Source organism: Cyprinus carpio, chromosome A8 (assembly GCF_018340385.1).
Source record: "Cyprinus carpio isolate SPL01 chromosome A8, ASM1834038v1, whole genome shotgun sequence".
Classification (NCBI taxonomy): domain Eukaryota; kingdom Metazoa; phylum Chordata; class Actinopteri; order Cypriniformes; family Cyprinidae; genus Cyprinus; species Cyprinus carpio.
Genome location: NC_056579.1, coordinates 8,374,404 through 8,643,611, shown reverse-complemented (window position 1 = coordinate 8,643,611; position 269,208 = coordinate 8,374,404). Strand labels below are relative to the sequence as shown.

At 36.5% G+C, this 269,208-nt stretch overlaps 13 protein-coding genes and 7 non-coding genes across 34 annotated transcripts in view; 14 read left to right on the top strand and 6 right to left on the bottom strand.

Annotated features, from left to right (window-relative positions):
* The window catches only part of LOC109080202 (mesoderm induction early response protein 3-like), a 25,647-nt gene extending 13,120 nt beyond the window's left edge, over positions 1–12,527 (bottom strand). The window contains exon 1 of the mRNA XM_042763017.1: positions 12,443–12,527. Within this exon, the coding sequence (XP_042618951.1) occupies positions 12,443–12,527 (85 nt within the window). The remainder of the gene's footprint in view (positions 1–12,442) is intronic.
* A 17,293-nt stretch (positions 12,528–29,820) lies between these two features.
* Positions 29,821–35,332, bottom strand: LOC109061199 (serine/threonine-protein kinase PLK2-like). The gene is made up of 14 exons (XM_019078323.2): positions 34,886–35,332; positions 34,512–34,619; positions 34,307–34,423; positions 34,068–34,197; positions 33,790–33,973; positions 32,895–33,093; positions 32,656–32,803; positions 32,485–32,579; positions 32,231–32,360; positions 32,046–32,126; positions 31,769–31,928; positions 31,206–31,335; positions 30,940–31,050; positions 29,821–30,440 (listed from the first exon to the last, which is right to left on the bottom strand). The coding sequence occupies exons 1-14, from the start codon at positions 35,075–35,077 to the stop codon at positions 30,249–30,251; spliced, it is 1,977 nt and encodes a 658-aa protein (XP_018933868.1). The 5' UTR covers positions 35,078–35,332; the 3' UTR covers positions 29,821–30,248.
* Positions 35,333–39,717: 4,385 nt separating this feature from the next.
* Positions 39,718–44,736, top strand: LOC109094712 (ras-related protein Rab-3C-like). The gene is made up of 5 exons (XM_019108433.2): positions 39,718–39,923; positions 41,091–41,312; positions 42,288–42,406; positions 43,427–43,551; positions 44,029–44,736. The coding sequence occupies exons 1-5, from the start codon at positions 39,906–39,908 to the stop codon at positions 44,217–44,219; spliced, it is 675 nt and encodes a 224-aa protein (XP_018963978.1). The 5' UTR covers positions 39,718–39,905; the 3' UTR covers positions 44,220–44,736.
* Positions 44,737–45,271: 535 nt separating this feature from the next.
* LOC109094532 (cAMP-specific 3',5'-cyclic phosphodiesterase 4D-like) lies at positions 45,272–161,470 on the bottom strand. Of its 10 annotated transcripts, none has more exons than XM_042761939.1 (18): positions 161,342–161,470; positions 160,892–160,971; positions 155,884–155,977; positions 150,678–150,901; positions 64,152–64,343; positions 63,898–63,934; positions 63,714–63,790; positions 63,525–63,574; positions 60,006–60,118; positions 54,832–54,925; positions 54,383–54,558; positions 53,659–53,757; positions 53,385–53,549; positions 53,173–53,272; positions 51,990–52,144; positions 51,664–51,786; positions 50,051–50,233; positions 45,272–48,288 (listed from the first exon to the last, which is right to left on the bottom strand). In XM_042761939.1, exons 1-18 carry the CDS (start codon positions 161,426–161,428, stop codon positions 47,803–47,805), a joined length of 2,535 nt encoding a protein of 844 aa, XP_042617873.1. In that variant the 5' UTR covers positions 161,429–161,470; the 3' UTR covers positions 45,272–47,802. The 10 variants fall into 10 exon arrangements, with proteins under 10 accessions (XP_042617873.1, XP_042617874.1, XP_042617875.1 ...); XM_042761940.1 differs by having other exon boundaries at positions 161,351–161,446; XM_042761941.1 differs by lacking the exons at positions 150,678–150,901; positions 155,884–155,977; positions 160,892–160,971; positions 161,342–161,470 and adding an exon at positions 146,311–147,034.
* A 3,366-nt stretch (positions 161,471–164,836) lies between these two features.
* On the bottom strand, positions 164,837–172,592 carry LOC109107243 (elongation of very long chain fatty acids protein 7-like). 2 transcript variants are annotated; one of them, XM_042761935.1, is made up of 8 exons: positions 171,990–172,592; positions 169,521–169,603; positions 169,057–169,247; positions 168,587–168,667; positions 168,269–168,325; positions 167,665–167,770; positions 166,275–166,411; positions 164,837–165,869 (listed from the first exon to the last, which is right to left on the bottom strand). In XM_042761935.1, the coding sequence occupies exons 2-8, from the start codon at positions 169,582–169,584 to the stop codon at positions 165,639–165,641; spliced, it is 867 nt and encodes a 288-aa protein (XP_042617869.1). In that variant the 5' UTR covers positions 169,585–169,603; positions 171,990–172,592; the 3' UTR covers positions 164,837–165,638. The 2 variants fall into 2 exon arrangements, with proteins under 2 accessions (XP_042617869.1, XP_042617868.1); XM_042761934.1 differs by having other exon boundaries at positions 164,838–165,869; positions 171,947–172,592.
* A 134-nt stretch (positions 172,593–172,726) lies between these two features.
* LOC109105190 (DNA excision repair protein ERCC-8-like) lies at positions 172,727–183,170 on the bottom strand. Its single transcript, XM_042761938.1, is given in 12 exon segments — positions 172,727–172,849; positions 173,859–173,954; positions 174,111–174,308; positions 174,654–174,778; positions 177,742–177,845; positions 178,484–178,550; positions 178,923–178,970; positions 180,022–180,103; positions 182,059–182,182; positions 182,309–182,410; positions 182,542–182,637; positions 182,847–183,170. Coding segments are annotated over 12 exon segments (1,182 nt in total). The 5' UTR covers positions 182,924–183,170; the 3' UTR covers positions 172,727–172,786.
* Positions 183,171–183,244: 74 nt separating this feature from the next.
* On the top strand, positions 183,245–184,681 carry LOC109105191 (NADH dehydrogenase [ubiquinone] 1 alpha subcomplex assembly factor 2-like). The gene is made up of 4 exons (XM_042761937.1): positions 183,245–183,457; positions 183,751–183,840; positions 184,124–184,164; positions 184,384–184,681. Exons 1-4 carry the CDS (start codon positions 183,343–183,345, stop codon positions 184,627–184,629), a joined length of 492 nt encoding a protein of 163 aa, XP_042617871.1. The 5' UTR covers positions 183,245–183,342; the 3' UTR covers positions 184,630–184,681.
* Positions 184,682–186,123: 1,442 nt separating this feature from the next.
* Positions 186,124–187,323, bottom strand: LOC109085394 (small integral membrane protein 15-like). Its single transcript, XM_019099949.2, has 2 exons — positions 187,169–187,323; positions 186,124–186,726 (listed from the first exon to the last, which is right to left on the bottom strand). Exons 1-2 carry the CDS (start codon positions 187,273–187,275, stop codon positions 186,471–186,473), a joined length of 363 nt encoding a protein of 120 aa, XP_018955494.2. The 5' UTR covers positions 187,276–187,323; the 3' UTR covers positions 186,124–186,470.
* An 896-nt stretch (positions 187,324–188,219) lies between these two features.
* Positions 188,220–203,636, top strand: LOC109085393 (DEP domain-containing protein 1A). Its single transcript, XM_042761933.1, is given in 25 exon segments — positions 188,220–188,463; positions 188,845–189,110; positions 189,205–189,337; positions 189,418–189,539; positions 189,951–190,081; positions 190,176–190,223; positions 190,370–190,507; positions 191,124–191,212; positions 191,214–192,006; positions 193,550–193,722; positions 193,802–193,975; positions 199,312–199,421; positions 199,731–199,813; positions 200,353–200,503; positions 200,730–200,837; positions 200,958–201,099; positions 201,586–201,733; positions 201,822–201,903; positions 201,985–202,117; positions 202,228–202,367; positions 202,501–202,630; positions 202,769–202,883; positions 203,057–203,151; positions 203,236–203,347; positions 203,432–203,636. Coding segments are annotated over 25 exon segments (3,813 nt in total). The 5' UTR covers positions 188,220–188,415; the 3' UTR covers positions 203,581–203,636.
* Positions 203,637–210,434: 6,798 nt separating this feature from the next.
* Positions 210,435–236,270, top strand: LOC109107480 (oxysterol-binding protein-related protein 9-like). Of its 4 annotated transcripts, XM_042761927.1 has the most exons (24): positions 210,437–210,604; positions 212,426–212,476; positions 213,815–213,893; positions 219,815–219,888; positions 223,671–223,766; positions 223,875–223,922; positions 224,165–224,194; positions 224,287–224,337; positions 224,866–224,904; positions 226,887–226,980; positions 227,165–227,269; positions 228,969–229,128; positions 229,460–229,566; positions 229,956–230,074; positions 230,161–230,246; positions 230,612–230,786; positions 230,910–230,994; positions 232,376–232,486; positions 232,573–232,636; positions 232,748–232,888; positions 233,101–233,179; positions 233,258–233,349; positions 234,224–234,359; positions 234,749–236,270. In XM_042761927.1, the coding sequence occupies exons 1-24, from the start codon at positions 210,440–210,442 to the stop codon at positions 234,821–234,823; spliced, it is 2,262 nt and encodes a 753-aa protein (XP_042617861.1). In that variant the 5' UTR covers positions 210,437–210,439; the 3' UTR covers positions 234,824–236,270. The 4 variants fall into 4 exon arrangements, with proteins under 4 accessions (XP_042617862.1, XP_042617861.1, XP_042617864.1 ...); XM_042761928.1 differs by lacking the exon at positions 224,866–224,904 and having other exon boundaries at positions 210,435–210,604; XM_042761930.1 differs by lacking the exons at positions 210,437–210,604; positions 212,426–212,476; positions 213,815–213,893 and adding an exon at positions 218,785–218,869.
* An 819-nt stretch (positions 236,271–237,089) lies between these two features.
* Positions 237,090–243,306, top strand: LOC109106905 (torsin-3A-like). Of its 2 annotated transcripts, none has more exons than XM_042761931.1 (16): positions 237,090–237,160; positions 237,648–237,686; positions 237,873–237,906; positions 238,243–238,276; positions 238,458–238,486; positions 238,678–238,727; positions 238,914–238,944; positions 239,127–239,205; positions 239,385–239,418; positions 239,619–239,678; positions 239,851–239,896; positions 240,093–241,250; positions 241,689–241,811; positions 241,987–242,252; positions 242,743–242,918; positions 243,102–243,306. In XM_042761931.1, exons 12-16 carry the CDS (start codon positions 241,067–241,069, stop codon positions 243,289–243,291), a joined length of 939 nt encoding a protein of 312 aa, XP_042617865.1. In that variant the 5' UTR covers positions 237,090–237,160; positions 237,648–237,686; positions 237,873–237,906; positions 238,243–238,276; positions 238,458–238,486; positions 238,678–238,727; positions 238,914–238,944; positions 239,127–239,205; positions 239,385–239,418; positions 239,619–239,678; positions 239,851–239,896; positions 240,093–241,066; the 3' UTR covers positions 243,292–243,306. The 2 variants fall into 2 exon arrangements, with proteins under 2 accessions (XP_042617865.1, XP_042617866.1); XM_042761932.1 differs by having other exon boundaries at positions 239,601–239,678.
* On the top strand, positions 237,490–237,570 carry LOC122146029. Its single transcript, XR_006160721.1, has one exon. It is a non-coding gene; the product is annotated as a small nucleolar RNA SNORD74 (small nucleolar RNA).
* On the top strand, positions 237,734–237,803 carry LOC122146033. Its single transcript, XR_006160725.1, has one exon. It is a non-coding gene; the product is annotated as a small nucleolar RNA SNORD75 (small nucleolar RNA).
* On the top strand, positions 238,536–238,616 carry LOC122146027. Its single transcript, XR_006160719.1, has one exon. It is a non-coding gene; the product is annotated as a small nucleolar RNA SNORD79 (small nucleolar RNA).
* LOC122146031 lies at positions 238,770–238,854 on the top strand. Its single transcript, XR_006160723.1, has one exon. It is a non-coding gene; the product is annotated as a small nucleolar RNA snR60/Z15/Z230/Z193/J17 (small nucleolar RNA).
* LOC122146030 lies at positions 238,982–239,066 on the top strand. The gene has a single exon (XR_006160722.1). It is a non-coding gene; the product is annotated as a small nucleolar RNA snR60/Z15/Z230/Z193/J17 (small nucleolar RNA).
* On the top strand, positions 239,727–239,785 carry LOC122146032. Its single transcript, XR_006160724.1, has one exon. It is a non-coding gene; the product is annotated as a small nucleolar RNA SNORD78 (small nucleolar RNA).
* Positions 239,953–240,025, top strand: LOC122146028. The gene has a single exon (XR_006160720.1). It is a non-coding gene; the product is annotated as a small nucleolar RNA SNORD47 (small nucleolar RNA).
* A 2,638-nt stretch (positions 243,307–245,944) lies between the features above and the next one.
* On the top strand, positions 245,945–251,025 carry LOC109091378 (calreticulin-like). Its single transcript, XM_042761925.1, has 9 exons — positions 245,945–246,212; positions 246,573–246,674; positions 247,593–247,796; positions 247,891–247,985; positions 248,077–248,286; positions 248,518–248,630; positions 249,117–249,261; positions 249,364–249,456; positions 249,557–251,025. Exons 1-9 carry the CDS (start codon positions 246,119–246,121, stop codon positions 249,761–249,763), a joined length of 1,263 nt encoding a protein of 420 aa, XP_042617859.1. The 5' UTR covers positions 245,945–246,118; the 3' UTR covers positions 249,764–251,025.
* A 1,240-nt stretch (positions 251,026–252,265) lies between these two features.
* Positions 252,266–269,208, top strand: part of LOC109091384 (epidermal growth factor receptor substrate 15-like) — a 23,618-nt gene continuing 6,675 nt past the window's right edge. The window contains 19 exon segments of the mRNA XM_042761926.1: positions 252,266–252,390; positions 254,924–254,965; positions 256,021–256,110; positions 256,347–256,394; positions 256,483–256,578; positions 256,748–256,810; positions 256,965–257,090; positions 257,393–257,452; positions 258,125–258,325; positions 258,474–258,619; positions 258,780–258,931; positions 259,697–259,784; positions 262,916–262,988; positions 266,984–267,145; positions 267,535–267,663; positions 267,665–267,733; positions 268,292–268,648; positions 268,755–268,841; positions 269,078–269,192. Of these exon segments, the coding sequence (XP_042617860.1) occupies positions 252,364–252,390; positions 254,924–254,965; positions 256,021–256,110; positions 256,347–256,394; positions 256,483–256,578; positions 256,748–256,810; positions 256,965–257,090; positions 257,393–257,452; positions 258,125–258,325; positions 258,474–258,619; positions 258,780–258,931; positions 259,697–259,784; positions 262,916–262,988; positions 266,984–267,145; positions 267,535–267,663; positions 267,665–267,733; positions 268,292–268,648; positions 268,755–268,841; positions 269,078–269,192 (2,131 nt within the window). The 5' untranslated portion in view covers positions 252,266–252,363.

The following is a 269,208-nucleotide window of genomic DNA, read 5'->3' as shown; positions in this document are numbered from 1 at the left end:
TAAAATAATTTTATTTCAGCTAATTGCCAAGGCCTCATGACCCCACATGGGATAAGCAGCTTGAAGAATGGATATATTTCTCATTTTCATTTAGTGATATACTAAAATAACTTAAACTAAAACTAAAATACAAAAAATCATAAAAACTATACATATTTAAAATAATAATAACAAAAACACCAAACAAAATTACTAATAAAATTAAACTAAATATATATGCATAAAAACTCTAGCTTCTATAATCTTTCTGTATTCTGTTTGTTTTATTTTTATTTTTTTATACAATTAACGAAAGCAAAAAAAAAGGCCTCTAAGCTTGCTCTATTCTTTTTCTATTCTATCTGTTTTCTTTTTATTTATTTTACAATTAAAAAAACCTTGCTATGGTTACTGTAAATACAGTGCCTTGCAAAAGTGTTCATACCCCTTCATTTTTTTCACCATTTTTTATGCCGCTGCCTTATGTTAAACTGCTTCAAATTACTTTTTTTCCACATCAGTCTATACCCCATACACCATAACGGTAAAGCAAAAAAATTATTTTTAACATCTTCGCAAATGTATTAAAAATAAAAAACTTAAATGATTCCATTGCGTACACACTTAAAAATAAAGGTGCTTCATGATGCCATAATAGAACCTTTTTGTCTAAATGGTTCCATAAAGACCCTTTAACATCTAAAGAACCTTTCTGTTTCACAAAATGTTCTTTGTGGTGAAAGAAGGTTCTTCCGAATTTAAAAAAAGCTAAGAAAGAGATGGTTCTTTAAAGAACCTTTGACTGAATGGTTCTTCTATTGCATTGCTTGAAGAGCCTTTTGAAGCACCTTTATTTTTAAGAGTGTAAGTATTCATACACTTATCTGGGACAGTTGAAATTTAGCTCAGGAGCATACAGTACATATTGCTTATAGATGTTACTACACTTCGAGTGAAATTAACCTGTGGCAAATTCAACTGAATGGGTATGATTTGGAAAGGCATCTTAATAAAAGGTCTAACAGCTGATAATGCACATCAGGGCAAAAACCAAGCCCTAATGTCAAAATAATTGCATGTAGAGCTCAGAAACAGGTTTGTGTCAAGCCACACATTAGTTCAGAAAAAATTCTGCTTCATTGAAGGTTCACAGAAGCATGTAGTCTCTGTTGCCTTTAATGGAAGATGTTTGAAACAACCAGGACTCTCCCTAGAGCTGGCCTCCTGGCCAAACTGAACAATTAATGGAGAAGGGCTTTGGTTAGTGTGACCAAGAACCATTGAATACTGTCGTATCTGTCGTAACTTGATATTGATATACTTATATTTAGTTAAAGGTATGAATACTTATGCAGTCTACTTATTTCAGTTTACTTTATTTGTAATTAATTTACAAAGTTGTGACAAATCTTTTTTTGCTTTGTCAATATAGTGTATAGAGTGTACATTGATGTGGTGAAAAAAAGTTATTTAAAGCAGCTAAACATAAGGCAATAACATAACAAAACATAAAAATAATGAAGGGGTATGAATCTTTATATATATATATATATAAGAATCACTCTCAATATCTAATTAACAAAAACTAGTAAATACTAAAACAATACTACTTTACAACAGTAGGCCTAATTCTGTAATTCATACAAGTCTCACAGTAGCATTATTCCACAGGGTGGCAGTAGTAGCCAACACTCTCAATATCTAGCACTAAGGCAGTTATTTCATGTTTTAATTTTATATTTGAAATGTTCTACCAGAAGAGAAGCATAATGCATTTATTTGTTTGACAGTTCGCACTTTTCCAGTTTCTTCAACCACCTAAACTGTGGCAAACTGTTGACAAGTAAAATATCTACAAACGTTTGTCATCTGTTTAAAAAGGCCACAAACTTCTGTTATTTATGCCATTGTTGTACCGGTTTAAAATCACTTGCTTTATAATTACTCTCTGCCAGGTTGTCTGTGATTTCTCTGACCTCAGATCACAGGAACTGACTTGATGTTATCCTGTTCTGCAATGACGTCAGTCCCAGACTGTAGCCCTATACAAGGTCGTGCATATTTAATACAGATTTACTGTTCGCTTGAGCTTGACATTTTGACTACTAAAATCACAATCCTATAAAAGTGTGAATGAAAGCATTATTACATGTAAAGTAGTTTAGACCTGTTCTTTAATGAAAAGATCCTGATAAATTTGTCCATCTTGACCAATTTTTATTTCAACCCAGTCAAGATTATACTAGTTTTTTGCTTTTATTATTTAATTATTCAATCTAATTGGAATGCAATAAGCTTTCAAATGTTTTAATTTCATTTTTTAATATACATTTCTGAATTTTATTTGAAACATTCACTGGAGCAATTTATATGTATAGATAAGTTATCCTTGGAACTTAAAATAACCAAATCATATGTAATCAAGGTTTATGCATGGCAAGTGTCCCATACATCTACATAAAACAACTGACAAGGACAGAAAAAAAAAATGATACTCAAACCCCTTGCAGGGTATCTGCATATCAGCTTGAAATATAACAATGCGATTTTGCTTCAGACATGCTAAATATAGACCATGCCCTCCCTTATCCATGAGAAACAGGAGGTCTTTATTTTAGCAACACGTTCCTCTCACCGGGTTTAGACACTAATTGCTAGTTTTCATGCACATTTCCTCTCTCAGTATTTGTTTATATTGAGCACTGACAGAAGAGCACCACTATAATTTGAAGTAGAAAATATAAAAGAACTTTACCCTGATGAAAAGACCAGAATCAATTAGGCTACTTTATGCGGGTTCGTGCTGTTTTGGTATTGGTCTAGCTGGTGGACCAACATGGCCAAGCTGTCTTCCTTTGGTCAACCAATTTGGTCAAACGTCTTTGACATTCTGCAGCCATTACTCCTGTCTTCAGCTTCACATGATCCTTCAGAAATCATTCTAATATGCTGATTTGCTGCTCTGGAAACATTTCTTATTTTTATCAATGTTAAAAACAGTTGTGCTGCTTAATATTTTTGTTGAAACCGTAAAACATTTTTCAGGATTCTTTGATGAACAGAAGAACAGCATTTATTTGAAATCTGATCTTTACACTTCAGTTTAATGTGCTTTAATGACTTAAAAATGTATAAGCATTCAAAACATGCTGAGCTTGGTGTTGGTTATGTTTCACACCATTGTGCTGGACTCTGTTCCTTGTGTAAGCTAGGAAGTCCTGCTGCAATCTATGACACTGACCTGAGCTTGGACCCCACCGTCTCAGGACACCTCGCCCTACTTCTGATGACACCTAAACCTAACCTCTTCCCCCGGAGCAGGGAAATGCAGAAAGACCCCCGCCTCACCTGAGGTTGTCATCACACATGTCAAAGTGTCACATCTGTTCTGTCCGGCTCTCTGGTAAGGCTACACCAGCCCCTTTATCTTTTAATGTTTTATAGAAAAAATATAGAGCAAATATATTTGCTACAAAAGTTTTATTATTTATATATATACTGATAAAAATACTATAATATTTATTGCTGCCCATGCTAATTCGGAATTTGAACAAACCTCTAAAATTAAACGTATGCCCCTAAAGGCCCATTCACACCCAAAAACCACAACTATATTAGCGTCCACACCAACAGATATATGTCATTATCATGACAGCTGTATGTGTTTCACTAAGGGCCTCGTTAAATTCATTCCTGTCAAAATTAAAATATGGTGCTATCTATAGATAGTCTATAGAATACGTTGGGCTCTTTTTTCTTTGCCCAGTGAGCATCTAGATCATCCAGAAATCATGGTGGCAATATAATCTAGTTCAATTTTAATCAAGTTTTCAGGCATGCATCCATTCTTGTGGTATAACATCAGCAGCAGATGGAAGGAAGTAAGGTTTCAATGGGACAATTTTACTGCACTTTCTAGTCACAATATGACACAATGATGATTTGTAGTCCTAACACTCAGCGGTCTGAGCTTAAAATAGGGTCTGCCTCACAGCAAGAAAACATCAACAGATTGTCACTTGGTTCCTGTTTGACAGTTTCCCATCCCTTATCTTCCCAAAGCTGTCTAATTTCATTGTGTTGATAAATGCGACTGTGGCCCAGATAGAGTTTTTCTGTGACCATTTTGCCCCTAGATAATGCATACAAACAACAGAAGTCTCATGCAATCTCAAAAATATCTCAATAAAAATACATTCCAGGTACACAAGAATATTAAATCACAGATTTTACTTTTGCTATTTTGCATTGACGTCCTCAGTTTGGACTCCTTTGGACTTGTCACATGGAGGAGCTTCCCCCAGGTTTCCGTTCCTCTGTTTCCCAGACCACTGAGGAAGGATGCCACACATATCCTCTGCAGATTCTTCCAGCTTCCTTTACTCCCTAAGCCCATCTGAGAGTTGCTGTGTGTGTGTGTGTCTCTCTCTGTGTGTGTGTGTGTGTGTGTGTGTGTGTGTGTGTGTGTGTGTGTGTGTGTGTGTGTGTGTGTGTGTGTGTGTGTGTGTGTGTGTGTGTGCGTGCGTGTGTGCGTGTGTGCGTGTGTGCGTGTGTGCGTGCGCTTTCGAGTGCAATTACAGAATAAAAGCAACACCCACTTCCTGTTATCAATGCATAAATAAGGCCTTCAACACAAAGGCAGCCTTGTGCATTTTCCAGAATCCAATTAGGCAAATGTAGTTATTCCAATGTAAAAGACTATTACCCCTTTTCCATTTGGCATTACCTACAGTAAGTGTTCTTTATAAAGGCATGTGGTAATTCATGCAATTCTGTGATGTAGAGCTATTCAGTCGTGTCATCAATTTGTAGCCCACCCAGAAGGATAATTCACCACGGCTTCCCCAGAATTGCTAATGGGTTTTTAGAATAGCACTTTTGGGTTTATTTATAAAATAAGGTGAGTGGTTAATTTAACATGATTCTCCAAGAAATTCTTTTTAAATGTTTTTGAATTATGTTCACCAAGGCTGCATTATATTTTATCAAGATACAGATAAATGGTGAAATATTATTATTTAAAAATAATAATTATTTTATAATATATTATTAAAATTTTACAATATTCAGTGCAACTATTATCTTTTTTAAGACCATAAATCTTTGACATTCAAAACTGCCCTTCCTTGTCGATCTAGTAATATCTTGGCCCAGGTGCGATGGATTCGTCATTTCTCTCCTACAGTCTGCGAGGACTGTACTGTTTATAATGCAGTTGACGAGTCTCAGCATTGATTCAGATTTCAGAAAACTCTGATGTAGACTAGTTTCTCAGTCATTTTAGTAATACCTGTTTGAACATTTTAAATGCCATTTGTCAACTGAAGGTCAAGCGTTCCATTCAAAAAATCTGCACCCTGGTTTAAAGATTCTATTCGTTCACTCAGACAAATATGCATAAGGGTGGAATGCAAATGGCATAAGGACAGGCTGTAGATGTCCTATGAACTTTTAAAGGACTCTTTGTCTGCTTTTCAGAAAGCTGTTATGTCTGCTAAATCCAAATTTCTTTCAGAAATTATTGCAAAAAAATATCATAGACATAGTTCTATTTTCAACTACTGTTTTAAATCCAGTCGGTAATGTCTTTCCTGATGCCTCTGAATCTTTTTGTGAAAATGTTCTCTTTCTTTAGATCAATTCAATGCATCCTTGCTGAATAAAAAAAATTACATCATCTTTAAAATTCACATTTATAGTATGACTGTGTAATTTATGTTAAAAATTATTTTAACAAGTTTAACTAATTATTAAGTTAGTTTATTATTAAGTTTTTAAAAAAAAATTATGTTAAAAAAAAAAAAACTTTTATTAGAAAACCAATGGCTTAAAACTGTTAACTGGGTGTAAGGACTATCGGGGTGAGCCTCCCATAAAAACTATGAATTTGTAACTTTGAATTTGTAATGAAGCAAAAGTAGCTGAGACTTCGTGAAGAAGTTAAGGAAGAGTGAAAGACATTTGAGGGTTACCGGGTTTCTCATCTGATTCACTGGAACATCAGAGAGAATGTAGGCTGGTGAATCTCCCTGTTGTATCCATAGAGATCAGGTCCCTGATAAAGCCCAAGTTTATAATGCTGGCCTGCAGTCTCGTGTGTCCACACTGCTTCTCAGAGTCAGGCCTTTATGAATCACACCACTGCAAGCTATAGCTGGGAGATTCAGATCTTGATGAACTGTGAGTAAATGTGCACTGCCACTGTAGGCGTAGGAATGCCTATTTGTACATGTTGTGCCAGTTTACATGAAAATAATCTTAATGCTGTGAGAATCAAAACTGTATCCCCAGATATCAAATTAGGCAAGTTTAATTCGATGTATGCCTGTTTAAAGAAACAGTTCCCTCCAAACTTTTGATAGTTTGAAGAATGTGTCACTGAACAAAATTAGGTAGCTACAGATAAACAGAACAATATAATGATAGAATGATGGATTGATGGACATAAATGGAATGGCAGACAGAACGATAGATAGATAGATAGACAGACAGACAGACAGACAGACAGACAGACAGACAGAAAGATAGATAGATAGATAGATAGATAGATAGATAGATAGATAGATAGATAGATAGATAGATAGATAGATAGATAGATAGATAGATAGATAGATAGATAGATAGATATTTTTGGAATAATTACCCCTTTTAATTTAGTTTGAGATAAATGCACTATAAGTTCAAAATAAAGATCAATGAACTTGCTGCTGAAGTTCAAAAACATTTCTAAAGATTAGCCATCTGTGTTGCTGGTGTGACCACACTTATGTGGGAATGTCCTGAGAAAGCACCATGCAGGAACATGTGACTGAAATGAAACTGTGCGCACACTAGTTAGTCATCATCACTTTCTGAGCGCAAATGGGGAAGCCGTTAATGCACTGATGTCATCTCTACATGCGAGCTTGTTGTCTTGCATATATTTACTGGCTTGTGTTGAAACGAGAAGAAAACGTGCCTAGCTGAGATGTTTATGATGTAAGTTTAATAACTGCAGAAGTTTTTCAATTAACTGACTGAAGATCACAGCAAAGAGCACAAAGTTTATCTTTGATCAGCAGTTCTGCAGTTAAACTGATGCCCAAAATGGGAAATGAAAAATGACTGTTACACTCATGCCACAGTCTATGGCATCACAGGTATGTTCTTCCAAGCACAACCATGAATTACAGTCACTCTCCTGACAAGCCAGTACATGGAATGTAACTTAGGGTTTTGGGTTAGTTCACCCAAAAATGAAAATTAGCCTGTGTTTTACTCACCCTCGCATCCTAGGTGTATGTGACTTTCTTCTTTCAGACAAATCCAATCAGAGTTATATAAAAAATTGTCCTGGCCCCTCCAAGCCTTTCAATGGGGGTAAGCGTGTGTTTTTTGTCAACAGTTCACAAGACGTGAAATAAAGTACACGCATCCGTAATAAAAACATCCCTCACATGGCTCCGGGACGTAAATGAAGGCCTCCTGTAGCTAATCCATGCATTTTTGTAAGACAAATATCCATATTTCAAATGTAATAAACACCTTTTTCTCACTTCTGCTGACTGTTGTACACAGAAGACGTTAAGTCGGATGACGTAGGACATATGTGTGCCTCTGAGAAGTGCAGGAGCAAAGGAAACAAAGTTTCCTTACTTTAGCAAAGGAAAACTCTTGGGTTATATGAAAATCCTCCAAAATTTTTCTTTACAAATCCTCATTTTGTGCTTCTAATTCATGAACAGCATTTTGTTTTGTCAAACTGGCATGAGTGTTTTTCATTCTTCAGATCATTGCGATTCCATTCATTTTCTATTTGACACTGGTATCCGGTAAACTCTTTCTGTTCTGTCTGCTTCTGTTTCAGCTGAAATACTGAAAATTTATGTTTGATGTATGTTCAGCAGGAATGCAGATCTTGTTAAATCGCATAAGTGTATTTTTTAATGCTATAAGTATGAGTATACTGAGTGCAGAACATTGTCTACATGAACATATTCATCTAGAATATGAAAGACATTATAAAGTATTTTGTAGACTTCTATATTTTTTGTAGACTTCTATATTTCTGTGCATGTCTGATTTTGTACATTAGTACATTAAAAACTAAATTCATGCAGCTTTTATTTGGCTGCTGTGCAAAGTAAGAAGTCAAACTAGGACGTCACCTTTGTCTCAAGCGTTCAATGCGTTTCAGTTTGAGGTCGAACAATAGGTGAGGTCACCCCTTGGAAGCAATGTTCTGAGTGTGCTGGGAAAAGAAGGGCAGGCCATGGTGAGACCTCCTGACCGTCCAGCATGACCGGCTGGTTCAGCAAACAATGATGTGAAATGGAAGAGGGGAAAACAGGATCCAGAGTTCAGGAACTCCCTTTGCCTGCAATTACAGCTCGGTTATCTCGGTTAGAAACCTTTGGTGGGAAAAAACAATGACACCAGATCACAGCAGGTCATAGTCAGTGCTTATCACAGGTTTATCATGGGTTTATCCCAGCACAATACACACATCTTTTAAATATTTAAAAATTATTTGTGTGTATATATATACACAGTTCTGCTCGTAAGTTTACATACCCCTAAGACAAGTCCACAAGACAACTTCATAACTGAATTTACAAAATTCAAACAGAAAAAGTGTACACTGAATCTTAATTCTGTGTGTTGTTGCCTGGATGATAAATGACTGTTTTTCTTGTCTCTCAAGTCTGTTGTTTGTTCTGATGCAGTCAAATTGCCACTGTTCTTCAGAAATATCCTCCAGGCCCTGCACATTCTTTGGTTTTCTAGCATTTTCTGCATATTTGTACCCTTTCTAACAATTCACAACTATTACAAAAGGTTAAAACGTTCACTGATGAAGGCAACACAGTGCATTAAGAGGCAGATGTGTAAACTTTAAACAGGATGATGGTGTGTAAATGTTTCTTATCTTTTCCATTTAGTACTGCCTTTCAAAAGCTACATAAGATATATACATGATTCCCAGAAAAGACAAAATAAGTCAAATTTACCCCAATCATCCACTTGAAGAGTTTACACCTTGCACTCCATAAAGAATATTAATAAAGAATCATTTCAGACTTATGGTCTGAGATACAAAGATTTGTATTGACAGATTTCTAGATGTGAAAACAATAACACTCTCGATAGTTTCCATTACACTAATCTTCAGTCTTCAAGTTGAGAGTGCTGAACGATGCATGATGATGTGTAGTTCACACGTCTTTCTCACTGGCACCTCCTTCTCACACAGGCGCTTCTCTCACACACACACAGATCTATGTGCAATTCAGCTCTGAGTCAGCGGCACTGAGCTAAACTTTTCTCCCTCTGTCTGTCTTGGCCTGTGCACTATGGTAAACACCAACCAAGCAAGTTTTTTTTTTTTTCTCCATTTCTGTCACCGATGGAGTTTTGGTTCCGTGCCACTGTCGCCTTTGGCTTGCTTAGTTGGGGATTCTTAATTTCTGGCAATATTGTTGACTTGATATTGCACAGATACTATTTGAACTGAACTGAGATGAACAATGACATCACTGACTTGATGAACTGAATTTAACTGAAAAATTGTGTGTTTATTATTGTCCTCTTGCATTATCGGCACACTGTTTTTCTCTTTAATACTGTAAAGCTGCTTTGACACAATCTTTATTGTATAAAGTGTTTTATATATATAAAGGTGATGACTTATACTTAAGGTTAATCTCACAAAAAAAGTATTTTTGTGGTGCTTTGGTACTTGGTGTCAAATAGTAATGCAACAGTACTTTTATATATACTATGATACCAAATGATTACCATATTCATATACCATGTTATGTACTTGCAGTACTCAAAAGTTAATTTAAAAAATACCATAGTATTGGTGCAATATACCATGGTGATACAAAATGCTGAAATGCTGAAAATGTAAAAAATTGTTTTTGTAATTCAGTTGTGAAATGCAAAAGTTGTGTAGAAATTAGATTGATGTTTAGAAGATGAGGAAGATTAGATATTTGCTTCTCTCCTATACTCAAATAAAAATTCATAGCTTTCACATGATGTCGCACCCTTCCAGTAACAGCCACCTTGAGTTTAAAACAAGGCTTTCCTCTGCTGCCCACTAGGTTTGTATTACTTACTAAACAAAACAGTATTCAGCTAATTGATTATGAATTACTAAATTATGAATTATGAATTGATTATGACAATTAGAATACAGGTAAGCAAATGTGTTTTTCTATTGAAAACAACCACAAAGAAAACACTTTGAGGCTTAATGCATTAGACAGTGATATTGAAGGAACACATTCAGTATATGCCTTATTAATATAACATATGTACAGGCAAGCATATAACCCCAGAATATGCGATGTATAAAATTTTAGTTAAGCATTTTTCCCATAGGCGGGAGATTTATATGAATTGCAAGTGCACAAAATTTGCAGTTTATTTTTTCTCTTTCCATTAGAGGTGATCTACATTTTCATGGCTTAAAACATATGGAAAATTGGCAAGCAGGTGACCTACAGTTCTATGAATGTTTTGCCCTCCAGCACTCCATGCCAGTCACATGACTGAAAAACATGAATGTGAACTTGAACCTAAAGCTGTTTAAATAACAGTAGGAAAAAACAGGAACCAGCTGTGGTAATGCATAAGGGAGGAAGACAATGTCATTGTTGAAAAAATCTGTCCGTCATCTGTCAACAAGACAAAAAGAAACACAAAACAGGCTCTTATGTAATATTTCAGCAAGGCTTTATATGTATAAAAGCTTGTATCTATGAAGCCAGTAATTATGAGCAAACTAGGAACAAATCAGCATCAGCTGATCATCATCAGTTGTCCTCAGACACTCTGAAAAATGCATGGCCAATTAAAAAACATAGTGTGCCAGCATGTCATATGAAGAAAATAATGTTAACTAGAAAGTAAAGCATCAAGCAATGCTGCTTTAACATCAATTAATAACCTCAGAATATACTGTTCCTTTTCCTTGTACCAGTACTTCAGTTCAGCTGATTGGTTCTGAGGAACATGAAGGATACAGATAGACTCTGTGTTGTATCTTTGGGTTCAGCTTTGCTTTTTTCTCCTTCTTGTGGAAAACAATAGCAATATTAGAAATAAAAGTGAGGTTGGTGTGGTATTGTCTCTGAAATGAAATTATATATCTGTGTTATGATAAACAAGATTAAATAAACAAGCTCCTCCCAACTATTAATTTAAATATTAAATTTAAAAAATACTAATTTTGAGAATGAGCATTAATAAATCAGAACGTAAGACACATATTTTGTGTGGTGTACTTCCTATGTTTTACAGCAGTCTTGTACCAAATAAACACTTCTTTAATCTCCACTTTCCTCACCTGGTCCTTGATATATAAATGTTTCCCAATAGCTTTACTGCTTATCTGCATAATGGATAACAAGTGAATTATTAAAGCCTAGAAATCTGTGCTGTTCTATACTTGGAGAAGTTGAAGAGCAGAAGCCCTAATGTCTTCTTCATCTCAAACTGACAGACACACAAACAAAGCTCTCCATATTTAACATGATTCTTCCTGTCTCTTATATAACAGATTGCAGCCAGGTTACAGACATTGTGTCCTTATGTAAGGGTGGAAGGAAGGGAGAGACGATTGGAAGGGACTGCAAGATCAGCCATGCACCCTTTCCTTTCAAGTTTGATTATTAATTTAATGAGGGCAAAGGCAAAGAAAAAGACAAAGAACATAATTGCTATGAGTGCAGGGAAAATGTGTAGTAGTTTTGTTTTTCATGAAAGAACATTTGTTTCTTATTTTGACCAAGAAAAATTTATATGAAACTAATTTGATATGTTACTAACGGTATGATGATAAAATTCACTCAAAAAAGGAAAGAAGGAAAAAAAAAGAAAGAAAAATCATTGACTTACTCTCATGTTGTTCCAAATCCGCTTGACTTTCTGTCTTTCCTGGAACCCAAAATAGATATTTTGAAAAACATCAAGTTTCTAGCTCCTTTCAATTCAAGAGTTTCAATTCAATTGCCTAAAATGTCTGGGTTTAGGCTTTGTTTCCCTATTGTTTTCATACTTGCTAAAAGTAATGACTGAAAAGCAGTTTGACCAATAGCACACAGGCATTGTACATAATTGACCAATCGTGATGTGCAAAATAGTAAAAAAATGCAAATATGCATACATATATGAGGAATGTAGAAAGCACGTTTATATGAAAACAAAGCCAAAACCTGGACATTTTAGGAAGTCCCAACCAAGACATAGAGGAAGTACAGTATGGTCAATGCATTGTTACTAATTGAATTTCAAAGCAAGAAATGCATTCTGGGAAGTGAAGTGGTCCACAAATGGTAATTTATGAATATATATATATATATATATATATATATATATATATATATATATATATATAAACTAAAATACAAATTCCTATGGGTAACATTTCAAACATTCCTTCACCCTCCCCCGTCTTTATCTTTTCACATTGTACTTTTGGCTCTGAACCTCATCATCATCACTAGTGGCAGCTGTTCATCGTTGTCTCTTGGTAGCATCTCAGCATGAGAAGATTCCATACTGTTTTATCTCTGTTTTTTGTCACTTTAGATTTACAAAGAAAACTTCACACAGAAGGGCACTTCCATTTTCTGCTAATGATGAACTGCAGAAATGTGCTACAGGGATAATGTATTACAAGTATATGGTGCTATGCATGGCACAATGCTATACATTTCATACCAACCATACATGAACTCTGAAGACAAATGGACTAGGCTCAGCGTCAAAGCATCATAATTTACATTAATTTGCATACCGAGCTGTGATTGGTCTCATCTTGCACAGTTCAACTATTTATAGCTGCCTTTACACTGCACAGTGATCATGTTTTGATTCGTGCGTGCAGTAGACAGCAAAGATGTGCGCTGAGTGTCATGACAACACTCTGATGCAAAATCATTTACGCAGAACCACAGCCTAAAACCTAAACTTCTATTATACTTTAATGCTATTCTGTTGCTGCCTTGAAGAAATGGTATTTCCTTTAGAAAATGCAAATGAAGACAATCCCCTACCCCCCTCTAAGTGTGAGTGTGGCAGACTAGCAAATGGAGAGGAGAGATTTCAGTAACAGTTACAGAATCAGACATCTAAGGAACAAACAGTCCAGTCCTCACTCTCTCTTACTTCATGTATGACAGTTTACTTGTTTAGAGTGAGAATACCAAGAGCATAATACCTGCAAGTGTTACATCAATACAACCTATTTTCTGACACTAGAGTAAGACAGAAGTGGCTGAAAATTTATTCTAATTATGTCTCTATGTTTCCTCTGTGAATTGCTGGTTGCCGTGGAGCCTGCCGTCATTGTGATGTGGTGGATGACTGCAGGAAGAGGACACCGAATTAGTATTAGCATGGATGACTAACCAAAAAATAACATCTGTGTAAAAAAATGCTCAGAGAGAGCTGGTCTCCTCACGCGATCGCATTAGTATTCTGCTCGATCACTCACCGTCTGATCCTCAGACCTCTACGTAAATCTCCTCTTCTCTCATTCCTCCTCCTCATCTCGCTTTTCTGCGTGGACCAGAGCTGTGCATCCGGTTTTATGGAGCTAGAAAAGTGAAAAATTGATTTTTAGAAATTAGAATGTGAAATCATCTTCAACGCTCGAAGCTGTAATTTTGTTATATTATAAAGCATCCAAATTCACAAAGTTAAAAAACATTTTGTTAAATGACAAATGTCTAAAATAAATATTAACAAAATTCCAGTCTCTTTGTCATATTCTAGCTCCATAAGGTTTGGGCCAGGTGGTTTTATTCATGTCTGAATAATTAACAGCCTCTTTGGGATTCTGAGTGAGACATGAATCAAGGAACAGGCTTCATTGTGATGAAAATGTTTCCCTGCTTTCGTCTGGCTGCTGGGCCAACAGCTCTACCTGAGACAGAGTCCAAACAATGCCAAGTCCAGTGGGAATGCTGGTTCTGACAACATACAGACACACAATGGCAGAGCAATAAACTGAACGTGTTTATTCTTGTTGAACCAGTATGCACAAAAACAATCTCCCTATGCTTTCCTTAGCATAGCACATAAAACATTTAGTTTTATTTTTAAAAACCCATGCACTCAAAGGGCTTGCATCATGTTGTGAACTTCAAAAGCAGCCAGACTTTGCATAATTCTTATACACACTATTCCACGTACTATGTTCTGGCATGAGGAGCCCTTTTTTTTGCTTATTTGTCTCATAAAAATGATTAGACAATGTGTATGTCTTTGTGAAAGAGACAGGGAGGGATAAAGGCCAGAGCGAGAGAAAAAGCGATAGAGAGAGTGATCGTGAGTCCTATTGTAGCCCAGGAAAGCAGAGCAGCACAATGTGCTTTTGAGTCAATGCGGGTTGCTCTGATGAGTCACAAGAAGAAAGAGAGAGAAAGCACCACCCCCAGTCGACTCTCTTCCTGTTAGACGCACAGAAGGAAAATATCCTGGCCAGCCCACACAAACAGGAAAATCGGAAGTGGACTGATAATGACAGCGTGAGTGGGGTAGCATATATACCTGAATCAACAGAAAATAACAAGAAGAGTCATTTTATCCACAAAATGCTGCTAGAACGATCTTGTGTGTTTAATTGGATTGTTTGCTACTGTGAATATCACATGTATTCAATAACACATGAACAACTGTAATATCCTCAATTAATAAAGCCCATGTAGGGACTGTGGATACCTGTTTCCACCTCAGAATAGCAAAGAAGAGAGAAAACAAAATAAAACAAAACAAAAAGTTTAAAAAAAAAATGAAATAAAGTGACATTGTGGGATATGAAGTTAAGAGACAATTACAAGACATGAGTCACAACCATAAGATATAAAGTCACTAAAAGTGACTTTAAAATCCATCCACACCAATGGATGATAACATTTTGTTATAAGCAGTTGCCTGGTAAAAAAAAAAAAAAAAAAAAAAAATATATATATATATATATATATATATATATATATATATATATATATATATATATATATATATATATATATATATAATGTATGTATTTAAAATACAGGACATTTATTTTATACTAAGTTTAGTTCAGATCTTATATAAAAATTATAATTAAACTTTATTTGGAGTACTACTTGTGCACAACACACATTTCTTAATATTAAGCCTAAAACATGCTTTAATGTCACTATTGATGAGGATTATATGATCTTTGAATAATATCAGCCTCTAAATGCAAGATTTTTAAAGTGTACCTAAAATATACTTGCAATAGTTCCACTTTAGCACAATCAAATATATGTCAGTATATCTTTAGTTGCACTTCACCAATGCTTATTAATGCACAATTAAAGTGCATTATGTACAAAATGTGTTTTTCCAATTTAGCATACTGTAAGTATTTAGTTTAACCTACTAAAGGTACATTTACAGGGTATTTTTTTATTAAGTACATAATTATGTAAATTAGTTTGTAGAATACTTAGCATGAAATAAATATATTTCAAATACATTTAAGTGTGTGTTTTTTCCACTAGGGTTATGTCATCTGTTGTATTGAATGACAAAGTCTGGTGGATGCTGAATGGCTGTCTGTCAGGACACATAACTCGAGATTCAATTGCAAGTGAATAATCCCTTTATTCAGGAAACGCTCTCAAAGCAATAGAACAACGACTGGTCAGGAAAGTCTAGGTGCAGCTGGTCCTTGGCAGCACAGGGACTACAATGGGCAGATCTTTGAACGCAATCCAACGAGGAACACTCTGATAGATAAACATCCACTCCGAACCGAGGCAGGAACTCCAGGACAAACTAAACCGCCACTCCGAACCGAGTGACTGGAACCCCAGGAGAAGAAAAGCAGAACTGCAAGGAACACAGCATAAGCAAACAGAACAATCCGACAACTGAACGAACAAACACAGAGACATAATATAGCAGTGCTGACGAGCCGCAGCTGCTCGTTAATCAGCGCTCATGAGTTGCCCAGCAACACACGTGACAGCAAGGACACACACACACAAAACAACAGAACAGAATCCAGAGACCTGCGAACCGTGACAGTACCCCTCCTCCTAGGAACGCCTCGTGGCGTTCCCGTGGGCCATTACCTATCGATTGAAATCATCGATAAGAGAGTTATCCAATATGTCTCTCGCAGGCACCCAACTTCTCTCCTCTGGACCGTAACCCTCCCAGTCCACCAAGTATTGAAATCCGCGTCCCCTCCACCTAGAGTCCAGAATATGTTTGACCGAATAGACAGGTTCCCCATCTACGAGATGCGATGGGGGGGGGGGGGTTAATGGGAGAACGAAAAACAGGCTTAATTTTGGATACATGAAGAACCGGATGAATACTCCTGTACACCAGAGGAAGTTTAAGGCGAACTGCCACTGGTCTAAGGATCTTAGTGATAGTAAACAGGCCAATGAATTTAGTAGCAAGCTTATTACAAATGGTGCGACTTCAGATTCCAAGCTCTGAAAAACAGGTGACTGGTATCCTAAACTACCTTTAAACGGGGTAAGGCCCATGGACAATACAGGTAACGAGTTATGTGCATACTCAACCCAAGAGAGCTGTTGGCTCCAGGAAGAAGGATTCTGAGAAACCAAACATCGCAACACTCGTTCCAAATCTTGGTTGGGGACAAATTGGGGACCCCTGTCAGAAACCACATCCTTCGGGAGGCCATGAATGCGAAAGACATGATCAATGACAGAAACCGCTGTCTCCCTGGCAGACGGTAATTTGGGCAGGGGAATAAAATGAGCCACCTTCGAGAACTGGTCCACCACGGTTAAAACCACCATGTTGCCCTGGGAGGGTGGGAGGGCAGTAACGAAATCTAGCGCAATATGGGACCAGGATCTCTAAGGGACTGACAGCAGGACTGCAGGAACCCCGCTGGGGGTCGATTGGAAGTCTTATCAACCGCACAAACCGCGCAGGCCGAAACAAAACCACGAATGTCTCGAGCCATAGAAGGCCACCAGAATCGTTGCTTAAACAAATAACCAGTACGATTGACCCCTGGATGACAAGCGATCCTGGAACAATGACCCCAACGGATGACATCAGACCGCAAGTTCTCAGGCATAAATAAACAGCTTGGTGGACAACCGGACGGAGGCGTTACCCCTTGCAAGGCACTACGGACCTTCGATTCGATCTCCCAGACGACGGCAGAGATGACCAGTCTCTCCGTTACGATGGAACCGGGAGAAAACGGATGCTCGGCACAATCAAAAATACGAGACAAAGCATCAGGCTTGGTGTCTTTGGAGCCTGGGCAGTACGAGATGGAAAAATCAAAACGGCCGAAAAAAGGGCTCACCGAGCCTGCCTAGAGTTCAAGTGTTTAGCGGATCTAATGTACTCTAGGTTCTTGTGATCAGTCCAGACGATAAAAGGGTACCCCTGACCCCTCTAACCATTGACGCCACTGTTCCAAGGCCAACTTAACTGCTAACAGTTCTCTTTTACCAATATCGTAGCTGCGTTTGGTGGGAGTCAAACAATGGGAAAAATAAGCTCAAGGGTGCACCTTACCATCTGTGGAAGAATGCTGGGAGAGAACCGCTTCAACCCCCTACCTCTGAAGCGTCAACCTCCACCACGAACTGACATGAGGAATCAGGGGTCACCAGAATGGGAGACGAAACAGAGCAGCTTTTTAGGTTGGAAAATGCAGCTTCGGCTGCACTAGACCACCTGAACATCACCCTGGTGGAGGTCAAGGCAGTCAGAGGAGCGGCCAGCTGGCTGTAATTGGGAATAAAACGGCAGTAAAAATTGGCAAAGCCCAGAAACCTTTGTAGGGCCTTACGGGAGTCTGGGGTTGGCCAATCCACCACAGCCTGAATCTTGTCGGGATCCATGCGCAATCCCTCGGACGACACGATGAACCCCAAGAACAGAACTGACTGTCCATGAAACACGCATTTCTCCGCCTTGACTTGACAGCACTGTTCCTGGAGAGACGGAGAAAAAAAATCAATGTGTCATCCAGGTAAACATATGAACTGATCAACCATGTCTCTCAGCATGTCATTGATGAGTGCTTGGAAGACCGCGGGAGCATTGGACAGCCCGAACGGCATGACCAAATATTCAAATATTCTGATACGAACAAAATGATAAGCATTGCGCAGGTCCAACTTTGTAAAAAAAAGAAGGAAGCTCCCTGCAACCACTCGAAAGCTGAAGATATCAGTGGCAAAGGATACGTATTCTTTGCCATGATGTTATTCAACCCCCGATAGTCAATGCAAGGTCGCAGGGAACCATCCTTCTTACCCACGAAGAAAAACCCTGCGCCCGCAGGAGATGAGGAAGGGCGGATGATCTTGGCTGCTAAAGAATCAGAAATATATTTCTCCATGGCCTCCCTTTCCGGAATGGAAAGCGAGTATAATCTGCCCTTAGGCGGAGACGTATCTGGCAATAAGTCTATGGCACAATCATAGGGACAATGTGGAGGAAGAGAGGCAGCTTGAGACTTACTGAACACTTCCTTCAGGTTCAGGCACTCCTTGGGCACGTTAGACAGGTCCATGGATTCCTCCTGAAACACAGAACACAACACGGAAGAACAGGCAGACACCAAACATGACAAAAACTGCCCCAAGCACAAATGGTGTTCTGTTGCCAGTCTATGTGGGGATTGTGAAGTGACAACCAGGGATGACCCAACACCACAGGAGCCAGAGGGGAATTGATCAACAGTAGTCTAATCTTCTCCGTATGGTTACCGGAGGTGATGAGTGGGCGCTCCGTTCATGTCCGCTCTTAAACGTTGGGGCTGGGCAGTAACCTCCGACACCTGTGCCACCAATGCTTGCACAGTATGACCCGTAGCCAATATCTGTTCATCCTGTTGATCCATACGAACATTGTTATTAGCAATGACGTTTTTCCACTCACCACTTGCTGAATCCATCCTTGGTCAGATTGTTATGTCAGGACAGATAACTCGAGATTCAATTGCAAGTGAATAATCCCTTTATTTATATGACTGGACAGGAAAGTTTAGGGGCAGCTGGTCCTTGGCAGCACAGGGACTACAATAAGCAGATCTCCGAACGCAATCCAACGAGGAACACTCTGATAGATAACCATCCACTCCGAACTGAGGCAGGAACTCCAGGACAAACTGAACTGCCACTCCGAACCGAGCGACTGGAACCACAGAAGAAGAAAAGCAGAACTGCAAGGAACACAGAGAAAGCAAACAGAACAATTCGACAACTGAACGAACAAACACAGAGACATAATATAGCGGTGCTGACGAGCCGCAGCTGCAGCTGATCGTTAATCAGCGCTCGTGAGTTGCCCAGCAACACACGTGACAGCAAGGACACACACACAAAACAACAGAACAGAATCCACAGACCTGCAAACAGTGACATTGTCAAAGTTTTTATGGTTTATCAGCTGGGGGAAAAAATCATTCTGAAAGTGATTACATTTATCTTTTACCTCTGTGCCATTACTGATATACAGTAGCTGTTGTGTGGACTTCCCTATTCTTATAGAATTAGAATTTAGAATAAAACATTATGCACACACAGTACCTAAAATATTTTCTTGTAAAATGTACTCCATAAGTTCCTTTAAAAATATCCTCTGGGTTTTTAAAATGGCGGTTGTTAGCAACTTTTTTTTTTCAAAAAATAAAAACAAGTCATTTTAAAATAGAAGTTTTAAAATTTGACTGCATGTTATTTTTGTTGTAGATTCAAGTAATGTTAAGCACAAGCTGTATTTTACTCATAAATTTCATATGAAATTCCTTAGGGGAAGGGGGCAGCTGTGGCCTAATGGTTAGAGATTTGGCCTTGTAACCAGAAGGTCGCAGGTTCGAGTCTCGGTGCTGGCAGGAGTTGTAGGTGGGAGGGAGTGAATGAACAGCGCTCTCTTCCACCCTCAATACCCATGGCTGAAGTGCCCTTGAGCAAGGCACTGAACCCCCAGTTGCTCCCCGGGCGCTGGATATATAGCTGACCACTGCTCCGGGTGTGTGTTCACGGTGTGTTCACTTCTCACTGCTGTGTGTATGCACTTGGATGGGGTTAAATGCAGAGCACCAATTTCGAGTATGGGTTACCATACTTGACAAATGTCACGACTTTCACTTTTTTTTTTTTTTAAGAAACCAGAAGTACCAAAAGACCAGGTTAGCCAACAAAATGGTGTCACAACTGAACAGATCTTATTACATTAACTAGATTTTTACAGTAACTAGATATGAGTGAAAATATGAGTGAATGCCCATACCAATCACAGCCAATGATATGTTGCTAATTGGTTGCTAAGTGTTCTTGGCTTTTTTAAGCCCATTTCTATAGTTGCTATAGGAATTCTGGATCATTGCTAAGGTTGGGATTGCTAAGGTTGCTATGTGGTTGCTTACCAATCTTCAAATCTATGATATTCTGTTATCTACACAAGAATCTTCTCCTTCAGTGTAAGGTTCTATTGCCCATTTTAACATCCAAAACTTGCAAATCTATTGGTTCAGAAAAGTAGTACGATTTGAAAGGCAATTCTTGTCCACAGTACAGGTATAGGACAAGTTTCTAATTTAAATACTTAGGGTTAGAGGTTTGTTCAAATATGTAACCTTACGTATGAGCAATAGTGATGCTTGCCTTGGCAATCAACACTACAGTACAAAGCAAGGAACATAGTATATAATCGGCGACCACACTTTGTAAATAAAAATGAAAAAAAAAAAAAAGTTTATGTGTGCATGTGGGGGAGGGGGATTGACTAATGTTAGTGTTTACCCTATTCGAAAATACTACACAGCTTGAAGACAAGAGCATTGATTGCTGTTTGTGTTTTTGAGGGAGCATGTGCTCGTCTGAAGTACTCTCACTCACTCTCTCTCTCTGCGTCATTTCTGACACCTGTTTCCTGCCCCTGCCACACTTCTGTATGACCCTTATCCACCCACTGCAAACCATAACAATCCCCGGCTCTCCTGCCGCCCTGCACTGCTGTGCTTCACACTGGGCCTCACTGACTCACAGTCTGCCGTGGGAGACACATGGACTTTCTGCTGCATACTGCACTTCTGAGCTCACGGAAATGAGGACAGAAACATGGAGTTTAGCAGAATGAAAATGAGGTGTGATTATGGAGAAATTTACATAGTCAATCAGGGCTTAATCACACATAAAAGGAAATGTCTTCCTGAGAGGATGATTGCTGGCAGCTACTCTTTTCACACATGACTGACACGTTGCTACACTGACATCAGTGTACTCATTTATTTGTTTATATATTTATTTTTGCTGTCATTTCATTAAAATCCTGTGCCCTTACAAAAAATACAACAGTTACTTTCTACTGTGAAACCATACTTAGATTTATTTTTTCACAATGCTATGGTGTTGCTATGTGATTTGCAAAGGTTTTCTAACTGCTTTTTAACATGTTTAAAGTGGTTTTTAGAACATTGCTATGTAGTTGTTATGGAGTTGTAAAGATTTTCTGAGTGTGTTTTTAACATTTCCCAATTCCCAGTTCTGGGGTGCATTTCCCAAAAGCATCGTTATCCAAATATGGTCACAAGTTTTGTCATTGCAAAGAGATTCAGTGTTTCCCAAACCATAGTTCAAATGAACATTCACAAACAGCATCGCAAACTTATATGGCAGGAACTACAGCTCTTGACCTGTGGTTAGAAGTATTGTTAGTCAGACGTGGACTTTAATAAATCATGCTCTTGGGCACAATAAGCAAGCTAACATGCAGTACAATATATATCTTAAAATCCATTTAAATACAGACCTTATGTAGCTTCACCCCTTTTCTGTCTTTTGTCTTCTGTTTGTATTTCCACAGCGTGAAGGTAAAGTTCCCAGTCTACTAACATTTATGACATCTGCTTAAAATATTACAATGCTAACTTTTGCTATCAATGCTAACTTTTGTTTCTCTGATGCATGAGGTCTATATATACATTTCAATCTATATGTTTTAGCGTGTCCTTAATAAATGTAATTTTTGAAAAGTGCACGTGCATAATTGCATAAGGAAACCCTGAAGTATGACGTATAGCGAACCAGTGATGAATCAAACTTCAAATAAATCAAAATGAGGAGGAACAAAATACAGTGAAGTATTCATCAGGTGCTGTGTTTGTTACAGCAACATCTTGGAGATCTTGAATCGATTAATTAGTAATTAAGTTATTACTCCACCAACATCGTGTGACATCAGTAACAACCATCTTATATTGTTGAACCAATGTGATTCAAGCCATAGAGATGTGACCATGTTGGGGAAACAGTCTTAACTAGCTAGTTAGTTTCTATAACAATGCATCATACTATGGTAGTTAAGGCCTGGGACACATTAGACGATTTTCAAATCTTAACCGATTTTAAAACCAAGGGAGACCACAGGCATGAAGACAGTTTCAACCAATTTTTAGCCTTACAATCCTCTGAATGCACAAATTAGATAATTCGACCAGACTGTGAACCTGTGACTGTGAATTTTTTATGGAGTTTGGGGGTGCATATCAGAAAAAATCAGCCTTAAAATCTTCAAAATCAGCCTTAAAATCTTCAAGTGTGTAGTCAGCCTATATGCATTGAGTTATGTTGTATGTTGTTGTGGTTTTAGAGCATTTCTATGTGGTTGCTAAGCTCCAGAAGTTTCCAGAGTTTTACAGAAATATCAGCAACAGTAACTTTTTTGGTGAAAACTGTGGTTGCAAAGGTAATGGCATTCTCATATACAAACACAATTGAAGGGTATGGTCGCTGTGAATGTCATTTTGTGAGAGGAACTGCTGCTCTTAACTGTAGCAAGTTAACATCCCTTGGCTTTCTGAACGAGATTCAGAATTTGCTTTGTTTAGTTTTGTTAGCCAAGCCAAACAAACCATGTATCCTAGCCACTGCTCCAAACACAGGGAAGATAAACGTTTCATGAATGTGCTTACACAAGTGTCTCACTATTTACATAAAGTTTATGAAGTATATACAGCTGCTGAACCCACTCCTGGTGCTGTAAGTTTTTTTTTTTTTTCATAGTCTCCAAGCACCATAGTGTACCTCATAAGCACGGCTGTTAGAACATGTGTTTATTGAAAGATAAAGCCTCTGGCCACAGTCTCTGAGCTCGCAAACCAGATGTGACACACTGACATAGCACAACGGCTCCCGGTGATTTTTCAGTTTTTCAGCTGCTGTTTGGGTTGTGTGTCATTTAAGGGGGGCCTCAATGTGTCTGTTCCTGACACATCCTTCTCAGGTCTTAATGAGGAAGATCCAGGATTCTGTCTGCCTCCGTTAAGGCTCAAGCAGACATGATCAATTTCTGCCCACAGTTAGAGCTCTGAATGAATCACACATGCACACACCCACCCCCTTGCGTCAAGGTAAAAGTGATGTGCTATAAGCAATGATGCATAATAAGCATTTCATTTTTCTAAGTACAGGTTTCTATTAATATTGGCCAGATTTTGGGTCATTCATGGGCAAAAAAAAGGTCACAGCTTCAAAAGCTTCACAAACCTGCCGGGAGCATCGAGTTGTCCACAAATCACTGAGTGGGCTGAGCATCATCTGTGCACTGTGTTCAATTACAGAGCATCAGCCCTGCAGATTGCCAGCAGGGGATCTTATCCTTCCACTTCTACTTGTAAACTTCGAGCTGTCAGTATGCCCTCAACTTACCTTTCAGTAATGAGAAACTTCGCCCTCAGGACCAAATGTGAAACCTAATGAGAAACAAAAGCAAAATGTCAGTAAAATTGGGAAATTTGAATAACATTTGCTTCATGCATGTTGATAACAAATGCATTCAAAAATAATATGAAACTAAATGTACTAACTAAAAGCAACTTCCTTGCCACACGCACACACCCACAGTATTGTCTTTTCATCTGATTGACAAACATGGGATATCGACTAGGATGCATGTCCAGGATTTCACAGAATAAATACACACCAGTTTTGTTAGTTCTGCCACTGTTGACAGAAGCTTTCCAACAAGCATGTTTGTCTTAGGTGTATCCAGAGCTAAGAAGAGAGCAGCTGCACACAGATTCTTCTCATAAGGAATGTTTTCCGGTATTTCAATGAGAATTTTATCTAAGCTGGCATGTGTCGTTGGGAATTTTTTTTATGTAAGCTAACACACAGTTATACGACAAGAGCAAATTTGTAGCTCAGAACTATGATCAGTCCTGTGTAACCATGCATACTCTTAGAACACCAACCCATTTCAGAATCAAAAACATTTTGAAAGTATTTCAGATGAAACTTAACATCATTGTACAAACAATTTTCAGCACACTGTTTAGTGCCAGTTCCACTAGCAAAAACAGACCACGTGTTTTCAGACATGGCACCATGGTAATACTGTGTTTTTTGTACATGTAGCATGGTACCATCATGGCATTCTGTAAAGTAGCTTGGTACTATATAATATGGTAATCACTTAGTGCCATGGTATGCATTAATGTGCCATGGTGTTACCATCATTCCCCCCACATGATACATTTGCAGTACCATATTCAGTTTGTACACTGCTGCTCAAATGTTTGAGGGATCAGTAAGTTTTTTTTTTTTTTTTTTTTGATAGAAATTAAGACTTTTACTCAGTAAGGATGCATTAAGATGTTCAAAATTTACATTACACATTTAGTTATAATGTTTCAGAGGTTTACATTTCAAATAAATGCTGTTCTTTTTAATTTTCTGTGAAAAACATTGATTAGTTTCCACAAAAAAAAGAAAACAACAACAAAAAAACAGCACAACTGTTTTCAACACTGATAATAAGAAGAAATGTTTATTGAACACCAAATCACCATATCAGAATAATTTCTGAAGGATTGTGTGACACTGAAGACTGGAGTAATGGCTGCTTAAAATTCAGCTTTGCCACCACAGGAATAAATAGCATTTTAAAATACATTAAAACTACAGTATTATCAAATAAATGTATTTTTCGAAAACATTTAAAAATATCTTACCGACTCCAAACTTGCTAATCAATCAGTAACATTAATGGACCATCACCATCTGATACCATTACTGTACCACAGAATGTTTTTTGCAAGTCTCAGCTCTGTTTTAACAATGAGATCTTATTCATCAGTTTATTAGGCTAAAGTGAGACGTGACATCATGTTTTACAATGTCAAAAACTGTTCAGACATGCCTTAGATTGAACATCTCTGACAATGTGTTAAACAGGAATGATACAAAAATGGTGCTCCAATTTATAAATAAGTTACTTTGCTCTGTTCAATATATGATTTCTGACATCAGCAACTAGATTGGGCTTTTAAGGCAAATGGGAAACCACTGTGTGTGCGTTTGTGGGAAGCTTTGGCATTTTCAGAAACAAGAAAGTTATTCATAGTAAGATAATGTTGCCACTTGGGTCGGTTCCACATGGAATGTGGAATGTGATTTTGGGCCCAAAGAAATTCTTCTCCCAAGACTGAAGGCAAGGAACCGATGTGAAACATCCCTTTCTGAGTTTCAAAGCACTGTTGGTACAAACCTCTTTTCCTAGTATCTGAGAGCATTTTCCTGAATGAGGAATGATTTGAGTTTGGGGATGCTCTTTCTCTATCTGGAGCAGTAAAATAATCATAATGACACCACACAATAGAGGATTTTTGGGGGGTTTGAGGGTGCAAATCAGGCTTAAAATCAGTTTAAAATATCAGCAACAGTAACTTTTTTGGTGAAAACTATGGTTGCAAAAGTAATGGCATTCTCGTACACAAACACAATTGAAGGGCACTTATATTCCTCAATGATCGATATGTCAAGTAGGCTGTGGATCTGATTACTCAAGTGATTGCATTGCCTTGTCTAAATTCAATTGAAAATGTTTCATCTTCCTATATCAGATCGCTCCTATGCACCCTCCATACACTGTTAACTCTTTTGTTAACTTCCAACCACATTGTATTTCTCCCTAAGCAAACTCACAGTGTGGTAGAGTGGGCTTATGAAAATAATTCTCTGCTGAAGTTCAAATGCCTGAACTTGTCTAATTATTGATTTATTTCCCTTTCTGCTTTCCTTTTAAGATGTATTCCACCCTTAAAGGGCCAAATGTGAAATCCAAGGGATGGATCAGTTTGGGAAATGATAGTGTGCTTGAACTAAACGTTTCATTAGATTCTCGTTTTTCAAGCCTGCTTGAAGCCCACACATCAGCGCAACATGTGCATACCCTTACCAAAAAGTAGTATACTTCAAGTTTATTTTATTAAGTATACTTAAGTAAAGTTCAAGTATATTTAGACTTTTTGTAAGTATAAGTCAAGTATACTTAAATGTCATTTTAAGTATATTTCTGAGGAGTACATAAAGCCCATTTCTGAGAAGTACATAAAAAGTAAACTAAAAGCATACTTTCCTATTTTTAGTTTAAAAGAAGTATACTAATAGCACACTTGAATAAACTTATTTTTCGTAAGGGTAACCAGCACAGCTTTGTGACATTACTTCAGAAGATGCGTCGTGCATGCACATACGCATAAATACACACCAGTACTAACACTGGAGCATGTATATATACACACATACACATCCATGGAGACATTTCCTTGGCTGCGGAGTTGACAGAGAATATTTAAAGAAGTATTTGAGTCATCCATGCTGAAGATTTGGGTTGTTAAAAGTCTGCCAGATTTATTTTTTGCAAAGATCAGGGATCACAGTCTAGTCCCTTAGATCGAGAAGAATGCATGGTGAAGAACCAAGTAATTAAAGGACTTTAAAGATTTAGAGAATGCTGATGATGTCAGAGTGCTAATATTGAGAAATGCAGTGAACAATAATTCCACTACTATTTAATTTTGTACAAACACCCACTGGGAGTATGGGAGTACAAAAACACTTACAAAGCCTTTTTTAAATAATTTATGTTTAGTTTAAAATGTTAAAATTTAGTGTTAATAGCTAATTCATTCTCTTTTAAGATAACCTGTCAAATGTTTTTTTTTAAATAAAATAAACACTGGCATCAAAACATAGTGAGCTTTTGGTTTGTCTTTCAGACCATTGCTTGATTGTGGGGTTTTTGATCCTGAGATAAATGTGGCTAAATATATTGCACTTACATAATTCAATGTGCCAGTGATATTCGTGATTCATATCCTTACGTGTCCTGGGAGTTTGCCTCAAAAGCTTCCTTTAATTGTAAGACGTAAGTAGTTTATTTGATATGTAATGCTATGTGTCATTCATTTGACTTGTTCCATCTGATGTCTATCTAGATTCTATAAAGTTGGCATCATAGTTGTTTATCATAAGCTTAAGTAACTTTGCATAGGCATTTTTGATGACGGGCCTTGCCCTCTTTGTCACTCTGTAAACTGTCTGTGTTAACAATCTAGGAGTATTTCTATTAGTGTTGTTAGTTAAATTTCACAGTGTTTAATATCAACTGCACTACCAAATAAATTACTATTGAACAAATACTTGTGCAAACTGATAATTACAAATATATAATTAATTAAAACAATGGCATGTAGTCTTCAAATAGCTACTTTGCAATTAGCTACATAAACATTCAGAAGACAAATAGCCAGTAATTAATTGAATTCACTCCATTTAAGTTAATATATCTTCACAGAGATGATTAAAGTTACTAAAGTTATTCAGACAAGAGCAATAAGTTATTGGCATTATCTCGTCAACATCTCTGCGTTATCTTGCAATGTAAATGCAGCGATGGTCAGCTGCATTTACACTATTATACCTGCAGAGATTTATTTTACATTTGATTTCTATGCTGTCTTTTTACATTCACTTCTAATATTTTGCTGTAAGCATTCTGAACAAAAATTGCATATAATACGCACGTAACAGCGAGACGCGTGCTATCAGAATGCAAGCGCACAAAACTGTAGTTATGCTCAAACGTGCCGTTTGTGTGTCAGTTAAACTGAATTCGGAATAGCATTCAGTTCTTACTATTTCTGCTTTTCTAGGTGCATCTCGTGTACTAAATTGAGTCGGTACTTGCTACTGAAGACAGACTGTTGTCGTCTCCACATTTCCATTTCAGTATCGACTTGTTAGCTAAATAAATTCCACAACATCCTGGTGTTGCTTTGTGCACCTTGACCCTGGGTGTATGTTGACATAGTTACTTATGAGTCATGAGTTCTTTTTCATTTTGCACTTGAAATGTCCAAGTGAAGCAAATGTGATGCAGATTCCAACACTTTTCACTGCAGTAGCGGTGTAGAGTGTATTTGTTCAAGGATTGGTGGCTTTCATCTGCTACTCAACTTGACCACACCCCCTTGAGTACCTACCCTCGTAAATCTAACATGATTACGTGTACATGTGCAATTTATACATATACCCGATTCCAAAAAAGTTGGGAGACTGTACAAATTGTGAATAAAAACAGAATGCAATGATGTGGAAGTTTCAAATTTCAATTTTTTATTCAGAATACAACATAGATGACATATCAAATGTTTAAACTGAGAAAATGTATCATTTTAAGGGAAAAATAAGTTGATTTTAAATTTCATGGCATCAACACATCTCAAAAAAGTTGGGACAAGGCCATGTTTACCACTGTGTGGCATCCCCTCTTCTTTTTATAACAGTCTGCAAACGTCTGGGGACTGAGGAGACAAGTTGCTCAAGTTTAGGAATGTTGTCCCATTCTTGTCTAATACAGGCTTCTAGTTGGTCAACTGTCTTAGGTCTTCTTTGTTGCATCTTCCTCTTTATGATGCGGCAAATGTTTTCTATGGGTGAAAGATCTGGACTGCAGGCTGGCCATTTCAATACCCGGATCCTCCTTCTACGCAGCCATGATGTTGTAATTGATGCAGTGTGTGGTCTGGCATTGTCATGTTGGAAAATGCAAGGTCTTCCCTGAAAGAGACGATGTCTGGATGGGAGCATATGTTGTTCTAGAATTTGGATATACCTTTCAGCATTGATGGTGCCTTTCCAGATGTGTAAGCTGTCCATGCCACACGCACTCATGCAACCCCATACCATCAGAGATGCAGGCTTCTGAACGGAGCGCTGATAACAACTTGGGTTGTCCTTGTCCTCTTTAGTCCGGCTTACACGGCATCCCAGTTTTCCAAAAAGAACTTCAAATTTTGATTCGTCTGACCACAGAACAGTTTTCCAATTTGCCACAGTCTATTTTAAATGAGCCTTGGCCCAGAGAAAATGCCTGCGCTTCTGGATCATGTTTAGATATGGCTCATTTTTTGACCTATAGAGTTTTAGGCGGCAAGGGCCGATGGCACGGTGGATTGTGTGATACAGTGCCGTCTAAGGGCCCGAAGATCACAGGCATCCAGTATGGTTTTCCGGCCTTGACCCTTACGCACAGAGATTGTTCCAGATTCTCTGAATCTTTGGATGATATTATGCACTGTAGATGATGATAACTTCAAACTCTTTGCAATTGGTGATCCTCTGCCCATCTTGACTTCTGAGAGACACTGCCACTCTGAGAGTCTCTTTTTATACCCAATAATGTTGGCAATTGACCAAATTAGTTGCAAATTGGTCCTCCAGCTGTTCGTTATGTACATTTAACTTTTCCGGCCTCTTATTACTACCTGTCCCAACTTTTTTGGAATGTGTAGCTCTCATGAAATCCAAAATGAGCCAATATTTGGCATGACATTTCAAAATGTCTCACTTTCAACATTTGATATGTTATCTATATTCTATTGTGAATAAAATATAAGTTTATAAGGTTTGTAAATTATTCCATTCCTTTTTTACTCACAATTTGTACAGTGTCCCAACTTTTTTGGAATCGGGTTTGTATAAAATAAATATTCATTGCAAATTGTTGTTTGAATTTTTGGGTTTTATTCATTAAATAAATAAGGAATTATGTACACAATAAATATTCAGTATGGACAGAAGGGGGAAAAAAAAACAAGAAATAATATTTTTTGCAGATTAGGACATGCATGTGTGATCCATCAACATTTTACCACACATACACACAAAACGTTTTTTTGTCAAGAGATGCCTGGTTCCAGCCCAGATTTTCTTTCCTCACTATAATGTCAATCACATCATTCCTTGTCACTCCATTCTCTGAATTTCAGCATTTGTACATCTACAGAGTCTGCCTCTGTTATAAACCTTTCCACAGGTCCATCCAGTTCACATCCAGTAGACATCCTTTTCAAAAAGCCCTCTTCTGTGCCCTTGCATTGAAAGAAATCATCAGATCTTGCTGAGTCAGTGGCCACCTGTTCTCCTCATCTGTCAGTCTCAGTTGCATCTTTGCAACAGCATGTTCAAGGCGTACTCCAGACGACTACGCAGGTCTGCAGTGCAGCCCGCACTGAGCAACATGCTCAGTTGGAAAGTGGTGGAGGTTCGCTCCTCATTGATGTACGTCAGCAGATATTCGTCTTGCTGTGTGCACAGGATGAGCTTGGTGTGGTCATGGTAGAAGTTCACCTGTTGGAAGATGAAGAAAAAGGTTTTGTTATTCTGGAACAGACGTGAAACACTCTCACGGGATGCAGGATGTTATTACAGCAGGGCTTGTGACCTTCTTCTTCCCACAGTGCTATAGTATACACAGCTTTTTATCTGAACAAAGACAGACCTGACTGATAACTACCCAGGGGTCAGATGGGCGTAGAGAGCACTAGACAGTAGCTTTTTCATGTGGAATAAAGTTCTACCAACTTAATTTGTTACCAACTGCTGCATTAAAGGAACAGCTCTCTCCAAATGAAAATTTTGTCATCATATATAATTTTTTACTTTCACAGACCACATAACAGAAAAAAGGCTAAAAGTTATGGTATTTGATGGTGCTTTTTTTCCCTTTTCACAAATCAGTTTTATTGTATGGAAAAGACCAACATAAACATTCTGCACAACATCTCTGAAGACATAGAGATGACAGAATGATTGGTGAACTATCAGTTTAAGAGTCACTTTGCTTTACCTGGAATGTGCCATCGTTGAAAAGCATCAATAAAGCTCTGTCTGATTTCAGCCACTGCAGAAGATATATTCTGGTCTTCTGGGTATCTGGTTCACTTATCATATCCCCTCCCTGCATGAAAAATAAGGATAAACAATATATATTAGCACAGCAGCTTCTTGTACAGACTGAAGTCTAGACCACAAAATCAAGTCTACGGCTTCTAGACCTGTAATAATTTTAAAGCTGAATACAAACATAAGTGTTAAAAATAAGAGCTTACTCACATCCATCAAATTCTCCTCCATGTAGTGGGCAAAGTACTTGAGGATGGTGACCTGGGCCACAGCATACTCAGGAGCCTCAATAACAGAAAAAACAGACCTCTGACCGAGGGCAGCATACTGATGAACAGTCCTAAAAAACAAAGATAACATTGAATTATCACAGTCAATGCAACACAATGCTCACTGTTTGTTTCTACAGCCATATGTATATGAGGTCTATGACTAATGCTTGCTCTTTTACAATATTTCATGTGTAATGCCATTTGTCATGCAACTGACATTTCTAGAATATTAGTGCAGTTTTTCTTTCCTTCAGAAGATCATCTAAAAACTATGCTAGAAAACTAGGGATGGGAATCATAAGGAATAATGTCAGGCATGCTGGGTATACACTACAGTTCAAAAGACGGTCAGATTTTTTTTATAGGCCAGCATTTGAATACAAGTGCTGATTTCATAATTAGCAACTGCTTAATCCAGAAAATAAATCAAACTGGCATTACATAAACATTTTTTAAATTGAGCGGAACTGAGCTGGCAAACAGTCAACTTGAAGCACCTACTTCTTGTCAGAGAGGAGGCTCATGTGTGTTCCGTTGTTGAAAAGGACGCCCACTGTGTTGTCAGACAACTGATAGCCAAAGCCATATTTGTTGGAGTAGTCAACCCACTTTGTCACCCACTTCAATATATTACAACCATTTCCTCTGGGAAGGCTGTCCGCTGTAGGAAAAAGGGTACTGTTTAATACAAAGATCTGACATTTTCTTTACTCTATAGAACGGAATCAGTACAGAAACCATGTAGTGCGAAGTGTAAAGCGTAATGGGTCTTATTCACCTTTAGGCATGTGTTCAAGACAGCCTCTCAGAACACTAATAACAGCCTCTGCCACAGTGCCAGTGGTGCTGTCTTCAAGACCTGCAGAGAGACAGCGGGATACATTGCATCAGCTTGTGAACTAATGAGGTGGAGTCAGACCGAACAGGTGAAACACACACACACACACACACACACAAACTTACATTCACTGCTGCTGCTGCAGCTGCCCAAGCTGCCTCTAACAATCAAGTGAATGGTATCTCTTGTCTGTGGCCTTCCAGCAGTTGCCTGGGTAACAGGCTTTCTTGTAGGTGCTGACGGATTTCCTCCTTCCTAAAGAGGAATAAAATCACAGCATATGTGTGTCTTGAATGACCTAACACTTAACCTTCATTAATATCGCAGAAGTGGTGATGAATTCCTTATTACAGTCTACTATAAACGGAACAATTCTCACCTCGGATGAGTGTGTAGTAATCTGATTACTGATGGCGGTTTTTCTGAAATCTTGACGGAGCTTGAATATGTCTTCCTCTTCTTTGGCTAAGCGATCTGTCGGAAGAAAACCAGTTATTCATGTGGTCATCTGAAATGAGTAATGCAATAATCAACTAAAGCAAGAACTTACTTATATTTTCATAGTACTTGGCTTTGTCCTTCTTGCCACCGAAGAGAGCAGCCGCTGCCTTTTTGAAGAAGCTCTTGGCTGGACTGGAAATATGGAAGTCTGGGGCAGAATGGCAGCAGCTGACAGGCAGAGTTTCTGGCATGAAGCCCTGCGGCAAAATCACGACAGAAACATTGAAGAAATGTCCAGCTGCTTGGCTGGATATACTGAATCTACTGTAGTGCAACAAATAAACTTACCTGGGTAAAAAATTCATGCCGAATGATGTCATCCAGGTGCGGGCGGTCCACAGGGTTCTGTGCGAGCATGCCGGAAATTAGCTGTTTGGCGGGGAGAGAGAGTGAGGCTGGGATAGTGTAATGGGCCTCTCGGATACAGCGGTATGTCTCCTTAAGGTTAGTGGTCTCAAATGGAGGTTTACCCAAGAGCATGGTGTACCTGAAGAGGAAAATGTGAAATGTGTCATTTATGACACATGACTGGCTCTCAAATGAATAGTTCAACCAAACCACACTCATGTTCTTTGTCCTGAACAAAAGGTTTTTCGGAATATTCTGGCTTTTCTTTTTAATATAATGAACATTAATGAGAACTGGTGTCTGCTGACTGCTTGACTGCTGTCAAATTTCAAAAAGAATCATCAAAGTTCACTATTTGCACTATATTTATTCACTATAAGCTCACTATTTAATAGTTCACAACTAAGTGAATAACAATATAGAACACAACTTGAAAAGTAGTGCAAGACCACTTTTATGGAGCTTTTTTAGAGCTTGACAGACAGCATTACATTCATTATTTTGACAAGAGCAGCCAGCACATTCAAAAACTAATTTTGTTTGTGTTCATTGGATGAAAGAAGGTAATTTAGGTTAGAAATGACATGAGGCTGAGTAAATAATCCCAGAATAGGTCATTACTGATGACAAACTGTACACTAGATGCTGCTATATCATTCAAGCATTAAAGCTAAAGCATGATCTCTGAATACAATGGCTCACAACAGGAATGAAATAGTAGAAATTCATTGATACAGAGTGAGTCTGAATAGGCAATCATTTGTCTCTTCATGCTGAGCAATTTCCAAATATAGCGTATATAGGAAACCCACAGATCTGAGGGTGACAAACTTACATGACGCAGCCCAAAGCCCACACATCAGACTCCCAGCCATGGCCCTGTTTGTTCAGCACTTCCGGGGACAGGTAGTTGGGTGTACCACAGATCGTTTTGCGTCTGTTGCTGACTGGCTCCAGTTTGGCAGCCAGCCCAAAATCTCCTACTTTCAGCTCCATTGAGTCATTCACAAACAAGTTGCCTTTGAATGATAAAACAGATGATTTTTAACTAGTTATAAACTGATGGAATGTTAATAAACATCATGCATGTACAGTGAGTATATGCATGCTTACCTAGTTTCAAGTCACGATGCAGGATCTCTAAATCGTGAAGGTATTTTAAAGCAGACACTGTCTGTTTCAAGTAATACCTCACTTCAGGTTCTGTTAGGACTTTACGTGCCTTCAATATATGGGCCAGTGACTAAAAAAAAAAAATTACTAGGAGTCAGTCAGGAGGACACAAAGTCATTTGCATTACATATTACTATACAATTTCTCACTTTAAAACACACTTAGACATTTAAACTTACTCTTCTACTGCAGTACTCCAACAGAATATAGATGTTGTCTTTATCTTCAAAGTGGTGGTAGAAATGCACTATGTGTTTGTGGCTGAGAGTTCTGTGGAGGTCAATCTCTCGGTTTATCTGGAACAATAAAATACAGAACACAAGTGAGAGGTCTTGATCAATCGTTTGTGCAATCTTATTTATATATGCCATGTGACTGTCCTACCTTCTCTCTCTGATGCGGTTTTGACACACGCGAATGGGGGATGATTTTGGCTGCATAGACTTTACTTGAAGACAGGTCGGTCATTTCATAGCACTTTGCAAAGCCTCCCTAGGGCAAAGAGAAAGAATAAGAGAAGTATGTTAACCAAGATAAAGAGATTTTCAAAACGCAATGTAATCATAACCAATGCATGCATAGATAGATAGATAGATAGATAGATAGATAGATAGATAGATAGATAGATAGATAGATTAGACAAAAGCAATGCAATCATGCACAAATACAATGAATAATAATAATATTTTTTCAAATAGAATAATAATGAATGAATAAAATATTGTAAATAATATGAGCATTAATATTAAGCTCATTACCTTTCCTAAAACTTTTCCCCGGCAGTAACATTTCCCAGTGTTGGGGTCTGTAATGATTCTGGAATACTCTGTGCCGGTCCGACTGTTATCCTCTGGCTTTTTCCATCCTTGCTCACTTATTTTATTGAGCTCACACATCTTGTCGTTGTGTGTCGTTATAGTTGGGTACGAGGTATTCATCAGTGTCTCCATGACTCTGTTACTGTGTGCGCTGTCACAGTGCTGCTGTACCGGCGTGTCTCCCCGCTTTTATACCGCAGCGCCCGCGCGCCTCTGCTCTACACGAACTGCGTCACGAGACGGGAAGACCCTATATGGCGTGAGATCTGGCGTATAGCTCTGTCATCCGTCAAATACCTCACTGTATCCATTTTTAAACATCTTAGACACTTCATAGACACCTAGGCAAAGATTATCGAAGAAAAAGCAGGTCGATCTGAGCAATGATTCACATATACATCCATATTGCAATCACTCGTTCAGTGGTCACATAGCAATCTCTCACATAGTGATGAATAAAAAAAAATAAAAATATACACATATGAAGAGTTTATTTGTTGTGTTTGTGTGTGTGTACACACACACACACACATACATATATATATATATATATATATATATATATATATATATATAATAGTTGATAAATAAGCGCTGGCGAGATATTACCAATTTATCATGGTTCAATAGATGAAACATCTTAAGGACATTTATACGTTTGAAACCGTGTTGATTCACAGAATAGTGTCGGAGCATCACCATGTGGCCAAAGTGACACACAACATCTGCCACGTTCCATTTTTAAAAGCATTATTATAAGCATTATTATATAAGCTTTATAAATAATTACTAGTCATGTTAGATGCACGATTATCTAAAATAAAATTAAAGTAGCATTAGCTTCTCGACTATGTAATAATTAAAATCATACAAGAATGTTGTAATTTTGATGTTTATTTGAATTAAGATTAAAATTTTAAGTATTATTTATTATCTCATTATAATTATCAAAATATATTTAGCTTAATATATTGTGCGCAAACCTTTTAGTTAAAAATGGTTTTTAAGGGGGCAGTCATGGCCTAATAGTTAGACAGTCAGACTTGTAACCCAAAGGTCACGTGTTCAAGTCTCGGTACCTGCAGGGATTGTAGGTGGGGGGAGTGAATAACCAGCACTCTCTTCCACCCTCAATATGACGATTGAGGTGAGACACCGAATAGGCACTGGTGACCGGTACCTTTCAGCCAGTGCTAAAACATGAAACAGAAAGCTTTTTGACAAGGGAAGATGCTTTTCCCCTCATCTCATGGTAGCTTGTGTTGAAAGCTTCCGTATAGCATCAATATCATATGCCCAAGACGCAGGCCTGTGTCCTTCCACATGTCTCACACAACATTTTGTTTTTAAATTACTTGAAACTCTACAGTGTAACCTAACCATATATATTCTTCATAGAATTCCCATGATCAGAGAAAATCACACCACAATTAAGAATAAATGTCTAGATGATGTAATTTGTTGCACTGATTTGTAAAGATACTATCTTAATACTCAGCTCAATATATGAAGAAAGGACATCTGTGCATACTTACCACTTCGGGTGCCAAGAAAACAGTCACATTGTTATATTTGGACAAATCAGTTTGTGAAAGGAAGTGATAAAACTGAATCATCAACATTTGGACATGTGAAATAAAATATGCATGTGGTATGTGTAATTTTTAAATAGATGGTTTTCCACACAGTTGTAGAACTAGTACAGGTAGGTTTGCTGAGGCCCTCTGACTGAGAACTAGTGACCTATAGAAATCTGTGTCTATAGATCACTGTTCATTGAATATTTGTGTGGAATCCCACTGGTGCTCGTGCACATAATGGCTTTAATGTTTAATGTTTGTTTTAGCATCCCTACACGGCAACATTTACTTAACCAATGGAATGAGTTGGGGGCGGAGCTATTTGTTTTACTGGCCAATGGAAGACAAAGTCTAGTGTGTAATTCCTGGTGGCACAGGAATTACACTCTTCACTTTAACACCTTTAGCTTACCTTCCAAAAGTCCTGGTTTATAAAACTTGCAGTACTGGATGTTATTCCCTTCCACTTTACCTTGACAGTGGTAGCAATTACCTACAAAACACATCAAGGCCAATCCTACACTTTGAGAACCAGCGTCTGTGATATTTATGTCATTTAAAACTGGACATGATGCAGACTACCTGTGGCTCATATTGTTTGCTTTCCATGTATAAAAGAAACCAAGAAGAATATTTTTAACGACAAGACCAATGATTCTTGCAATTATAGACGTAACAGGAGAATTTTTTTTTTTTTTTCCATTCAAATTTGAGAGTTAATGAGATCTATTTTTGAACACAAAAGAGGCAGCCCCAGGTAGGCTGCCCAGTGGCCATTATCTTAGTGAGAAATTACTGTATAAATAACCCACATATTAGTCATTTCTTTTTTGAAAGCCAAGCCCCAAGAGCTTAGAAATGAGCTACATCTAACAGAAAAGTCATGCAAAATTATAAATAGACTATCAAATGTGTTTTTTTTTACATTTGTAATATTTCCCATACATTCTCTCCCACCCAGCTGCTAAGCATCTCACCATGTATTGTCATGAGAATGTAGTCTTCTGCAGAAAGCCGTCAGAAGCATCTGAAACAGAAAGTGCTTAAAGCACAAAACTTCATCTGGAAATCTGGTATAGCACTTGGAGATATACATTATTAAAAATGTTAAATACTATATACATTACATTATTAGGATTTTTGTTAGAGGTCCATGTTATAGAAGACAAATATGTACATTGGTATTATGCAGAATGATTAGTAATAACCGCGATATTTGAAAACATGTCGTATATTCAGTTAATTATCATTTACTGTCAATGTTAAAGCCTCACCAGTCGCCCTTCACCAGATCCCAGATCTGCCAGACACCTTGCTCTCCCATGCAGGAGTTTCATTACATTCTGGGTCTGTGTTCTACTGGAGGGCAAATAAGGCATCTGGACAATATTAATTTCACTTACATCAGTGATTAATTGATTTCCATTTTCTCTCTGTAAGACTATAAATCTAAACAACCACTGTATCCAGGCACATGGTAAAATTCAGATTGTTGCCATCTAAAAGGATAACCAGGGTATTGAACGAATAGCTGAGCAAAGCTTTAAATATCTGCCAATATATTGTATATAACCTTCCAGTACCTTGCGCCATATGGGTACTTTCTGAAAACCAGGAAGTGCAAATAATAACCAGAGGCCATAAACTTCCACAAGCAAAGCGCCAGATGCCGCTGTGAAAACTGGCTTTTCCTGAGTATGATGGGAGGGCTTGCAACTTTTATGCTGAAGGATGACCTCCACTGAATCCTCCATGATGGAACACTAGAGGAAAAATGCAAACAAGTGTAATGTATATGACTCAATATTAAAAATAAATCTGATCAATGCTGACATGCACGTCATGAGTCACATTTTATATGACTTTTTCTCCCCTCCACATGCAAGCAGGTTCAAGAAATAGTCAAATGGACTACTTGGTGGAGTTCTTCTGCCACTAGAGAGCGCTACGAATCCAGTGTTTTTAACGGAAGCAACGTTTAAAACGTTTATTTACCAGAAGAGATTATTATATATCGCAGTCATGGAAAGAGTAAAATGTTTTACCACCTGAACACGTATGTCAGAGTTTTCTATTTACTTTAAAAGCTTGTCCAAAAAAAAGAGCGAATGCGTTTACTTCAAATTTAATGGACAAAACAATCAACCCCTGCACAATTTACCAACACCACATTTAACAACAACATATTAGACAATTCAAAATCGGTTTACCTTTTGCATGCCAATGTATATGCTGTGTGTTTTTGGTGGTCGCCGTAATTTTGCCAAGACATGTTCCTGGATCAACATTATTGTCCAAAAATATAGATTTAACCCAATCCCTACCCCTAAACCTAACACTACCCATAATTTAATCATAAAATCAGAGGGAAATGATAGCTGATTAACAAGGGTGTTGAAGCACCTAACCCTGATTGTAAGCCTAAAACAGATATTTCCTGAAAAGTTATATCTCAATTCTGATTGGTTGATTGGAATGTTGATACAGGAACATGTTGTACCTGGTGAAATCACGCTCACCTGTTTTTGGTACGGGAGATACGTGACATTCGTGTAAACAGCAGAGGTGCGTGCGAGAGTTAGATGGCCTAGCTCATTAATAAAAATTTATCCTACTAAATATTCTACGGCGAGGAATTTCCTTATGAATACTAATGAGGACTTTACTTCCTATAACTGCTTCTTTAGTAGCTATTAGCTCAGCTCATGAAAAAATCCGAAATCATGGAAATCCGAAATAAGAATATTATTACAATGAAACCTAATATTTTTTAATTTTCCAATATGTTCTTCAGAAGTTAACTGTCTTTAATGTTTTGTTTACCTTCCCCCTTTTTTTCAGTCGTTTTTGGTTATTCACATTTATTGTTTGAAATATGTATCGTATTATTTATTATATATTGTACTATTGTTTTAACATAATCTTTCTATTATATTATGAAATCCAAATATGTAGGATGTAATGAGTGTTTTGCTATATGACCAGGTCCACTTTTCTGTATGTTGTCTTTGATCTGTGTGTGTGTGTGTGTGTGTGTGTGTGTGTGTGTGTGTGTGTGTGTGTGTGTGTGTGAGAGAGAGAGAGAGAGAGAGAGAGAGAGAGAGAGAGAGAGAGAGAGAGAGAGAGAGAGAGAGAGAGAGCGCACTACCGTCGCCCCCTGCTGTCGGCAGACCGCACTCACACTCTGGGCGGATGTGGGATGAATGGGTGGAGAGTGCGAGTGTCTGCTGACGTCCATTGCGAGCATCACTGCATCCAACATTTATCCTAACAGCCGACTCCACCTCTCCACAACGAAAAAAAAAAAAACAATAATTTATTAGGACTAAACCAGAATCAAGCTCCGTTTATTGTATTGGTTTTATTTATTGTCTAAAACAATGGAGTTATACGGAAAGGTAAGTGAGAAACTGCGTTATATAGGCTATACTATGTTGTTTGGTCGTAATGGAGCCACGCAAAAAGAAAAATAAATGGCTAATTTAGTCATACTGTAAAAACATAAGTGTCGTTTAAAGAGATTTGTCATTTGACAGCGTGCATAATACTGACCGGTTATGAAAGGTTTATTAAATTTATGAAACGCAACATCAGTGACGACAAAAGCAGTAAAAGCTCATTTATTCATAGGATCTGCTAATTCAAACATTCTTGGTTATTTGAATGCAGAAATATTGTGCATATAAGCCTGTTGGTTATGCTCTCATTTACTGTTCAAATGTCCCTTCATATGGTCCACTTCAAATATAGTTTTTGTCTATTATAAGCATTAGGTGTCCGAATTTTAGCGTTTAATATTCAGGGCTTGACTGAAAAGAGACGGACCCCTGCTCAGTCTTGAGAGACACACAGGCTCAGTCTCAAAACCTACTGAGCTACCTACCTAGACCACATTTTTGGTGTATCATAAGCATCACGCGCCTGTTAAACATTTTAATCGCGATTTTCCCAGCACATAAAGTTTCTAAAACATGATGTTATGTTTTTTCCAGGTCACAGTTTTAACTACAAGCTCAAAAATTGTGTATTTGCTCTGCAAGACTCAGTAGAAAGTTGTAAACAATAAAGTAAAATAGAAAATGCTTGCATATTTATTCTGATTTATTCTTTTACATTCTTTACGTTGTTTTCATTAATATTATAATACGTTGAAATCAGTTTTGTTATTAAAAACAGACATCACATCTGTCTCTGTCTACACCAGCTATATGTATGGATGAAATCTAGACAATATATACACATTCATTTATAGTTCAGAACTTGTGCAAAATACATTAACATTCAAACTTCAAAAATGCTGTAGGACTCTCACTAGGCTTCAATAGAGTCATGGACAGCTCCTGGTGCTGACTTTCACAGAGACATACAAAGCCTACATATAAAACAGAGAGAACTGAGTCTTTAATGAAATCCAGAAGACCTCTCTCTCTCCCTGCCTATTTATAATATCATGTAACTATATATGACATCCTATAATTTTATTTCTACCATATTAAGAGTTTACACAATATTGTTAGGCTGTAAACCTTTGATCTGTTCATTACACTGTCTCTGTGTTCTCACAGATGGCTGCTACGCAAGACAACAAACAGAAGGAGAACTCTGATCAAAACTTTGATTACATGTTTAAGTTGTTGATCATTGGGAACAGCAGTGTTGGCAAAACATCTTTCCTTTTCCGCTATGCTGATGATACTTTCACATCTGCATTTGTCAGTACGGTGGGCATTGACTTTAAGGTCAAAACTGTCTATAAGAACGACAAAAGGATCAAGCTTCAGATCTGGGTAAATTCTCTCTCGTTCACAACGAAATGGGAATGACTGCAAAAACCACACAGACTTTAAATCTTCTTTAACCCAGCATCAATGTTTCATGGCTGGTAAAGCATTGAAGGGTTGGATAATCACATATGGGTGCAATGTAAACATCACATGGGCTGATGATTAACAGTGGCTTATGGAAAGAGAACATAAGCCATTGTCACCTTTATCAAGGCCTTTAAATCAGCATCAGCAAAACTGATCTGTTCATCAGATTGTGGCACGCTTTTCTATTTTAGTCTTTCAGTGAAAGCGCTGCTACTTTTAGAGGTGACAAACCACTGTCTCGATCAGTTCTCAGACTCAAGCACTCATTTATTTCACACATTTGTTGTATTGACTCTGTATGTCCCAGACTAAATTAAACTAATAGTTCATCATAAAATGAAAACAGGCTGAAAATGTACTCACCCTCAGGCCATCCAAGATATAAATGAGTTTATTTCTTCATCGGCACTGATTTGGAAAGATTTAACATTACATCACTTGCTCACCAATAGATCCTCTGCAGTGAATGGGTGCCGTCAGAATGAGAGTCCAAACAGCTGATAAAAACATTACAATAATCCACACGACTCCAGTCCATCAGTTAACCTTTTTTACAGGAAAAAAGCAGTATTATGAATGGAGGACTCATATTTTAGCTGGAAGCAATGATTTGAAGTTAAACACCTCTTAATGATGGATTTGTTTGTTACAAACATGCAGCTTGCAACTATTGTTGAGCAAGAGATGTAATGCTGAATTTCTCCAAATTTGTTCTGGTGAAGAAACAAACTCATCTACATCTTTGAGTAAATTTTCAGCCAATTTAAATTTTTTGGTGAAGTATTTCTTGAACTCAATCACCTCTTGTAAATCTGACTTCATAAAACATGTACTGTAGGTATGCACCTTTTTTAGACTACTTTACTACATGTAATAATGCCTGTTTATTAGGACACAGCCGGGCAGGAAAGGTACAGGACTATCACCACTGCCTACTACAGAGGGGCCATGGGCTTCATCCTAATGTATGACATTACTAACGAGGAGTCTTTTGCTGCTGTACAGGACTGGTAAGTGGATTTAAAGCTTACAATGTGCATTATGACAGCCAGAGCTTCTGCTTTCGACAGAAGTATTCATGAGCGTTCAGAATCGCCACCGTTTGGGTTTGCAGAGGTGATCCTGGGGCGAGACATTCATACCTGTCGATCCTAGAGTCAAAATCTATAAATGAAAGTTAGGAATCATATCAGAAATATTTAATAATGTAGAGCACATTGTAAAAATTAAATTGAAAGTACAGAAATATTATCTTAACCATTGGTTTGTGTTAAAACATTACTTGATTTTTAGTGTCTAAGCCACAACATGAGAATAAAACAGCATTTAAATCTAATTTTACTTAAGTTTTAATTGTAAAAATAATGTTACTTTTTTTTCTTAAACTACCAGATACAGACTTAAAGGGATATTTCATGCAAAAATGAAAATTATGTAATAATAAATTAAATTAAATGCAAATTCTGTCATCATTTATTCAATTTAATGTCGTTCCAGTGATTTTCCAGAGAGGAAATTGTGCACTGTAGTCTTCTGAAGTCATACAACAGCGCTGTGTGACAAACATTTTACTGTTCCTTTAAATTACACAGGCGCTTGATTTATCTTATTAGTTTAGTAAGTCATCTCTATTCGATTCTCTGTATGTATGTACTGTACATGTGGAAGAATTGACAATAAAGCAGACTTGACTTGACTTGACTTGACTTGATCAAGTCATGATGACATGCGAAATACAATACTATGTGTGTTTTTGAAGGAAATTGTATCACTTGAGTACAAATACCCCAAAATACACTGTACTGATAAAGTGCCATTACATCTCTGGATTAGAGAACACACAGTACATGCTGCTGTAGAGCTGAGAAACAGGAACATAGAAGAAGTGTGTTCGACATGACGTTCCCATTGATTCTGTGTGGCATGATGACATATTCATACATAAAACTGTCAAAGGTTTTGGTACTGTATGAGTCTGCCACATCTTGTGCTAGAGGATATCTGCTCACTTTTGTCTCGTCTTGTGTCAGGGCGACCCAGATTAAGACATACTCTTGGGACAATGCCCAGGTGATCCTCGCTGGAAACAAATGCGACATGGAGGAGGAGAGGATAGTGTCCGTGGAAAGCGGGAGACTGCTAGCAGAACAGCTGGGTGAGATATATATGTATATATATATATATATATATATATATATATATATATATATATATATATATATATATATATTGGTATATATATTGATATATACTGTATTAGGGATGCACAATATTGGATGTTTACCGATATATGATATGGCAATATTTTTCAACTCATGTATATATATATATATATATATATATATATATATATATATATATACGCTACTGTTTTCAATATCGATAATAATCAATTATGATGTCTCTTGAGCTTCAAATCAGCATATCAGAATGATTTCTGAAGGATCATGTGACACTGTATTTCAGAATTGAACTGTTTTACTGTAGTTTTGATCACATAATAGCAGCCTTGATGAGCATAAGAGGCTTAAAAACATTTAAAAAATCTTACCTACCCCAAACTTTTGAAAGCCAATTTCTTTTTCCTATATTTTATTTCTTTGCTTACCAAAAAATCTCTTTTTCCGAAAAGGATTTGAGTTTTTTGAGACAAGCGCAAAGGACAACATCAACATCAAGCAGACTTTTGAATGCTTGGTGGACATCATTTGCGACAAGATGTCAGACACTCTTGAGGCCGACTCTGCCGTTACCACGGGAACGCCCACTACCAGACTGATGGACAACCAGACGCCCCCTCAGCAGTCTGACTGTAGCTGCTAGTGTTCACCGTCCAGGCCATTCGCTGCTGTGGCTCGAGCGCTGTCGCCAAACTTCTGTATTCTGACACAGAATAAGTTACTGAACCTCAAATCTTTAGCCTGGCTTCAACTCCTAGTTTTTTTGGTGTTAATGACATAGTAAACTAGCAAGATTGTGCCAAACACAAGTGTCAAACCTTGTCCTTCCTTTATGCCTTTATACCCGAATACAGGTCTTTTTCAGGGGTTGTTAGTGTACCTGTATCCCCTATACCGCATTATCTCTCGTATTGTAGCAAAAGCAGAAACGAGTTGAACTTTAGATGCTCTGCAAACATTCCCATGGCTCTCAGGGGAATTAAAGACTTCTGCAAATTTATAAATTCTACATACTTGTCTAACTTATGCGTAATGTATTGAGAGGATGTTGAGCTCGCATTTTGCTGATGAGTTGGATCTGTTTGTGTGCGACCGTGTGTGTGGAAAATGATTGTGAAAGCTAAAAAGTATGAGACAAAATAAATATGGCCTTGAAATGGTTATCTTGTCTAGATCCAGTCTTTCACATGGTTCCGTACAGAATCTGTATCTTTGTTCTTTTATTAAAAAAAAAATACAAAAAAATACAAAAAATAAAACAAAAAGTCTGACCCAGGGTTATTATAGTAAATTAAAAACTAAAACCATAAAAAAGTTACTTGAAATAAACATTAACTGAAATAAATAAAATATAAAAAAAAACCAACTTAAACATTTTATTTCAGATAGCTGCCTAGTTTATCTTGTTGTACTAAAATAACTCAAATAAAAATGTATATATAAAATTAACTGATCAAAATGACAAAATCTTTTTTTTTTTAAATCAAAATGAAAATAGAATACAAAAACTATATACATCAAACACAAAATCAGATTAAGCCAAATATAACTTGAATAGACTTGAATAATCCATCTCCAAAAAATTACATTTAAGAATAAAATAAAGCTAAACTGATCATAGATTTGTTAATAGAGAGACTGCAGGCTATTTTCAGAGGAAACAAAAGACAACATCATAGTCAACCCATGCTTTTATTTTGGTGCATATAAAAAACATTTTTATTGGATTTTACCAGTTTTCATATGTAAATTTTTATTTCTACAGTTCTATCCAATAGACTGTGATAAACAAGGAGTCCAATAAACAACTACACGGTCTTGTGAAACCTCCAGACAACTTTTGCCATTCAAGTCACATAACAAAAAAATAGTTATCCCTAAATATCATTTGTCAAATTCTGTTTGTGTATTTCTCTCATGATTTAAAAAGAGACAAGAAGGACGCACTGATTTCATCCATTTAGGGTCAATCAGAATCTACAGTATATGTGTCAAAATGAGTCCCAAATTTAGTGTTTGGGCTTTTTTTGAAGGATGCGGTAACCCCTCTCTGGATCTGGAAATCAAAATGCCCTGTTATCCCCAAACAGAAATGTTTTCTCTCATATTGCATGAAACGCAAATGTCTTTGAATGTCTCAAATGAACACAGCATAGACGGAAATATGATGGAGGTTCTTACAGCTGGTTGCAAACCCATCACACTGGCCTGCTTTTACCCTGTCCAATGAGGTCTGACAACTTTTGTCTTTTATGCTGGGAGCACATAAACAGGAGGAACACGACTAACACATCTAGGTCAATTTCCAGCCAGTAGTTTCTTTAGTGCAGCAAGAGGATAAAATCTAAAGAGCTATCTATAAGGCACAACCCTCAGACCACGGAACCACTTTCTTTTAAAAAGAAATAATAAAAAAATAAACACAGTAATGACTATAATTTGGCTTTCCCTTTCTCTACGCAATCTCTCTAGAGACACATTTCAATGGGATCATTACATACTAATAATAACAAACATTCTCTCAGTAAGAGTTCCATAATACAACACCATCACCAAAAGGGATGATATAATCATTTACAACGACATGATAAGATCAACAATATGTACTATACAGCACAATAAATACATGTATGTAAACAGAGAGAAATGAGAAACAATGTAGACAATACAAAAACCTACTAATAAAAAAGCAAACTTGGCAACAGAATGAGTTTTAAATAGAATAAAGAAAGCAATGAAAAAGGGGTCTTTTCAAAAGGCTTCAATATTATTTATAATTTTGTACATTTGATTAAGTATATCTACTGCATATGTATAATTAAAATATATTAAGGAAAACTGACTCATAAGCCTGAATTGTTAATGCTACAAGTTGATTAAAACACTTTAATATGCTACAAGCACATCAAAGAGCATTAATAAATAATGCTAGCATGAACATAAAATGAAGAGGATGTTTGTACAGTAGGACGCTTGACAGAGATGAATAAAGCAGCAATTAAAATTATTGCGACTGGTAATGTTTGGCGAAAATGTCCAAAATAAATACAATTAACAAAAACAAAAATACAATAAAAAAAAAAACATGAAAAAAATGAATGAAATGAAAAAATACAGTGCAACTAGACTCACACTTGTGAACTGATCATGTGAAAACACAAACCGGTAAATTTAGCTTCTTCATTTATGTCAGTTGTTTTCAGGATTCATCATTAACATGATGATAAATAACATTATTATTAGTTAATTACAATAATAATTCATATAGTTATTTATGAAGTGATAACCAGGATTCATTTTACTCCATTGCTTGCATGTTTTTTTACATCATTAGTAGGCAACAAAACATTTAAGGCTTATTCAAGCTATTATCTTATAACAGAATTATGAGTTCTTGTTCTTGGGGGAATACAATTTTAAAACATTGAAATATGGCCATAATTAGGTATTATTAATAAGCTGAGGAACTTATTGTTTAAAAAAAATAATAATATTTTTAAAATGAACCATTTTCAGATCTGGATTGGATGCAACAAATAAGGGTAAAAAAAAAAAAAAAATTATAAAAAGATGTGCAAACTACCATATTTACCCCAAATATGGTAATTTAAATGATAATGTGTATTGTCTGTGAAAATGGTGTCTCATGAGTTCTTTTCACTTTGGTACCATGTCCATATGCTTCAAATAATGATACACAAACACAACAGAGAGCTAAATCCAGATTAATAACACATTCAAGGCATCAGGAAGACGTGAAGTTCAAAGCATGAAGTATTCACTTCTTGTGTTTGTCTGCAAAAATGCTTCGAATTGCCACTTTCCTTCAGATAAACAGGGAAAAATAGTGTCTCGGTGGTGAAAAAACAGCTGCTTTCTAAGTTCAGTGCTTCTGAAATACTGATTCAGTGAAAAAAAAATATTAATAAAAATAAAAGTACCTCACAATCAGGAATAAAAGTCAAGCTTTTTAACCTTTCATTTTGTTAAGTTTGTTTGTATGAATGACAGGTTTGAGTGGAAAAGATATTCCTGAGTGTAAAAGTGGTTGTAACTCAAAAAAAAGAGTGAGGAATGAAAAATAAAAACCGGTTAAAGGCGGACATTTAAAAAGCACTTCTGAACGACGTATGTAAAATAGACAATGAAAAAAACTAATATCTTAACCATAAATAAGTGTGTCTCATCTCTAATATAAAAAAGTTCAGGTGCTGTGTCATACTGTGTTATGTGTTGGCAGTGTCCTCTTCTTCCTCCTCCTCCTCCTCCTCTTCCTCTAAAACACAGGGTTCTGAAATTTCCCTTTCCTCCTCCTGTTTGTCCTCTTCCTCCTCGTCCTCCTGTGTGTCCCCCACCTGCTCGTCCAGGGGGATCTCTGTACATTCAGAGTCCTGCGTGCAAAGGGTTTTAGAGTCGCTGCAGCTGTTTTCCTCCTCTTCCTCCTCTTCTTCATCAGGAGGGCTGCCGCTGTCCTTCTCCGTGTCGGATTCTCCGTCCTCCTCCAGAGTCAGTTCAAACTGGAACTTCTCCTGGCCGGTGGTGCGTCGGCCCTCACTGTTGGTGTCCAGCGCTGGAGAGGGGCTCTGGGGGATGGTGCTCTGGTACCACTCCCGGTTGTCCTCCAGTGTGTCCAAGATGTCCTGTGCGTCTGGGTGCACCAAGTCTGCCCACGTCTCCCACAGAGGGTGAACAATGTAATCGATGAAGCCCACCTTTGAAAAAAAGAGAAAGAGAAAGAAATAATTTCAAATGTTTTTGAAAGAAGGTTTGTATAGAGTGGTGAACATAAATTTCCTGAAAATATTTAGCAGACTACAAAATATATTGAGTTCCACTGCCATATAAGCAGCAGAACTGTTATAAAAGAAAAAATATAATCTGTTTATTTTGAATTCTGTATATTATTATAAATCATTAATAATTAGTTGTTGTTTTTTCAACAATATATTTTATATAATAATAATATTGTGAGCCATGGGATTTATCCTGATGTAAATTATAATAAATAAAAGTAACAAGTACAAAGAGGACAGCCATGCAGAGTTATAGGTAAGGCTAAAAGATCATCACATGATACTTTGGATGTAACAGCACACCCTGAAATGTGTTAAAATAAAAATAAATAATGAGTTAAAAATAAATAAAAAATATATTAGATACATAATCAGTGTTGGGGTAGTTAAAAATGTAATTAGTTACTAGTTACTAGTTACTTCTGTAAATTGTAATGAGATTACTTTACTAGTTACTGCATTTGAAAAGTAACTTCACTACTTATTACTTTACTTTCCTTTTTTAGGGCCCTAGGAAATCCATTTTATTTTTTCCCAAATTACGTTTTATTTTTTTCGCAATTCTGTTTTTCCGTTTAAATTTTTCTGGATTCCTTTTTTTTCTGTTTTATTTTTTCTCAACTCCTTTTTAATGGTTCAATTTAATTGTATTGATCAAAAAGCATGTCTTATTAATTTAAATCATAACACATACATTTTCACAACAATTTATTAAAAGTTTAACAAAAATTACATGTTTAGGGCCCAATGAAATGTTTTATTTTTTCTTCACCATATGTTTTATTGTTACCAAATTCTGTGTTTTAGCATGTCTAATTATTTAAATGCATAAAAACAACTTAATTTATTCAATTTTTTCTTAAAATAGCCTTTTTTTTAATGCATGTAAATATGTCAATGATTTCCTGAAGTGCACGTAAACCAGCTATGTATGTATTAGACCCGGAAATAATTTCTCTCTCACTCTCTCTCTCTCTCTCACTCTACTCTCTCTCTCTCTACTGTATAAAAAGTACATTATATGTTATTATGTAAAGTATAATATTATACACTATAATATAATATAATATAATATAATATAATATATACACTATTTTTACTCTGTGATAAAAAAAAATATAAAAAAAAAAAATAAAAAATAAAAAAAAAACAATAATATCCAAGTTGTCTGTCTGGAACACAGCATTAGGTTAATGTCAATAAACTAACGTTTACTACAATTAAGAGCCATTCTTTAAGGTGATGTTTCAGCACTTGACAAACAGATAGCGACTCCTAAGTAGCACTTAAAGCGCAGCTACGTGCGATTGCTTTACGTGCACTGTTATGAAACGTACGTGAAACAATAACGAACGATCGTAAAATTACTCGTAGAAAACGTTCTTAAGCGCTAAGATCAATCGTTATTGGGAAACCCGGCCCAGAACTTTATACACATGCAAACATGGCTTGTGTAACGCAGGAAAGCGCGTTCCTATAGTCTAGTAAAGTAGTGTAGTTACCAATATTATTAGTGTAATGCGTTACTTTACTTCGTTACCCAAAAAAGTAATATAGTTACTGTAATCCGTTACTTTGTAACTCGTTACCCCCAACACTGTACATAATATAGGCCTGTATACGCTTGATTATTTTATGTTTCATTATTTCATTTATCTTTATCTACTCTGAGCTTGCTTACCTGGGACTTCTCGACTGATGCGTTGTGCTTGTCACACATGGGGCTGATCTCCATGCCACGCTCCCGCTCTCTGTCCCCCTGGCTGAAGAACTCCTCCATGATGCGGTCCGTCCACTGCCTGTACAACTGCAGTGGCTTGGTGGGGTTACTGAGGTCTGCACAGTGCACCATGTTCTGCAAGACCTGAGATACAACCAAATTCAGTCAGTTGTGCATTCACATTTATATTTACATTCATTTACATTAGGTTTGTGATGGTGAGGAAATTTTACCACCGGTTAATCCACGTGTAACAACATCGGTAATACCGGTATCACGGAGGTTGGACGTGATTAATGAAATCGGACTCCTGCTGCTGATCTGTGAAGCAACTGTCGTTCGGCACTCTGCATTGAACAGCCACGTTCAGTTTTTAACTGTGGTGTCTGTTCTCTAATGTCGCTTTTCCACTGCATGGTACAGCACGGTACGGTTCACTTTTTCCACTGGGTACAGTACCTGGTACCTGGTACTTTTTTTAGTACCACCTCATTTGAGGTTCCAAGTGAACCTTACCATTACCAAAATGTGACGTGTAAACTCCACTGATCACTGATTGGCTGGAGAGAATCATCACTACCTGCGTCACTGAACTTGTTACACAAACACAACAGAACCACTAGATTTAAATCAGCACAGCCAGCGAAGGATCAAACGCAACTGTTTTGAATGAGCGCCCCTTTTCTTAACAACCAAAAAGTTTAGTTGTCTGTTGCGGAAGTACAGACGTTCATCTCGTTGATAGCAGAGGAGCGGATCCAGCGAGAGCTTGATGGAGTGATGAATGAAAAAGATTTTTTAGGAGTCGTGGCAGTAGAGGTGGCGACTATAACGACATGTGAATAATCATGCCCACTTTAAAGCGATATTAAACTGCAGTGGAAATGCAAACCGTATTGTGCCGAGCAGAGCCGTGCCATACCATACCGAGCCGTGCCAAGTCATACCACGCAGAGGAAAAGCGCATAACTGAACTATGTATTTCTATTACTATAAAAATCAAAAAGACGGTGGAGGGCGGTGCCGTGGTGTGCAGTGATGTAACCGGTGTTAACTTAACAGCTTAACACCGGTAACACCGACTATCGCAGCAAGCCTAATTTACATAATGATAATTACATATATAATATCATATTTATCATATTCAAATTCTTCAGAGCAGAGGCTGTTAAACTTTTTTAGACCCAGGGACCCGCTATTCAGACTCCTTAACCATGGAGCTCAATAAAAAACCTGTAGCACTTTAAAATAAGTTTCACATTGTTTTCTGCAGATATTTATTAATATATTTTAAGTAAAATTAATTATATTAATTATTAATATGTAAATTAATAAATGTTTAAAAATTTAATAAAATTTATATGTAATGTGTAATTGCATATTTTTACTATATATATATATATATATATATATATATATATATATATATATATATAAAATAATTGTATGCATATTTTATAAATAAATAAAAATATTAATTATGGCAAATAACAAATTTCCTAAATTAATTTTCTAAGTTAATAATAAAATGACAATATCTAGAATGCAATGTGAGTATAAATATAAGGACCAACCTGTATCCTGTCAGAGTAGTTGTCTAGCAGTAATACCCCAGAACTGGTCACCTTTTTGGTCTCCACCATGGTTTTCAGATCTGCCAACAAATTCATGTGCTTAGACATGTCAGTGGCCAGAACCTGCAAAAAAAAAGATGGATGATCATCAGTTTTAGCTGGAGATAAATTTACTGGCCCTTTACATCTCTTTTCACATCTGTAAAATGAAAGTTTAGTTATAAAGTTTACATTAGCAAAAATCTGTGCAATTTAAATCAATTATCAAGTCCAGTATGATAATAGCTAACTTCGAGACCAATGATACATTTTACATTGTGACTCACAATGTCAATGACCATCTTGCGAAGTGACTGTCTCTGTTTCTTGGTCAGGTTCTGGAAGATGTCACAGTTCTCTTCCTGCAGCAGCTTAAAACCTACAGCCAGATGATGATTCTCCAACACAGACGAATCATTATACATGAGGGCCAGCTCAGAGTCTGAGATAGAAAAGAAAAAAGAGGAAGCACAATTAATTCTATACTGTACTAACTCGACAGCTCTTGTATTTGTAATTCTTGGTAGACTTTCAGTGAATAGCAACCTAAATCTATAATTTCAGTTTCACACAAAGCTACAGTTTTGCTTCAGAAGAGCACACTTTCATGATATTTTCATGGTGCTTTTTTGGAGCTTGACCTTTCAGAACTGTGTAAATATTCATCAAAATGTCTCGTTTAGAGTTCCGTGGCTAAAAACAGCAGCATACACGTATGGAACAACATGCATCCTCTTCTTGTGTTCAAGTTCCTGTTGAGCTTGTGACAAGCCCCACTGGTCCCTCCATTAGTCACTGAGGGGATTTTACCAGCTGTGTGGGTGGGACACGTGAGCTTTGTGATTCACCGACACATGTAGCCCACCAAGCACATGCATCCATAGCATGTGAAAATCGCCCGAATGACTGCTTGATGCACGTGATAACAGCTTAAACAAGTATTGATTCCTCTTTGTGCGGGTCTGCTACTTTGAACAACCGTGATTAAGCTAAAAGTGTTTCTGACAGCTGTGAAAAACATTGCACCCATGTTATTTGTAGGAAGCAACGTGATGTTCCTTTACGGATACAACAGGAACAAGGTTTTTTTTTTTTTTTTCATTGTAATTGTAATTGTAAAAACGTTATTGTCCCCCTTAGGGGCAATTTGATCTGCAGCATGATAGATTTCACCACATACAAGACAGACAAATGCACAACATTAATAGCACATTAAAAAATACTATAGTATGTAGCTTTTCCAAGTCCACCTGGACCTTGTATTGTATATTATAAATATAACAGAAGGAATAGGTCACCCAAAAAATCATCCAAGATGTGTAGTGAAAATCATTTTGGAAGGCCTGAGGGTGGGTAAATTTTCAGCAAGTTTCATTTTTGTGTGAACTATTCCTTTAATGCTACAGCAGCAAACGAAAGACAGTTTAATGGTTAAAATGTCATGTTCTTATGCTAGAGCTAGAGACTTACTAGTGTTAATGAGAAACTGGTTGGAGACGCCAGGATGGTCAACATCATGTATGGCACTGGCAAATATGACAGCGAGAATTTCAAGGTCTGTAAACACAGCCTGAAAGATACGGACACAGAAAGATTTTCTAAAATTTCACAACCTAATCCACTTTTTTAATACCCAACAATCAGAAGAAACAGCATTGCACACTGGGACAGCACTATCATACCTCAAGGGCAGGGGTTGATAAAAGGACGTGAGTGGACTGTGTGACATCAGCAGCGTGGATGTTGTTGTGATAGGCAACGTCAGCATGGTAATGGTCTTCTAAAGTCATCAGATAGGTGATAAACGTGTCGAGAGGAATTTTAAACGTCTTTAACAAGTCCCTCTCCTACAGCAGAAAAACAACCCACATGGTTTCTCCTTGTTAGCACGAGAAACTTATAAAGAGATTTTAAAGCAAATTTGAGCTTGAGGGAACAAATGCTTTAAAAATGTACCTGGAATATTGTGTACATCATAACCGTTAAAGGCCTGTTCCCAGAAAATTCTGACACTTTGAAGACATTAAGGCCCCATTTATTTACATCTTCGAGCTCCTGAAATGACACAAAAGTCAAACAGATATAGTTAAATTCCTATATTTAAGTTTTCTGTAAATCTCTCTGTATTTACAGTCATTTCATTTTATATACCAAGATTTTTTTAAGTCTCTTATGCTCATCAAGGCTACATTTATTATATCAAAAATACAGTAAAACAGTAATATTAAAACAATTTAAAATTACTTTTTTCTAATTTAATACTTTAAAACTGAATTTATTCTGTTGATGGCAAAGCTGTATTTTCAGCAGCCATTATGCCAGTCTTCAGTGCCACATGATAATTCAGAAATCATAATAATAAAACATTTTTAATATTATCAACAGTTGTGCAGCTTAATATTTTTGTACAAATAGTGAGACATTTTTTCAGGATTCTCTGATGAATAGAAAATTCAATAAAACAGCATTTATTTAAAATAGAAACATTATAAATGTTTTTACAGTCACTTTTTATCTATTTACCATCCTTGCTAAAAATCGTTAATACAAACCACAAAAATCGTATTAACACTGAACATTTGAACGGCATTGTATTTTTAAAAAAAAATATTTAAGGCTTTATTATTTTATAAAATGAATTATTCATTATTATTTTATTATATATATATATTAAGATTACCTTGGCCAGCTCATCTTCTGTTTCAGTTTTAACCCCAAACCGAGAGATGTTAGAGTTGGTAAGGCTGGAACTGTGCGTTAGCTTTTTTACACCACTAATCTGAGACATCGGCCTTTTCTTCTTCTCCTTGTCTTTCTGGGACTGGGGCGATGGCATTTCCACCTCGTGTTGCTTGTCTACAGAAACAGAAAATGCTTAGAGAAGGTTCGAGAAATCTGGCACTCATGGGTAAAATCATAATCAGCACTTCAGTTGTCCCTGTCCTCTGAGTTACCCCAAAAATTTCACATAGCTGCTCTCCTCCAGTCACAATGCTTTTCCTCTTGACTCCTTTTTTTTCTTTTAAAAATGCAACGCATGTTGCCACATAACATTATGGTGTTATTCTACACTGAATTTATGTAAACATCCATATTTAATTTTTATTATAGTTCTTGGGGGACACTCACCTAAGAATGTACTTGAGATGAACTCAGACACCTGGTTACCAGATCGGCTCATCTCTGAGAGGTGAGTTAATTCTCTGTTCAACATCCTCTTGAACTGTTGAGAGATAAACAATGAAAATGATTATTATTTTGGCATTTAGACCTGTTTTGTGTAGGGGGAAAATATGGCTTGTTTTTGAGTATCCACCATAAAGGAACATCTGTGTGGAAAAACTGGGGGGGGGGGGGGGGGGGTAAATAAATATAAACAAATAAAAATAAAAAAAATATCTTGTGTGGTGTTGTGTGATATGTTTGCGCTATTGTTCAAACACCCCCACTTTTATTCACTGCTGCAGATACCATTTTACCTTTTTTTTAATCATTTGATGGATTTTGCCTTGTCAGCTGAGTCGCTATCGGCAGATTCACCATGGTTTCAAGGCTGAGTCCTCCAAACAACCCAAAACATATGAATCCTCTCAGACTGTTAAGAATGTCAGGTCAAAATGACCTACTGGGTCACACCAGATAGACGCCACAACATAAAGTATCTTTTTCCCTATTTCTAACAAGATTTGCAGACACAAAATGGAGATGAAAACTGCTGCACGCTCCAAAATAAACTCACTAATGTGTGCAAACAAATAACTAAAACAGCCAAGTGACAGCACATGATGTGATGGTGCTTTATATAGTAGTTTGGGTTTAGACAGTGATAGATCCTAGACAAAAAGAAAAAAATGACTATAAAGGCATAGGTCTTTTATGTACTGTAATTATGTTGAAATATGCATTTTAAATATATATTATATAAAAATACAAAAATGTCATATCGGTCTTAAATATCTGTCGATTATCATGTTTTTATGCAACCTGTGTTCTTTGTGTAACCGCATGCTTAACACCAGTAATAAACAATAGCATCCCATCCAACCACATTCCAATATAAGAATACAATATTTCATCATTGATTAGCTTACCTTAATGTATCCCCAAGAAACTGACAGCAAATAATTTGCCTCAGGCATTTTGAATGAGTAAGTCCAGATAGCAGATGAGATTAGAAAACACTGGCTGATAGGGAAGACAAACACAAACTGCTCAGTGAGACGATCTCAAAGCTCCATTTATTTTATTTTTTTTGTCCACCCGTACTAACATTGTGATTTTATGCTAAACGCCATCTGAAAAGCCCAGAAATTCCAGGGCATTCCTTGCGATGGCTGACTCCATTGTTAAGAAACCTGGCAAGATTCCACCTAAGACAGAGGAGGGCACGAAGAAACCAATGCTTTGTCTAATAGCATCTATCCGTGAGCTGCGCACTCAAACCAAATGAAAAATGCCTGTGCCTTGGAAGGAAAATATGCCCAGTTAACAGCTTCCAAATAAGGCTGTTTTTCACCCAATCATTCAGGTGAGAGTCTCTGACTGCAGCTCTGCCAATCAGGTAGCTCCTCCAGATTAGAATGAGCTCATCGCTGCAGCTGATTGGCCGAGCTGAGCTCGCATGTAAATCTTCTGGGAGTGTATCCCTCCTCAGGACCCCTCCCACTTCACCCTCTGGATGTCTGCAGCTCAGATGGAGGATGTGTTTCTTTGTACGAGAGCTCTTTAAAACCACAGATAGCTCCCCAAAAGGGCACACAGTCATTATGTGTGGTTTGAAATCATGCGTGTTCACGTCATGTTTGACTATGCGCATGTGTGTGCGGACAGATGCGTGTGTATGTGTGGAGGGGTGAGGTAATCTTCATGACATGACGTGATGTTTGGAAGTGGACATTGTGTCAACCAGACTCATAAAATATTCAGTGAAGTTCATTCACATAAATCCACAGAGGGGAGTCAATGGAGAACATATGTCAGATGAACAAGAACAAAATAAACCGTTGACGCCGTGCTAGATTTGTCCTGGTAAATTGTTAATGAGCGCTTGAATAAAGTAAAACGTATGCTGGGAAAAAAGGCCGTAGGCCTTGTACATTTTTAGAAGAACGTCACTGAGGTATTGTACCAGAACCAGTGTCTTTACGCTGAACTGGTGGCAAAAGTACGTACTGCATGGCAGCAAATAAAGAGCTGAGGCAGTGGAGCTGACAGAACATGGTCAGGGATTATTTCACACTTCTGGTCCCTGTGTACCACTAGTGGGATGCCGAGTAATTTGCAGCTTTACTGGAGCAGATGAGCCGATGGTAATAGGCTGTTGCGGGTCTGTGCGGACAGAAGTGACTGTGTTTCTATTGTTGGAACATCTAGAGGGTGTTAAAACATGTCTTCCAGCAAAAAATGGAAAGATATCACACAATTTGTAGCTGTGATTCCTTGAAAATGTGTTTTCTGGGACAGTGGCCTAAATAATGATTTGTTCCTGAATCCATCCCTCTAATCTAATAATATGCCTTGTAGATCAAAAGCAACACTCAAAATAACAGTGTTGAGGTTAAAATAATTCTTATTCTAATATAAACTGCACATATTCTATTTCAGCAGACTAAACAACAACAACAAAGCCACTGAGCTGTCTTTGATGATTTACATTGATGCATCAAGTTGTTGACTTTTCAGATTTCTCCAATATCTGCAACATGCATACAGCTTTGAAAAAGTGCATTTCTCAGATGCAAATCAAATGAGCAAAAAAATCAACAATACAAAAATAAATATTACTAAAAGCAGATCAAATAGTATATTCTGTAAACTTTACCTTTTCCTAAAGTGACACTGGAAGAGAGCGCTGGTTATTCACTCCCCCCACTGACAATTCCTGCCGGACCTGAGACTTGAACCTGCAACCTTCAGGTTACAGGTCCGACTTTCTAATCATTAGGCCACAACTGCCCCAATATACTAAAGATTTATAAATTTACATTTACAATTATATAGGCACAATAATAACTATATATTAACAATTTACATTTATATATTCAAACTTTCAAACTATATTTTCGGATTTAATTCTATTTATTCAGACTTTTAACTATATATTCAGATTAATTTATAAAAATATATTCATGATTTGTTTTTGTATTTTCAGTTTTTTATCTGTATATTCAGACATATCTATATATTGTAACTTTCATGTATTCATTTGTGTGACCCTGGACCACAAAACCAGTCAAATAAGTTTCCATTGATGTACAGTATGGTTTGATAGGATAGGCCAATATTTGGTCGAGATACAACTATTTGAATATCTGGAATCTGAGGGTGCAAAAAAATATTAAGAAAATTGCCTTTAAAGTTGTCCAAATGAAGTCCTTAGCAATGCATATTACTAATCAAAAATTAAGTTTTGACGTTTACAGTAGGACATTTACAAAATATCTTCATGGAACATGATCTTTCCTTAATCTCCTAATGATTTTTGTCATAAAATAAAAATCTATAATTTTAACCCATACAATGTATTTTTGGATATTGCTACAAATATACCCCAGCAACTTAAGACACTAAGGTCCGAGGTCACATTTCAGAGTTATAAGTACATATTCACAATTTACATTTATATATTCGGACTTAAAACTATTTACTTCTATTAATGATTTACATTTTTATATTACAATTTGTATCTATATATTCAGACTTATAACTATATATTCAGATTTACATTTAGTCAGATTTATAAATATATATTCTGATTTAGTTCTATATATTCAGACTTATAACTATATATTCTGATTTACATTATTATATTCAGATTTACTTCTAAATATTCAAAATTTTCATTTATATATTCAGATTTTAAATAATTATTTCCTGTTTGGCGATTCACATATATACAGTATATATATATATATATATATATATATATATATATATATATATATATATATATATATATATAAACAATATATAAAAAATAAATATAAGTAATACTACTTATATATACTTATATACTTTATTATAAAATAATATTTTATTATAATTGTAATATAACTTTTTATTATTAATGTATGCAAAATATAATAAAAGTCATTATTGTTGAGAGTTCTGCTTGAAATTCTCTCTTACAGAGTAATCCATATAGCTAATAATTACATTTAGTTATAAACAGGTCTAAATTGAATTCTTATGGTGAAATAGATTTTATGTTTTTCTGTAATTGAAAAGGAAGATGTATTTACGTATTCACCCAGGCTAATATGAACACTGACTACTAATAAATCATAAAAACAAAGGCAGCTGGACATCTCTACACAACTAAAAAATGTTTTTCAGAAAAGATGAGCTATTTCTGTTCTGACAACACGAAAACAGTCATACTTATAACAGTTCAGTAGGATATAACACATGCGTGGCGACTGTGAGGCAGTTGTATATGGGATACGCCACTATTGCTATTGAGCTAAAGCAACAAAGCAAACTGACAGGCCTTGTGCGTTTCCATGGATACTGGGTATTGAGGAAGAAAAGGGGGGGCTGTGTTCTGTCCAGTGAGACGTATGAAAATGTGAGTATTTGACGCTTCTGTTACTTATGTCTGGTCACCTCTGTCAGACCTTTAGACTGGTTGTCTAAGAAATATTAGAAGCATCTCAAATCTTCGTTTATTAAGAGGTGTTTTGGCCAAGTGGACTAGACAGGATACACACTACAGGCTGATTAGCATGCTGTATGTGTACTAGGGCCTTGCTGGAAACTGTGAGCATGCTCAGTGCAGCCTGGATGATGATTCTGCTGCTGTTATTGCAAACAGTGCACTGCTTAAAAGACACCAAAGCATGACAACAGAGTGACACTCTGCTTATTTTTCAGAACAACTAAACATTTTAGTTGTTTACTATATGAGCTGACTGCCGTTTTATAAAGCTAATCATCTCATGCTTGTGTTGACCAGTAGACAAGGCTGCCAAGGCTACAGTCACAATATGATCAGGTCTACCAGAATTCAACAAACAACAAAAAACATTTGTGATAGCATAAATGTATTAAAATGGTAATTTGATCTTGAAGCACTATAACATATATTGTGCATACCTGCAAAATAACATAAAACAGTGTACAAATAAAATAAAATAAAATAAAAAAATAAAATAAACTCCACAATATGTGCCCTAATTGTGATTTTGAGTGGACATTGAAAACCTGAGATACAATAATTGCACTTCATCAACTTGTAGAACTGTCCCAGGGAATCCTAAACAACAACAAAAAAAAAAGACCATAAGACACCTAGATCTTCTTACCTTGTTGGATGCCATCTCGCTGACCGAATGTCTGGTTTGTAGGGTCTCAAGCTGGTCGAGGCACCAGTCCAGCTCCTCCAGGGTCTCTGTGGCCAGTTTCTGGTAGGCCTCCTCTGGAGGAAGAGAAGGAGGCAAGGAGTCAGATCTCAGATGCTTTAGGGGTCTAGCTGAGGATCCCAGCAGAGGGCCCAAACTGCTGTAGACCACCATGTTGGGATATCCCGACAGAACGCATGGGTGATTCTTCATGCTGTGCTGAAGCCCTCCACAGTGAATGATAGGGCCCCAAATTGGGCCACAAAACAAGGTTTCCAAAAACACCGTAATCCAAATCAGGTACTGTAACGACCAGGATCAGGAGTCAGATCTTGTGAGAAGAGGGGAACACTATATCCCTTAAGAAAACATACAAAGAGGGCACACAAACCAACACTCACACCGCTCACAAACAAAACGACAGTCAGTCGTACAACACTCGACTGAAGAATCTATAGTCCTACATGTCAAGGAGCCTGGAGTGAAACCTCTCATCTCGGGACAGGGAGAATGTCATTGCTGTGGGCAGGCCCATCACTGCACGACAGATGCCGGTCTACATCCAAGAAGCAGAGTAGCGTGCTGTGGCCCTTAGAAACATGCAATCCAACCCAAAACAAAGCATACAGGCATAGTGTCATAACAATAACACACAAATACTCGCTCATACACTCATACGAGCACAAACGCAAAGCATACGGAGGGCTGACACCAACAGATGAGTGTCTTGTCCCTGTTTCCAATCTAATCCTTAAGCTGAGCTGCCGCAAAAGAGAACAAAGGTGCTCGCATCTGCCTGCCCTCTGTTCTCAGAGCAGTGGATGCCCTGCATAAGCACGGGGCAGCCGTGGAGCGTCGCTAGCTGAACGTGAGCCGAGCTTCCTCTTGAAACAGAAGCCTAAAGCCTGCCAGTGCCGCTGCATGCAGGAGAGAGAGGACTTCAGCTAAAACCTGACATGAACTTTACAGGATTCAGAGACTGAGGCGGTCAGGTCCTTCACAGCTGACACTCTGAGAAAGGCTAGAGGTGTCCAGTGTGTTCTTGTTCTTGGAGAGGATGCTTTATGATTTCTGATTGCAAATAGTTTAATGCTGAAATTGTGGTCAGCATTTCAACTTTGCTGAGATGGGACCATTAATGATGTTCAAAATTTGATGATTTCATGGAAATTTGCAAATGTCTACTTCATGTGCATTTTCGAAAAGGTTAGGATGACCATATGAGGGCATAAAAATAAGCGAAATAAAAACACAAAAGACTTACAAAACACACGTCAGTGCAGCTATGCTAGACATGTTGCTTACTGGAAGCAACTATAAAAACAAAGTAAGACAGAATGCATGTGCCACATGTACACTCCTTTAACAAAGCACACATTATCTTATTCATCGCCTGTCTGTGTGTGTCTCTCTCTCTTTCTGCATGTGTGGTGAAGTGCACAGGGCTGGGGTGCCACTTTCTCTGAAAGAGGCTGCACTGACGTCAATGACATTCTTCTCGTGCTTAGCGCGACATCATACACCAGCCCATGAGAGGGCACTGGCTCCAAAGACAGGAGAGCTGTGGCGAAAAGCTGGACTGGATTCCTCCAATCTGGGTCACAGGCTCTTACTACCCTGTCAGCAAGGAAATCCTAATCAAAACATTTGAGGATTTGTTCAGATACACTAGAAACCACCAAAAAATACCTTAAAAAGGGACAGATAAAAGATAAAATTGTCTTTTCTAATCATGTTCAATCAGATCTTTATTCTCCAATTGTGAGCAGAATTTGTAGAAATTGTATAAAATGCAACTGTTTTTTTTTTTAGTGAACAGTGTTTATAGAGTTTTTTTTTAGCATGTCACTAAATTCTACAATGTTTGGAGTGTTTTTTTTAGTTCCAGGGTGTTTTTTTTTTATTTATTTTTTTATGTTCATATGCATTTTCTGCAGCAGGGGTTTTCAAACGGCCACAATAGGTCATCTGTAGAAAAATTCAAGGGAAAAAAAGTCCAAAAATAAAAAAAGACACTTGGACAAAAGGCGGTATATAAATACTTAAAAACATTTCCCTATGGTATTCTGGTCTGTAAATATGGCTCGGATCCCTGCTTTAATGCAAGTCTATTAATCAATTGTTTTATTGTCTGCACAAGTCTGATCCCACTTCTTAACAAGCTGCATGATTTTAGGAATCATGCCATAGCAATCCCCCACTAATTAGTCATTTAAGTGGCACTTTTATCCACAGCAACATCCAAAACATATATTAGAGAGATACCCTGAACAACATGAAGTGTCTTGCTAAATACCAGAATGGTGATAGTTTACAGATCACCCCTTTCAGGGATGTTATCCTTCTGGTGACCATGTCATACTGTATCTTTAGCCACAGGCGTTATCATTCTATTCTACATTGTGGTATATGGACATCCAGGCAATCTACACTCAACACCCATTAGGGTCTTATGACACTTTTAATGGTCACATGACATCTAAACTCAGCATGGGGAGTTAAATTGTATAATGTGTCCATCTGCTCACTGCCTCTAATACAAATCAATATTATAAATCTATAACACTGGTGCTTTTTATCTCTGCAGCTGAACATTCTGCTCATTCTAAACATCCAGCAAGCGCTCTGTGCTACAGTTCTAGGTCAAACACCTGCATCTCAAAACAAGCTTTTCTTTGCAAAACTTATTAATAGACCAGAAACAGAGGCTAATCCATGCAAGGAGCAGTGCCTCATGATTATGGCAAAGTGACTCTCACATTCCAGGATGCTCTATAAAGCATGAACAAATGATTTATTGTGTAAAAAGTATCTTTAAGGATTTAATTTGTGCATAGAGGTTATTACGATGTATTATTTAATTTTTCTTATCAGCTTTAGAGTACATGACATGCACACTGTGATATGCGAACTGAAGGTTGCCCTCATGCTGGTATAGACAAAACTGAAGGTGCCACACAAAGATAACATGATCCGTCATATCAGACAGTGCCTAACAGTTCTCCACAAATTAAAACAACCCTTATCCTAACACAATACAAACCGAAAAGCTCAGGAAAAATGCTCTTTACAGTATATCATATATCTGAAAAATCTGTTGCACAAAAAACAGTAAAATTTGCTTTTGATAATTGAAATAAAATGAAATAAAATATTACATGAAAAACTTAAACATGAAAAATTTGAATGAAAATAGAAGTGGTGCCTCGGCAACTAACTGTTTTATTTTAAGTATTAAATTACTAACACTAAAACTTGAATAAAAACGAATTAAAGCTATATAGAAATATATTTAAAAAGTAATTTAAAAACATAAAAAATTACAAAAGCATATATATGAAAAACGAAAACTGAAAATATAAAAAAATTAATTCAAAATGTTAACAAATACTGTATTAATATACAGTATAAATAATACTAAAATAACACTGATGTTAAATTGGCATGGCAATATTTAAAATATAGAAAGTAAAGATACGACACCTGTGTGGGAGGTCTTTGTGATGGGAGGTGGGTTACACATGGGGGATCTCCTGGTTGAAAAAAAGAAAAAAGAAACAAAGAATGCGTTAATGTGTATGATGAAAACAACAGTAACACAGATTCTCATACAAATTCAAGTGTCATGATAAAAATGTGTACATTTGAAAATTTTAAACTGAAAGCACTTACTTGTTATTGGGCCTTTCCTGTTGTACATTTGTTAAAGCAGCAAAATTATTGCGGACAGTCCTTAAACTCGCCAGAACCTGGGAAAAGACATCAAAAAATTGTTTTATAAAACGTGTTTTATATTTTTTTGTCATGTTGTCAAACCATCTGCTTTTAAACTTTTAGACATTTAATATTGCAATACCTGTGCAAAAGGGGTAACAATCATGTCATCACCATGTCTGCAAAAAAAGGACAAAATACTAAGTACAACCGCACAAACGTTCAAATCATTTTCACATATTATATACAATTTATAAAAATGTTTTGACAATTGCACTTTAATCTACTTGTAAGCTATGCCTTTGTCTCTCCCATTTATGAATAAAACATGCACATTAATAAAAAAATCTAAATGCCACTAAACCGGTTCTGCACTTAAAAGAGACATTTGCTCACATGTCACTGGCGATGGAGGAGTTTCTGGACATAGACTTTGGTGAGAGGTCATAGTCACTGTCAGAGCGGTACAGGAAGGACTCTCTCCTCTGGCTGTGCACAAAGTTGGCCTGGAGGATGAGCCCTGACCCCGGGCTGGCCATGGGATCCAGCGGACTACGTCCCGATGAGGTGCCATTGTCCACATCAAAGCTGGGGAGACAAAACAACGGGCCAGTTAGCGTTGATGTTAAATGAGAAAATTGGAGGAAGTAAAGTAGCATATTACTCAGGTTGACAGAGTTGACAATTTCCGATAATATGGGCATTTGTTGACCAATTTTACCTAAGCAACAGTTGCGATTTGCCATTTTTTCAGACAAAAATTTGCTATTTTCTTCTATGAGCATATAAAGGATATGTACATTAGGATACTTTTAAACAATTTTATGGAAATTATGAAATAAATCTCAAAAAACTGTCAATAAAACTGTCCGGACATAAAACAAAAAAGAAACAAAAAGAGAAACATAAAACAAAAACCAACAAACACAAAACAAAAAATCAACACACAAAAACAAAATAGCAAACATTTATCAAATAAACATAGAACAAAAAAATAAAAATAAAACAAACCAATAAAAACAAAGCAAAAAACAAATTTGCTCCAAGGTAATGTGACGTTTTATTTAAATACATATTGATTTAGGTTGTTGTAATATTGTAGTGCAACAACAGCAAAATAATAAAACAAAAATTAATACATTAAAAATTAACCACAACACATAAAATAATTCTTCCAGCAAATTCCCGATTTAGAGGGCTTCCCCAGCCCAGCGGGAGCGCTGTCCATAACCTCCATCTCCCTAGTCCTTAGATCCACCCAACTGTGCTTACAACATGCTGACCCATAATCTCCGGGGAGCATTAATATAATTGCTCTGCCCTGGGTATTTTCCTGACGTGAACGGTGACGTCTTATTCTCGCTTAGCCACCATCATCACCTCTATGTAGGCTCACATCTGAGATGAGTAACGTGGTGTGGATGGATAAATCCGTATTAGTGGGTCAGCCTGCACCTTGGTGACTTCAGCAGACTATACTGTCTCACACATACAGGGCCAATGATTCATGACCCACGTAAAACAGGGGATTGAGTTTTGTTTCGACTGAGAACAAATGTCAGCAACAACAAAACTCACGCATACGACCTTTCTATTGTCTGTGTTCAGTGCAATCAAAGCACTACAGAGTGAAGGGAAAACAAAATTTGGAGTTTGTGTCCTGTACTTTTTCAACCCAACACTTTATTTTTGTGTTTCACTGAGAACTGACTTATTCACAGTTAAAACTAGAGCTGGCGGTGAGTGGCCTGCTGAAATGCTGCCCTCATCTCTCTTGGGTCATATCACAGGAATGCACTGGCTCACCGTCTCACACTCGTAACTCTAGACATGCATTATGAATGAGATGGTTCTCCTTTTATTGTAACCCACACAAAAGCATTGATGCTTATGCTACAAAGAGAAATATGGGCTCCTATAATAACCATAAATATGTCAAAATGCCTTCATGATTCTAGAGAGATGGGACAAGACATGTCCAGTGATTTTTACAGAAACATTTTCACTTTTTGAAATTAATCACAAATCACTAGAACCTTTATAACATAAATTGAAATGTATATTTACATAATCTTTATTTTTTAAAATTGATATTATCACTCACTCGCCCTAAAACTCAGACCACAAAATATTTTACATATTAAAATATATAAAAAAACATAAAACCTACTATATTTAAAACAAAAATAATAATAAATAAATAATATTTATATTGTAATTCTTATATTTTTGCACCAAAAGATAAATCCATATATCTTAACATGTGAAAAAAATTCATCCAAAATAATTCCTTTTACATAAATTTTATTTAGTTTTGTAGTTTTAGTTTTATAATTTTGTCCCATGTCTCAAAACCTTTTTTGTTTTCGTGTATACTACAGGTTAAAAGTTTTTTTTAATTTTTGAAAATATTCTCTTACCCTCACCAAGGTTGTAAAAACAGTAATATTGTGAAATATACTAACATTTAAATTAAATGTTTTCCGTTTGAAAATATATTTTAAAATGTTATTTTCGTCTGCGGTGTCACACTTCAGAAATCATTCTAATGTGCTGATTTGCTGCTCAAGAAACATTTCTTATTATCAATATTGAAAACAGTTGTGCTGCTAAATATTTATTTGAAAATTATGTTATTTTTTGCTAGATTCTTTGATGAATAGAAAGTTCAAAAGAACAGTATTTATTTGAAATAGAAATCTTTTGTAATGTCTTTACTGTCACTTTTGATGACTTTAACAAAAAAATAAATCGACCACAAACTTTTGACAAGTGGTATATATTCAGTTATTATTCTTTTATATCTTTTAGTTATTTTTTTGAATATTGCTGTCTGATGGCAAAATCTGACATACAACATTTTTAAATCCTGATTCCTCACAATAAGACTCCTTCAGGATATGACCAGCCCATCAAAAAACAGCAGTGTTGTGAGCAGTTTGCTTTGTCTAGTGTTTCTTCAGTTACAGAAAGGAAAATACACCACTCCCATCCTCTCTCCTTCCTCCTCGTCTTCACTTTGCTAGTGCTCTAATTTCACTCCCCTGATTTTCCTCTATCAAATAAGCAGTATGTGAAGGTCTCCATCTGTTCCCTGTACAAAGATCACTGCCTGCTTAAACTACACACAAGTGCACACACACCAACACATCTTATACTGTAGGTCCAAAAACACAGCGCTGTTTGTACTTTTGAGTAATTACCTTGAAGTGTTTTTGTTCCTGATATACAAACACGTCATAATTACTTCACACATTACACAAACACAGAAAACCGTGGAACAATGAAAACCAAAGAAACTGTTTATATAAAGTAACACACAACACACTTCAAGCAGCTTTAAATCATTGTCAGATAAAATCTTCATCTACCTCATTAATCTTATGAGAAATATTTCTGTTGCACTCATAAATGAAAAAATGTTTCAAAAAACACCAAGTTGTAATGGTAACCACAGTTACCTGAGAGGTTTGTAGAAGTCTGAGTTTAATCACTAATTACCTTTTTGCTGGAATTGGACAGAAACTCTAAGCTCTTTGGATGTCAAACAGCGCTCTATGACGTAACACACATGATTCATTAAACAGTCATTTCTAGATAATCATAATCACTTCCAGTTATTTTAAAGCATAATGGAGTGGGCTGGGTGGAATCTCTCCGGACACCACAGATATTATCAAAGCACGTAAGTGGAAATTACTTCTAAACTTGTCTGAACTTCTAGAGTTCTTGCTGTACACCGTTTAACTTTTATCATAAAACATCTACAGAGGACCTAAAAAGTATTTGAATGGAGCATGTCCATAGTTCATGTGCTGAACTACATCTGTGGTTACACTTCTCTGCACATGTGGGAAGTGACTTCATATATCACCCAAAATTAGCCAAGTTTGTTAAAAATAAATAATAAAAATAGCACAGAAAAGTTAGAGGTTAAAGCTAATTCTGAGAAAATCTCTAACATAATTAGTTTGCATATTAGACTAGGTTTGACCTTTTGGGGTCACTGTATGTTTTATAGTTAAAGGGGTGTATGAATTTTGGTTCTTCGTGAGTTGCTAAAGTTCTCTCAGAGTTCACAGAGTTCTCAAAGGAACTTAAATTATACTTTGAGCACTAATAGTTATAAAAAAAGAAAAGAAAATGACAACAGAAACGACTTGCTCACGAATGTCTTGTGAAATGTAAACCAGATGCAAAACATTTCTGTAAAATGAAATAAAAAATAAACCTAACTGGGAAAAACAGAAACTAAACTTAAGTACATATTTGTGATTCCAAAACTAATAAATTATCCCTAATGGTAAAAGTTGATGGATAATGAACTGTTAAGTGACTGCCTGCCCACCCAAGCTACATTTAATAGCATGTGGTCCATTAGAGCATAAGAGAGGAACAAAAAAGTACAGGAAATATGTAGTCTGATCCTGAGATATTCGAAAAGTGAAACAGCAAAACTAAGCACACAGTGGTTAAAGGAGAAAAAGGTGAATATCCTTGCATAGCCTAGTCAGAGTCCAGGCTTAAACCCCATTGAAAATCTGTGGAATGATGTGAAGACTGCAGTCTACAAACGCTCACCATCAAATTTAACTGAACTTGAGCAGTTCTGCAAAGAAGAGTGGGTATATACTGCAAAGTCTAGATACAGAGACATATCCCAACAGACTAAAGGCTGTAATTTAAGTGAAAGGTAGTTCATCAAAATACTGACACAAGTGGGAGATACGTTTTCTGTAATTCAGTTTTTTTTTTCCTGACATGTTGGTGTTTTATCTTTCACTTGGATGTTATAAGTTGCACTGAGTTAATACAGCTGGATAAAACAATAACTGTGTCCGTCTTTTCAGCCTGCTAACCAACACAATGCAATTATTTTAAAGTGGGGTGATTCCTTTCTATACTCACTGTACAATGTCAAGTTTGATGGTGAGGGTCCAATACAATACTTGAATGCTTGCACAATAATAATTTGTATTTTTGGTGAAATCATGAATTTTGGTAACATGAATATGTGTTATTCAGAAATAATAGATGTCTATGTAATGTTTTTGATTATATTTTGTAGAGTATTTGATAATATTGGATAATAATGTCTCTGATGTTCTCAAGTCGTCTCTAGGGTGATTAGTGTTCCATTCGGTGAGTTTTTTTTCCTATTATAGCACATATAAAAACTTGCTTTGGTATATAGAAGTAACTCTTTATAGCCTTTTAAGTTTTCTCAACAAACCGACACAGTTTCAATTTAATTTAAACAAATTAAGAAAGTTCTACATCACTATTATATCAATACTCACATTAGTCTAAAATGCAAGTGGATTGAATGTGGATCTACAAGTAAAAACAGTTTTAATTTTGAGTTCTTTGAACATATGTTCGATGAAAGCACAGACCAACTTTAATTAAGCTGATACAATTTTCCCATAAGCAAACTCAAAAATCCTGAATCAGTTGCCTCAAGTTTGAAGTTCTCCCAATTTCTGATTTTTTTTTACAGTGTACCTCAATTATTTGAGCTAGTTTGCTTGTAAAAAGTAGTTGTCACCTCCATTAATAACCTAAATCTTTATGTACAGAATGAAATTAACAGAAAATGAGAGATATATACTGACTGCTGCTGACAACAGAAACACACATGCTATATTGCACTTTGCCATGTAAAAGCCTTTGTAATTGGAAGACTCTTGATGTGTTTGTCTAACAAAGTGCTATAATGTGGCAATGATGTCAAAGCTTGAATGACAGGAGAGAAAATGGGCCATCTATTCCAACAGATTAGGTGCCATACAAGACATAACAAATCCTCTCTTTTATACAGACACAAATATACACAGATTTAAACACACTCCATGAGCTGGAAGATGTAAGACCTCTCTTATATTCAACCACAAAATGGAAATTAGAAACGTCTATTGAGATCACTAATGATAAGCCAATTTCACTGGTTTGATTTGCATGTCTAATATAACCGCACAGTATTTTAATTCAAATGATGGTAATATTTTATTAGAGTAACCCAAATAACAATAGTATTAATGAAAGGATATGAGGTGGCAACTGTCACTTAATGACTGTTGTGTTATGACAATGCAGTGAGTCACTGTCATGCAGTGCAATGAAGCAAAACAAACAGGAACCGCAGACAATGGGGTCAATATATGAGGTGAAGGAAACACATACTGACACACACATCGTCCTAATGACATCAATAAGATGTCAGTGAGATTTCCTCCATCCTGACTTCTTAATCTTTTTCACACACACACACACACACACACACACACACACACACACACACACAGATGAAGGGCATGAAGTGACACTGGAGTCAAACACGTTTGTTTTGTGAAAAGTGGGGACATCCCATAGGCGTAATGGTTTTTATACTGTACAAACTGTATATTCAATCACCCTACACCAACCCTAAACCTTACAGGAAACTTTGTGCATTTTTACTTTCTCAAAAAAACTCATTCTGTATGGTTTATAAGCGTTTTGAAAAATGGGGACATGGGTTATGTCCTCATAAGTCACCCTCTCCATGTAATACCTGTGTCATACCCATGTCATTATACAAAGTTGTGTCCTGATATGTCACAAAAACACGCACACACATACACACACAGGCACACACACATACACTTAAACATTCTTAAAGCAAGGCTGTGTTTGCTTAGCTGAGAGCCATTATTCATGGAAACGAAATGGAGCATTCCATGATGGGGGGTGAAATCTGTGAATCATCAATATGCAATATCTCAGAGTTCGCAGTGACAGATGACTGCTCACATTATACATCATGCATTTATACAGACTCAAAAATGTTGTACCAAAATCAGTTCTCCAAAAACAATCATCACTTGCTTCTAAAATAAGCAAATACAAAAGGAGAACAAGATGGGACAAGAGAAACAAGGGTGAGGTATCTGCCCTCTGGCACTGCTAGCAAATATGCTGCAATCCAGCAGCAGCCTTTTCGTGTGGAAATATCAGTCCACCTCTTTGCCTTTTTACTATTTTTTAAGGTGACTGCACAAACATTTTGGATATAGTATTGGTCGACATACTATTATTTTCAGTTCAATTATAAAGATTAAAATGAGCAAATTTCACAATCATGTTCATTATACAGAATGCATGTTTTTCATCTTTAATAAACTTATTTGCATCTACAATAGGTGGTAACTGCAACAATTAGATTTTAATTTATTTACAGCTCTTACGATTAAAATCAATAAATAAAAAAAAATCTTATTTATATACTTATATTTAATATAATTTAATTATAATATGTAATATAATTATGATATTTCATTAGAATAATCAGGTGAAAAGTGTAAAAAGTTATTCTTATATTTTTATATGTATAAAAACAATACAAATTATTTCATTAAAATGTAAAACATCTTAAAGCAATCAACAAATTAAAATTTGATTACATAAAACTACCCTTATTTGACAAGCAGGCAATATAACGCATCAAAGAATGTTTAAATCTATCCCATAGTTACACTTTAACAAGTCAGTGAGAGACAGAGATTAAATGAAAAGCCCAGGGGAAGAATACTAGTGGAAGAGAATGTAAATAAAAGAAATTCTTTAGGCAGAGTGAAACTCAATTTGTGGTAGGTAAGTGGAAAAACAAAAGGGGTTTAAAATTAAGAGGAAGCAGATAGTTGCACAAGATGTTAAAAAGAGTTATGGAAAGCCAAACAACTGATGTATGAGGGAGAAGGAAACGGCAAGCATGGGGTAATGGGTTAAGGGAGGCAGAAGGAGCTAGTCAAAAGTTCTCCTTTACCCGTCTGTGTTCTTTAGTGAACTGGTGGAACGAGACCGGGGCTTCATGATAATGCTCATTCTGGACGTGGATTTCGTGGCTAGCGGCTACAGCAAATCCCAGCAGTGTGTGTTTGTTTTCAGTCCTCACGTGTGTCTCCAAGCATGAACATAACTCGGTCGAGATGGCCCTGCCTCTGTTTGTTCGACTGACAGAAGCCCCTCTTGTCCCGGGACTCTCAAACTGACCGGACAGGCGTTACAGTGTTTCTGACACTCAGCAACCGACTGCTATAATGCAAGACAATCTGCCTCTCCCCCACTCGCTATCTGTCCTGAAACTCCCACCCTGTGTACTTTCCTCCCTCCCTTCCTGGCTGGCTGCAGGGCTCACTGCTTGGACTTGTGTAGTCATGACGTAGTCGGGGGTAGGGCGATCCTCATGTTGGATATGACTGAATGGAGGAGGCAACTTAACACCTCAACTCGTGAGGTTTCAGATAACAGGGAAAAATGAAAGGTAAGTGATCCCAACGGATGTTTATACTCCCTAAAAGTGGTGGGAATGAGTTGTCCAGTAGTATGAATTCACGCAGAGTTAAAAGTTTGGTGTGAAATTGCATAACCTGTGTAGCCTGGAAATTCAAAACCGCTTCATCCACACGAGTCATTCACAATGGACTTATTTAAAGCACTTTCACATACTGTGCAATGACCAGCATGTAATATAAGAGTCATTTAATGCCCAAAACAGACAATGAGGGCTCGTCAAACATCACTGAAAAGTAAAAAAATATATAAAAAAAGACTAGTACTCAATGTCATGTATTACTTTTCAATTAGAAAACTCTTCAACAAAGAAAACTGAACACATGTGGCTGTGCTTGTGTAGTTTTGGCAGCTAGTCTCCCCATGCGACTAACGGTTCACACATTAACCCATGAGCCCTAAGAGCAGAGGCATAAATTTCGTCTAACAATTGGTGGGGACAATAAACAAAATTTCTCAAGAGTGATATTCGAAGGGGACACAAATAGTACTGCTCAAATTGTACTTGTAAGGATATGTAAACACAGAGGAAAGCCTTACTACTATTATTGCAGCAGGGAGACTGTGCCAAATTAGACAACTTCATGCTGTTGTGGTCGTGCTGTGATAGCGCTCATGTCTGTTGTAGACATTATCCGTCACAGTGTTGCCAAGTCTGAGGTTTCCTGTGGATTTGGGCTACTTTATCACTGTTGCTGCGGGTTGTTTTTATGTCCACGGGTTGAAGCAACCCCCATAACGTGATATTTAGCCCCTGGAATGTGAATTTCAGCAGGGGAACCCCTCAAAACAAAGTTAGTTTGGGCTAGTTTTGAGTAGCAAAAATCTGTATTAAAGAGAAAATATATCACTTCATCCGATGTTCAATTGAATAAATTAGCCTTGACAGCCTTACTTACTGGAGTTCCACAACTATTGACTTTGTTCTCTATCATCGGACTTGTGTGTGTGTGTAGTGATGTAAAAGAGGAAAGCAGGTATTTGGAGTCGGACCAAAGCACTGTGAGGCAAAGAAGGGGGAGATTCAAAATGTTTTTTATTTGCTTACACAATTATTTAAATTATAAATCATTGTTATTTACAATACACAGCATATTTTTAATCATATTTTTAGGGGGGGCAACCCTCACATAGGAGGGGTCCTGTACCCCCCACCCCTGAGATTTCCGCCTATGCCTAAGAGGTGCAGTGATGCATGATATGTGTCAACCAATGACAGCGAAGCAGGGAGTATCACTTGCAGCTCAGCTCACTGGATGGTTTCAATAAACATTTAGACAACAAGCTTGATTATATCTTCAGTGAAAGTTTACATATGTCTGATGATGAAGTCATTGGTTTGGGAGAAATTAGTCAATTCTAAATGACAACAAACTGAAAAAGAGACTTTCATGGTGACTGTGTGTTTGTCTCACTATGTATAGAAACAGCAAAGTAAATATCACAAGCTATCAACAGCTGATCTAAGTTTGCCCCATCATTGCCCCCATGTTCATAAGAAATTAAAGCAGATTACTAGATAAAACCAAGAACATCTCTGAACAAAGTCAATTACAGGGAATAAAAACAGAATGTAAACACAATTAAGTGGTAATTTCAAGTGCTGTGGAATTAACCAAGCTGCCACACTTTTTACTCTGGTGAATATTGCTAAGGCTTGGGTTTCTATATAAACACATACTATGAATTACTCTAAACTACAAAAAGCTGATGAACATTTCCACTATTATTGACCAGGAAAAATGATCAAGTTTATTTAACATGCTAAACTAATGTAGGGGCATGTTGTCACACTGTATCGAGTAAATGCATTTTTTGAAATGGGAATAAACGACATATTCCAAATTTAAAATGTATTAAAAACTTTTCTGCAACTTTTAAACAATATTCTTTTTATTGCCAAATCAACAACCATTACTATTTTCATGGCAAGATATAAATATATAAATTTGCAATCTATATATAAATTAAAATATATAAATGAAAAATATCCCAATAACCAATTCATTGTAAATACAAATTGGCAATATAAAAGAGTAAGGTAATTTAAAAATAATTTTTAATTGCCATATCAGCAACAAAGAATATTTTCATAGAGAGATGAAAAATTGAAATTGAAAAAAGGTAACATACAAAAATAGCATGCTACTATTTATTTATTTATTTTTTTTTTTTTTATTATTTATTTGCTTCAGCCAGCTGAAATTTTAATAAACAGTTTTACAAACATATAAAACATGTGACAACTAAACCCGATGATCAACATGACCCATTTGTCATTTATGCAACTTAAGCCAAAGTTCAATTATATAATGTATCCCAGTGCGGTTTTATCATGTTTACTTGTTTACCCAAGAGAAATTACAATAATATAGACTAGAAATTTAGCTTGAAGAATCCTTAAGATCAGATGACCACTGGAAAAAAAATAAAAATAAATAAATAAATAAATAAATAAATAATAATAATAATAATAAATAAAATAAAATTGTAAATTTCAAAATTGGGGGTGCTCTGATTGATCGGTTACTGATCACTATTGGTTTATATTTGTTTATATAAGTCCGATCTCATAAACCGATCTCAATCTCTGTCCGGCTTGGGTAAAATAATTATAATAAGGTGAGGTACAATTAATATTTCTTTATTAAATAACTTTCAAAGTAATTTGAAAACTTTCTGTGAGATGTAATTTCACAAACAGCGTGAGTAAATCACTGCGCGCTCTCTCTCTTTACTTCTCAAAATGTACAAACTGCTTCAAATCACCACATTGCGTCTGCACTATAAACAAGCTTCAAGCTGCACAGTTGACACAGGAATTGTCACTTGCACAATCGAGGCACTGTCGCATTGTCACTAAAGTTTATAATTTGAATTTCTTTTTAAGTCTGGCCAGTGTTTAAACTATTCAGCACTCACACACTCTCCTAGAGACGGTGCACTCATGCACACTCAAAGCATAAGGCCGCCTCACATACAGCTCATTAAATCAGGCTTGTGCTTTGTGTAAGCTATTTTGCAACAATTGCCCCATTGTAAAAACAAGAATGCACTGCATGATCAAACATCTAGGTGACATAATTATATATTTTTGAAAATTTGTCAAAAAATTCGGCTCCAAAAATCCTGATCGGAGCACTCTTACTCAAAAATTTATGCAATAAAACACTTACACAGTTACTAATACAGCCTGTAACTTGTGCGTACTGTTAACCGATTAAAAAGGCACACTGCAAACCATATATATGTCTAATGTGCAAGTTTTTATGTACCTGCGTGACTTGAACCAGCGTTTCCTTTTCTTGCATTTCAGTGAGTTTATATCAAGCTGGCGGCCGTTCCAAGTGAAAGTGCTAAGAAAGAGAGAAAGAGGAGAACCACCAGGAGATTCACTAGCCATGGTGTCCTGAGGAAACTGACAGCTTGACTGACCCCAACTAAGAGAGCTTTGTGTGAGGAAAATCTCCACGTCACTACTCTGACCTCATGCCATAATCCAATAACACCTGTCTGGCCTTCTCGCATTCAACTGCCATGTCGGTAACACAAGCTTCTGTGCTGGTAAACTGCACATGAAACTATGTCACTAGACAGTAATCATAGTAATCAGCTTAAAAAAATAAAACAATTCTATGTGAAAAGCCAAAATCAGGAGCTTTATCCTCCAAGCATGCAATAATTGTTCAAAAAAGTGTTTCTCGACACAATAAAAACCTATAATATCAAAATAGATACAATAAAATGCTTGTTTCACATGTCACAACTTTTCATATATGTTCAAACCAAGCATCTAAAAATTTAACAAAATTGATTTCAAAACATATTTGAATACTCACTGATATTTCAAGTTAAAGTTTTTACTTGCACTCAAAAGTATTCAAATGTGACAGAGCTAATGTCTAAAATGTTTAATTATTCAAATTCAATTAAATTAATCATTTAAATTAAAATGCTGTTATGAAATTCACCAAAGTACTTTGCTACAGTGCCATAAACACCATAAATATTTAATAATCAATATTTAAATACATATATAAAAAAGTGTTTCTGATACAGGTTTTTTAATGATTTAGTCAAAAGGCCCTAGGGATGATATGGAGGCAATTGTGATTATCAGCAAAAATTCATATCTTCCTTTTTTTTCAGCCGATTTGCGAAATATGGCATGTATCTCCTTATTTTCATCTTTTTATTTGGATAAAAAAATATATGTATTTAAAATGTATTAGAGCTGCTTAAACTAATATGCGAAACGAAACTATAAACTATGTCTTACCAGTTTTTAAAGGCCTTAATATGAAGCTTGTCACATGTTTAGAACAAATTGGATTATGCACTTTCTCTGCAGCAGCTCAATCCGTGTCCCCCGCTATATTTTCAGATGCGCTCGTACCAAACTACTGTATATTGATATAAATGGTATTGCCTTATATCGAATCGCTTATAAAGAAAATATCGATATATCGTACAAACTCGATATACCGCAATTGTGATATGGCAAAATATGTCATTTTCAAGTAACAATCAAGTACAAACTTATTCAAACTACTTGAGGAAATTACAAATTTCCAAATTACAAAATACTTAGAAATGTTAGATTAAATGCTATATTAAATGTGACATTTATGCACAAATATAAATGATAAACAGCTGTTTTGGAAAGTTCTGTGGTGGCATTTCTTTCCATTTAGTGCTTTAAAAGAAAAGAAAAACTCAAGAACCCTATTGCCTGGTCTTAAAGCCTTGATAAAGTTTTGACCCATACGTTAGAGTGTCATCAGTAAGGTCATCTATGGTGTTCAACTGAGGTAAGCTGAGAAGAAAATTTTAAATGTTTATACGTGTGGCCACCAGCTGCTTTGAGTATTATAGAGCATCTCATCCTCATTCACCAGATTTGCGAGTTCTTGCTGTGAGGTGTTAATGTGTTACTCAACTCTTTCATTAAGGCGCTTACAAGTTCTCAAACACTTCTGGGGGGACACTTGGTTACATGTGGTTTGCCATTACAAGGACGATCAGCTGTCCCTCCTGCTGCACTTTTTTAGGCACCTTACATTATGGACATTGCAGTTTATTGCTCTGGCCACATCTGCAGTCCTCATGCCTCCCTGCAGATCTGCAAAGCTTATTTTAATTTTACAAAATGATCTTTAAAATACAGTATCCTGAATAGGGGACTTTTTTTGCTGAATTTATATACAGACACAAACATACACATTTATTAGCTATATTTTATAATATTTAGCATTACAGCATTTAATTAACTTTTTTCCAATCCAAAATGCATCCATGCAGTCTGCATGCATCCATCCAAGTGCTGCACTGATACCAGATGGCAAGTGACTGGAAATGTACTGCTTCATCTCCACGTGCATTCATCTCCATATCACACTCCCACTCACCTACAACCAATTATTAGTAAAAAATAAATCATCAGGAGCTGATCTGAACAATCTATGCGCTATTTTAAAAGTGTTGAATATGTTCTAAATCTGATAAATGTGCTAAACCTCCTACTCATAATTACTTGGATGAAATAAACCCATACAGAGACAGACTCAACATTAGTGGCTGATGCCATCTGAATGAAGAACAGATTGCAGAACACAGTATGACTTGAATGGGTCTGTGCTACTATACTGGAAAAATAAATCCAGTTATATAAAATCACCTTGATTTTTTTTCTACATACATTTATACTTTGCATGTTATGTGACATGTCCTTTACCTGTTCATTCTAAGTCTGTGTTTCAATGGTAGTGTGTGTGTGTGTGTGTGTGTGTGTGTGTGTGTGTGTGTGTGTGTGTGTGTGTGTGTGTGTGCGCTTTATTGGCTTTAGCATAAGGAACATATCTGATAGCGATTCTCTGTTGCTGAGCATTTGTCTTTGGCCCAATACACACTGATTTACTCTCTCTGATTTGCAAACACACACATTCAAATTTTTCTCAATGTGTACTGTAGTTATTGACACACACCTGCTCCTTGCTGGACTGCGCAAATGTCAAAACAATGACATATATTACAGTTGTTAGTAGTAATGCTACTAATATGAACCTTTTTGGAATTAACACACATTTCTTATGTAAGTTTCCACAATATCTGACATTTGCACAGCACAGGTCACGAGTCCCACTCAATTCAACCTATTTATTGCCATTTATCTAACCGAGCTGTAGATAAAACAGGTTTATCGGTGGCGAGAAGCATTAAAGGATCTTTAAGGAAATCAATGGCTCATTACCAGTTGTTATCCCATCCTATTATTAACCACAGGCTTAAATAAAATCATACATGTTTTCATGCATTTTCTTTTAAATGCAACATCAGAAGAATAAAAACTAATAATAAGCTTAAGTATAACCAATGACCTTCTGCATTCACATAATATGTAATCCAACTGTCACAACAACATGTATTCAGTCATTAAATAGCCTACGTTAAAAGAAAATACACTATGAAATACAAAGCATCCAGAATTCTTTCCACACTATATCCCAAGGAAACATTTAACGAGGACAACAAATCAAATCTCACATGCTAATGTCCCTGAATTATAATCCAATCTTAAATCGAATTATAAATGTAGCAGCAGACTATTCTGACACATATAAAGCATTACCATTTTCTCCGGGGTTTGATGTCAATAGGTTTGTTGATGGCATACGGCGAGCCATTGATGCAAGCGCTACGGTAACGGGCGATCTTTTCTAGAGAACAAAGTTCTGAGTTTGCTGGCAAACTCATCGTAGAGTTCTAATCAAAGCTGGACAGGACCAACTACAGCTGAGCAGTTGAGAGTGAGAGTGAAGGGGTTGAGTGAGGACTGGAGGATGAGCAGAAAGGTAGAGGAGGGAGAAAGAGAGAGAGAGAGAGCAGGAGGTGGGTGAACAAGAAGCAGGTATAGGTGCTGAAATCATTGGCGAGATCAGTAAACTCAATCATCTATTAATGAAGACCATCCAGAGTCAATGTGTGAGTGTCTAAGCGTGCAAAATCCTGCACGCATGTTTCGTAGAATTCGCCTGATCTGCTTCAATCATACTTATATTAACTCAGTGCTATTTCTAAAAAGCTTTTATGTCCCGACTCTCTGCTCTTAATCAGACAGACGGGGCTGACGCACATCAAGAACATAGTCTCACAAATGACAAGATGCCACAGACATTATTTTTCTACTTTCAGCCAATTTAACACAGTGCAACAGCTTTAGCCTGTTAATACAGTCTTTTATGTGTACTGGACCTAATGTCTTGTTATACAATGAAATTTCGGCATTTAATGCATGCCACATTGTTTGTGCTACAGACTTTAATAATTCTCCCATTTATTGTGTGTTACTACTTATCTAAGCTATCAGACCCCTTGGTGGCTCTCTAAAGCCATTAAAACATTTTTTTTTTTTTTGAAGGAAACTGGATTGAAATGCACTTAAATACAATCAGAAAACCTTAGCAACTACACAGCAATGCCATGTTAACTTCAACCCCCTAACACTGTAGCTAAGCAATACTGACAATTTGGTCAGATTTTTTTTTTCTAATATTGGATGTGAACAAATGAGAACTGAATAATCCCTGATGTTAGAAGCTAAAAGATCGAAGTGGTAATACTGAAAAACACAGCTGACAGGGGCAATGAATTTAAGTTTTAAAATTTAAACAGAGGTTCCTCTCCTAAATCACTATCACAAAAAATTCTGCTTAGATCACTAGAGATGGCAGCAGACCAACAGATTATTACCAGCTCAGGTCTGGTTAGCTCAGGCCCCTGTTGTGAGATGCCACAACTACACCATAATGGAGAAAAAAAGCTCTATTGACGGCCATTCAAAACATTTTGTGACTACATTGTTTTTACAGAAAACATATTAATGCAAACATTTATTACATAGGTGAGCCTGTCAGAAAGGCTATATCTTAGTAACTGTGTATTGTGTGAATTCTGTCAACCATATATTTTGATATTTCTCCTTTTGTCTTCCTTTGATGAAAGAACAACATAAGGGCATAAGAACGATGAACTATTCTTTTACAGTACTGGCAAAGAGCAAGGAAATACAGTAATTCGATGAGACAGATTTTAATTTTAAAGTTGAACTGTGTTCTCCGTCTATTAAAAGTATGTGCCTATATTGAAATTGTTAGAGACAAACACCTGCCACTATAATAACCATACATAAGATCCTTAAACTTCAACAATCGAATCATTATAAAAAGTCTAAATATGAATTACTGTTTTTAACAGATTATTTGTACAGTGAGGAGCTAAAATGTAATGAAAATATTTGTACAATTTATAATAAAATAAATTATTCACATAATATATATATATATATGTCACTAAAAATGTGTATATATATATATATATATATCTTATCTAGCTCTCCAGCTAACAAAAAAATATATAAACACTACATTAACAACATTAACAAAAGAAAAAAAATCTAATGTTTTCCCATGAAACCCAGTAAGTGTCTTTAGTTGTACCTTATCTAGCTCTCCAGCTAACCAGAGAGTAGCTTTGTAGTAGGTTTCTTAATTTGTTACCACTAGGGAGCACTCTTTCACCAGCTGTAACACAGTTCTTCAACAAGGGTCTCTCACTCTGAGACTGAACATCTCATCACAACAGGAGGGGGGGAATGCAGTTACAGCAATAGAGATGTGTCCAAGGCCAGAAACCCATTACCATACAACACTTATGTAATGATCATAGTGTTTCATAGCAAAAGACGAATTTGCCACACAGTACATGAATATATTATATGTACATAAATTGAATGAGTTGCTCTGGAATGAGCTTCAGGCATCCAAGTGTGGCGAAACCTCCTTATTAACATGCGTATTTATCATTCATTACCATCAAACGACAATCAAAGCTGCTAGTGATGAATATCCCTATAAGCTCTGCCAAGTATAGGCTATAATAAACTCAGCTTATCCAGGCTAACCTGCTATGTAATGCCATTGCAACTGCCCTTCCTGAAGACAAAGTGTACGGCTTTGTTTTCAGGCTGGGAGGTAGTTCCCATCATCCATCACTGTTCTTCAGTAAAAGGTGAGAAAAAGCCACGCCATCTCTCACTGTCAGCGAGCGCCACTGACGTCTCGTCTGCTTCACAGAAACACTGTTCTCTAGTCTCCTGGAAACAAGGCCTATCGTTATCTTGAAGTTATTTTCTTGAGAGATGACAAAGATCTGGTCATGATTCCTGTACCTATATGCATCATTCAGCGATGGTCAGGAACCAGAACTCCCCCTGGAGTATCTTGAGGCTAAATAACATGCTCAAAGGCACAGAGGTAGTAGAATGGTATAGTAACCTTACTTACTTCAAAATTGCTAAAAAAAAAAAACACTCACTTTTCAGTGGTCCTGTAGCAAAACTCTCAAATTTACAGCTGACACACACTAAAGCTTTTCAAGTGATTTGTGCAATTTCTGTGTATAGTACATTAATAAATAATGTATAGTATATTAAAAAATATTGTATTGGGTTTTGTAACAATACCTATTTAAATGACCTCTAAAGGCCCATTCACACCAAGAACGATAACCATATTAATGTTCACAAACAAAACATAACGTTCTGTGATTATAATAAAAAGGCCGCAGTTATGTAATCTACAGTTTTAAATGTGCAAGCACTTTACAGTTGGGTGGATTCTGACTGGTTGTCAATGTTTTTATTCGTCATTAGCCAAAGAGGCAAATATCGTGCCTCTTTGTCGTTATCGTTCTAATTGTGTTGTGAACTTCCCTATTATCATAAAATTAGAACAATTATTGAAACTAAAAAGTTATCGTCCTTGTCATGAAAGGCATTAAGAGTTGATTAAAATGACTGAATATAATTTTTTATAATTAAAATTTATTTATTTGAACTGAATACATTTTCTAACTCATCTGCTGTTCTTGCTCATTTAACTTAAAAACGTATAATGATAACAAGGCACATTAAATGTGTTTCTGAATTGTAATTGGTTGTTAAAAGCAAACCAATGATCAGGTAAATCTGAATGTTTTACCTGCATTATTTATTTGATCTAATAATATTATTTTATATTGTAGCAGCATTAAAAGGAATTCCAAAACTAATGAATGTTCCAAAACAGATGTCCCAATCACTCCTCAGTATGCAAATACAGCTGCGCCCCAAGATCACATCACTGGTCAAGCCAGAAGTTGACATGTTGGACTTCTAAAACAACTGATGTTAAAAACAACAGAACTACAATTAACACAGCTACATTCCTCAACCTACGAACAGCCTATTTAAACTGGGACAGGAAAACATTTCTTACATTTTGAAAATGACATCACCTTTAAGCAATAAACTTTTAGTAAACAGCAAGTCTTCAATTTGTTTCCAATGAAAAAGGCACTAGCCCTCATCCTATTAATTAATTTAACGCACCTAGCTAACATCTAGGTATGCATGTCTCAAGTTAATTTTCCAGCTGGTGCAACTCAATCTAATTTGTCTTCTCCACTGCCTCAATCAGCTTTGTCTTGAAATACATAACTCTATCAAAAAACACACACACACACACCACCAAACTGCACATGCCCTCTGGGGATGCAAGTAATGCCCTGGCTTGTAGATTGCGCCGTACCTCTGAAACATGATGGATTTCATGGCATCCCGAGTGGAGCAGAGGGGTTAAACAGCTTTCTCCTCGGTCACCAGGTGTTCGCACAGGCCGGTCTGGCTGCACACACACAGCCAGACTGTCGAGGAAGAGTGATCGGCTAATTAGCTTGTCTGCATGTGACCAATTGTCGCACACCTGACTGGCTTATGACGTACCTCACAGTGCTGGCCTTTTGCCAAAGCTGTGTGGGAATCAGTTAACTCTGTAACCTGTGTGTGGTGGGATGTGATTTGTGCTGTGTATGTGTAAGTTTGAGAAACCACTTAGTGAACAGGCTCATTATAAGCAAAGAGACATTTCTCTTTATATTGGTTATATACAAATTCCTGGCATTTCCATGTCTATTGACAATATTTAAATAAACAGTTCATAGTTTATATACTTTCTGAGGAACACAAAAGAAGAAATTAAGAAAATTATGTAAAAATAACATACTGTTATCTAACTTAAAATTTAAGTAACAGTACTGCAATGCACAAAGAAACAAACCAGTGCCCAGTGAGCTAAAAATGCTCTACTTTGACCAAACACAGGTGCAGAGAATAAGTTTAAAAAGTGAGTGACGTGACATACAGCCAAGTATGGTGACCCATACTCAGAATTCGTGCTCTGCATTTAACCCATCCAAAGTGCACACACACAGCAGTGAACACACACCAGTAGCAGTCGGCAGCCATTTATGCTGCGGCACCCGGGGAGCAGTTGGGGGTTCGGTGCCTTGCTCAAGGGCACCTCAGTCGTGGTATTGCTGGCCCGAGACTCGAACCCAGAACCTTAGGGTTTGTAGTCAAACTCTCTAACCATTAGGCCACGACTTCCAAGTTGTAATTTTCACAACTGCTGGTAGTGGGTTTAAATGAACAAGACATCTGGAACGCCATATACATCTGACCATGAACTCAACATACAGATGAATTAATTATTGCAAGCACAGTGTGAACTGGACTGTTAATGACAAAACAGACAGATGAAACAGTCACTAACTTCTGTCACTGCTCGATGAACATTCCTCCATGGGAATTTTTGTGCAAAACAACAAGGATTTGTGGGACTCTCTTTGTCTCATCAGTTTCAGATTTTCAAAACAACATGCTATAACCAAAGACATCAATAATGCCTGAAGAGAAATATTCATTAGCATCCACATTCATCTCTATGGCAGTTGTTCAGCTGTCACAGAACCCCTTTCAATAAACAGTTCACCCAAAAATGAAAATGTGCTGAAAATGTATTTACCTTCAGGGAATTCAAAATGTAGATAAGTTTCTTTATCCCTAACCTTATCATAACAAGAATGATAAATGATGGATTTATTTCTTATAAACGTGCAGCTTTTCACCTCACAAGCTATCAATTGATGGACTGGAGTCGTGTGGATTATTGTTATGTTTTTATCAGCTGTTTAGACTCTCATTCTGATGGCAGCCATTCACTGCAGAGGATCCATTGGTCTGCAAGTGATGTAATGCTAAATTTCTCCAAATTTGTTCCGATAAAGAAACAAACTCTACATCTTGGATGGCCTAAAGGTGAGTACATTTTCAGCAAACTATTCCCTTAAAGGTGCTGTATGTAGGATTAACATTGAGTGGTTGAACTAGGTATTGCAGTCAAAATTCAAAATATTGGAGAGGGTTTTTTTCACCCGGCCCCTCTTCCTCAGACTTGACGCACATGCAGGTTGCCAGATTGACAACACAAACAGGAATGAGCGCACTTGACAATAAATGAAATCCGCTGTGTTTTCCACCAACTGGCAACCCGGGGTGCTGAAATACAATTGGGTAAACTGACAGTGGGCAGGTTTCTCAAACCAAAACAAAGACCAGCATTCTGGCCCGGAACGCACATTTTCAAAGGAGAATAACTGACTGTAGCATTGTTTTTCAGATAAACATGTTAACTTAGCATGTTTCTTAAATATCTGCAAACATATTATGGTATTTTTATTCTTTAGTAGAGTCAAAATCTTACATACAGCACCTTTAAGTATGCCATTTAATCTCCCATCTTTGTGCATAGGAACCACTAAAATTTTTGAGCCAATCACCTAAGTCGTAAATGCCACGTGACTAATGACAACATGAACATGCACCAAACCCTTACAAGCAACTATCCTAAGCGATAACATGTGAAACTGTGAAGTCTCACATTTTTAAGAGGCTCAAAAAAAAAAAAAAAAAATAGAGGCAATGAAAAAACACCATCTACAATGAAATACAATATATCTGTTACTTACAAAAAAAAAAATACAAAAATCTCAGAATGTCTAAAATTGACTGTCAATGGATGGTCAAGATGCTTTTTAGAACCTGATAGTTCAGTTTAATCGGATCAAACCTTGAGCACTTGGATATGCAGCTAAATTTCAAGTAAAATGCCTTTCTTTTTTCATTCTCTTAAAAATGCAGTGTGTGCCCTAAAAGATATGATTCAGAAGATCAAAGTATAATAGCCCTTGCATGTATAATTATATGACTCATTTAAGCATTAAATAATCAGGAAAATGTTACAGCTTGTTATCTCATTGGGTGGAGTCAAGAGCTCTCAGCCTCTGTGATAAATCTTATATACGCTCCAGGAGCTTCGAGGAAGAGCATAAAAGACAAAACTCAGTTTCAATAAAACATATCTCAATCATGTTTCTCATATCATACACAAAGAAAATGAACATATGACTATTCCAAAAGTCCAAAAGTTCTTTTATCACTGAATGTTCATGTAAAATGACTTTCTTTTACAACCAACCAGGCCTTTAAAATCCAAGGCAAATGTTATTACATCTGTATTCAAGCTTATTTCATAATCTTTTATAAAGACTCGGCAGAATGAGAGTGACAAAATGGTCAAACTCCATTCAATGTTACCAAGGTTACTGGAGATGCATTCAAGGAAAACCCAGCTAACAAGTCTCTTAAAGAACAAAAACAAAGTCTTACAGACAGTCACAAACAAAGACAGATAACAGTGTAGCATTTGGACAAATCAGACATACAATTATTCATTATGTTTAATGAATAATCCAGCAAATCCCCTCACCCAAAAAAGCAAACTATGTGTTAAAGTTCTTTGGATAACCCGAAGAGTAACTAACACCCCAAAAAGACAGAACAGGCCTCTGGTTACCAGGGCAAGCAATGACAAATCATCTGATAACACTGGTTTTATTGCTCAAAGGAATGCAGGCAGAGCAATTCTCACTCCATCTATAAATTCATATTTTGATGATCTAAATGAAAGGGTATATTACATTTTGATACCTATGTGCAACTTTTGTGCAGAAATTACATGAGTTTCTGATTCTGTAACTGTTTGTGGATAATGTCCCTTTAGCGATTCCTGATGTTGTTACATGCTCAAATGCACTAGTACTGTAAGAAAGTTATTTTCTATGGCCACGAAAATTTCTTAGAGCTGATATGAAATTAGACCGAATGTTCACTGGACGAACAGATTAGTTTCTGGTAATATTAATTATGCTACAGTTATATAGCTGTTATATATCTTTTTAATTAATTATAATTATATACATTTCCCTTTTGAGAAAGCAACATCCAGCACTACAGTACTGTGGGTATAAATGGGTGTTTTGGACATGCATTCAAATATTCAACTAACACAGCCAAACATAGCCCACATTTCTGTATCCGATTTAATTTGAAGTTAGGATACAACACAGAACACCTAAATATTGACAGCACAACAGCAGACTACACACTGTCTGAAGCACAAAATCACACAGCCTCAAATAAGCATTCTAGCTACAGTATTCATGTTGCAATTTGTTTTGAAGCTGGTGTTCTCGTGTGGAGACACCAGCGGCTTGTGGCTATTGTAGTAGGATTAGACGGACACATCAGTGACAGTACGAGAGCATCGTGACATCATCAGCACATGCTTTAGTGCAAGACTCTGCAGCTCAAAGACATTTAGTAGAGGCTTATATATTATAATTATCTGATTTTAGACCATTTGTTAGCTTTTAGGCAAGCATCCATATTTTGCTTTGACAAACATTCAAACTTTTAATCATACATCTGATGCATTTGTTTTGGATGTCATAAACCCATAAATTTGCAAAACCTGTTGTGACATCCAGCTACAATGTATTTTCTGTCATCTTGCCAACAATTCAAACTACTGGCAAGAGCAGCTTGTATATTTGTAAAAAAAAACAGGAAAGGCATAGTGTAATTTGATAAGTCCAGCACAACTTTGTTTTGAATCGAGAATGACGCAAAACTTGAAAATGGGTTAACTGAAATGTTAACAATGATATGACTCATCTTCTTCAAGGATGAACTTCCAAACTGTTTTCTTCAAGAACTTGAGAAAATAATCAAATATAATATATAATAAAATCAAAACTACGAACCAGACTTTCACTTTCACCCTTTTGTTTGATTTTTAGTCAGCTAAATAAACACTGATTATTGGAAATTATGATTTTAGCAAAGCACAAACAAGTCATTAGCATAGACAACACGCTATTTTTGTCTCAAAACCACTAGGTGAGAACGAAAGATGTAGTGTGGACTGTACTAAATTATAAACATTTGAATGTGAGCCGTTTTGTTGTTTTTAATAATGAAAAGACTGTTTCACCTCTACTGGTGATGCCAAAAGTTCTGACTGTAGGAGCAGAAAACTGTATTAACTGTATTGCACTGTAAACTGTGATTTTCCACTGAAAATCCTTTGTAATTTGTTGCTGGTAGTAATCTGTGTGTGGGAATCTGGCCCAAAGATAAAGTTCAAATAAAAGCAGAGTATACAGACAACACTGTATCTTAACTGTTGCAGGTCTTGTAAATCTCACATGCTTGCGATTCAGAAGAAATGGCTGAGTTGCATGGCAGCATCAGTGAGGAAGGACGAGAGAAGATAAGAGGAAACATCCACAGAAGCGTGTCACTGAATGTAGATCTCAAAACAAAGGCAGACAACTGCTCCTTGCATCTCTGGTGCTCCCCGGTGAAATGCTTCATTGACGTTCTTTCTGTGCAACGTCATACTTATGCTTTGTTATGCCATATGCGTTTCCAAAATAATCACACTGCAGTACTGACCTTTCTCTCCCCGTAGATTAAATGGTCTGAGGGAGGATGTTATGGGGAAATTAGAACACAATGCAAGCTGAAAAAGTCAAGGACAAATTATTTCCTCTTAAAAGCTGCTGAATAAATGTTACATAGAAAGAAAACTATAAACTATCTGGTTGATATATACTGAATATACTGTACTTTGTATGTATATCCAGTATCTTATGAGTTTGCTTGCAATTTAAGTTTGAACAACATCAGGGATCATACCTTATTATAAGGTCCAATTCTCGCAATTAACAAACCATTAACTACGACCTTTGCCTCAAACTCCTAATTTGCTGCTTATTAATAGTTAGTTGTTAAGTTTTGGTATTGGGTAGGATGTAGAATATGGGCATGCAGAATATGTGCTTTATAAGTACTAATAAGCAGCCAATGTGTTAATAATAGGCATGCTAATAAGCAACTAGTTAATAGTGAGAATTGGTCCCTATACTATATAAGTGTTACATCATGAATATCACAATGATTTCAATGTGCTTTTCATTTAGATACATGTATTTGTTTCCTTGGTTGTTTCTTCCTCACAATATATATATATATATATAAACACACACACACACACACATATATACACAGGAGTCAACATTTGAAGTGGATCAAAACCTTTCATCAAAGTTGTCCTAAAACCAAAACAATACACGTTCTTGTCTTAGGACAACTTTGATGAACTTATTTGATCCTCTTCAAATGTTAACTACTGTATATCCATCTATCTATCCATCTATCTATCTATCTATCTATCTATCTACGGTATCTATCTAGATAGATAGATAGATAGATAGATAGATAGTATATAAGAATTTAAATATAGTATATCACATTTCATAGCAATAACAAATATTGCAATATACTGTATATCAGATTTCATCAACAGTTTAAAGTGTTCAATTGGTGATTTTTAACTGATTACTCAGATTATTTACTCTCTCTCTCTGTATATCAGATGGCTATATATATTAATGATTACATAATATGTACAAAATCAGGTAAATGGCTTGCATCTGAATGTGAAAATTAGTATTTTCTGTTCGTGAAGATACAAATTTTCAATTTCATGTGAATTGTATTGTTAAGTCAGGCATACTCAATATATAAAAAAGGAAACTGACAGATCAATACAGACTTATGAAATGTCTGATGGAGAGTTCAAAACTCATTTTCTGTACTTGACTGCTGTTAGTACTGGTTTTGATACAAATATTTTGCTTCTACTTTCTACTACACCATTAGAGGAAGTCGTTGCCTAATGGTTCGAGAGTTTGACTCCTTAAGTTGGATTTGAGTCTCGGGCCGGCAATACCACGACTGAGGTGCCCTTGAGCAAGGCACCGAACCCCCAATTGCTCCCCGGGTGCCGCAGCATAAATGGCTGCCGACTGCTCCGGGTGTGTGTTCACGGTGTGTGTGTGTTCACTGCTGTATGTGTGCACTTTGGATGGGTTAAATGCAGAGCACGAATTCTGAGTATGGGTCACCATACTTGGCTGTATGTCACGTCACTATACACATACATAGTAGTATATACATATATTACAAACAAGTATAACTGTAAATGTAAACATCTAAAATTTCATTATTCACACTGCATGTGACCCTTCCCCGCCACATACTGTAAGCATGAATAAAGTAAAGCATCTTCATATTTCTTACCACTTAAGGTGTCAAAATAAAAATAAAAGGTTCTTGATATGGGATTCAAACATGGGCCACCAATCCCACCCCTGCAGTTGTAAGACGGCTTTTACAGAACACCACTAATGGCAATGAAACGGAAGGCTGTGCGTCACACACTTTCAAGGACGGATAGCACCTTGGATCAACAACAGTATTTTACAGCACCATGAACATGCATGGGAGGGGGTCTCTGAGTGATCTCTATTCCTCATAAAGCCAAGAGAACATTTGAAGTGTTCCTGCTCATTATTTCAAGTCCATTTCGACACCTCCACACCGTCTGAGAAGTCTTTCAGTACATGGGGTGCTAAAAATGAATTGGGGTTGTAGCTTATTTCTTCCTGAGGAAGCTGTTCTCTGGATTACCTGTAGTGCTATGTGAAATGCCACTTAGAAGAGACACTGAAGTGCATGCTGGGAGCTCACAATAAGTCATTCAGTCCACAACTCGAAGGCATTATTACAATTATCCTGCTACAATGTGATTTTTGACTTTAAATGAATGATTTTGTATGCCTAAAAGACACCCATCGCACAAATAACAGAAATATTGCATAGCGACTGCTGTCATCCCAGACAAATAAACAACACTGAAAAGGTGATGTTGAGTATGGGGTGAATGTTGCAGTAAAGTCACAATGCTGTTTTTTTGGGTTAGTCACACAACCCCTTGTCCCTTAAAGGAAGTTACAGCGCAAATCCTTAGCGTAAGTTCCTGTCGCATCCGTTAAGTGATAAGCTATCATCAACCACACAAACAGATTATGTAAGCCAGACCATCCGTGTATGAAATGTGGGCTGCCCACACACTGACAAGAGAGATGTTTTGAAACGCACAGGAAATATGACGGCAGCGACGAATCGGATTAGCATTGCTGGGCCGCCAACGATGCTAGCCACTTCAGGCGCTATTCTTCCAGTATCAACAGGGTTGGAAATCCGGACGGAGCTGATTGCCAACCGCTGACTGTGCTGAGACTGTGTTCTTATTGTGAACTAATAGCGAAACACCCACTCGTTCCTCACTGTTGTCAAGGAGCCCAGCGGCAGATTCAATAAAGCATCTATCAGCCAAGCCTCTACGCTGAGCTAAAGGGATGAGAAGTGCTACACAAGCGCCTGTATTTTCAGGAAAATCAGTGCCTTGGCAAGTCCAAAAAATGTCCCTGTATTTGAAAGATGAGAGGGCTGCTGTAAGAATTGCAAATGTTTGTTTTAGAAACCAATGCCATTCACAAAAAATCTATTATTTATTTTAAAAAAAAAAACAGAACACAAAAACCAATACCATTTTGCAAATTTTTGTTTTTTAAAATATACTAACAAATTATACCAAAATTAAATAGTATATACAGTAGCATATATATTTTAATACATTTTTGCAAAATTAAGTATTATTGAATGTACTGTGAAATTAGACCAAAAAATAATGATCTGACTCTCTTCTCAAGTCTCATTATTTGTTCATAAAATCTGCATGCTAATTTATTTAATAAATAAATAATACAATAAAATAAATAAAAACGTAAAATTCAAATAAAAACCTAATTCAAATAAATGCTGTTCTTTTGAAGATTCTATTTATCAAATAATCCTAAAAAATTGTGTGTGTGTGTATATATATATATATATATATATATATATATGTGTGTGTGTGCATTTATTTATTTGTATGTGTGTATGAAAATATTATTAGATTATTTTAATATTATATAAATTATATTATGTACAAATATAATAACAAAATACAAATAAAATAACAAATTAATCATATATGAAACTTGGATTATTCAAATATGAACAATGCATCTCATCTTTAAGACCGTGAACTAGAAATTAACTGTTACTATAAACATACTTGGCTTTTATAGAAGTTCTGCTCTGATAGGCTTACAAACACATAACACTCTGATGAAATTATTACCGCCTCCCTTGCTAATCTGCTTTTGATATATACCCTCATATGTGAACCTGCTCAGGCATTTAATGCCGGATGAGGCAGCAGGAAATAAGTCCACCATTAAACAGCAAATTTACTCTGAAAAGCAAGCTACTGTAGCAGACGAGAGCCACCAGCAACCTGTGACAAAGCATCAGTTCAGACAACTGACACACGCACACACTCAAACAGGCACGTGCTTCTCAATCACATACAACACAACCAAAACAATAAGCATGTGAAAAATGCTGAATGTTCTTTGACACATTGTTGTGTTGTGTTGTGGATGCTCCCTCACCAGAAACATAAACATACATGCTAAAGGAAACTCTCACCATATCCAGGAATGCCTCCGGAGAGGAAGGCTGCTCAAGCGCATCATTCTCTCCTCTCGAACCCGGTGATTGCGGCTGGACTTCATTGAATGACAGACTTTCAAGAGTTTCTCAACAAGCTCTCCATGAATCCTTCTCGTTAAGAGAAAAGACTGTGTGGTTGCTGTGGATTTAAGTGGTGTCGGTGATCATAATGTCTTCTTACTGCCATGGTGCCATTTGGAGTTTGGTTTGGTTAATCTGCTACTTCACCATACTTTAATGATGATGAAGAAAAAAACATAACATTTAACAAAATCAAAAATCAAGCTACTCTTTTAAGCGTTTAAGTGCAGACAAATAAAACTGCCATAAAATTAACTGTGGATTCTATAACATCTAAATACAGTAGTCTCCAACGGAGTGTGCCGAGCTGTTCCTGTCCCAACTGGCATTCATTGTGTTTATATGGAAAACGCTTGACCACATTCCTCCTTCCTATCCAGATGACGATATTAAGTCTTTGTTTTTTTCCTGTTGCCAGTGATATATTTCCTCTCACATCACAGAGGGCAGAGCGCTAGATTTCAGCAAGTATATACTGCCCTAAATCCTTCAGAGTTTCAATCACATTAGCTTTATCCACCTTTTTCCTGAACATTACAGTCTGTTATTGTTTTCCTGGTGTATTACATCAGTGATTTGCGTACCTCAGAAATACATGCAAGTTATTAGGAGTAAGGGCAATTTCTACACACTTAAAATAATAGGTTTCTAAAAGAGGGTTTTTGCAGTGATGACACAGAAGAACCATTTTGGGTTCCCCAAAGAACCTTTCAATGTATAGTTCTGAAAATAGTTTTTTTTGTGTGTGTGTGTGAAATACATTTTGTAATCTAAAGAACCTTTTGTGCTTCAAAAGGTCCCATGGATGTTAAAAGTTCTTCATTGGAACCAAAGATGTTAATAAACAACCTTTATTTTAAAGAGTGTAGGGTGAACTTTCTTTTTTAGACCTATAAAATAACCCCACTACTTAAAGGGTAACTAAACCCCTCGTCAGCGCCTGACTCCACCCACTGGCAATATTTGAAAAATGCTGAAAAGTGGGCAGAGCACAGTGGAGATAGAGGGGATGAACCGAGGGCGGGGCTGAGCGGGTGGGGCGTGAACCTGAGATCCGCAGTAATGGATTAATTGACAGCTGCTGTCAGAGTCGCTAAAATGGAGAGTGACTGTAGTGACGCAAGAAGCTTTGCAACAGAGCTTTCATTTGAAGTAGAGGACTTTTCTCCCCCACTTTCACCTGAAGTGGAGGATGTCGAGGTGTCTGTGGACACAGGGCCAGGGCCAGGGCCTGAGCCATATCAATGCGAGCCACTGGCTCAAACTGCGGTCTTAACTCCCGCATCGTGATCAGCATCTGACTCGCTACAGTGATTTGACGGAGCAAGATGGTTTTATACTGCCAAGGGTGTGGTAGCTCATACCAAGGGCGTGGTGAGCTGGAAACTGCTTACGTTACCTGCCACCGCTTACGTCACCTACCACCGCAAACATCCAATAGGAAAAATCAACTGCAGTAGCCACCGTTCAACCTGAAGAGGGCAGCACTCAGACGTTTTTACACCATATATTGTAGAATTAAAACACTTTATACTCAAATGTCAAAAAAGTTACTTGAATCAATGAACAGCACTAATAAAGCCCCATTCTTACAGATCATTAACTAAAAAAAGTTGGTTTAGGGTTTAGTTGCTCTTTAAGAAACCCACTCTTAACCCAGCACATTTAGAGCGCTACAGACTGGTATCCCTTCTTCCATTCATTGCAAAAACATTTGAACAAGTTGTGTTTAACCAAGTCTCTGCCTTTTCACACAGAAAAACCTCTTGGACAGTAATGAGTCTGGCTTCAGAATTGGCCATTCAACTGAGACTGCCTTGCTCTCAGTTGGTGGAGCCCTAAGACTGGCAAGAGCTGTTTCCAAATCTTCAATACTTATCTTGCTGGATATATCTGCTGCTTTTGACGTGGTTAACCACCAGATCCTCCTGTCAACCCTACTGGCAAAGGGCATCACAGGAACTGCACTCCAGTGTTCGAGTCTTACCTCTCAGATAGGTTCTTCAAAGTATCTTGGAGAGGTGAGGTGTCCAAATCACAACCTTTAGCTACTGGGGTGCCTCAGGGCTCAGTTCTTGGATCACTTCTCTTCTCTGTCTACATGGCATCACTAGGTTCTGTCATTCAGAAACGTAGCTTTTCATATCACTGCTATGCTGATGACACTCAACTCCTGATGATCCGACGATAGCTGCTCGCATCTCAGCGTTTCTAACAGACATTTCTTGCTGGAGGAAGGACCATCACCTTCAACTCAACCTTGCCAAGACAGAACTGCTTGTGGTTTCAGCAAACCCATCACTACAACACAATTTCTCTATCCAGCTAGGCACATCAACCATAACTCCTTCAAAGACAGCCAAGAACCTTGGAGTTTTGACTGATGATCAGCTGAATTTCACAGACCATATTGCTAAAACTGCCTGGTCCTGCAGATTTGCTTTATACAGCCTTAGGAAGATCAGGGCCTTTCTTTTGGAACATGCCAACACAACTCCTTGTTCAAGCTCTTGTTGTGTCCAGGCTGGACTATTGCAATGCTCTTTTGGCAGGTCTTCAAGGCAGTTCTATCAAACCTCTACAACTAATCCAAATTAGATTAGTCTTTAACGAACAGAAAAGAGCATGTCACACTTCTGTTCATCAATTTGCACTAGCTACCAATAGCTGTTCTTGCATAAAATTCAAGGCATTGATGTTTGCCTACAAAATAACCACTGGCTCTAGATCCCTTTACATAAATTCACTACTTCAGACTTATGTGCCCTTTAGGAGCTTGCGTTCTGCAAGTGAACAACACATTATAGTGTAATCTCAAAGAGGCACAAAATCACTTTCACAGACTTCTACCTTAACTGTTCCCTCCTGGTGGAATGACCTGCGCAACTCAATCTGAGTTGCGCAGCCATCTTCAAGAAACAACTAAAAACACATCTCTTCCATCTACATCTGACCCACGAACACTAGCACTCTCTATTCTTTTTCTATTCTATCTACTTATTTTCTTTTTATTAAAAAGCCCTTGCTACGTGCACTGCATTAAACTAACCGAGACTTCTCACAGCTCTTACATATTTTTGCTCTTTTGTTGGTTTTGATTGCTTCTATTGTCCTCAGTTGTAAGTAACTTTGAATAAAAGCATCTGCTGACTGACTAAATGTAAATTAGAAATTATTAATGGAATAGTTCACCCAAAAATGAAAGTTCTGTCATCATTGTCATCATACTCACCCTCATGTTATTCCAAACCTGTATGACTCACTTTTCAAAAGACAATTCGAAAAGTGCTTTTCTGTCCATAAAATTAAAATCAGCAGGGTACTATGTTGTTTTAGACCCTACTGACATAAAAAAAAAAATATCTTACCACAGAAGAAAATCATACAGGTTTTGCAATGACATTAATGTGAGTAAATGGTTTTTGGGTGAACCATCTCTATAAGGTCAATAAGGTCATAGGAGTCAACGAAAAGAAAAAAAAAAATCACACAATCTGCTCATATATTTCATAATATTTTTGTTTTATTTCTGCACTGTATAAACAATTTTCTTATCTGATTTTTGTTGTGGAGGCAGTGTCTCTTTTGAACAAAAAATCCCTGGTGTATGAGTGTATATTTGTTAGTGTGGGAGGAAAACACATTGCAGGACCGGGTGAGACTACTGTTCCTGTGCAGATCTACTTCCCTGTCGGCATGTGGTCATCCACTTCGACCCCATAACGAGAGCCCCTGCTGCCCTCTTCATTCCAGTAGCTAAAGCATATCGATTCTGTCAGTGCAAGCTGCACTCTTTAGCTTTTTAACACAACAAATGACACCTCAAACTGAGAGGGAAAGGGAGAAGACCTTGAGATGCTGCACTGGGATACAGTGACAAGACAGCAAGACGCTCCTAAGTTGATTTGTGATTCATACACCACCACAGACACAGTATCGGCCATCTCAACCCTATTTCATCCTCCATTCATACAATAGCATAAAAAAATAAAGAAAACATCAAACCAAGTGGCACTTGCAAACAAATGATGCTATATATTTTTTCAACTAACTTCACTTTTCTGATACACTTTTGCAGCGGTCTGAAATTATTTATACATTAGTATTCAAAAGTTTGGAGTCTGTAAGATTTTTGAAATGTTTATGAAGTCTTATATGCTCACACAAGCTGCATGTATTTAATAAAAGGTGCCATAAAAAGTAATATTGTGAAATATAATTATGATCTAAATCATCTAATTTATATTTTAATATATTTTAAAATATCACTTATTCCTAGGATGGAAAAGCAGAATTTTCACTAGTCATTACTCCAGTCTTCAGTGTCACATGAGCCTTCAGAAATCTTTCTATAATATGCTGATTTGGTGCTCAAATAGCATTTCTTATTATCAATGTTGAAAACAGTTATGCTGCTTAATATTTTATGTTGACCATGATACATTTTAAAAAAAAAATCCTTGTTGAATAGAAACAGCATTAAAAGAATAACATTTGAAATATATTTTTTGTAACAATGTAAAAGTTTTTACTGTCAATTTTGATCAATTAAATCCACCCTGATAATTAAAGTATTCATTTATTAAAAAAAAAAAAACATCTCACTACTACGAAACTGTTTTGAATGTTAGTGTAAATTATAGAGAGGCTGCTCACTGCAGAGCAAATGGGTGGGGCTTACGTCCAGCGAGGAGGAGCAAATGTAATTTGCTATATAAATGTAACACACCCTAACCCTACCCACAACTCCACCTGTCCACCCATTAGACGTCCAGAGAGGTGGAGCTGGAAGTCATTTGACTCTGCAGTGAGTACCACTTGAAATTATAAGGTACTTGCTTTGCACACCACATCATTGTTTAGCATTTCAAAATTCAATGACATTCATACATTTTTAGGTGGGTCTGAATATTTTTGGGAGCCAGTGTATACCATCTTAAGCAAAGCAAGATATGGTATTATAATAAATAAGTGGTTTCAGTGGTTCTAATGCATGTGGTTCTAAAATTATCAAAAAAAGCAATGTCAAAGTCAGCAAAACTGACAGAAATAAAAAGCATAGAAAAGAATTTGTAAAAAGTCTCCTAGCAGGAGATTACCATACAGAATAACAGAGAGAGTTTCTTGCTTTGTGAAAGAAAGTTTCGATTATATTCAGCAATGTAACTGTTTGAGTCTTTTGATATGTCACAAAATAGCAAATTTGTTATTGTACAATAAAGGCATTGTAGAATTTAAGCACCAAAAACCTTTACACTTGTTTTAACACAGTGGTTCTTAACTGTCATAAACTGACAATTTTTTTGAATGCATGAACAACAGCCAAAGTGTGATTTAACAGCCTCACATGTAAAACAAACTCTTGAATATACTAAATGCACAGCATATTGCATGAATATATCATTGACATGTTTACGGATGGTTTTGCTCTCTAATTCTCTATTTCATATTCAACAAAAAAACACACTTTCAATAAAAACACAACACACCACATCACAACACACCACCTCATTACCACCTATTATCAGATCACAACACACCACTGCTTTAGCTGCTGTCTCAGTGCCATAATATATCTGTCAAGTGCTGATTTATAAAACTGCTTAAAAATCAACTCCCTGTTCTTCCCTTCAAATGCATTTACGGCAGGTACGCCACAAGTCACATTTTATACTCTTCATTGCATAACACCCGTTACGATAAAAGCTTTTAGTGTTAAAAATCCACAGGGCATAAATTTATAGATGCACCACTGAACTGCAACCTAATTCTATTCACTTACTGACTGACGGTGCACTTACTGCATGTACAGTTCTCTCTCCACCTTCAATACCCACGTTCATTCCCATGTTAATCCACTTCATTCACTTGTTAATTCGGACTGCACTTAGCAAGGCATGACGGCGAGTGCTAAGCATGAATGCATGCTGGTATTTGCATTGGGTGTGATCTCTGAGAGACTGGGGCTGACAGGTGGAGCATGTTCGGATGACTCCTGAATGAGGGTCCTACTGGGGGGTACCATACTTTACACTGAATCACACTAGTCCTTCTCCCAGCCCCCAAAATAGACTTTCTGCATTGCGCCAGCAGTCCTTGTTTATTTTCTCTCTACAGCGGTATCCACCCCCTACAGCTCTATCTGCACTCCCTCACACTGCACTGCTTTACACATTTCATTTTCACAAACAGGGCCACCAGGATAGCGTTACTGTGGGTATAGAAAATAATCACCCCCTTAAAATAATCAAATTTTTTTTGCTTTGCAGCCCAAAATGAAGACGGACTTGCAACTTATAACATCTAAGTGAAAGATATAACACCACCATTTCAGATTATTTTTTTTTTTAATTGAAAACCAGAATTGGAAAAAGGATCACCCCCTTGAGTCATTATTTTGTTGAACCACCTTTTGCTTTAATTACAGCCTTTAGTCTGTTGGGATATGTCTCTCTCTCTACTAACTTTGCACATCTAGACTTTGCAATATTTGCCCATTCCTCTTTGCAGAACTGCTCAAGTTCAATTAAGTTTGATGGTGACTGTTTGTGGACAGCAGTATTCACGTCATTCCACAGATTTTCAGTGTGGTTTGGTCTGGGCTCTGACTAGGCCATGCAAGGACATTCATTCTTCCTACTGGCAACTTTCTCTCTCATAAATTCCTACAACTGCTTCGGAATTGCTGTAGGCCTCTTGGTCGCCTCTTTAAACAGTCTCCTCTTGGCTCTTTCATCCAGTTTGGAGCAGCATCCTGATCCAGGGAGGGTCTGTGTACCAAATACCTTCCACTTCTTAATAATAGTTCAATAAGAGTTCACTGTGCTTCTAGGCACTGATAAAGCCTTTGAATTTTTTTTGTATCCATCTCCTGACTTGTGCCTGTCTACAACTTCATCCCAGAGATCTTTTGACAGTGCCTTGCCACCCATAGTTCATTGTTTACCAAAGACTGAAATGCTCCAGGAAAGCTCTTATCATGCTGAGCTAATCAAAATGACCACAGCTGATCACAGTTGAAAGTCAAAGGGCTTTGTGTGCAATTGAAAAAGTGATTAGCTACACCTGATTGACTTTACAAGTCATTTTTAGGTGTGGGTGATCTTTTTTCCAACTCAGGCCCCGTCCACACGGAGACACGTTTCGTTGTATACGCATACATTTTGTATCGTATAGGTGCTTCATCCACATGGATCTGGTGTTTTGGGAGAGTAGAACCAATATTTTTTGAAACTGGGTCCCAGAGTGGATAAATCTGAAAACCCCACCTTTGTGTTTTCGTGTGGACAGCGAATCCGTATATTTTCTGAAACGATGACATCATCAGCCCACGTCTCACCCTTAGTCAGACACCACTACATCATGTAACAGCAACAAAAACATGAACAAACACTGAACGATTGTCTTTTTATTAACTAACATTAACCCAGATTAATAAATGTATTGTTCCATGTTCGACTATATACCATGCACAAGGTTTATGCATAGTCCAAGTATTCTTCTCTTGTTTTTAGTGTATCTCTGTTGCAGAATTACAGCGCCACACACTGTTCTGGCATGTATACTACATTCTTTTGTGTCAGTTTTGTGGTTTCGTGTGGACGCAGATATTTCTTGAGATGAGGGGGGGGGGAAGATCGGATAGGGAAAGCTCTGGCTTTGTGTGGACGTAGCCTCAGTGATTCTGTTTTTTTATTTTTTTCTGACACGGTGTTGGTGTTATATATTTCACTTGGATGTCATAAGTTGCACTGAGTAAATACAGCTGAATAAAACAAAAACTGTGTCTGTCTTCATTTCAGGCTGCAAAGCAACAAAATATGGTTATTTTAAAGGGAGTGATTCTTTTCTATACTGACTGTAAATAGCAATACCTGAGTTCTTAAAATAAAAGCGCTTCATAAACTAAAGCAAGGCAGCACAGAGGCCCTTAAAAGCATCATGACCGCAGGGTGATCTATTTGAATCTTAGCTAAGGTTTTGATAGCTCAAACTCATAGGAGTCTATAAACAACGGCATGGGTTCAGTAAAGGTCCTAAGAGAGCTATCTGCTTGCATATTGCCAAAAACAACCCACATCATCACATATTTCTTAACAACGTATTTATGAGTGCTGCAACACTGTTATTTAATCTACAGTGTAAAACAGACAGTAGATAGATCTACTTACAACTAGTTCTTTTTAGTCAATCGAAACTAACAGTGCAACCAGTGAAGTCCAAATTCTCAAACATACAGTACTAGGGCTTGGTATCAAGTTTGATACTTTTTAGGCACTGGTTGAATTGCCTCGATACCACTTAATATCGAAAAATGTCTTGTCCTTTGGTACCAAATTTCTATACCTAAGGGGTTAATCTGTTTAGCATCACTGAGCCAATAGAAATGCAGCATGCTTGATGTGCCTAAATCAAATTCTAGTGATTAGCTCTAACGAGGCATCAAGGAAAAACATAAGTTTACCGGTCAAGTAAATCAAGGTATTGGTATCGGTATATATATCGAAAAATACTGAACAATACCCAGCCCTATACAGTATGACTGTAGGCCGACTCCCAAACAAATGACTCTAATGAGTCGGTTCATTTTAGTGAATCAAACACATACAGCTAACACATAGGAAGGAGACATAGTTACTGACTGGTAGTTCACATGACAAAGTATAGTTAAATGTGTACATTATGTCAATATTTTAAGAAAATAAATAACTGAAAACTAATTTTTCTTTGTTTAGTATTGTAGTTGTCTAACATATAGTTAATGCCAATAAATGGGTAACATTAATGCAGCTTCTAAAAAGACTGTGAAAAGTCTTTAAAAAGTCAGACTTTGGCAAGAATTGTGTTTTTAAATGTTTTTTTTTAATTATCTCATTAATTAGTGATGGAACGGTTTAATTTTTTCATATATTTTTTCCTTAAAAGTATTAAAAAAGACATTAATGGAATTATAAACAGACATAAAATGTTAAGAGGAACTGGAACTAGAACCATTAAATTCTTCATGATTCCCATCCCTTAATGAGTCTAATTTACATAGAAAGAAGGTGTACTTGCTCTGAATGACAATTACTTCATTTAAAAACTGACAACGTAATACTTTTTGTCTTGCATTTCTGAACGTTTTGAAATTGCTGTTCATGTTTTCTCATAATTGATTACAGGTGTTCAACTCATTTATAAAAAATACTAACATTAACATATACAAAAGACGCCCAGGTATGTTTTAACCTGTAATGGAAAACATGAGATCAAAACAAGGCACAATGCACAGTTAGTAATGCAATACATGTAAATGAGCTCATGAGTAAATCATGTGAAACACAACCTGCCTGCAAAAGTTATAACCTAATTTATGTGCCTGAAAGAAGTAGCAGCCGAATATCTTTGTTATATTGCAGGCGCTAATGAATTACTCGCGTCCAGAGACTAATTTGCATAATTCTAATTCTCACCCAAAGGCATTATGCTGGCTTTTTTATGATTTCAGAATTCTATTACTCTTGTGAAAATAAAAAAAAATACTGTGTAAAGAAAGTGGTGAAATATATTGAGGGAAATCTTCAAAGGGCTAGTGGACAGAAAATGAAGATAATATCTCTGTGTAATTAACCTTCACCTCGTCTTGATGGATACTTGGGTGCTCACGGCATACTGGCGCTGATAATGAAAGCAAGTGTACAGCCATGTCCGATAACGGTCTGGGAGATGATTTGGAGAACCGCAGGTGGCATTTAAATGTCATGGGTCAAAATGCTACATGAGTAAAGAAATAAAGCATCCTAATATCAAAAGAAAAAAATTCAAAGTAAAAAAAATGAAAAAAAGATGCATAAAAAAAACAAATACCAATCTAAAATATATAAAATAAATAAAAAGCAATTGCATACTGTATACACAGTCTAATTTAAAAGGAAAAAGAAACATATCCAGCAATGGCTTTAGGAATTCATTGTTTTCAACACTGCGGAGGTGGAATATTTCTAATATTTCAAAGGCCCTTACTGAGAAAATATTTAGCCAGGGCTCCATTTATTATGCTGTTATCACAACTGTTCTTTTTTTCTAACAGTGCCATGCCAGTAATTATCTCACAAGGAGTTTAATTACAATTACTGCCATGCAGCACTGATTCACATTTTTCAGATCATCCCTTTGTGCTCAACCAAACCTGTTACACTATGACACCATTCCTCCTGATGGGTGGCTCTGGTCGGAAACAGATGGGGAAACCCGCATGTTCGCTGCTCAACACCCTGTAAACAAACCCTCTGGTGCTACATAAAGAGCCAACCAATAAGTCTTTATCTCACCTCAGTCCGAGTCATTAGCTATAATCACATTGAATGACTCTTTATCGAGTTTCCCGCCTCCAGCGCCCACAGTAGGAGAAACAGGGAGAACTGTAGGTATCTTGTGGAATTCTTCAAAACAGAAGTGATATAAATAGCAGAAGGAGCAGAATTATGTAAGAGAAGACAGACAAAGAGATGGGGTGTGCGATCAAGCAGTGTCTGAGAGAAGGGGCCAAAACCTACTTGCTCATTGTTATTCGTGCTGATGCGGCTCTTGCTGTCAGTCAGCTCGTTAACCTATGGAACGAAGCTGCTTTAAAGGAAAAACTAGCATTTTAATTATGATTTCCATTAATTATTGATTTCTTTTTACATTAATAAGGGTCGTAACATGCTAATGTTACTACTCGTAAAAATGTGATGTGGTAGCTGAGAGGACATCATCTAAACACACAGGGAGTCGTGATGAGTCGTGATGAAGGGCTTAGTGAATGTAAAATCTGCATCAACAGTACACATTAAAAAGCCTATCATTTAATGCAAGCTCATGCTGGAGCGTTAGCTGCGAGGAAGACCCTGGTAGTCGGGGAGAGCGATGAATAATTCAGTGCTTGCCTCATAGATCCTACTGGCCATTGTGAATAAGCTGTTTTGTAACTTTGGCTGGGTAGGATGTGGAAAGAGATTTATTATTGATCCCTTCCATGCACACAGGTGCTTTCTCTCTTTCTGTTTAAAAAAAAAAAAAAAAACTTACCCTCCATAATACCTGCCTTATTAAAGAAATATGTCCCTAATACTTATTAACATAAGTATAAAGCTTATAAAAAAAGAATAAACAAATGTAACTTGATTTAAAATATATTTCAATTAAATAATAAATTTAATGATAAAACATTTTTTAAAATATGATTTTTTTATATATATATATATCCTGAAACATCATGAAAAATCCTGGAAAAAAAATAGTAATAATTATCACGGTTTCCACCAAAAATTGTGTGACACTGAAGACTGGAGTAAAAATTCAGCTTTGCCATCACATAAATAAATTACATTTTAAAATATATATCTCTATTACACACACAAAAAAAAAAAAATCTAAATCAATGACAAGACTATATGATAACTAAATAAATACCACCCCCAAAATTTAAAACATAACATCATAAGTTCATGTGACAACAGTGTAGTATTCTACAGTTTAAAATGTTTATCTTCACATACTGTATAGTACTGGATTGCTGTGTTTGCAGTGTAAGCAATTTGCTAACATTCCATTCCATCTCTTAACACTTCTGCAGTTAGCAATTTAATGGACATGTAAGCACAGTTATTAAACCAAGGAGGTGCGTGGGGCTCATTTCTGCTCCAAATGATCAGAAATAGCATCAGTCAGGGGATTTCACCAAGTATACAGTGGCATTATACAGCACAACGGGTACAATTAACACACTTTCTCACTTTCTTTCTCTCTCTCAAACAGTTACTATCAGCACCTCTGTCAGACAGCCCTAATCAGTGACTCGCTCTACAGATGACTGCTCATTCATCTGGTTTCAAAAATTAGACTAAGAACCAAATTTAAAGGTGAAGTGTGTAATTCCTAGTGCTGTAGTGACAACGTATTTTTGTAGGCCAACCCACAAGTTATAGCATCACCCTGGTTCCCTTGACAAAAACTTATTTCAAATTCAAATTGACAAATTCATATTTGCGGTAATCAACATTATGCCACAAAATTCATGCATGTGATCAGCTAGAGACAAAAAAGAAGGAAAATCTGACCATGCCCCAAGCCACGCCCCCAGCACTCATTATTAAAAATGTATATTTTAGCACATTAAAAGATATCTTATATTGTAAAAATACATACTGTCCTGTAAAATATAAAGCAGCATTTAATAATCTTGACAACAATATAATAATATATTATAGTAAAGTATATAGAATTATTATTATTATTAAGGTACCTGCCAAAAGTTTGGAAACATTACAGTTATTAATGATTTTGAAATAACATTCTGAATTTATTTGATCAAAAAAAAGTAAAAGTAAATATATATATATATATATATATTATATAATATATAAATTATAAAATGTAATGTTATTACTGTGATGCAAAGCAGAATTTTCTTCATCACTACAGTTTTCAGTGTCACATGAAAATGTAATGTTATTACTGTGATGCAAAGCAGAATTTTCTTCATCACTACAGTTTTCAGTGTCACATGATGTTTTAGAAATCATAACAATTTATTTGACTCTGAAGAAACATTTCTGATTACTATCAATATTGAAAACAATTTTGCTGCTTCATATATATATGCCGCCAAAAATAGAGTGGAAGGCTGTGGAAAACACCGCTTCTGTTATGAATATTATTAAATATTTTAATTTGAATGCCGGATTGAAATGAAAGCTGTTATTAGAGTAGTTAATCGTATAATGAATTATAACTACTATAAATATAATGAGCATTAGAATGAAGTTTCTTTGTTAACTATTTAATGCTTCTATAACTTTTATTAGGTTAAAAAAACAAGAGGACATTATGCTATTTACTATTTTTACACACAAGAGGCTTTTAAATGGATTATGAATCTTAAATATGCGTTTTAGAGAATTAACAAATGGTTAACATTGTGTCATATCAGTCAGAAAAGCAGTTCTGGGTTTTTTTTAAAAAAAAAATTAGCTAACTTAGATGTTATTCTTCGCTGAATAACTCACTTTTCTAACTTTTCAAAAACCCTTTAAAATTAAATATGTACACAGTTTGAATTAAATGAAAGTATAGTCAAATTTTTTAATTAGCATGTTTTTGTGTTTTGCTTTGGTACCGAAATTGGTACCGAGAACCGTGGATTTTCACTGGTATCGGTACCGAATACTGAAATTTTGGTACCATGACAACACTAGTTTGAGCTAAAACTGGAATATTCCTTTTACAGTTTTCAAATGCTGTATCGCGAAAGAAATCACACAACAAGAGCAGAGCCAGTGGAAGCATTACTGAAAAAAAAGGAAAATTCAGGACAAGATAGAACGATGCAGTAGAGTGTGAGGAGAAAACGGAGGTAGGAAAGGGTCACCGCATACCCAATATAGCTGCAAGGCCATTAAAACAGTCTACTTCCAATGCTATGACAGACTATGGTGAACACAGGGTGCATTAATGACAGCACACTCCTGATTAAATAATGCAACTGGCTCTAACTGTGCACTCGCTGCATAAAAGTGAGTGCTGAAGAGGCAGATGAGAGACTCGCTCTTCACTGAGAAGGCAGCGTTGTCAAAGGGGAACATTCAGCGGTTGTTGACTATCGATCTGTTGATCTTACGTGCACTGAACCCTTGCACCTCAGTTCTCTGTGAGCAGATCTACACTGAATCACAGCCTTTACGAAGATATTTTTACCGCAGCATGATTAACTAAGGCATAACATCTTGCAACTAAACATTAAAATGCTGCAAAGCTACTGTACCAGCCACAAAACACCTCGAAACAAAACATCTGCTATGCACTTTGCAAAGTTTAAGATCTACTTGTATAAAAGCCTGCATCTAACATGACTTTTTTGACTTGTTAAACATCTGCCAATTTCTGTTTACTATTGCAGTTGCAGAATGCATCCAATGCAAACAGAAGGTTACTGAGGTGAAATCGCTAAATGGTTGTGCTAATAACACTAGATTATGGCAACAATTTAATTGTTACAGAGAACTATTTATTGAAGAGCACTTTCACAGTTCTATTATAGGAACTTTTTCATCCATTATCAACTTTTTATTCAAATTGATTAGTGAGTGAGTACATTTTGGGGTGAACTATTCCTTTAAGCATCACAATACTGATTTGACATTGAAAAAAAACATCTAGGGGATGCTCCATCATATGATGACACTTTGGGATACACCTTCGGTGTGCAGGCATTTGAGGCACGTTTGAAACTAGTCCAATGCTGATTGGTGTTGGGACATAACGTAGTGAGTGATGTGGCATGTGACGACAAACACAGAAACTACAAAGGGACGCTGTTACACAATAGAGATTTTTGCTGCCACGTACACCTTAAGAGTGGATGGGGTAAGACCAGCAGAGAAGCGATCTTGGAGGAACTCCAGCACTGAAGCCACTGGGCAGTTAAGAGCTAAGAGCAGACTGACCCCGTTCCGACGGACCCTCTCTAGAACTCACAGGAGCAGAGCGATTGGGGGAAAGGCGTACAGGCATAGATTCTGCAATGTCAGTACCATGGCATCCACCTCAGGGTGGAGTCTCCATTCCCCAGGCCTCACCCCCCTGCCTTAACAGGATGTCCACTCCCAAGTTTTGGTCCCCGGGGACATACATTGCTCTCAGAGACCACAGTTTCCCCTGGGACCACAGGAGGATCTGATGCGCCAATCTGCAAAGAGGTGATTTATATATAAGTTCACCGACTTATCCGATCGAATCAGGACATGATGGCCCCTAAGGTATGGGAGAAAGCTCCTCAGAGCTATGTACACCATCAACATCTCCAGGCAATTTATGTGCCATGAAAGATGATGGCCCCAATGACCTCTCATGAAGCCATCCTTTCATGACCGCGCCCCATCCCGTGAGGGATGCGTTTGTCTAAAATTTTTTACACCGACAAGACACCCCCAACACTGGGCCCTGGAAAAGAAACCAAGCTTCTTCCATATGACTAGAGCATGAAGGCATCTGTGCGTGACTCTGATCATACAGAACGGATTTCCTCTTGGAAAAAACCCCTTGGTTTTCAACCCCCACTGTAGGGGTCTCATGTGCAGAAGGCTAAAGGCATCATGTTGGACGCAGCTGCCTTGAGGCCCAGCATCCTCTGAAAATGCTCCACAGTGATGGCATGACTTAACTCTATCCTGGATACTGCAGCCAGGATGGTCTCAATGCATGCAGGAGACAACTGTGCCCGCAACGTACCCCCAGGAATGTAGTTCTCTGGGAAGGCATCAACACACTTTTTTTGTGTTGAGTCTCAACCCCAGACCTTTTATATGGCCAAGGACAACATCTCATTGCCGAACCACCATATTGTAAGACTAGGCCAATATGAGCCAGTTGTCAATGCAGAGCCTGAACTACACCCATGCATTTGGTGAACGTGTGAGGGGAGAGAGCTGGGCCAAATGGAAGAACCCGATATTGGAATGCCTCGCCCCAACTACCACTACCACTACCCCGGACTACCACTCAGGAGGAGGAATGCATTTTATGGCCTCCTTCACCAAGGAGTGCACTTCCTGTTCCAGCACACGATCCTGCTCTGGGTCAACAGTAGTCCAGACCATACCCGCTGAACTTGTAAATACAGTATACTTACAGTAAAAACTGTATTTCTTTCATGCAAAACTGTAAAGATTTTTAACACTGGCCATTCATCGGTTATCAACCGTAACATAAAAATAATTATGAGCTTATCGGTAATGTCCAGAATTTTTATATTGGTGCATTCCTAGATGTTTGTGTACATTTTCTAGCATTTAGCACTCCAAGCCAGCCTGCAAGATTTAAATTGCACTGTGAAAAAGCATTCAGCACCTTTTGAGCATGTTTGCACCATTAGCTGATCTGAATAATTCCTTTAGTGAATTGACTGCTAAACCAAAGCAAATTGTGCACTTAAACAATGTCACACCTACAGCTTATTTTTATTTTCAGATGAGAGTATTTTCCCATAAGCTCATACAATATAAAATCACTAAAAACAAAATAAACCATGTATTACAGATATGAGGCTTTGCATCATATCAATGTAATAAGCAATTAAGATAACACATGGTGTCATAAATATTGTAACCTTACAGGCCTGAAGATTCATACATAATACATTCATCTCTACAGTGGGGTCTAAAAATAAGGCTCTTTCCTGGTGGTAATAATTCATTGTGGATTCTGTCTCTTTAGGATAACAGACAGCTCTTTTCCAGTCTGATGGCCCCTGGCTTGAAAGGACAATATTGCTGGGGAATAATTCTTATGAGTGACATTTCCAGGAAGAAACAAATGCTGGACGCACCAAGAAATGTCAAGCTTTGGTATTTTTGTTAATTGGACAAATTCTTCCCCTCATTCTCTCGATATACACTCACAATCCCTGGCCTGGTGAGATCTCGTTGCATCTCTTGTAAATGTATTTCATCACAGCAGTTTTGGCACCTTCTCATGCAACAACTGTGAGGACAGTTCTGTGCTACTGAACTGTGAGTATGGCACACAACCGACTGTTGAAAATGCCGCTGACCGCTGGCTAAGCTGGAGTTTTCGGGGGGGGGGGGGGTTCCTTATGGTTTCCTGCCTCCTAGTGTGCTAGAATAACCATAATCCTTCATTAAAAGCATCTATATACAATTGAGATAAAAAATAAAAAAAAATTCACACTGAAAAACTGCTGGTGGATTTTTGTGGGATGAATAAAACTGTGTGACTGATGTTTCAATGTTTATTTAATAATACCTGTACATTTCTATAAAACTGCAAAAACCAGCCAACCAACATAGGCCAACTAAAAAAATGTTTCCCTCCTGCAAGGTTTTTTGAAGCACAATCAGAGCTAAAATGAAAAATCTAAATCTATGGTTGCGCACTCACTGAACGGTCACTGTGGATTTTCAAACAAACATTCATATTTCCATTCTCTTTATATTTCTCTCTCTATATATTTAACTTGCTCTCTGCACAGACCTTCTTACGAATGATAAATACCCTCTATAAGCACTAACAGTGCTCTTGGGAATGCAGTCTGTCCCTGTTACGCTAAACACAGTAATTCAATGTCTTCTGAATGTCTGCCAGGGCCAATTAAAAATCTCAGGATTCCAAACCACGTCTGCCACAAATGGCACACAAACAAACAGGCAAACACACACTCACACAAAAAAATACATGCACAGTATAAGAGTTCATTGACCACCAGGCTTCCCAGTGAACTCATAATACATAACGGTTTTGATTATTAGGCTGAAAATATCTTAAAATGCTTTAAAAATTAGATATATTAATTTTTTTGCATAGAAAATGTAATTAAGCTTCATCTTTTAAACAGCACTTCTAAATTAGGTAACATCCATTTCTGATGGCATTAGAAAAAAAACACTATTTAATAATAAATTATTAATCTTACAAAACAGTTTGTCATGTAAATAGCTTTAGTACATTTCAATATGGCCTCTAGCACATACAAAATTAATTGTAAAAGGAACATATTTTATTGTTTGTTTGTATTTTTATTCTCATATCCACCTTCACCAACCCCCAATCCACCCCCCACCCTATCCCTTTTTTGCTCATTTCCTCCCTCAGTTCTGGTCTTTCTGTCTTGTGTCTTCTGTTAATTTCTGCACTCAGCAATATCAGTTTAGAGTTCAGTGCAAACAAAGACATAAATCAAATCATCCCTTACTGAAGTGAAATTTATTTCGCTCTAAAACTTCAATTATTTAATCTACTGAACAAAACGCAATCAGATCACTTGTGCATACAGGAAAAGATGACTATACTAATCCAGCATGCTTAAATGAGATCTTGCTACTTCTGTGGGTAGCCATGATAGATATTTCACTGCAGCTAAAAATAGCCCGATGGTGCATTTTATCCGTTATTTCCGTGCATCATTACTTTGTTTTGACTCAATCTGCAATTAAATCAAGCACTCTGGGATTATGAGCACTGTTGCTGCTCACCAAGGAAACCAGAGTTAATTCAATATGTGAAGGTTGCTTAAGTCAGTGCAACACTTCTACAAAGCACATAGCAACACCAGACTGGTGGAGGGGTGATGCAGGTCTGTTATCTATAACCAGTTATCTGTGGAAAGGGGGAAAAAAGAAAAGAAACCAGGTGATATCCATTCTCTGTCGTGATAGCAAGCCCACAGCAAACAGATCTAAATTAATTTCTATAAATAGACTTTCTGAGAAAAGAGGGGTCTCAGACCTCTCCGGTAATGATATACTGGTGTTAGGAGAGGGGCAACAATTATTTCTGAGCAAATGTTGACTTTACCACACACTGGTGCATATTTATATTGTTCAAAATGTCTGGCATAGTGTTGAAATGTAATATAAAAGACTGTTTTAGACTAGACTATTAAATTAGGGTTAACAGATGTAACAATAGGTCTTTTTAAGCCTGTATTTCAAGTTAGTATTCATTAAAGGAATAGTTCACCCAAAAATGAAAAAAATACTGAAAATGTACTCACTCTCAGGCCATCAAATGTTGTAGATGAATTTCTTTCTTCATTAGAACAGACTTGGAGAAATTTAGAATTACATCACTTGCCCAATGTATCCTCTGCAGTGAATGGGTGCTGTCAGAATGAGAGTCCAAACAGCTGATAAAAACGTCATAACACATCCACAAGAAATCCACACCACTCCAGTCCATCAATTAATGTCTTGTGAAGTGAAAAGCTGTGTGTTTGTAATGAACTAATCCATCATTAAGTTTTTAACTTCAAGCCATTGCTTTCTAATCCATAATTTTGCAAAGTCGTCTGAACTGAACCAAGAGAGAGAAACATGCAGAGATCAAGCACCATTTATAACCAAAAACAGTCCAAAACGGTTTTAAACATATGTTGGTGGATCTTAATGTAAGAGGACATAAACTTTTTCACTGGAGGAAGCATTTTTATGGATTATGGACTCATATTTTGGCCAGAAGTGAGTTTAAAGTAAAAAAAAAAAAAAAAAAGTTACAAAAACACAGCTTTTCACTTTACAGGCCATTAATTGATAGAATGTTTTTGTCAGCTGTTTGGACTCTCATTCTGACGGCACCCATTCACTGCAGAGGATCCATTTGTGAGCATGTGATGTAATGCTAAATTTCTCCAAATCTGTTCCGAAGATTAAACAAACTCATCTACATCTCGGATGAGCCTGAGGGTATGTAAACATTCAACAAATTTTCATTTTTGGGTCAACTATTCTTAGCATCACCATAGCATCGTAAAGTTAAGTACTGCAAACATAGTTGCAATCTGAATCCTATTTAGAGTTCTCCTTATCCATTTCCCTATAGTTTGCTTTACAACTAATCACTAAATAAAAAAATACAAGTGTAGACCACATGTTCCCCAAGGCAATGGAGCCATTGCTCAGTTTTGACATAGATCTAATGCGGTGAGCAGGCAGGCAGTCGTAAAGAAGCTGTGATTTGTCAGCGAAAAAGGTTATTCTGTCACCCCTCCCTCCACCCAAAACATATAAGGGAAGAGACAGGCTGACGTTAATGTTGTCTCTATTCTTCCTGGATTAGAGTGTCAGTCCAGTAGGAGTAGAAATAAATAACCCACAGCACTAATGCAGGGGGCTAATTCTGTGTGTGCAGAGGAGGAGGTAATACAGCACCTGACATTTATCAGATATTCTGAGACAAGAACCGAAAAAGACTTTCAGAGGGCAGAGGGCATGAGTTCTTTAGAGACAATTTCAGCTGATTTCAGCCTGACGCTATTGTTTGAGTGGGAACACAAAAGGGCACTGGGAAAAGAAATGACATTATATGGCATCAATCTGGAAACGTCTAAAACACAAGTGTCGTACCTTTGCATGACCAACTGAGAACTTTGGTAGATGTCTGCATGCATTATTGTGTAAACACAGCGATTCACATCCCCATCAGTATGGCGAGAGAGTCGATAAGCTCCATGAGCATCATGCATCTTTCGGTTCGTTGTTCCGCTTCAGCTGTGCAATACCCTCACGAGGCACCAACAAAATTTCTGACATGTCAGAAATTCATCGGATTGCCACTCAGGACAGGCTAATCACCACTCGTTACCTCCTGTACGCACTACAAAGCTGAAATTGGGCACGATAAAAAAAAAAAAAAAAAAAGCGCACAAGTAAGAATTCGGCTCAAACTTGGATGAAAATCGCAGTGTATGCCTGGCCTAAGAGAAATAGTTTTCTAATATATTACGATACATATACGGATAGGGGGAGCGCTCCCCCCGAGTGTTCCTCCCTGTGCTGGGTTAGGAACAGGTTGAAGGAGTCGGGGTGGTGGAGGGATGCTGAAAGACTAGAGATAAAGAAGGTGAGGCTGCTTTGATTATTTATAGGGTTTCTCTCTTGTGCTGATTGGACAGATGGTGTAATTACTGATGATGGACTGGCCCTGTTAATTATCTGCGCATGCTCCTCCCGAAATTTGTTAATAAAACATCACTTCTTGTTTTCAGCCGGCTGCTTCTTCCACTTGTCTTTTTTTTTTACATGACACTAATGACATTTGTCTCAACAGATAAACGCTAATAAGAACAAAACACTACTGAAATACCACTCAGTTTTACTCAACTATGGGTACTGTCTATATTGATAAAATCTCCTTGATTCCTGCTAAAAAAAAAAACATAATAATAGTTAATTTAAATGGAAACAGAACTGGAAAATTTGTATACTGTAATATATATGTTGAATTTTGACATTGCCAACCTTCAAATTAAGTTGACAGTAAGTAATAAACAGTATTGAGCATTGAGTAGTTGAGTATTGTGCATTTTTCCTTACCACTATGTTTTTAATAGTTGTTTAATGATTTTAATGGAACCGGAATCAGAACCGGAACCGGAACCGCAACCGGAAAATTCTCTAAATACTCCAAACACTACACAAAACAAAATCACTTAAGAGCAGAGCACCTTTAAGAATACCCCAATAGCACCAAGCTCAACCCAGAACATAATCCACCACTCGCTCAATACGCTCAGCGTCGCTAACTCAACCCAGTTCATAATCCAAGCGTTCTTTAAGTGCATTTTATCTTGTTTGTGCTTTTCACAGGCTTTATAATCGAGGTGTATTTTGAAAAGATCTATGTACATTTCATCTCGTGTGTGTGTGCGTTTGTTTTAATGAGCATGTTTTGGATATTCTATTTCACAACAATGGCAGCTATTTTCATGGAAATAAAGTGAACGAAAATACAAAAATACACTTCTTCAGTTTTTGCATTTTAGGTAGGCTATGTTTGCTAAGGTTAGATTAATATATTGAATACATTTTAATTAATACAATAAATAAAATTAAGAAGAATGTAAGAATTTAGTTTTGAAACATGATAATTGCTATTTATCAGCATGCATAATTTTATACAATTATTCAAGAATTTTGGTACAAACAGTAAACAATTAGGCCTACTAGAGAAATTTTATGTCTGAGCGGGAATTGGTTTACGGTGAGCGTGAGTGGATTATTATCGGAGCGCTTGCTTGCGCGGTTAGACCAACTGAGTGGAGTGCACGTGCATAGAGCGGAAAACGTTGCGGAGCGTCACACCGCTGCGCTTCGCTCACATGCTCTGGTCACAATGCAGTCAGGATGCAGGATGGTCTTATATGTGAATGCCAACCAATGAAATGCTATTAATATTTGCAGGTAAACATAAACTAATACTCAAAACTAAGTTTGATAACACTTGGCCCAAATCATATCATGATCTAGCAACTCTGCCTAGCAACTCAACCAATGGTGTTATTTTGGGGTGGAGCTATATTTTTGCTCGACCAATGGCAGACAGGGAATATGTTTCAAGTAACCTGTTCAAAAACAGTAATTTTTGCATATCTAGTAGGTGATGCTAGTGGTGCACAAATTCCACTTTTCATCTTTAAAAAAAATATTGTTTTAATGCCTTATAATATAACCATGAATAGTCAAGTATTATATTTTATTAGAATTGTGGTTACATTAATTTATGAAAAGGTATGATTTAAGATGCAAAATATCAAACTATTCAAAATTCATTATCAAAAATTCAGTAACTTTATTATATTCATTATTGTAAGGCATTAAAAAAATGTTTCTGTAACTTTTTCTTCTGAAAATGTCTGGGTCATTATTTTTCCAATTTTAGCTACACTATCTTAGATTAGACTAGTTCCTCCAGCTGACGTAGTATATGGACAAATATAATTTGTGATATTGGATATTCTCTATGGTTGCAAATAAAGGGATAAAAGGATCAATCTCTAAACATTTCCAGGAATGAGCCTTTGAATGTTTTCAGAAGAAATCGAATGGTTAAAGTGGAAGATATATTGCATTCAAAATGTCATCCACCACATTGCAAGCACTCAGAGAGTGGAGAGAGTGCCGCATAATATATGACACAACACGTACTGAGACGGCGGGCACAGGTCTCATCTGCAGCACAGCTAGGATTTCCTCTTCAATCATTACCAGGTGCTCCAAACAATAAACTTCATTGAGCCTTGACTTAAATTTTATGGGATTCTCGAAGCACAGCTGCCCCATCACTGTTTCTTCTGATGGGCAGCAGGGAGGAGGTCACAGATATATATATCAAAGTTGTAAATAAAACAAAGATTTTTTGAGTATGTTTTACAAGAAAATGTTATTTCAGTCATTCTAATTCATGTGGTTTATCTCAATGTTACTTGCCATTTCATTGTAATTTTGTGAAATTTACTAGTAATTTCTGAATTAAAATTGTTTCAAAGTAATAATTTGTTCACAATTTTCTAAATATTTTTTTAAAAATTATATAAAAAGGAAAAAAATAAACAAAATATTGTATTAAATGTCAAAAACTTAACAATAAAAATATTTTAGGAACGACGGTGTATGTCTCTTCAAATAATAACAGACTTTATTTTACTTCTAAAATGAACATTGTAAATCCAGCACCAATTATTTTCAGTGTTATTATGAAAACCTGCTGATATACTGCCTATTTTTTTATCATCATATTTTCATCAACAATATGTATTAATTAAAATCATGTTTGTTTATATTAAAGTACCATAATGATTTGCCTTCAAAAATATATATATATCATAAAACATAGATTTTTATCAGCAATTTCATGAACTAAGTTAACACCATGAGACTGTGTCCTAAACAATAATGCACTGGTGGTCACATATGATTGTTAGGCTGAGATTATTAAGCAGTCTTTGTTCTGCATTCAGTGCATGTCCTACAGAAACAATCTTCCAAAGGTCATGAAATGAATAACTACAGTGAAAGACTTCAAGTCCGCTCAAGAATATGGCTGAGTAGGTGTACTTCTTAGTATAACATCTTAAATGAGTTAAAAGTGGTAAGTAATGAGATGTAGAAAGTGAACTGAGAGCAAAGATAAGGGTATATTTGTATATATATAAACAGTGCAGGGAAAGACTAAAATGTAATGTCTCTGTGAGGGATGAATAACAGGTTTCAAGTGCAGCGAGAAGCATGAAGCTTGGACGATTAATCAATACCGCAGGCAAAGGATTTCTCAGAGATTGCACATCCCACATGCATAGGGATGTCATCATGGAGCACCAACCAACTACTAAGAAAATGAAAGTGGATGAAAAGGATAACCTTCTCAATCTGTTGCTTTGACATGTGATAGAATACACAGGTTTCACCTTAAACATTCGCTGAAGCATTCAAATGTTGAACCTGATAAAGCACACAATGGTGAAGTTAAGATTTTACTTTGAAAAAAGCTTTGTGTGTGTTTGTTGCGTAGGCTACAGCTGTTCAGTTTAAAACCTGGAAACGAATTAGCATTTTCAAAGCCCTACACAGTTATTTAGAATAGTGGTTTTGTATGAGTATAATACAGTCTGTAAAGTAAATTACACAAATAAATTGAATTACAAAGTAAAGAAAAGTAAGTTATATAAATCACACTCTTTTCTATTAGCACAAGTATGTAAGAAAAAAAAAAGTATAATGAAATAGAAGTAGTGTGCACACAGTCTCTAACAAAACTCTAAAAAGCAAATCTCTGGGAGTCATTTGAACACATCGGCAGAGGTTTTTTGCCTCTCACAAAACACTTTTGGTCATCTTTGAAGAACACTAGATGTCTTACTATATAATGACACAGCCATGACTCCCAGAGATTTGCTTTTTGAGTTGGATATCAAGTTGAATGCAGGGGGACTGCATGGGCAAGTTCATTTAATTTTTTATTTCTTTATTTATTCCTTTCAAATCTTGAATACATAAGCTAATATGAGAGTATGAAAATAGCAGCAACACTACTGCCCACTTTCAGAAAGAAGAACAAGGAAGAGTTTATGCTCTTGACAAATGTCGAATATAACATGTAATTAGAAATTTTTTATAGACTCTTGCTCTTCTAAAATTACTAATTGACTACAGTATGTGGCAATGTAAGATGTGAAGCCTACTTTAAATGCCAAGGTTAATCAATATGTTGGTTATACACTATGAGGCTGTTGAATAATTGACTCTGATTGGCTGACAAACATTCTAAAGTGTGCAATTATTTTTAGGGACATGCACGGGTGAAGTAGTTCCAGGCAGGTCTTGACTGCATTACATGTCCATATCACTTCACCAAATGATTTCAGTTATTTCAAAGGTCCTTACAGCCTACAACAGCAAATGAACCAAAACCCACAGTGACACTGAGGAAGCAAATAAATATAGTAAACAATACAATGAAAATAACCAATTATTTCCATACTTTTGCCACAAAATTATATTGAATTATGTACGGAAAGGACATTCTTTCTTTTTCTCATGCTCTCTCCCTTACAAACACACACACATAGAGTACAGACACACACGGAAACATATACACGTACACAGAGCGTCTTGAAATGCAACATCTGAACAATGTCTTGAGGTGTAGTGAATGGAATAATTGACTCCGGTCCGTTGAATTATTACAAAATAATGCACACACGTGTGCATTATTTTCTAATAATTTAATGGCCCGTCATCAATTATTCCTTACATATATATTAACTAATAATTAAACCCAAAAAAGAAAATTTGCTTAAAATGCACTGACCTTCAGCCATCTGAACAAAATGAGCCAGCAACTGACATAATGCTAAATTTCTCCAAATCTGTTCTGATGAAAAAACAACCAAATCTATATCACAGGGTATATTACAGGACGAGTAAATTTTCAGCAATTTTTCATTTTTGGGTGAACTATTCCTTTAAGATATAGCTTTACTGATTGATAAATTATTAAAAATATTACATATCAGATATGAAATATGTATAATATACTGTATCATATTAAATATTTAATATGATTCAGTATATTATACATATTCTAAATATTACTTTAATTTAAAATATTTTTAAATATTTATAGTTACAAGTGAAAACTGTATATTAAATATAAAAAAATTCTATTAAATGTCAAAATATATCATTAAATATATAATATTCAATATTTAAAAAAAAATTGTATTCTATCAGGCAAAAATGTATAATATTAAATATTTTTTAAATTCTCATTTGAGGTATGACTGTGAAAGTGTCTCTTCAAGTAATCATAAATCAAAAGCCGCTATTTTTGAAAAAGACTATGGTGAATTATCCATCTGAGTTGGCCTGCAAATCGACATTATGACTGAAAAGCTCTACAGAAAAACCTGTTTAACAACCAAATGCTGCAACACCTCCTAGACGCAGGAGACCACAATACGACTCTGGAATGATGACCGGAAAGCTCAGGATCATTTATGCATCATTTCCATTTAAAAAAAAAAAATTGCACCTTCATTTTAGCAGCCATGTTCGGTTCTGGTCAGTGCACAGGGATAAATAAGGAGAATCTCTAGCAGTGAGAAGAACAAAGGTTATATTGGTTTCAATCAAAGCCTTGCTTTTCATTTCTGAAATGAAAAGAACAAAGGACAGAAACAGTGGAGGGACACTGCAGCTCATTAGACTACGGCTTAATCAGTTCTCTAAAAAGCTTTGAAAGCGCAGCAGAACATCTGGGCTGCCAATGCCCTTCCTTTTTCCTGCCCACATTGATTCATTATTTTCTCTTTTCAGGCAGCTCTTGGTACTCCAGTCTTGTGCCAAGCCCAAACTCATGCACAAAGCCTCACAGTTCCTTCCGAGGGACCTTCAGCTTGTGAAAACCATCCTGAAAATCCACATACAGTTTAAGGCTACTTAAAGCACAAAGAAGTGGACTGTGACCTCACTGTTATGGTGTGGCCATGGAAACAGACTGGCTCTCAGACTCTAGTTCAGCTACAGTAGCTCTGTTTGTTTGAAAATGACTTTAACTCTATTTGGGAATAAATGACTGGTCTGTGAGTTAATTCAATTGATTAATAATTTAAAGGAGATTTAATTTTAGTGTTTCCTCTGCTCAAATCCGACTTGCTGCTCATTACTGGGCAAATTACACATGGGTGGAGGAGATAGGGAAAATGATGGAAAAGTAATTTGCATAATTACTGCTAATAAACACGCTGCACACTGCAGATGTACAAAATGATTAGCGCACACAATCATGTCTGCAAATTAAAGAAACACATTCCAATTGCCATATTTCCATCAGATTTGACATTCACCAATACAAGTACATTCCCTCATCTTGTTAAAATTAGATGCATTAAAAAACTCCATATTAAATGGTTAAAATAACAGTTGTATGGATTCCAGTCAATTTTAATTCTATTTCCTTACATTCAAATTGCAATTGTGCATCATGTTTGCTAATTAAATTCGAATTCTGGAATTAAACTTAGTTTAAAAGACATTCGCAGTTCAAATCCACCCTGCCAGAGACACATTTCTAATAGTTCAACTATTTAATTTGGCACAATGTCTTAAAAATGCAATGTTTGTAGTTAAAAACAGATTGAAATACATTATAATGGCTGAAGTCCTCTGTCTGTAAGTGATCCAAATAGAGAAATATCATGTATCACATTAACTAAAAGTATTTTATTGCACAAAGCTATCAGTGTAGCAAATATTTATATTCCTCACCAAAAAAAAAAAAAAAAAAACAGAGACTTATGGATTATTCATAATAACAGGTACATTGCTCACAGCAGGCGATTTGAAATCTGTCACTAATTATCTTTAATTTTATTGCTGAAGCCTTGTTACACAGCTGGTGTTTTGCAGCTTTGCTTTTAAAAAGACAGAACAAACAAAGGGCTTTTAAGCTTTATGATGTCTCAAATCATATATACATATATGTGTGTGTGTGTGTGTGTGTGTGTGTGTGTGTGTGTGTGTGTGTGTGTGTGTGTGTGTGTGTGTGTGTGTGTGTAAAATTATCTAGAAGAAATTACATTGTCAAGTTGTATTTTGATGAAAGTCGGATTAAAATTGAAATGGTAAAACAGTTATCATTTTACTTTATTAACACTGAATTATATAATGTTATTTTTTCTCCAGACTCCTTAGCGTGCACTTTGCATCCCAGTGCAAACTGCACTAAACCACATAAAGTTCCTCCTTTAAATTCATTCCCTTGTAAGCGCTGCTGCTGAAAATATTAAATCTAGTTGACCTCACAAATCAACTAATCAGTTGGTGGATGACTAGCCCACCCTCCTCCTGACCCATCTCTAACACGCACATGCATATTAGTGTGTGTGTGTGTGTGTGTGTGTGTGTGAGTGCAGAACAATAAAGCAGTTGTGCGCTCTGACTTGAATCAAACTGCCTGCTAGGACAAATCTGAAGTGCCTGTTTATGTAGCTATGCATCAGTTCACGGCATCTCACTTCTGTACAAAAGTCTGCGGCTTGTCATTGACATGACCTTCTGTTGTCTCTGGCTGATAGTCACCCTGTTGCATCTCCAGAGAAAACAATCGCTTTGATCAAGTTATTGCCTTCTGTGGGTACAGCTCAAGCCACCTACGCATTGCTGTTCTGCAGGATGCTTGGCGGAAAGCACTGCAACAAATCTGTAATACCTCGGTATTGCATGTACGCCTGCTATCTGCTCGCTGCTGGTTGACTCGGGAACCTCGGTTGAAGTCCATCTCTTCCCACCTACACATATTTTTTTCCTGCCTCTCCGGCACTTTTGAAACTTTTTCTCCAGCACAACGCGTGCTCACCCCTCATCCATATGGAATCAACGTTCTCGGTTCTGCTGCTGTGAAAGCTAACAGTGATTTCAGCAAAGCTTCAGAGTGCTTCAGCTGAAATGAGAAAGAGGATGAGAAAAGGGACATACGGCAGGAAAGGAAAAAATCAATGTGTGAGGCATTGCGGTGTCGGAAGCTTCAGCTGTGAGGCTTTTTATGGGTGAGCTGCTGGGCTGACTGGATGATTTAAACTCAGAACTTCTGTGACATTGAAGACTGGAGTAATGGCTGCTGAAAATTCAGCTTTGCCATCAGAGGAATAAATTACATTTTAAAATGCATTAAAATAGAAAAGATTGTAATAATATTTTACAATATTACTGTTTTTACTGTAATTTAATAAAATAAATGCAGACCTGGTGAGCATAAGAGACTTCTTTTAACAACATAAAAAAAAATCATAATTATTCCAAACTTTTACTGGTAGTGTATGTAGGCATGCAAATATAGTTCTTTTCTACTCTTCGAAAATATTAGTCAAGATTGTATATTTTTAAAATTATCAATTAAATCTGACAACAATGGTATCATAAATGTTGCTAGTCTTGTTCAAATATTATTGTGCAAACAAATGCATAGGCACTTTCACTTCATTAAGCTGACTGGCTTTTTTTTTAAACTAAAATGCAGGACTTCATAATGATGCATACTGAGAATAAAGACAGACTTGATCACCCTTTGACCACATTTTTACTAGTATTCACACCTTTCTACTCGACTGGTGTATACAGCTGTTTTACACCTTACAGATATACTGCAAAACAAACATGAAAATAAACTTTAAATGTTAGCAAAACAACCTTGCTTAAAATTTTATTACATAATAAATACAATAAAAGCATTATTTTTTATATTTTATAACAACAAACAATTATTATTATTATTATTATTATTATTATTATTATTATTATTAATAATAATAATAATAATAATTAGTATTATTATCAGTAGAAGTAGTAGTATTATTAACAAAAATAAAATATTATTTTTAATTTTTAAATTATTATTAACAATAATGACACAATAAAAACTATAAATAATAATTAAAAAATTAAAAATAATATTTTATTTTTGCTAATTTTATTAATTATAAATAATAAATTAAATATATATATATCAATTTTTCTATAGTGGTCATTATACCATTTCTGGTTCTCCTCTCCATTCTGCATGCATTCTTTGCATCTCTTCCACCCAACCTGCAGTGCATCTTACATCACTCCTCACATTCTTCAGTTCAAGGCCTTTGGAAATCTCTCAAACATTTTTTCTAACTTATTACTAAGGTAACTCACAGCACTGGTGAGCAGGAAAGAAAGGGAGGTGATGGAATCGTGACTGTGTGTACTTCTGTGTTTGTTTTTTGTGCATTCCTGTGTGAGCGAGAGTATGACTATGCCGAAGAGCGAGAAAACGAGCGCACAGCATGCATGCAGTGGTGCTGATGATCTGTGTCGTACATTTGTAAAAATATCTCTAGTTTGTCTCAGTGTTAGTGAGAGGAAATATAACAAGGGGACTTGATTTGAGCACTGTTGCAAACGTTGCATCCTCTCATTTTTTCAAAAACGTACTATGACTGTGAAGTGCTGCTTTTTATCACAGTGGGCATCCAGCCTCATACAATGTCACATCCAGTCCAAATTATTCTAAATAAAAAGATTCAAAAGCCCTATCTGGCCTGACAAAATCTAGAAAAAGACTAACATTTGAGATGCACTGCCTTCCTAGTTATGATTCATAAGAAACATTAATTGACACCTAAGTTGTTTAGAATTACAAGCGATTCCTAATAAGCGATACATTTTTATTTCATTCTGTCATCTGACCATCTGCTCTTGCAAACAAGACACACGTGGGTCAGTACTTTCTGAACTTGTGCATGCGTTGTCATGAACGCATTTCAGGGAACGTCAGATTTACACATTTATAAAATAGCAAAAAAAGAAACACACTGGGGAAAAGCTTGAGTTTGTCATTGCTAAGTTAGCTTACATGAGGATGGTTTTGTTTTGTTTTAGAACCAGAGTTGTGCGCCAACTTAAAGTTTTTAGTTTTTTAGTATGAATATGTTAGCCATAAGGTTATCTATAAGCTAGTATATTTCAAAACAATGACAAATTTCACATTTAGAAGATTAAAGCATTCAAGTCTTTCTCTAGGCATTAAAAACATTCTTTAACTTCCGCCCAATATGGATAAACGATTTTGATGACATCACCCTGCACTTCAGCTGCTCGTCAAACATTCTGTCCAATCAAATGCTCTCAAGAATCTGAAGTGTCCCACCCCCAACACTATAAATAGATGCTGAAGCTGCAGCTGTAATTTGAATGTATGGAAGTAGAATTAAACTGAAATTCTTTGAAATGCAACTAAAACATTAAAGTTGGTCAAGTCAAACTTTAAATGCTGGCTTGACAAAGACTTGTTTAAAACTTTTGAAAAACGATGGACAGATGGATAGATCAAGATGGATGTATCAGGCCAATTCAATTCAAATTCAAACACTTCTTAAATTCTATTCAAGCCTTTTGCATACCTTTTGATAAAATAACCAGGAACATTTCCTAATAATTTTCATTTCAAGTAATTAAATATAATTTTAAAAGTTAGTGTTTCACACCCAGGGACATAGTGAACTTTTTTCTTTTTTTTTTTTTTAAGTAAAATTATTTAAAAATTCACTACATGTTCACTTAATTGGAATATTGTAACAAAAGAAACTAATGTTATTATTTTAATTTTAATTTTAATATTTTATCTTATATTTACATAGAAAATTTGAAATAACCAAAATCAGAGAGATTTCTATCGGAGGCCATCCTTGAAATCTCTCCCCAAATGGCAAAACCTCAGGCATCATTTCACTTGATTGATGGAGCCATTTTCATGTGCAAGGGCGAATTAATGGCATTAAAAAAGGCATTTGAATCCAACAGCTTTTGGGCAAATTGATCTCCTTTTTAACCATTTACACAAAACAGCTCCCACAACTCTGAAATGTGGGCCAATTAATCGTATCTGAAACACAGCAGGGATTTTTCCTCTTTTACATGGGTAACATTTACAAAGGGATCTATTGAGAGCAAAAACAGATACGTCAATAATGCCTAGCTATCTTAGTCAATTGACAAACAAGAAGCACTTTCTGCACAACAGCAATACTTAATTGCAAATAACAAGGGTGTATTTCTCATTATCGACAACACCATGTACCCTTGACTTGGAATTCTTAGTATGCACGTTTTCACTACAAATTATGTCTGCGGAAATATGACATATGCTGGAAATATGAGGGCAAATGCACAAGGCCATCTACATTTAAAGCAGCTTTAATGAGCATAGACGCTGACACCTTGATTACACCCGTGGTTCTGAAGGATGATATTCTCTGGAAAGCCAACCAAACAAGCATGATAGACCTTGGATGAGCGCATCAATTCAGAGGTTTTTAAATGAGATGAAGAGAAATCAACTTGAGGGTAGGGATCAATACAAATTATTGCAAATCAGTAAGAATGCACAAATGTGCAATTTCATTTGCATTAAAGTCGGCATGAAATGCAAATTTACCCTATCTACTGGATGCATCTTATAGCTCTTATTGTAAACATTTTATCAGTGCATGTGTTTCATTTTTAAAAAGGTTCTGACCACGTAATGTTTAATCAAAACTGAACCTTCCACTGAAACTGACAGACTTCTCTCTGGTGACGTATGCAGGACTACTCCAATTATTTAATCTGCTTAAAAGTGTATGCAGATGAACATGAGCTTGAAGGGTGTTTGAAGGTTTGAGAGCAACACCCACATTTCAAAAACCAATCAACAACCAATACATAGAACTAAATCCTGTACTACATTTTTTTGGTTTCTGATAATCTATTGCACTTGGCTGTAACATCACAAAATGTCAGAAAATATCTGTCGCTACTTCAGTTACATTGCAGCTTTAAAAGTGACAAAGACACTCTCCGGCGTTGGATCAGGAATGGAAAAAAGGCCAAAGAACAACACTGAAATTCTGTTAAAATGTATTTCAGAAGTGGCTTGTGACAGTAATCCAAATGACAAGGAGGCAGCAGGAAAAGAAGTGTGAAATTAAGATGTAGAAGGCAATACAAAAATCGTTCCTGGAGCCAAATATTCAGACACATTCAACAACCACAACAACAAAAAAACAGTTCCATCTAATTTCTGCTGGCAAGAAATTGGGAGATTAGGATACTGAAGGATGAAGTCCGATATGTAGTAATTAATCCCTCAACATTCGCCTTTAGGGGGAAGCCTGAAAGAGCATTTATGCAGATATGATTTATTCAACAGTGGCGCGAGAGCATCTGCCAGGTGTTATGGAAAGACCGGTTATATCAAATGAGAACATGCACATTAATATTTGTTTGCCTGCACAGCAAAAAGCGTGCAAGTGGGCTGAAAACAGTAGTCGGCACTCAAAGTGACGCAGAAACCAGCAGGTGTCAGGTAGGAAGCGTATGGAAACGATTCCGAAAGACACAACAAACAACAAAACTTCTCACGCATATAAACTGCTTGACAAAGAGAACAAAACATACATACAAATGCTCCTTTTTCCAACTCTTATAAAAATACAAGAACACCCAAAAAAACACGACAGGCACTGTCCTACCAAGTATGTGCCACAGTGAAGCGCCTCTGCTTGTGGATGTTGTTGTTGTTGAGAAGCATCCGTCGGAGGAGACGGGGGGAGTTCCGTGGTGACAGCCGGGGCGAAATAGAGGAGGGCGAGCGGCGGTGCCCTCGGGGTCGCTCCTGCTGCAGGAGGTTCTCCCTCAGGATCTTCACCAGGTCCTCATTCAGCCCGACGTGCTTGGGCATTGGTGGCACTGCCAGCGTGTCCTGGTGGCCCACAGCCGCTTGCTGGGCCATCCTCACGCTTCGCCCGTCCTTCTCCCGCTGCTGGGGGCAAAAACAAAAAAACGTCCACTAATCCAGCGGTGAACTCCCCAGGACGGGGGAGAGGAAGGGTGAGCGAACGAACTCGGAGCGTCTCTGCAAACCCCGTGTGGGTTGCTCGACGCACAAATGAGTGACTGGAATTAATCAGCGAAAGAGCAGGAGAGCGGAAGAGTGCGTGCTCCTGTCAGGACGACTGCGTGTGCTTGTGAGAAAGGAGAGGAAAGGAGAGGGAGAGGAGAGGGAAAGAGGAAGGGAGGGAGGGAGGAGAGACAGAGCAAGCCGTCGATCTGCAGCGCTTCACTAACTGCTGACTGCAAGCCACCACTTCGCTAAAGAGCCATTCAAATTGTGTGTGTGTGCGTGCGTGTGTGTGTGTGCGTGTGTGAGTGTACAGTATGGAGTAAGCAGCCACCGCTGCCGAAAAGCAACTTTTCTCTTTTTTCCCCTCTCCATATGTTCTTCGTCTGTGTAAATCTGACTAATTTATGACAAGGATGTGTGAGTTAGTATGGGTGTGTGTCCAAAGAAAACAATGTGTGTATTTGCTTATCCTTTGATCACTGAGCAGCTGTTCTAAATATGATTTTATGATGTAGACTTTATGCTGCAAAACATGTCACAAAAAGAAAAGCCTCACAAGGTAAGGAGACACAAAAAAAATGAATCCTGACAGAAGCCGGCTATAAATGTTGCTTATGATCATCACAGCATGCTTATTTTAACAGCTACAGGAAAGATATAAAAATCTGTTTAACATCTCTTGTCATTTCTCCTAGAATATAAGATGAAATGGAGAGCAAACAGAGACTTTTACTGAAAGCGATAGTTCACCCAAAAATAAAAATTCTGTCGTCATTTACTCACCCTCGTGTTGTTCCAAACCTGTATGACTTTCTTGCTTCTGTGGAACATGAAAGAAGATATTTTGAGAACTGGCTCTGCGTTTTTTTTTTTTGTTGTTTTTTTTTCCATAGAAATCCAAGTCAATGGCCTCAAATCTTTGGTTCCCAATGTTTTTCAAAATATTTTCTTAATCTTCCCCCAGAAGAAAGTTATACAGGTTTGGACTGACATGAGTGTGAGGAAATTATGACAGAATTCTCATTTTTGGGTGAACTTTCCATTTAAATTTCCTAAGATATCTCTCCAAATAATAAAATCCAGTAATATTACATATGTCTTCTCTGAAGCTTCTCAAACTGTGCTCAGATTCTTCTGAGACTAAATATGCTACTATATCAACATCTTTTTTTTCTATTATTTGTTTTGAGCATTTCTGTAGCTTAAACTCTAGAAATTGGCACTAGCAACTCCAAAGTCATGGGGTTGAATCCCAGGAAATGCATGAACTGATAAAATGCATTATAATGTAACCTTCAATGCAATGAAAGTCTCTTTGGATAAAATGCCAAATGCATAAATGTAAATAAAATGTAAAGTTCTCCTTAGGAGCAACACCTGAGACTGATTTCAAATGTACTCATAACTGAGAACTCCATTAAGTCTCCTGAGCTTGAACAGAGCAACCCCTGAGTAACTGTATCAGCATCTCTGTATGATCTCTTTACCATTTAGCGTAAATGCTAAAAATCCGAAAATGACAGAACTTTTTCCAAATCTATTATTTCTATGCTTACTTGCATTTTTATTCAAACGCAAAAACTCATTCTCAGTTATACCAAACATATTCATCATCATACTAATTAGACATCAGACACAACATCGCTTGAGGTCAACAGCGCTTCTCTGCCTGTTCCTTTCACCTTCACTCACCTGAACTAGTGATACTATCATAAGCTCCTGTTGAGTTCTAGTCATTTATCAGATGCTGTGACCCCAAGCAATTTAAAGTGCGCTTCTAACAGGGAGAATCATCACTGTAGAAACCTGGGGCTCCTGTAAGTGTTTTGCTGAAGTGCACAATTGTAATTTAATGAGGGATTCAAACTCTTTTCTGTTAGCAGCCTAGATCTTTAATCACTACAGCATAACACCCCCTGCTGACTGCAACAGACTGTCATTGGTCTCAAAAAAAACAAGCATCACATCAGTAATAACCAATAACAAGTCTATGTGGAATATTATGATGCTAGTGTTTCATTAGTTCACACCTGTCTGTGAATACAATGTCGACTTGCCAGCTGTTAACACAAAAAGATGTTTTCACCTTTACTTTACACAATTTAAAGAACATTTAAAAACAACAGACCATCTAATAACAAAAAATATTTCTTAGACCTTAACGAAACACCAAAGAAACAACTAGGCAGACTATCCAAGCTGATGTTTTCCATACAATAAATGTGCTTCAAAAAGGATAAAAACCACCCTAAATATCATAAAATAGTATCTTTAGACGTTGCTTTTTTCCTCAAGAAATTATTACTTTTATTAAGCATTTAAAAGATTTCTACTTCAGATAAATGCTGTTTTTTTCTACATTCTATCGAACATTCTCACAAAAAATGTACCATGATTTTCACAAAAATATTATGCAACACAATTGTTTTCAACACTGTTAATATTAAGAAATGTTTCTTGAGCAGCAAATCAGCATATTAGAATGATTTCTGTAGAATCGTGTGAGATTGAAGACTGGAGTAATGACTGCTGAAAATTCAACTTTACAATAACAGAAATACATTTTTAAAATATATACAAAACAGTTCTTTTAAATTGTAATCACTGTTTTTATTGTGTTTTTGTCGATGTAGCTAGCTTTGTCATTTCATTTATTCAATTATTATTATATTATAATCAGTTTGTTTAGTTAATCCAGTACTAAAAAGATGTTCACAGTTCTGACCCCTTCATTGTGCGGTCCATTAAAATCTTGATTTAAAAGATCCAGCAGGAAACACTCAATGCATTACATTCAACCTCTGTAAAAATGCACTTATGACCATCCTTCATGAATTCATCCCATGTTCTGTAAGAATGACCTCAGCGAGCACTTCAAACTGCCCAAAAAAAAAAACTTAAAATTGTGCTTCACTTTTCTAAGAGTGACTAACCATGTCTGCACCGCAGGAGGAACACCTTAGCCGGAAGATCAGGGGAGAATAAACACAAAATCTAAATGGATAGGAAGATTGGTGACTGTGCAGGAAACCTGCAATTTGGTTAAAATGTGAACAGAACCAAAGAAATTGGATGTACAGATGTGTCATGGATGATGCTACAGTCTAATCCTTCTGGTTATGACAGACCACCTTAAAGGGGTCATATGATGCTGCTAAAACAAACATTATTTTGTGTATTTGGTGTTATGAAATGTGTTTATGCGGTTTAAGGTTTAAAAAACACATTATTTTCCACATACTGTACATTATTGTTTCTCCTCTATATGCCCCGCCTTCTGAAACGCGGCCGATTTTTACAAAGCTCATCGTTCTGAAAAGCAAGGTGTGCTGTGATTGGCCGAATGCCTCAAGCGTGTGACAGAAATGTTATGCCTCTTAATATTGTGATGCCCGTGATATAAACATGATTTCTAGTCATGTCTTCTTATGGAAGGCAAAAAAAAAAGTAGTTTTGCTTTCTCAACGAAACAGCGTCACTCACTGGAGCCTCGAGTGAGCAGAGGCCGGAGGCCTAGAGTGAGCCGCGGCCGGCTTGAGTGAGCAGAGACGGGCGGCTTGAGTTGGATTCTATGAAGGAGCGTACTTTGGGCTTGCAACAACCACATGTAACGACCCCTGGCTGGACTCAGCTTCGTCCACGGTGAAAGCCGATTCGGCAATCCACAGTGCAAAGTTGATGTATTTCCTCAGCGACCAGCACGGATCAGCCCCAGGCATGACGAAGCGGATATTGTCCTCTTTTGGAAGGCCAAACAAAGTACTTTAGCTTTCACAGTGAAACACACGGTGTCTATATGACATGGCGGCAGTGGAAACAACAATACTACAACGAGAATAAAAGGTACGCCTTCTTACTTTGCGTGAGCATTTGGGCGGCATTATGCAAATCTTCCCACATAGTGATGTAGAGATGTGGGGGCGTGTTAGATTAAGCCGTTTCAAGCAGCGCGGACGAGTCTCAATTTTTATAAAGAATATCTCTTTGGATTTGAGACTTTAGTCTTTGCAACTTTACAGATCTTCTTTATTCACCAAGAGCTTGTAACACTCCAAAGTGAAAGGAAAATTTGAAATCGCATTATATGACCCCTTTAAAACAATGTATAATCAATGTAAAAGCATGAACAAAACAGGGTTTTTACACTGGAAAATACTCCAAGAAACATATGAACATAGTGTGAAGGCCCAATTAAGACTAGATATATCAAAATCTTAAGTGGTGCCTCTGTGGAAATACCACACAGTATTGGAAGTAATGTTAATATTTAATAAATTCTTTTTCTTGTTAAGAATTATTAATATGACTTCAGATCAGTAGATTTTGCAAGAGCTGCACTCCAATTAAATCTCTTGATATCGTGAAACAGCATCTGTCTCAAGGAGACCATGTTTTTCAAGTGTGTGCCTGCCTGTCAATGTTCTCGTGCAATGTATGATTTCTGTCATCTTTATTTCACCCTCAGAGGTATATATATTAGGGATGTGCATCTTCATAATGAAGCTGATGCGATACGCATCTAGATGCATAGCCAATGATACGATACATTCAAGATACATATGAAGCAGCTACCGATGCGATGTGATACGATTCACCCCTATTACGATGTAGTGCGATCCCATTTCAATTCAACACAATGCGATTCGATGCAATACGATGCAATGAAAAAAATATGATAACTTCTAATGCCTTGAAGCCTGTTCCATAAAACAAGTTTACCAAATAAGCCAGGCTTATTTCAGTTAGTGAATATGCTGATTTGGTGTTTAGAAAAAACATTTTTATTATTATCAATGCTGAAAACTGTTGTGCTGCTTAATATTTTTGTGAAAACTGATATATTTTTTCAGGATTCTTATATTAATATGAAGTCAAAAAACAGCATTTATTTGAAACAGAAACCTTTTGAAACAATATAAATGTCTTTACTGTCACTTACTGTAGATCAATTCAATGCATCATTGCCAAATAAAAGTATTCATTTCTTAAAAAAACATACTGATCCTAAATGTTTTGAATGTTTGTGTATATTTAATTGGAAAGAATGTTAATATTTAATCTCTTTCTTGTTAAGAATTATTAATGTGACTTCAGATCAGTAGATTTTGCAATAGTTGCACTCCAGTTAAATCTCTTGATATCAGGAAACAACATCTGTCTCAGGCTGACCAAGTTATTAAACTGTCTGCTTATCTATGGATGTGCTCATAAGATGTTGGTCCCTGGCCTCAATGTGCCCCGTCTGGAAACTGCCTCTGGATTTCAGCTCATTATTTCAAGGACATGGGACATAGATGTTCGCAAACGCTAGATGTGGGCTGTCAGTCTCTCATCTAGTATATAGTCCAAAAAAATAAATAAAAAACAAAGCATCAGGCCACCTAAATGTGTGCATGTTCTTTGGGTTGTGTCATAGTAAGCACTGCATTGTGTGTTCGCTTCCCCTCCCCACTTCTCCCTGCATGACGTCTACGTGTGTTTCTCCACTGTTACCCTTGGCAACATGGATGAAGAGAGACAAGTGTGTGTGTGGTAAGAATTGACTCGGAGCTAGAGATTTAATGGAGGAATGAAAGGAGACTAATCCGCAGAATGCAGTTCCAAACCCAGTGCTGGTGATGTTCACATATACAGTACATATGCATGCATGAACGCCTCATACAAACACTCTCTGGATCAGTTTCACAGAACCCATACAGACATATGATCTTTTTCCCAGGTAATATTTTACCCTACAATCAAAATCACCCTACAAATCAAGCCTCATTTTTTTTCATGGTGACATTAATTTAATTTAATTTAATTAAGCACATTTCACCCCTCAAATTCTCTTTTTCATAAGGCAACCATTAATGTAAATTAATAACAATTATGATCATTATAATTTTATTTCTAATAATAATAATACATGTAAAAGATTCTCAGAAAAATGTTTTTAAATAATTAAAATCAAAAAGGAGAAAATAAGTATTGTTTTTAAAATAAATTTTCATTTAGATTTCCATTAATAATGATTTATAAAAACATGTTTAATAAAGTATTATTCATAAAAATATAAATACCAATATAATACAAATGTCTTAATAAAAATAATACTGCTACTACAAATTATTAATATTATTGTTTTTGCTATTATCATTTTGTTATTAATTATTTGTATATTTTATATTTCTTATTAACAATAACATTGTTTCTATATTGGTTTTAAAATACATTTATTAACAATATTTTATATATAATTATGCTTCATTTTAAAGTTTACACTACATATCATGATAGAATGTGTTACACTGCGTATTGTATGATAAAAATCATGGTAATAAAAAATTTTTTTTAAAATGATTGCTCTCAATCACAGCACTTTATTAATGTTATGAACACCTCTGTTTCTTCTCAGACTTGAGTATCTAATGAAATCACTATTAGGAATGATTTCAAAATTATATAATCATAAGTAATACCTCCGGATGCATTATGCAATGAGGATTTGAGAGGAAAACGTGTTTGGTAATCCAAAAAAAAAAAAAAACACGAGCCTTATCTTCATTGCTTCCCACAGGTTTGAAATATACTTGCAGTTGTAGCCGAGTGGAAAATCCTCCTATTACCCAATGTGTGATTTTAACAAAATTTGTATTTATTGAAATTAATTTCAATTATATAGACTACTATCACCTTAATCACATACTCTTATTTATGCATTATTATTATTATGCATTGTAAATTATGCAAAATTACAGCATTTAATTGGTAGAGTTCTCCTTACTTTATCATAGTGTCTCTCTCAGTGAATAGGACACAGATTTGATTGATACTACTAAAATCTATATATTGAATAATATGTGTCAAATAATGTTCTTTGACTTTTCTTCCTGTGGGGAAGCATCCCAGCCAGAAACTACAATAGTTTACTATGGATTAAATGGAAATTAAATACCAATAATGCCCTGAAAAAAAAACGAAAGAAAGAAAACTTAATGTGCCACTTTTACTTATAAAAAATCCCTGAATACACTGGGACTCTTATTTTGAAATGTCTATACTACTGCGGGCTGATCCTTCAGATGAGAGATAAAATATGCATTCTTACAAAGTTCTAAAACATTATATAAAGGTCATAAAGTAGACCCTGTCATAAGTCCACAAGCTTGGGACCCCAATTTGGAATCGTATCAAATCAAACTATTTTGTGTGCAATGCGCAGTTTGTCCTATGGGACAAATGAGTGTGCCCCTTTAAAAAGTGTGCCCCCTAAAAGCACAAGTGGCTTCTGCCACTGTATGTAACCTTAACACGTTTCTGTTATATTCGCAATATTTTGTGATATCCTCTAGCCCTAACCATGCCAAGTTGAATACTCAAAATTCATAGACAGTCACGGACATATTGAACATCAATAAATGCAAAGTGTCTGTCTCTTTTTGATGAGGCTGCACAACCTCTGTGACCATTTAGCAGTTAATTGGCACTGACTGACTAACTGCCTTCCAGCTGATAAGGGAGAACTCTGTGCTAGAGCCCTTTGTGTGAATCATAGCTGTGGCACCATTCAAACACAACGGTATAAAAAGACCCTTTTTAAAGTCTGACATTATAAAAGAACGGTGGTATAAAAGGATGTCCTCAAACAAGTTCAATCAAAGTGAAGAAGTGACATCTTTTCACACACTTTATGATTTTATCATTATTGCAGAGGCTGTCATACCCTTGTGCCATCAACAGTTCAAAAATCGAGGCGTAAAAAAAACATGAACTAAAATTAGATTGCATTGTGTGCTGGCAAGCTTTCAATGGAATAATGGAGAAAATTTAGATTCTAAAACAAACTATAGCTTGTCCACTTATTTTAGAAACAGCAAGATCAAAGTACTTAAAGGAACAGTTCCTGCAAAAATTCAGCCTAACAGATGTGATCACTTATGAACTGTAACTGATGCTGTTTTACAGAAAATATAGATCATGTGAATTTGAAACAGCATTAGTGAAAAAATACATATTTAATTTTTGGGTGAACTATTCCTTAATAAACCTGACTTGAAAAACTGGACTGCACATCTCGGTGGTTTACATTGCACACACTTAAACAACATTAGAAAGCTTGACTTACACGGACATGAACACTTACAGTAAAACATCTCCCTCTGCTGGATGACTGGGTTCAAACCATTCATATATCTTTCCTTCTTAGGTTTTCTGTGCTTAATTTTTTTCTTTAGTGTAGCAGCCCTAAATATGTACACACACACACACACACACACCCAAAAATACAAACATTGCAACACCAACATTAAAATCTATTAACTAAATGTCTAGCTATGATGTGAACACAAATGACTGACCTTGAAAACTGTATAAATACTGTATTATGTAACTATATACACACACACACATTTATAAATTTTACATAATGAATATTTTTATATAAATATTTAATTTAATATAGTATTTAATAATGTATAAAATGTATAATAGTATTATTCATAAAAATATAAATGAAGATAAAATACAATTTTAATTTGTATTAATCATTTTATAATATTTTTTAAAGCTTTAACACATCATGATAGCACACTGCATATTGTTACACTGCATGCTCAGTGAAAAAAAGCTTTTAAAGATTTTAGCTTTTTGAAAATTCACATTATTTTTATTATCAGTATTATGTGTTTTTGTCATGGATAAATTAAGATTGGCCTATATTATTAAAGAACTGTAGTATTAAAATAAATCACAATATTAAATTAACAACATCATAAAACACAACCATATTTAAACTTTTTTGTCATCATATTTTTGTTTGAAACTAAAGCAGTATTTATTTGACATTAGCTATAACTTATTTAACTTAATGTATATTGCAATTTTACAACTATAATTGTTCTTTCAATAAACACAGTTAAATATCCACAACAGGGAAATAAAACCTACATTAGTACTGTATAAAACTCAGAACAGAAAAATAGAAGTACTCATGCTCTCTTTTGGACACAAGAGGGCACACTAGTGTCAGTGAAAAATTTGCCTCCACAGTTAGAGAGCTACAGAATCTCTGAAGGTGAAAACATCTCATTTTTACATTCCACTCTGAAATTCTAATTTAAAATAACACTGTGAAATTTGGACAGCTACTTTCATTTAAACCATTTTTACCTGAAGCATATCAGAAGAGACCAATTTCCACTTTCAGTGTATAATGGACTATTACTTGGTTGCAGGATGAATCATTGAGATAAATTTAGAATTTTGATGAAATGCTAAAAAAGTAAGACCTTTATAGACACCTCAAAATCCATCCCATTTCTGATCTCATCATTTTGGACCATCACAAGATAGTTCTGTCAAAGCCTGGATGACCAAAACAAGGCATCACATTCTCTTACAGTATCTATCACAGATAATAGCATTTGCTTTGCACAATTACTTTTTTTAAGCCAGGTTCTTCTCCTCTGTCCACAAAAGCCCAAAACTCCTCATCTAATATCAGATTTTCCTTTATACAGTCTGTTTTAACATGTGATAATGCTTGACTCATTTCTGTTGTCACCTTGAAAATGTGTAGGGAGCTTGTCCTCACTAGAGAGTAACCTTTGGGATCGACCAGCTAATGTCTCGGTCACACAAGTTGTTTTTCTATCGCTGGCCTCGGCAGGGCTTATTCTCTCCTTAATGATGCATCTCGCAGCTTTGGCACGGATAATATTTTGGCTGCGTGTCAGATCTGCTTCTCTTATTCAACTTTCTGAGGCTCACAGAGGCTAGCCTCCTTCACGCTGACACAGTTGTTTCATGTAATACTGTCAGAAACTTGCGACAAGCTCCAAGGGTAAATGCAAAATCAAGGCATTGACAGCTCTTGCGCACATGCATTAAAAATGCAAAACAGCACACTTACCAAGGGAGGCAGCTGTAATTGCAAAATAACATTTACGGTCTTAAAATATGACTTCACAAAATACGGTGCAAATATGGCTGAAAATATTTTCCTGTCCTTGCAGACAAAAGATCTTAGGCAAATTGTCCAAGCTGCTTTTTTCCATACTGAGAACCTCGGAAGATGTGGAAGTCATATTTACTATTTTTATGATACAAAAAGCTAAAAATGAAAAATTAATGATTAGTAAAATTTTGGACTGATTCGCCCAACCACCAGTGTGCAAAAACTTCAAGGTAAAAAAATAAATAAATAAATAGGGCAAGATTCACTAAAAAGACGACAGATCTGAGGCACTGTTCATTTTGTACCTACAATAATCACAGAACTTGAATGTCAAAATACTGTTGTTTTATCTTTTGTAAGCTGCATTTAGAATCCATTTGGCATGATGCAAGGAAAAGTGCAGCTCGGACATTCTGCATAAAGTTTAATTCAAAGGCAAGTAAACAAAGACATTATTTTCATTTTTGGGTGAACTGTTACTTTCAGAGCTGCTCTGTAATTAATTAGTGCCAAAAACAATTCCTAATGTGAAGGAAAGACACTTGAGACACCGAGTGTTAGCAAGGTCTCATATCTGGAAGACATTTTTTCATCACTTTTTCATTTTTAGCAATAAAAGAATTGTAAAAGTTCAAATAGATCTGATATTTTTATGATTTATGATGCATTTAACAGGGGGCTGACTCATCTAGACCAAAATTATCATGCTTTTGAATGTCGATCTCCACGCAGCGCTCTAGACAAAATGCATTTGTAATCAGAGCGCTGTGAGATGACAAGCCTTAGGTCTGTTTTTTTTTTTTTTTAATCAAAATATTCATAGACAGGAGCATGACACTGAAAAATATATTTTTCACAGCAAGATATGAACCTAAATGCAATCAAAGTGACATATTGAGATGGCAGTCAGGACAAAGGCAGTGTTTATGCTAATTAATTCACACTGTGGTAACTAGCTTTCTATCCTGACACCCGAACACTCGCTGACTATGAGTGTACTTGACAAAACAGCAGTAAGCTCCACTACACCCAACAATAAGGTAAACGGATGTTTAACAAGGAAAACAATATATCATAATCACTGCCAAACTATTTAGGAAAAAAGTTCTCACTACAAAAACAAAAGATTAGTCTCCTTGATGGAATAACCTAGATATGTCAGCAGAGCAGAAACAACAGCCTGGCGCCCTGCAGAAACACCTAAACGCTATAGAACAGCCAGCAGGGTTCACTGTGACTTTGTGACCTCATCAGGAGGAGACAGTCACAGGAATCTGAAAAGGTCTTTCTCATTAGACACCATGTTCATACACACAATACAGTCCATATAAGCCGATATTTATACAAAAAAAAAAAAAAAAAAAAAAGGTAAAAACGACTTCATAAAAGGTACAAGTAATATATATATGCTGTATGTGTATATATATATATATATATATATATATATATATATATATATATATATATATATATATATATATATATATGAATTGTATACAGTATATCATTTTTTATTTTTTACTTGTTCATGTAAATGCAGCCAATGCTCTATTTTTCTCCAAGCTTTAAATATGTGTTTGTACATTAGCTCTCCTACATTAATTTCTTGTGCGAGGCGTTTGTCCTCCCCAAAAATAACAATGTGGCTTATCTTTTTCCTGCTCCTCAAAGAGGAAGTGGTGTTTTGGAATTGCAAGGTTTGCCACATGGTCAGTGTAGAGCCTGAAGAGAGCGTCGAGGACAGAGCATTTACCAGAAACAGGTCACATTTTACCAAGGGTGGTGGGTATAACCCATGGGGCAAGAACTCCTAAAATAGACTAACGGCCTCCACTGTAATCATCATTCAGAACACATGCAGCATTGGCCTTCATTCGGGCCCACTCACTGACCAAAAATGCATGAAAAAAGATTGCACAACTAGGGCTTACAACTCGTTTGCTGTTGTATACATTATTTTGCCAATTTGTTTACAATTACAAACTGTAAAAAATAATAATAATAAAAATCTATTTTTCTATCTAAAATATAAGTCTATTTTATTAATTAATATGTATATAAAATATTTCAATAATCTAAAAAAATCTAAAATTATTTTCTATTATCTATTCTATTTAAATATATTTTATTTTGTATATCAAAAAATGTTTAAAAACACATTATAATAATTTAAATAGAAATCAAATAATTAGTGTCATTTATTAGAATCAGTGTATTATTTAATAATTATATATGTTTAAGTATATAAATAATAGTAAGTATATAAATAATATTAAATATTTATATTAAAAAGCTAAACAAAATGCACAAAAAATAAAGTATCTGTTTAATATATTTAAATAAAATGGATAATATCACAAAAAAATCATTTAAAAAGTTATTGTCATTTATTAGAATTGTATGCAAAATTTAAAACAGAGGCTAATTAATCACACAAAAGGTGGTCAAGAGCTGCATTAGTAACTGCCACAGAAGGTGAACCGAATGTGAGGGTATGTACTGTATTATCTTTCCATTTGATGCCCTGTGATTCATTCCTTCCCATTCCCAAACACATGGATCTGTCTGTGGGACTGCAGAGCAGAAAGATTCCCCCTTCAGGGGGTCTGACACTTCAAGGATAGAATCCGCCAATAACAGGCCAACAGACACAGAAAACCCAGCATAAAAACCTTCATGCTTCACCGTGGGTTCATTTCCTCCTAAACAATGAAGCAATCTATTAGTCACCAACCTGATTTACGACGCCAATATGGACCAAATGTAAAACTAAATATTTAAGAGTTTTATTAAACTTCATGTCCAGCAATTAATCTCATATACACCCACGTTTCATTGAGACACTTACTTCAGACTGTGCATTGCCAGAATCTCCAGTAGGGTCCTTTCACACAGTCAAGTAAAATTATTAAAAATAAGGTAATTTGTGCTGTAATAAAGCAGGAGTAACTTAAAGACATTGCATTGCATTGCTCTCTACCACAGAACAATTCTGCATGCTCAGCCACACCACCAGATGTAAATAAGGATGTCAACATACAAGGAAACAATATAAAGGAGTCTCTGTTTGTGTCTAACAAAGAATTGTCTGGAATTTTCAAACCATGACATCTCATTAGAGTAGTGAGTCCAGTACATACCAGAACTGTCAGGCGCCCATTTATTGCACAGGAAGGACCTTCAATTCCATTGATTTACATATTATACCTTTATATTTAAAATCCTGACATACTTTAATAGAATATATTATGCAACATGTATGATAAATGAGAAAGAGACTAGATACTGTTGCAGATCTCCAGGGGGCAAGAAGAAAAAAAGACAAGACAGACAAAACAGAAGATTCCTGAACAAAGCATCGCTCGAAAGAAAGCTCAGCTTGCACCTTGACAAGGTAATTGGTCATCAGGGAAGCAAAGGAGAGAATTGTACAAGAAAGGGCAGAGAGAAAAAAAGATCGCAAATTGGACGTTTTCGTGTGTAAAAGGCAGAGAACATTAAATTCTGATGTTATCCTGCCTCACATCATCCCACTATATTATTTCAGTTTGCAAATTAGAGGCAGAGAACATTTATATCTTTATCAACAATAAAAATAAATACAAACACATACATACATACAATATAAAGAAATAAGAATGCCAAAAAAAAACAATTATATATATTCAAATGTATATATACACACATACATTCTTGTGGTATAGGTCAGACAAAGCCTGTAAATATTGTAGAGCAGAAAAAATTTTTAAAAAAAACAATTTGCCATCTCAGAAAGCTGTCAACAATTGAGCTGGCATCTCATAAATATTCATAGGCCTTCTATCAAACCATTGAGCTATATGGATGGTCTTTGCATCTCATCTGCATAATCTACATTCGGCATAAGTGCTCTTACGAGGTAACTAAAGAAAGTGAGTGACGGGCAGCTACAGTTTTCAGTCCATATTCATTGTCATCACCAGAATTAACTATTAATCTACAGCTGCTGCTATTATTTTACCAATAGAGGAGCATATGCCCACCTGGCTTCATTAATGAAGAAAACAAAGTTATTAAGTTTGTGTGTAACCTTATGGCCATGCTATCCACACTGATAAAAATGATTTTATGGTGAAGTAAATACTACATAAAAACAAATGTAATTTCTACATTAAATAATTTAGTAAAGGCGAGAATTAAAAAAAAAATTAAGTAAATTCTGTGTTAGTACTCAATTTAAGCTTGTAGAAATTAAAGTTGGAACTCATAAGTATACTTTACTTGGAACCGTTTGTTATGTTTACCAGGATTCTTTAAGTAAATATCAAAGTTATGATCCTACATTTCCCATCATGCACTGGGGCATGAATAATTAAAAATGTTAAATTTTCACTGTTTTTGAGTTGTATATACACTGGTTTATGGTTGCTTTTAATGTTAGGTTTAGTAACTTACTGTTTTGTGACATCTGGAGTTCATTTTCTACTCAAAATGACCCGTTCATACTCGAACACCATTCCCTGATTGTTACTGTCATTGTGTATGATGTAAGTATTGAGGTCTCGGTGTTCATTTGGATAATAATTATACTGAGTGGACATTTTATCTTAAAATGATAATAATCTGTCTATTTGCTTACTTACAGATTTCATTTCATTCAATACTTAAGTTTTACTTAAAATATAGGCCTATATGTGCAAACCTTGCAAAAAAAAAAAAAGAAAAATGAAGTGAATCTTATTAAATTACTGCATTAAATTACTGTTATTTAACAGCACACTTTTTTACAGTGATGAGCACTATTTAAGTCAAATTTACAAGCAAAGAGTCCATACAATTTACTGTGAATTCCCAAGTAAACTTAACATTTCTATTTAAAGCTACTAATAATAGTTTAGGCTTTTACTTGTCAAATCTTTGTAAATTAACTAGCCTTTTCTGAGTGAGAATTGTTTCCAAGCTTTTTTTCCAAGTAAATCCTACTCCACATTTTTTTCAGTGCATGTTTTTTTTTAAAGAATGTGTAGAAGAGACTGTCAAGCTTTCAAATGCTCTGCACATTAAACATCTCTTGCATCTGTTATATTATTAAACAGAAGGGGGTTCAAATGTTATGCAGGGTTCTATTCCTAACATAACTAGTTTTATTTGACATACTGACTGCATTTACAACTAAAATGGAAGATAGGATATAATCACTGGAGGTTGTTAGATTTTAATGAATAAAAGAGAAAAGACACGACCAACGCACTATGTAAGCGTAACAGTCTTATTTTCTAAAACACAATCAATAATGTAATTACTGAAGTCTTTGTCTACCTCACATCTCCCTTTGACCTTCCATTGTTTTATGCCAGGGTGACCTCAGAGGCGAACGGCGCATGCAGCCAGGCGACCAATCAGAAAGCAGCCTCTCTCCAGGAATATCGCATAACATCACCCCAAGCGTGATACATAGGTGATAAAGGTATAAACGCATGTGTGTGTGTGTATGTGTGTGTGTGGTCAAAAAAGATTGCATGCTTTGCTCTGACTCCGATGTCTCTTGTCCTTTATCTCCAAGCTTTCTTTGCTTTGTAACCAACTGAATATTAATTTACAAAAAAATAAAATAAAAAATACATCAGCAAAAAGTGATTCAGATTTAGTGATCTCTTTTCCTCTGGTACGTTTCATCTTTACCTCTCAAAGATGTCCTTGAGCCTCCTATATTAGGTGTGTGGGTTTCTTAGATCATTCATGCAAGAGATTTTCCATTCCTGTATAAACTGCATGAAGCATACGCAAACAAGTAATAAGCATACAGATCTCAAATATATTGCATTTCTGTCACTGCACTACCCAGTCCTGAGCCAAGATGATGCATGTTCTCTATTGTTGCCAGGGAAAGCGGCACAGTAAGCCGAGCCAGTGAGTCATAAACCCAGGTAGAGGCTACAGGTAGTCTAACCCCTGGGATCAGAGCATCCAGTTTAAGAGACCGGACCTAATCCTCCAGAGGTGTCCTGTAACACCAACTCAAAACCTTGGAGGGAAAAAGGACATGATTACATGCATTTGGATCAAAACAGTGGAGAACAGCGGTATGATTAAGAAACATATATACCACCATAGGACTTTCAGGAATATATGGTAGAAATCTGTCAACTGGTAGAGATTCAGCTATACTGGTTAATAAAATGCTATACAAAAATCATATACCAAAATTGTATACTAAAACCAAGCAGAAAAGTATAGGATACACTTCCAGAGCGTGAAGCAGAAAGGCTAAATATAATATAATTAATATAATATAATATAATATAATATAATATAATATATCGGGTTTTTTTTTTTAAAGATGTAAAAACTGTATTATTGTAAAATATTATTACATTTTAGATGAATGTTTTATATTTTCATATTTTAAAATATGTAAATATTTATTCCTGTAATAGCAAAGCTGATTTTCAGTACTTGAGTGACACATTATGCTTTAGAAATGATTCTAATATGCTGATCTGGCACTCAAAAAAACATTTCTTAATTATTATTAATGTAAAAAACAGTTGTGCTGCTTAATTTTTTTTTTTTTTTTGTAGATACTGTGATACACTTTTGTTCAGGATTCTTTGATGAACAAAGTTCAAAAAACAGCATTTCATTTAACATCTTTACTGTCATCTTTGATCAATTTAACGCACCCTAGCTGAACATATATATACTAAAAACACTAAAAACACACAGTACAACATAAGCAATGAAAAAGCATGGACATTTTTGCTGACCTTATTGCATACGCATTTATAGGAGCTCCCCTTTCAGCCACAAATTTTATGGGAGGAGAGTATTCAAATGAATCATATATACACATTAAATATAAACTTAAAAAAATCATTCAATATTTTAGTCATCATATTATTAAAAAAAAAAAAAAATAACATTACTAGATGGAAGATTTTGGTCATACCACCCACCCCTACCTCAGAGAATCAGGAGAATTAATAAGTGTACTTGTACCCAAAAGAAACATTTGTCAAAAAAAGTTTTCCATAAAACTGAGAAAAGAGGGAGGAGTGACCAGCATACGTAAAAACTAGAGCAACATCAGTTCCCCTAAACGCCTCAGTCCTCTTCATTTCTGACATCAATTTCTCTTCAGCGCCACAGACCCCCTGAAGCCTGTTTTTCTATGACTAATAATGTCATGCTTGTTTCTGCCGACCATGGGAGTGAATTCTGTCCTTTTCCCTGGAAGAAGTGGGTCAGATTATTTTTTAACAGTGTCAATTTATAAAATATGCTACTGATTCTTGTGCAGTTGTGCAGTGTTCTGTGTTGAGAAGTCTCAGCTGTGAACTGAAACCAATGGAAATGGATTCACCAAAAATTCACTGATATTCCCATGACCGGAACCTTTTTTTTTTTTTTACCTTTTTACTATGAATTTGCAAATTTTTCACATTAGCACACAACACCACAGTTTGATTTTTATCTGAATTCAATGTGAACACCGATCTACCTGAAATCTTGCTGCACATAAATCAAACCACTCATGGGAGACACTATCCCTGTGTTTACAGATAGAATGAATGCTCTACCAGTGACAGCACTCTTCATCACGGGTGAAAGCCTCGGTGGCCAGGCATCAGTTAACGCTGCAATCAAATCTGAAGTGTATCACAGGACTTAAACTTACAGAGAATACAAATGTAACAGTATTGATTTGTATTGACGGCAACTCACATACTGTAAGGGCTGATAATGCCATAAAATTAAAATGGTCTAGTAATCAAAATAAATAATTGCAATAATAATAAAGAATAAGAAATCTTTCTTGAGCACCAAATCATTTGATAATCAGATAATTAGAATGATTTCTGAATGATCATGTGACACTGAAGACTGGATTAATGATGCAGAAAATTCCAATTTGACGTCACAGGAATAAATTACATTTTAAAATATTTACATACTGTTATTTTACATTTTAATAATATTTCAAAATAGTACAGTTTATACTTTATTTTTGATCAAATAAATGCAGTGTAAAAGACTTCTTTCAAAAACATTTGTAAAAAAATCGTACTGCCCCCAACTTTTTAATGGTGGTTTTTATAACTTTATATTTATGGCTATAAAGGATAATTTTTCAGTCAGTCTAACTAAAACTTTATTCAGACAATTTTAACAGACAGTCTGAACAGATGGAATGAATAAAATTTAGTAATACTGTTTTTGCTACTGAAGTTCAAAAAGTTTGCCATCTGTCTTAAACTCATACTCACAAAACTAAATTTTCATTTACACGTTAATATTCATTGGAAATCAAACATGCTGTCGCCAGCACCATGATCACACAAATTAAGCTATTCTAATGATAGCAAAATAAACAAGCATTAAAATTATGTTCAGGATGTTGCTTAATTTTATATCACCAGCAAATTCATTGTAAATATATCATCAATATTAAATATATTGCAAATCAGCTCTTTTGTGCTCCAGGAGCGCTCTGGATTTAAAGCAACCCATGCGCCAGGACAACGAGAAAGCTTTGTCTGCGTCTAGAGGCAGTTCTGCAACATGATGCATATTAGGTCTCTGAGGGATTTGGCTGTCAGCGTGTGAGTGTTTGTGTACAAAACAGTATTACAACTGAGACTACTTTAGAAACCAAATCCATGTTGCCTGACAGGCAGAATATCTGCACTATAAAGACGTCACTGAGAGACAGGGTTAAAATTTTTTTTACAATTAACATGCCAAATAAAAAAAAATAAAAATGAAACACGTCACTGCATTGCACAGGGGTCCACCTCACCATGATGACACCATCTTCCCAGTCCCCAGTTGTTGACTAATCAGACAAAATCATAAGTGTCAAAACTTACTGATCTCACCATCTATCAGGATGAACTCCTCTGATCGAGAGGTCTAAAGTAACAGCATTCACACACAGCAAACACGTTCACATCTCAGGTGTTTCCAGTGCGACAATTAGCTCTTGGGACCAGCTGACAGATGTGCATGGTGGTTTGTGCAGATATTGGATCCTTTCAAGCCAATTCCTTGGTACAATGCACAAAAGAGGCTATGAACAGAAAGCTTCAGTCATAATTCATAAAAAGAGCTTCTCACACAGCATGTCAAAACAACCAAAGAACTGTTTTACAATCCATTTTAAAATATACGTCATACTACATAATTCTTGAGCATGAAAATTGCATTCGAAAAAAAAAACGTTAATAAAAAGTATTTTATACTGCACATCAAAAGGAAATTGCAATGAAAGTTTTCGTCTAAAATCCTAGTCAAGCAGGGCCTAGATGTTGCTATTTTTGTCCATGCAGATGAAAACGTATATAACCCTTGCTTTTCCTGAAAGCACGAAAAAACATTAGCTTGATGCTGCTCGCATTAAGTCACTAAACATCATTCCACAAACACTGAGAACAATTTGCTCAGCAAGGAAACCCCGAAACGAAGAGGTAAGATGGCCCTGGATATTACAATTTTTATAACATTCACAAAAGTGAGTCATACAGTCTGGTCGTGGTCTAAATGTGTGGGGTTGAATATCACCCCCTCCGTAAGTCTCGAGGAAATCCATCTCCAGTAATGAGAAAATGGATTTAAATGGACTATAGAAGCAATTATCGGCATAATGATAGAAGGTAGGACTTGTTTTTCTTCCATTCTTGTTTAAACTGAACACTGACATCATAAATCAGGGGTGCTAAGTTTCAAGACACAAAAATTTATTTGTTTTTGCATACATTGTGTTATAAAACATACTAATGGTTTAGGGAGTAAGGAGAGGGAATCCTTGAGGAATAAGGACAGAAAATAGTAAAATCTACAATGTTTTGTCAGGATGAAAGATATAATATTTACATTTACCACTTAGTGCCAATGTGAGGGCAATATATATAGGAGGTAAGGAAACATTTCATTGCTCTGACGGAAAGGTATCAAATCTGTGACTCATGGTCTATTATTAGCTTGATTCAAGGGTATCATTCTACATATTTCTGCCTGTAACTGAGGCTCTCTGATAAACACTTCTCTTCAGGGAACATTTGAACCGTTGGTCTCCTCTTGCCAAGTACTAGTTCATCAGGGACTGGATGTGAAAGTCTGGTGTTCATCTTGCAATGAATTGGTCTGTTATGGGTGTAAACAGTCTTATTTCTCATTTGGTAAATGAAGGGGGAGCCGAGAAGGACAGCAGTTCTCCAGAGGGCTCTCCAGAGAGCAACAGACATAAAAAGTACTTCTGCACGATCTCATCAAGAGAAGCCATGCCTCATGTTCTAGGCTAATTAAAAATATTGATTATAATTACCTAAACATTTAGCTTCATTCTTGGCCATTTGCTAAACTGTTTGTACATGAACTACAGGCCCTTTATACTTAAACCTTTTTATATATTATTCCAACCCACATTTGAGTCTGTCCGTTCTGCAATCCATCTGTGTCCTATCCATTCCACATCAAGCCATTTTTCTGTCCAGACTCACAGCAAAAATGACATCACAACAAAAACAAAATCACAGCCAATTAAAAGAGTATGCAGATGAATTTTCTCTTTCACTTACAATGCATTGCGCAGCATACCTTGTACTTGCATGACTTCTGTGATGCGTCTCCAGATGGCATCCAATTTTTGGAATTTTTTTTGGACTAGTTCGCATAATCTCACAATTTAAATATTAAGATAATCAAACATGTATATTCTTTTTTTATTTATTTATTATTATTTTTTTGTTAAACATTAAGGTCCCATGAAATCAAAATGAGGCAAATGTTATTTATATTTACTGATAAAAGCTAACAAAACTCACTTGGCATATATACACAATTTAAACTTGCAATCTTTCTCTGCTACAAAAATGAACGAAAATGATTTATTTTTATCCTAGATTAATTTAGGATAAAAAACTAGTTAACGTATGCATATATATATATATATATATATATATGTGTGTGTGTGTGTGTGTGTGTGTGTGTGTGTGTGTATGTATGTATGTGGTGTGATAGCGTGTGTGTGCGTGTATATATATACGCACACACATACATAGCCTACATACACACTGATTACCAGATTATAGGCCTAAAGATGATACTAAAGTATCAATTAGTACGATATGCATTTAAAAATAGTTAAATCAAAAGTTCTACCTACATATAACGCGTTTAAAGTACTTGTATAAAGTAATTTCTTTCACACACAAAAAAAATGCCTTGTTTACATGGACCGGCCAAAATCATCATGTTCTCACCGTTTGAGTCCTTGAAAGGATGACGGCCATGACATTCTGGACTTCTTTAAACCGGGACGGTTACCGGTGTCCACAGCATATGTCCGGTCCATGGTCCTGGGATTCAGGTACTTTTCCGTGTCGGAAAAGCCTCTCTGTCTCACTCGGTAGTTCTTGCGCGAGCCGAAAGAGTTCTGGATCTGAAGAGGAACCGGGCTCTGTTGCCTCCACAAATGTTTTGGAGCATTGCCATCGGTACCGGGAGAAACCAAAGTTGACACCTCGCTTTCGGCGTCCATTCTTGCAGTTGTAGGCTATAACTCGCTAAAATTCGTCAAAACACTATATTTTGCGAGATAATTATTGCAACTAGCTTTGGTTGGAATAGTCAGAAACTTGGAAAACATCCATAAGAACGCGTAGTGTAAAGTGCACCATTAGTGCTATTTACAAGAAAGCAATAATATTCTACATAAAATATGCAAATGCATATAAACCGAAAAGTCCATTTTGATGTTCACTTTACTGGATTGACCCATTCTGTCCAATAGTTCAATGTCTACAGACATCGCTGCTTGCTTCTATCTTAATGTCCATAATAATAGGCTACATAACTCCGGACAATAAACGCTTTTCCCGTTAAATTGGTTCCCAAATAAACTAGCAAATCTTCGGGGTCCGTGCAACAATATCAGCATCCTTGTCTCGCGCCTCGCCTGGATGGAAAATAACAACCAAGTGCTCTCAGTCTCCTCTCTACTTCACACAGAAGTGATACTGGGAGGAGATCAATATTTATTCGGCACAGGTTGACTGACAGACCAGAGGGAGGAGCCTAATGCTCTTCGCACAATGCGGGGAAAAACTTTTTTTTTTTTAGATTTATGCCGAATCAATCAGATGACGGGAAAAAAGAAAAAGATACAGTGGTGCTCAAAAGTCCACTAAAATTTCGTACATTTTTAATTTTGTACAATTCTCCCTCTCTATGGTGTGTATATATATATATATATATATATATATATATATATATACATATACATATATATATACATATATATATATATATATATATACATACATATACATATACACATATATATACATATACATATATACATATATACATATATACACAATCAAGAGAGACTATATATACATATATATACATAATATATATACTATATATACATATAATATACATATATACATATATATATATACCATATATACATATACATATACATATACATATATATATATATACATATATTATATATATATATATATATATCTATATATATATATATACATACATATATACATACACCATATATATATATATATATATACATATATATATATATATATATATGTATACACACATACTAAATAAATGGACACTTTTCACAGACTGTGATGGCGCATTTCAACGGTCATGAGCATCATAAAACCTACAAAGTTTTTTTATATTTAAATTTTTTGGTAATTACATTTATAACACTATACTTGTATATATGGCCTTTTCATCACATTACTAAAAACTAGTTAACATTGCTGTGAGGGTGTTTCTAATCCTGAGGCTGTGGGAATGACAGTACATTTGAGACTGCTCACACTTCTGACTGCCTTCGCTCTCTATTTTTTCCTCTTTTTGAAAATTGTGAAAACCCTATTGTGGAGTTTTTCTTTTGCTATCTGAGCAAACGGTAACACAAAAATATATATTTGATGTAGTCTCCAATTTACTGCTATAGAAGTTTACCCAACTATGATTACTTCCGCTTCTGAGAAACCTGGGCAGAAATGTGAAAAGAGTCCATTATATATAAATATTCATGATATATTTAATAAATAATTGAATACATATTACAATTATATTTCAAATTTTTCATATACTCACAAATCGAACATTTAAATAGTATATTTTAGAATTTTTCACGTTTAGAACAGTTTGTGTACAGTGACTTCATACACTCAGTTTTCTTTACATGAGCTGAGCAATACTGACAGCATCTTTTAGGTGTCAGTTCAACCTGAGTGAACGATAATCACTAAACAACCACACAGAATCCTGAAGTTATAAGCATGAAATTACTTTTGACAGCAAATCTGTTCTTTGCCCCTTCTCTCTTTTATCTAAGATAGATTTTCAATCAAATACAATGTGAGTCAACCATCAGTTCAGGCACTAAAACCAAAGCGTTGTTCGAATGACTGTCCTGCATCTGACATAGCATTGACAGGAAGGCAATTCAAAGATAAGTGTGTGTAATAGAGAGGTGTCGGATAAAGCGCTCTTTCCATAAGAGGCAGCAGTGGGAAAACAAATTGAGACAATTTATCCAGTAAAGTTGGCATATTAGAATATTCACTGAATTGTAAAGAGGGGAGCATGACCTTATGAATTACAGCCTGGCATAAAACAAAGAATTGATGCATACACACAATCAAGATCCAAGGCTTATTCAGAGCAGAAGATGTGATTGAACACTGGGCAGTGTAACATAATTAAGACAATAGTTCATACTAGTGAGCATCAACAAAAGTTTCTGAAATACAAGGCGAAATCTTCATTTGTGTATTCATTAATGCAACTTTTCTTATGTTTAATGCACAGTGTTCTTAACATCAAAATTCTCCAGTCCTCACAGTTGGAGACTGGAGCCTCCTGGGGTTTTGAAAAAAATGACTTACCATAATCAGATGGGAAAAACAAGCCTCGTGCGTATAAAATCTATGTGCCGTAGATGGGAACTGATGTTGCGTATCATTAAACACTTGATTGACAGATTCTCCATCTCTAGCTGACGTGACTGTCAATCATCCTTTGCTTTAGATGCTAATTATGAGAAAGTGGCTAGCTATCATTGAGTTGTCTTTGGTTGGACTGTATTCATTCTTTGGACCACTGAACTGGTCCACCATGTTGTATCAAACGTGACAAGGCTACAAGGCCATGTAAAAACCAAACACCTACAATAAAAAGTTTGTATCTTTGTCAGTTTTTGTAATCTAAAGCAATGGAACAATGCTTAATGAAAATAAATGCAACAAACCATTTATTTAGCTAGGACAGATTAAAAAATAGGTGTGGTCAGTGCACATTCTCAAGAAAAATAAGAGCTGCTGACTCAAGGAAACCAGGTTGAATTCAGGCTCTCAAAATCCCTCTCACCCCTAACATAAAGTAATAGTTCACACAAAAATGTAATATTTGCTCAACATTTACTCACCCTCAGGCCATCCAAAGAGAGGAGTTTGTTTCTTTATCAGAACATATTTGGAGGAATTTGCTCACTGAAGGATCTCACTGAACTTGCTCACTGAACTTGCTCACTGAAGGATCTTTTGCAGTGAATGGGTGCCGTCAGAATGAGAGTCTGGACTCTCATTCTGACGGCACCCATTCACTGCAGAGAGGATTCATTGATGAGTAAGTGATGCAATGCTAAATTTCTCCAAATCTGTTTTGATAAAGAAACAAACTTATCAGCTTGGATGGCCTGAAGGTAAACAAATCTTAATTTCTGGGTGAACTATTCCTTTAAACTAAAAATGTCAGTTTTTCCCATTCAGCCTATGTTAATAATTTGACTGTCTGTTTACATTAAACATGAAAAAAATCCTTGTTGGCAAAGGCTCTTTTCAAGTTTGTCTACCAATGCTCAGAAAATTTACCTTAAGTACAAACAACATTTCACTTCTGTTTACACTGTTTGTATAGCATTTACCACTGTTTGAATTTAGTGTAAACAAGATGCTCTTTTTGATATTTACACTTAGCATAAAGAGTAACACTATTTACAATCTGTGCAAACAGCGTCTACCAGCAGTTCATGATGATACTGATTTTAAGAACATTTCTTGTTTACTTTGGTTCAGTTGGGTCACCGATTATTTTCTTCAGTAAAAGTAGTGGAGATTTTCAGATCTGAAGCATTTCAATTTTACATACATGCAATAAAATGTGCTTGCTAAAATGTTTACACAATAAATACATTTAGGCGACTTTATAGCCTAGCAATCAGAATCATCAAAGTGCATAACTGACTTTGACTAAAACAAAAGTTCTTGTAAAAAAAAAACATCTCCAAAGCAAGAGAAAATAAACAGATCAAAAGCATAATTAGTTCCAACGCATCTAGATCAGACAAAAGCATATTGGAATTTTCTGTACGAGGTTCTTTGACCCATGTTAATTGCATGTTTGAAAGTAAAAGTTTCAGTTTTAAGTCAAAATTGGCTTTTAGTCCTGCTAAAAAATTTATAATATTGGCTTATAGCAAATATATAACATTCAAAATGTAGTCTTTCTTTCTGTTAAATGGAACAAAAACAATCTTCAGCAATAATGAGAATAAAGATGATAAAAGCCCAGTATTTACCTGCTTGTATCTGCAGAGGTGATGGCAATGAGTGGAGGTGCCCTCAAGGGGAGGCTGGTGGGTCGAGGCTGGGCCGTCTCGGTCTCAGGTTTCCTCTCACAGTAGTACTGCTCAGCCTGCCTGAAGGCCAAAGGGGGCAGCTGGATGGTTCGGCAGGAAAGCCTGCGGACCGCAAAGGGCTCCATGCAGGAGAATGGACATGAGTCTGGGGAACAATCCGAGACCTGAGAAGGTGACAGTTTCATTAATAGTTATTTTCCTAAATGCTTTAAAGTTTTTGAGACCTTCACTAAAAATAGTCCACTCATCAAGTAGAGATATATGAACTGTTAAAGTATGAAAATGAATCAGTCCTAAGATGAACCTTCAAACTCATTTTCGCAAAGAATTCAAGTACAGATTCGATTCAACAATTTAGAACAATGACTCATTTGTTTTCGGATACATTTTGATTTTCAGCCTTATACTAAAATGATTAACCTTAAAACATTTTTGAATTTGTAAACAGTAACCAAATTAAAAATATTGTGTGTTTTGAATGATCTACTCAGGGGGGAAAAAAATTATGGTTTCACACAAAAATATTAAGCAGCACACCCATTTTAAAATGTTAAATAATAAATAAATAAACGTTACTTGAGTGCCAAATCAGCATACTAGAGGGATTTCTAAAGGATCATGTGACACATATCCATCCATTTATTATTCCCGTTTGTTGCAATCCTCAGCTCTCTCTTCTTTTGACAATATGCTTCATAAGACCCATCAGAGAACTCTCATTCCCTCTGAATACAACAAGGCGATATCGATTTGATACAGAGAGACCAGCTCTCTCCAAACAGCCTCAGGACAAAGTACTGTAGAAAACACAAATCACCATTGATTCACACAAAAAGGCTCCCCACTTATTTTCCTTCAGGCACCAAACCCAAAATGCACCGAAAAACAGTTCAATTATCCTGAAAGATAAATTATTTCATAATTCTTAGTCAAAAAACCAATTCAGATTTCTGACTGAAGGCCAAATGACTCAGTACCTGTGCTCAAAGACAGGTCTACAAGGCCTTTAATTCTTTTCTGACTTTGACATTTTCCTTTGTTTTTGGTTGTACAGAAACACCTCTCAAGAGGTTTACATTTTAAAATATCACCTCATATATTATTAATGACTTAATTGTGTTCACTCAGATAGTGCTAGAAGCCAAAACAAGGTATCCCATGTGAACGGAAGAGTTTAAAATAGTTCTGGCCTTCAGGAACTATTAATTTACATCTTCACAGGGAGCAAGTTAGATGTGTCTCAATGCTATTGTAGGTGATTTATTACAAAAGTATGGATACAAAGGGACATTTCATCTGGACACTCGAGTTTCATGGTTGAAATATTATTTAAATATGGAATATTAAAAAATTAAATCAGAGTAGTGATAGGTGGACTTTGAATACAGTAAAGTTTGTAAAGTGCATTTTTTTATATTTTAAATAAAACATATACATATAAACACATACATTATATTAAACTGCATCTTTTGAACAGAATTTTTTAGTTTTGATAAATCAGATATTAACTAAAAAACGAATTTTCTTTCTAAATTAGCACTGCCCAACTGTGAAATAAGAGTTTCAAACAGAAAATAAATGTCTTTTGATTCAAGGTGAGAGCAGTAGAACAAAGTCTCACCTTTCTACACTGATGGTTGTAGTCACATACCATGAAAAACACATTAACTGCAAGGAAACACGCTGACTTTCGGGGGAACACCCCAATCTTATTGCCCGAAATGAAATATGTAAACCATCAGCCGACTCATAAATAAATAAGTGAGTAAATACAGAAATCTTTGATCCAATTACCAGTGTTTTCACAGAGGCGTCGCATATATAAACATTTTAATTATCATCACTGATGCTTTGTAGAGCTCCACTGCGTTTGAAATACTGGTAAATGTGATTTCAGAGAGGAATAATTAAAGGTGTCACATGGGTAAAGACCGGCACCCAAATGAGGTACTCTATCAAGAGATACCCGATGATATTTAACCAACAGGCTTCAAAGCAGAATTTTTCTTTTACTGTGGACTGAAATCAAAATTTTCAGAAATGCTCAGAGATCCACTCATCAGGTATCTTAAAGTGTTCATATGAATTTTTAGGGAAGGTAAACAGCTTGGATGGTTTTAATTTGTCATTCAAACACTAAAGAACAATATGCTGTTCATTTAATGAAATATATTAATTATGATAAAGATAACAAATCAATAATGAAGGATGATATCAAAATTAAAACAGACTAGAGCTGTAACTCAAACAATAAAGGCACTTCTGACATTAAAAAGTCATTAAAACAAAAACACTTTAGACATCATGAAGCACCGTAAATGAATCACAGTGATATGAAGCTCTTTATGCCGGGCCAATGGAGCCTCAGCATTGCCCCGGGCTTTTGTGATGTGAGCAGTAACGTGGGTTACACAGGTGTGTACACAAAAGTGATGAGAGTCTCTTATCATGTCGCCTAGAGCTGAATGACAGCAGGTCAATGATGAATCTTAATTCATTAATCCTCTTATAAAAGACTACACATTATCTGCCTCCTTGAGACTAGTTCTGTAAGGATATATTTAAGAGACATATTTCAGTTTAATAACCAAAGGCCTCAAAGAATATAAATAAAAACCACTGGATGTTTATTAGATTTTTATTAGATACATTGGCTGTTTATTAGTTTTATATTAGATATATTTGGGGGGGGGAATTAATAAGTAAATACTTATTTTGAATAAGTGAAAGATAATGCTATACTAGTAGGCCTATAGTTCCCTTCACTCCATTCCTACCCAAACCACATTAAAATAAAAAAAAAAAAAAAAAAAAAAAAAAAAAAAACATTTAACCATCCTGTTTTATACAAATTATATTGCTCTATCTATATTATGTTAAAATTCCATTGTCATACACTAGCAGTTAAAAGTTTTGGGTCTGTGAGAATTTTTTTATGTTTTCGAAATGCATCTGTTATGCTCACCAAGGCTGCATTTATTTGATCAACAGTAAAAACAATGATATTATGAAATATTATTTCAATTTAAAGCAGATTTTCTTACTTCAACATACAGGCATGTGATGAGTTAGAGACAAAAAGAAGGAAAATCTGACCACGCCCCAAGCCATGCCCACAAGCCACGCCCCCAGCACTAATTATTAAAAATATAAATTTTAGCACATTAAAAGATACATCTTATATTGTAAAAATACATACTGTCCTGTAAAAAATAAAAAGCAGCATTTAATAATCATGACAACAATATAATAACATATTATAATGAAGTACTATCATATATTATAGTAAAGTATATAGAATTGTTATTATTATTAAAGTACCTGCCAAAATTTTGGAAACATTACAATTATCAATGATTTTGAAAATTACTATCTTCTGCTCATCAAGGCTGAATTTATTTGATCAAAATAAAGTAAAAAAAAAAAATGAAATATTGTTAAATATTATTACAAACAGAATTTTTTTTAAATTTTAATGTATTATAAAATGTAATGTTTTTCCTGTGATGCAAAGCAGAATTTTCTTCATCACTACTCCAGTTTTCAGTGTCACATGATCTTTTAGAAATCATTACAATTTATTTGACTTTCAAGAAACATTTCTGATTATTATCAATGTTGAAAATTTTGCTGCTCCATATTTTGTGTGGAAATTATGATGCACTTTATTTTTCAGGATTTTTTGATAAATATAAAGTTTAATAAACAGCATTTATTTGCATTTATCAAATGTATTAATTAAATTTGTTAATGCATTTATTAAATAGAAATCATTTTAAATGTCTTCACTCACTTTTTTCACTTTCATGCATGATGAATAAAATTATTAATTTCTCTCTCTATTTTAAATCTTATACAAATGTTTGAGTGGTATCATTGTTTCCATAAAAATATTAAGCAGCAAAACTGTTTTTAACATTGATAATAATGAGAAATGTTTCTTGAGCAGCAAATCAGCATATTAGAATGATTTCTAAAGGATAATGTGACACTGAAACTTCTTTGTAAACAATAACAGATTAAAAACGTTTCTAATGCCGATTGTTGCATTCCCAAATGCAAATTAAAGTGGCTCAAACAAAGAGTAGGACTAACAGTGAATCGAAACCAAAAACAGTACTGTAACAGCACACATGTAGCGTGTCACACTACAGCCAATTACATGGGTCATCCCTCAGAGGTCGGAAAATAGGAAATATACGGAAAAAATCACATCCCTGAATATACTTTAAAATGTAATTTATTCCTATGAATGCAAAGCTTCATTTTTCAGTAATCATTAGTCCTACTCTAGTCTTTAGTGATCCTTCAGAAATCATTCTGATATGCTGATTCAGTGGTCAAAACACATTTCTTATTATTAATGTTGTGCTGCTTAATATTTGTGGAAACCACAATACAGCTTTTTTCAGGATTCATTGATGAATATAAATAGAAATCTTTTGTAACATTATAAATGTCTTTATGGTCACTTTTGATCAATTTAATGCATCCTTTCTAAATAAAAGTATCAATTTATAAATAAACAAACACAAATACATTTATATCTTACTGACCCCAAACTTTTAAACAGTAGTACACACATGCACATTCCTCACATAACAGAAATTGCGCAGAAATTGCACATTTAAATGCTGCACAAGGGCACAAAGGTGGTAGAGGAGCTCAGCAACACTACAGTTCATGGGTCACTGCTTCTGGGGTTTCAGTCCTGGACCCCCACTGGTTTACAGCTCAGATCATTAATCACTGTCACAAACCTGTTTGTAAGTACTGGTAAATAACCCACTTAGAGCAACCGACATAATGCTTTTTTATAACAACAGTCACAAACCCATCTGTAGGCAAGGTTTCAAGTGACTATGTACTTTATCACAGATGAAAGCATCAACGTTCCCTATCTTCCCTTCATTTATAAAGAGAAAATTTTCATCAAACATCATTTGAACCTGTACCATCTGTTTTGAGATTTAACCAAAGCTAGCTGCTCTGTCTGTTGGTGCCCAATGATGATTAATAAACCTCTTAACCGACTCCAATAATTACTCAATGCTTGTAAAATGTCCAGTGCGATCAATAAAAGTTACACATATTGAGATTAATTGTCAGTGCATGTGTATGGCATGAATGATTTCAGTGCACTCACGTTCTCCAATTGACTTTCTCCGCTGCAGGCATTCTCTTGCATTGTTTGTCCCCCAGATAAAAGTTGAGGTTTCAGTCTCAGAACGTAGAAAGTCCTAGAACAAATCAAATAAAAGGAGGTTTGTCATCATACAAATCATGAGACTTGTAAAATAAGATTACAACAGACACCACAAGACCACATGTCAACCTTTTGTCTCAAAATCCCATTTAGACTACTATCAGCTTACAAAAACATCTTGTGTCATTCTGGCATCAGAAACTGCATTTGAATAAACGTACTTGTCTTTTCATCAGTGAGTCTGTGGTCCTTGGGGACAAGCTGATAATCTAGGAACCAACAGTTCAAGTGCCAGTTTTGCATGAAAAAAGAAATTATGGCTGCTTTCAAAAGCATAGACTGCAGTGTGCCACAAATATTCTTGAACACACTAAGCTGTGTCACATTTCTTATTAAGTTTAGGATAATCATTCTATGCATTTGATTTGACCTTGAAATTATTGTGCTCATTTCTTAAATTAGAGCTTCATAAATTATTCATAAGGCAGACCAAGCTCTGTCCTATTTGAAGTTGGCAAGTTCTACAAAGTCACTTGTTTTACAAAGTCACTTTCAACAAGGCAGGAAAAAACAAACTGAATCTTTGACAGATGCTTGCTACTTTGAATTTCTTCTAGGCATCCTCGGTTTTAAAATAAGCATGTACATCTATCATCGAGATTCCTAACTGTGAAGTATTCTAGAACCTTAAACATGCTATAATATTTCCAAAGGTGGGTGATTATTCATGCCAATGCATTATTACTTGAGTAGGCAAGTCTTTTGTTGCAGGCGCAATTCTGCTGATTTGAAGAAAAACTTCTGTAATTCACAAGGTGAAATCATTATTTTCTTTCTCTGGTTTCCTCCTTTTTATGTTCTGAAAACATAATCAATACAGAACAGCACGAAACTGAATATGGCCGAAAGCAATAGCGTGCAGGGAGTCTTGTGATGGACTAGCTGTGCATTCAGGGAGTTTCCCTGCTTGTGGCTCAAGACGCTGGGTTGGCTCCAGCTCCCCACGACCCTAATAAGGACAAAAATGTTTAGATTGGATGGATAGATGACTTCTTAAAAGATTTATTTTAAAATACAGTTAACAACTTTGAAGGCATTTTTTGTCAGCTCTTTGGGGAATGCAAAATTATTCTTTGTTTTAAGTTCAAGCTGTAGCTGAAATCAACAGACTTAGCACAAATATACAGAATGTGATGAGCTAAATTGCGAAATGAAAACATACTGCACACTAAAACAAAATTTGGAAAGAATGCTATAAACAATCTCTTCTTACAGAGCATTTCCCTAGTCATAATGCAAATAGCTGTGCAACATGAAATGTCCAAGGAATGAATTTTTTTTCCCCAAATAGTCTTCATAATCTGAAGTCTCTATCACCATCTAGTGGCTATATTGTAGCAGAATCAACTCACATTCCCGTAAACATGCTGAATCTGCAGCAAAAATGAATGTAAACCTTTTATATTATTTCAAATAAGAACATTACATACAATGTATTCATGAAACATTAAGTATAATTCAGATCTTGTACTAAATGTGAAAGTTTTCTGACCACTCTTCATCTAGAAATTTCGGTCGTAAAAGTACTACAGCTCCCTTGACATTGTACTATTTACAGTCTCAGTGCTGAAAATGTATACTCGCTCTCAGACAATTATTTCCCCAGGCAAATATTTCTGAGTATCACAGGCTATAATAGGCATATGTCAATTATTGTTTATGGAATATTTTCCATGGGAAGCACAACACAACCTTTACCACATTCTTTTCGGCCAAAGTTTGCCAAAGAAATCCATCAAGCACTGGTAACTGATATGATCACACACAACCCACGGCATCCTCTATAAAATAAATGTAAATAAGTCTTTAATTCTTGCATATGGCATGTTGATGCTTTTAATCAAAAGTTATTTTCGTCATGCAAGGAAGAATGATATTTGTATGCTTGGGAAATGTTTACCCTGCAAAGGCAAAAGCCATGTCATGTTATACTGTATATGCAATTGCAAATCTAACGTATACAAAAAAGATAACCATCAAGAGGAAACCAGAGGGATTCATATGTACATTTATCACACTGCAGCTCACATAAACCCACATTATAGTCATATAAATCAACTTTTGTATATCAGCATTGCCATTACTGCATCTTTAAATGTCAGTAACTCCCATGTTGCCTCGCCATCTGTGTTTCTGCTGAGGTTATTGAACATTTAATGTGTCATAAGAGAGTTTTGGAAAAAATGGCTGCACTGTTTTCCTTTTGATGTTGTTCCAGGAATGGCTTTTCAACCTTTGCGCAAAGGATGTTAGATGAGGCATTTTAAATCACAATCTTAAAATGGAAAATGTGCAAAGGTTTTTTTATTCATTATATCCTGTGGGGGGAAGAGGAAAAGAGGATTTTTTTTTTTAGAGGTAAGATCAAGAAGCTGTCATGTTACGGTGCTCACAATAGAAGACAGCCTTGATATATGCTAATAGCAATCTAAAAAAAAAATCAAAGGATTAGTGATAGATCATCGGGTAATGAACTAAATGTAAATACAAGCAGCATCTTGTTAGAGACAGTAAATGTGATGAAGACAACCTTTTGCCATTAAAAAGTGCAAGATTTGAATCCTTGTCATTATGAGTTATACTGACACCTAGCTGTATGCATCACAAAAAAAAAAAAGCAATACCTAATACATATTAAAAATCCAAAAAGCCATCATTCATTTATTTAGTGAGTGAAATGTCTGATAAAAAGAGGGCTAAAATTAGTATGTGTGAAATAAGTGAAATGTCTTATAAAAAGAGGGCTAAAATAAGTGTATAAAGAAAAAAACAACCAAAAAAACAGTGCGCTTTTAACAAAAGAACAACCAAGACATGCCTAGATTGTCTGGCCTGTCATAGTTCATTCGTTCTTGCCACCGCCTGAGGGTCCCTTACTAGTTTGCTCTCATGTACCTCAAGCTGATTTAACGAATGAGGATTAGCCAGGTACTGTAGATTCTTGTATGGGCATATGCCCCCAAATAACATTCATATGATGTAAAAAGCAAACTGTCAACTTTGGCACACTGTGATGAGATCAGATTGACCTTTAAAGCATGAATTTATGTAATTCATTGGGTTAGCATGAAACAACAGCATGAACATGTGCTTGTCTCGAGTGCCTGGATCAACAATTCTCAGACATGCCTGCACTTTTTCCAACCAAATTTAATGTTTGAAATAAAATATTCTACCTTAATTGTACCTAATGAGGGCTCAGACTATACACTGTGGAAACTGATGGCAAAGGAGCAGGAAAAAATGTCTGTTACCAAGAGCAATCAAAACACTGCCAACTTCACCCATCCCTAATATTTCAGTGAACTACAAAGAGCCATTTGCATGGGAGATGTTTACACAAAGGTTTAAATGTTTCAATGCAACAAAGGGCATCGGACAGCCAACGAAAGGTGGATGTTTAAATTAAGTTTCCAGTAACCTCCGTACTCACAAGCCTTTGAAGCATAACATTCACAGTTCATGAGGGAGACGTGTTAGAGAACAGCAGGGATCTGTTCCCCTTACAAGTTTTAAGGCTGGTCATTACTAGTAATAATTACCCAGCGTAGCTATAAATGCAGCGATATTGTGCATTAAAATGTCATAAGGAACCAATTAGGAGCACAGATGTTTTAGAGGGGAAGGGTGGTGTCATCAATGACATCATTAGCTGGCCTTTTTGACATCATATATCATCGCACACCCTTTTGAACTTTTTCTTGTTTCAGAATCAGCATTTTTGCACATCATAAAAGCGCACACTGGATTGTTACACTTCTCGTTATTAAAAAAGACTGGATCGTAAAATGAAATTCTTGTTTTGACATCTTGTTCAATGTTCAAGTACACTCTGTGACTTTTTTTTTTTTAAAACTTGCTGTTAGATTTACATATGGCCAAAAACAGGTATGAAATTGCTGGTAAACTAGTGGGACTTTCCCAGATCTGGGGAATCTTTTTTTGCGTATCTTGAAGGTGTTCATTCATCAAGCTCAGGCTGCTTTGAATATGATTTCTAGGTTGTAACACAGAATGTATAACATGTTATGATGTGCATTAAATGTATACTTTTTTTTACAACTGGGTAATCTTATCTTATTTACTTAGTACTGTAATTTATTACATTTTTAATGTATATTTTATTAATAGTAGTAGTATTATATTTAAATTATTTATATTATAAATGATTATTTCTCATTTTTATATTATTCTTTTAATCTTTTTTGACTGGCATAACATAAGCATAGGCATACGCATAATGGGAGAAAAAAAGTTGTTCAAAAATCATTCGAATTCAAAACTGCATCTCTCCATACTCAAAACTAGTGGGTTCTTAGTGTGCAAAAATCATAACTTCATGTGACATGAAGTCAGAATCACTCTCACACAGTCATGGGCTTGCTTTTACACATGACTTCATTTCGTAGGGGAAACACTGACATGTGGAAAGAAAGCACAAGAGTGGCTACAGTATCCTCAGCTGGACATGAGCCCCAGTAAAGAAGCACGTGTGGACCATAATGCCTCACTCTTTACTATGATTATGATACAATAACACTTTCCGGTTTACTATGAGTGCAGGCTGCTTTAGGGTGCTCTATTTATAGATTAAAGGATGCAAAATCCACCAAATGTCTCTCTTTAAAAAAAAAAACCTTTGCATGCAGTGCACCGATGAGTTAGCTGAACAGGTCAGGTGCCCAAAAGTCACCTTGCACCTACCTCTCCTTTTCCACATGCCATAAAGCTCAAAAAGGAGACGTGCTAGCTGACAGTTCTAAACCAGATGGACAGCGAGAAAAGCATGAGAAGACAGGTTTGTAGGGTACAGAAACATTCTCTCTACACCTTTGGGAGGTACATATCGAAGAAAAAGGGAGTGAATAAAGTATGAATGGGAACTTACTCTTCTCCAGAAAGAGAAAAGGAACGGACAGATGCAATCCTCCAGAGACTGATCCCGATAGTCACTGCGATACAGTCCAGCTGAAACAGAACAGAATGTTTAAGTCCTCTTTGCTTCCTGTGACACTGTGCCTTGTGCTGTGATGCTCTTTGGTTTATGGACTGAAGAATATCAGAGTTCCCAGCCTCTCAGCCAATCAGAGCACTCAACTCTGTTTCCCCCCTCCCCTCCCTAAAGTTCCTCCAGCAGTAGCCAGCAGAGACTGGAGAGATGTTTTAAAAAGCAGGGGCCACTGCAGCATCACAGTGGGATGCTTATACGTCTCAAATTGTCAAGCACGAGAGCCACAAGAGTGTTTGTGTCCCCATGGGAATACTGCAATCAGCTGAGAATTTTCTTTTAGAAATGAATCGTTAAAATTGGACGCCAGACATCAGTTGTGCTACTCACACTGTTTACCTCTGTGGTCCCTTTGGAGTCTGCAGTTCTCATTTCACACGCCCTCTGACTGGTCTCTGCCTCGTTGTCACACTTCATGCTTCTGAAAAATGTAGAAGTCCTTTTTTATATAAGCATTCACCTTAAAGTCAATCAAGTCAAGTCAAGACAAGCAATTGGACATTTTCAGCATCATGGGGAAAAGATGTTGTTAAATGAACACAAGCTGATCGTTTGTGACAACATGGTCCAACTGCAAAAAGATGATTCATGAATAAACAGTGTAAAAAAAGAAAAATACAAAAATGTTTGGCCAAATGGGCTCATACTACATTTATAACATTTAAAAACTTTTTCTGTCCAGACACCTTGTCTTGAGCAACCTATTACATATATATACATACATACATACATACATACATACATATATATATATATTCACCTTATTTACTTATTTATATATATATATATATATATATATGGTGAAAAGATGTTCACCATAGACAATCAATATATATATATATTCACCTTATTTACTTATTCGCAATATTTAACAGCAAAATACTTGGTGAAAAGATGTTCACCATAGACAATCAACCTCTTGAAATCAATATTTAGCTGTCATTCGCAATTTCTTTCAAGCATTAAAATACACAGTCTTGTCCTTTGTTATTTTCTTCAAATACATTTTTGCTTCAGTTTATGCATTTGCTTCAAATTGTATAATTTTGTGATTTACCTCATAGTTAACTGATGTTTTCTATTGCTTTTAACTGTTTAATGAAGACATTTAAAAAATTTCCATGGGAAAAATATATCTGGAAACAAGGCCACTGAAATAGTGGGCAGACCATGGACAATGGTGGAAATATCTGACCAGTGAATGTCACAATCGACCAATCAGAATCAAATATTACAAAGCACTGTGTAATAAAAAAAGAAAAATATTTAATAAATAAATAAATAAATCACACACATATGGATCTAATCTGCTATATCATCAGTCTAGTTATCTCATCCCAGTAGTTTATGTTCTCAGGGTCTAGCCACCTTCAAGCGGGCAAGGGAAGCAAACAAATCATATTTTGTAATAAATTACTCTTGGATATCAAGCTATGAGTCACTCTAAATAAACTAATTTCTAACATTTTTGTGAGGCACTGTCTGGAGATCCTATGTGATATGTTTGTTATTGTTTACAGAACATTTAATGGGAAATTGAGTTTTCGGAGTATTACATTTATAGACACTGCAAACGTCAACGGGATTTATAAATATTGTGAACAGAGCACTGAGCTGTCTTTTTGAGCCATGTCTGTCATGATTTCCCATCTGCTCGAAATGTTTAGACACACAAACAGTCCAAACACAAACCTAGTAGACAAGCCCAGATGTATGATGCTGATGTCATCAGAATGTTGAAAATGCTTTATCCATCTTGATAAGGATACTTTATACAAAAATTAAGAAGGAAAAAGAACACAATAACAATGATCTATAGAAAACATTCTCGTTTTAAATCAAATGCGATTTTCATTTGAACGATACTAACAATTCAACCCTCCCTGAGTGTTGGATCACCATCAGTAAACAATTTACCACATCTGTTTGACATAATCCTTCAGTCAACAACATTTTAGCGACTATAAAAATTGGTTTGTCTTTGTTTGAATGCACATCCATGTAATTCAGTCCACACGATGATGTCCAAACATATTAAAATATATTGCAGTCTAGTCTCTACAGTGGCATTAAAGGGAAAAGAGTTGATTTTTTAAATAACTGATTTTTTTAAATTGATGAAGGGGGCTTAGCATGTTCATTAGTGCATTTAATTTTCACTGCAGTGTTTGACAGTAAGTTTTATTTAATTATTTGGGGACATTGAGAGGGGTTTCACTTTGCAAATTAATCTAATTAAGAGATCCCACCTCAAAATGACAAAGTACAAGGTGTAGAGGGGAAAGGCAGGGGTCTACCAAACAAATGTGAGCATTATTCACAGCAATCCAGATTTCTTCTGACCTGCTAGTTCACACATTCTGACATTCATGACCTACTTCTAACTGCTAGACCAAAATTAACCATGAAGCACTAGTAAAGAAAAAAAAATGCTTTAAGGAGAATTGTTATCCTGTTTTATGCGAGCAGGAGGCAGTCACTCATACGTGTTTGTTCTACTACAAAAACCCCTCCAAAAATATCACTTACCATGCTTAAATTTTCCACTGCACAAGGAAGTGGGTTTACTTTGAATGCACAAGCTTAGAAAATAAATATTATAAAATATTTTTAAAAAAAATTAAGACAGACATAATAAAAACCATGCTCAAAAATTAAAGGAGTACTCCACACAAAAATTCAAATCTGCTGAAAATGTATCCTCCCTTAAACCACCCAAGATGTATTTGACTTTGTTTCTTCATTGGAACGTATTTGGAGAAATGTATCACTTGCTCACCAATGACAGTCCAAACAGCTGATAAAAAAACATCACAATAATCCACATGACTCTAGTCAATAATTAAAAGCTTGTAAAGTGAAAAGCTGTGTGTTAGTAGTAAACAAATCCATCAAGGTGTTTTAACATTAAACTGTCACTTCTGGCCAAAATACCAGGCATTATCCATAATTACGCTTCCTCCAGGGAAAAAGTCCATCCCTTGTTATCCTTTCATATTTGATTTCTCTTGTAAACAGTGCTTGATCTGTGCATATTTCTCTCCTGATTCAGACTTTTTCACTGGAGAAAGCGAAATTATTGATAAAGTTTTTTTTTTTTTTTTTTTGCTTAGTATTTTAGCTGGAAGCAAAGGTTTGAAGTTAAAAATGTCTTCATGATGGATTTGTTTTTACAAACACAGCTTTTTGCTTCACAAGACGTTAAATGATGGACTGGAGTCATGTTGATTACTTATGGATTATTGTGATGTTTTTATCAGCTGTTTGGACTCTCATTCTGACAGCACCCATTCACAGCATCTTGGATGGCCTGAGGGTAAGTAAAATTTTCAGCACATTTTCATTTTCTGGTGAAATATTCCTTTAAGGTCTCAAAAATAAAAGTTTTATATCAATTTAAAAAAATAGAAGAACTTTATGGCTGCATTAAACAGCCAAATTAATTTAGGTTTATTGTGAGTTTATTTAAAAAATATACAAAATATTTTTCAGACCCTTTTACCCATTGACTGTTACTACATTTTACTCCACATGGGGGCGCTGTGATCTTATGGTGAGAACACAGAAACTATAAAAAGTTGATCTAAGTGGGTATTTAAAATCTTGCATCTACATTTAAAACATAACCCTAAATGGAGTCATACAACAGACTACTATTGTTTTTACATAGGTAATCAAATACAATAGATTAATGCATACCCCATCTGAAACTTTTTCTTCCCCTACATGTGTACAGGTTTTGAGAGATTTAGCTCACTTCTGGGGACAAATTCCCCAAAGTATAGCCAGCCCATAAGAAATGCAGTTAAAAATTTAAATAAAAACAGCAATATAAGTGAATACAGCATTTATTTTTTTTTCATAAATATTTAAAAGTTAATTAACATAATACATTTCCTTCTACAAAAATTGCAAGCTCCTGTCCCAGAAAAAAACATCCAAGACATTCATGATGGCAAGATATATATAATAAAAAAGGTAACCGAATTCCTGTCCTTCTTCACCAACAGAGCAAGATGAGAACAATGCATCGGTTCCTTCAAGGACAGTTGCAGTACAGCTACCATTCGCGCGATGTCACATGTGAAGGGTGAAAGACAGACATAAATATGCATTACGGAGATAGCACCTCGTGTACACTGTAGAATTTTCCCCACAGTTCTGCTTTTTATGAAGAAAGAGGAGGAAAAAGTTGCCGACTCTTTTCATCTTATTTACTGATATAGCCAAAAACAGGGACATAAATATATAAATACACAAAAAAAAAAAAAGGTCTAAAATGGCAATAAAAATTTTGTGACTAACATGAGTGAGGAGCTGGGAGGCTTCTGACTCATTCACATCTCATTAAATGGGAAGGGGAAACACGTCAGTATGCAGAAAACAATGAGGAAAATGAGTAGAAACAGGAGCAGCCCTCAGGGCAATGACCCAGAGTTCAACTCAAATGCCCAGCTCAGAAGGCAAGATCCAGCCCAGACTGCAACACACAGTCTGTACAGTAACGTTTTTCCCAGGGCATCAAGATAAATGTTATGGTGTACATATAAAGAGTCTTATAAAAATGTAGCCAAAAGGCAGTTTTAGGTAGATTGTCACTACTGATTGGTTAGTCACACTGCACCAGTTAATCTTTCTTGTGGTGTATGTCATTGTTGTTCTGCTGCATGGTTGAGTTTTGCAGGACTTTAGGAAGCCTTTTGCCTTTTGTGTATGCATGGTACCAGAAGTTGAGGAAGAGGAAGAGGAAGATGATGCCATACAGAGCAATGATGTAGATGAATATGGGGTACTGGTAAGGACAGTCTTTCATGAAGAAGTACTGGCTAATATGACAGGTTATGATGACAAACTGGATCTGAGAAAAGAGAGCACAAGCAAAAATACAAGTGTCAAATCCAACTCAAATCAGCTTTGTTGGTAGTATGAACAGCAAACAACTATATGGGACACAATTCTTAAAACAAGATCTAAATCACATCTATATGTCATTTGAAATCCAATTAAAATCAGATTTTCATTCTGATGCTATAGTAACTGATGCAGATAGACTTCATCACTTAGATTTTATCACTTACAAGTCCAAAAAACAAATAGAAATACAATTTAAAAAAATTAATTGAAACAAATGAATAAAAATACATAAATATATAAAAATAATTAAAACATTAAATAGATGAATAAATAAATGCATACCCAATTCTGATCATATCAATGGTAAAGAAACGGCAACAAAAGGAAATAAAAATGTTGTAATACATACAAGCTGGACTGAAGTCAAATGCTTCTTCCACCATAAAAACTTCTGGTAGGCAGGGCCCAGAGCTGACAGTCCATAATATGTATACATGATGACATGAACGATGCAGTTTAGAAGGGCGTGAAACGTCCCCAAACCACCTGTAACATCAAACCAAACACATGTCTACAGCAGTATTTCTCAATTCCAGTCCTCGCGGCCCCTGCTCTGCACATTTTGTTTGTTTCTCTTCAGACATTTGTACTATTTGACCATAAGAGCCCTGCAAAGTGAACATTCCGCCATGTTCCATTCAAAGGGAATTAAAGTGTGCGAGGCATGAATTTAAATTGTATTTATTTACATAGGTATATTATGTCACATTTCACACTTCTCCAGTAAGTTTCGTCTTTGTGTGAAGAAGCTGCAGACCGTAGCATAGTGCAAATCTGTGAATGAATGTTCCAAAGTGAAGAAAACTTCAACAGATTTCCCGTGCTCAGGGAGTAAGGAGCAATGAACACTGTGTAGGGACTAGTGGTCGACAGATATATCGCAAAGGCCGAAATTTGGCATTTTTCAAATATCGGCATTGGCCGTTTAGTTTTTCTGCTTGGTCGATGTGTTCGAGGCGGGACCTTTATTTTGACGGCACATCATACTTTTATTTTGACGGTGCTGAGAAAGGCAGCGCCTGAGCGCACACAGTTCACATTTCCCTCGTTTACTGTCGTGAATCAGAGGTAAAAAACGATATAAAAACTGTTCAGTTTCTTGCACAGACCGATCGTTTTGTGTCTTTACACATCAATGAATCGTCACGAGCCGCAGGGTTTAATTTGGTTTTGTTTGTGTGTTTTTTTTTGTTTTGTTTTTATTGTATGTTTTAGCCGTGATTCCCATCCACTTACATTACAAGACTGACAGACTGCAACGGTTTGAGCTAAAAATCTTGGTTTGTGTTCTACTGAATAAACAAAGTCACCTACATCTTGGATGCCCTGGGGGTAAACAGATAAACATCACATTTTCATTTCTGGGTGAACTATCCCTTTAATACTTTAGAAAAGTTTTTCAGTTAGAGTGTTTTCAGCTTGTTTATTTTCATATAAAAATATGGCATGCAGTTGCATCAAACAATGGTATAAATATCATTTATTGTAAATTGTGATAATCGTAATTAATAATTGCAATTACAATTTCAAGAGAATAATCGACAATTATGACTTTTGTCATAATCGTGAAGCCCTACATGAAGCTCTCTACTATCAAGATGAATCAGGTGAATAAAATAAGACAGACATACAAAATATGCAGAGCGGTGGGTCGCCAGGACTGGAAATGAAAACCACTGGTCTATAGAAATACATATTTTAAGCGCATTCATGCAATCATAGAAAAGACAAATCTATACCTGGAGAAAACCGGACTCCAAACCACCAAGTGAAAGGCATGATGGAATGATGGTAAACGTGTAGGAAGGTCACCTGATTGTGCTTTTTCCTTAGTACAAAGAAAATCTGACCAGAAGAGGCAGAAAAGACCCAGTGTTAACATCCGTTTTGTGCGATCTGATCACAAGCACAGCGCTAAATACAGTATAGGTCTAAATGGGGTGTTAAATGGCTGTGATCCACTCACTTAAGAGATGTTGTAATTTGAAGTTCCAATGAAAATCTAATTCAGCCTCCCCATTTCCATTATTTACTTTCCATTAAAGTTTCTGTGTTAACTGACAACATGCCATAAATGCTATAAAAAGAACTTAAGTTACATTGCACCTCAGGAACGAGATGCTAAAAATGTTCTCTTCCATATTTCTGCCTAACCACTTAACAGGAGTTTTGTCTCTGACTCAAAATACGGCTATTTTCTTCCATTTTTCATGACCTGAGAGAACAGTAATATTGCTGACTGCGTGTGTCAAAGACATGACAGACAACTAGATGCTTACTGCCAAATAGTAGCAATTTAGATGTAATGAAACCAAGGTAATAAATATGAAACACTTTACTTACTGTGTCCAACATCTCAATGAACTTGGAGAAGTAATAGAGCCAGCAAGTCCATGCCATCTGGGGACAGAGAAATGTAGATTAAGCACAAATGCCCAACAAATTATTAAATACAAAACATGTTATTTAAACTATAACAAATTTGAATTAATCACTTTATTCATCAGATACAATGTAGTGAGCGCATTACATGGTCTGAATGGTTCTGTGTAACATTTAAGTCAAATGAAACCAACCACATCCAAGCCAAACAATTAAACCTGGAACCAGATTACAAGCTTTTCAAAAAAGCAGGTAAGGCGACATTTATTCTGTTCTCACCCTCATGGCTTTCGGCGATCGAGAGTAGTCTACCAGCTCACAGCCGAATGAATACCCTGTTCCCCAGCCTGACATCACAAACTGCAGAGAAGGAATATATACATCTGTAAGAAGCCTCATTGAAATTCAAGAACTACAGACCAATACATCTTTGGTCATAAACATTTATAAACTTGAAATAAAATAGTGCATTAAAAAAAAAATCTTCTTTTGTGACCCACAGAAGTAATACAATCATACAAGTTTAGAACAACACAAGGATGAGTAAACTGTCATTTCTGAGTAAACTGATACAGACACTGGTGTAGGTAAACTCAATTCCACCCATTTACACATTAACTTAATGTGTGACCTGTATGACACTAACATAAACTAAAACATAACTCTATCTAACGTTCATAAAAGTGTCTTTGTAAACTCCCAAGCAAAACAAAACAGGTTTGCCTGCTAGCAAACAGAAACAGATTTACCTCATAACACATGTAAAGAGAATAAGCCACAACGCTGAAATTATAGATGACAAGAACCCGCTTCAGATCAAACGGTTTCCTGTTCTCCATTAATCTGGGCCCCAGTGACATCACAAAGTAGATGTAAAATACAATAATAAGTGTTTGTGGGAGCGGCGAGGACATGAGCAGCCAGTCTTTTGTCCTGGGGTCTGAAATCACATAAGAATTTCTGCACTCCATGTAATGTCTCCATGCACTGTAACATCTATAGTAACTGCATTAGTCTGTCCATTAAGCTATGTTTGACACTGCTGTTGTTGTGCACCAAAATTCTCTAAAATTCAAAAATGTATTGATTTAAAGCAGAGAAAATGAATGTGTTTTTTACTTCTGAAACCTGACTGATGCACGAGTTGTTAAGGCTTAAATGTGTGTGGTCATACATTAATATTTTGATTTTCTGATGCCAGAAACCTTCTTACCTGCATCTTTGATCCACTTGTCATACAGCTGTGCAGCTGTGGATGTGAACTCACAGAACACCATCACTGCCAATGGTCAGAGCCTAAGGACACAAACACAAAGTGTACGTGTGAAATAACCCTTAAGAGATGAATGAAGACTATTTATTTTACCATCTACAGAATCTAGTAAAAAAAAATATGTTTTATATTTAGTGCATTTAAAAGAAATTCATCCCACGAGTTAAGTCTGACACATCGAGTCACATTCTAAAAACAAATATTTAACTTAAATGCCACGTTATTCAGACTGAATTTGTAATTGTGAACAATCTTGAATTACACCTTCACAGTACTGCTCCCTTCTTGACAGTATGACATGATGTGATGTAGAACCTAAATGCTCTAAAATGAAGCAGGAAAGGTCCGTGTATGGTGGCGCCATGAAAGGTTGTATTGTGGTAAGAAAACACAAGAATCCTCCATCCTCCAGAGTTGAACAAGTGGGCAAATGTTGGGACACAATGGTCAGCAGTCAGTGTATGTTCAGGACAGGACAGCACATCAAACCACGGGGGTGGGTAAACGAAGATATGCAGAGCACAGAGAACAATGTACAGTAATATACCAGAAAACAGCTGAACTCAGAGATGCATACAATGGAGACACTCAGTTGATCTCGACATGATACCATTACCTGACAAGTGCATTTCAAATTGAATTATTCTATAATGAACATACATGTCTGTGGCTGTGTATTAGGGGCACAAAAACAAATTTTATTCATGACAAATGAGTGCTGAAATTGCAAAAATTACTTTGATGCTTCCAAGATCTGCATCAATTTATAGCGTTTATGGAGATAAGAATTTAATTTCCTACAAATAAAAGGTCACCATAACCAGATTTATAATTGGACACACACAGGACATTTCATCTTTATGCTATGAGTTCAAAAAGGATACAGCACATGCATATAAAAATTACATTAAATATGTGTTAAATAACTGATAACTTTAAGTTCAAGGGCCATAGGCCTGTCAAATCGATTAATCGTGATGAATTGCACCCAAAATAAAAGTTTGTGTGTACCATATTTATTTATATGTATATATAATAACACATATTTATGTGTGTGTGTGTGTGTGTGTGTGTATATATATATATATATATATATATATATATATATATATATATATATATACACACACACACACACACATTATACATATTATATATTATACATACATATTATATATTTCTTAAATATATATACATGTGGGTGTGTGTATTTGTATATACACATTAACTACAGTACACACACACATATTATGTAACATAAACTTTAATTTTGGATGCAATTAATCGATTTGACAGCTCTAAAATAAATAAACGAATAAATAAAATCACTAACTCAGCAGCAGTACATGAACAGGCATCATTCTAGTGAAGCATCAACCAACCAAAGTGTTTTTTTTTTTGTTTTTTTATCCTCCCTCAAACACACTTTAATGTTTGAAGAGAAACAATGTGTTTGAGGGCATACTGGTCCAGTTATCTGGAGGGAGTTGCTTGCCTAGATACTGTAATCTTTAATACAAGCTTCAACACGCCTGTTGCCATGAGACGGGCAGGTTGCAGGTGTGTGAGGAGGACACTACCTTCCCTCCACACAAGTGCATTCAGCACTGGCAACGGAGGCTGAACTGGAAAACCCAATACTAATCAAAACTAAACATAATATCTGAAATTTTATGATGTTTGAGTGAGGGAAATGCTCTGTTGGCTTAGTGTTTTTCCATAGCCATAGGCAGAATTCTCTGTTGGTAAACTTTCAGCAATTGATAAACACAGGTAAATTAAATTAAATTCCCAGCATTACAAACAACTTGATTAATGACCCCAGAAAATGTCGACCATGCAAATGTATAAATTCAATTCCAGCGCTGGATTTAGCAGAAATAATCTTGCTCTGAAAATCTGTGCATATGTGTGAATATTAATCTCTTTAATGACTCTAAATTTAAATAATAGTTGTGTAACCATTAAGAAAAAAATATCATTAAAACAATTTATACGTGGTTGTTACAAATACACACACACACACACACACGCACACACACACAATTAAATATCTAAAATATATTGTTTTCGAGGTTCAGTTATGCACACATTATGAAAAGAGCACATTAGCATTCAAAAGACGCCACCTGTGCTCTAATATAGTAGCTCCTTTAGTGACCATAACCAAAAAAATAAATACCTTTGATGTCTATCCATAATAACAAAGTTTACTAATAAAAATGACTCAAAATATTAAGCCATACTGGAATTAATTACCAGCGTTTTAACAGGGAAGGCAGAATTTCATAATCAATACAAGAAATCAACATCATATCACATATGGACTTCACAAAAGAATGCAGGTGCGCGTGCACCTTTCTTACCGTGACAAAACAGAAAAAAGTTCAGATATGTATTTCCACGCACACTTTGTGAGGTCCTCCCGCTCTGCGTTCACAAGGATGCTTGCCTTCTGCCTCTCGGCCAGGTAAAGTGGTCCAAAAAGTAAAAGCTAATGGTTTGACCACACGACTTCCATCAATTTCTCTTTCAGACGCGAGCGTTCCGTCTTCACTCAGATGAGTGGGCGGTGGGCGGAGACGTTCACCTGATTCTGAGACTCAGGGCTCTGATTGGTCAAATGTCGCATCAGGACTCGCAATACCTGCACGCTATTGGCTGCATGACTGCCATGTAATAAAGAAATTTAGGAGATCAAAAGTATAGTGTCAAATTATTGTGACATATTAATGATGCCACAATATATTAATTTATAAAATTCTCTAATAATATGTTCCATATTTTCTGTACAAAAAACCAAACTGTTTTAAAGCTCAAAAATAAAGCGTAAACTTTTCATTGATCATCCCACTGAAGTAAAAACAAATATGTTCAGCATAATCACAAAGCATTTTTTACACTTAACCTTGGTATTCATTGGTTCTAAAGATATGAGAACTTGTTGTTCACATCTATGTGAAATACAAATCCTGCAGAAGTGAAGCTCAAGACAATGTAAAACTTAAAATCTACAGGCAAATCAGTAGGTGACAAACAATGGAAATACTCGACATCCATCAGACTTTTTTATGTCCATTCACTACATGTGCATCCATTGATGCAATATGCAACTGAATGCAGTAAGAGCACATTAACCTCTGAAGGAATGCATAGAGTAGTTTATTTGGATATTTAAAAAACAGTGTGATAGGTTCCTTGTTCTGTCAGTCTTCATCACTGCTCCAGGCATCTTCAAAAGCAGGATTGATAGCAGCTTGTGTTCCACCCTGTAAAAATATCCATCAAGAATATTCAGAAACATTAAACTTTTAATCATAATTAAGCTACATGATTCAGTTCAGTGATGTTTAATTATTGTTTCGATAATACAGGGCACATAGTTGCATATATAAGTTTGTGAACTTATACTGTCATGTGGCTGAATAAATTTTAGCTATTATTGCAAAATAATAATAATAATAATAATAAATAGAAAGATAGATAAATAAATAAATAAACCTTTAAAAATTAATGAAAATATAAATATTTTTGTGTGACATTTTGCAAAACTAAAATGGCAAATATATTTTGAATTAATATTTTTAGACCTAAAAAGTTTCCAAATACATCTCAAACCACAATATAATAATATAAAATAATAATAATAATAATAATAATAATAATAATACATTTAAATATTTTAAATATATAAATAAAATTAAAACGATTGTGTATATTGTTGTGTATATTTAATTCTTTTTTTTCCATGTATATTGCTAAAAATAATTATATCACTAAGCCATGTGTGTGTCAGTAATGCAGTAATACAATGTGATTATTTAAATGTGTACCAGATTTTTTTGCCAGAAAATCTGGAAGCGCAGGATGTTAAACACAAAACATAGAGTGACTGATAAACTACAAGCCATCAAGATGTGTCTCCAGCTAACATGCACATCTCACGTATACCATGACTGACAGCAATCACATCTAAACACATGCCATAAAGGGCATAGTTTTTGTCAGCTCATCTGATCTTATCTATTGGCTGAGGGACGAGAGCAAGTTTGCAAAATGTCTTTACGTGATGCACAAATTTGGATTCACTTTCTGCCTCACCTAGTCCAAACCTGCAGATCTGTAAAGATATAAACAGCTGATCGACCACAACACATTGCATTTGTCTTAAAAATGCACCATTAATTCAATCAACATCAGATTTTTTATAAATCCAACTAAGAGCCAATGAAATATGCAATACGTTTTATACTAAAAGAATGTCTCAGACTGTTTTACCCGTTTAGAGTTAGTTTCTTCATCCTCAATGTCAGGCTGTCTCAGTACTGGGACCCAGGCCAGGATGTTACAATCTTTACCTCCACTGTACAGCTCCTAAAAACACAGCCCACAGATTCACAGTCAATAATGAGTCTAAGAGCTAATACTAATACAAATCTCATTAAATAATTACAAGACCTCAGACGCTTTAAATTGTTTAGTTTATCAGTAAAGACTAACCGTTAAGCAAATAATCAGGATCAACATTACCTGATAGTCTGGGTGGAACTCACAGCAGTCTACATTATTATAATGTCCCCTCAACATAGTGATCAGCTCTCCTGAGTGAAGCCCGTACACTGCTACCGAACTGCCACATGGCACAAACACAAACTCTGGACTGCAGCCCCTTGATACGGTAAACTTGAGGCCTTTGCGACTCTCGTTCACAACCTTCCCATAGTTCACCTATTGATGAGAAATAATTTTCTTTTAGCAACAAATGAACAACTTAGCAAATAAAAATGTGCACAGCCATTTTTTAAAGAACATATTTCTTGTTATTAACAAAGACAGAACACGTGAGTGACTTCAAATGATTTTATCTTGTTTTCATGTCTGGCAACATTCTGTCTAAGCTGCTTTTGAAATAAACTCTTTTGATTCACAGAAGATCAGTAACACTCATGAGAGAAGACTTATTCATTTTTATACATCAATCATAAACCTCAAAAAAAAATTACTTACATACTAAATTACAAAACAGATATTAGGTATTAAGAAAGTCTTCAAACAGCCCTAACTGCTACTCACTAATGTGTTTTCCCCTGTGGCACTGTTCCACAGGCGCATGCGATCATCTGTCCCAGTAGTGAGGAGATGAAGTCCGTCAGCTGTAAAGCACAATCCATTCACTCGCCCATTGTGTGCTGTGTTCACTGGAAGAAAAGGAAAATATTATATAAAATATTTTTACATTTTATTTTATATTTTTATACATTTACATACTTTATATATACTTTATATATTATATTTTCTTTTACAAATAATAAATATAATACATAAGAAATATATTTGCATTGCATAATATTCTACAAATCAAATGCACATATATATATATATAATATATATATATATATATATATATATAGAGAGAGAGAGAGAGAGAGAGAAAGAGAGAAAGAGAGAGCGAGAGAGAGCGTATAATGAGGGTGATTACAGACAGGTTTATAAAGCATATAAACATCTCTTTTGTCTGATGCTGCAATATGAGCTGTCATCATCGTTTACACACAGAGGTTATTGCTTTCATTCAGTTCCACCTGCTGCATTTGCTGCTGTGGCAACAGTTTGATATCTCTAAAAAACTTGAACTTGCTGTAAAATTACATATCAATACTTTTACACTATTAAAAGGGATACTCCATCCCAAAATGAAAATTTTGTCATTAATCACTTACCCCCAATTCGTTCCAAACCCATAAAAGCTTTGTTCGTCTTCGGAACACAAATTAAAATATTTTGGATGAAATAAATAACAGTTTCAAGGTCCAGGAAAGTATGAAAAGCATCGTCAGAATAGTCCATCTGCCATCAGTGATTCAACTGTAAAGTTAGGAAGCGACAAGAATACTTTTTGTATACGAAGAAAACAAAAGTAACGACTTTATTCAACAATTCCTCTCCTCTGTGTCTCTCCAAATCTGAGCTGTACGCAGGCAGTGTACACTCTTCTGTATCAGCCATGCCACAAGGATACATTTTTTACGTGCATTTGGCTTTGGTTTGAAAGCAAACAGCACATTGGCGCAACACAGCTGACACAGAAGAGCGTACGCCGCCTGCGTACAGCTCATATTCTCCAAAACGACGCTACGCTGATTTGGAGAAACGCACAGGAGAGGAATTGTTGAATAAAGACGTTATTTTTGTTTTCTTAGTGTACAAAAAGTATTCTCTTCGCTTCATAACATTACGGTTGAATCACTGATGGCAGATGGACTATTCGGATGATGCTTTTCATACTTTCCTGGACCTTGACACTGTTATTTATTTGGCAGTCTACAGGACAGTCACAAGCCTACCAGTTTTCATCCAAAATATCTTAAATTGTGTTCCGAAGACGAACGAAGCTTTTACGGATTTGGAACGACATGGGGGTAAGTGATTAAAGGGTTAGTTCAGCCAAAAATAAAAATTATGTCATTAATGACTCACCCTCATGTCGTTCCAAACCCGTAAGACCTCCGTTCATCTTCGGAACACAGTTTAAGATATTTTAGATTTAGTCCGAGAGCATCGAAAATACATTTTGGTCCAAAAATAACAAAAATTATGACTTTATTCAGCATTGTCTTCTCTTCCGGGTCTGTTGTGAGCACGACTGCTGTGACTGTTGACGTATGAGCACCAAAATGTATTTTCGATGCTTCAACAAATTCTAACGGACCCTCTGATGTCACATGGACTACTTTGATGATGTTTTTATTACCTTTCTGGACGTGGACAGTATCCCGTACATACATTCTCAATGGAGGGACAGAAAGCTCTCGGACTAAATCTAAAATATCTCATACTGTGTTCCAAAGATGAACGGAGGTCTTACGGGTTTGGAATGACATGAGGGTGAGTCATTAATGACATCATTTTCATTTTTGGCTGAACTAACCCTTTAATGACAAAATTTCATTTTGGGGTGGAGTAACCCTTTAAGTAACAATATTCAGCCATGTAAAAAAAGCATTTTACAGAATGGAAGCAGTAAAATTATATTTTAAGTACAGTTACATGAACTAGCTCTCGAATGTTTTTAAAGGGATAGTTCACCCAAAAATGAAAATTATGTCATTAATGATTCACCCTCATGTCGTTCCAAACCCGTGAGACCTCCGTTCATCTTCGGAACACAGTTTAAGATATTTTAGATTTAGTCCCGAGAGCTTTCTGTTCCTCCATTGAAAATGTCATGTATGGTTATACTGTCCACGTCCCAGAAAGGTAATAAAAAACATCTTCAAAGTAGTCCATGTGACATCAGAGGGTCCGTTAGAATTTTTTTGAAGCATCGAAAATACATTTTGGGTCCAAAAAAATATCAAAAACTACGACTTTATTCAGCATTGACTTCTCTCCCGGTCCTGGTGTGAGCGCTGTTCACAACACTGCAGTTTAGTGATATCCGGTTCGCGAACGAATCACTCGATGTAACCCGTATCTTCTTGAACCAGTTCACCAAAATCGAACTGAATAGTTTGAAATGGTTCGCGTCAACAATAAGCATTAATCCACAAATGACTTAAGCTGTTAGCTTTTTTAACATGGCTGACACTCCCCCTCTGAGTTCAAATAAACCAATATCCCGGAGTAATTCATTTACTCAAACAGTACACTGACTGAACTGCAGTGAAGAGAGAACTGAAGATGAACACCGAGCCGAGCCAGATAACGAGACGAAAAAACATTGACTCGTTCTCGAGTCAAGACCGGTTGCATCGGTTTTCGCGATCACCGGTAGTGATGGGAAAGTTCTCTTTTCTTTTCCGCGAACCGGTTCTTTCGGACAGTTTGATTCAATAAACCGGTTGCCGAAAACGGTTCACCAGTTCTTTTGCACTTTTATTACCTTTCTGGACGTGGACAGTATACCGTACATACATTCTCAATGGAGGGACAGAAAGCTCTCGGACTAAATCTAAAATATCTTAAACTGTGTTTCCGAAGATGAACGGAGGTCTTACGGGTTTGGAACGACATGAGGGTGAGTCATTAATGACATCATTTTCATTTTTGGGTGAACTATCCCTTTAAGTACAAATTTAACTGATTACAACAGATTGCAGTTCATATAAAGATTGCAACACATTTATTCTCATGAGGCTTGATGAAACAAGTGTGCTTTCACCTGCTTCAGATGAGGTCTTGGATTTGTCCCCATTGTGCTGGTCCAAAGTAAAAAGACTCCCAGAGGCTCTTCTCACATCCCAGATATGGACCCTACTGTCAGTGCTATCGGGAAATCCATTGCACAAGAGTTAATAGCAATAATACAAGATGAATAAATCCCTTACAGATGATCAGGTCAGATTCAGAACTGGCCTTAAACGAGTTCGATCCCTCTGTTCATGTAAAGCTAAAATGCTAACATTTAAATTAGGCAATCATCGGCAATCTCATTTAGGAATTAGATGCCAAACAAAACAGATGCCAAAATGCCAGAAAGTCTTCCAACAATCGGTTTCTTCCTATAATTTTATGTGCTTGAAAGAGCCTTGGATCTGCAGTGTACTTGTAAAATAGATTTAGCAAAAAATCTTGGAGAAGGCTGTCCCACACAGCTCTTTTTTCTTCATTTTCCAGGCAGAGAGGACAGTTTCAAAAGTCCCAATGGCTAATTATCTCACTCTCATTCACTCACATTACGCAAACAGCAGGTGAGTGATAAATCTATTGAGGAGACTCAATATGCATATAAAACTGCATGTGACTTGAATATAGAAAAAACTAAATTTACCATAATAACCAAAAGGCTTCAAATGACATGCATAAAAAACTGCATCAAATAGAGCAAGATGTGGCTGTTTATTGTTATAGTAGCAAAGGAAATGTGAGCGCATTGACATTTATGCAGGTGTGGAAGTGCTTACCTGGCAGTGGCCAGGATGTGATCGTATCGTGGAGACCATCTGACTGAGAGGATCTCGCCCCTGTGACCTGTCAAGGAAAACTTGTTTTTATGATAACTGACACCTTACTTTAACCAGTTCTCAATGTTTGTATACTACCATTCAAAAGTTCAGGGTCAGTAAGTTGTTTTTAAAGGAAATCTATATATTTATTCAGCAAGGACACATTAAATTAATCAAAATTTTATGTGTAACATTTTTGTAACCGTTCTATAATGTTACAACAGATTTCTATGGCAAATAAATGCTGTTCTTTTAAACTTTCTGGGGATAATTGCTGCTAATGGCCAGGATTCAATAACCCATGTCTGTTCAAAACATTTGAGCCTTTGGCCTTTAAGAGAGAACAATCACCCTTCACCAGGGCTGTCTCCATTCAGAAACAACAGGCATTACTCACCCTGAAGGATGTGGATGCGCGACCCAACTTTGGGGTCTTTGGTACCAACTGCCAACACAGAGTACAATAGAGCTGAGTGAGAAGAACAACACAACAGCACAAAAACAACACAACAGCACAAACACACAGGTAATTTATAAGTTAAAAACCTAGTGTTAAGGGAAAAACGCATGTAATGGCACAATATTTTGTTATTTTATAAGATTCATGTTCCTGGAATAGAAATTATAAGCTTTTTGAAAATGTGGAATAAGATCTTAAAAATGGTTATGAGACATTTTAATGCAAACCATGCCTCAAACATTGAGAGAACATCCAAGATTAATAATTCTTGACATGCATGAGGTTGGAAAAAAAATTGCTGTAAAGGCCTTGATGTCACACTAGACGTCATTTTTCTTGTAGCTGTTTACCATGTAAAGATAAATCAGGGAAGATAAAAAGACTGATCATATGTACAAAAGTATGTATGAGGGCAGATCCCAACTTGTGATAAATATGATATTATAGAAAAGGTTGTATTTGGTTATTCAGCATATAAACAGTCGCATATCACTGCTTACTATACTATGGAAGATTATTAAGAAAAGGTCTCCCTAAAACTTTTTTTCTGAAAAAAATAAATAAATAAAATATTGGATGTGGGGAAATGAATTATTGAAACTTTGGCAGTGAGAGACAAAAAAAGCAAAAAGAAAGAGAGAAAAGAAGACAATGGGACATTAAGGCGTTCATAACCTGTCCTTCTTGATTAGGAGATAAGTGCCTGGATTCCTCTCTTCTCATATCTAAAGCAGGAAATGTTTCGCTGTCTCCCCATTTAATGATAATGATGATAAAGTTCTCTTAATTCTTTCACTTTAACCTAAATTTTCGAACATCCATCTAAAAGACATTTTAGTAATAAACTCTTTTTTTAAGGGAATCTGAAGATGTACAAGCTTCAAATGTGCAACGCTACAGCTCAAAAGGGTTCCAGATTATTAACATCTTAAAAAAAAAAAAAAAAAAAAATAAAAAAAAAAAAGAAAAAAGAGCTCACAAAACCAAAAGAACAACAACACACAAGAAGAATTTTTTTTTTTCACAGAAAACACACCCTACAAGACTGCTCTACCCCTCTCTACAGGAGACATGTGGTGACAGTAGACATTGCCATCAAACTGGAACTCCTCAGCTGGCTGAAATAAATCAAGTAATTAATAATTAATAAATAATCATTCATATTGAAGGAATACAATAAAAATGCTGAATCCTTTATTTGGCAAGGGAAGAAACCTGAACAGAATCCTGTTCTGAGGTTTGTTAGAGAAAGCTGGAAATTGTATCACCAAAACTTCAAACAAACCCCATGGCTGACATCTAAAGCCTCGATCTGGTATAATACTAAATTACAAATAGATAAGAAGCCTTTCTACTGGACACAGTGGACCAATAAAGGGATATGGTTCTTGTATAATCTTTATGAAGGAGAACATATTCTCATATAAAAACATTAAAAAAAAAAATAACAACCTGAATAATGACTTTTGGAACTACCTGCAAATTAGACATTGTCTCCTTGCGACCATTTAAAATGCCCCTGACCCACCAACTGATATACAACACGTCTTTGTTACAATTAGTCATAATAAAGGAGGTTGTTCCGCTTTCTATGCCTTAATTAGAGATGGTAATGCACCCAATTTAAATGGACTTAAAATGGCATGGGAAAGAGATCTGGGGGAAATAATTAAGGATGAAATGTGGAAGCAGGTTGTATCTAAATGGCGTACTTGTGTCCGTGAAATTCAATCTGAACTGATAAAATATAACATTTTTAACAGGTGTTACTGGACTCCAACCAGGATGGCTAGACTTAAATTAAGAGATGATGATCTGTGCTGGCGATGTAATACCGATATTGGTACTATATGGTTCATATGTTGTATGAATGTGATAAGGTTAAAGAACTATAGGAAAAGATTGTACATTTTGTTAATAACATTTTCAGCCTAACATTACACAAAAATCCTGGTCTCTGTATGTTGGGTATTTTACCAGAAGATACACCCGCCAACAACGACAAAAAAGTCAATGGATGTATAAACGAATAATAGACACTGGAAATCCATTATGCCCTCTTCGTTTGATGAATGGCTAGAACTCATGTCCAATATTGCTAGCTATGAACGTGTGATATTTAGAGTCTCAGGACGCCTTGATCTGTATATGAAAATATGGGGTTCTTTTCTTGCATTGATTGAGAAAATGGTATAAAGAGATAAGTATAACATCAAACATGTTTTGTCTCCTTAAGAGTGTAGGTAAAGTCTAGGATATCTCATGTGTCTAAACCCTAAATATGTATATATTTAATACGGTTTTTATTTATGTATTTTATTTTATTTTATTTTTGAGGAGGGGTGGGTCATTTGTTAAATGTTTTTTTTTTCTTTCATATGTCATACTGTTATATCAATGACGTTCATTGTTAAGTGTTATATTAGGTCAGATCTGTTACTGTCAATCATTTAAATCAAGATCGGACTGTTTTATTGTGTTCAAAAAGCAAAATATTAAAACATAATAATAATAATCGTTCATATTCAATTAAACTTCATGTGAAGATAAATATTTTAAGAGGAAAATACACATATATACACCCATGTTAGATGTGCTTAAGGGAGCAAAAGGCATTGAATGTTGCTTGGGCACCATTCCTGTCTGTCAGTTACAATGCAAATACCAGATGAAGGGCCAATAGATAAGGGACATGTGACACCACAGAAGAGCCACTGTTTGAGCAGATTGGTGGTTCCACAATTGCTTACTGCTTTCAGTTGTGGGATGGTTGGCTAAATTGCATTTGTGAAAACACTATGGGGAATTTGTGGACTGGGTAAAAGCAGGTGGTCATGTAAATTTAGATTAAATTAGATTCAACATTATTGTCATTGTGCAAAGTACAAGGACAAAGCCAATGAAATGCAGTTAGCATCTAACCAGAAATGAAAATAGCAATATATATATATATATATTATATATATACACTAAATAAATATATATATATATATATATATACACTAAATAATATTGCAAATATAAAGAGCAGAAAAAATTGAATGAGTAATCTTGCTTACAAGGACAAACACACCTTAAGAGTTTCTGTGTCCCAGACTTTCATGGTTTTGTCGAATGAACTGGATACAAACATACCGGTGTCATGTGGGTACCATTGCACTGTTTCAACACTGAATTTATGCACATGCCGACTGGACCTTCACAGAAAAACTGAGATGTGAAAGATACACATAACATAAGCACACATTAAAATGAGAAAATATCATACTGCCGCCTTCTGGTGATCACTGGATCACTGTGAATCAGAAGGAAGCCATACTGACCTGCCCACTGTGCAGATTGCTTTGCAAGTGTATTGAGGCTTCTTGCTGTTGTTTTCCAAGTCATAGATCACAATTACGCCATCAGATCCACCTGACAACATACTGGAATGCAAAAAGGCCAGACATTTGCTGTAATTATTGTCTCTTTGTTATATGGAGTCATCACTAGAAAATAATTGTGTATTAAATACATAAATATGTAAATGAGAATTCTATGGTCAAAGTACACTTACTATCTTCCATCAATAACCTCAATGTCCAGGGTGTTAATTCCATTGCCATGAATGCGATCAACATCTCTGTTGTGGTTCAACTCCAGACTCAGAACCCTAAAGATAGAGTATGGGAGAGTGGGAGAGTGGGGTTGTGCCACTTTTTCAGTGACTTTTTAGATACATTTGATGTCAGATTAAAAGTATTATTTAAAAACGTTGTATGCTAGTCCAACATTCTCCTCTATACATAATATACATAATTATGCATGCAAATGTAACAAAATGAATGTTAACATCATTACACAATACCAAAATACAAATACCTTCTTGTAGATTCTGCACGTCTCAGACGAACTGGGTCGTCAAGCCCTGATTGCCTGGCATAAAGAAAACTCAACATCGTTGTAGAGACATTCGAAGCTTTTATGATTATTTGTGTATTCTACGTTGTGATTGTGTTGTCAGAGTGAAATAACTAGAACAGATGTCTGTCTACAGTCTTTAACCAAAACTTTCGAGTGGCGATTTTTTAGCCTGTAAAACCGCGTTTTTAAACTAAACAAATTCATTCTGAACAATACAATAAATGTAAATTATATAGTTCAGCTTTTAGACATGATTGTTGTGTACTTTGTAAGAAAGGAGGCAGCCATGTTGTGACGTGTCTACAACGCGAACTCTGATTGGTCAGAGCGAGAGCAAGAACCAATCACATGACAGCATTAATGCTGGGTAATTGTGTAACCTACGAACCTACTCAAAGCAAATGCGTGTGTATGTGCACTAGTAGAGAATATAACAGAGAGTTAACTTATAGTGATGAGCCGTATTACCTCTCTATTGCGAAGAACATTTGGAGTGGTAAAAGAGCATGTCGGCACAGATCATTTAGGAAATAAATATTACTACATACCCGAGCAAAAGTCATGGACGGGTAGGTCATGTTTATTAATATAAGGCAAAATAATAACATTAATGTTTATAAATTGTTATTGGTATTTTGATAATTATCCATATAATGAAAATGTATTATATTAATGATATAATGCTTAAAATAAAACAACTTAGTGGTTCTAACTTTAATATATATATATATATTAGACATTAGCCATTCTAAAGTTCCCAGTCATCCTCCAGTCAACCTGTGTTCTTTTTCCAGTGGTTCTAACTTATTTTTTGTTGTTTAATTTGATGGTTTAAATAAACCTAATGCCTTGTCTTCTTCAGGACGGCTCACCCGGCCTAGACGTCTAGTAGAAGCAACCAATCCAAAAGAGTTTGAGTACACTGAAGGAAGCATTCCTTCTGAATGGGATGGTAATAGAGACTGCATTAATGAACAAATATTATATTTTACGATAATGTGAATCCAACCAAATATTTCAGTTCAGATTGTTTCTGTATAATCTGTCTAAACTAAAATGAACTGTTTGTGTATTTGAAAACTGACCTTAGTAAAGAAGATGTCATAAGCCCATTATTGGATGTTTTATCATATTGTACTTAACTTTAAAATGTAAATGTTTTCATATATATTTTCAAATGATATATTAACTTAGTTCCTTGTTTAACATCCTTATGTCTTGTCTTTTTCCCTTAGCTTGGATCAGAGGCAGGCGGAAGCAGCCACCTACAATAGAGGTATTATTTGTGTCTGATTATATTGAGAGTGACTATCAAGACTCATGTCATTATATAATGTCTAAAAATACAAATGGAACAAAAACATTTAAGACCAGAAATTTTGTACATTTTCTTTCTATTATATCTTAAAATGCAATGACAATTCTATAGCCAGTAATGTTGAAATGCATGTATTATTGGAAATGTTGTGTTAACATGTGTTAATGCCCTCTATAGGAGTTGTTACAAAACGAACGCTACAGGGAGCAGATCAAAATCAGAGCTTCAGAGGCAGAGGAGAGGGATGAAGCCCTGCAGGCCAAAGAGCATGAGGAAGGTTTGGTGGCCCAACCTGTTCAGACTCAGGTCAAAGGTCATGCCTCTGCCACACAGTTTGGACAGACTGAATTCAGTGAGGACCCCGTAAGCACTGCCAACAAATTCCAGCCTGGATCCTGGACACCTCCAGGAAACATAAAATAGGATTATTTGAAACCTCCTTTGCTGTTTTTAAATAAACTTGCAATTTAAATTATTTAGTAGTCCTGCTGATTTTTTAAATGCATCTCAACACATAATAAAATATTATATAAATATTCAGTACTGGTTTTCTGGAAACAGTTGAGAAACACTGCAAGTGATGACTGGTAAGCTCTTTAATAATAAGAAGTTTAAAGGAATAGTTCACCCAAAAATTAAAAAATTGCTGAAAATTGACTCACACACAGGCCATCCAGGATGTAGATAAATTTAACATTACATAATTTGTTCACTAATGGGTCCTTTGCAGTTAATAACGATGGGTGCCATCAGAATGAGAATTCAAACAGCTGATAAAAACATAATACAACATAACAAAAGTCTTGTGAAGTGAAAAGGGGTGCTTTGTAATAAATTCATCAAAATGTTTTTAACTTCAAACCGTTGCTTCTGGCTAAAATGGGGGGAAGTCGTGGCCTAATGATTAGAGGGTTGGACTCGTAACCCAAAGGTTGCAGGTTCGAGTCTTGTACAGGCAGGGATTGTAGGTGGGGGGAGTGAATGTACAGCCCTCTCTCCCACCTTCAATACCACGACTGAGGTGCCCTTGAGCAAGGTACCATACCCCCAACAGCTCCCCGGGCGCCGCAGCAAAAAATGGCTGCCCACTGCTCCGGGGGTGTGTTCACGTTGTGTGTATGTTCACGACTGTGTGTGTGCGCTTTGGATGGGATAAGTGCAGCGCACTAATTCCGAGTATGGGAATACCATACTTGGCCACATCACTTTTAAAATACATGTCCTCTATCCATAATATTGGGAAAGTTGTCTGGCAAAACTGTTCTTAAAAAAAAAAATGTCAGTAGATTTTGATGTGAGAGGACCTTTTCACCTGAGGAAGTTTTAATATGGATTGTGGACTTTAAAGCAAAAACTTTAAAGTTAAAATGATTGATGTAAACTTACAAACATGCTGCTTTTCACTTCACAAAATATTAATTGATGGACTGGAGATTATGGTGATGTTTGAAATCTCATTCTGACGGCACCCATTCACTGCAGAGGATCCACTGGTGAGCAAGTGATGTAATGTTACATTTCTCCAAATCTGTTCCAATTAAGAAACAAACTCATCTACATCATAGATGGCCCGAGGGTGAGTTAAATTTCATTTTTGGGCCAACTATTCTTTTAACAACACTGAAATGGATTATAAAATGAAGTAATGGAAAAAAGACATGCTGCTGATTTTCTGAGAGGTCTGCTTCAGGATTGTTTCAAAATCATATCATCAATTGTACAACATTTTATGAATTCGGTTTAATCAAAATGACATCTCAGATGTACCGAATGCTCGTTTTTGAACAGTCTCACCATATTGAAAACGTAATATAATGTAAAACCAAAAAATTAAATACTATAAAATAATGAAAAATAATGTGGTTAGATTCAAGAATACTGTAGCAATCACAGATATTAGACAGTTTTGAGCCAAAATCCATGTTAAGATTTTTTTTATTATTAATAATAAAAAACATAATTTAGGTGTTTGTGGATTCAACTTGGAAAAAAACGATCAACCCAATAAAAAATGGAATGCAGAGTACTGCACAATGGTGTATAGCACAACAATGCAGTGCATTTTCCACTGTATTGATAATATCCTGGAAAAGTATTGCAGTCCTGCCTTTGAGATCAATCAACTCTCAATTATATGTTCCCTCTAAGGGTTTACTAAGGCCTATTTCAAGCCCAGTCTTGCTCCAGGTCCCATACGCACTGTCCTGGGTTAAGAGAAGAGCCATGTATCAGGACTATTATATTGGCCCCTCTCCATAACAAGCTCAATCCTTCTTGGCTCTCTTGGCTTTGGCGATATTCTCTTGTCGTTTTAGTTTCTTCTTCTGCTCACGATCCTTGGCCTCGATCATCTTGGCAAGTTTCCATGACAACAGAGCACTGGCGATAAACAGAGGAGTCAAAGCCAGGATAACCGTGGTGAGAAAGCCATAGGGGTCTTTGGCTGCCCACTCCACCACATATTCTGCCCATGCTTTGATATCAATCATCGTCCTTGCACTCCGTCTTCGGCAGCAGATCCTAGAAAGAGAGAAGAGTTGTGAAATCGCATCACCAGATGTCGGATGTTAGTGAAAAGTTTTAAGCCATATTCCAATGTTTACATTGTAGCTGCGAGTCAATATTGCCTTTTTATGCCTTTATTGACTGATCATTTTGTTAGCAAGCGACTTTAGCACGCAAATAATTGAGTGTTTTTCTTTGAGTAAAGATTTATTCTTGTTCATTTTGTGCAATAAATTTATATTTACATATTTATATTTAAATATTTTAACTTATTTGTTACAGTTCTCTAACCAAGTTCGACAAGCAGCACTGACAGCTAAAAGCTAGCAACACATCTTTCTAGCAACTGTTCTACACCACCAATAATGAATGAAAATCACACTATAGTAACTTTTCATACATATTATATAGAGCATGTTGTTCAGTGTGATCTGTTGATACAAAAACGACCACCCACCAGATAAACCGTTCAATATTTGCCGAGCAGTTTTGAGTCGGTAACTCTCGCCAGAAACGCCTTACGGCAATTAAAGCGGAAGTGAAACTCTTAACTTGTGTTTGCATTGCAGTGTGGGAATTGTAGTCTTTTCTACTTTCGTCCAACTCAGAACGGAAACGGCATATGACTGAAAAGGAAACAGTGGACCCAAAAATTGTAATTTGTAACTATAAAACTTTTAAATCTATTTAAGTATATGCAATAAGGTATTTTATTTTGATTTCAGCATTGCTGACCATTAAATTTTATCGTTGTTAACTACATTTTTTTTTCTGCAGCATGATATGTTATTAATAAATAAGCCAAAAAATAAAAATAATAAACCAGTGAAGCGGTACCCTTTTTTCGTTTTGTGTTGTATTTTGATTTATTAGCCTTTCCTTTGCACCGTGTTTTACATTTTCTTAGTTTAATGTTTTTATAATTTGACCAGTTGCAGTTTATAAAATGTTTGTAAAATGTATAATATGTCGTGAATTAAGGAAAATAATAGCATTTTTTATGAGAACATCATGTCAACAAATAAGGAAGAAGTTAAAATGCAAAATAATAATAATAATAATAATAATAATAATAATGATAATAATAATACAAAATAGGGGTATATAATTAAACAAAACACATCACATTCAAAGGAAAATATTGAACAGCTTCATAAGCCTTCTAATTACATGAGTTAGAAATAGTCCCAAAGTAATGCTGTATTTCAGCAAGCAAAAAAAAAAAAAAAAAAGTTCTGACTTTATTATTTACATTTATGTATATAAAATTTTGTTAACAGGATAAGATTAAGTATATTTATGTTTTCTGTAAATGCACCTTTTTCCAATGAACACATCCAAACAATAAAATAAAGAATATTCTTTATCAATATTCTCATTAACAAATAAAGAAAAGTCTTTCCACAGCAATTTAGAATAATTCAGACCAATATTTTGACAGCCAAGGAACAACCAATGTCTGTCGCCATATCGATCATGTGACCAAACAAACCGTCCAATCACGAGAAGTTCGCGTCGTAATTTCAAACTGGTCTGTGGCTCGAAACATCCTCGGTTTCACTGTTTACACAGCCAGCGAAAAGTCAATGGGCGAGTTTACCTATTCATATATTCAATAACCTTACTGAATATAGCCTACGGATGCATTCAACAAATAAGAAATAAACCTGCCCATATATGTAGGAACACATTGCGATCTTTTCAATGAGTTCTCACATCGTCACCCCAGGTCCATATAGGGCCACCAAACTGGTGAGTCTCTCCTGCCTTATTTGAGCAAATATGGTCTGCTGATGATGTATCACACTAGTTTACAAGGTCAGATGTGCATGTGCATGTCAGTTTTATCATGCACATATATTTGAATGTAAAGCAGCGCTTTGAGTTGTTATTTGTGATCTAAAGAAGTGTTTTATTGAGTGTCCTTGAGTGTACATGAAGTTCACATTTAAACTGTTTACCATCCCTTCATCATTTATTTTTGCTACTTTTACTGTATATTCAATGTTAATTGTGTATACATTTTTAACAACAAAAACTAGTGACATAACTTTATTGCACTTTTTACTTTCTACCAGTCATTTAATTCTAAATAAAGTGATGTGACAGTAACGTTAACCCTTTATTTTCCAGTGGAATGAAGTAACCAAGCTTTTCCGGGCTGGGATGCCTTTGAAGAAGCACCGGCAGCACTTCAGAGTTTACATGAACTGCTTCACTGCATCAGCAGCTGTGGACTGGTTACATGAACTCTTGAATAACAACAGCAATTTTGGACCCAAGGTCACCAGACATCAGACAATCCAGCTGCTGAAAAAGTTCTTGAAGAACCATGTTATTGAAGATGTGAAGGGTAGATGGGGCATGGAAGACCTGGAGGACAACAGTACGCTGTACAGGTATGATAAAAATGGATGTTTTTGAAAGGTTTGAAAGAAATTTGGTTTAAAATAAAATTGAGAAACGATTTTTCTGGTTTAAAATATGTTTCAGGTTCCCATCAACATCTCCACTGAAGCCCATTCCTAACCGTTCCCCTTTTTTGAGGAAAAAAAGCATGTCTATGATGGACAGGGAGAGTTTCTTCAAATTCAGGAGCTCTAAGATATTTGACAAAGAAATATTGGTAATTTTTGTTGTTTCAAATGTGGTGTTAATGTGAAATTTCATTGCAGATGTATAATATCCACTTGCTGTTTCACACAGGAAAATGTGGATCCGAAAACACAAGAATCTCCAATGGGATCATCCTCAGAGGAGACGGAGCACTGCAGGGAGCTCACAGAGGACGACATTCAAGTCATCTGGAAGAATGTCACACTTACACAGTAAGCCGACCCACCCCCCCACCCCCCACCATCTGTCTCATATAGTTTGCATGCATTGTAGTACACAGCTTTCCACCAAAAGCACTTCCTGTTTGCAGTCACTTACAATTAATTGAGAGAGAGTCTAATGCTAATACTTTTGATGTATTGCTTGGTTCTATATGTTTGACATTTACATGACATGCCGAGGTATTTTCAATTATACTTTGGTGCATGTCCACCATAGTCATTTTTTGTTAGAGGTCATTGCTGGTTTGTTGTCTTGAAGTGATTTATGTATGATTTACATGAGTCCAAAATGACTATGCTGTATTGTCATCTCTGCAGTGTTTTTACATGTCTAACTGTTCTTATTAGAGGGTGTATAACATTAATTAAAAAGATAAATCTAATCATCTTTTGAATGCTCAGTTTGCAGAAGTTGGTGGGATCAGGGGCTCTTGAAGATGTTTTGGATCCAGCCCAAGTCAATCCTCAGTTTATTGTGTATAATATGACCCAAGTCAATAAACATGGAGTCGTTTCATTGGAAGATAAGACAGGTAGGCTAGATATGTGCCATCATGGTCAAAAAAAAAAAAAAAAAAAGACAATCATCATATTTTCATATTCTGATTACTTTCTCTTGATTTGTAGATGATTTGCCGCACTGGGTTTTGTCTGCTATGAAATGTCTTGCAAACTGTAAGTTGCATTTCATGTGGGATGAAATAATACAGCTGAAATTTTACTACCAAGATCACATTCATATTGTCTTTTGTGTAAATATAAAACGATACAAATAGGTAACTAATTGATTTTATAATAATACTTTTTTCTAATCCACCAAGGGCCAAAGTATGACTCAAACCAGCCATCTTACCCAGGCTTTGAGCGGGATGTGTTTAAAACGGTCTCAGAATATTTCTACGGTCTTTCTCAGCCACTGCTTACTTATCAGTTCTATGAACTCTTTGTGAACATCCTGGGTATGTATGAAGCATGTGTTTGATTGTTTTCCCCACTAAAGACACATTTTGCCCTCAAGTCTCATTAAAATTGAAAATATGTTTGCCTTGATTATTAAAATCCGCATACACTACAGTTAAAAAAAATTTGGAGTCAGTATATTGTTTTTTGTTGTTGCGGTTGTTGTTTTGAAAATGAATACTTAAATTCAGCCAGGATGTGTTAAATTAAATTGATAAATTTTTTTTTTTTTTTTAATTGGTTTTAATGGTAGTGTACCCATTTTACAGTTTACATAAGTATGGTTTGTTGTGTCGTGATTTATTAACATAAGCACAACCTGAAATATAGATAAATGGGTCGATGTGTAATTTGAGATTCAGCCCTGGTTTGTTTTAACACTCACACACTTCATTCTTTCTGGGAAATGCCTCCTAAAGGATTACCTAAATCATCTGTGGGTCTTAATATCCAAAATATGTTTAGAACAAACTGTGGAGTCACAAGACGCCGTTTCTACTGACTGCAGTGCTTTTGTGGTGTCAGACGATGTTTAAAACTAACTCTCGTCTGCTAACTTGAATGTCTTTGTCTGCCTGTTTGTTGTTTATGTTCTGTTGTCTGGTCCTTTGCTAGTTATGTGTGGCTACATCACGGCTCCTAAAACTCAACGTGGAAAGCGTAAAAACCTGAAGGAACCCAACTGCCCACAGAGCCAAAACCCCATATGTGAACGCTGCCAACCTGTTCAAATCGACCGAATGCCTCCTGCTGAGCTTAATAAGAAAAGAGGCCTTCGATGAAGTGGATTTGCCCATGAGGGAAGTTTTCAGTTCAAAAGCAGAGACTAAGTTAGAAACCCATAGAGCACAGCAGACCGTTTTCAAGGGTAGATGGGCCAGCGATGGAGACCGGCTGGGCGGTAGCTATCTAGAAATATCTCAGGCTCACAAAAAAACAGAAGTCCCGTATGGCAGGCTTTGGTCAAGAAGTTGCTCTTTGGAGGGAATTGTTGATAACCGTTTAAAGAACAGACTTCTCAGATCATCTGAAAGCCTACAGTCCTGCAGCAGTGATAAATCATCCTCTCAAACAGATTCTCCACTAGACCCAAACCTCAAATTTGAGCTTCAAGGTTCCTCAGTGTCCATAAACTCTTGTGTTCAAACTTCTAGCAACAACACAAGTTCCCAACTGCCTTCTGATCTTCGCCGAACCAACCAGAGATCCTCCAGGGCCCGGCCTAGAAGCATCGGTAACTTGTTTGACATAAAGGAGAACAGAGAAACGTCTGCTAGCAGCTTTAGCATCCACACTCCTGTGGCTGAAATTACCATGAGACCAGATTCCACATCCAGCATTGGCCTTAGAGGTCCTGGTTTGCTCAGTTTGCATGGAAGTTGCATGAACATTAGGGCAGGTCCGAGCTTTAGCAGACGCTGTCAGAGCTCTCTGGACCTGAGCAAACCTGCACCCACTCGGCCCCCTTCGGCCCCATTAGCACGCCACCCTAAGCAAAGTAAGAGCATGTGAAAAACACACATGAACCATGAGGATGCGCTTCTCTGTTTGTGCTTGAGCATGTTTGTTTGTGCCTGCCAGACTAACGTGAATTATAATTCTTAAAGGGATAGATCACCCCAAAAAAAAATATACTCACTCTCATGTTTTTCCAAACCTGTATATCTTACTTTCTTGCTTGAAACACAAAAGAGATACTTGGGAGGAAAAAAAGCTGCTCATATTTTCCTGCTAATTATCTTCTTAGAGGTTTGGAACAATATAAAAGAATTTTAATTTTGGGGTGAACTATCACTTTAATGCTAACTAATTCTATGGCACACTTTGGCTACTAATAATACTTTTTTTTTTTTTTACAGTATATATTTACTTATTTGCCAAATTTTTCAGTAAAAAAAAAAAAAAACAGGTTAGGCCAGGGTGTAGTGTGTGTGTTTGTTTGTTACAAAAAGTAAAATAAATAGTGTGCAAATAATATGAATAGATGTATAATTCTAAACTAATTTTAAATGACTCAAAACATCATATTTATGTGTCTGTGTGAAGGTTATTTAATATATTAAATTGAATTTCAATTTTACATGTAGAACATCTATCTATCTATCCATATATATATATATATATATATATATATATATTTAGATATATATATATATATATATATAATATATATATATTAGTATATATATATATATATATATATATATATATATTTAGTTAGTTAGTTAGTTAGTTACTAGATATAGATAGATTGATATAGATACAGTATATACAGTTGTGGTCAAATTTTTACATATACTTTGCAGTATCTGAAAAATGTAAAAAAATAAAACAAAACAAAAAAAATCATACAAAATGCATCTTATTTTTTATTTAGTACTGACCTGAATAAGATATGTCACATAAAAGATGTTTACATGTAGTACACAAGAGAAAATAATAGTTATAAAAATGACTCTGTTCAAAAGTTTACATGTGTTTGATTATTAATACAGTGTTGTTTCCTGGATAATCCACAGCTTTTGGTTTTGTTGTGTAATAGTTGTTCATGAGAGCCTTGTTTGTCCTGGACAGTTAAACTGCCTGCTGTTCTTCAGAAAAATCCTTCCGGTCCCACAAATTCTGTGGTTTTCCAGCATCTTTTGCATATTTCAGCCCTTTCCAATAATGACTGTATGATTTTGATATTCATCTTTTCACACTGAGGACAGCTGAGGGATACACAACTATTACAAAAGGTTCAAAAAGTCACTGAAAGTTTCTTCAGTCACTGAAGAAAAAATGATACTGCAAAGTGTATGTAAAATGTTGACCACAACTGTATATTATCACTACTTACTGTAATTTGAATTCTTTTAGACATTCCAAGCGTAGCAGGATATTTCATTACATGTAAACTATGTGTTGCTGAAAGCAGTTAATGTGTGTGTGATCTGAACATTAGTACTGATTACATGATGTGTATTCATCTTGTTTGTATTTAACTTCGAGTCTTGTGCTGTGGTTTATTTTGGTTACATGTGGGTCACATCACGTTCCAGGTTTATTGCAGCCGTCACTGGAGCGGGTGGCCATCGAGGCCCTGCAGCTCTGCACATTACTCCTGCCCCCCGCCAGCCGTCGCAAACTACAGCTACTTCTGCGAATGATCTCGCGCATGAGCCAGAACGTGGACATGCCGCGGCTGCATGATGTCATTGGAACACGGACTTTGGTCAGGAAGAGTCCAGTAGACGTTGTTTTCCCGTTCTTTTGTGCACATTGCATATACATTTGCGTTTATGTGTGTGCAGTTGGTGCAGACGTTCTCTAGGTGTGTGCTGCGCTGTGAGGAGGTGGATGATCTGGATGAGCTCTTGGCTACAAGGCTGTTATCGTTTCTTATGGATCACCATCAGGAGGTTCTGGAGGTGCCTGTGTACCTGCGTAATGCTGTGGAAGATCACATCAGTTATCTCAAATCACTGGTGAGTTCTGACAAAGCACATGGAAATTAAACTTACACTGTATATTTCTTATTTTCTTAAAATGCCTATTTAAATTTATATCTATTTTAATATTATTATATTAGCAGTGTTGTTTAAAATGCTAAATATATAGAACTATAATTAACAAAATTTCGATAAAGCTCTTATGCTCGTCAAGGCTGCATTTGTTTAATCAAAAATACAGTTAATAGGATAATATTGTGAAATATTATTATAGTTTAAAATAACTGTTCTCTGTTTTAATATATTTTAAGTGTAATTTATTCCTGTGATGGCAAATCTGAATTTTCAGCATCATTTCTCCAGTCTTCAGTGTCACATGATCCTTCAGAAATCATTCTAATATGCTGATTTGGTGCTCAAAAACCGTTGTGCTGCTTAATATCTTTATGAAAATCTTGATGTATTTTTTCCATGATTCTATGATGAATAGAAAGTTTAAAAAAGAACAGCATTTATTAGAAATAGAAATCTTTTGTAACATTATAAATATCTTTACTGTCACGTTTGATTAAATGAATGCATCCTTTATTTACACACACACAAAAAAAAAAATCTGACCCCAAACTTTTGAACGGCAGTGTATATTTTAAAGGTGACATATTATGCCCCTTTTTACAATATGTAATATAAGTCTCTGGTGTCCCCAGAATGTGTCTGTAAAGTTTTAGCTCAAAATACCCCACAGATCATTTACTATATCATTTTGAAAAGGCCTGTTTTGAGTGGAAGCAGAACATGCTGTTTTTCGTTCCTGTCTCTTTAAATGCAAATGAGCTGCTGCTACCCGCCCCCTTTTCCAGAATAGAACTGCCACATTACAGCTCGGACCTGCTTAAAACCTATGTTTTGGTTCTGATCATCATGTTTATCACACTGAAATTATGCGTTTTAAACCATATTAGTTTAAACTTCTGATATAGGGTTTTCTGAGAGCACATGGACAGAAAGCGGCTGTCACAGCATGTGAGTATTAAACTAAGTTTTCATTCACACACAAGTTTACGTTAAAAACAACCACATGAGTTACAAAAACAGTCGGTTATGTCTGTGAAGGTTTTAGATATGTGTGGCAGCAGCAATATACAGTAAATAAATCAATACTTATTTCCTCGGGACTCTAAGGGTGCTTTCACATCTCTAGTTCGGTTCATTTGGGTCCGAACCAAGGGCAAACATTTATACATTGTAGCATTTTTTCAGCTTTTTTGGTTCCTTTTCACACCATACTGATTGCTTTGGTCCGAACCAGTTGAAACGAACCAAAATGCAGTCACATGACAACATCCACATCACTCATTGGCCATGACGTATTTCCTAAACTGCTTTTCGATTAGTCAGAATTTACGGGCGGGGAAAATTCCAACATAAGAGGAAAAGCCAGCAAAACAACACGGAGATAACACAACTATGGAGAGACGACTGCGCGGGCTGGTTTTGTCCCTTGCCATAATCTATTACATTGTTTGTATACACCACAATATGCAAACACTACATTTCTATAATGAAGCGCGGATGCGGCTTGAAAACAACGTTCTAATGCACTGCAAACGGCGAGCGGGCATCACTCGTAACTTCAAGCGGAGGCGTGCATTAATCCACGAGCTGCCATGCTAAAGTGCAAACTGTCAACAAACACTTTCTCATCCCATAATACACATCGCAGCTCACTACGGCAGCTGGTTTAGTCCAAAAAAATGATCAGTACTTTTTGCAGTTGGGTCTGTTCAAGGTCGGATCACGTTCTCACCACAAACGAACCGCTCCAGAGTTTGTTTGAAAGCGTCCCGAGACCACCGCTTGTTTGGTCCGCCTTTGGTGCGCACCCGAGTGCGATTGCTGCTTTCACACCTGCCCAAACGAACCGCACCAAAGGGGGAAACGAACTCTGGTACGATTCAACTGTAATAAGGTTTTTCCAAGCAAGTCGCTAGAAAATAGTGTTCTGTTCTCATCTGTGCAGCCAAAGACAGAACAGTTAACATGTTTTGCTCAAACTTTCACCATGGCATTAGAGCTGGTACACCGTTGTCGCTTGCAAAATCAAAATGACGGCGCCGTAGGTATAAACCATAGATAGACTGTATAAAAACATGGACGTAGTGTCCGTGACGTCACCCGTAGACTCCTGAAGAGCGTTTTTGAAGCTCAAAGTGTGCAGAGCGGGCCGTCGCCATCTTGGCAGCGCGTTACCGCACGACTCTCCTGGATAATCGAAAATAGGCAAAAAGGCGGGAGCTGGTTGCTGAAGCCACACCCACCTAGCTCGACGGCAGTGTCAGCAGCTGCAATCCACCTGTCACTCAAGTGGCCACGCCCTTAATTATGCAGAACTTTAAGGCTTAATATAATTTAAACGGATGAGTTATAAAATCACCCTCCTCACAGTTGTCATGACGGGCAAAATTAGCTATATAGACCAAAACCAGGCTGGTAAAACATGTTTTTTTTTCTGCTGTAAAGTTGGGCATTTTAACATGGGGAGTCTATGGGATTGACTCCCTTTTGCCGCCAGCCTCTAGCGGCCAGTCGAAAAAATACATTCTCATTCACTCACATGCTTGCATAAAAAGGCTTAAAGGGGCGGTAATATTATAATGAGATCCCTTTGCCACGTCACCAAGGGAGCGAAATAAGACATGCTCGTTTTCTCAGATGCTTGCAGAAAAAGGCTTACCAAAACAAAATTACTGGTTTAATCTTTTTTACGTTTCCTTGGTTGGTAGATGCACAGGGGGCCTGATTATAGCACTTAAAACCTGGAAAAGTCAGATTTTCATGATATGTCACCTTTAAATCATTTTAATTTAAAGCAACTTGAGGATGAAGCAATAGACAGTACTTGAGTTAAAAGAAAAGCATCTGTTCTCAGTTACCACAGAAAATAATTCTGTCTCAGAATTAATTCTGTTGATTTGTAAAATCAAAGATGTTTTGTTTGTATTGTAATGGATTTACAATAGATGTCTCCAGGGCCATTGTATTGGAGGAATTAAATGCTTCTGTTCATTCATTTATTCATGCATTATATTTTGTTTATTCACCATTCATTTAAAAGCGTTCTGGATCTCAGACCACATTCAGAGGCTCCGGTGTTGCCATGCCGACATACTCATTCTGCAGGCAGATCAGCACTCAGGAGTTTGATGAGCAGAAACTCTCTGTATCCAAGACTGCTCTTGCTGACCTACTGGAGAGTCTCATAAAGGACAAGGCCATGTCTGTGAAAGAGAAGAAAAAGAAGCTAAAACTGGTATTTATTTACTGAACTTCTTATATCTCATAAACATTCTTCTGTTTCCATGGAAGGGATACAAAATAAGGCCTTAAATATTTTTATTACTTAATTTTCTAGCATTAAATATTAAACACAAATTGAGTTTAGTGTTGATTCATTGTTTGTTACAGCATATCGTAAATTTGTATTGTTCTTCTCTCAGTTTCAGAAGGAATATCCTGACATCTACTTAAGACGTTTTCCTACAACAGAGAGTGAAGCTCAGCTTTTTGCAGATAAACCAAAGATAAAACCGCCAATGCTGTTAAGCATCAAGAAAGCCAAAACCTTCAGTATTCGAAACTGAATACCTCTTAAAAAGCTCATGTGTGAATGTTATTTTGGGAGCCTGGTTGAGTTGAAAGTTTTTAGCTGATCTGTTGCAGTAAAATGTTTGACATTGGAAAGCATCAGTATAATTTGAACCGTACCATTTGTTGAAGTGTTGTTTTTTTGTTTGTTTGTTTTTTAAGTTTCTTGTGTTATTTCTCTCTAGTATAGTGACTTTTATTTCAGTTTCAATACAGATGTCTATTTTAATGTTATTTATTTACGGTGTGTGATTTACTGTAAGTTATTTGGAGCTGTCATAATACCTGCAAAAAATCAGAGGACCCACAGTAGGGCTGGGCGATATATCTAACGATATAATCATGCGCATCTAGTCAGTAAATCTGGTTCCTTGATTAGCGCTAAATCGCAATCACCTGCTTTCAAATGGAGCGGCATTTAATAGACAGAGCAATAGATCACTGACAAGGTAGCAATATCGCGTTCATTATCGAAGGCGATTCATCCGGGATAATGAACGCGATATTGCTACCTTGTCAGTGATCTACGGCTCTGTCTATTAAATGCCGCTCCGTTTGAAAACAGGTGATTGCGATTTAGCGCTAATCACGGAACCAGATTTACTGACTAGATAAGCATGATCATATCGTTAGATATATCGCCCAGCCCACAGCAAATATTATGCAAATAGGCTTAACATGCTGTTTACATGTCATCTTGAAATAAAAATGAAGATTTTATATGTAGTCTTGTAACACTGTTTATGTTTCAGTTTTAGTCCCTTGTTTTTCTATGATCACCTTTTTGTGTGTCATCTTCAGGCGTCTTCACTATTCAGGTGCACAGAAAATATTCACTCAAACTTCTAAAGACAAATATACTGTATAGGTTTTATGTGTAATGTGGGAGTTTCTTGGCTACTAAGCTAGTATGGGTTAATTTGCACTGTTTTTTTTCTATCTCAAATGTGCTAACGTTGTCATTTCTTATGATGTACCTATTTTCTTTCTAGTCAGTACTGTCTATTCATTGCTTATGTTCTTCTTTTATCAGTTTTTTCTATCTTGCACTCCGTCATTGTGCTGATTCAGTGGCTTGCATTTTCAGAATGAAAGACTGTACTTGGACAGTGATTGATTTATGGTTTTACTGTATCGTTAATGAGCATAAGTGAGACAAATCCATTACGTTTTATGTTTTTATTACTTTATTGTATCACCATAAATACTTTACTGTTCCTGATCTATGCAATAAACATTTTTAAATAAGCATTTTTTGTTTGTTTGTGTGAAATGTGCATGAACATTCATGCATATGTGTATGCCATTATAGTCTCTTACTTGTAAGAAGTGCTGCTGTGTGCACCTTCATCAGTATTCACATCCATTCTCCGATTATGAATGATATGGTGATCTGACCCTGAAAAACAAATCATTTGTCATCCAGGGAAGTAAACAAAGGAAATGTGATTAATGAAATGCCTTTTCACATGCCACATTCCCATGTCGTTTGTTAAGACTGTGGGCAATTGGCAATGTTTTGTATTGTTATATTGTGGACTCTTGTTATGGGTGTTATTTATTTACATTTATTTCTTAATTTAAATAATATACAGAAAGCGTTCTGCAAACTGAGCCAGTTCACCACAGGTTCAAATGTGTTCTTCATTTGCTCTGTAGTGTCTTTTAGGAAAGTAAAAATTATTGGAAATGTTCTTGGTCTGAACACAAAGGGATTTTTGTTTCAGAGTTGGAGGAGGAGTTCTAAGACTCTGTGGCTGTTTCTGGGAACAGAGCGTTTCTGGTTTACACACACAGGCATCATCTCACCTCAAACTCGTTTCAACATGGTCAGCTGGTGAGTAATGGAGCTTTTCAGTCTCAGTCGATCTGCTCAGATTGTGCAAATGTTTTTTGGTAGGGGAAAACGTTTAATTTATTGTTAATTTTAAATATATTTTTTTTTGAAAAAGTGATGTTTCCATAGTCATTTGTTTCTTTCAAGCTTGTATTTTTGTTCCCTTTGTGCAATGTGTAATTTAGAAGAATGTGCAAAATGCCTTAAGAATGAGCATGTTAGTATAAGTTTAGTTGTTTTGTTTTTCTTTTTCGTATCATGGCATTTTAGTACATTATGTTAAAAATGTGGACATCTGTTTTTATTCAGTCTTGAACACCCAGCCGGTGGCTATAAAAAAATCTTTGAGTCATGTGAAGAGTTAGCTGAGCCCATTCCTGCTCACGTCTCAGGTTTGTATGCCTATAATCCTAGAAATCAAGCATTTTAAATTTGATAATTTTCTGCATTTAATTTCGCCATGCTTTCATTGAAGGGAAAAGTGTATGCATCTTCTGCTGTGGCTGATGTAAATGCCTTGTAGCCTTTGATATGGGAGCTGTTTTATAGACATTTGGGGGCTGGAGAATTTGTTTTGTTAAAGTGAACCACACCTCTCTCTCTCTCTCTCTCTCTCTCTCTCTCTCTCTCTCTCTCTCTCTCTCTCTCTCTCTCTCTCTCTCTCACACTCTCTCTCAAGTTCAAGTTCAAGTTGCTTTACTGGCATGACATTTGAGTTACAGTATTGCCAAAGCATTTAAATAAAGAATAAAATATGGTTACATCATCAAAGTAAAAGGAGACAATAAATGAGTAATGAATGAAAGAAAAATAGATCAATACAATAAAATAAAAATAACAACAGCAGATAATATTTCTAATATTATAAATAGTAATTATAATTATAATTCTCTCTCTCTCTCTCTCTCTCTCTCTCTCTCTCTCTCTGCAGGCAAAATCCCAGCCTGGCTCACTGGCAGCCTGCTCCGTATGGGCCCTGGGCTCTTTGAGATTGGAGATGAACCTTTTTATCATCTTTTTGATGGTCAGGCTCTCATACACAAGTTTGACCTGAAAGATGGACATGTCACTTATTTCCGCAGGTAAAACCCCTGTATTTTACTGTGTTTATCGTGCAGTAATACCCAAATATATATATAAATAAACTGCAACCCAAATTGAGTTTTGACCTAAATATTTTGCTATAATTTACTGGAATGGAAATGACTCATGTGTTGGACTAACTTGTTTTGTAAAAAGTGGTTTACACAATAAAGAAATTAAATTTTACTAAATCAAATGCATATTTACTGGTACCTTTAACTTTAGGTTTATCAGAACCGATGCTTATGTGAGAGCCATGACAGAGAAAAGGATTGTGATCACAGAGTTTGGCACCGCTGCATATCCAGATCCATGCAAAAACATCTTTTCCAGGTCTGGAGAGTATTTTCTGTTCAGTTTCATTTGGCAGTAGAATAATAATGCCATAAAAACAAATTTAATCCTGATGGTGCATTTACTTTTGGAGCATCCTTTTTTTTTTATGTACATCAGGTTTTTTACTTACTTTCAAGGCATTGAGGTGACGGACAACTGCCTTGTCAACATCTACCCCATTGGTGAGGACTTCTATGCCTGCACGGAAACCAACTACATAACCAAAGTTGATCCTGATACCCTAGAAACAATAAAAAAGGTAGGCTTTTGCACTGTTGCACAATTTGGGGCTATTAACAAAAACATAAATCCTTTAAAGGAATAGCTCACCCAAAAATGAACATTTGCTGTAAATTTACTCACCCTCAAGCCATCCAAAATGTAGATGAGTTTGTTTCTTCATCAGAACAGTTTTGCATTACATCAGTTGCTCACTAGTGGATACTTTGCAGTGAATGGGTGCCATCAAAATCAGAGTCCAAACAGCTGATAAAAACATCACAATAATCCACACGACGCCAGTCCATCAGATAACAGTCATGTTGATTACTTATAGATTATTTTCTTTTTATCAGTTATTTGTACTCTTATTCTGATGGCAAAAGATTTAATGCATGAGATGTACATATTCTCCAAATTTGTTCCGCTTAAGAAACCAACTCATCTGCATCTCGGATGGCCTCAATTTTATGCAAATTCTCATTATTGGATAAACTATTCTTTTAACATCTCTACTTTCCCATAGGTGGACCTCTGCAATTATCTCTCAGTAAACGGTGTGACTGCACATCCACATACTGAACCAGACGGTACTGTATATAACATTGGAAACTGCTTTGGGAAGAACATGTCACTGGCCTACAACATTGTCAAGATCCCTCCACCACAAGAAGGTTGGTATATTGCTTTGTTTGCATAAAAGGATCTTATTACTGCCTTCTGAGGAGGTGTTTAACTTCCTATTATCATTTATTCAATCAGATAAATCTGATCCAATTGAAAAGTCAAAGGTTTTGGTGCAGTTTCCAAGCAGTGAGAGATTCAAACCATCCTACATCCATAGGTTAATAATATAATGTAATATAATAACAATCTGTTCTTCATAATTAAAATAAATATTAATATAATAATACATATTTCACAGCTTTGGCATGACGGAGAACTACTTTGTGTTTGTTGAGACTCCTGTGAAGATCAATCTACTGAAATTTCTGACCTCCTGGAGTATCAGAGGGACAAATTATATGGACTGCTTTGAGTCCAATGACAAAATGGGTGTAAGTCAGAGCTTACTGGAGTTATACCATGTTCCTAATTATATGTTTAAAAATAATGCTCTGGGTATTTTGTATGTTAACTGATCCTCTTCATTTGGCTGCATTCCCAGACATGGTTTCATCTGGCAACCAAGAATCCTGGAGAATACATGGACCACAAATTCAGAACATCTGCCTTTAATCTTTTCCATCACATTAACTGTTATGAGGACCAAGGCTTTATTGTTGTTGACCTGTGCACTTGGAAGGGGTAAGACTTATTTTTATTGAAGCTTTAGCTAACATCTCAAAATGGACAAATAACAAACAGATCAATGAAACAAAAAACACATGAATTTGATAATGGCTCAAATCATCTGTGGTCCACTTTCTTTGATTGACAGGCATGATTTTGTGTATAATTACCTATATTTGGCAAATGTGAGGCAAAACTGGGAGGAAGTCAAAAAAGCAGCCTTAAGAGCTCCACAGCCAGAGGTGCGGAGATACGTGCTTCCACTGGACATCCACAGGGTAAGAGATATCATGATAGTATTTCACCTCAGGAACAATTAGACTGAATTCAGTTTTCTTGATCTGTCTGTGTTTCAATGCAAAAGTTAATTCCTTTGTTCAACAGTCTGTTAGTTCCTTCCTTTGTTGTTTTTGCAGGAAGAGCAGGGGAAGAATTTGGTTTCGCTTCCATACACCACAGCCACAGCTGTCATGTGCAGTGATGGAACCGTTTGGCTTGAACCTGAAGTTCTTTTCTCTGGACCACGTCAAGGTGAATATTCAGCACCTTCCTTATTTGGAAATTGCCATAAATACAGCAGAGTTATTATAATTATTTTTTATAGTTTTATTTTTAATTACTATTGCATTGATATCCAGTACAGTAAAAAAAAAAAAAATAGATTGAAAGTTTTTTCTCTTCGGGGTTTTGTGTTTGTGTTTCAGCTTTTGAGTTTCCTCAGATCAACTACAAAAAATACTGTGGGAAAAATTACACCTTTGCTTATGGACTTGGGCTAAACCACTTTGTTCCAGACCGGGTGGGTGTGACGTGATACTGAAAACAGTCTTCATGTTCAACCTTTGCTCCATGTGTGATTCCTGTTATTTTTGTGGGGGTTTAGATTTGCAAGTTGAATGTGAAAAGCAAAGAAACTTGGATATGGCAGGAGCCAGATGCCTATCCATCCGAACCACTGTTTGTGCAAAGCCCTGATGCTAAAGACGAAGATGATGGTATTCCATATCTTTTACTAAACAAAAGATAGATTTCAGATCTGTTTATTCTCAATATAAATGTCTTCTTTCTGCTTTTCTTAGGTGTTCTTCTGAGTATTGTAGTGAAACCAGGAGTCACCCAGAGGCCAGCGTTCCTCCTCATACTCAATGCCACTGACCTGACAGAAATAGCACGTGCAGAGGTTGATGTCATGATTCCTGTCACTCTTCATGGCCTGTACAAACCTTAGAGGACCAGAATCACGACTTTGCATTTCAGTAAACAGACAATCCTTTAAAAAAAAAATTTTTTATATTACATGTAAAATTCTTTTTTAAATGGGCCAGTTATATGACCTGATATAACGTGTACTTTAAGAAAGACTATTTTAAAAAAAAAAAAAAAAAAAAAAAAAAAAAAAAAAACTTTCTACTTCAGCATAAAGGGGAAAATAATGTATTCACAAGTAAAATTCCATATGTATAAATTTGTTTATTTTACATCAGTCAGAAAAATCACAATAATAAGGCACTGCTGTTGATTACAGGCACAGTGTCATTAAAATATAAAGATATGTGCTAGTTTGTTACTGTAATAAAACACCTTATACAAGTTTATACAATTGACTGAGGTTTCTGCAGAGGTAGTGTTACAGTCGGAGAAAAGGAGTCCTCATTTTCTCTCTGGACAATTGATAGTCTTGTTGTCGAATGATTTTCAGACACTTGCTCAAAACCTAACAAAAGGGAACAGAAGCATGTATTTACTAAAGCTTTGGTTTTTCAAGAGTCCAATCCATATTTTGAAGAAAATCCATAAAATATATAAGTGAATGTTTTAAGATGATAATGAAAAAGCTATTGGGGCAGTTAAACCACACTTAAAAATAAATTCATGTAATTGCATTAGATAACAATATCAAAACAAGTGAAATTTATTTCAGTTTAGTATAAAGTATTAACTAAGAGCACTAGTTAATATCACTTAGGTTTACTTTAATGATGCCACTAAAACCCTCAACAGCTGCTTTTCATTATGACCTTCCAGTGAAAAGTCTAGTGCTCTGTGCTTTTTTTGTCTATAATTTGTAAAGTAAAAGATAAATTACCCAATTTTTAAGAGAAAACTAAACAAACGTTCATATTTGTATAGCAAATGTACAAAAAGAAGATTAATCACTGAACCACATAGAAAAAAAATTATAATACATTTGCTAGCTCTTTTCTTTTACCTTTCTGGTGTCTTGAGGTAGAATAACACCATCATCCCTCGGTCTGCCAGTGGAAAAGAATGCTGAACTCTCTTCTGCCAACCTTCACAAGGTCAACATTTTTTTTTTTAGTTTTTATATTATTTTTATTTTAATTTATGTATTTATTTTCTGCATTTTTAAAACACATTTTAAACAGCCAGGTATGGACCCTAAAATACTCTGTCACTAATAAATTTGACATCCTTTTACATTGGCTCTTACATCTCATTAATCTGTTTGATTTCCTCTTCAGTCTGTACAAATGCATCCAAGGGGCCTGGGGCCAAAATCGACACTCTTGCATTGGGCCACAGAAACACGAAATTAGGGTCAAATTAGTCCACACTAAAAAAGTGTTCAAAAAAGTTTTACATTTTTAACTACTCAAAGGTTTTTTTTAGATTCATACATTCTAATAATATATACCAGATTTATATACTGACCATAGCATAGCTGTCACCTCCATGACAACCTCCAATAACAGACATCATGGAACCCTGAGTCTTCAGTCTGTTAGTGTCATGGGTTGGCAAGGAAGGAACTCAGGTGCAGACAGGAAGTAACTAAACACAGGATTTATTTAACAAAAAGGGAAAACAAAAACCCACGGGGGGGAAAACAAGGGCTAGGGTAGACACTAAATAATTCTACAAAACACAATAAACAAGGTAAACAAAGACTCTGAACACTAACTACTAACAAACACTCACTGCTAGACAAAAGACTTCTTTGAGGGGTTTCAAGGACAAGATATCTCTGGAGGCTGACTGGTAGGAACACATAAGTTGAACAATCACAATGAACCGACAAAAGACAGAGCACACTAGGAGATCTAAATAGGGGAACTAATCAAGACACGACAGGTGGCACAGATAGGACAATCACGACAAGACTAGGATAACAAGGGGGGCGGGGCAAGGGAACGAGACAACACAAGCACATGGCCCAAAGACAAGGCCATGTGCTTGTACACAAAACACGGGTCTGTCATGATCCTGCCTCTAGACTAGAGAAAAGTCAGGACATGATGGCAGGACCATGACAGAAACCCCTCCCTTAAGGAGCGGCTTCCAGACGCTCCCTAAGGGAACATCAAACGCGGGACATGACTGACTGGGACAGAGACAAAAACCAACACGACATGACAAATAGTAATAAGGGCAGACATGAAAACACAACAATAGGGTTAGGGTGGCATATCAGAGAAAAACAAACAGGGAAGGGGAGGAGGCGGGAGCACAAAGTTCATGGGGGACAGACCAGGGTGGGGTGGGAGGGGTAGGGATCTTAGGAGGACAGGACGAAGGCTGACGACGGGGGGTACGGGCAGGTCTGGGTGGGTGAGGGGTGGGGAGGGGTCTCGGGACAACTGACAGAGGACATGACAGGAGCAGACACGGGACGCGGGGCAACACTTACGGGACGCGGGGAGACGACAGCTGGACACGGGGAGACAACAGGACACGGGGCACCACTCACGGGACACGGGGGATAGACATTTCATCTACGGGACACGGGGAGACGACATCTACGGGACACGGGGAGACGACATCTACGGGACACGGGGAGACGACATCTACGGGACACGGGGAGACGACGGCTGGACACTCGGGATTTCTGGGGACTGGGTCAGGGGAAAAGACAGGACTGACGGGGACTTCTAGGATCTGGACAAGACGAGACAAATAATCTGAGAAGGCTTTAGCAGCTAGGATAACTGGCATCTCCTTACGAGATGAGACAGACTGTACTAGAGTCTTTGCTGCAGAGTCGGCCGCGGCTCTCTCCTCCGCTCTCACGACTGCAGACTTGCATACAGCTCTCTTCTTTGCCGGCTCGGGCACGCCAGCGCTCAAGGCTGCTGGCTCGGGCACGCTCACCGCTGCTGGCTCACGCTCACCGCTGCTGGCTCGGGCACGCTCACCGCTGCTGGCTCGGGGGCACGCTCACCGCTGCTGGCTCGGGCACGCTCACCGCTAGGCTCGGGCCGCTCCCACCGCGCTGGCTCGGGCATCACCGCTGCTGGCTCGGGCACGCTCACCCCGCTGCTGGCTCGGGCACGCTCACCGCTGCTGGCTCGGGCACGCTCACCGCTGCTGGCTCGGGCACGCTCACCGCTGCTGGCTCGGGGCACGCTCACCGCTGCTGGCTCGGGCACGCTCACCGCTGCTGGCTCGGGCAATCAGCTGCTGGCTCGGGCACGAACCGCTGCTGGCTCGGGCACGCTCACCGCTGCTGGCTCGGGCACGCTCACCGCTGCTGGCTCGGGCACGCTCACCGCTGCTGGCTCGGGCACGCTCACCGCTGCTGGCTCGGGCACGCTCACCGCTGCTGGCTCGGGCACGCTCACCGCTGCTGGCTCGGGCACGCTCACCGCTGCTGGCTCGGGCACGCTCACCGCTGCTGGCTCGGGCACGCTCACCGCTGCTGGCTCGGGCAGCTGCTGGCTCAACGGGCACGCTCACCGCTGCTGCTCGGGCACGCTCACCGCTGCTGGCACGGCACGCCAGCGCTCTCCGCTGCTGGCACGGGAGAGACAGGGTCACAGGAGGCAGGCCCCTTCTTCTTCCTCTTCCTCCTTGGGCGCGGTGCAGAGGCCACAGCTGGGTCAGAGGCGGGTTGGGGGAGTTTGGTCTCGGGCAGGGCAGACTCGGACGCCGAAGACTCTGAAGCTGACTCCCACGACAACCGTCTCCCTCGCTTGTTGGGGAGACTGAAGGTAGTGGGAGGGCCTCAGGATTTTGGGAGGGACTTGCCTGATCCCCCAGGGTTTGCCACGGCCAGGACACGACCCTCTGGGATTGTTGGCAGCTGGGTAGGTGGAGGGGACCTCTGTGGCTCCTCCTGGGAGATGCTCTCCCACAGCCGGGCATAATTTTGGAGGAGGATCCATTCCCCCTCAGGCGAGTATGGGAGGGTGACCCCCTTCCTGTCGGTGGGGGACGACATCCAACATTGACGACGGACCTCCAACAGGTGTGGGAGCTCGGGGGACCTCCTGCCTGCTGAGTTCCTTTTTTGGTCGGTTCATTCTGTCATGGGTTGGCAAGAAAGGAACTCAGGTGCAGACAGGAAGTAAACTAAACACAGGATTTATTTAACAAAAAAAGGGAAAACAAAAACCCACGGGGGGGAAACAACAAGGGCTAGGGTAGACACTAAATAATTTACAAAACACAATAAACAAGGTAAACAAAGACTCTGAACACTAACTACTAACAAACACTCACTGCTGACAAAAGACTTCTTTGAGGGGTTTCAAGGACAAGATATCTCTGGAGGCTGACTGGTAGGAACATAAGTTGAACAATCACAATGAACCGACAAAAGACAGAGCACACTAGGAGATCTAAATAGGGGAACTAATCAAGACACGACAGGTGGCACAGATAGGACAATCACGACAAGACTAGGATAACAAGGGGGGCGGGGCAAGGGAAACGAGACAACACAACACATGGCCCAAAAGACAAGGCCATGTGCTTGTACACAAAACACGGGTCTGTCATGATCCTGCCTCTAGACTAGAGAAAAGTCAGGACATGATGGCAGGACCATGACAGTTAGTGTTGGACTCTTCCTAAAGAGGATGGGGAAGAGAACAAGAGGTTTAGAGGAATGAGGAAAGAGAGCAAGTAATAAAGTAAAAACAAGATGCCATGTGAGCAGGGCCAGATATTATTTGATTAAAACCCCCACTTCTTTGTATGGAAAGTCTGCATCTAAATGTCTTCTGATGTACCTTGGTTTGTGAAATTGTGTGTGCAGGCTCTGGTGCTGTTTTGCAGGAAGATGAGGGGAATGTCTCTCTGGTCACAAAATAACTGCCTTTCAGAGAAGCTTCATATGTCAGCTCTCCATTATTTGCCATGATTCCAATCTGGTGACTAAAGATTGATGGGAAAAATTAAATCAGCTTTCAATGTGATCATAGTAAAGAAAAGCTAGATTTTTACATTTTCTCAGGAAAACATAACTGACGTTTGCCAATGCAAAACCCCTCTGCTTATATGTTCTAGGTGATTGCTAAGCTGTTCAGAGTGGTTTTTAGCATGTAATTACAGTCTTCTGGGTGGTTCCTTACTGACTGAAGTGTAAAATGCCTTTATGATATTTTAGCCCCCAAAATATGACTCATTCAATGTCAAATAATAATTCACCAGGAATGGATATTTGTTTTTTGTTTTTTAATAAGAATAGAGTGCATGAATCTTTTAATACCTGAGGAATCGTCATTGCTGACATAACTGCTCCATTGTATAAGGTGCGTCCTCCATCAGGAAAGATCTCTTACTGTTGATACAGCAGTTGCACAATAATTAATGCACCATTAAGAGATAACAGAGATTGCCATGGCAATAAATGCAAGTTACCTGAAGAGGCAGAAATGCGGCACCACAATCCACAAAGTAAAAAGAGGACAAAGGATTCTGAATGGCCACAACCTGCGCCCTGATCTGCTTTTTAACTCACATTAACACACTCAAACTCCCACAAATAGCAATCATTAGAAAATAAAATGCACAAAGTCCAATCACATTCATCCTACCGAAAAATAAATAAAAATAAATACAAATGAAGAAGAAATACGAATTCCTATGCACAAATATTTTAATATCAATTAATATCTAATGATTATGTCTAATAATATAAAGGCTAAGGAATCCAAATAATAAATAAAGTCTAAATGATATTATGTCTAATAATAAAACCCAAACAATAAATAAACAACCCTCACAGACTTGAATAGCTTCAGGCTGGTGCACTGAAAGGAGAAAAATGCCATATTTATTTAATTATTATTTATTATTTAATGATTAGTAACAATATTGCAACCTTCATTTAAATGACAAAATGTAAAATCCTCACAAAGAAGCATGACTGAAATTCAGATTTTGACCTTTGTAATGCCTAGCAAAATTTTGTTCTTATTCATTGATTTTTTTATTAACCATAATTCATAAATTATAATCCTTGTCACTGTATTATGTAGTATAGTACCTGTGAGACAGCCTGCTGATGGGATGTCTCCATAGGGTAGACCAAATCCACCAAAAGAAGAAAGTTCTAAATAATCTTCATTATCCAGCAGCATGTTTTTTTTTTAAGTGTGAAGAGAAACTAAGTCTGGAAGGAAACAAGCAGAAAGGAACGTTTGAGATTGCGATATCGTGTATATATTAAACAGTGACGTAATGACCACTAGAGAGCAGAATAGATCAGTAAATCAGTGGCCATTATGACCCAAAACAGTACGATACATTCTATTCTATTCTATCCTACAAGGCTGGGTTATTAAACAAAAACGAAATAACTAAACATTAACTGAAATAAACTAAAAAACGCTTCTTTTATTTCAGTTAGTTGTTATTGCAACTTGATGTACTAAAATAACTAAAACGTAAAAAAAAAATCTAGACACGTTTTTAAAAACGAATAAAAATGACAAAAACTCAACACAACTAAAACTTTACATGAAAATGGAAAATATAAAAAAATAATTAAATGGAAATGTTCACTACAAAAAAAGACTATTTTATATACATAAACAAAAAGGCCATTAAAATAGATTTTATAAATAAAATCATAAGACTATCCAAACCTCTGTAAGACTTTTAGCTGCATATATCATGTAAAAATATTACACTGTTATTTGTAGACAATATTTGCTACAAAATCTACAGAGCTTATTACATTTCTGAACATATCCGTGTATGTATAGCCTTGTTGGTTTTCATTCTTTTTGACTTCCACCATGCTATGTTGCACATTTATTTATTATTTAAGTTATTGCTTCCAGAAGTCATCCTTGTAATGTTAGAAAGTAAGGCATAGTTCAGCATGTGACGTCAGACACATGGTTTTTCTCGCCGCGCGCTCCTCCCCGCGAGCACTCAGGCAAAGTCTAAAAATGGCGTCCATCATGGAGGGGCCGCTGAGCAAATGGACTAACGTCATGAAGGGGTGGCAGTACCGCTGGTTTGTACTGGACTATAACGCCGGGTTGCTGTCATACTACACTGTAAGTTTTTCTTTCATGGCTACAAGATATGAGAGACGGTTGATCGCTTAGTGGCCCGTTCCACGAACGTTTAATGTAGGGAAGCAAACGAGCACTCGCAGGCCTGTCAGGAGATGGGAATCTGTTTGGGGCGGGGCTTAGCTTGAGTGACCGCGACTCCAGCCAGTCCGGGCTTTGCCGGGAAAGCCGTTAGCCAATGAGCAGTTAGACTCGACGTGTTGTCAGCAGGAAGGCACCTCCCTTGAAAAAATGCTTACAGTAGTACAGTTTGCAAAAATTGAAGGGTGGAGGCGTCCACATGTGACCGCAGTTTTGGATGCGTTAGCTGCAGGATATTAAATGTCTTAACACACATTTATAGCTTTCAGACTTCACCCGGAAAGCTCTATAATGTCCAAACACAAGATAAAGAGCTAAGCTAAGAGCTGCAGTTGCTGTAAGACAGTCATCCAAAGCTAGAGCTCTCAGGTTTGTTAATGTCTACATATTTAGGCCATATAATTTTTTGGCCAGTTATTGTTTATTGGCACTGGGTTAAATAGGTAAAAAATAACTATTCACTCTGATTTTCTGAAAAAACTGTCAACTGTCAAACAGGGATATAAAACAAATGTTATGATATATATATATAATATATATATATATATATATATATATATATATATATATTGGGACACTCCTCCAGATCATTGAATTCTGGTGTTCCGATAACTTCCATGGCCACAGGTGTATAAAATCAAGCACCTTGGCATGCAGACTGCTTCTACCAACATTTGTGAAAGAATGGGTCGCTCTCAGGAGTGTGGTGCTGTGATAGACAGCCACACCTATCACAGGTTTGCTCACTGCTAAATATCCCACGGTCAACTGTTAGTGGTATTATAACAAAGTGGAAACAACAGCAACTCAGCCACAAAGTGGTAGCCCACGTAAAATCACAGAGCGGGCTCAGTGCATGCTGAGGCGCACAGTGCGCAGAAGTCACCAGCTATCTGCAGCCAATAAAATACAGACCTCCAACCTTTGTGTGGCCTTCAGATTAGTTCAAGAACAGTGCGTAGAGAGCTTCATGGAATGGGTTTCCGTGACAGAGCAGCTGCATCCACACTTGCATCACCACGTGCAATGCAAAGCATTGGATGCAGTGGTGTAAAGCACGCCGCCACTGGACTCTAGAGCAGTGGAGATGTGTTCTCTGGAGATGATGAATCACGCTTCTCTGTCTGGCAATCCGATGGAAGAGTCTTGGTTTGGTGGTTGCCAGTAAAACGGCACTTGCCTGACTGCATCGTGTCAAGTGTAAAGTTTGGTGGAGTGGGGATTATGGTGTGGGAACAGTTTGGGGAGGGCCCCTTCCTGTTCAGACATGACTGCGCACCAGTGCACAAAACAAGGTCCATAAAGACATGGATGAGCGAGTTTGGTGTGGAGGTGTCTCAACCAGATAGAACACCTTTGGGATGAATAAGAGCGGAGTCTGCGAGCCAGGCCTTCTCGTCCAACATCAGTGCCTGACCTCACGAATGCACTTCTAGAGGAATGGTCAAAAGTTCCCCTAAACACGCTTCTAAACCTTGTGGAAAACCTTCCCAGAAGAGTTGAAGCTGTTATAATATATATATTAAAAGGCAAATAGTAATGTTAAAAGCTCTGCCTATTTTCTACTGCATGCATGATGCAAAATCCAAATTGTTACATGTATGATCATAGACCCAACAGTTTGTGAACTTCTTAAATCCTCAGCAAAGTGAGACTTGAATGTATTCCATCCCTGTGTTGGTCATTTAGCAAAATTCTCCTTTAACACTCTGTCTTCTTCAGTCCAAGGACAAGATGATGCGTGGCTCTAGAAGAGGCTGTGTGCGACTTCGGGTAAGAAGCTTTCTTTATTGTTAAAGCAGGATTAAGTTATATCTTCTCACTCTTTTATTCATTTTTTTTAATAGTAGATCATTTCGTTGATTAACTCATGTCTGTTCTTGTCCTCGTTTTGCCTATTATTCTTGTTTAGTTATGTTAATTTAACCCTAGCTGCTGTTGTGAATCTGTCATCAGGAAATTATAGTATGGATGTTGAATTACATTTCTGTGTGGTCCTCGCTTAGTATACAATGATGCTAAAACAATAAAGAGCCATCCTCAAGCTGTTGCAGGAATTCTTTAGAAGCTCTTAGTATGCCTCACCAGTTTAAAAGAATGCTGTGAAAACTCTTCACCGGTAGATGGCGCACTCTTCAGTTTAACATGCAGAGGACAGTTATGAAATATGTCAATTTAATACTGGGAAGAATTGTTATAATATAGCTACAAAGTAGAATTAATGTGTGAAATCTAAGGCTGCATGGTATTATGAGTATTTTAGTTGTAGAGAAATAAAGATATAAGATATAGTAAAAGTTATTATCACCAGGTTTAGTGTTCATAATTCCTGTATGCCAAAAGGATGAAGATGGATGAAATTTCTCTGAAAACAGCTTGCAGTTTAATTGCAAATGAAGTGATAGTTAAAGAGTTTTGTGTATTTCCGTTAATGTGAATGTATTGCATAGCTTTAATTGGTGATGTCATAAATAAGAGCGAGCAGTTAACTTAAATCCAAGAGAGACGTTAAAAATGCTTAGGGCGTTGGCTTATTCTTCTCAAGGCCTGTGGTCTGATCTGAGGAGTTATTGCTGTCTTCCTGTCAATAACCGGTAAATGTACTGCCTGGCATGTCTGTATTTAAAGTAAAAGCTTCGATTTTTTTCCTTCATATTTTCTGCATTTTCTTACTCAAAACCATGGCATGTTTTCATACTGCTCTGTTTAATGTTTCATAATGTTAGAAAGGGTTTTAGATTTGTGTATGATAATCTGGTGTGGTAGGACATTAGTTGTGAAAGAGTTAATAGTTGCATGTTTTTCCTCTGGTCCTGTTATACTTACTGAATGTGTTGCAGTTTTTCCCTCACTCTTTCTCTCCGTCCTCCCTTTTCAATTTCCATCTCCTTCCCCTTTCTCTCTTTCTTTTTTTCCTTCCTTTTCCACCTTGTTCCCCTCTCTTTCTCTTTCTCCACCCATTCTCTCCCACCCCTTTCCTTCTCTTTCTCTCTCTCTCTCTCTCTTCTCATGTGCGTGAGGGAGTGGAGCAGAGGAACCGATAGAAAGAGAGAGGGAGCGAATGACGTGTCCCTCAGTCTGAATGGCTTTCGCTGCGTTCCTTTTTTGCAGGGAGCTGTGATTGGAATCGATGACGAGGACGACAGCACTTTCACCATTACCGTGGACCAGAAGACTTTCCATTTTCAGGGTGAGGTCTCCGTTCTCTCGTTCTTCTAGGGCTTTTGTCTCGTCCATCTCCTCTCTCATCTTCTGTTCGTTGGTACCTCCTGCTGTGATGCTTTTAACTAGTGTTTAGAGTGCGTCCATCAGCCGGCTGATCACGTGTGCCCCGTCTGTCTTGCACTCTCTCTCTCTCTGTCTCTTCATACTGCTCATCCCTCCTCTCCTCTTTCCACACTTTTTATTTTTGCTCTTGCTTACTCACTCTCCCCCACATGCTCTTTCTCATTTTGATCTTAAAGAGGATTATGACATCAGTAACCAGAATTCTAATGCAAACACGACCCACTCGCATCAGTTGCATGCACATAATCCATACATGTATTAGGCCTGGTGCATTTGTCTGGCTTATCTCTTGTGACCATTGACGGGACGATCTGCAGATTTCATAGTTTTATGAATTGAGATCAGAGGCACTCGGATTTTTTTCCAGGATCCGTATTGAATATCTACTAGGAATTTCCTTGGAGCTAGAAGAACTCTTCGAGAAACGGAGTAGAACAGAGAGTCTCACCGCAGTGTTACTCAAGGCTGCTGGCTGCTGAGCTCCAGGTTTTTAGCCTCTAGCCTCCACCTTTTCTCACTGGCTCATCTGTCTTCCTCCACCCCCCCGGCATCCGCCCTGCCGGGGGTGCATTCACGCTCCCCATGCCCTCACCCACTGCTATGTTCCGACACTGTATGCTGTGGCTTTTCAGTAAGAAGGGTAAGGTCACGCTCAGCTGGGACTTGTCTGGTTGTGTCTTCTGCCATGACCGTTTATCATTGGGGTTTGTTTAATCCATGCTTTGTTTTTATTTACACGTGGAGTTGGCTGGTTGCATTAATGCTAGTTAGCGTTTTATTCGTTCTCAGAGTTACGGGTTTTGAAAATACGCACTTGGCGGCACTGTGTTGAGTATGTGAAGATTGTGGCTTTTTTATTTATCAGTGATCGTTTTAGACTCATTCCATCCTGCGATAAGTTTTCCTCACATAGACCGAATGAAGATTATTCTTTTTCTCTTTATTAATTTTCACTGTCACCAGTAAAATTCATTACTGACCTGCTTTGGCATTGTGTGTCAGTTGTGCTATGGAATGCAAATCCAAGCCTTTAAAAAAAAAAAAAAAACTACCTGCCGTGCCAGATTTCCTGTTGTGCGTTTGCATGTGTGTATTTCAGTGAGTGTGAGTGTGGAGCTCAGGCTTTAGTTTCAACAATCTTTTCAAACCATCCACCTCTTGAGATCCTCAGGGACTCATCCTATCAGTTCTCATATCTCCATTGCAGCAGCAAGAGCCATTTACCCCACAGCAGAAATGGTTTTGTGCCTCCTGATATCAGTCGACCGGAATCACAGCACAATTTGCTTGTATCTTAGTTATTTTTAGATTTTCAAGGTGCCACATTAGGTTCAGAATGGTGTATTCTTGAGTAAAGATGTTGTTGAAGACATGAGCAAATGAAGATTTTAATGTTGTTGTTATTATTATTCCTACTAGTTTCAGATGGCATGCACAGAGTCGGTTCACAGAGCTGATGATGTATGGTGGGCTGAAGCTAACAGCTATTTTGATAACTGATTAATCTGAAGATTACATTCATTGAAAGGGAATATCCTATTCCTATTTTTTCAGTGTTTTAAGTGGTGTCAGAGGTTCTCCATTACAGTGCAAAGACCTGACCAACATTATACCAAAAATATTTTTTTTAAAAACACTCTTATAAAACAACTACACATTAAATTTAACAAAAGTAACATTAAATAAACAAAAATAGTTTCAAAATACTTTAAAGTATATGCTGTTCTTTTGAACTTTCTATTCATCAAAGTCCTAAATATATGTATCATGGTTTCTACAAAAATACTGTTTTCATACAAAAAGAAATGTTTCTTGAACACCAAATTCAGCATATCAGAATGATTTCAGAAGGTCCATATGACACTGAAGACTGGAATAATTCAGCTTTGCTATTAAAGATGCTGGATTTGTCTGATCTTCTACTGTTTCCTATTGTGTGGTCTCTACAGCCTTTTGCAAATGGCTTTGCTTTTTTTTTTTTTTAAACAGATTACCATTTTGTTGCATGTCGGTCTATTAAAGTTTGGCTTTGCGATGCTAAAACATTGTTCTGATTTTTGCAGTGTTTGTGGTAAGCGCAGGGTGGAGTGATTTGTAAAGTGAGATGTGTTCAGGTTAAACTTAAGCAAAACTCTGCTTTGTTTTTCTTGTTTCAACGTGAAACATCATCAGGATTATAGCAGGCTGCCCACTGAGCTAAAATCAAACAACATGCTGCTAAGATGTTACAGGGTAGAAAGAACAAAACCTTGCTCTAGAAATGCACCTGCTAAATGAAAATATGGTTTAATGAACACTCGCAGGACAGCAAAAGCCATGTGAGCTTGAACTTTCATAGCGGTGAATGTAAGAATAAAGTTAACCTCCCCACTCAGCAAGATTGAGAATGAGGTGAGTTTGACTGATCAAGACGGGTTTATATGGAGAGGTTCGCACAACGACGGCTCAGAGGAACTGTACTTGCTATTTAGAGGACCATCCATAATTTATCATACTCTTCTGTGGCCCAATATCAGTCCAGCCTGAAAGCCCCTTTATTTTCTAAAAGCTTCTACCTGTCTTCCTCTCAGACACTTGACTGCAAAAAAAGCAGTTAAAAGCTTTCATTGTCAGACACTGAGCTCCTACTGGCAATGGATCAACATTTGCATTCATGCTCCAAAGGGGAAAGAAATAACACAGAGGGAGAATAGAAGTGGAACAGTTGCATAGCGGAATAATGAGCTACTGGTGTGTGTTTTTCTTTGTGTCGTCAAACTCTCATGTTTCCACAGGATAGAGTTGGCAGTGGAAAGATGCTGGGAGTCACATGGAAGCTGCAGTGAGTTTAGTAGAGACTGCAGGAGAGCACACTCACACACATGTGCTCTCTTCCAAAACCTGCTGAGCTAAGCAGCATTTTAAAGCTCTTTCCCAATACAAAGATATAAGGCAGTTCACTATATGTTTTCTGGACAGGTGGACACACACCAGGGATGCACAATAAATCTGTACTACATCTAATTATATTTCCCCTATTTTTACATTTAGATGACCATTTCCATCATCTAATAGTCACTTTATAAGTTAATCTTTGAAATAATAAGTTTAACAATAATTTTAAAAGCAAGTCTATTAATATTAGTGTCAATTTTTTTCATACTGTACATTATAATAAAACCCGAGTAATTTTTAAGTTTATTTTAGTGTTGTTATATTGTTATTATTATTATTATTATTATTATTATTATTATTATTATTATTATTGTTGTTTGTAATTAAAAATAGTACTCTAGCATTAAGTTTGGGGTCAGTAGCATTTTTGTTTTTGCTATTATTCAGCCAAGATGCATTAAATCAATCAAGAATTACAGTAAAGGCTTTTACATTGTTTCAAAAGGTTTCTGTTTTGAATAAATGCTGTTCTTTTGAACTTTCTATTCATTTATAGAAAAATGAGCAGCACCATTGTTTTAAACATTGATAATGCAGTTATAAGAAATGAGCATCAAATCAGCATGAAATGATTTCTGAAGGATCATGTGACATTGAAGACTGGAGTAATGGCTGCTGAAAATTCAGCAGAAAACAGTTATTTTAAATTGTAGTAATATTTTCCAATATTAATGTGTATACTTTATTTCTGATCAAATAAATGCAGCCTTGTTGAGCATAATAGACTTCTATCAAAAAGAAACTTTCTTAAAGTCTTACTGACCCCAAACATTTGAATGGTAGTGTAAATAATTTTAATATCAACCATGTATTCACTCTCAGAAAAAAACGTACAAAAGCTGTCACTGGGGCAGAACCTTTTCAAAAGGCACACCTTTGTGCCTAAAAAGTCCATGTTGGTACCTTAAAGATATATATAAGTACCTAAAGTGTACATATTAGTACCTAAAAGGTACAAAAGTGTACCTTTTGAAAAGGTACCACCCCAGTGACAGCTTTTCGCAGAATACTTCAAAGAAACATCAATATTGACCATGACATGTAAATAATTTGTCAGCCAGATTTTATTATCATTGCACACACACACATTCTTTTAACTCCTCCGACTGTTATTCTTTGCTTCACCATCCTTGAACATCTTTTAGTAGCTTAGTGGCAAGTCTGGTGAAAACATTCTGCTGTTTGACGGCAGCTGCTAGTGTAGCAGAGATGTCTTTAACGTTCACTATGTTTAAAAGGATTTGTGTAAATGATGAGACAGTTTGTTTGAGTGCTGAAGTTTCTCTCTTTCTCTTGCATACTGCCGGAGTGTCATTAGAAGGGGACATTGCTTAAGGTGCCCTCATTCCAGACGTCCGCCATTGCTCTCCAGAGACACACTCCACCTTTCTTTCAGTATATAGGGTAGAGATGGAGAGAGGAGCAACTAAACACTGAATTACATTGTGCAAAATAGGTGATGACATAAGTAAGCTCTCATGCATTTGCTCAAAGAACATTCAGTTCAAGTAAATGGCAGTTAAAGTGTCCATTTCTTTGATGATATTCGCATTACATTGTTTATAATTTAATTTATATTATTAAATGTATAATTTATTGCTGTTAATGATAATGATATTTTAAATTTCCTATTCTACTCAAGGTTTTGCTGTTGCTGTAGTCTTTAGGTCAATGTTAATGCCAAATAACGGACAAGTGCAGTGTTTTGTAATCAACTCAACTACCTCACCTAGTGACATCTCATTGGCTAGCGAGTGGAGGTAGCCTGGCATCACGCATCATGTGATCTCTGCTCTGGTCTCAGTAGCGCAGGGAGGGGTCGTGTTTGTTTTGGACGGTGAGTCTCACACGGATCTGGGACTTTGATTTCAAGCATGTTCCATTGATATAGGATGGCTTTGGTGGTCCTGTGCAAACACTAACTCTGCTGTATTTTATAAGCAGGTAAAAGTTGTTTTCTTGAAGATATTAAACCATTTGTATTGTTGATATTTCTGTTTCAGGTGTATAGATTATTAACTGATTCCATGGATGTGTCAATTGTGATTTGCATGTGTCAGATCTTTTTTGTGCTTCTGAAAGCTTTTAGATTTTCTTCTGAGCTTTGAACCTTCATCCATCGAAGCTATATGTTATGTTTGGAGTGCTGTTTCTCATCTGTTCCCTGAGGGAATGGTTCAAATGAATAACTAATGGCTGTTAGTGAGACAGAGAGAATTTTAGGCTAATATATATGTCTATACACTTTGTGGTACCTTTTCAGGCCTACATATAGTATTTTTGAAACTGACTATTTACCTCATAACATGTGATGCTTTATGGATTCCTTTCTTCTGTGGAGCACAAAAAGATATGTTCTGAGGAAGGTTCACGCTGCTCTTTTACGTACAATGAAAGTGGACGGTGAACAGTTGCTCTAGTGGTCCATAAAAGTGATCCGTACAGCTATTGCTCTATATTTTAAGTCTTCTGGTGTCACGTGATAGCTTTGTTTGAAAAACAGACTGAATTTAAGTCATTATTTACTGAAAACCATCTCCTTGACTGTTGTAGGCTTTATAGTTTTATGCTTGATTTATAGATATTTTGTTTTAGCCAGACCATGGCTTTTCTGACATTTCATCCTTCTTTTCTATAAGAAACTCCGCCACAAGTGTTATTCACCATTCGTATTTACACAAGGGCAGAGGCTTTCATTTGTTTGTGTTCCTGTTTAACTTAAACCACAACCCTGTCTTGTCTTCGTGAAACTCGACAACAGAGCTGTAGTTACTGCTGTCACCTTTACAGTTCCACAGCAGGGTCATTCTCCACTCTTCATTTCACATGCTGTGTGTGGTCTGTCTGCTTATTACTAATGGATGTGTTTTTTGGATATTTCCCCCTCAGCCCGTGACGCAGATGAGCGGGAGAAGTGGATTCATGCCTTAGAGGGGACGATTCTTCGCCACACCCTTCAGCAGGTAAGAGCCACTTCAAGGCCACATGTATGATCTTGGAGAGGTGAAAAAAAACAGTAAATTAAATAATAATAATAAAATAAAAGTTGTTGTTGTTGTTCTTATTTTTATTGCAATTAAAAAAAAATGTAATGAGTTTTTAAAAACAAAAAAAAATTAATTTGAACAAATGTGTCCTCCCATTGGCTGTCATTAGGAAAGCATAATGTGTTTTTTAATTAAATTCTGTGAAAGATTTGCTTTTCTAATGATCTGAAAACTACAAAAAAAAGGCCTGAAGAGGAGCTCTGAGTGTGTTGAATGTGCTAGACATGCCCACCTGCTCCGTGCCAATGGAGGAAACCAGGACAGGCTGAGAAAAGCATGCAGCTTTAGTTAGTTTTTTTTTTTTCCATCTTATAAATAATTTTATGAATTTTTCATGCTTACTTCCTTCCTCTCCCTCTGTATTCTTTCCCTCATCCTATCCTCTCAAATATCTATCTGTTTCTGCTGTACTTTAGCTCTGCGGTTGTTTATTTATTTTTTAAACCTGCTGACTGGCAGCTGCGTGTAACAACACGCAGACTGTGCGCAGATGTCCGGTCACATGATCTCCAGCAGCCAATCACAGCTTTGCTTATTCAGCCAGCCCCTCCTGTGCAGCAGATGGCAGATCCAATCACAGCACTGTATTGTGTTTTCTACAGTCTGTAGAGCTTATGCTACTTTTTCTTCTTCTTTTTTTTTCTTTTGAGGAAGTCTACTGTTCCTGGTCAAGAGTGGTTTATAGAACGGCTCTGAATCAGCCGGCAAGCTAATAGGTCTTTGTTCACCTTATTCGCCCCTCCTTTAGAGAAGGAACTTACAGGAAAGGGTGTTTCAACTGATATTGAAAGTGTTTCTATGAGTGTGGGTCAGATTTGTGAAGGCATGTCCTGCAGTGGCAAGAACCGAGTGAGTATCTTTGTTGAAATTTACTGATGCGTTAAATCATGCTGTGTGTGTGTGTGTGAGTGTGGACAGGTAGGGGTGGGTGGGTGGGTGTGTATGTTCACGAAGGTAGGGAAGCATTTGCGGGTGCAAATAGGGCATGGGTCATACGTGCGTAGTTACTTTTCTACTAACTTGTGATTTGCAATCTCAGCCACATCATGTGTGAAGGGTCTGTGCTGACATAATAGAGCACATGACTTTAAGTCAGACTTGTGTGTTTGCTTTTCAAATGTCTCACTGGCGTGTTTCTTGCCTAAAAAGGCACAACGATAGCCTATACACCCCAGGTGGCTTAGTTGATTCACACTGAAATTCTCTGCAGTTGTGCTGGATGTTCAGATTTTCTGCTATGAGTCAGACTAAAAGAGTGAGTCAATGGGAACAGCTTCCTGTCTGTACAGTCTGTATGTTCAGGTGTGTGTTAACAGCTACCATGTAGCTCTCAGCATGCCATGGCTTTCCTCTGCCAGGCACAGGATAAAATAACTGTGATGCTCTCTTGTGGTCGCAAATGCTTGTCAAGAGGTATTTTAGCAATTTGTTCATGCTAAAATAGTAGATCTCGGGGCTGCTGGGAGGTGAGATGTTTATGGTGCCTGTAGGATATGACCAAGCATACTTAATAGAGAATTGTGGGTCAGTTCCCAGGGAATATGCATTTCAATAAAAGAGTATGCCAAATATATTAACATATAGTAGTTAAATCACACATCTGTTTATCCCTTAACCAGAAATTAACCATTGTCGGAAATACAAGTTACCTGTGATGATTTCTTGAGATTGTGAGGCTTACTCATTTAGGTTCATTAATATAAGTGCAAATTGTCATGCTCAAAATTAGTGTTACGCTATCCTCTGAGGTTATTTGTGCTTTTTTGTTCCACACAAAACGAATGAAGAATAGTTACAATACTGTTTGTAATATTCACTATTCATGGAAAAAAAATGTTAAAAATAAAATGTTAAAAAATTGTTAAAAAAAATTGTTTAAAACTTTATAAAAGTTATCTGTTCTCATATTTATTTTGTGTATAATAGGATCAGGAGTTTTTTTTTTTTGTTATGTTTTTCATATTGTGATTTTTGGTGAATTGTACTGAATCCACCATAATCATCATATGTTAATGAACATTTAAATATAAAATACCGAATGTAAACAAGCTAGAATATCAACCTTGTTAGTTTACATCAGCAGTCCGTAGGCAGGTGTACATACAAGCGTCACATAGGAAACAAAATACCCCAAATAAAAAACATGACTTAAATTGGTTACACGACTGATTTGTCATGAGTCATTTTTTTAATTAATTTAATTTTTGAAAGTATGATAAGTGGAAGACTGCGGCAGACTATTCCAATATTGAATCCCTATAATAATATGCTATTGTATCCACTACTGTTGCTCCGGCATGACCATAGTTGACCTGAAAGATAAAACTGACCTGTCTGATATAATGGCTCTTGTGGCAATGCTTAAAGTGTGAAGTACTTTTGCAAATTGTGTTATGAGTTGTCAAAACGTTTCAGGCTTTCATTCCAGCTGTTAATAAATCCTGCCTTCATTGTTTAGGGAGTTCATTTTGGCAAGACAGAGTGCTTTATAAAAGCCCTCCTATACTTCTTACATGACAGAAGTACAAATAACCTGTAGATTAGCATCAGGCCATGCCTTCAGAGTGGAATTTGATCTTAAGTTTATTTTAAAAGCAGCAAAACTCATTAAATCTTTTATTGTGTGTCTACATACATGTGTATGCAGTCAACTCAGTGAATCACGTGCATACTGATATTCCACTTAACCTTTGATTCCTGAGCGGATTTGCTCTGCTCCTGCAGACTTTGACCTATTTTTATAATGTTTACCGTTTTGACCTAAAGTCAGCTGCCCATGGCTTTTCTTCATTTTCCCATACAACTCAGTTTGGCCAATCTCCACCGTGAGGTCTTTCATGAAGGCCGACAAGACCCAAAGCTCACGACAGTGACCCCCAGACCAGGGAGTACCTCTCTTTTATAGGCTACTGCCAACATTGCCTGTGCTATCAAAACTTCACTCCTCAAAGCCACCTGGGCTAGCTGCTATTAGCTTTAGGCTAGTCTGACAGTTTAACTGAAGAGGTCTCGAATAGCTTAAGGTTGTGGTTATGCTATTAATAGAAGAAGGAATTCTGGTTTGCCTTTCTAATAAGGTTGCCAGACTTCTTCCGTGTTACAGTAATAATATTTAAATGTTTTGTTGTAGTTATAAGGAAGCTTTTTTAAGGTTTTAATCTGAATTCGCTTGTGTATTTCTCAGAACTTAACATTTAAGTTCATTAAAGTTCAGGTCTGCATATCAGTCATGACAAGTCTATTGATCATCTTAAACAACCTAGATATTTTTGTTTCTCTTTTTTCAACCTTAAATTTCTTGAATCAGTTACACAGAAAGGATCAGAAATATTATTGTACGAGATAATGATCAGCTGACCTCATGTCCTTAAAACTCACAGTATTTGTTGCGGTGTTTGATGTGCATCAGATGACTTTGCTTTCTAGATTTCTAGTATCAATAACTATCAATAAACAGTCTCGGCCTGTAGCCTTTATTCTGCAGTTCAGTTTCAGTCCCTCTTATGGTCTGATCTCTGTTTATGCCTGTTGTCTAATTGTGTAATTCAGTTAATGCTGTTAGAGAGAAATGTGAAGAAGCAGGGAGCAGTTGTGCTCTGTTCCTCTCGAAAGCAGAACGTGACTGAGCTTAGGACACCATGGAAGCTTTTATACACTGGAGAAGGACTGAAACCGATCCCTCTTACTTTCACTTGCAGGAGGCAGAAACAGCATTCGTTCCCAGCGTTCAAGACTTCGACAAGAAGCTAGCTGAAGCTGATGCGTATTTGCAGATTTTGATCGACCAGTTGAAAGTAAGGCTTTTTTTTATATCGTAAGACCCAAAAGTGCCTTGCATTTTGAGTTGACATCATTTTTTACATAGATCGCTGTCTAATTCCTGTTCTTGTTGCATCTTCTAGCTCTTCGATGAAAAGATTAAAGACTGCAAGGAAGATGAGTCACGCAGAGTAAGACATGATCGTTTTATTTGTGTCATTAGAGATGCATCGTCTATCAGAGTCTTTTACCGAGAGTCACACTTTAAGCCTATTTTAGGGGATGAAACTCATGAGACTGTCATTTGGTCTCAGGCTTTCATTTCTGCTTTTTTTAGGTTTTGTAAAGGTGCATCTTTGTTTTTATTTTAAGGTCATTTCACAATTCTAACTGAAACTGTCCCTTTTCTTGTTCTTTATTGTCCCATTGACAGAAAACCGAGAACCTGAAGGACACGACTTGTGTAAGGGCATCTGCACCTTCACCCTCTTAATGCATTTTGGATTTAAATTTGGTTGTGGAATTCATTTTCCTTTCTTGTTTTAAATTTTTTAGAGTATGGTAGAGTCCATCAAACACTGTATCGTACTTCTACAGATTGCCAAGGTAAGATTAAGATGTCTCATAAGCTTAGAATGTTTATGCACCTGTGTTTTGTCTGCCTACTGTGTTAATATTTAGGTGTCTTGTGCAACCCAACCTGTAATTTTCCATAACCCTGTTAATGTTTATTTTGGCTGGCTTATGAACATTCCAACAGGTCCCATATTAATGGTTTGGAGAGGTGATTCTCCTACACTAAGGCCATGTTCACACAGCAGCAGAATACGATTGTCAGACTTGTTTTACAGTGCTAAGTATGGTTATGCTCACATTGACCTAAAAATTTGACCTTGGTTGTATCAAATTAATTACAATGAATTATTTAACTCCTTTAAATTTGACTATGAATGGAGACCTGTAAGTAAATACAGTTGACAATCACAAACACTGACTGTGTGAACATAGCCTGAGAGAATGAACATTGTTATTGCTTCAAATTAAAGCAGAGACCATTTGCATCTTTTGTTACCTTCTCCCAACAGTGGAGTTGCCTTATTTTTCAATTTGTGTTTTCTTTTCCAAAATTTGAAGGATCAAAGTAACGAACAGCAACACGCAAACGGACTGATAGTAAGTTTTGACATTCCTTAGCAATGAACTAGTCTAAATCAAACAGTGCTACTGTTCTCTCTTCCACTGAAATCACATTTTTAAAACTGAACTGAGATGTGCATGACCTTGATCGGAGGGCTCTGCCCACCACGTCTACATCTCTCTTTTTTTTCTGCTTTCATTCTCTTACACTTCCTGTCGGGTAATTCTGGACCTGTCCTTTCCTGTGGTCATGATTTGCAACAAATTTAAACCTCAATACTTCTTTCCATCATTATGATTGAACCTAACTGCTTAAACCTTGCAAACATAAGACACGCATATGTGCACGCAGAATAATCATTTATTTTCCATTGACATACATGCTATTGAACCATGTAGGACAAATGAATACGGATCTATTACGACCTACCCGGAGGCTCTCATTGGGTCAATAACCATCAAGGCTGGTGCTGAAGTGACGTAATCCACAACTACATTTAATGCTCCTCGCAGACCAGTTTAGTTTGAGTTGAAAATCTAAAATATGTATATAATGTTTTATGTGCATTACAGCATATTTTTGAAAATGAAACTTTAAAAATGCAAACGGTATTTAAGGACTTTAACCAAATGTGGTATTCTTCTGTTTTTGGACTCTTGAGTTTATTCCTTCTGAATCTGTGATTACCTGAGTGTCTCTGCCTCTTGATTTAATCTCATTCTAGTATTTATGTATTCACTGCAGGGCTCGAATTGCTCCAATTGGCTTTTAATTAAGAGCAGCGGCCTCTGTTGTGGTACAACGAAACTGATTATTCAGGACAACAATCTTTTAAAATTCCTTTTGCAGAAAAGACCCTCCAAACTCATTTCACTCACTCCCTTGCATGCCTTTTTTCACCCTTGTATTTTTTCAGGTGAAGTAACCTTACCGCTGTGCCCTGTGATGTCAGTGTTTCAATGCTGGATAGAGATTATTTATCATTCTGCCTTGGCTATTTAGTGTATGATAAGCAGGATTTTGGGATGATCTTGTTTACGTGGGTGTAGAGCTTAATAGCCTTGTGTCTGAGTCTGTGCCGACTGACAGATGCTCGGTGTTTAGTTACCATAAGGCAGAGATTGACTCATAGTGATTATTGTATATTGTGACGATTCATTGTGACGGACACGGGCCACAGCTGTGAGGTTGCTCATTTGGACACAGTTTATTATAAAGCACTGAATCGGATTCAGTGATTTACTTCAGATATTTCTCTTGATTATCAAAACGTCACTGACTAGTTCTGTGTCTCTATGTGGAAAGAATGTGGATGCATAAAATGAACTGATGAAATGGTAATGCATGTAACTTGCATAATATGACATCTTATAACGACATCAATTTATTGCAGCCTTACTGAAAAAAAAAAAAAAAAAAAAAAAAACCCTTACTGACCCCAGACATTTGAATAGTAGTGAAAATGGTGTTATTAATATCATGATTTCATGTCTTTAAATAACAATGTTTTTACTATTTCATGAAGGAAATCAGAGCATTGAAGAGTCAACTGGAGATTTTCTTTTTTTTTCCAATAAATATATTTTGTATGTCTGAATATATCACTTAATATCATGGATATTTGAATTCTTTCAGCACCTTAAAGGGATAGTTTAAGGTCAATCTTGTGTTGTTCAAAATCAGTATTTCTTCTGTGGAAGTGTCCTGGCCACTCTGAAATGAAAGTTCATTATACTTCTAAGGAGCGTCCGTCTTTTGTTTTCCATTAAAAAAAAGAAAAGTCATTTATATTTAGAACTATATTAGGGTAAGTAAATGATGCCAGAATTGTCATATTTGGGTGAACTATCCCTTTACACAGTTCTAGTAACTGAATATCACAAGTCCTTGTTTCCCCTGAGGATTTCTGTGATGATTGGGTTGGGCATTGAAACTGAAAACTCCTATGAGAGGGTGTATTTATAATGTGTTTTCCTGTGAGAGCTGTGTTTTGCATCGTGTCTGTTGTTCTCTGCAGAGCACCATAAACCCAGTGGATGGGGTATTCCAGCCTGCCCCTCTCAACACCTCTGTAGTCAGTGCCATGCCAACGCAGACCACTCTACCCACAGGTGAGCTGTCTTTTTCTCTGTCTCTTTCTCAATTTCATTCCTTAATATTGTTGTGTGTATATATCAAAGGCTTCTTGGCATTGTAGTCTATTGATTTGAAAACTCTGAGATTAGATTTGGTTTGCAAATTTTGTGTGCACTTATAAAGCCCAAGGGCATATGAAGGGTGTGTGTTCATCCGTAGATGGAGCTCAGGTGTGCAAAACAGAACAGAGGCCTTCTTCATTACCCGTGGGCCCTGTTGTCACGGTGATGGGCAGCCTTCAGACCCCCACTCCCAACAGCACAGGTATGAACCAACAATCATATATAGTGTGTGTATGTTATGCGTTTATATTTATTATATATAGGCAGATGCTTATATACTGATCACCAAATTACCATTAGACTTAATCTTAGAATGAAGCTATTTTTGTAAGAAAGCACTTTATTTAGGATGAAGCTAATCTTACTACTCCTTCCAATGTGAGAAGAAGCAGTATTCCCGTAGTATTCCGCTGCAGTGGGGATGCAGGCAGAGCTGTTCTCTCCGCAGTCTGTCTGTTCTCCCCTGACTGTCATTAGTGCTGGATACAGGGGCTCAGAGAGTCCAGCTTCTGCTGAGGCAGTGCAGGAAGAGCTGAGCTCAGCAAAAACACAGCTGATCGGTAGCACTCTGGACAGCAGTGCAGGAAACTACGCATAAAACACAGTCAGGAGTTCAAAAGTGCAGACTGTGAATCAGGGTTTCCATTTATATTCATGCCGAAAGTGCTTGCATTGTAGGCAGGGCTGATTTCATTAGACATCTTTGAGCATTTGAACAGTCTTTGTCTTATCAACACAACCAAACATTTAATTTATTAGGCTAACAGCATCACAGTAATATGCATGCTTTATCTTGCTAGCCATTTTCTGTTTTGTTGCTACATTCCTGAACTACATACAATTGTGTAATAATTACTAGCATTTTGAAAGAGGTTTTAAAGATGTTTTTATAGATGTTAATGTCCTCAATTACTCTAATAATAAAATAAAAATAAATAAAAATAATAAAATAGAAAACCTAAACATATGTGCTTTTTCATTACATTTTAAATAATTTTAAAAAATACATTTTTTTTTTTTAATATTGTTTATTGTTATATATTTTATATAGTAGTGCATAAATAGTAAAATACTAGATTTTTGAAGATGTTTAGATATAGATACTCTAATAATAAATGAAAATGATCAAATGGAATGAGTCTAATAAAACAAGCTTTTTTATTTTATTACATTTTAAATTAGAACGTGTGATTTACATTTTTCATTAATATGAATGAAATTAATAAAATGCTTGTATTTTAACATTATTTAATGCTAAAATACTATAATTTTTTTTTACGATTTTTTTATATTATGTTAATATCCTTAATTACTCCTAAAATACAAAAAAAATATATCTAATAAAGCATGCTTTTTATTTTATTACATTAGTTAAAAAGTATGAAATAATTACATTCAATTTCAGTAATACTAAGTAGTGCATAAATAATACCTAATTAATGTAAAATATAACCTGATGTTTTTGTTGGTGTCATAATTGAAATGAACCAGTGAAGAGTGATGTCAGGGGTAAATATTAAACAATCAGTTTTTAAAATCTGTTGCTTTGTTGGTCCAACGATTATTCTGAAATACACTTTTTGTGTTTGTGTGTGTTTAGGACTGTGAATGTGATTTGTACAAGGTGTCTGGCATATTTGCAGTTTTTAAAAACAGAGCTTTTGCTTGTGAAATCAGCTATGGATGTATTGTATTACTAAGCATGATCTTATCAGCCATGCTATTTATTCGAAGCCCACATGCCAGCCTCTTATGCAAAAGCACAAAACCTCAACCCATATCTGAACTACACTGATTGCCGGCCATGGTATTGCTTAAATGAGTGCGGTTAGTCGTAGTTCATCAGCACACTTACATTTATTCTCACATTTATTAGTTTAATTTTCTTCCTGTGGTTTTAGGGAGTGGTCCTTCAGCTCCCAGCAGCAGCGTGACTTCGCCCAGTCACATGAACGTACCACCCCACACTGTCCCTGACTTCTCCTATTCCAGCAGTGAAGATGAGTTTTACGATGCTGATGAGTTTTATCAGAGCAGCACCTCACCAAAACACTGCATAGAGTGAGTTAACCACACACCACACCGAAACACATAATAGTGTAAGTAATGTACAGAAACACACATACACACATAAAAACTTCTATATAATTAAAACTCACTGAAGTACTGCTGCACAAGTCAATTATAGTAGCACCTGCCCACATGCACATTAAGTAACACTGCATTATGTGAAAACAGTGCTGCTTAGAGATAAACACACTCCCACGCGCTATTTACTGCAAACAAAAAGACACACACACTGACCTAATTAAAACAGCGCATGGACTCACTCACACACACAAACATAATTTATTCTGGAATAAGCTGACATGATATTCTTGTGTTTCTGCAGTCCGAAGAGATCTGCTGCTGTGAACAGTGACGATAGCACAGCCCTAAAACGGCCAGACACCAATGAATCAATCAACTCCTCCATGTCGAACGGCACCACTGATGCAGGTACACAGAACACACACACATACATGCGCACGTTCCTCACGCTTAAGTTTCCTAAAATGAATCGGAGCAAATATATATATTTTTTTATATATATTTAGATTTTAACACACTTTTAACACTTAACACCAGCACCATGCAAAAACTCACAATATGTATAGTATAATTAAGATGAATAATAATAAATATTTTTATATTATTTAAATATTTATTAAGAATAATTAAGATTTTTCAGCTTTTTTCTTTTTAAGAAGTTTCTAATGTTCACCAAAGTTGCATTTATTTAAATACACTAAATACAATATTGTGAATTATTATTACAATTTAACAACTGTAACTGCTGTACATTTTTTTTTTTTTTTTTTTTTTTTTTTTTTTTTTTTTTTTTTTAGATCAGTTTGACAGTCATGATGAGAAAGATGATAATGACGAAGGTGAATCTGTGGAAGAACACAAAAGTGTCATCATGCATCTGCTGTCTCAAGTGCGACTGGGCATGGATCTCACCAAGGTTAACACAAACAACCTTCTCTTTTTCACATTCCCATCTCTTTTTTTTATCATTTCTACCTTTTAATCCATCTTTGTCATTCTCAGGTTGTCTTGCCGACATTTATCTTAGAGCGGAGGTCGTTGCTGGAAATGTATGCAGATTTCTTTGCACACCCGGATTTGTTCGTAAGGTAGCGCTCGTCCTGTCTTGTCTATAGATCTCATACCATATGGACTTATCATTCTGATTACAGCAGCACTGTAATAACTGATGAATTTAGATGTAGCAATGCTTCTAACTTGACTACATTTCTGAATAGCCAGACAGCAGCTGAGCTGTTTCCAATGTACTGTTCTAGTAATTAACCGTTGACAGAATATTACATTGCTGTTTTATTATATATCTCACACAGCTTTGCAACCAAATGAGCTGAGGAGATAATCAAACATGCTCTGCTAGAATATCTTTGCTCTCTGAAATAGGAGTGTGATTCATTCTAAGTTGATTTGTTCAAACAGTGCATTTTAATAAACTTGTGATTGGCACATTTTGCAGTATTGCGGAGCAGCAGGATCCAAGGGACCGCATGGTGCAGGTGGTAAAGTGGTACCTCTCAGCCTTTCACGCTGGTCGGAAAGGATCTGTGGCCAAGAAGCCCTACAACCCCATTCTGGGTGAGGTGTTCTTCTGTCACTGGGACCTGCCTGAATCAGAGGACCCTGCTTCTTCTGTGAGTGTGGGTTTGAAGGTCTAAAAAGCTGAAGTTTGCAGAATCTTCTACAACTGATTTTATTTGTTGCCACTCCATGTATTAACATTTTTCTTCTCCCTCGCTCACTGCCTGTCTTTCTAGGAGTCTGTATCAGATGGGCCATTGCCGTGGAGTAGCAAAAACAGTGTGTCATTTGTGGCAGAGCAGGTTTCTCACCACCCTCCTAGTAAGTGTTCAACTAACTAATTAATAACTTTATCCCTGAGTATGCCTAACTAAATAAATTTATCATAACCACCAGTAGAAGAAAATAGATCCAATTTACAAGTGTAAGACTTGAAGAACCTCAGTAACTCAAACCCCTTTCTCACCTATCCTTTTCATCCACTTCCATCCTTTCTTTCACTCAGCTCACTCAGAATAGTCAATAACATAATATAATATTCACAGTCATTTTTAGCATCATTTGAATTCTCTCAGGGCGACTGGTACAGTTTTCTCAATCTTACAAGAAGTAGACTAAAAGGTAATACAGATCCTAAGAGTTTAGAAATATGTGTTTGCTGTAGAGGGTGTGCCATTTCCCAGTGTCTTTCATGCAAATTACCATCTGTCCCCAAACGGTGTAACTTTCCACGTGTAGGACTTGATCAATGCACATTCCAATTGTTAGATCCTGTCTCCATTTGGGGGATGTTTGTCTTGGTCTGAGTACTTAAGAAAATGTTGTTGAGATGGAGCATAGGGCACACCAACTGGATCTTTAGTGATCCGGCTAACACTTGGTATTAGTTCAATTGTACTTAGACTGTAAGGGCTAAAAGGAAATTTCCATTTAGGTCAACTAGATGTTGTCTGACCAACCTAAATAGGGTGAGCCTAACCTCTTGTTTACTGTAATGTAACTCTAGCTAAGTGTACATGTCAAGCCAAAGATACTATCAGAGAAAGTAATGTTGGTCAGCTTGTATCTTAGTAGTGGTCGTGACCTCTGATTAGAGATAATGTTGCTTTATTCAAGTGTGTAAAGATCTATAGGGACTTAACAAAAGTACTTTTAGAATGAGCAAGCATGGGGCAGCCATCTAAAGTATTAGTCAGTTACCTCTGTCTAATAACCATGGTCCACTAACAACATGAGCGACATGAAAATCTGTATGAATGAGCACAATAAGAGTTAACTAGAATAATCAAGTGTCAGAATAATATTTAGAAATTGACAACAAATTTGCATTTTATATAATAAAATGGAGTCAGATTAGAATTTAATTTAAATTAAATTACTTTGCGCACCGAAAAGACCGAGCACGCAGAAACCCTTCAGACACCATTGGATTCCTTCTTTGGGCCAATTGGGTGGACCTTACACAAGTTACCAGAAATGACCTCATCCTTAATCTGTTGCTGGTCCTGAAAAGTAAAATAATTATTTGTTTAATTAGTCATTTATTTATTAAACTTGTTTAAAATAAACAGTCAAAAGTCAAATCATTCCAGTTGTTTAATTAGTGATTTTATTTATTAAACTCTTTGATAATGTTAATGCATTAATCTGTTGAGATTTTGGGGTAAATTTACATTTTTCTACCACCTTTGTCTTTTTGCAGTATCTGCGTTTTATGCTGAGTGTTTCAGTAAAAAAATCCAGTTCAACGCCCACATCTGGACGAAATCGAAGTTCCTTGGAATGTCTATTGGTGTCCATAATATTGGTCAAGGTAGTCAAGGACGTTGTTAAGTGGTGATTAATACACATTAGTGCCATTGCAGTGCTTAATTAATTGTCCTCTCCTGTCTGCCGTAGGTTGTGTGTCTTGTCTTGAATATGATGAGCACTATATTCTTACATTTCCCAATGGCTACGGGAGGTAAGCATTGTTCTGTTTGATCACTTTATCACACTGATGTGTTTTAGATTTTTCGATTTCTAGAGGGGGAAGTGGACAGAGCATCTCATCCATCCCACTGTGCTCCAACAGGTCAATCCTCACTGTTCCATGGGTTGAGCTGGGTGGAGAGTGCAATATTTCCTGCTCCAAATCTGGCTACAGTGCCAATATAGTTTTCCACACCAAACCGTTCTATGGAGGAAAGACGCACAGGATAACTGCTGAGATATTGTAAGTCAAAGTGATACTGTCCATGAGTTTGCTTTTAAAGTAGCACTCGAGTCAAAAGATTTTAAGTGAATAAATGTCACTTCCTTAATCCATGAGGTGAGTTTTCTTTCATTATGACACTACATTCATGCAAAGAAATGTATATGCAGTGTGTTAAGATTACTGTCACATGAGAGTATGTAATAAAATCCTCATGATATTTTTTTTTTTAGTGCTCCCAATGATAAGAAGTCATTTTGCTCTATAGAGGGAGAGTGGAATGGTGTGATGTATGCAAAATGGGCTACGGGGGTAAGTTTGATCACTAGAAAACAAGAAAAGAAAGTCCATTCAAGAATAAAATTGAAGTAACATTTCTTTTCCTCTCAGGAAAATGCACTATTTGTTGACACAAAGAAAACTGCCATTGTTAAGAAGAAGGTGCGGAAATTGGAGGACCAGTTGGAGTATGAATCCAGAAGGTGTGTAGGTCTGAGTTTTCGGACAAGTTTTTTTTTCTTTCTCTCTCTCTGCTTTCTAAATGTTGGTTCCTTCATACAGCCTCTGAAACAGGTTTGCCGTAATGTGAAACATCTCCAAAGTCCATTTTCTCTCAAGCTACAGTGCAGATTCAAACACTTTTTAATCTTGGGCTTGCCTTCTTGACAAGTCATGGGAAACCAGCCTTAAAAACCCATTTGAATTTTGTGTAGTTACGAATGTTTAATCCCTCAGGTCCTTAAATCTTATTTGTTTTACTGAACGAGTCTTATTTTCCTACTCGGTCTGGGAGGGTTTTTAAAGTGATTTGGATAGTCCACATTGAAAATCTGCAGTTGAAATTTCCATTAAATCTGGGTATAAACAAAGTTTATAACAGTTTAAGGATTTCGCTATATTTTTTATTATTATTACATTTTGTATAATTAAAAAAATCATTTCAGGTTTTGTTCTACTTCTAGATCCCAAATCAGATTCATACATTTGTGTCATTGTGAACTTCTGACTCTCATTGGATCATGCAGCTTGAGTGTTGTTGCTATCAAAGCAGCAGATGAATAAAACAAAGACATTTTCTAATTAATCTTCAACTTAATACTCAAATAGTTATGCTGATAATATAATTTGCAATTGGAGAATGCAAAATACAAGCATTTTGACTAGTGGACTTTTGGAACACACAGTATTTAATTCCCAGTTCAGTTTTGTTTGCACCTGACTTCTTTGCTGATCTTCGAAATGCTTGGTTATTTTATTTTCTCTGGAGACCTGCTGAAGTGATGTTTTTTTTCTGCTTGGGTACCTTTGTGAGATGATCTGATGCAGACTGCTGTTATTTCTCTGTCTGGCTGTCAGTTTGTGGAAGGACGTGACAACGAACCTGAAACTGAAGGACATTGATGCTGCGACGGAAGCCAAACACAGGCTGGAGGAGAAACAGAGGGCAGAGGCCAGAGAAAGGAAGGAGAAGGAAATGCAATGGGAGACGAGAGTGAGTGTGCTTAAGTACACGCAAATGTGCTGTGAGAAATAATGAGACTGAAATATGACTCTGATAAATGCTCCTTAATTGGTTCCTGTTGCTTTTAAGCAGCATGTTCTTCCACTGAACGTTACCCATGATGCACATAGCTGGATGTTTAAAGAGCCCAACAGTGCCTGACAGTTTTTCAAATTCATTTTCTCCAAATATGCTTCAGCTTTTACCCAAACCAACCAACTCGTGCTGAATTTAGCAATCAGACAGACCTATTGTTTTAGCAGGAGCTATTGTGCTGAAATGTTCTCTGGAGATATAAGAACATGCATTAATTGAATATAAAACACCTTTGACCGAGCATCTTGATTCACTTGAATGGTTCTGCCTTTGTTTCCCTGCAGCTGTTTCATGAGGACGGTGAATGCTGGGTCTACGACAAGCCCCTCCTGAAGCGACTAGCATCGCAACGACACTGAGGCCGCTTCCAAAACCACAGAGTCTAGAAAACAGAACTCTCTCGCAAACCACTTTTTTCTTATTCAGCCTTGGAATGACTAACGAATGAACCCTAACAGCTTTGCATTTTCGAAGTTTGAAAGAATGACAAGAAGAAAACCAACTTAATCTATACAAATGGAGAAAAAAAAACTCTAGTGCTCACTAGTTCAAGACTTCCACCTCTCTATCACCCTTTGAGGAAGAAAAAAACACCAGGAACACACAGAAGACGTGATCAGAAGCCCTTTAGCATCACAAAACAAACAAGCGGCAAAAGAAGAACGATCCCAGCGGATGTGTCTCTCTCTCCCACTCCTGAAGGGTTGAGGTGTTTTTATCGAACAAACTCTGAAAACTACAGCGTTCTGTATCTCAGGGAAGTAGTGGACTGGGGATTGAAGGCTGTATCTTAATGTTCGAAAAGCCTTAACGTTGGAACCACAAAGTAAACAAAATGAGAACTTGGTTCACATACTGCTAGCTACAGCTGTTTATATATATATATATATATATATATATTTATATATATATATAGAAGATATGATATATTCTTGTTTTCCATTTATCTTCTTTCTCTAGGGCAATAGTAACTGTTTTGAATATACATACATGACGGCAACCATTCCTTTTATGTTCCATTCCATCATCATGAGTCTTTTAAGAGGATGCAGTTTCATGTTCCAAAAGCCACAATGAGCAAAACTGACTATTTACATGACAGGGTTGAAATTTGAGACAACTTTGCCATGGTTGTATTCCATTCCAAATATGTGTTTTGTTTTTTGGGAATGATTTGATATGCTCTAGAGCCTCGGGCAGGCTGTTTTTTTTTTTTTTTTTTTTTTTTTATAGATTGCTGCTTGAGTGTCCACATAATTTATCAACTCAGTACAAAGTTGGACTGTCCAGTAGGAAATGGTAAAGGTGCACAATAAAACCATTTGACAAATCTGTTCTTGCTGTGGTCAAGCAACGTTATCACAAATTGCCCTGCAATCTCTCTTTCTGTGAAATGTCACATTTTAATCCAAATAAATATATACATTTCATATAGTCATGTATCGGAAAGATTTGATTCACTTCTTGAAGGTAAAGTCTGTGGATGCATGGAGTCACTCAGGTCAGTGTTTTCTCCTGGAATGACGTCTATACATTGTGTAACATTATCAAGCAAAATCAAATTGTATTATACTTATTTTTTTCTGAGATGCCGTTACAGCGAAACATTATTACTGCTACAGCTTTAAAAAGCCACTTGCTCTTCATATTCTGTAGTGAATTGGAGGCCTTATGCAGTAAAGTTCACTTTCGCTTCAATTTGCTTTCCAGAAGCAATCCCCAAAAAACTTTTTTTTTGCCTGACAACAGTTGATTGTACCAGATTTCCATGTATTAAAGTATAATATTAAATCTCAGTGAGACCAATTTGTGTGAGAAGGTTGAATCAATTTCTTGTTCCAGACATCCAGAGTTGAATGATGCTGTAGGTGTTCACTTCATTTGAACTACAGGGATTTGTTGCATTTTGATCTCCAAAGTAATGGGAATTAATAAACTTCTTAAGTCGCAGTTAATGTGTATTTTCTCTAGGTATGTTCTGCTTTTTCTAGTAACTATAAATTAGTGTTTAAAAATTCTTATTCAGAAATGAATGACTGGGAAAACAAAAAATTGTGGACATTTTTTGGTCAGCTGTGAAAAAGTACACAATATTTCACAATAGCTCCATATAAAATCAATCTTGTTTACTATAAGTTTTGAATGCTAAGAGATTATGTACACACATAATGAATGCAAAACGTATGTGAATGTTCTCATTAATGAAGTGCTTATAGAAACTTGTTTTGCACACAAACAGAATGGTTATGCATCACTTTATGCATTGCTAAAATCTAATCGGATAGGTTTGTGTTTGTGTGTGTGTGTGTGTGTGTGTGTGTGGAAGCAGTCTTTACAAAATTCTTTATTCTTATTCCGTTATTGAAAGTATTTAATTTTGCTGGTCAAAAAGTGTGATTAGAAACCACTATCTAAGACTTTACTAGATGCATTAAACGGCACATGAATAATCTATTTAGCGCACTCATCTCGCTAGCATTACTGGACTATTTGAGTAAATATTTATTTCTTTTAGCATTGATCCATATTCATGTATCACTTGAGGCAAAAGGCGCCACAGCGCCACCTGGTGTCATTACAGTGTACTAATAAAGCAGAGCAATTTCCCAGAAACCATTGCGCTGAAACGGTATATAAAGCAAAGCGACGCGTTCATCCGGTCTCATTCTTCTGCAGTTCCTCAAAGGCGAGTCTAGGTAATTCATTGTTTCCTTTAATCGCAGTTGTCTAATGTAATATTGGTTGTCGTTGTGTAATGTAGATATTTGTTATCCATCATAAGAGGTTTTATTTTAATATTGTTTTAATTTAACTAGATTCTGGAAAAAAGGGCGTCGCTAGGTCGCAGTGCGGTCCACGTGTTACAGGCCTCGAACATGCGCTAAAATTAATAATTAAATGCTAATATGCTTCAACTAGGTTTCGAAGGAAATATTTTAATATTAATCTGACTAAACCAATTAATTAACGTTTAATTCAGTAGTGGTCCACGTGGTTGGTAGGTGTGTTGTAGCGACTCATTACCTCATGTTCAGATGATGATACATGATGTTGGTAGGGACATCTGAGAATATATGATGAGTACCAACATCTCTGATGTGCATGGTTCTGCCTGCAATATTTTGTTTAATGTAACTTGCAAAGCCTTTGAGTGTTTCGCTCTCTCTCTGTCTCTTTCTCCAGTATCCGGGGTATTGATTGATTGAACGCGCGAGACGACTGGTATGTGAACCTTAAGTTTATTTTAAGTCTATTCTGGATGGTTTACTTGCTTATGATGAATAAAATGCATAAGAGTAGTGGACAGGAGTGGTTTCTGAAAACTTTTACACTGAAGCATTGTAAAGTTTTTATTCGAGGATGTAATGTTGACGTTTCAGTTTTATAACCGGCTTTTTTTGCTTGCAGGACTCTGGAGCGGATCTGGAGAAGTGTGTCCAAGGTATTTCTTTTCTCACACAGAGATGGAAGAAATTTTAATAAATAAATTCCTTGACTAACACTTAATTAGTCTACGTTGAGTTCATAAGCCTATAATGACCTCGGTGTACTTTGTATGATGATTTAAGTGATGTTTGTAGGGACATCTGAGTATTTGAGCCAACATCTTTGACAAAACTGTTGTGTATCTGTGTAGTCTTTTGTAAACCTCAGTTGGAAATTTTTTTTTTTGTTTGTTTCCCCGAGGCATTGTAAGGTAGTAATAATAATAATAATAATAATAATAATAATAATAATAATACCATTTAAACTACAGGGTTTTTTTTTTGGCTTGCAGGAATGTGGTGTGACTCTGGAACACCGTGTCAAAGGTATATAGTTTGTCGTGCTTTAATGTGTATAAGTGTGTATGATGATCATATTTGCTACTCTTGAGTTTACGCTGACGAAACTGCAACCACCAAGATACCTTATCTGATGCACAGCATTTGAATATCAAAGGTATTGTGTGTTTGTGCTCTTGTTAATATTTGCCCCTTTTTGTATTCATAGGAACATGTGCAGTGAAGTTGATTTGAAAGGTAAGCTTTTTAAAGCGTTTTCTAAAGTGACTCCTAGGCTGCAGTCGTTCACTGTTTATGATGATTGTTTTATAAAACAATGGGAATCTCTCTGAATTTGACTGAAAGACATCCGTGTACTGAAACAGTGCTTATTTAAGACGTTATCCTCTTTGCCTTTATTCTGTACTAACAACGTTTCATTATTACAGGTTGTTTTAGATCCTGGCACGAGCGATGAAGATGCCATCAGCTGAGCACGGTATTAATTTTGGATTTTTATTTTATTTTTTATATACTTTCTGTGATGCAAATGATGACCGCATAGTTCAGCAGAAAATCCATGAAGAACGCTAAGCATTGTCTTTCGCTCCTAGCTGATGCATCACTGGTGTTCTAGATCTATGTCTTTGTAGTTGCGGTGTCTTACTCTTGTTTGTGTTTGCAGCATGAGTTCTGCAGGGGTGCAAGCATCTCTGGTGAGTTTGAGATTCTGAAATTTGTTATATGTAAGATATGATGCAAATGATGACCGCATAGTTCAGCAGAAAATCCATGAAGAACACAAAGCATTGTCTTTCGCTCCTAGCTGATGCATCACTGGAGCTCTTATATCTTTACTTGAGTTGTTGCTTTGTCTTACACTCTTTTCTCTTTGCAGAATGAGTTCTACAGGGGTGGAAGTGTTTACTTTAATTCTGGCTGTGGAAAGATCAGCAGCTGTCTGAATGTTCTTCAGGGTAAGTGGTTAACTTGAATTGTGAATGGAACCAAGGTGGTCTCAAACTGATGAGTTCGAATCAGGTCTCTGATCTTTTTGAGGACATGTTAACACATTCTGACTTAAGACCACATAATGGTGCATTTTAACTCCTTAAAAGCAGGATGGTGAGTTTAATTGTCCTTTTGTGTCTTTTAGGACTGATCGGCATGATGTGCTGATGGGAGTCACTGTAAGTGGGTTTTTTTTTTTTTTTTTTTAAATTTTATACACTATAGCTTTAAATCTGTAGCTCTGACCATTGTGATGAATCCGATATCCACTGACTCTTGCCGTGAAGGATGGATATTAGCTCTGGCTGATCTGGTCACATGATAAAATCCTGGTCTTCATGGATGTGTTCTGTTCTAACAGGCATGTGCTCATTGACAGGTGCGGTGGTGACTGCTCCTTCATGCTGTGTGAATATGAATGCGGCATGCACTTGTAAAGGTTAGTTTTTGTTTCCAGATGTTCAAAAGTATCTTTCATGGTTGGGTTTTGTGATGCTTTGCAAATGTCTGACCTGAACACACAATGTGGATAAGCTTTGACTGAAACCCAGGTCTTGGCTTGGGGCAGAGTGTTGAATGTGACCAACTAACTAATGGCAGTCTCTTTTTAGGAAGCACAATATCCAGGACGGCTCTGGAAAAACCAGATTGTATAAGGTATGTTTGACTCATGTGTTTTTTTTTTTTTTTTATTTTTTTTTTAAATTTCTTTCAACCTGTGATGACATGATTCTGCCAGATGAATCTGCTGATTATATCCTTTTACCGTTCCATATATCTGAGGTTGACTGACACTACTTTAACCTTGATATTTGCACTTGTGCTCTTCTAAAGTCTGTCTGTTTCCTTGCAGGTGTGTTGCCTGCATCCGACTCTTCTGAACTATATTCCAGAGCTTCGGTTCTTGTATTGTTTTCTGATTTGAAGTCACTTGTCTCTTTGCAGCAATTAAGTGACATTTAAATGCCGTCATCTACATTTGTTATAACTAGGCCAAGTTTGTAAAGTGTCCTTACTTCAATAAAGTTGTAAAATCAAAGGTCTTTCAAGTTTATAAGGTTGTTGATGTGTGATTGTTTGGTTAATCTCTTATCAGTGTTGACCAATTAACAGGCCTTTCAGGCATTTGGTAGTATGCAATATGACTAGTGTCTTTATACTTTGAGTACTTGTACAGAGCATTTACACTTGGATATTTGCCTGATTTTGAAAGATTTACACATAGCTAACATCTGGTCTATAGAAGTGATGTCTGATGGTAATTCTAATCCAGGGGTCTCCAACCCTGCTCCTGGAGAGCTACTGTCCTGCATATTTCAGCTCCAACCCCAATCAGACACCTGAACCAGCTAATCAATGTGTTCAGGGATACTTGATAATTACAGACAGGTGGGTTGGAACTGAAGTCTGCAGGGTGGGAGATCCCTGTTCTAATCAAACATACATCAAGTTCTCAAACTGCGATTGGTCAATGAGCTGTTACCACGTGACAACATCAGCGCTGCAGTACTTCAGCATTTAGCTGAAGTTAAATATGAACAACGACACGGATGATTTTTTTTTTTTAAAACGTATCATTTTAGTAGTTCTGGTTTTTAATAACCATTCATTTGCTGGAAAAAAATTGCAGATCCATTTTTACTGCGCTAAGCCCCGCCCATTTTCTACCCCGTTTCATTCTATTCCAAAGACGACTGTGACGTCGGGTGGCAGTTCTGAACATTTAGCGCTGGAGCGGCCTGCAGTCAATGAGACTCGGCTGTACATATGAATGGACGCTACAATTATTATATCTAATAGCTCAATGTTACTGTCTTTGCGAGATCTATGTTTCCGGCGGCACAGATGTTTTCAATCGTAATCTTGCTCTCATTCCTGGCTGTTTCGGCTAATGCGGATTTTTTTCAGTTCGACAGCATTTCAAATGTTTCTACCTATTATTTCAATTACATCTATTGCAATATTTGGGAAGGAGACTGTCAACCACACCAGGATGATGCGACCCAACAAGGTAAAGACAGAATAGGATATGGATATATATATATATATATATATATATATATATATATATATATATATATATATAATGGTATATTATAATATATACTATAGTATAATGTTTACAATATAAACATACAAATACTATATAATGTACATACAATTTAAAATAGGAATGGATAACCAACGTGTCATGCGTTATTTTTTCTGCAAATTATATTTTCATGAATGCGTTTTAAAAAATTAAAACAGAATAATGTATAAATTATGATCTGTGAATTCATTATTAACAGATAATGAAATATATATGGTTAATGATAAAAAAAAAAATGCATTAAGTTAATTTGGATTAACTTCTCCGAGTCTCTCCTTAAAGAATGGCAAAAAATGGCGTTTGTAATGATTGTAATTTAACTGACTGCAGGCTTATGTAACACGCTTCTCTTCTCAGTGCCTACTGGGGACATTTGGCCAGGGTTTCCCCAGTACTACACTGGCATGCTGACTGCTTGGTACTGCAGCCTGGGTCAGTGCTGTGATTCAGGAGACTGTAGGATTACAAATAATATCACAGGTAGAGTCAGCCATCAACATCATGCATATATTATTTTATATAGATATTCAGGTTTTACAATCGTGGAAATACTTGAAATATCGGAAAGTTTGAACAAAAATCATGGAATAGTCTGAACACTTATCTCTTTTTTTTTTTTTCTTCCTTGACATATTCTTATCAATGGATATTTCAGGATTGGAAAGAGATCTACAGATGAAGCTCCATGGGCAGCACCTGGCCCAGTCTGTGGTTCTGAAAGCCATTCAAGGTTTCATCAAAAACCCTGAGTCCAACAAACCACTGACTCTGTCCTTTCATGGCTGGTCTGGAACAGGCAAGAACTTTGTTGCCAGGATAGTAGCGGACAACCTGTACCGGGATGGTATAAAGAGTGAATGTGTGCGTTTGTTCATTGCCCCTTTCCACTTCGCTCACGAGAGATTGGTGGATGTGTACAAGGTGAGCAAAGTTTCAATGTTTGACGTCCACATGGCAACCCGGGTCATTTGATCTTATTCAGCAGTCATTTGTTGATTTAGTTAACCTTTTACAAACAAATTATAAGTATTTGGTTACATTGTAATGTTACACATTAGTATAATATTTGCTATTTGTACTATAATTCATCTGCTTGGATACATTTAGCTTGAAAAAACGAAATGCAATGCAGTTCACGTAGGCAGGGGTCCAATACAATCACTTTATTTGGACTTCTAGGGAACATTTATTGGACGGCTGCCATTAAATGCCAAAGCTCTGGTATGATTATGCAATTTAACCTTGATATACTTGGATAGTTCAGTTAGAAAACCTGATTCAGCAAACAAAGAAATGACACTGTGTACAATTGATTGATTTCTTTCCAAATTCTTAAATATGCACGTACGCATTAGTGAATCCTGAACTTTACAATCAGTATTAGTATTTGTGTGGGTTTGTTTGCGACCAGGGCCAGCTAAGAGAAGCCATTCGAGACATGGTTCTGCGATGCCCACAGACTCTCTTTATCTTTGATGAGGCAGAAAAACTTCATCCAGGACTCATCGACGCCATAAAACCCTATATGGACCACTATGATAATGTGGATGGGGTCAGCTATAGGAGAGCCATATTTCTGTTCTTAAGGTTGGTATGTTATTAACAGATGGCTTCAAGTTGTCAAGTGAACCCATTTGTGTTGGAGTTCTTAAGCAATGTTTTTCTCTATACATACACTTTAAGTTTACTTACAGAATGCATGCAGAATCTGAAAATGATCCATTTAAAAAACTAAAGATGAATGGCTGATTCCTTAATGTCATGCTTTAGCAATATCGGTGGCGGTGCCATCAATGAGGTTGCACTGGATTTCTGGCACTCAGGACAGAATAGGGAAGATATCGGCATGGAAGACTTAGAACATCTTCTGCGTGCTGAAGCCATGGAGGCAGAAGGCAAGAGGCAGATTCTTTTAAATCTAATTACTAAATGTTTGACAAATGTCTCAGAGATGTTGTAATTTAAATTCATATATACATGCAGCTATATGTCTTTAGTCTGTGATTTTCACTGTAAATGTTATTCATACTCTCAATGCTACAATGCTACTTTTGTTTACACCTTCACAAGATTTTTCTCACACAGAGCTAACTCAAGTCAATCCAACTGACTTACTTCTACCAACCATTCCTTCCGATGGAATACCGGCATGTGAAACTGTGTGCACGTGACGCATACGCAGCTCGTGGCCTTCAGCCGGATGAGGGGACGCTGGATGAAGTGGCTAAAGCCATGCTGTACGTTCCTAAAGAGGAGAAACTCTTCTCTGCACAGGGCTGCAAATCCATTCCCCAAAGGATCAATTTCTTTCTACCATAACGGACTGTAACATAAGATCAGTGACATTAAAGAAACACAGAGTATACTTGAATGAAGCAGAAATGACTGCTGATATCTGAAATGCAAATGCAAACAATGCAGAAAACACTTCATATATATAGTTGAAACTCTATATCTTACACTCTGAGAGTCAGGACAGGGAGAGAGGGGTTTGCTCGTGACAAACCTGAAATTATATTTTTAAGAACTTTTTATCTACATCAATTTTATCTGCTTCTCCCAAGCAATGTTACAGTTTTAAAAAAAAAATACTGCATTTACAGTAATGCACTTACAATGGAAGCCTCTTAATCAAGCAAGCAAAACCACAGTGTTTACATTTTTTTCAGCATTTACAATTAAAAGGGAATTGCTGTTCACAACCTTTTTTTTTTACCTTCATAATATGTATTTCTGAGCAAAACAGGATATTCAGTAAAAAAATTAATCAAATGGATCTTCTAGGCTTTCCTTGTAAGTATATTATTGTCAAATGAGTTTTAGTTTTCACAAACTAAAAGGCCATTTTAAATAATTTTCGACCATATGCCACTAAGCAGATCCATTTTTCTTTAACCTCAGATATATCTTTTAGTTGCCGTTTAAGAACGTTGCATATTTTTGGCATTTCAATCATTGTCTGCATTGAAGATCATATTTCAAGACTTATGTAACAATTAAAAAATCTTGTATTTAATATATTAATTGTATACTTCTTTTGTGTCATGTATATTTAAAGGTTACAATCTCTTTAAATGTTACAAAACTAGTTAAATGTTGTATGTGTTTTTTGTTTATTGATATTTCAATTGTGAACATATTCTGATATAAAAATGTGAAAATGATTCATTGTAGGAAAGAAGTAAAGATGTGCTATTGAAATGGTGGATTATGAATGTAGAAAAAAGCTAGTGTTAAGCTTGACAAACATAATATTGAAGGAGTCGTTGCTTTACAATTGAGACTTGATGTAATGCACTTTTTTCACAGGCCAGTGTGCATTTTCTGTAGTTTGCCAATTTATCAGATTTGATTTTATTCACTGTATTCAGTTGTCAGCTAGTAACATGCATCTTTGACAAATTCCTTGCTAATAGTAGCATAAGCTTTTGCTTGTCAGCTCTGATGATGTTTACTGAAAGAGCTAAACTGAAGTTGTGCTTGAACGTAACTAAAGGTCAGTGTTTGATGGATGAACCATTTTATGCCACCAGCTAAAATTCTAAACTTTTGTAAGGGCTTTGTCTACAAATAAAAATCCACCAAAGTGATGCCAAACGGTGGGATTATTTAATTTTTTTCAACATCATTTTAAAAACTAAATTACTAAACATTCAGTTTTCTTCTTAGGGTTTGGCTTAGTGCTGTTTGTTATTATTAGTTGAGCAAGCTTAAATTCTGCATTTCCATTTCCCATTAATAACACAGACATCAGCGGGAAATGGCATTGTTACTGATATTTATCTAATGTGAGAGAAAGAGAGAAATAAAGGATATTGTGCCAAGCTCTCAAACTCTTAACTTGATATCTTTGCATAGATTTTGCAAACCACTTGCCTGGTTTAATAAATTGCAGTGAAAATAAAAATCCATTACATTAACATGTAGGCTAATCTTATTCTTGAACAATTTCACAACTACATTATCAGCGAAACAGCTTTAGATCCCTACTCTTCTTGAGCGAATATTCGAATCTGGTCGGATCTTTTTAATCGAACGGGCTGAACCTGCTTCACGAGCCGATCTGAACTAATTGTTCGCCAATAGAACTGAGCAATTTGTTCGCGAATCGAGCGGAAGCAGTTTTCGAGACATTTCACTAATCGAAAAATTACGAATCTCTTTAATGACCAAATATCAGAAATATTAAATTCACAACTTTATTGTAAGACCGCTTAAATAACATATATGACACAGACTTGGTTGTATAGCCTTTTATTAAAACGTGCAAGAACCCAGTAACTTAATCGAAAACCGCGTATAACTGGTTTTATAATCTGCAAAAGAGTAATATGTATATTCATATGGCTTTAATGAAAAATTTTAGATCATATAATATATCACTGCCTGTTGTCAGGGACCACGTAAGACCACTGAATCCTTTTTTCGAACCGGTTCATTGAACCGATTCGCGGAAATGAGTCTTCTCGTCACTAGTGTTTGCCAAACGCGTGGTCAGCTGGCATTGGCCAGAAAGGAAGTTCCATGGCATTCCGCAAATAATCTGATTGGCTGACCGGTGTGACGCTGTCGTCTCCAGCTGCCGTCCAATCAGAGCCAGCCATCTGTTCCCAGTCTAGAGGCGAGACTGCGCGAAAGATAACAGCGCACAGTGAATCCTGCAGGCATGTGAAGATCCAAACAGAGCTCATTATATACATATTCAAGCCTCATATTTCTTATTAAATCATTTCCATTATATTTAAGTATTCTATTTCCCTTAAAAGGGTATATATTTTACTGCAAATATGACAGCATTATCTCTACTGTTTATGGCCGTGTCCTTCGCTTTAATAACTGCAGAATCATCTGTTTATTTCCGAGAGCAATTTGAAGACGGCGGTAAGTTAAAAGCATTTTTGTTTTTTATGCTTTTTGAATACTATTTATGCTTTCTGTGGCTTTTAAGCATGTGATGAAGTCACCATAGACTTGATTTTATTATATGTGATGGATTCACTGTATATATTTTTAATGTCTTGGCAACAATGGTGTGTTGCATTCATTAAGTATAATAATAATAATAATAATTTAAAATCTTAGTCTTGGTTTAGAATGTGGTTATCATAACAAATAGTCAAGGCAACATGTATGAATGATGGTCAAAGGAGCAAACGTCCTTGATTTAATCTGATATTACTCATAATTATGCATATGATAATGCTTTTTATTTCATATTCATATCACACATGCACATTTCAGACACCTGGAGGAGCCGATGGGTGGAATCCAAGCATAAATCAGACTACGGCAAGTTTGTGCTTTCTGCAGGCAAATTTTATGGCGATGCTGAGAAAGATAAGGGTGAGTGTTGCTTTGTATACGTCATGCTACAGATTAATGTTTGAATTTGTGGTTTCCTCCGTTTTGCATTATTTTATGCACTGAGTAATAACAACAGGGGAGGGGCTACTGTCTGTGACATCATTCCCTCTGCTCTTCTGAGCTGCAGGCATTTAACACCATTTGATATTTACTGTTTCAAAACATTACAAAACCACGTGTACTCTAGGGCCAAGTTATCCTGACACAGACTAAATTTAGTCCCATTTTTGTCTAACTTTGTGCTTTGCTGAGGTTGAGTAATATAGTATGCCTTAAAGACAGTGTGAAATCAAAGTTAGAAATATATATATATAATTAAAATGCATGTTTGAGGCCATATGTATCTCATGTACTTTAAGCAGATATTTTTTATTACACATTCAAAATTAGCAGTCTTTCAAAAAAAAAAAGGACCAAAAATATTGATTTTTCTCAAGTATTTCTTGTTATACATTAAATGTTACATGTAAATTTTTAAACTTGCACTTTTTTATGAAATCGGTAGCAGTAAAGAGGCTATTATAACGGAGTAAATATATAACATGTTTTGATGATTGAATGTGTGTTCCTCCTAATTTATCGTATCTTTTAACATTCATATTTCTTTTCATTGTCTTCAAATTGCACATTGTTTGGAGGACAAAGTTGGGTAGAATGTAAACTATAAATTCTGTAAATAATGGATTAAAAAATTTTTTTTTAATTAAAATGATTCCATTTTTAATAATTAATCTTTTTGTATTGTTATATCTGATTAATCAAAGAAACAGTTAACAGAATAATTGATTATCAAAATAATCATTAATTGTAGCCTTACTCCTCAGATGATTTCTATGGGGATTTTAATAACTGAAAAGTTATTAAAAGTTGCTCAGATGTCTTACTGTAAACTTGCAGGTCTTCAGACCAGTCAGGATGCTCATTTCTACGCGCTATCATCCCGCTTTGCTGATTTCAGCAACAAGGATCAGCCCTTCGTGATCCAGTTCACTGTAAAACATGAGCAGAGCATTGACTGTGGTGGAGGCTACATCAAACTTTTCCCATCAGACCTCAAACAGGAAGATATGCATGGAGACTCCACATATAATATCATGTTTGGTGAGCATCTTAATAACCACTTTACTGATGGACATGTACATTTTTATGCTTTTGGACACACAGGATGATTTAATAATCATTTTATCACTTCCAGGTCCTGACATCTGTGGTCCTGGCACTAAGAAAGTACATGTAATCTTCAATTACAAAGGCAAAAATCATTTGATCAACAAAGACATTAGATGCAAGGTAATCTTATTGTTAATTAATTAATTTATTTATTGTCCACTAATGCACCACCAGTCCTACAAGTTCATATATCATGTATTTTATCATCCAGGATGATGAATACACCCACTTATACACGTTAATTGTCAATCCTGACAACACTTATGAAGTCAAGATTGATAATAAGAAGGTAGAGTCTGGATCTTTGGAAGAAGACTGGGACTTCCTGCCTCCCAAAAAGATCAAAGATCCCGAAGCGAAAAAGCCTGAGGACTGGGATGAGAAAGAGAAGATCGACGACCCTGATGACAAGAAACCAGAGGTAAGGACAGCATCCTTGATGTTCGTCCAGAAACAAAGAGATTCTTTCTCTTGTTTGTCGAATTAACTTTATGAACCACTATTTGGGGTACGTGTGCAAAGATCACCAAGTAAATTGTTTAATTTGCTGGATTTCCTGTAGCTTAACTGCTGTTTTGATATAAAGTATAAAATTATGTGTCATGTTCATCTCGGCTTGTCTGATATCATCTTCGTCTGTGTGTTTCTGTAGGACTGGGACAAACCCGAGAACATCCCTGATCCTGATGCCAAGAAGCCTGATGACTGGGACGATGAGATGGATGGGGAGTGGGAGCCGCCCATGGTCACCAATCCTGAATACAAGGTACTGACATTTCTTTAACTGAGGTTTCTTTAACAGACGTAGCGACAGATCTTTTCTTTCTATGTACTGTGATATACATCGGAGGAAAACGGATTATCGTAAGTAATAAATGTAATGAAGGGTAATTCAGTCCATCAGTTGTTGATTGGATGGAGGCAGATCTGAAAGTAAGCTTGAGGTTAATTGTGAGAAACGGTGGGTTTATGCAGATGAAATGATTGGAGAAGCCTGGCGTACATCGCCAGAGAGAAGTCTGTCATTTCTCTGGAGGATCTAATTAAGAGACAAATTATAAAAAAGAAACATATTGACTACATGGATGAATCGTTCACAGTAAGATCAATAACATGCATTTAGGGTGAATTTAAACTTCATGCTGACTTTAATATTGATCAAAGATGCAGATAATACCTAAAAACATTGTTTTGTCATAATGAATCCTGGGTCTGTTTCCCAAATTCCCAAATTAAATTTTTAATCTTTTCGGGTGAGTGGAAACCACGCCAGATTGACAATCCTGCTTACAAGGGGAAATGGGTGCACCCTGAGATTGATAACCCGGAGTACACCGCTGACACCGAAATCTATAAATACGATAGCATCGGAGTGATTGGACTGGACCTGTGGCAGGTAGCAATTTGCTTTGTTACAGTTACAGTTTTCAAATATTTAATAACTGTTTATTGACATGTTTTAAACCACTTTTGCTTGTTTTTTGGGGGTTTTTTTTAAGTGAAGTCTGGCACAATTTTTGACAACTTCCTCATTACCAACGACCCCAAGCTGGCAGAAGAGGTTGGCAATGAGACTTGGGGTGCCACAAAGGTATGCTTCTTCAATTATTATCTGTCTATCCTAAATAATTTTTCACTTAATTGTAGTTTTGATAAATAATTTCAAATTTGTATGTTTTTGTTCCTCTCAGGATGCTGAGAAAAAGATGAAGGAAAGTCAAGAAGAAGAAGAAAGAAAGAAGCGTGAGGAAGAGGATAAGACAAGAAAGGAGGAGGCAAAGGATGAAGAGGAAGATGAAGATAAGGAAGAGGAAGAAGAGGAGGAAGAGGAAGAAGAAGACGAGGAGGAAGAGGACGAAGAAGAGGAAACAGACTCTAAACTCAAAGACGAGTTGTAGATTTCAACAGGAACTTGTGACTGGGGTACAATGCAGAGAACTGGACTAATGCTGGACATTCCTTTTTGTTGTGTGTCGGATGATTCCGGCAGGATTTTTTTTTTTTTTTTTTGTGCTGTTCCACTACTACAAACCTATTTATAGATTAACTTTTTTCATAATTTTTATTTGCATGATGTCAGGCAAAGCCCCAAGCATTTTCATTCAGGCAGGGTTGAAGGGAGCCAACATAGTGTGAGATATGATCCATAAAAATTTTAATGCTCATGTTTACAAATGCCAGATATCCTGTTTGCTAAGCAATTCTGTGACATGAAACTTGAATCATAAGTCATCAACTGGTAGCTACCGTACTCAGACACTAGAATAATTACCTCAAAAAACATGAACTTAATCTAGTTTGTTGGTAATGTGGAGCAGTTTTGAGGTACTGTTGCCACCGTTTTGTTCCATATTTCACTTCTGTTACAGAATATACCGAGTTGTTTAGATAGATGCCATCTCATCTACAGCATTTTGGCTTGACACAGTTTTACGTGTGTGTTTGTGTTTGTGTGTGTGTGTGTGTGTGTGTGTGTGTGTGTATGTTGGGTTTGTAAGAGAGTCCTCACTTTATTGCATGTTTCGTTTTAACCCAAACCTCAAATTCATAACCTCTTAATGTCAATCTATCAGTGACCAGGTTTAAATCTTGGTTGTGTACTATCCTAAACAGACTCTGGATCTCACAAGCTGATACAGTTTTGATCTGAAATTGGTCAGCAAGCAAATTCTGACACACCTGGTTTCCCAAAAGTTGAAAATGAAGAATTTCCCCATCTGACTGATTGAATTTTTGGAGAAAGTAAATTAATATCAACAATGTTTTTTAGCTGCAAAACTCTTGTGTGTGTTTGCTTTGGTTCTTTTCAGTAACTGAATTGCTGATTGATTTAATTTGGCAAATGTGATAATCAAGCCCTAAATCTGTGGAGTGTGGAAAAATGGAAAGCTTGTGAGATTTCAAGGGTGTTACGAGGAAAGTTCCATAGCTTTTCTAGTAACACTTCTGCTCTCCAACAGAGATTTCACAGCCATTGTGAATATTGCACTGCTGTACTGCTTCAATCAGATACTTCTCCCAACAAAATAGATTGTGACCTTTTTTTTTAAGATATATTTTGTACTTTTTGTGTTTGAAGGACATTCCTTGACATATTGAGAAGAAAAGCTCTGGTATGAAAGTTGCTGTCCAATAATAAAACTACAAAAAGAGTCATTTACCCAAGTGTTTTGACTAGTTTTTGAGAGCATTAACTAAATAAATTATTCCCAGCACATGTATGCGAAACAATAGGTTCCTGTCATAACCTCGGTTCTCTGAAACCTTGAATGGAGAGATCCACCAATGGGAAGAACATTCGTACCTGACCTCTGCAGAAGCATCCCTTGGAAGGGTCCCATTCAAAATATCAGCAACTAAGCCCCAATATGATGTGAGGCCACGCCCATCACACCACCCTTCAAACACTTGCCACTTAAAACCATATAAAGACCCTGTATAAATGGCCCTGGCATTCTGTATAGTAGCAACCATACTCAAGGGAAGCCCTAGGGTGTTTAAGTTTGTCCTCTCATGGGCCAGGCCCAGAGAGCCACCCTGTCTGGGTGTGGGTGATAAATCTCCCTACGCTTGAGATAGGTCTGTGCGGATGGGGAGGTGCCACAGCTGGACAAATATAACAGAGGGATTATCTCCCTCACCCTTTGTAAAAATTGTGTTCCGGGCCCCTCTCCTTCGTAAGGCCCTTAAAATCAATCTAACATTCTGAAATTGTATTTCTTCAAAATGTTTGGTCAACACTCGGAGCTCCAAAATAGGGGGGAACCAGGAAATAACGAGAATAAAATATTTCACCCAGTTGGCTCATTTTTGAGGCTAGGGACAACATGCAGGGATTTAGAGAGATGTTCTCTCTCTGAAACAAATTCATTTGATTAGTTTGTTTTAATGTGTATTTTGTGTTTTGTGTTGGGGAACATTGTGGCTTAAGCTTTTAATATTTGGGTGAGGGGAACAAAATATGTGTGGTGTGGAGACAATGCTTGTGCACTTTTCCTCACAACAGACCACCAGCGTCCACTGAACACATGGGGCTGGGCAGCCTCAGGACGGAAGTGTTCAAACAAAAATGAAAATAAAACCACTTTGTAATTTTTAATTCATGTTTTAAAATGTCAAATAAAATAAAAAATGAAAAATAAATGGACAAATGTAAGATACAGCAGTTTTAGATTTACAACACACTTTTTTTTACTCACAAATTGAAAACCTCCATTATAAAACCTCTAGTCTAAGGGACTTTTTAGCATTACAAACTTGCACAAACACCAATTCCCGCGCCAGGTTTTGTTTAACCTTCTGATCCACCGAGTACTCCAGCGTCTAGTTTTGCAGTGACATCGCTTGTTACCCACCGCCTACAGATCCGTTGAATAATCCAGCGCAGGATTTAATCTAGCATCAATCCACAGAGTAATCCAGTACCAGGTTTTGTAGCATCCCTATACTGCCCACTGCCTATCGCAGCGCAGGATGAACTAGTGGGAACAGAAACACTATGGCTGCCAGTCTCTCCCTGACTCAGGTAACCTCCCTTTCTACACAAACATAACACTTTCTAAACCACTTTCCAACTCGTTTCAAATGTCTATCAGATCCGTGAAACTTTAGGGTGGAAAATGATCACATACTACTGTCTGATCGCAGCTGTTTAAAGTTGTTTTCAGCCATTTGCTTGGGCAGAGAAAAAGTTTCAGTGTGATCTTTTGCGTAAGGGCGTAACTTAGCTTAGTGTGTCAGTGCTGAACTAGGCTGGATTAAAATAAACTAAAGTTTATTTATTTTTCCAGCTTTTGCATGTCATGGGATCATCCAAAGTTACTGTACTTTTTTAGATCAGCTTGTAGTTTTACATGTCTCCGTTATGAACGTGAGAAAGTGCTTGTGAGCAATGACTAATGCGTCTTCAATTTATGTCACAATAACGTTTAAATTATAACATTAAGAACGTATTTCACTTGTATTTGTCATTGGTGTTTGGACTACTGGTGTGTTTTAGTGCGTTAAACTGCTGAGGCATTGAAAAGCAGCAGGAAGTTTTGCTTTACTGCTAGCTTTGCTTTTCCTCTTTTCATATACTAATAAATATTAATGAATAGGAACAAGTCGTTATTTTATGCAAATGTGGCATGTACTACACCATCGCAGTCATATTTGTGTATTTTTCACTTTTGTGGACTTCCTTATTCTACCCATAGCAACTTTTTGCCTCTTATCTACAGTCTGTAAACTAATTAGCCTGTTAGCACATTTGACACTCGCTAGCTGGCTAAACAGATCATTAACCTTCAAAAAAAGGTTATAGGCGAGTAAAATCAGTCTTAATAATATCTTAATGAGTCAAAAATCTCAAACCAGACAAATATGAACTTATTTCCGGTGTGGTCTTTGTGTATATTGAAATATTAATGAAATAGCTTCAGTGACACTCGTGCAGTTGTTCTTCTGTAAGAAAGGGCTCTGACAGCATATGCATTACACGCATAGAGTCACTAATAGCTGTTTTAATAGTCCAGGGGGATTCGTGCATTGATTAGAAATGTTCCTCTTTAGTTTCCGTGTTGTCTTTTGTTGTTTCTTTAAGAATAACACTGTTTCTGTGATGGCAGTGGTGTTGTAGTGTTGACCACATGCAGCTGATGGTGTGCTCGGTTTTAGAAGCGAGGCGCACATGCATGAACTATGCATTGCAGCATTACCTCATTAAGAAGACAACATAATAAAGAATATAAAGCATATTGCGAGGATCCACGTGTTTGGCTTTCTATGATTCCAGAAGGATAGGTTTGATTTGAGACATTGCAGGGAGGCAAAAAAACACGGTCCTTTGATCATATTCAGAATGTTGGTTTTTAGAATGTTAGTTTTGTTTTACATTTTATTTAAAAAATATAATTTCTAGGAATCATTTAATGTTTCATAATATCATATTTGTAGCATTAATATCACCACATTATTTCTGCAATTGTAATTTCTGTTTAAAAGCATTTGTAAATGCATCTTTTTGTAATATTTTTATTCAGCTTCTTTGTTGACTTTGCTGTGTGATGACAGATTAGGATGGCAAGATAATTTTGGGGATTTAGTTGATGGTATTTTTTTGTTGTATGTTTAATCATGGTTTACTAAACCTTTGGTTTGTAGGAGTGTGGTCGTTTTAAGTAGAACATGCCAGAATAAGTTACAGGAAATGAGTTGGAATCAGAACAGCCTGAAAGGCCAAAGTGGTTGGATTTTTTTATTTTTTTTATAAAGAAGTGCAACAAAAACTCCTGCTTCTTTCTCAGCTGGGCAAGGAAATGTTTGGTGGCACTTTGCTTAATATTGTGTGCCAACATCACATTAGCATGCACCAGTAACCACCTGATGGGAGACATACAGAGCTGTTGAACTACAATCAAAAAACAGTTAGGTTCTGGAAGAACTTAGTCTAACATGGCCAGAAAAGCAATTTGATGCATCATGGTGAGGCAGATGTCTGATTTGAAAGATCATATGAGCTCCTAATAGCTTTTGATTAGCAGAGGGGTTGGCGTTTACTAAAAAAAAACATTTAACAATCATGATTTGGTCTCTGTAATGTGTTTGATTTCAATTAATCCGTCCATATGTTATAAATGAGCCTTTTGGCCATGACTAAACATTATGTCGATGGTTTGGCTTGGGGTCAGCTGCACAAATGTGCATTACTCTGCCCGACTTGTGTGAATCACAACTCAACAAAAGCTCAGTGTTTGTGTTGTGCACAGCAGAGATTGGCAGGAGACTTTAGAAAGCCTCGTTTATGTGTGAATGGGTGTATAATCAACATCTTTAAATATGACAAAGGTGTGTAAGCACTTGAAATGTTTTCACAATGCCATTTTATGAATTGTCACCTGGTTGCCAGATGGCTGTAACACTTCCTTCTCAGAGGCGTGAATGCATCAATGCTGCCAAGAAAGTCAACTGTTTAGAAGAAAATCCTGTTTAATTGTTTTGATTAAAGGTTTCATCAGTATGACCTGTTTTACAGAGAATAAACCAATTTAACCAAGTTTTGTGTTATTTGGTTGCAGCTTTCAGGTGGGAATCCTGTCTATGAGAAATACTATCGACAGGTAAGTATTTAATCAGCTTTTTCTGTGTTATGTTTCGCTTTGGCATTATAGAGCACGTAGCGGAAGAAGAGAAATATAAACCTCACCACACTGTCAGTTTGAGCTAAAAGCACTCCCTCTAAGTGTCTTTCTCTCAGTAAGAGGATGCCGTTATGAATTAGTGATGACTTTTGCAAACCGAACCGAGCAGCTTGTTTGAACTAGCATGTGGTTTAAACATCTTGCTACTGATTTCTCCTTCGCCTGAATCTCTCCAGCTAAGAATCTGTGCATTGCATTGGTCCTGATTCATTCTGATTGTTAATTTCTTTTACAAACCGTGAAATACACCTCTTAAACACTTTTCTTCTTACACTAATTCTTCTTGTTAAATGTTATTTGCATACTTGATTGATAAGTCGCTTAAGTCTGTTACGTATTATGAATGTGAATTATGAATTTATTTAGCACACACCATTGTGTGTCACCCCATAGTTATAGCAAAAAACATAGTTTTTCATTTGACAGTCAGTAGTATTTGTTGTAGAATATTTTCTGAGAAATGCACCACCATTCAAAAGTTTTGGGTCTGTAAGATTTCTTTGTTTATTTAAAGAAATGAATAAGTTTATTAAGCAAGGATGCATTAAATTGATCAAAAGTGACTGTAAAGCCATATATAATGTTCCAGAAGATTTCTGTCACAAATAAATTAATTTGAACTTTCTAGTCACCAGTGTCTTTTTTCAACATTGATGGTGATTAGAAAAGTTTCTTGAGCACCAAATCAACAAATTAGAATTATATCTAAAGGGTCATGTGACGCTGAAGACTGGAGTAATGGCTGATGAAAATTCAGCTTTGCGTCATAGGAATAAATTACACTTTAAAATACTTTCAAAAAGAAAATGGTTATTTTAAATTGTAATAATATTTCATAAAATTACAGTTTTTACAGGATTTTGATTAAATAAATGCAGCCTTGTTGAGCATAAGAGACTTTCACAAACATAAAAAAAACCTTACAGACCCAAACTTTAAATATTTTTGTTATTGAATGCTTTATTCCACTACAGGTAGATCCGTCCAGCAGCGGGCGTGTAGGAGCTGGTGATGCAGCCTTATTTTTAAAAAGATCTGGCCTTACAGACCTGGTCCTTGGCAAGGTAACATGAGTTAGCGTGCCTCCAGTATAGCAGTGTGGGAAATGCAAATCAGTGAATTGAGTTACGAGTGCTGGAAACATCAAGATGACTTAAATAGAAAACGATAGCCGGTGTAATTTAATTATCTTCTTTATACTGCTGTATTGATTTCATGCAGTTTGTTGTGTTAGGTTTGTGTTACATTACACATTAATGTTTATGGTTATGCTTATGTCTAATTTTCTTTTGTTCCACAGATATGGGACTTAGCAGATTCAGACTGCAAAGGCTCGCTAAACAAGCAGGTATTTTGAAAAACAATATCAAGGTGCATAAAAAAAGTTGTTTGAGTAATACATTCTCAACTATATTTGTCTGTTTGTCGCTTCACAGCAATTTTTTGTCGCCCTCCGTTTGGTGGCATGTGCTCAGAATGGACTTGAAGTGTCTCTTAAGAGCTTAAATGCTGCTGTCCCTCCCCCAAAGTTTGTAAGTCAGACCTTAACTTCCTCTTCCTCTTCACCAGATCAGAAAAAATGACATGACGTTTCCCTCACAATATAATTACCAATGACTTAAAAGCTGCTGAGTTGGTGATTTTATTTGCTTACGTGGAGGAAACTGCTTTATGTCTCTTGTTCTTCTGCTTCCTGTCTAGCATGACACTAGCAGTCCTCTTCAGTTTGGCCCCGTGCCCACAGACTGTCCTTGGGCTGTCAAGGTCAGATATCATAAATAGATTTTTGGTTATTTTGAATCGAGTTGCTAAATAAATGCTGTCATAAATTAGATTGCACTTTCAGTTCCAAGCACCAGTTACTCCAGTTGCCAGTTACTGCTCATTTATGAATGTTTGTGTGTTGCGTGTCATATAGGCAGAGGAGAAGCTGAAATTCGATGCCATCTTCGACAGCCTCTCTCCTGTGGGCGGCATGCTCACGGGCGATAAAGTCAAACCAGTGCTCCTCAATTCGAAACTCCCTGTGGACGTTCTTGGCAGGGTAAGATGAGTGCAGTGACAGGCAGGTTTATAATGATGCACTGCAGGGTTTGAAGATACAACTTTTACCTGGTCTTTTATATAAAGGTGCATTTTAAGGCCTGACCACCAGGCTGCGCTCTTGAACTGTAGCTTGAAAGTACTCTGTTCTTTTAAACAAACAAAAACCTAAAGTTGAACTATATTGTCCATCCCACTTGAAAATGTATTTAAATCAAACTATGAGTAATTAATTCTGTTAATCAGTAATAGTGATTTAATGGACAGAATTGATCTGACATCTCATTGGAATGAATGTTATAGGTTTGGGAGCTCAGTGACATTGACCGAGATGGCATGCTGGACAAAGATGAGTTTGCTGTGGTGAGTTTTGTGACGTCAAAATGTATTGTTTAGGTCTAAAACTGTATTATTTCTATACTATTATAATATTATTAATATTTTAAATTAGCTTTTTTTTATTCTTATAGTTTTAATTTAAATTTTTTTTTTATGGTTTGGTCATGTTGTTATGTGCTTTTTCCATTTTTAATATTTTTTTAAATTTATATTTGGCCTTAAATTGTTTTTATTTCAGTTTCATTGTAGTAATTTTAGTACTTTAACAGAGGCATTTTATTGTTCAGTTAGCTGCCACAACACTTTTAATTTTCCTTTAAGTTTTTGTCATTTATAATATTTAAATTTATATACACTACCGGTCAAAAGTTTGGGATCCTTAAAACTTGTAATGTTTTTCAAAGAAGTCTCTTATGCACATCAAGGCTGCATTTGTTTGATCAAAAATACAGAAAAAGCAATCTTGCAAAATGTTATTACAATATTAAATAATGGTTTCTATTTTAATATCGTTTCAAATATAATTTATTTCTGTGATGCACAGCTGAATTTCCATCAGCCATTACTCCAGTATAAAGTGTCACATGATCCTTAAGAAATCACTCTAATATGCTGATTTATTATTACAATGATCAATGTTGGCAACAGTGTTGTGCTGCCAAATATTCTTTTGGAAACTGTGTTTGTGTGTTTTAGGTCATGCATTTGGTATACAGAGCCCTGGAGTCCGAGCCAGTTCCTATGTCTCTGCCTGCCGCTCTGATACCGCCATCAAAACGGAAAAAAATAGCCACGCCTCCTGTGATGCCCCTCCTACCATCACCAGCACAGCATAAAGAAAGAGGCTCCGCCCACTCGGGATCTAAAACACTGCCAGCAAAACCTTCACCACCACAGGTGACTTTTTGATTAGGGTTCGCTTGGCTTTATACCACCAACTTCTTGTTAAATTAGATGTTGTGAATGATTCTAATACTTGCTATAAGCTTACTTTAAAAATGTCCCAGAGATTTATTAAAAAAACCATGTGTTTGCATATGTGCAGTGGGTGGTCTCTCCAGCAGATAAAGCCAAATATGATGACTTATTTGCAAAGACAGACAGTGACATGGATGGCTTGGTATCTGGTGCTGAGGTCCGAGATATATTTCTAAAGACTGGTTTGCCATCTGCCACTTTGGCCTGCATTTGGTGAGATGCCATTGCTTGGATTTACAATTCTGTTATTGGTTTCATTTTCCATCAATTCTTATGCAGAACTAATTAGACCTAATCTTGTAAACACTAAAACTGTATGGATTTGTATTGTAATGTTACTTTGGCTTACCTTTTTTTGTGCATGTTTCTATAGGGAGCTTTGTGATATAGGAGACGTTGGGAAACTGACCCAAGATCAGTTTGCATTAGCTCTATATCTAATCAATCAGAAGCTGTCAAAGGGAATAGACCCACCCCAGACACTCTCTCCAGAAATGATCCCTCCTTCATATACACTCACAACACATACACACCTCATAAAAAAACATAAGAATATATTTTTTTTTTTTTTTTTATCATCAAAAAAAAAAATGGAAGATGCTAGGATTTTGTTGGTGTTCTTTTTTCTATCCAGTCCTTAAATGCTTTGAGATTTTAGCATTTTTTTTCTAGCTTGCTGCTGTCTTTCTTTTGTAAGTCTGTTTGTCTTATATACTACAGTGCATAAGTTTGGGGTCATTAAGGTTTTTTTTTTTTGTACTCACCAAGGTTGCATTTATTTAATCTAAAAACAGTAAAAACATTACTGTTATAAAATATTATTCCAATTTAAAATAAATGTTTTCTATTTAAAATATTTTTTACTGTGTATTTTTTTATTATGTAATGGCGAAGCTGAATTTTCTGCAGCAAGTGTCACATGATCTTTCATAATCATTCTAATGTGCTGATTTGGTGCTTTGAAAACATGTTTAAAACAGTTGTGCTGCTTAGTATATTTTTGCGGAAACCTTGATAAATTTTATTTTTCAGGATTTTATTGATGAATAGAAAGCTTAAAAGAACAGCATTTTATTTAAAATAGAAATCTTTTGTAACATTATGAGGGTCTTAACTATCACTTTTAATCAATTTAATGCATCCTTCTTGATGAATACTAGTATAATTTTAAGTTCTTTAAAAAAATCTTCTGACCTTAAACTTTTAAATGGTAGTGTATGTAAGATTAATGTTTTTCATGCATGATTTCTACCTTCTTGTAATGATATTTCATTCCTTTTTTCTTCTAACAGAACAATGCTGTCGCATTACAGGCTGCTGATTTCTCCGCAATTAAAGAGTTGGACTCGCTCACTAATGAAATCATGGACCTACAGAGGTGAGTTATCGATAATACTGTCCTCTCCCCACATATCCACAAGACAGCTCGTGTAAAATTTCAGTCCTGAACTTAATGTATGTCTTGTAGACCCATGGATGTTTATACATGAAGGAAGTAATTATGGGTAACCTCTGCATACAGTACTCTCCATTTCTCTCTTATTTTTTTAAACCATCTGGCCATCTGTTTTAATATAGTGTGTATTTGTACACAGTGCTCTCACACAGGTGCACAGGAGATTATGAAACCACAAAAACAGAAATGTGTGTCTGACTGTAATCTCAGTGTGTCAGTGTACCCAAATCTGTCCTCAGGTCATGATGGATGCACATGAACTGATGAATGGTTTCTTTAATGAGGATCTCATTACTTCATGTTCTTCGCTCTGTCATCATAATGTGCAAGGTCATCTCAAGCTGAATTAGATTGTCTTCACCCACAGACAGTATTTGGAAAAATAAAGCCACTTATTTTAAAGCCATAGTCCACTCAAAAAAGAAAATTGTGTGTTTTTCAAAACCTATGTGAATTTCTTGGAAAACAAGAAAATGAAGAATATCCTAGCTAATATAAACTAATTTATGGTACATTTATAGTGGCATATTTAAAAAAAAAAAAGAAAGTCACATGAGTTTGAAAGGAAATGAGGGTGAGTAAATCATTTTTGGTTGAACTAATCACTGATGATTAAATATTTGTGTGACAGATGAAAAAAGTATTAGATACTGAATGCAACTCATGTGTGGGTGGTGTATACGAGCCCTTAAATCAGCTCCTGTAAGCAATGATTCTCCAGAGATGTTAACACTCCTTGTGATGGGAGTCACTACCCGACAGAGGAGAGGTGGAGCTCTCATTTACACAAATACTGAAAGAGGAAGGTTCCCCCACCTCTGGTTTTCCCTCCATCTCTGGTTTACAGACTTTGAGCAAAAGCAGATACAGTCACCTGTCAGCTCCCAGTACACTCACTCTCCCTGTGAGATAGACGCTCAACAGCACTTCTAGCATTTCTCACTTCCTCCTTCATGGAAAGCGTGCAAGGTAAAGAGTAAGTGAGAAGTAATGATTCTGCCTGAAATGGAGAGTGCAGAAGAAGATGAGCAGAAAGGATAGATATCAAGAACATTCTATACGATGGGCTGTTGTTTGTTGCTAAAATGATGCATGCGGTTTGGGATTGCCTTAAATCTCCACGGCAACAGGCGACCTCTGGTGACAGGTAAGAACAAGCCACACCCTCTTTATAGAAAAGAAAGGCAATTAAAAGCTGTTTGATCGACTTGTGCTCTGTTGTTTTTGGCTGATCTGGGCTGCTCAAGCTCCAGTTTCTAGGTGGATATAGGACTGTTGACAAACTCTCATTTTGCCCTGTATTATTTATATATCCCATTTTAGTCTTTCTATTTTCTTGTTTTCGTACTCTCTCTCTCTCTTCTGGGAGTCTCTGACTCACAGTGTGTGCGTTTGACTCTTGGTCAGGTCCATGTGAGTTCTCTGTTGTTGCCGGGAAGACTGTAGCATGAACTCACTGTGTCAGAATCTGAGAGGGAATGTTGAGTCAGAGCTTAAAACAGTTCAGCCTCATCTAGGAAAGATGCTCTAAATCTTTTTGAGAAATATTTGTGTTATTCAACTGTTTTCTGAAAGATTTTTCTTGCTGTTTCTTTTCTAATCTTTCTGTTTTACTCTTGTTTTCTCACTGGCCTCAAGAGATTCCACATAAAGAAACAATCCAGCATCATCATAAACCTGTGTTATTTATTTATAAAAAATATAAGTTTTCACACTATGATCTGTGACTAAGTAGATAAATAAGCTTTCACACCACAGCTCTTTAAGATTATGCTTGGTAATGATGTGTTTAGAAATGGATTTAACATGCAAATGCGTTTAACAAATGGATGCATGGGTTGTGTGGCGTAGTAGTTAAAAACTGAGCTAGTAGCCGAAAGGTGGATGGTTTGAACCCATGAAAAGTCAACATTGTACTCTTAATCCCAGGTTGATTCTCTATATAGCTTGTACTGTTGGTATAAAAGTCTCATAATTAGTGGTGCCGGCATGTATTACTACTACTAGTACTTTAGCTTGTAGGTTTTTATTTATTTTAATTTTTTTTCTGAGAAGGAGATGTGCTATTTGCAAAATTATCAGGTTTTTTTGCATGATGAAAAATTTCACATTGACACTTTTGAGTTGGGCCATTTTTGGGTGTCAGAGTAACGCTAAGCAACCATTCAGAACACCCTAGCAACAGCATAGCAACACATATCAGACATTGTTTGGCTGTAGAATATCATGGAACATGTGTAACAATACCCTCGAATAGCAGTTTCCAAGGTGTATGTATGCATTACATATATACAGTAAATATACTTTTGTATAACAATGTATATATAGAGGGGAGGGGGGCATTTATAAATATTTTTTGAGAAAAAAAGCTTTTATTCAGCAAGAATGCATTACTTTTTTTAAAATAAAAAACTGCTTTGATTCATGCATTAACTTGATGATGTGACAGTAAAGACATTTATAATGTTACAAAAGATTTATAATTCAAACCGAAATATTGCATTCATCAATGAATCCTGAAAAAAATTATGGTTTTCAACAAATCAGCATATTAGAATAATTTCTGAAGGATCATGTGACACTGAAGACTGGATTAATGGCTGCTGAAAATTCAGCTTTGCCATCACAGGAATAAATTACCATTTAAAATGATAAATTCTAATCAACTCTATCTAGACTAAAGAAAATGTATGTAGTTGTAATATATTTGTTTGCTAATTTATCCTGTATGACCTGAATGTAAAGATACAGACAGCGGGGTGAGTGAAAACACCTCTTATGTATTCCAACCCCACATCCCCCATCTCTCTCTCTCTTTTTCTCCATGCTTCCCTCCTCCTGTTCTTCCTGACGTTCAGAAAACCATCTGCTCATGTGCAGCTCTGACACACTCACTCACGGACAGCCTCTCTTCTCTCACACGTACAAGCTCTAGCAGCAGATGCAGAGATGGTGCTGGAAGGAGATGCTGTCCATCCTGTTCCAGGCGGCTGGCTGTCTGTACCCGCCGTCGCCACTGTGATTAAATACTCATGTCTCTGCTGGTCTTTCAGGGAGAAGAGCGTGGTGGAACAGGACATCAAAGAGAGGGAGGAAACTATACGACAGAGGAACAGTGAAGTCCAGGTACGAGTGATTTTAAAATTGAACCGAAATAAATTTGTTGTTTTTATTTGACTGGTGATCCTGACCTGACAGAGACATTCAGATGTACATCCATAGACGGATAGCTTAAAAATCCACAATGTACTGAAAGCATTTTTATTTCATTTCATTTTGAAAAAAAAAAAAAAAAAAAAAAAAAAAAAATATATATATATATATATATATATATATATATATATATTTTTTTTTTATCATTTTATATTAGTATTTTAAAGGCAGCTAATATTTCTATATTTTTATTTTATTTATTTTTAATCATTTATATTAGTTTTTTAAAAACAGCTAATATTTCTTATTTTATATCTTTTTTTGTTTCTTTTTTAAAATCATTTTTATGTTGTTTAAAGGCAGCTAATTTTTCTATATTTTTATTTTATATTGAATAATTTTTTATATTACTTTTTGAAAGGCGGCTATTATTTCTATATTTTTATTTTGAATCTTTTATATATTAGTTGTTTAAAGACAGCTGAAAGTTTTTTTTTTTCTATATTGACTGTTTCATACATCATAATGTCTAGACTTTACTGACCTCTTATTGGATCAATAAAGGAGAACAGAAGCCCGCTGTTTTCCAAAGGCTCCCTCTCTGTCCGTCTATTTTCTCCTCCCTATCATCTGTCTGTCCACTCTGCTCATGGTGGATTGATTCTCTCCTCACTGCCTGTCCGCAGAGTTGAAAGAAGTTCAAGGTCTATACTGTATATCTGCACTAGCCTCCTGACTCATAAATTTGGTGTTTTTCATTTCCATGGAGATCTGAGCTCCCTCCTTCCCTCTCACTCGCTCTCTCCCACTGTGTGATAATTAAATTTTCTGTGTATGTATCTGAAAATTAGCCATTCTGTAGACTGCAAGATGCTCTAGACTGCGGATTTAGATGCCAGGTACAGATTCAGAGGTGTTCAGGTTGTGTCGTTTATTTTAAAGTGTTATAATGTTAAAATGTAATGACAGATGGATGCCTAATTAGCCAGAAAAACAATAGTGTTTGTCTGTGTGTGTGTGTGTAAGTGTACAGGAATAGACGCCCGATTTGTGTGTGTGTATGGATATTAGATGGCATACTGATAGCACAGCTGGTCCCGCTCTCTAGGGTTCTCCTTTCCTGTCATCACACAAGGCCACTTGTCATGCTGATTTGCTGTTTTCTTTTCATTTTTGAATCTAAACATGTGCCCATGACACTTGTGATCTCTTACCTGTATGAATAAGATAATTAAAATGGACCTCTCTCTTGCTGCAGTCTTAATAGGGCAGTTCAGTTGATGTCCATTAAACCAAAAACACCCATATGGCTTATAAGTTGTCCTCTCAAACAAAAGGAGTACTTTTTAATGATCTCACCTATGCAAAAGTGCAACATTAAGAGAATTAAAAATCAATATTGTAAGTTATCAAAGGCAAGTGTCTCTCACAAATTATGAATGTTATCAATATTTGTTTAGGCTCTTAATAGATTAGCCTTGAAACACTCAGTGCTGGTAGGCAGCTCCAGGCACTGAATAATTAAATAAGAATGTGTGCAAAGTTTTAGTTTGCGCCTCTGCTGTGGTTAAACCATAGGATGATGAACAGATTCTATTTCGGGGGCTGTCGGCTCCCAGCGCAGCCTCTGATTGGATGAGGAGACGTTTGTGTATTAGACATGTGAAGGTTTCTATCTTCACCGTTGAGCGGTTATTCAGTTCTGCTGCTGTAACCCTGTTATTTTTAGGACCCACTCAGTCACAGTCGCCCAGCATTCTCGTAGCGCCTCAAGGTGAAAAGGAAATGACATGGTTGTCTTTTGTTATCATTGTAGGTCCTTTTCTTTCATTTCCTTTCGGATCTGATTCTTTTCTTATATTTGACATATTTACATATACATTACAATTAGTTATTTAGCAGATGCTTTTATCCAAAGCGACTTATAAATGAGGACAATGGAAGCAGTCAAAATCAACAAGAGAGCAATGCTTTGCAAGTGCTATAGCAAGTCTCAGCTTAACGTGGTACATGTAGCAAGGTTTTTATTTATTATATAATAAATAAAAATAAAGATAGAATAGAAAAAGAATAGAGCAAGCTAGTGTTGGAGACCTTTTTGCTTTTGTTAATTTTATAATAAAAAAGAAAAAAATAGAGATTGCAAAAAGATTAGAGAAGCTAAGATTAGAAACATGCAGTTAGTAAATGAATAGAGTGCAAGTCTAAAAGGGGCATTTTTTTAAAGAATAGAATTAGAACAGAGAGTGCTAGAGTTAGAGGTTCAAATAAAGATGGAAGAGAGGTATTTTTAGCTGGTTCTTGAATAAAATTGATTTGCTTTTTTTCCTTAGCCCTCAGTGTCTATCCTTTGCTTTTGTACAGTCTGATATTCTGTGCTTTCATTGTAGTTCTGCCTCAGGTTTAACCTGCCAACCATTACTGACCATCTGGTCTGTATATGCACACAAAAATAGCATGAATCAGTGAACATCAGTATCAATTTATTTGACTGGTCTACCCTTTTTGTATGTTAAAAAAATATATGCCCGTACCCATTTGCTAATTATGTTTTATCAAAGACTTTTAATTTTGTTAAATCTGTGAAATGTAATACTTACACTACCAATCAGAGGGTTCAGGGCCAGTGTGATGATGATAATAATAATAATAATAAAAAACAAAATAATCAAAATTTAAAATATTAAAAAAATTAAAAAATATAAAAAAAAATACACTATTTTTTTATTAAATAAATATTAAGCCTTGGTGAAGGTAAGAGACTTAATGACCGCACACTTTTGAACAATAGTGTATTTTTTATTCTTTTTTCAGTTGTTTTTGCTTTGTATTCTGAGATATTTCAGCTATATTATTATTATTTTTGGTTACACTTTATTTTTTAAGTTGTCCTTGTTACAGTGTAATTATATAATTAAGTATTGAGTAATAATTATTAACATTCTTAGTGTATGTTTAGGGTTAGGGTTTGGTTTAGGTTAGTTGCATGTAAGTATGCATAATTTACTGTTATTACTATAATAAGTACATGTAACTTGTAAAAAGGGCACTTAAGTAAAGTGTTTTTTATATTTATTTTTTTTCCACATTGATCTTTTATTGTTGTATAAACGATTTCAAATAAACCCGCCCCTAAACAGCAGAAACTCAGAACTAATTTATTGGTTGCTTAACATGCTCAGACATTTCTTCCTGTTTAATTGTGAAGTTCTTGGCCAGAATAATCTGCAGCGTGGACCAGACTTTGGCCCTTTTCCAGATGGCACCTCACAGTCCTCCTAAGTGTTTCTACACTTTCCCTCATGGGCTGTTGGGTAATATTCAGCTATGAAGTATCCATTATTGTAGGTTTGGAATGGTGGCAGTGAAGACAGATCATAAAATATCCAACGGGACATTCTGTGGCCTTGTTAATTTCATGGACACACGAAAGTGAAAGCCATGAAACCGCAAGTCCACTTAAAGTGCGCCATTCTGGACAGGGCCATGGTTGATGGTCAGAAGTCTGGCTACGTACGGCTGACATTGCAGTTTTCATTGTTTATGCTTTCTGTTTGCAGCGTATTTCTTTCCCTTTCAGTTTTCACAAGGACAGAATTTAATTTGTTCTATGTATAATGTTCTTTTCACTTCTGTGAGTGAACAGCTGTTGAGAAGTGAAAGCTGCTGTGTATAAGCTTAAGGTGTCATTCCTTTATTTGAGGATGAGATGATTCTATCAGTGAAGTTGTTGTGTTACTTTTGAGCACATAATTGCAGTCTATCTGATTTCATTTCTGTTTACTTTGACTTTGCTGACCGATGTGCCCTTATGACTGGTTTACACACTAGTGCTTTTTATCTTCACTTTAAGAGATGCATGAGCTCTCTGCACTGTTGTCAGTGTTGATGAAGTCTTGTTTATTATTAGACCGATAAAGATGTGTTGAAAGGCCTCTCAACACAAATTCTCTCTCTCTCTTTCTCAGGACCTGCAGGAGGAGGTTCAGAAGGGCTCGGAGGAGCTGAGCCGTCTGCAGGCAGATCGACAGGAGGTGCAGGAGAAGCTGGAGAGGCTGGACGAGCAGAAGCGCTCTCTAGAGGAGCAGCTCGGTCTCATACAGCAACAGTGCAGCCAGCAAAGCCAGCTGGTATGAGACAGACACAGCGAGAGAGAGAGAAATGAAGCCTATGTGTATAACAGGCAATATCAGTGTTTGTATTGTGGGTTACATCAACCCAAAAAGTATGCACCGATTTCAAAAATCCACTTAAAACATTACACGACTCGACAACTTTGCATGCTATTTTGAATGAGCCTAAGCCTAATATCACATGCTGTTTTGCTTGATGTTTTCACATGCAAATTGATATGTGATCAGAGAAAGAAAAGAGTGGAAGAGGAAGGGAGACTCAGTCCATTCCATTTAAATGGATATAAATGCAATCTCACTGTAAAGCCACAAGTGTGCTGATCTCAGATCTTTTATTGTACTTTCTGCTCTTTTTCACCTGTCTCTGTGTGTGTATGTGTGTTCAGATCCAGTCAATGCAGGTGGAGCACTCCGAGCAGGAGCAGAGAATTGGTGACTATCATCAACAGTTAAACAAAGCCCAATAAGAACTCATCCACCAACAACACTAAACTCGTCAAAAACCAGAAAAAGTTTCATTCTGCCCGTGCTCAACTCTGCCCCCTTGAGGATGCTGTTAAAGAGTCCCACACACAGATAGCTCAGGTTAGTGAGCTTTTTTATCTGTTTCTAAGTTATCTTTAACTCTTTCTGAAGTCTTCTTTTTATTGATGGGTATAAACATTTTACCCTGCTTTTTTCCCTTACTAAAATAAAACCATGTTTTACAGTGATTTTACCTGAGTAAAGAAATGTTTCCATTTTTTTTTTGCCAACAGCACTGATTATAGACACCAATGTACAACATATAATAAAAATTAATTATGATGGTAATGATGATAATAATAATAATTATTATTATTATTATTTATATTATAATTTTAACTGGTCAAGTTGTGTGTATATTTTCTGTTTTTCAGTGGCTTCAAAGATTGCTCATCCAATCAGATTTTAGAACTGGAATTATTTGTTCTCTAAATATGTTCATTTTAATTGCAAATGAGAAAATCCAGCTTTTTCTTGCTGAATATTTTCTGCTCTTTGTCTTTTGTCTTGTTTGCAACTTTTGTAAAGTTCTTTATTTCCATTCCTGATCACCAGCTATTTGATTCTTCTTGCTTGAAATATCGGTCTTTTTCACACACTATATGGGATTTATTGTAGGAACAGAAACGATTGGCCGAGCTTAAAATGGAGGAGAGAGAAGTGACTGCAAGGCTTACTTGGAAAATCCTGGAGGAGCCTGTGCTCGTCAATGGAACAGCGCCCTCCTCTGAGCAGCCGGTGCAACTGCAGTGGCCTCAACCTGCAGCACAGCCGCCAGAGAAACCCAAAGAGGACAAAGACCAAAATGAAGAGGAGCAGTCATCCATGGGTGAGCCACAGGAGCTCAGAGTCACAGAGGAGCAGCCCGGGTCAGAGGAGCAGGAGCCTAAAGCTGACTTTTATAGCGCTGACCTTTACAGCAGTGGGTTATCCACTGCCAGCCCCACTACTGTGGCCTGGCCTCAGGGGAACACGGTCAGAAACCACTTCCTCTTATTATATATCATTTACAATGTCACTCTTACATTACATTACAAATAGGTTCTCATGTGTCTGACTTTTTATGCCACTCTGTTTTCAGGAAAGCACAACACAAGCTAACCCAGAGCCAGAGGTAGAGGAGGAGAAGGAAAAGGCAGAGGACCAGCCTGCTGCCAGCACCCCAAAGGTTGAATGAATTTGACAAATCATAATTTTTGACCATTTCCACTAATATTGTAATTGCAATTATTTTTAATATTAATTTATATTAATTATTATTTATTTTTATTATTTATTTGGGGATAATGTGGTGGTCATATTGTCAGTACTGGTCAGAGCATGTTGTTTTAGATTGTGAGTATGTGTAGGTGTAATTTCGTCATAATAAATAAGTTTATGCTAATGGATTTTGTGAACATCTAGCTGGAAACTGTGGAACAAGAGAAGAAGGAAGCTGCCCAGGCAGTTACATTGCCACCCACTAACCCACCAAGTGGTCCTGGCCTTGACTTCTTCCATTCTGACCCTTTCACTGACAGTAAGATCTGCACACA

Coding starts and splice junctions, on each gene's coding strand:
- LOC109107243 (XM_042761935.1), bottom strand. CDS start 169,584: ATGGTGTTCTGTGAGTTCACATCCACAGCTGCACAGCTGTATGACAAG. Junction 167,771..168,268: donor TCATTGAGATGTTGGACACA/GTAAGTAAAGTG, acceptor TCTTCTGGTCAG/ATTTTCTTTGTACTAAGGAA. Junction 165,870..166,274: donor ATTTGACTTCAGTCCAGCTT/GTATGTATTACA, acceptor CTCTTTTCTCAG/ATCCAGTTTGTCATCATAAC.
- LOC109106905 (XM_042761931.1), top strand. CDS start 241,067: ATGTTTCCGGCGGCACAGATGTTTTCAATCGTAATCTTGCTCTCATTC. Junction 241,251..241,688: donor GGATGATGCGACCCAACAAG/GTAAAGACAGAA, acceptor TTCTCTTCTCAG/TGCCTACTGGGGACATTTGG. Junction 242,253..242,742: donor GATTGGTGGATGTGTACAAG/GTGAGCAAAGTT, acceptor GTTTGCGACCAG/GGCCAGCTAAGAGAAGCCAT.
- LOC109094532 (XM_042761939.1), bottom strand. CDS start 161,428: ATGAAGTGTGACAACGAGGCAGAGACCAGTCAGAGGGCGTGTGAAATG. Junction 155,978..160,891: donor TTTTCTCTTTCTGGAGAAGA/GTAAGTTCCCAT, acceptor GATTTGTTCTAG/GACTTTCTACGTTCTGAGAC. Junction 63,575..63,713: donor CAGGAAAGGCCCAATAACAA/GTAAGTGCTTTC, acceptor TTTTTCAACCAG/GAGATCCCCCATGTGTAACC.
- LOC109085394 (XM_019099949.2), bottom strand. CDS start 187,275: ATGCAAACACAAGTTAAGAGTTTCACTTCCGCTTTAATTGCCGTAAGG. Junction 186,727..187,168: donor AATATTGAACGGTTTATCTG/GTGGGTGGTCGT, acceptor CTCTCTTTCTAG/GATCTGCTGCCGAAGACGGA.
- LOC109091378 (XM_042761925.1), top strand. CDS start 246,119: ATGACAGCATTATCTCTACTGTTTATGGCCGTGTCCTTCGCTTTAATA. Junction 246,675..247,592: donor CGATGCTGAGAAAGATAAGG/GTGAGTGTTGCT, acceptor GTAAACTTGCAG/GTCTTCAGACCAGTCAGGAT. Junction 249,262..249,363: donor TTGGACTGGACCTGTGGCAG/GTAGCAATTTGC, acceptor GGTTTTTTTTAA/GTGAAGTCTGGCACAATTTT.
- LOC109107480 (XM_042761927.1), top strand. CDS start 210,440: ATGGTTTTTCTCGCCGCGCGCTCCTCCCCGCGAGCACTCAGGCAAAGT. Junction 232,487..232,572: donor TGTCCATAATATTGGTCAAG/GTAGTCAAGGAC, acceptor TGTCTGCCGTAG/GTTGTGTGTCTTGTCTTGAA. Junction 232,889..233,100: donor AGGATAACTGCTGAGATATT/GTAAGTCAAAGT, acceptor TTTTTTTTTTAG/TGCTCCCAATGATAAGAAGT.
- LOC109105191 (XM_042761937.1), top strand. CDS start 183,343: ATGAGCCGTATTACCTCTCTATTGCGAAGAACATTTGGAGTGGTAAAA. Junction 183,841..184,123: donor CATTCCTTCTGAATGGGATG/GTAATAGAGACT, acceptor TTTTTCCCTTAG/CTTGGATCAGAGGCAGGCGG. Junction 184,165..184,383: donor AGCAGCCACCTACAATAGAG/GTATTATTTGTG, acceptor TGCCCTCTATAG/GAGTTGTTACAAAACGAACG.
- LOC109094712 (XM_019108433.2), top strand. Junction 42,407..43,426: donor TTTGCTGCTGTACAGGACTG/GTAAGTGGATTT, acceptor GTCTTGTGTCAG/GGCGACCCAGATTAAGACAT. Junction 43,552..44,028: donor ACTGCTAGCAGAACAGCTGG/GTGAGATATATA, acceptor TTTTCCGAAAAG/GATTTGAGTTTTTTGAGACA.
- LOC109061199 (XM_019078323.2), bottom strand. CDS start 35,077: ATGGAGACACTGATGAATACCTCGTACCCAACTATAACGACACACAAC. Junction 34,620..34,885: donor GGGGAAAAGTTTTAGGAAAG/GTAATGAGCTTA, acceptor TCTTTGCCCTAG/GGAGGCTTTGCAAAGTGCTA. Junction 32,127..32,230: donor CTGCAGCAGCAGCAGTGAAT/GTAAGTTTGTGT, acceptor GTCTCTCTGCAG/GTCTTGAAGACAGCACCACT.